This window comes from Chiloscyllium punctatum, chromosome 36 (genome assembly GCF_047496795.1).
Source record: "Chiloscyllium punctatum isolate Juve2018m chromosome 36, sChiPun1.3, whole genome shotgun sequence".
Taxonomy (NCBI): Eukaryota; Metazoa; Chordata; class Chondrichthyes; order Orectolobiformes; family Hemiscylliidae; genus Chiloscyllium; species Chiloscyllium punctatum.
Window position 1 is genome coordinate 34,776,816 of NC_092774.1, and position 259,652 is coordinate 35,036,467.

Consider the following 259,652-nt stretch of genomic DNA (forward strand, 5'->3'; position numbering starts at 1 on the left):
AGTGGCTAACAATAAGTTGTGTGTCATAGCAGACTATGTGATAACAAGGAGTTGTGTGTGTGTGTGTGTGTGTGTGTGTGTGTGGTAGAGGTCAAGGACATGGGGGACTTCAGGCCCTAAAGTTATGGAACTCGATATTGAATACCGGAGGGCGGTAGGGGTTCCAAGTGGAAGATTAGGTGTTGTTCTTCCATCTGGAACTGGAACATTGCTGCAAACCTGAGACAGAGATGTTGGTCAGGGAACAGGGTGATGTGTTAAAGTGGCAGGCATCCGGAAGGTCAGGGCCTTTTGTGCGGACAGAGCCAAAATGTTCTGCAAAGAGTCACTCAGTTTATGTTTCATGCTACATTGGGGAAATGACACTGTGTGAGCAGGGAATGCAGTAGACTAGGTTGTGATAAAAGTGCAGGTAAATTGCTGCTTCACCTGTCAGGTATGTTTGAGCCCTTGGTTATTCAAGAGGGAGCAGGTAAATGGGCAGGTGTTACGCATTTGGCGGTTACAGGGAAAAGTACCTTGGGACAATGGGAGTTGGATGCCTTGGGACTATTGGGACTATGGGAGATGATGAAAGTGAAGAAAGAGTGGACCCGAGGTGTAACACCTGCCCATTTACCTCCTCCCACATATAAATCCCTGAAGTTTGAAGAACGTTCCGTTGAATGATTCAGTACCACGTGACCCATGAACTGATTTGTATTCATGTTCCGGGGCCAGCATCATTATTGAGTCACAACAGCTTCAGGCCATCGCTGGGGGCTTTCCTTATGACTTCACGGCGCGGCTGGAAGCGCCGGGAACAGTTAAGGAAAGAGACCGCCCGGTTAGTCAGGCAGCCCTGCATCGGGAAGCATTGGCCAACCACTTTCAGTTAACGTGGGGAACATATCTCGACATTCAACAGCCTCGTTTAAATTTAAGATCAAGATCCTTCAAACCGAATCGATCCAGGTAAGTTTGGAAGAATTTCTTCCAGGTTTTCGCAAATTATTTTAGTGAGGACGTCGTTAAAGTCTGAACGTTGAAAGTTTTGAAATTTTCTGATTCTGAGTGAAATTACAGTTCCTGCACATCAGGCATTCAAACCTCTTCTCGGCTCCGGGCCAATCAGAAAGCTCAGGAACAGTCAAAACACTGAAAGGCTCGAAGGCGATGGCCCCAGTGTCGGAGAGCTAGTTCCTAGTGACATGGATGTGCTGTAGAGGGTGGGATCAGACGGTCCCTATGTCTCCACAATGTATGTCCCAGGCTTTATTATGGAAAAATAAAACTGATGGCGGGGCAAACTGAATTATGCATTAATTCAGTACGAGCATCCTCGAAGAGATTGTGGAGGCCACCCAAATGCCTGTCGTTGTGGCGCATTTTGTCAGCGCGCTTGGCTATTAACTGCAAGGTTGGTGTTTTGAAACCACCCAAGGTGATTTCACTCCTGCCGCTTTCTTAGCTGCAAAGTAGCGTGTATTTCATTGGGTCAGGAAAATGTTTCCCAAACGGAAATCGTCTCCACTGAGGAAACTCAAAGGGGTTTCTGAACTGATTCAATGTCCAACGTCAAGGACTGTGGATACTGAGAATCCGAGACAGAAAGAGAACCTGCTGGAGAAACTCAGCAGGTTTGGTAGGACCTGTGGGAGAAGGCAAAGTTCAGAAGAAGTTGTGAAATCTTGTCTCTTCTTCTCTTTCCACAGATGCTGCCTGACCTGCTGAGTTGTTCCTGCAATTTCAGTTTTTGTTTTTAACTGAAAGTTCATTTCATCTTTCGGGATGAAACACCCAGACTCGCAATGTGCAAATATTTAACCCTATCGAAACCTGTGAAGTGTTTGGATTCAAACAAACTCAGCAGTGATTTATTCTTTCTAAGCTCCACAAGCAGAGAGACCTGGGAAATGAAGCTGTCAGTGTGGTTCTGTATTGGTGGACCGAGTGGTGAAAGCGATGCACATGAAATCCATTGCGGTTTCCCCATGCAGGTGTGACCCTTGCCAACTACAGTTGAGAAATGTCGTCAAAAAGAAAGAGAGACTGTTCCCCGGTTTCTTATTTAAGATTCAAATCAGTGGAGTTGGGAAATATTTCATTCACATTGGTAACGGTGAGAATCTGCAACCCACTGTCTGTCAGGATGGAACAAGCAGATACCCGCAGAGCTTCTTTTGAGGCTATGAGCCAAGTGTTTGGAAAAAAGACTAGATCAGTGAGGGGCTTGAAATCGTGATCGAAATGAAACAGGCACCTGAGGACAAGGGTGTTTCCTTTGCCAGTGAAAGATACTGCTTCACAAAGTTGGGCCTGTGGAAGGGAATCAGTGACGGTGATTATCTTTGGTTGTTCACATTGTGAATGTTCCCATTGCTGTGCATCTTTGTTAACGTCAGAGCATGGTGGCGTTCGGTACGCTCAGGACCATGGGGGCAATGGATGACGTATTTGACTCCACCTACTTGTTTCAAATGCAGCTCACAGCTTCTTCACACATCCCAATTAATCTTTCTCATTGTCCTGAAACCGGCGTATGGGTACAATTCCTAATCTGCAGGAATGAGAATCTTTTCACTGTCTCGTGTCAGTAAATGTCCCTGAGAACATCAGAGTCAAGTCACAGCGCTGTCAGAGGAGGGGAAGCTGAAATACCCGACACAGTGCTCACGGGCACATTTCACTTTCCCAACACACCGCCCTAACCACTGTGGCTCTTGGGAGTGGAAAGGGAACAAGCACCAAAACCCAGTTTCAGCTTTGTAAGTCTTCAAGAAATAAGAAAACTGTACATCCCTTCGGGTCTTCCATCCTGGGCTGACAGCGTTGATTTTAAATGGCTGTCCAGTCAGTGCCGATTCGTTTTGGCTGAAAAAAATCTTCCTTATCTCATCGCAGCATTTCTTGCCACAGAGACCTGTGTGGCAGAGTTCATGTATATATTTCCTTGTATGGTATTTTGTAAATAACAAACTTTTCTGGTTGTTTGTATAGGGTATTTCAGGTTCATGAGCCGCTGTTTCAGTGTGTTGGTAAATTTGTGGGCTCCCATGATGCTGAGAGGGTTGAGTTGTCTGGACATCATTTCCCAGATGTCTTTAATGTAAAGTAATGTGACTAGGGTTTCTGCAGACGTTGTGTCGGCTTGTGTCAGTTTGTTGATGTGAAATCGTCACACTGGGTTTATTGGGTAGGCAAACGTGAGGACTGCAGAGGCTGGAAACCAGAGTTTAGAATTGAATGGTGCTGGAAAAGCACGGCAGATCAGACAGCTTCCGAGGAGCTGGAAAATCGACGTTTTGGGCAAAAGCCCTTCATCGAGAATAGAGGCAGGATCCCTCCAGGGTGGAGCGATAAATTGGGGGTGGGGTGTGCTGGGCCGAAGGTAGCAAAAAGTACGATAGGGGTGGGGATGGAGGTGACAGATCAGAGAGGAGGTTGGAACGGATAGGTGGGAAGGGAGATTGGCAGGTAGGCGGGGTCATGAGGACAGCGCTGAGCTGGAAGGTTGGAACTGAGGTAAGGTGGGGGGAGGGGAAATGAGGAAACTGGTGCAGTCCACATTGATGGCCTGGGGTTGAATTTATCCCAAGCGGAAGATGAGGCGTTCATCCTCCAGGCATCGGGTGTGGAGGGAGCGGCGATGGAGGAGGCCCAGGACCTGCATCTCCTCGGCAGAGTGGGAGGGGGTTTGAAATGTTTGGCCATAGGGCGATGGGGTTGATTGGTGCGGGTGTCCTGGAGATTTTCCCTCAAGCGCTGTGACTTGACTCTGCGAGGAGTCTCCAGTCTCCCCAATGTAGAGGAGACCGGATCAGGAGCAATGGATACAAGAAATGACGTTGTTGGATACACAGGTATCGACCGACCACGGCCCGGATTCGATTTCCGGGCAGGGAAGAAATTTTCAGTAGAGCTATTAAGCTCTCTCGCCATCTCCCTGGTGGGCTCGTGGTTAGGATTCGGCGCTCTCGCCGCCGCGGCCCGGGTTTGATTCCCGGTCAGGGAAGCTATTTTCAGGGGTTTGATCGGCTACCCGTTCTTCTTAAATGCTCTGTACAGGTTTTTATTGATCTTCGTAGTTCCTGGGTGCTGCAGTGTGTCGTGGCTCGTTGAAATAGTGTCCTGATTCAGATATGTTTGTATGTGTAGGGATAATTGCTTCTGCAGTTAAGTTCTTGGTTCGCGTGCGTTGTTTTCCAGTAGACGCTGTTTTGAATTTACCATTGACTGTTCGCTCTACTGTGACATCGAGAAATAGCACTTTGTTGTTGTTCTCCTCTTTTGTGAATTTATGCCAGGAAGGATATTGTTGATGGTTTTGTAGGTTTCCTCTAATTCGTTTCATTTTTTGATGACATTGCTGTACCGGACTCAAAGTTTGGGTTGGATCGTTGGAAGGGCTGTTTGTTCGAGTCTCTGCATTATTGCTTCTGCGAGGAATCCTGATGCTGCTGGTGTTATCATGGGTATTTCGTTGATTTGTTTGTAGGGCTTGTTACTGAAGATGATGTGTGTGGTTAAGCACAGCTCCACGAGGTTGACAGTGTTATCTTTGCTGATGAAGTTGGTGCTGTTTGGTGTTTGTGTCTTTGGTTCTTCGAGGAGTGTCTTCAGTTTTCTTCGGCCACGTTGATGTTAATGGATGTGAACAGGGCTGAACTGTCATCGGACAAGATTATTCCATCCTCTTCTGTCTTAGTGTCTTTGGTGTTCAGGAATTCTTGGATGCAGTAAATGGAGTGGAGTGAATCTTCGACTTGGTGTTTTAGTCCTCAGTGGAGGCCTTTTACAAATCTATATATTGGTGTTCCAAGTCGTGAGACTATGGTCTAAGGGGGGGGGGGGGGGGGGGGAGGGGGGGGGGGCTCCTGGTTTGAAGGGGAGGAGAACAACAACAAAGTGCCATCCCTAGATGTCACAGTAGAGCGAACAGTCAATGGGGAACTTCAAACTAGCATCTACAGGAAAACAACACACACAAACCAAATACTTAACCACAGAAGCAATCATCCCAACACCCACAAACGAAGCTGCATCAGGAAATAATTTCAACGAGCCACTACACACTGCTGCACAGAGAAACTACGAAGAGCACAAGAGGAATACGCATACAGTGTATTTAAGGAGAACGGCTACCCAATAAACGCAGTCCGCCGGTTTCTCATTGATGGTTCCAAGCTCACTCTCAAAAATTCGGTTCTCCCTCCATTCTTTCCTATTTGTTTTGTGTGGGTTTTGAAAGCTTTCGCAATGCTCTGACTGACTATTGGAGTTGGGAGATTATGTTGTGGCTGTACAGGACATTTTTTAGACCACTTTTGGAATATTGTGTGCAATTCTGGTCTCCCTCCTATCAGACGGATATTGTGAAATTTGAAAGGGTTCTGAAGCACCAATGGTCCACAGAGGGGAAGAGGCCCTTCTGCTGCCCTGAGTGTGGGAAGGCCTTCAGTGATTCCTCTGCCTTGCTGACGCACCAGTTGGTCCACACCGGGGACGGCTGTTCTCCAGCCCCAAGTGCGAGATGGCCTTCAGCAGTTCTTCCCACCTGCTGAGACACCAGTGGGTCCACATTGAGGAGAAACCGTTCTTCTGCCCCGAGTGCAGGAAGGGCTTTGCTCTTTCCTCCGACCTGCAGGCCCATTGGTGGGTCCACATGGGGGAGAGGCCGTTCAGTTGCCTAAGTGCAGGAAGGCCTTCATCAATTCCTCAGCCCTGCTGATGCACCAGTCCGTCCACACCGGGGAGATGCCATTCTCCTGCCCGAGTGTGGGAAGGGCTTTACCCGCTCCTCCACACTGCTGAAGCACCAGCTGGTCCACACGAGGGGATAGGGTGTAGAGGGGGGGCCTTTCTGCTGCCCTGAATGCGGGAAGTCCTTCAGCCATTCCTCCACCCTGCTGAAGTAACAGTGTGTCCACACTGGGAGAGGCCCTTCAGCTGGCCCGAGTGTGGGAAGAGGTTCAAGTTTTCCTGCAACTTGCGGAAGCACCAGCGGGGGCACCAGCGCTCCCAGCAATCAGTCCCCACCGGTGATGATGCCTTTAGTCGCTCCCCAGGTCTGAACCTCCTGCCAGTTCTGACAGTGGGTGCAGTGGGAGAGTAGGTGGGCTGTTTTTGTTTTCTGCTGGACTGCAATTGCCTGCCCCACCCCCCACAACTACAACCCCATGGTGGCTCAGGGTTAGCACTGCTGCCTCATGGCACCAGGAACCCAGGAATACTTCCACCCTTGGGGGGTCTGTGTGCAATTTATGGAGGGTAGGAAAATGGATCTGAGTGGGTTACTCTTCGGAGAATCTGTGCAGATGTGTTGGGCTGAAGGACCTGTTTCCACACTGTAGGAGTTCAAACATCATATGAGCTTTGCTTGCATTGGAAACTGCTGCTCATTGAGCCAGGGACTGCACATTGACAAATGAAATGATCCAGAGAAAGGTAAGACCGCAAGACCAACGGAGCAGAAGTTAGGCCATTCGGCCCATCGAGTCTACTCAGCAATACGTTAGTGACAAAAGTAGTGCAGATGAGATTAGCTAGAGTGTGGAAACAGGCCATTTGTCCCAACAAGTCCACATCGACCCTCCGAAGAGTAACCCATCCAGACCCATTTCTCTCTGACTAATGTACCTAACTCTATGGGCAGTTGAGCATGGCCAATCCACATGACCTGAACATCTTTGGACTATGGAAGAAAACAGGACCACCCAGACAAAACCCACGCAGACACTGGGAGAATATGAAAACTCCTCACAGACAGCCACCCAAGGCTGGAATCAAACCTGGGTCCCCGGCACAGTGAGCCTGCAGTGGTAAACACTGAGCCACTACATATTGCAACTCGAAGTAGGCAAGCAGGAGGTTGGGAGAATGCATCAAGCCAGGCAGCACCAGGATGTGGAGTAGTCAGCGGTTTGGGTATTAACCCTTCTTCATGATTGAAACGTTGACTTCTCTGTGAGAAACGATTTACAGGAATGTTGCTGGGGGTTGGAGGATTTGAGCTACAGGGAGAGGCTGAATAGGCCGGGACTGTTTTCACTGTACCATCAGAGGCAGAGGAGTGACCTAATAGAGGTTACAAAATCATGAGGGGCATGGACAGGTTAATAGACAAGGTATTTTCCCTGGGATGGGGGAGTCCAGAACTGGAGGGCATGGGTGTAGGGTGAGAGGCGAAATATATTAAAGGGACAACTTCTTCATGCAGAGGGTGGTACTTATATGAAATGAGCTGCCATAGGATATGGGTCAGGTGTTGTCAAATGGGACTAGATTAGTTTAGGATATCAGGTCAGCATGGACAAGTTGGACGAAAGGGTCTGTTTCCATGCTGTATGTGTCTCTGACGACTAGTCCTGATCTAAGTTTAAAATAGAGTCCAAGTAACTTTGAATAGTTCAATCTTGTTGAGCTCACCTCCTGAAAAGTTTCAGATGAATCCCTCTGAGAGATACTGTTTAAACATGCTGAGTTGGACAAAGTATCCCATCAAGTTCAACACAAACCCAGAGTTGAAGAAGTCAGAAGTCAGAACACCAACGGGACCAAAACTGATCATAATATTCCAGGTGCAGCCTCATCAACGTCCTGTATAACGAAAAGATAACTATATCTATACTCAATTCCCGAACTGATGAACGTTAGTGTGCCTAAACCGTTCTTCACTGCCTTGTGTACCGATGTAATCAGAGATATAGGACCTACTTTAAACTGAGCCACAATCCTGCTTCTGGGAGCACAGTGACTAATAGGGAAGGCAAAAGGGAGATTGACCTTTAAATGGAGTATAAAAGTAGGGAAGTTATAGTGGAGGTTTTGATTGAAAGGGCAGTGAAGATTCAACCAGCTGACAGTGGATCTGAATCACATGTAGATCAGACCAGATTCGGACAGCAGGAAACCAGATAAGTTTTTACAACAAACCACAACGAGGTCATCATTAGACTCTTAATTCCGGATTTATATTGAATTCAGATTCCACCATCTGCCGTGGCATGTTTTGAACACAAGTCCCTAGAACATCACCTGGGTGAATCGTCTGGTGACAATAAAGTCGGCCATCGCCTCCACTGAACACATTGGCTTATTGTGTTCAGAGGTAACAAAGGAACAAGAGGTTTTAGCAGCCGCTAAGTTGTTGATATTACACAAGGGAACATCAGCACTCTCAGTAATGGCACATACTGAAGTCAGTGTCCTGTATCAGAGGGAAGGGCTCGGGAACCATAAGAAATAGGAACAGGAATATGCCATTCAGCCCCTTGAGCCTGCTCCTCCATTCAGTAGGATTCTGGGTGATCTGGCATTCCCCACATTCACTTTCCTGCCCTTTTCCTGTAACTGTTCATCCCCCGACTCTTCACGAATCTATCGATCCTAGTTTTAAAGTGACATGAAGGCTGTCAACAGAGTTACTGGGGTGGGGGTGGGGGGGTGGGGGGTGGGGGGCTCAGGTCGAACTTGGGGACTAAAACAATGGCTTCACACTTCACAATATTTAACGAAGGGAATGTTTATGGTTATCCAATGCTGGAAATTGGGCAGGCATTCAGATAAAATTATTGGTAAATTATGAATGACAGAGGAGTCGGGAGAGAAGAGGTGTTCAGGTACAGTTGGATATCATTAGTATAGATGCTAACACCAGCAGCTCCGGTAAAACAAATAAGAACGGAAGACGCTAAAATCATACCCGCCCAGAGGATAGAGTGATGCTGGAGAGGGTCAGTTCTGTCATTAACCCTGATCAAGGCTGACCGCAGGTCGACGAGGGAATGTTTATCCCTATCACCGTTACAAACGATGTCAAATATGACCTTGATAAGAACTGTTTCAGGGGTAGAGACCAGACTCGAGGGCTTTAAACACAGAATTCTGGAATAGATGGGAATGGCTAATTCAACAATGTTACATCCAAACTAACACTTCTATTCGTGCGATAATAATAGAAGTGTTTTGGTTTTTATTTCGAAGATTCTCAGCAACACTGAGTAAGAAGCAACAAAATTAACACAAGAAGTACTGCAATTGCTACAATGTGCCTGCTCCCAATAGGGGGCCATCGGTGTGAAATTAACAGTCTACAAGGGGCAATATTGGAAAGGAATTACCCAGTTCATAGCTATAAGAGGGGAGACACAGACTGCTTGATACAAACATATAATGGGCGGGAGTAGGCCACTCGGCACTTCGAGCCTGCTGCAACATTCAATAAGATCATGGCTGATCTGAATTCAACCTCAACTCTACATTCCAACACATCCCCGACAATCTTTCATCCACTTGGTTATCAAGAACCTATCTACCTCTGCCTTAAAGATTTTGAATCCACTGCCTTTTGAAGAAGACACACAATCCTCAGAAAGAAAAGAAATCATCCTCATTTTTGTCTTCTACATTTAAAATATGACTCTGAAATTTCAGATATAAAGATAGGGACACATGCTGCATTCACATAATACCTGTGGTACAGTTAACTATCTCAAAGTGCTTCACATGAACATAATGAGAATTCCTTTAAAAATCACAAGAACGGGGCACAGATGAGACAGGTGACCAAATACTTGGTCAAAGGGACAAGTTTAGGGCAATCTTTTAAACAGGTTCAATTTTCCAAACATCAGAAGACAAAGACGTGAACAACAAACACAAAATAGCAAAGAATGGGAAACAACAGTGTAGTCATAACGTCACAGGATGAGTAATCCAGGGAACATGAGTTCAAATCCCACCACAGCAAGAGGTAAGATGTGAATAATTCAAATCATAAATGGGGAACACAAAGTAAGTCTCAGTATGGTATCGATGGCACTGACGTCAATTGTCCTAAAAACCCATGTTCACCAATGTCCTTTCAGGAGGGAAACTGCCATCCTTGCATGGTCTGACTTATATGTGACTCCAGACCCACAGCAATGTGGTTGACTCTTAAACTGCCCTCTGAATTGGCACAAGCAAGACACCTTGCACTTAGGGATGGATAACAAATATCAACCTTGTGAAAGTGTCATAACAGAAATTGCTGGAGAAATTCAGCCAGTCTGGCGACACTGGTTGAGAGAGAGAGAAAGAAACAAAGACAATATCCTGGCTTGAGTCCGGAACAGTTGTGAAGAAGGGTCACAGCACTTGAAATGCTAACTCTGCTTCTCTCTCCACATGTGCTGCCAGTCCTATTGAGTTTCTCCAGCATTTGATGCATTTTTGTGTTTCAGATCTCCATCATCTGCAGTTCTTCATTACACTGACCTAGGGAAGATCAAATCCCATAAAAGGGTAGAGCAGAAGCGCTGGAATTACTCAGCAAGTCTGGCACGAGTTATGGAGATAAAAAACAGTTCGTACTTCGGGTCATTGAATGATCTTACATCAGGGACAAACTTTTGGGGAGGCTGCAAGAGTAAAAGGCACTGGTGTAACTTCAACATCTGGGAGAACTCTCTCAGCCTTGGGGGTCAGGCTGACTCAGCATTCTGGTCCTGTTCATTACCTGTTAAATTCTCCATTTGTTGTTCTTGTTATATTTCTACATGGTTGACACATTCCTATGTTTTAAAATGAAATTACAAACGGACAGGAATTTTCCATGTAAGTCATCATACATTAGAGGGTTTGGAACGTGAATGTAAACTTTTAAACAGAAAGTATTTATTCATGCATGGGGTGTGGGCATCGCTGGCAATGCCAGCATTTATACCCATCCTTAACCACCCTGTGGTTGGTTGGAAAAGTGCATGAAGTTGTCTGAGATTGTCTTGATCAGCACAGCAATCTCAAAGGTGGGCGTGCTCAGGTACAAGTACCCTCCACTCCCACAGCCAAGTCTGCGTTCACTTCAATTATAGATGCCATCTAAACCTCCCAGGACAAGGACAGCATGGGATGACAATCAGAATAAAGCTTCCTCTACTCTTGAATTTCAAGTGAAGCTACCTCAACACTGTCCCCAACAAACACTGCCAGGACAGAGACTGCATTGGGTTAGATACAGAGTAAAACTTCCTCTACACTTCCCCATTCATACAGTCCCAGGACAATGACAGCAGAGGGTTAAATAAACAATAGAGCTTCTTCCATTCTGACTGACACTTAGTACGTTCTACACCAATCCTCAAGGAAAATTCAGAACTGAGACTATTATCTGGTACTGAATTTACACATCCTAATGGGAATGACAGCAACAGAAAATCATGTCATGACACACAGATAAAACACACACAATGTACAACAAAACTAGACTGTTATTGGGATCAAAGACATTTAAATGACAGGAGACATAGTCTCTGTAGTGATCCAAATGTGAGCTGAACAAATTTCACACTTGAACAATATTCTATGAGAATGCAATGTCCACCTCACTGCTGTCTATTCAGTTCCTCTGCTCTCGTTCAGGGTTGAGTTGCGGCTGACCACATTGTGGCGTGGGGGTCAAGAGGTTAGACAGTTAAGGTCAACTTGGATTGAGGGCATCCTTTGTCATGCCAGTGAGGTCGAGGGTCGCTCATTTACTCAACTTATAATCGGGGACAAGGGGATGTCAGGCTGGGCTTGTATCAGTTTGAGTTTAGAAGAAACAGATGATCCAATGGAGCTGTATAACATCTGGAGAGGACTTAATGTAAATGTAACGTCAACTCAATTCTAGCCAGAGACTAGTCTCTCATTTAAGATAGGAAAGTTTTGTTTTTCTCTCAAGTGTTCTCGAGTCTTTGAAATTCACTTCTTTAGAGAGCAGCATGTGGTGGTGGGTAACGAACTGGGTCTGGGTTGGACGGTCAGTCAATGTTGACTCGATGGGCTGAATGGCCTACTTGCACGCAATTGGCCTATATCAATCAATAGTATGCACTTGCTCTATGGTTACCGACATCAAATTACATGAGTGGTTTTGGTTATTTCATCTCTTATTATCGTATTCAACCAACTACAGCATCTAGAAACTTGCTTAATTACAATATCCAATATCTGCTGAGTACTTTTTCTTTTTGTCACGACTAATATGTTGAACTCTGACGTGTGACCTCTTCATTGCTGTCAAAGTTCCTGATTTATCCCGACATTGTCATGGTTTTACTTTGTCGAATGTCTTCCTGGCATTTGCAGTTAAGACCCTATATTCTGCCCTTGTCAACATTTTCCCTTACAATTCTCTCCTAAGGATTCCATGAAAAACCTCAGAGTGTGGTGAGACTGCGGAACTCACTACCATAGTGAATAGTTGGGGTGGAAGACACGACAACTAAGGGTAAGCAACCCAATACAAATGAATGTCACTGTCATTAGATTCACAACACAGTGAAATTAAAACATGCAATGTCCCTCAATTTCTCAACTGTCCCGAACCAGACTTGATGAAGAACAGATCTTCCACATCAACATTATAATTTAAACAACAACCAAATTATAAATATGGCAAATTTTCTTGGGCAAAGTTATCGAAGATAATCTAATTAATAGCAATGATTTAAACCCTTTGATCAAGCCCCCCACCATCTCAGAGACAGAGACTTAAGCGGCAAATTAAGAAAGAATTTTTTTTAAAACTTACCAATTCAAGCAAACAGTTTCCAACAATGGATTGCCAAGCCTTTGTGCAATCTTTGGACTATGACTGTTTCACAGACACGTAACTGTAAATCTAATTTAAAAGTCACTGCTGAATGTGAATAGACACCCCAGTATTCAGCCATTTCTTACAGGCTGGGACTCATTCCCAGAAAGAGCCAGCAATTCTTTAACTGGACAGCTCCTGGTCTCAACGAGCAGCAGTGCCCAATGGAAGCAAAGCTACAGGGGTGGGGGAGCACGACGGCATAAAACAAAAAAAACCGGCCGACTCTCCCACTATAAGCGTTGTCAGACTGTGCAGGGGTTCAGTCCTTTCAGTGACCCACAGCAGTTTCACCAGCAGAATCAGATTGTTGGGAGCACTGGTGTGTCCGCTGGTGCTTCTGCAAGGTGCAGAATGATGAGATCCTCCGCTTCCACTCGGGGCAGGTGAACGGCCTCTCCCCGGTATGGCCCCACCTGTGCCTCAGCAGGTGGGAGGAATTGCTGAAGGTCTTCCCGCACTCTGGGCAGGAGAAGGGCCTCTCCCCCGTATGGACCCGAAGGTGGGATGCCTGGGTAAAGCTCTTCCCACACTTGAGGCAGGAGAACAGGCTCTCCCCTGTGTGGACCCGCTGTTGCCTCAGCAGGGCAGAGGTATCATTGAAGGCCTTCCCGTACTTGGAGCAGCTGAAGGGCTTCTCTAATATGTGGACCCGGCGGTGGGTCACTAGGACGGAGGAATAGCTGAAGGCTTTCCCGCATTCGGGGCAGGAGAATGACCTCTCGCCTGTGTGGACCCCCTGGTGCCTGTGCAGTACAGAAGAATTGCTGAAGGTCTTCCCGCACTCAGGGCAGGAGAACAGTCTCACCCCGGTGTTACTGCTCCCATGAGTCTCCAGGTCAGATGGGAAACGGAAGCCTTTCCCACAGTCGCCACATTTTCATTGTTTCTCCACGGGACGGGATTCCTTGGGTTTCTCCATGACCGAAGCTTCAGCTGCACACAAACGTGTGTACAGCACCTCCCTGCCGTGAATTCCTTTTCCCAGTCTGTATAACATTTACTGGCTCCACAAACAGAGTGCTGCAACAGTAGGGTCTCTCTTCCAGTCTCACTGATGCTGAAAACGTACTGCAAGAGGAACCAAAAAGCTTGGTTCCTTCTCACAGAATCATAGTCGAAAATTGTTATAGTCCCGCTGGATTCAGTGACTGCCAGACATTGACGTGAAATTGAGGACTGCAACTGATCGAGAGTCAGAGTCAAAGCACAGCAGATCAGGCAGCATCTGAGGAGCAGCAGAGTCAATGTTTCAGGCAAAGCTCTTCATCTATTGATATTGAAACGTCCGTCTTCAGATCTTCAAATAATCTGTAAAAAGAGATTACAAAAGTCATTACTGTCAGTCCAGGTTAGAAATTCCAAACAAGCAATTCTACTTTCTGCAGAATATTCTTTTCTTTTTCTACAAAATTGAAAGCATCATCCCACTCCCTCTCACCCCTCTATTCTCACTCGCTCAAACTAATCTTCCCGACGGTACTGATACAGGATCTCACAGAGACCGAAAAGTGAAAACATCAAGATAGACACCTCTGAATTTTGGATACCTCCACTTGAAAGTTAGTATCTTTCACGATATGTAGAAGTGAGTAAGTCTGATTTTGGGAAGCAATAAAAAGTGTCAATTGAGGATGACCCTTCAATGCAGCTTCTTGAGAAACAACCAGACACGAAATGGTTAATATCTGGGGAGGTGGAAGTGGGGAGATGGAGGAAATGAGACATCAAGGCATTGACACCGACACCAGACAGAAACTGAACACACAGGCAGGGCAAACATTACAGGCAATCCAGGGTCATAGAGATACACAGCACAGAAACAGGTCCTTCTGTCCGACTCATCCGTGCCGACCAGATAGCCGAACTTAAGCTCGTCTCATTTACCAGCACTTGGCCCATATCCTTCTGAACTCTTCCTATTCATATACCCATCCAGATGCCTTTTAAATGTTACAATCAGACTTACATCCACCACTTCCTCCGGCAGATCATTCCTTACACTTGCCTCCCTCACCCCAAACATATTATCCTCCTGTTCTGGACTTCTACCATCCCAGGGAAATGACCTTGTCTATTTATCCTATCCATGCCTCTCATGATTCTATAAACCTTACTTACAGTGTGGAAACAGGCCCTTCGGCCCAACAAGTCCACACCGACCATCCAAAGCGTAACCCATGTGGACACTTTCCCCTATCCCATTCCACGACACGTACTACACACTATGGGCCCATTTAGTATGGCCGCTTCTCTCAGAACTGCACACCTTTAGATTTTGCGAGGAAACCAGAGCACCCGGAGGAAACCCAGCAGACACGGCAGGGAGAATGTGCAAACTCCATACAAACAGTCGCCCCAAGGCTGGAATCGAAAGTGGATCCCTGGCGCTGTAAGGCAGCAGTGCGAACCACTGATCCATCGTGCTGCCCATGTGTGCAGAAAGAGGTGGGGGCTGGGAACTTTGTTAATTGTACCACACAGTGGATTGTTGAGTAAGGTTAAATCTCGCGGGATCCAGGGAGAGCTAACCAACTGGGCACAAAATTTAGAAGCGCGTTGTTGTGGGTGCTGGAATCTTTCCTGAAAACATCAAATGCTGGATATCACAGTGGGTCAGGCAGCGCTGTGCTACTCTATGCCTGGACAGTGTGGACGTGGAGATGATGTTTCCACTAGGAGAAGGGTTGAGGATGCCATGTCATTGAGGGCATTTAAGACAGAGAAAGGTTCTTGATTAGGAAGGGGTCAAGGGTTATGAGGAGAGGGCAGCAGAATGGGATAGAGAAACATATCAGCCATGATCGACTGGTGGAGCAGACTCGATGGACCAAATGGCCTCATCCTGCTCCTGTATTTTATGGTCTTAAAGCTGGGCAGATGATTTAAGGGGTTCTCACAAACTATTTCAGAATCCTGAAGAGGAGTTGTTGAACTCGAAACTTTAATTCTGCTTTCTCTCCACAGATGCTTCCAGTCCTGCTGAGTTTTTCCAGTGTTCTCAGTTTTTGTTTCAGATTTCCAGCATCCACAGTTCTTTGTCTTATTTATCAAATTCATTTCTTGCCCTTCCCAAGTGTCTGGAACTTCATCTCCCTGATCTACAAACTGTTCACTTACCCTAGAAATGACCGCTACCTCCTTATCAAAGTAGACCCCTTTGTTGCAAAATGATTGTTCAATTCTGTGACCAAAATTATTGCATTCGTAATTACTTACACCAGGGACTCTCAATATCTCAGGCCAGAACTCAGCTAGATTGTTTCAGACTTTACATTTATGTGATTTGATGCAATTCCCTATTCCCATCTTTACCAGCCTGTTGCTGGGAATGAAGGGTTTGAATTAAGAAGAAGCTGGGACATTTTTCCAATGGAGCCGAGCAAGTTGACAGATAACTTTAGAGATTTTTAAATTCAGGAGGGGAATAGATGAGGTGTCATTTCCAGAAGGCTCAGAATATTTTATTGGTCCAGAAAATGTAAAAGGGGGTCAAAGCTTCAACAGAAATCGAGCAGAGCTGAGAACAGACAACATTTAACTCTGTGGGAACAGGGAGATCAGAGGACAGAGAAATCAGGACCTGAAATCTGAGCTGACACCAGACTACCATGTTATCAGTGCTTTGATTAGCAGTGCCCACCCTCTACCTTTACTGAGCCTCTCACTCGACTTGAATGCCACGTATCCCCTCGATATTCCGGTTCCAATCCTTGTCTTTCTGTAGCCATATCTCTGTAAGGAGTCTCAGATCATGATAATTCTCTTCAATGTGTGCAGTCAATTAATTCGCGTTTGTAACAATTCAGCACACATTCACATACTGAGCTTTTAGTTTTATTTTTTGTGATGGTTCGAATCCAGTTTTGATTGCTAGTACATTTATTCTCCTTGTTCCTTTCTATCATTCTCTGGTGTTTGTTTTCCACATCACTACGTTGCTCACTGGCCTTGATTTGGATTGGCTGTGCTAAATTGCCCAGTGTCCAGGGATGTGCAGGTTAGGTGGGTTAGCCATGGGAAACGCAGGGTTATCGTTTCAAAGTAATAGAAGGAGTAGGCCATTTGGCTCATCGATCCTGCTCTGCCATTCATTAAAATCATGGCCGATCGAACAATCGTCTCCGAATTGTATAATCCCAACTTCCATGAATTCCCTTACCACGCAAAAAGTCCATCCAACAGTGTCTTAATGAAGCTGCCTCTACTGCTTCCTTGAGCACAGAATTCCATTAATTGACCATTAACCACATAGGTCCTGCCCTGAGTTGCCTCATCAAAATGCAACAGCTCATATTTGTCTAAATTAAACTCCATCCACTACTCCTTGGCCCATCGGCTCTTCTGATCAATTATAATTTATATTAAACTTACTTTCCTAGCTTATTCCCTAAAAGCGGAAAATCTCCATCCCTCCATTCTCACTTTGTTGAATCTAATCACTGGTGTCCTCATCCTGGAGGGTTTGGTTCATGCTGATTAACAGGCCAACATTCAAGGGGGATCTAACTGAAACGTACAGAACATTGAACGGACTGGACAGAGTGGACATTGGGAAGGTGTTTTCATTGGGAGGAGAGACTAATACCCATGGGCATAGCCTCAGCACAAAGGGAGAATGGAGATTCGGAGAAATTTCTTTAGCCAGAGATCGGTGAATCTATGGAATTCATTGTCACAGAAAACTGTGGAGGCCAGGTCACTGAGTATGTTTAACATTGAGATAGAGATGTACAGCACAGAAACAGACTGTTTGGTCCAACTTGTCCATGCCGACCAACTATCCCAACCCAATCTTGTCCTACCTGACAGCACACGGCCCCATATCCCTCCAAACCCTTCCTATTCATATACCCATCCAAATGTCTTTTAAATGTTGTAATCGTACTAGCCTTCACCACTTCCTCTGGCAGATCATTCAATAAACGTACCATTCTTTGCGAGAAAAAGCTACCCCTTAGATCTCTTTTGTATCTTTCCCCTCTAACGCGAAACCCATGTCCTCTCGGTCTGGACTCCCCTACCCCAGCGAAAAGACTTTGTGTATTTATCCTATCCATGCCCCTCATGATTTTATACACGTACAGTTACGACGTTTAAAAGACATTTACGAAAGTACATGAATACGAAAGTTTCGAAGGTTTATGGGCCAAACACTGGTATGTGCGACGAGTTTAGTTTGAGAACATACTCAGCATGGACTAGTTGGATGAAGTGTCTGTTCAGTGCTGTCTGACTCTGTGACTGACCTGTACTGGTCTTAAAACCATTTTCTTACCTCCCCCGATAAGCATCCACTTCTTTGTTGTTCAAAACTCAGATGAACTTCGCCTTGAATATGTTCAATGACCCCACGTCTGAACTCAATTCCTCTTCGTAATATACCACTTGCCTTGCTCATTGCCTGCTGCATCTGCCCGACAACTGGCATTGACTGGTGTGGAGGGACTCTGAGACCCCTTTGTACATCCATACATCATTCCTGATGAAGGGCTGGTGCCCGAAACGTTCCGTGTCCTGCTCCTCAGATGCTGCCTGACCTATTGTGCTTTTCCAGTGCCACATTTTTCGACTTTCACCTCTCGTCCTCACTTTCTCCACATTCCAATATCTCATCATTTAAACAATGCACTGCTTTTTTTTTTAACAACAAAGGCTATAACTTCACATTGCGGTACTGCACTTGCCATGTGTTTGCCAATTGAGACACAGACCTGGACCAATTTCGGGAAGAGGCAAAAGACTGAGTTCTGAACAAAAACCGTAGCACACTCAAAACTTTGGTTCTGTTTACCTTTCCACAGATGCTGCTATACCCGTTAGCTCTTTGCAGTATTCGCTGTGTTTGTCCTACATAAATGCTGCTTTCCATTAAAGAACTTCAATCCCTGTCCTCTGGTAACTGACCCCAGTCAGTGGCAATAGATTCTTCTGATCATTAATCTGCACATTCACACCACGTCTTCTCCCATCATTGCCAACAGCCCCTGGAAATCTCCAGTTAACCTTCTTTGCTCCAAAGAGAACATTCCCAAACTTGGGAATGTCTCCACAAAATGAATATTGCTCATCCCTGGACATGATGCAAGTGTTACAATGGGGAAGAGGTTTTGGCAAAATATTGTCAGTTAGCAGGTCGAAAAATGTTCAGGAAGTAAAACAGAAATCCCAGTCTCCAGCTTTGTGAATCTTTAGAAACACTTTGGGAAGTGGAATTAGAGGAGAATGAAGGATGAACTGACGGACTGAGCAGAGACAGTCCAGACACCGTCCACTTGTTTAAGAGTCTGATTGACTCTGATATTCTCCGGACATGAACTGACCCGAGACATTGAAAGAATTCTCTGCACATCAGGAATGCAAACCCATTCTCGGCTCGGGGCCAATGAGAAAATTCGAGAAGAGGCAAAACACTGAAAGGCTCGGAGGGCGATGGTCCCGGTGTAGGAGAGCTCATTCCTCGTGACATGGATGTGCCTGCAGATGGTGGGATTAGGCTGTTCCATGTCACCATAATGAATGTCCAAGGCTTTATTATGGAAAAGTAAAACTGACAGAAGACAATGGTAATTTTGGGCGGGGTGGGTTGAATTATGAATTGAATAGTAGGTTCCTCAAAGACACTGCGCGGATTAAACGGCGACCTGTCTTTGTGGCGCAATTGGTCAGCGCATTCGGCTATAAACCGAAAGGTTGGTGGTTCAAGACTCCCCCGGGATGCAGTGTTGCTTGTTCTCGCTCCTACTGCTTTCTTGGCTGCGAAAGTGCACGTTTTTAATGGTGTCAGGAAAATGTTTCCCAAACGGAAATCTTTTCCACTGAGGAAGCACAAAGAGGTTTCTGAATTGATTGAATTTCTAACGTGAAGGACTGCGAATGCTGAGAATGCGAGACAGAAAGCGAAACTGCTGGAGAAACTCAGCAGGTTTGGCTGTACCTGGATGAGGGAAAAAACGAGTTCTGAAATGTTGTCTCTGATTGTCTTTCCACAGATGCTGCCTGACCTGCTGTGTTGCTCCTGCAATTTCTGTCTTTGTTTTTAACTGAACGTCCATTTCATCTTTCGGGATGAAACACCCAGACTCGCCATTTGCAGATATTTAACCCTTTCGAAACCTGTGAAGTGATTGGATTCAAACAAACTCTGCAATGATTCACTCTTTCGCAGCTCCATAGGCAGACAGACCTGGGAAATGAAGCTGTCAGTATGGTTCTGTATTGATGGGCCGAGTGGTGAATGCGATGGACATGAAATCCATTGCGGTTTCCCCACGCAGGTGTGAACCCTGCCGACTACAGTTGAGAAACGTCGTCAAAAAGAAAGGGAGATTGCTCCACGGTTTTTTTTAAAAATTCAAATCAGTGGAGGAGTTGAAGTATTTCAATCACGTTGGGACTGGTCGGGAATCTGTAGCCCACTGCCCGTCAGTGTGGAACAAGCAGATACCCACAGAGCTGCTATTGAGGCAATGAGCCAAGTGTTTTGAAATGAGACTAGAACAGTGAGGGGCGTGAAGTCGTGATCGAAATGAAGCAGGCACCTGAGGACAAAGGTATTTTATTTGCCAGTGAAAGATACTGTTTCACAAAGTTGGGACTATGGAAGGGAAGCAGTGACGGTGTTTATCTTTGGCCGTTCACCTTGTGAACGTTCCCATTGCTGCGCATGTCCGTGTTAACGTCAGAACTCTGCAGCATGGCGGGCATCAGGAACGCACAGGGCCGGGGGCGCAATGGATGACGCATCTGACTCCGCCTACCTGTTTGAAGTGCAGCTCACAGCTTCATCACACACCCCAATTAATCTTTCTCATTGTCCTGAAGCCGGCTTACGGTTTGAATTCCCGATCTGCAGGAACGAGACTCTTTTCACTGTCTCGCGTCAGTAAATGTCCCTGAGAACATCAGAGTCAAGTCACAGCGCTGTCAGAGGAGAGGAAGCTGAAATAGCCCCTCACGCTGCTCACCGGCATATTTCACTTTCCCCAACTCACCGCCCCAACACTGCGGCTCCCGGGAGTGGAAAGCGAACAAACACCAAAACCCAGTCTCAGCTTTGTAAATCTTCAGGAAATAAGAAAACGGTACATCCCTTCGGGTCTTCCATCCTGGGCAGACAGCGTTGATTTTAAATGGCTGTCCAGTCAGTGCCGATTCGTTTTGGCTGAAAAAATCTTCCTTCTCTCATGCCAGCATTTCTTGCCACAGAGACCTGTGTGGCAGAGTTCATGTATATATTTCCTTGTATGGTATTTTGTAAATAGCATTCGTTTTATGGTTGTTTGTATCGGGGATTTCAGGTTAATGAGCCGCTGTTTAAGTATGTTGGTAGGTTTGTGGGCTACCATGATGCTGAGAGGGTTGAGTTGTCTGGACATCATTTCCCAGATGTCTTTAATGTGAAGTAATGTGGCTAGGGTTTCTACAGACGTTGTGTCTGCTTGTGTCAGTTTGTTGATGTGAAATCGGCACACTGTGTTAATTGGGTTGGCAAAAGTGAGGACTGCAGATGCTGGAAACCAGAATTTAGATCAGAGTGGTGCTGGAAAAGCACAGCAGGTCAGATAGCTTCCGAGGATCAGGAAAATCGACGTTTCGGGCAAAAGCCTTTCATCAGGAATAAAGGCATGACGCCTCCAGGGTAGAAAGATAAATTGGAGGGTGCTGGGCCGAGGGTATAAAAGAGTACAATAGGTTAATGGCTGAGGGGACGGAAGTGACATGTCAGAGAGGAGGGTGGAGTGGATAGGTGGGAAGCGAGATTGGCAGGTAGGACAGGTCATGAGGACAGCGCTGAGTTGGAAGGTTGGAACTGAGGTAAGGTGGGAGGAGGGGAAATGGGGAATCTGATGAAATCCACATTGATGGCCTGGGGTTGAATTTATCCGAGGCAGAAGATGAGGCGTTCATCCTCCAGGCATCGGGTGGGGAGGGAGCGGCGATGGAGGAGGCCCAGGACCTGCATGTCCTCGGCAAAGTGGGAGGGGGTGTTGAAATGTTGGGCCATAGGGCGATGGGGTTGATTGGTGCGGGTGTCCTGTAGATGTTCCCTCAAGCGCTGTGACTTGACTCTGCGAGGAGTCTCTAGTCTCCCCAATGTCGATGAGACCGCATCGGGAGCAATTGATACACGAAATGACATTGATGGATTGGTGAATGCCTTCGAAAAACCGTGGCCCGGATTCGATTTCCGGGCAGGGAAGAAATTTTCAGTAGAGCTGTCAATACCCAGGCGCCTCTCCCTGGTGGTCTAGTGGTTCGGATTCGGCGCTCTTACCGCCGCGGCCCGGATTCGATTCCCGGTCAGGGGAGCAGTTTTCAGGGCGTTTGCAGGTTGCCCGTTCTTCTTAAATGAGCCGCACAGTGATTTATTGATCTTCGTAATTCCTGGGTGCTGCAGTGTGTAGTGGCTCGTTGAAATACTGATCTGATTCACTTTTGTTTTTATGTGTAGGGATGATTACTTCTGCAGTTATGTTCTTGGTTCGCGTGCGTTGTTTTCCTGTAGATGCTGTTTTGAATTTACCATTGACTGTTCGCTCGACTGTGACATCTAGAAATGGCACTTTGTTGTTGTTCTCCTCTTTTGTGAATCTTATGCCAGTAAGGAGATTGTTGATGGTGTTGTAGGTTTCCTTTAATTTGTTTTATTTTCTGATGAGAAAAGTGTCATCGCTGTAGCGGACTCAAAGTTTGGGTTGGATTGTCGAAAGGGCTGTTTGTTCGAGTCTCTGCATTATTGCTTCTGCTAGGAATCCTGATACTGGTGGTTTCATGGATGTTTCGATGATTTGTTTGTAGGGCTTGTTACTGAATATGAAGTGGGTGGTAAGGCACAGTTCCACGAGGTTGACAGTGCTATCTTTGCTGATGAAGTTAGTGCTGTGTTTGTGTCTTTGGTTCTTCGAGTAGTGTCTTCACTTTTCTTTGGCCACGTTGACGTTAATAGATTGAACAGGGCTGTTATGTCAAAGGACATCATTATTACATCCTATTCTATCTTAGTGTCTTTGGTGTTCAGGAATTCTTGGACGGAGGAAATGGAGTGGTGTGAATCTTCGACTTGATGTTTTAGTCTTCAGTGGAGGCCTTTGACTAGTCTGTATATTGGTGCTCCAAGTGGTGAGACGTTGGGCCTGAGGGGGACTCCTGGTTTGAATTGGAGGAGAACATCAACACAGTGCCATTTCTAGATGTCACAGTAGAGCGAAAAGTCAATGGGGAACTTCAAAATAGCGTCCACAGAAAAACAACACACACAAACCAAATACTTAACCACAGAAGCAATCATCCCAACACCCACAAACGAAGATGCAACAGGACATTATTTTAACGAGCTGCTACACACTGCAGCACAGAGAAACTACGAAGAGCACAAGAGAAATACGTGTATAGTATATTGAAGGAGAACAGGTACCCAATAAACCAGGTCTGCCGATTTCTCATTGATGCTTCCAAGCTGACTCTCAAAAATTCGGGTTTTCCCTCCATTCTTTCCTGTTTGTTTTTTGTGGGGTTTGAAAGCCTTCGTAATCCTCTGACTGAGTGTTGGAGTTGGAAAGTTATGTTGTGGCTGTGCAGGACATTGGTTAGACCACTTTTGGAATATTGTATGTAATTCTGTCTCCCTCCTATCAGAAGGATATTGTGAAATTTGAAAGGGTTCTGAAGCACCAATGGGTCCACAGAGAGGAAGAGGCCCTTCTGCTCCCTGAGTGTGGGATGGCCTTCAGTGATTCCTCTGCCCTGCTGACGCACCAGTTGGTCCACACCGTGGAAGGCCGTTCTCCTGCCCCACGTGCGAGTTTGCCTTCAGAAGTTCTTCCCACCTGCTGTGACACCAGTGCGCCCACACTGAGGAGAGGCCGTTCTTCTGCCCCGAGTGCAGGAGGGACTTTGATCTTTCTTCCGACCTGCTGGCCCACTAGTGGGTCCACATTGGGGAGATGTCGTTCAGTTGCCCTAAGTGCAGGAAGGCCTTCAGCAGTTCCTCAGCCCTGCTGAGACACTAGTCCATCCACACCGGGGAGAAGCCATTCTCCTGCCCCGAGTGTGGGAAGGGCTTTACCCGCTCCTCCACACTGCGGAAACACCAGCTGATCCACCCGGGGTGGTGGAGGTGGGAGGTGGTGGCGGAAGGGGGAGGCCGTTCTGCTGCCCTGAGTGCGCCCTGAATTCCTCCGCTCTGCTGAAGCACCAGTGTGTCCACACTGGGTTGAGGCCGTTCAGCTCGGCCGAGTGTGCGACGAGGTTCATATTTGTCACCCGCGACGCTGCCTTGGATCACCCCCCAGGACTGAACATCCTGCCAGTCCTGACAGTGGGTGCAGTGGGAGAGTAGGTCGGCTGTTTTTGTTTTCTGTTGGACTTCAATTGCCTCCCCTTTCCCCCATAACCACAACCCCATGGTGGCTCAGGGATTGCACGGCTGCCTCATGGCACCAAGAACCCAGGAATAATTCCACCCGTCGGGGTCTGTGTGCAATTTATGGAGGGTAGGAAAATGGACCTGACTGGATTACTATTCGAAAGATCAGTGCAAATGTGTTGTGCTGAAGGACGTGTTTCCACATTGTAGGAGCTCAACCATCCTATGAGCTTTGCTTTCAGTGGACACTGCTGCTCATTGACCCCGGGACTGCACATTGGCAATGAAATGATCCAGAGAAACCTAAGACCGTAAGACCATCGGAGCAGAAGTTAGGCCATTCGGCCTGGCGAGTCTACTCTGTAATTCGTTAGTGACAAATGTAGCGCAGATGAGATTAGCTTCAGTGTGAAACAGGCCATTTGTCCCAACAAGTCCACACCGACCCTCGGAAGAGTAACCCATCCAAACACATTTCCCTCTGACTAATGTACCTACATCTACGGGCAAGTAAGCATGACCAATCCACAAGACCTGCTCATCTTTGGTTTATTAAAGAAAGCAGAACCACCCAGAGAAAACCCACACAGACGCTGGGAGAAAGTGCAAACTCCTCACAGACAGTCACCCAAGGCTGGAATCAAACCTGGGTCCCTGGCACTATGAGGCTGCAGTGGTAACCACTGAGCCACTACATACTGCGTGCCGAAGCAGGCAAGCAGGAGGTTGGGAGAATACAGCAAACCAGGCAAACCCTGGAGTAGTCAGGGTTTTGGGTATTAACCCTTCTTCAGGATTGAAACGTTGACTTCTCTGTGAGAAACGATTTACAGGAATGTTGCTGGGGATTGGAGGATTTGAGCTACAGGGAGAGGATGAATAGGCTGGGACTGTTTTCACTGGACCATCAGAGGCAGAGGAGTGACCTAATAGAGGTTACAAAATCATGAGGGGCATGGACAGGGTAATAGACAAGGTCTTTTCCCTGGGATGAGGGAGTCCAGAACTAGAGGGCAGAGGTTTAGGGTAAGAGACAAATATATTAAATGGACAACTTCTTCATGCAGCGAGTGGTATATATATGAAATGAGCTGCCAGAGTATATGGGTCAGGTGCTGTCAAATGGGACTAGATTAATTTAGGATATCAGGTCAGCATGGACAAGTTGGACCGAAGGGTCTGTTTCCATGCTGTATGTGTCTCTGACGACTGGTCCTAATGTCAGTTTAAAATAGAGTCCAAGTAACTTTGAATAGTTCAATCTTGTTGAGCTCACCTCCTGAAAAGTTTCAGATGAATCCCTCTGAGAGATACTGTTTAAACATGCTGAGTTGGACAAAGTATCCCATCAAGTTCAACACAAACCCAGAGTTGAAGAAGTCAGAAGTCAGAACACCAAGGGGACCAAAACTGAGAGAGATCTAGGGTTGTAGGTTATTAGCACCTAGAAAATGGAGTCGTGGGTAGACAGGGTGGTGAAGAGGGCTTTTGGCATGCTTGCTTTCATTGGTCAGAGCATTGAGCACAGGATTTGGGACGTCTTGTTGCAGCTGTCACACATGCCACACAACAACGATAGGCGTGACCTTGCCCCCCCTCTGACTGGCTTCCCCCTTTTACTTTGTGGGGTAAGATTAGACCCATCTGCCTGTGTGTGGCTCATATGTACTTATCCAAATAATTTTAAACATTGTAACATGACCTGCATCCACAACTTTCTCTGACAGATCATTCCACACACGAACCACCTTCAATGTAAAAAATGATGCCCCCCTCCGTCCTTTTTAAATCTTCTCCCTCTCATCTTAAAAATATACTCCCAGTCTTTGAACTCCCCTATCCTTCAGGAAAATACACTGGTTTGTCCCTCATGACTTCATAAACCTCCATAACCTCCATCCTCAACCTCCTACACTCCAGTGAAAGAAAGTCCCAGCCTATGCCGTCTATAAATCATTCTGGCAACATCATAGTTAAAACAGGTGAGCTTTAAGAATTGACTGAAAGGGCAGTGAAGATTCAACCAGCTGACAGTGGATCTGAAATCACATGTAGATCAGATCAGATCAGGTTCGGACAGCAGGAAACCAGATAGGTTTTTACAACAAACCACAACAGTTTCATCATTAGATTCTTAATTCCAGATTTATGTTGAATTCAGATTCCACCATCTGCCGTGATAGGTTTTGAACCCAGGTCCCCAGAACATTACCTGGGTGAATAGTCTGGTGACAATAAATTCGGCCATCACCTCCCCTGGAGAAATTGGCATATTGTGTTTAGAGGTAACAAAGGAGCAAGAGATTTCAGCAACTGCTAAGTTGTTGATATTACACAAGGGAATATCAGCACTCTCAGTAATGGCACACACTGAAGCCAGGACCCTGATTCAGAGGTAACCATAAGAAATAGGAAGAGGAAAATGCCATTCAACCCCTTGAGCCTGCTTCTCCATTCAATAGGATTGTGGCTGATCTGACATTCTCCACTTGCACTTTCCTGCCCTTTTCCTGTAACTGTTCATCCCCCGACTGATCACGAATCTATTGATCCTAGTTTTAAATGTGACACGAAGGCTGTCAACAGAGTTACTTGTATGGGGGAGGGGGAGCTCAGGTCGAACTTGGGGACTAAAACAATGGCTTCACACTTCACAATATTTAACTCAGGGAATGTTTATAGTTTATAGCTAAAAATTCCTGAAGAAGGGCTCATGCCTGAAACGTGGATTCTCCTGCTACTTGGATGCTGCCTGACCTGCTGTGCTTTACCAGCAACACATTTTCAGCTCTGATCTCCAGCATCTGCAGTCCTGACTTTTTCCGAGAGAATCCCATGGAGTCTCACAGAGTGACACAGATGTACAGCACGGAAACAGACCCTTCGGTCCAACTCGTCCATGCAGCCCAGCTATCCCAACCTAATCAAGTCCCATATGCCAGCACTTGGCCCAAATCCCAATAAATATTTCCTATTTTTATACACATCCAGATGCATTTTTAATGCTGTAAATATACAGCCTCTGTTCTAGGGTACTCCTGATCAGGTCCTTGGGATTTATCCACTTCTATGCATTTCAAGATGTCCAGCAATTTCTCATCTGTAAGATGGACATTTTTTCAACATGTCACCATCGACTTTCTCACATTCTATATCTTCCATGCCTTTCTCCACAGTAAACACTGATGCCCCATATCCGTTGAGTATCCCCCCCACCACCCCACCCGATCTACTGCAGCTCCACACAAAGGCCGCCTTGCTAATCTTTGAGGGGCGCTATTCTCTCCCTTGTTATACTTTTGTCCTTTAGGTATTTATAAAAACCCTTTGGGTTATCCTTAACTCTATCTGCCAAAGCTATCTCATGTCCCCTTTTAGCCCTCATGACTTCTCTCTTAAGTATGCTGTACTGTCTTTATTCTCTAAGGATTCACTCGATCTCTCTGTCGATACCTGACATATGAATCCTTCGTTATCTTTACCAAAATCTCAATTTCTCTGGTCATCCAGCATGCCCTACACCTACCAGCCTTTTCTTTCACCCTAACAGGAATATACTGTGTGTGGACTCTTGTTATCTCATATTTGAAGGCTTCCCATTTTCCAGCAGTCCTTTAACCTGCAAACAGCTGCCCCCAATCAGCTTTTGAAAGATCTTGCCTACTACCTGAGTCTTCCTCCAATTTAGAACTTCAACCTTTAGATCTGATATATTATTTTCAATCACTATTGTAATGTTAATAGAATTATGGTTGCTGGCCCTTAGGTTTTGCACCCTCGCCAGTATGTACATCCTCATTGTGAATTAGAAAATTTCCTTGTGGACACTTAAAAAATTTCTCTATTTGGCGGATAAGTAAATGGGCAGAAGTTATAACTTGGGTCAACTCTTCCTTCATTCCCATCAACCCTTACCCCATTCCCACCCCAATAGTCCAACGGCACTTTACCTTGCAACTGCCGAATGTGTTACACTAGCCCATTTCCCTGCTCCCTCCTCACTATCCAAGGGCCAAACTTACCTTCCAGGTGAAGCGGTACTTTATCTGCTCTTCCCACAACCCAGTCTACTGCATTTGCTGCTCACAATGTGGCCTCTTCTACATTGGTGAAAACGAAATATAAACTGGGTGACTGCTGCACAGAACATCTACGTTCTGCCCGCAAAAAGACCCTGAGCTTCCAGTTGCCTGCCAATTCCACACCCCATCCTGTTCCCTGGCCAACATCTCTGTCTAAGGTTTGCTGTAGTGTTCCAGTGAAGCTCAGCACCAGCAGAACGAAGAACATCGAATATTTCACTTGGGGACATTGCATCCCTCCGGTCCCAATATCGAATTCAATAATTCTAGGGCCTGAAATCCATAGTATCCTCGTCCCAACCACACACACCAAGACTTGTTATCACACAGTCTGTCATTGCACATTATGTATTCTTAGCTACGAACAATCTCCATTCACCCTCTCACACGGATCGTTATCAACTCCCTTTCCTGTCCAACAATTCTTCCCTCGCTTTGGGGTCTGTCCTGATCTGTCATTTACTGCATCTGCCTTCCTCCCACAATATCTCCTGCATATAAACCAACGTTTTCCCAATCACCATCTGTTCTGTGGAAGTGTCACCGGCAACTCCTGTTTTTTTTTGTTTCTGATAGACAGCATCCACAGTTCTTTCACCTTTTTATTGAGGTAGAGTTGGAAATTGTTTCGCGAGAGAGAAGGAGAGGGGGGAGAGACGGAACAGACATGAACTATTGATCTCCGTTGTTACTCATAATGTAAAATCATTGCAGTGCGATCACTTCCCTGAAGTATGAATAGAGGGCAGGCGCCATCCGTGAGCTTGTAGCGGGAAGGTACCATGTCTGACTCCAGATTAGAACGTGGCGTGTTCGATTCACGTTAGGTTCGCTGACGTCGTTGTTGGGCTAAATGCTCATCTCCCCAAGTTCATCACGGGGTTTAAACACAGCCGTCTCTCTCTGGTCAGCCGCTTCATTCAGTTGGTGACTGTGCGGTGTGAATAACATAATACCGATATTTTTACAACATAATCCAGAGACTCCCAGCTTTATGTTTCAAGCTATCAGGAGATTGACAGCGAGTTCAGATAGAAATGTTTCCCACCAACAGCAAATCCTTTCCTCTCACTGGATACATTTAAAATTATCTTTATTCATTAGAAGGAGCGGAAACCCTAGTCTGACGGCCCCTTTCCACATTAACGGTGAGCCTCAATTTTATAAACGGTGTCAGTAAAATCCAGTGGCTGACACTGATTTGGTTCAATCGATTTTTTTTGCCAAGCGTAATTCACTGAGAGGATGCTGCTGTGTGAAACAGCGTGGGGAATTAACGCAGGGCCCCATGCGCATGGAATAGACCTCAACTGATGTGTTTCACCTTCACCAGTTTATTCCTATCTCAGAGAAGAGAGATTTGATGATTAGGACCATAGCAGCCCGACAGAGAACAGGAGAACAACACTCAGACCTTCACAAGCTTGACACCACAGCTGGGTCATCATGGCCGTGTATGAGTATGGGATAGTAATCTGCATCTACTGACTGGAAGCACAGCAAATCGGAGTGCTGGTGGGACTGTCACACAGGAGAAAACGGCTTCGACCTATCAACTGGAGTGGCTCCCAATGCGCAACTCCGCTCACCTCAACTGAATAACTGTCAACAAATTACTCCGTAATTCAAAGGAATACTCCGTTTTGAATCTGCATTATGTCATGTACCTTCGAGAATGATGTCAAACACCTTCATTGCTGTGATGGAGTATCCTGTTGGGCAGAATATATCCGTTGTCATACTTCCTACATTCTGTTAGTCCAACTCCGATTTCACTCAGAATCACGAAATGTGTGACAGCGCAGACTGAGGCCATGCAGCCCACCTTCGCTCTGCTGGCTCAACACAATATGTAAATAAGTGTCTCATTCTGTCGACCTCACCCTGTAAATCTGCACATTGTTACATTGAACATGCCCACCGAATTCCCTTTTGTGTCCATTGAATCTGCCTCTTTGTAACTGTCAGACAGCGACTAACTGACCCCACTCCCTGTGCGAAAATGGTCTTCCTAGTGTCACTTTTACTTATTTTCCTGATGACTTTAAATCTCTGCCCAATCGTTCTCGATCCTTTCAGGCCTGGGAGTATTTTCACTGCATTATTTCCTCTGTCTAAAACTCTCATGACGTGGAAAACTTCAATCAGACCAGCTTTCAGCCCTCTGTTCTCCAAAGAGAGCTGCCCCAAACTTTCCAATCTCCCTTCATTGCTGACATTCCTCAGGATGGTACCATTCACGTTAACCTGCTCAGCGCCGTCTGCAATCACTTCACTTCCCCGCTTCCTGAAGTATCACCCTCAGAATTGAGCGGAATACAGGTGGAGGATTCATTCAGACTCGGATTGCGCGGGCGAAAAATCTGCAATACTTGTTCTCATTTGGAGCAAGTGTTTCCTTCGCCGTGTTCACTGCAATGGCAGCTCTGCCCCGTCCCAAATTCAGGCAGTCCGATCTGATTTAACGAAGCGGCTTTAATTGACAAGATTGATCGTGCATTTTTGCTCAGGTCAATTTAAGGAATGATGGTTCACCTGAGATTGGAACCCGGGAACTCTCACACGGCTGTATATGCTCGAAGACCCAAAGCTAGAATCATATCCCAGACTAACGAGCCACCAGCCATGGGAGCAGACACCTCCTGAAGCAGCTGAGACTTGCTCAGTACGAAATACATTGTACATTGCTCCCAGAATTGCAAGCAGGGAAGAGTTTAAAGAACATCTCCTTCTCGATCTGTCTCCCTGCTCCCAGGACGCTGCTGTTTGTACTGTCCCCAGGAGCCGGGCTCTCTCCACTGGTGGATAATCGAACCATTTCGTTTCTACTTACAAGCTGTGCTGGTGGAAGGCAGAGCCCATTCACTCTTCTGCTCTCTCTCACTATTACGTGAGGCAGGTTAAGTCAGTTACGATCATGCGGAGGAAATGGGCAACTTTGAACTTGATCCAAAGGTCTTGTTAACGGAGAGACAGAAAGATGCTGTGCTGTCGGGACAGAGAGAAATGGACACAGGAGACTCTTCCCTCAGGTAAATTGATATGAGTGCATTTTTGTGCAGCCTGCTTGGTGTTCAGAATTTGTCCTGACAGAGCAATCCTGCAGAAAGTCTTTTATTACACCGACGTTGGTTTCTTTTCTGCAGGAAATGGACAAAAACAGCAAGTCATGTGTTTCAACTTCACCGGTTCATTGCCATCTGAGATAAGAGTTTTTACACAAGATCAGGACACATCGACGGAGAACAGGACAAGACATCTCAGATCTCCACAAGGCTGCCAGCGCAACTGTGTAAATTTGACTTGTGTATCGATATTGAGCTCAGATACCCCAAGTTTTGGGAAGCAAACGACATGGCAAGTAAAAGAACAAATCGCCGTTATAGATATTTTGACACTCAGGAAGTCGTTTGAAAGGCAAGATGCTGAACAGAGTGCCATCACAAATGAAAGTTGCTCAAGGAGGCACTGAACAATAACAGAGGATGGCTTCGATCCAGTGACCTTGGGGTTATGGGCCCAGCACGCTCCCGCTGAGCCACTCTGCTCCGACCCTCGGGGCGCCGCTCCACAGGTCCCTTCAGCCTTTCGTCTGGCGCGTGGCATGCACGTTCGAGACTGATGTCAAAGATCTTCACTGCTGTCGTCTTATATGGTGTTGCGCAGACGTATGGAGGCTGTGTAAATATAATTTTTTTCTAACTTCCCACATTCTCTTGTGATTTCACTCTGAATAGACGCCATGCGGCCCACCTTCGCTCTGCTGGGTCGACACCGTAAGTAAACGTGGGTCTCTATTCGTATTCGTCTCTCTTGCCTTCTCCATGTAATTCTGCACATTGTTACTTTAAACATGACCACCTAATTCCCGTTTGTGTCTAATGAATCTGCCTCTTTGTCAGTGTCAGTTCGGGATTTACTGACCCCAACAACTCCCTGTACGAAAGCATTCTTCCTAATGTCACTTTTGGTTCTTTTCCTCATGACTTTAAAACTCTGCCGAATCGTTGCCGATCCTTTCAGGCGTGGGAACATTTTGACGACATTACTTTCTCTGTCTAGACCTCGCATGACTTGAAAAGCTTCAATCGGGCCAGATTTCAAACTTCTGTTCTCCTCAGAGAGCTGACCCAAATTTCCAATCGACCGTCATCGCTGACCTCCCTCAAACACTGCACCACTCACGTCAACTTTTTCAACGCGATCACCAATCAATTCACTTCGCTGCTTTCTGTCCCATTCATGGGCTCCCGGGAGCCCAACCTCATTTTACGAAGGTGCTCTTTGAGTAATTTAAACAGGCACTTTCCCACAAGTTATGAAAGGCCGGGTTGTCGGGGATTTGAACCAGAGACCTCTCGCACGTCTGCGTTGACAAAAACCCAAAGCAAGAATCACACCCCTAGATCACCAAACGAAACAGCAGCTAATCCCCCACCACACACCTCTTGAGCCAGCTGAGACTTGCTTAGTGTGAAATACATTTGACATTGCTCTAAGAATTGCAAGTGACGAAGAGTTTCCAGAACAGCTGCTTCTCATTCTGTCTCCCTGCTGCTGTTTGTCCCGTCCTCAGGAACCGGGCTCCCTCCACTGTTTCGAAACTTTTCTCTGACACCCGAGTGGCCAGTGACAAGCATTGCCCTCCTCAACATAGGATACAGAGAACAGGAGACCCCTCAGAGGTTGTCAGCTCAACTGTGCACATTGGGCCAGTATATCATTGTGAAATATTTATGTCCAAGCTTTTTTGGGAAGCAGATGAGAAGGCAAGGTGCAGAACAGAGCGCCGTTATACGGGAAAGCTGCGAAAAGCGACGTTAAATGAATAGGAGAGAATGGTTTCTCTTTTGGGTTACGGTCCCAACACGCACCCGTTGTGCCATTCTCCTGCATTGTTCGGCAGTTTTTCCAGAGAAGTATTCAGTTTTTCATCTGGCGTGTGGCAGGCACGTTTGAGAATGAGGTCAGACGATCTTCACTGCTGTCGTGTCATATGCTGTTGTGCAGACATATCGTCGATGTGCAAAAATAAACTCTGTCCAAATTCCCACATTCTGTTTTTCGAACTGTGATTTCGCTCAGAATCACTAATTTTCAAAACTCGCAATATTCAAACTTTAACAAATTGCTCATAGAAATGATTAGTGAACACCTGGAAGAAATACTTCCAAACTTACCTGGGGAATTTCGCTTTGAGGGGTTTTGAACTTCAAGTGGAAGGAAGGGAAGTTTGCCTCGAGGCTGTTTCATGTGGAGATGTGTTCTCCATGTAGACTGGTCGTAGTTGACCATCCCAGTGCTTCCCGATGCAGGGCTGCCTGACCCCCAGGGAGGTTTACTCATAGCAACTGGAGTGAATCCCGAGAGAGAGCAGATTCTGCAAAGGTGCTCAAATACATTCTATCTCATTTTTAGGTATTTTCCTTGTGTATTCCCTCAGTTTGGCACGTATGCAGTTTGCACCCTGGAAAATATTTGCTTTTTTCCTCATGTTCACAATTAAAAGTGTAGTTTCGCATGGAACTGAGCCGCATTGAAAGGATTGGCATACTGATATATATATGTACACGTATTTAGTTTAAGATTAGATTAGATTTGAATGAAGTTTTCCTCGAAACACACCTGAGCCTATCTGGCTGAATGAGGGATTTCAGGTTTCTGTGTGCTGGGTATTATGTGATCAGCAGGCATGTGGGAAACAACAGGAACTGCCACCTATGTTGTTCGTTTTAGTGTACTGACAATGACCACTTATTTTGTGATTTTTTTTGCAGGAAGACATGCCAAAAGAAATCTGAATACAAATGATACATCAACTTCTGACAAAGCCACTTGATTCATTGGGACTTGAATATCAGCAGCCATTCCAATCAAGAAGACATTGTTGCTTTTGTTTGCTTGAGAGATCTTGGACACTGGTGTGGCAGGATGTATACTGAGACTCCGAGTGAGGGAGATTCAGTGCGCTGACTGTGAAAAGTGCTTTACACCGTTTACTCAGCTTGGGGGAATCAAAGACTCATCCCTGACGGTGGGGATAGACTATGTCTCCGTTCTGATTGTAATTTCAAACCCAGACCAACACAAGGAAAGCTCCCCCAATGGGGAAACTGTGGAAATATGGGGACTGAGGGAAAGGATTCCCTTCCCCATTCGTGTTGGAAACCCACAGACGTATTCACTGCGGGGAGAGGCCATTCGCCTGCTCGGTGTGCAGGAAGGGCTTCAGTCGGATCAGCCATCTGGAGACTCACCAGTGGGTCCACAAATGAGAGAAGCCATTCACGTGCCCCATGTGTGGGAGAGGGTTCACTCAGTCAGCTGCACTGCTGACCCACCAGTGGGTCTACACCCACTGATACATTGAAGAAACTTGTTAAGTCTTTCATCTTTTAAAATGGGTTCCAGATTTCGGTTCATTAATCTGTAAATCCCAGAACTTCTTTTTAGTAACATTCTCCAGATAACTTAATGTTTTATAAAGGGAGGTGACACCTGAGTTCAGATAACGCATGAAAGCTGTGAGTTTATAGTCGTTCTGTATCCCAGTCTTGAGTCAGACTTTTTCTATTTCCAAACATATAATCCTGCAAATGCAATTCACCCCAAAGACTTCTATGTGTGAGTGCATTCATGAGACAGAGCGTTTGAGTGTGTCTGTGTGTGTGTGTGCATGCTGGGTAAAGTGTGCGTGTGATGGTGTATAATTGTGTGAGAAGGTGTGTGCATGGATGAGAGTGTGAGGGGTGTATCAATGTGTGTCTGAGAGAGAGCCCTGTCTATCAGAGAGGGTCTGCACGACCGTGTGAGTACTATCGTGTGTGTGTGTGTGTGTGTGTGTGTGTGTGTGTGAGAAGAGAGAGAGAAAGAGAGAGACAGAGACAGAGAGAGAGAGAGGGTTTGTGTGTATTGTGTAGCTGGTTCTCCTGTAGTGAGACATGAATCCAAGGTTTCAGCTGAGGTCATTCTCGTGTGTTCCAAACTTGTTATTAGCCTCTGCTCGGCCACTAGAAATGATTAAGCAGTTAAGCAGTTTCACAACACACACTGGAGAGGGGAAGGTGAAGGGCTTATGTCTGAAACGTTGATTCCCCTGCTCCTTGGATGCTGCCTGACCTGCTGTGCTTTTTCAACACCACACTCTCGACTCTGACCTCCAGCATCTGCAGTTCTCACTTTCTCCTCAGGGGCGAGGTGGGATTTGTCTTTTATTCACCCATTCACTCTTCCAGCCTATCCTTGGTTGTGGCCCAACTGTGCATCCTGAAGAAGGGCTTATGCCCGAAACGTCGATTCTCCTGTTCCTTGGATGCTTCCTGACCTGCTGCGCCTTTCCAGCAACACAATTTCAGCTCTGATCTCCAGTATTTGCAGTCCTCACTTTCTACTCAGAGAATAGGGCCCCTCAAAGATCAGAAAGGCGGCCTTTGTGTGGAGCCACAGAAAATGGGGGACATACTAAATGAATACTTTGCATCAGTATTTACTGTGGAAAAGGATATCGAAGATATAGACTGAAGGGTAATAGATGGTGACACCTTGCAAAAAGTCCAGATTACAGAGGAAGAAGTGCTGGATGTCTTGAAATGGTTAAAGATGGATAAATCCCCAGGACCTGATCAGGCGTAACCAAGAACTCTGTGGGAAGCTAGAGAAGTGATTGCTGGGCCTCTTGCTGAGTTATTTGTATCATCGATAGTCACAGGTGAGGTGCCGGAAGGCAGGAGGTTGGCAAATGTGGTGCCACTGTTTAAGAAGGGCATAAAGACAGTACAGGGAACCATAGACCGGTGAGCCTGACCACGGTGGTGGCCAAGTTGTTGGAGGGAATCCTGAGGGGTAGGATGTACATGTATTTGGAAAGGCAAGGACTGATTCGGGATCTTCAACATGACTTTGTGCATTGGAATTCATGTCTCAGAAACTTGATTGAGTTTTTTGAAGAACAAAGAAGATTGATGAGGGCAGAGCAGTAGATGTGATCTATATGGACTTCAGTAAGGCGTTCGACAAGGTTCCCCATGGGAGATTGATTAGCAAGGTTAGATCTCAGGGAGAACTAGCCATTTCGATACAGAACTGGCTCAAAGGAAGAAGGCAGATGTTGGTGGTGGATGGCTGTTTTTCCGGCTGGAGGCCTGTGACCAGTGGCGTGCCACAAGAATCAGTGGTAGGCCCTCTACTTTTTGTCATTTACATAAATGATTTGGATGCGAGCATAAAAGGTACTGTTAGTAAGTTTTCAGATGACACCAAAATTGGAGGTGTAGTGGACAGCAAAGAGGGTTACCTCAGATTACAACAGGATCTGGACCAGATGGGCCAAGGAGCTGAGAAATGGCAGATGGAGTTTAATTCAGATAAATGTGAGGTGCTGCATTTTGGGAAAGCAAATCTTAGCAGGACTTCTACAATTAATCATAAGGTCCTAGGGAGTGTTGCTGAACAAAGAGACGTTGGAGTGCAGGTTCATAGCTCCTGAACATTGGAGTCGCAGGTAGATAGGATTGTGAAGAAGGCGTTTGGTATGCTTTCCTTTATTGGTCAGTGTATTGAGTACAGCATTTGGGCGGTCATGTTGCGGCTGCACAGGACATTGGTTAGGCCACTGTTGGAATATTGCATGCAATTCCGGTCTCCTTCCTATACGAAAGATGTTGTGAAACTTGAAGGGGTTCAGAAATGATTTACAAGGATGTTGAGGGTTGGAGGATCTGAGCGAGAGGGAGAGGCTGAACAGGCTGGGTCTGTTTTCCCTGGCGCATCAGACGCTGAGGGGTGACCGTATAGAGGTTTACAAAATTATGAGGGGCATGGATAAAATAAATAGGCAAAGGTTTTTCTCTGGGATCGGGGAGTCCAGAACTAGAGGGCATAGGTTTAGGGCGAGAGGGGAAATATAGAAATGAGAGCAAAGGAGCAACTGAATCACGCAGAGGGTGGTACGTGTATGGAATGAGCTGCCAGAGGAAATGGTGGAGGCTGGTACAATTGCCACATTTAAGAGGCTTTTGGATGGGTATATGAATAGGAAGGGTTTGGAAGGATATGGGCTGGGTGCTGGCAGGTGGGACTAGATTGGGTTGTGATATCTAGTCGGCATGGATGGGTTGGACTAAAGGGTCTGTTTCCATGCTGGACATCTCTGTGACTCTATGATTTTGTCTGGCAGCTCAACGTTTGTCTATCTATTCCCCAGGGTGGAGGAAGTCCAAAACTAGAGGGGTTTAGGCTGAGAGGGAAAAGGGTTAAAAGGGACCGAACAGGGGAACTTTTTCACACAGAGCGTGGCATGTGTTTGGAATAAGCTGCCAGAGGCAGTGGTCGAGGCTGGTAGAATTACAACATTTAAAAGGCATCTGGATGGAGGTATGAATAGGAAGGGCTGAGAGAAATATGGGCCAAATGCTGACAAATGGATCAATGGATCACTAGGTTAATTTAGGAAATGTTGTCGGCGTGGACCGAAAGGTTTGTTTCTGTTCTCTGCAACTCTATGACTGTATTTCTACATATTCTGAACCAATTTCACAAGACTAGGAATAGGCCATTCCAAGTTTACCGGCTGTCCTCAATTGTGGCCTAACTGCACAGATTTCAATGCAAGTTTCAGAAAGATGTCTGCAGCTTTTTTAAAATATTTGAATGTGCTTTCAGACATTACTGATGTTTCTGAATACATTATTTTAGATATTCTCAATGTTAAAGGTGAGCCATTTCTCACGCTTCCCTTCCCCACCCCCACCCCAGGTCGCCATCACCATCCATTCTCTCTCTATCATTAGAAGGGTTTGATACAGAGATCAAAGAGGGCTCGAGGCACGAGAAAGGACGGGGGAGGGTACTCAGAGTGAGATTAGACGGTGGGGCGCAGAGACTGGGGGAAGGGAAAGGGAGAAAATGGGTAGGAGAGCAGAGCATCGGGGGTAGAGAATGCATGGGGGTACACAGGGTGGGAGCAGACAGAGAGAATGTGGTGAAGAGGATTGGGGAGGAGAGAGAGAATGCGGAGTTGCAAAGTGTGAAGTGAAAGAAATTGGTTGCAGAGTGTGGGGAGAGAGAATGGACGGGGCAGTGGGTGGGGAGAGAATGGACGGGGGCAATGCGTGGGGAGAGAATTCATGGGGCAGTGGATGGGGAGAGATTGGACGGGGAGCAGTGGATCAGGACAGAATGGACACGGGGCAGTGGGTGGGGAGAGAATGGACAGGGGTCAATGGGTGGGGAGATAATGGACGGGGATAGTGGGTGGGGAGAGAATGGACGGGGATAGTGGGTAGGGAGAGAATGGACGGGGCAGTGGGTGGGGAGAGAATGGACGGGGCAGTAGGTGGGGAGAGAATGGATGGGGTCAATGGGTGGGGAGAGATTGGACGGGGAGCAGTGGGTGGGGAAAGAATGGACGGGGCAAAGGTTGGGGTGAGAATGGACGGGGTAGAGGGTGGAGAAAGAGAGCAACAATGAATGGCAGGAGAAGTTGGGGGAGAGAAGGAATGGATGGGGGCAGCGTGTGGGAGGTGAGAGAAAATGAGTGTAAGGGAAGGGACTGGATTGGGGAAGGCAGAGGGTGGAGCGATGAAGGGAATGGATGGGGACAGAGGGTGGATGAGGTGCAGGACAGAGGGCAGAGGGTGCAGAGATAGAATGGACGGGGTGGGGAGAGTGGCATGTGTGGGAGAGAGAGAGAAGGGACTGGTAGGTTAGGGTAGAGAGAGAGAATGGACAGGGGATGCTATGGGTGGCGGTGAGGGAATGGACATCGGACGCTATGGGGATGATTGGATGGGGAGGTGAGAATGCATCCCACCCACTCCCAGCATCCCCTTCTCTGCACATGTGCAGTGCAGACTTTTCTGAATGACACGAGAGACGAGTCTGGAACACTGTGTGAGTGCAGTCACCCTCACATCCTGGCATCAGCAAACCACTGCCTTTCTGTTTTAAAAACTAAATAAAGATATGGGCTATATACTGAGGATGGCGAGATGTGGCTGAGAAACTGAACAGAGGGTCAGCACTTTCAGGAGAGGGGAGCTGGGCAAAGGCAGGAGGATAGAAGGATGAATTTGGGTTGGAATACATTCAAAGATTTAGGAATTGAGAGACAGAGATTTCGGGTAGAAGAAAGAGAAGGCTGTTCTGTGCAAACCAAAATTCTCTCATCCTATTTTCTGCCTTGCACTGACAGCAGTGATCTGTTTTCTCAAGTTATTAGCAGAGGAGGATTTGCTTTTCAGCCATGGACAAGAAATTTAGTCAGGGCCAGAATATCAGCAGTGTTTGAATCCAGGAGGGGAAATGTTTGTCTGCAGGAAATGATTTCAAATATCAACATGCATTGAGAATCCGCGTGAATACACGCAGCCTGCGTGGGAGTACTCAAGGGTTCTAATTGCGGAGAGAACTTTAATTTTTCAGCGAAATGTGGACCAGTGTTCTCGCTATAGACAAGCCCTTCATTGGATCGTTGAATCTGCCGAGTAACAACGACCCCTGCCCCGTGGAAACTCTATGGAAGCAAATTTAATTCCTCAAACTGATTGGAGTGTCACCAGGATTGGGGAGAAGCCATTTGATTGCGAGAGCTGGAGAGGGGATTCCTATCAGCGCCAGGGACCTGGGTTCAATCCCACCCTCACAGTGACTGTGTGGATTTTGCACTTTCCTACCCCTCCCACACCCCCTGTCCACGTCGGTTTCCTCTGGGTGCTCGGGTTTCCTCCCATGTTCCAAAGATGTGCAGGCTAGAGTGGATTGGGCGTTCTAAATTCAGGGATTAGCTGTGGGGTTATCGGGTAGGTCGGGGGGTGGGGGTATGTTCTTCGGAGGGTCAGCGTGGACTTGGTGGACCAAACGGCCTGTTTCCACAGTGAATCCCCCAACGTGTCTGCAGCCTGGCTTCCAGCTCCATCTCTCTGTGCCGAAGGTCCTCCAGTATGTGTATTCCTTCGTTTCCAGCACCCAGAACGTCCCACCTTCTGCAAATCGAAAGACAAGTCCCACCCTGCCCTCTCCAATGTGTGTTGTGTAACTGCTTAATCATTTTTAGTGGCCCAGCAAAGGCTGATAGCCAAGTTCGGAAACCAGGAGGATGGCCTCAATCGCGACCATGGGTTCATGTCACATGACAGGTAACCCCACTTCACTGTTACGCTCTCTCTCTCCCTTTCTAACTCTCTCACCCTCACACACACACACACTTACATACTCACACGCTCGTGCAGAGCCTTTCCGATAGACATGCTCTCTCTCAGACACACACGAATACGCCCCCCACACTCACACCCACGCATACATCTTCGCACATGATTATACTCCATCACACACACACTTTACCCAGCCTGCACACGCACATACACACTGTCTCTCTCATTCATGCACTCACACATTTGGGGTGAATTTGCATTTGCAGGATTATATATTTGGAAATAGAACCAGTCTGACTCAAGATTGGGATACAGACAGACTCTCACCTCACAGCTTTCATGCGTTGTTTGATGTGAGGTGTTACCGCTTTTATAAAACATCAAGTTTCCTGGAGAACGTGACTTAAAAGAAGTTCTGGAATGTACATATTAGTGAACCGAAATCTGCAGCCCATTTTAAAAGATGAAAGATTTAACAGTAATCTCGGTTTCTTCAATATGTCACTTATGTTGAATGACACTCTAATGTTTTTGCGATATATTCTGTGTCTTGTGATTCTACACCACAGCTACCTGAAGAAGGAGCAGCACTTCGAAACCTAGTGCTTCCAAATAAACCTGTTAGAATATACCCTGGCGTGTGTGAGATTTTAAAACTTTGTTTCCAGTGAATACAGCCCACACCTCCCACTGTTGCCAGTAAACTTTGCAATTCCAATGAAACAATGAACCAGAAGTCCTGAAAAAATATGCAACTTGTAACAATATTAGCTACTCATTCACTGGTCCTTCTGAGACATGACATTAGTGCTGGAGGCTGAAAGAAATGAGCAGCTTTAAAACAAAAACCTGTTGGATCTCACAGAGTCTAAGCCGGGCGGTAAGTTCAGGTAACCTTCACTACGACCCTATTTTGTTACAGCTTCAGATTTCCCCAGGAAAAAGGCATACAAAAAGTTGTTTTTAAAGAAAACACCTCCAGGTCAAAGTGCACCCAGTCCCCCCACCCCACTTTCTTTGTTGGTCAGCTGAGTTGTCCGTTTGTAACTGGATCCCTGGTACAGCCGGGTAAAACATGCAGCTGGGATGACTGAGTGAACCCTTTCCCGCAAAGGCAGTTTCCTTCACGAAAAAGGACATGAGTGAATCAGATGGAGTTTTTTTCCCCCTAAAAGTGGCCTCATCCTTAGATTCTGAAGTCCAGATTACTGACCGAACTCCAATTCTGCAATCTACCGCAGTGGGATTCGAACCTGGGACGCCCCAGTGCTGGGTTGATCGGAGCACTTGGCCATCGCTTCTTCAATCCCCTTGAGCTGGCACGTGAACCCGATGACACCTCCGAACGTGGGAGAAGCAGGTGAAGCCCTTTTGGAACTTACACCAGGTGAATGGTCTCTCTCCAGTGTGGACCCACTGGTGGGTCAGCAGTGCAGCTGACTGAGTGAACGCTCCCCTGCACATGGGGCACGTGAATGGCTTCTCTGTGTCTGAACCCCTTCCTGCACACTGAGCAGGTGAACGGCCTCACCCCATTCTGAATCCGTCTGTGGGTTTCCAGCACTGATGGGGAAGGGAATCCTTTCCCACAGTCCCCACATTTCCACGGTTTCCCCATTGGGTGGAGCTTTCCTTGTGTTGCTCTGGGTTTGAAATTAAAAACAGAACGGGGACATAGTCTTTCCCACTGCGAGGGGTGTGATTTTAATTCCCCAATCTGAGTAAATGGTTTAAAGCACTTTTCACAGTCAGCGCACTGAATCTCCCTCACTCGGTATCTCAGTATTCTCCCTGCCACACCAGTGTCCAAAGTCTCTCAAGCAGACAAAAGCAAACATTTCTTCAGCACCATGGGGGCAATGGATGACGTATCTGACTCCACCTACTTGTTTCAACTGCAGCTCACAGCTTCTTCACACATCCCAATTAATCTTTCTCATTGTCATGAAACCGGCCTAAGGGTACAATGCCTAATCTGCAGGAATGAGAATCTTTTCACTGTCTCGCGTCAGTAAATGTCCCTGAGAACATCAGAGTCAAGTAACAGCGCTGTCAGAGGAGGGGAAGCTGAAAGAGACCCACATGCTGCTCATGGGCACATTTCACTTTCCCCAACTCACTGCCCCAACCACTGCAGCTCTTGGGAGTGGAAAGGGAACAAACACCAAAACCCGGTCTCAGCTTGGTAAATCTTCAGGAAATAAGAAAACGGTACATCCCTTCGGATCTTCCATCGTGGGCTGACAGCGTTGATTTTAAATGGCTGTCCAGTCAGTGTTGATTCGTTTTGGCTGAAAAAATCTTCCTTATCTCATCCCAGCATTTCTTGCCACAGAGAACTGTGCGGCAGAGTTCATGTATATATTTCCTTGTATGGTATTTTGTAAATTACATTCGTTTTCTGGTTGTTTGTATCGGGTATTTCAGGTTCATTAGCCGCTGTTTAAGTTGTGTTGGTAGGTTTGTGGGCTACCATGATGCTGAGAGGATTGAGTTTTCTGGACATCATTTCCCAGATGTCTTTATTGTAAAGTAATGTGGCTAGGGTTTCTGCAGACGTGTGTCTACTTGTGTCAGTTTGTTGATGTGAAATTGGCACACTGAGTTTATTGGGTAGGCAAAAATGGGGACTGCAGATGCTGGAAACCAGAGTTTAGATCAGAGTGGTGCGAGAAAAGCACAGCAGGTCTGAAAGCTTCCGAGTAGCAGGAAAATCGACGTTCCGGGCAAAAGCCCTTCATCAGGAATAGAGGCAGGATCCCTCCAGGGTGGAGAGATAAATTGGGGCTGAGGTGTGCTGGGCCGAAGGTAGCAAAAAGTACAATAGGTGAATGGGGATGGGGATGGAGGTGACAGATCAGAGAGGAGGGTGGAGCGGATAGGTGGGGAGGGAGATTGGCAGGTAGGACAGATCATGAGGACAGCGCTGAGCTGGGAGGCTAGAATTGAGGTAAGGTGGGGGAGGGGAAATGAGGAAACTGATGAAGTCCACATTGATGGCCTGGGGTTGAATTTACCCCAAGCGGGAGATGAGACGTTCATCCTCCAGGCATCGAGTGGGGAGGGAGCGGCGATGGAGGAGGCCCAGGACCTGCATGTCCTCGGCAGAGTGGGAGGGGTTTGAACTGTTGGGCCAGAGGGCGATGGGGTTGATTGGTGCGGGTGTCCTGTAGATGTTCCCTCAAGCGCTGTGACTTGACTCTGCGAAGAGTCTCCAGTCTCCCCAATGTAGAGGAGACTGCATCAGGTGCAATGGATACAAGAAATGACATTGTTGGATACACAGGTGACAACCTTCGACTGACCACGGCCCGGATTCGATTTCCGGGCAGGGAAGTAATTTTCGATAGAGCTATCAGACTGCGCTTGCATCTCCCTGGTGGTCGAGTGGTTAGGATTCGGCGCTCTCACCGCCGCGGCCCGGGTTCGATTCCCGGTCAGGGAAACTGTTTTCAGGGGCTTTATAGGCTCCCCGTTCTTCGTAAATGCTTTGTACAGTTATTTATTGATCTTCGAAGTTCCTGGGTGCTGCAGTGTGTCGTGGCTCGTTGAAATAGTGTCCTGATTCAGATATGTTTGTATGTGTAGGGGTGATTGCTTCTGTAGTTAAGTTCTTGGTTCGCGTGCATTGTTTTCCGGTAGACGCTGTTTTGAATTTACCATTGACTGTTCGCTCTCCTGTGACATCTCGAAATGGCACTTTGTTGTTGTTCTCCTCTTTTGTGAATTTTATGCCAGTAAGGTTATTGTTGAGGGTGTTGTAGGTTTCCTCTAATTTGTTTCAGTTTTTGATGACAAAAGTATCATTGCTGTAGCGGACCCAAAGTTTGGGTTGGATCGTTGGAAGGGCTGTCTGTTCGAGTCTCTGCATTATTGCTTCTGCTAGGAATCCTGATGCTGGAAGTTTCGTGCGTATTTCGTTGATTTGTTTGCAGGGCTTGTTATTGAATATGAAGTGGATGGTAAGGCACAGTTCCACGAGCTTGACAGTGTTATCTTTGCTGATGAAGTTGATGCTGTGTTTGTGTCTTTGGTTCTTCGAGTAGTGTCTTCAGTTTTCTTTGGCCACGTTGATGTTAATGGATGTGAACAGGGCTGTTATGTCAAAGGACAACATTAATCCATCCTCTTCTATCTCAGCGTCTTTGATGTTCAGGAATTCTTGGATGGAGTAAATGGAGTGGAGTGAATCTTCGAGTAGGTGTTTTAGCCTTCAGTAGAAGCCTTTGACTAGTCTGTATATTGGTGTTCCAAGTAGTGAGACTATGGTCTAAGGGGGGCTCCTGGTTTGACGGGGAGGAGAACAACAACAAAGTGCCATTCCTTGATGTCACAGTAGAGCGAACAGTCAATGCGGAACTTCAAACTGGCAGCTACAGAAAAACAACAGACCCAAACCAAGTACTTAACTGCAGAAGCAATCATCCCAACACCCACAAACGAAGCTGCATCAGGACATTATTTCAACGAACCACTACACACTGCAGCACAGAGAAACCACGAAGAGCACAAGAGAATTACGTATATAGTGTATTTAAGGAGAACGGGTGCCCAATAAACCCTCTCTGCCGATTTCTCATTGATGCTTTCAAGGTGACTCTCAAAAATTCGTTTGACCCTCCATTCTTTCCTGTTTGTTTTTTGTGGGTTTTGAAAGGTTTCGCAATCCTCTGACTGAGTATTGGAGTTGGAAGGTTATGTTGTGGTTGTACAGGACAATTTTTAGACCACTTTTGAAATATTGTGTACAATTCTAGTCTCCCTCCTATCAGACGGATATTGTGAAATTTGAAAGGGTTCTGAAGCACCAATGGGCCCACAGAGATGAAGAGGCCCTTCTGCTGCCCTGAGTGTGGGAAGGCCTTCAGTGATTCCTCTGCCCTGCTGACGCACCAGTTGGTCCACACCGGGGAAGGCTGTTCTCCGGCCCCAAGTGCGAGATGGCCTTCAGCAGTTCTTCCCACCTGCTGAGACACCAGTGGGTCCACACTGAGGAGAAGCCGTTCTTCTGCCCCGAGTGCAGGAAGGGCTTTGCACTTTCCTCCGACTTGCTGCCCCATTGGTGGGTCCACATGGGGGAGAGGCCGTTCAGTTGCCTAAGTGCAGGAAGTCCTTCATCAATTCCTCAGCCCTGCTGAGGCACCAGTCCGTCCACACCGGGGAGATGCCATTCTCCTGCCCGAGTGTGGGAAGGGCTTTACCCGCTCCTCCACACTGCTGAAGCACCAGCTGGTCCACATTGGGGGATGGGGGCGGAGGGGGGAGGCCTTTCTGCTGCCCTGAATGCGGGAAGTCCTTCAGCAATTCCTCTGTCCTCCTGAAGCATCAGTGTGTCCACACCGGGGAGAGGCCCTTCAGCTGGCCCGAGTGTGGGAAGAGGTCCATGTTTTCCTGCAACTTGCGGAAGCATCAGCGGGGGCACCAGCGCTCCCAGCAATCAGATCCCACCGGTAACGCTGCCTTCAGTCACCCCAAAGGACTGAACCTCCTGCGAGTTCTGACAGTGGGTGCAGTGGGAGAGTAGGTGGGCTGTTTTAGTCTTCTGCTGGACTGCAATTGCCTCCCCACCCCCCACAACTACAACCCCATGGTGGCTCAGGGTTAGCACTGCTGCCTCATGGCACCAGGAACCCAGGAATACTTCCACCCTTGGGGGTCTGTGTGTAATTGATGGAGGTTAGGAAAATGGATCTGAGTGGGTTACTCTTCAGAGAATCTGTGCAGATGTGTTGGGCTGAAGGACCTGTTTCCACACTGTAGGAGTTCAACCAACATATGAGCTTTGCTTTCATTGGAAACTGCTGCTCATTGAGCCAGGGACTGGACATTGCCAAATGAAATGATCCAGAGAAACGTAAGACCGCAAGACCATCGGAGCAGAAGTTAGGCCATTCGGCCCATCGAGTCTACTCAGCAATCCGTTAGTGACAAAAGTAGTGCAGATGAGATTAGCTACAGTGTGGAAACAGGCGATTTGTCCCAACAAGTCCACATCGACCCTCCGAAGAGTAACCCACCCAGACCCATTTCCCTCTGACTAATGTACCTAACTCTATGGGCAGTTAAGCATGGCCAATCCACATGACCTGAACATCTTTGGACGATGGAAGAAAACAGGACCACCCAGAGAAAACCCACGCAGACACTGGGAGAATATGAAAACTCCTCACAGACAGCCACCCAAGGCTGGAATCAAACCTCGTCCCTGGCACGGTAAGCCTGCAGTGGTAAACACTGAGCCACTACATATTGCAACCCGAAGTAGGCAAGCAGGAGGTTGGGAGAATGCAGCAAGCCAGGCAGCACCAGGATGTGGAGTAGTCAGTGGTTTGGGTATTAACCCTTCTTCATGATTGAAACGTTGACTTCTCTGTGAGAAACGATTTACGGGAATGTTGCTGGGGGTTGGAGGGTTTGAGCTACAGTGAGAGGCTGAATAGGCTGGGGCTGTTTTCACTGGACCATCAGAGGCAGAGGAGTGACCTAATAGAGGTTACAAAATCATGAGGGGCATGGACAGGTTAATAGACAAGGTATTTTCCCTGGGATGGGGGAGTCCAGAACTAGAGGGCATGGGTGTAGTGTGAGAGGCGAAATATATTAAAGGGACAACTTCTTCATGCAGAGGGTGGTACTTATAGGAAATGAGCTGCCACAGGATTTGGGTCAGGTGTTGTCAAATGGGACTAGATTAGTTTAGGATATCAGGTCAGCATGGACTAGTTGGACCAAAGAGTCTGTTTCCATGCTGTGTGTGTCTCTGACTACTGGTCCTGATGTAAGTTTAAAATAGAGTCCAAGTAACTTTGAATAGTTCAATCTTGTTGAGCTCACCTCCTGAAAAGTTTCAGATGAATCCCTCTGAGCGATACTGTTTAAACATGCTGAGTTGGACAAAGTATCCCATCAAGTTCAACACAAACCCAGAGTTGAAGAAGTCAGAAGTCAGAACACCAAGGGGACCAAAACTGGTCATAATATTCCAGGTGCAGCATCATCAACGTCCTGTATAACTACAACATAACTATATCTATACTCAATTCCCGAACTGATGAAGGTTAGTGTGCCTAAACCGTTCTTCATTGCCTTGTGTACCGATGTAATCAGAGATATAGGACCTACTTTAAACTGATCCACAATCCTGCTTCTGGGAACACAGTGACTAATAGGGAAGGCAAAAGGGAGATTGACCTTGAAATGGAGGAGAAACGTAGGGAGGTGAAAGTGGAGGTTTTGATTGAAAGTGGAGTGAGGATTCAACCAGCTGACAGTGGATCTGAATCACATGTAGATCAGACCAGGTTCGGACAGCAGGAAACCAGATACATTTTTACAACAAACCACAACGAGGTCATCATTAGACTCTTAATTCCGGATTTATATTGAATTCAGATTCCACCATCTGCCGTGGCAGGTTTTGAACACAAGTCCCTAGAACATTGCCTGGGTGAATACTCTGGTGACAATAAAGTCGGCCATCGCCTCCCCTGAACACATTGGCTTATTGTGTTCAGAGGTAACAAAGGAGCAAGAGGTTTTAGCAACTGTTAAGTTGTTGATATTACACAAGGGACCATCAGCACTCTCAGTAATGGCACATACTGAAGTCAGTTTCCTGTATCAGAGGTCAGGGCTCGGGAACCATAAGAAATCGGAACAGGAATATGCCATTCAGCCCGTTGAGCCTGCTTCTCCATTCAGTAGGATTCTGGGTGATCTGGCATTCCCCACAGTCACTTTCCTGCCCTTTTCCTGCAACTGTTCATCCCCCGACTTTTCACGAATCTATCGATCCTAGTTTTAAAGTGACATGAAGGCTGTCAACAGAGTTACTGGGGTGGGGGTGTGGGGTGGGGACGGGGGCTCAGGTCGAACTTGGGGACTAAAACAATGGCTTCACACTTCACAACATTTAACTAAGGGAATGTTTATGGTTATCCAATGCTGGAAATTGGGCAGGCATTCAGGTAAAATTATTGGTAAATTATGAATGACAGAGGAGTCGGGAGAGAAGTGGTGTTCAGGCACATTTGGATATCATCAGTATAGATGCCAACACCAGCAGCTACTGAAAAACAAATCAGAACGGAAGACGCTAAAAGCAGACCCTCCCAGAGGATAGAGTGATGCTGGAGAGGGTCAGGACTGTCATTAACCCTGATCAAGGCTGTCCGCAGGTCGACGAGGGAATGTTCATCCCTGTCACCGTGACAAAGGATGTCAAATATCACCTTGATAAGAACTGTTTCAGGGGTACAAACCAGACTCGAGGGCTTTAAACACAGAATACTGGAAAAGATGGGAATGGCTAATTCAACAATGTTACATCCAAACCAACACTTCTTTTCGTGCGATAATAATAGAAGTGTTTTGGTTTTTATTTCGAAGATTCTCAGCAACACTGAGTAAGAAGCAACAAAATTAACACAAGAAATACTGCAATTGCTACAATGTGCCTGCTCCCAATAGGGGGCCATCGGTGTTAAATTAACTGTCTACAAGGGACAATATTGGAAAGGAATTACCCAGTTCATAGCTTTAAGAGGGGAGACACAGACTGCTTGATACAAACATATAATGGGCGGGAGTTGGCCACTCGGCACTTCGAGCCTGTTGCAGCATTCAATAAGATCATGGCTGATCTGAATTCAACCTCAACTCTACATTCCAACACATCCCCGACAATCTTTCATCCACTTGGTTATCAAGAACCTATCTACCTCTGCCTTAAAGATTTTGAATCCACTGCCTTTTGAAGAAGACACACAACCCTCAGAAAGAAAAGAAATCATCCTCATTTTTGTCTTCTACATTTAAAATATGACCCTGTACTTTCAGATATTAAGATAGGGACACATGCTGCATTCAAATAATACCTGTGGTACAGTTAACTATCTCAAAGTGCTTCACATGAACATAATGAGAATTCCTTTAAATATCACAAGACCGGAGCACAGATTAGGACAGGTGACCAAAGACTTGGTCAAAGGGACAGGTTTAGGGCAATCTTTTAAACAGGTTCAATTTCCCAAACATCAGAAGACAAAGACGTGAACAACAAACACAAAATAGCAACGAATGGGAAACAACAGTGTAGTCATAACGTCACAGGATGAGTAATCCAGGGAACATGAGTTCAAATCCCACCACAGCAAGAGGTGAGATGAGAATAATTCAAATCATCAATGGGGAACACAAAGTAAGTCTCAGTATGGTATCGATGGCACTGACGTCAATTGTCCTAAAAACCCATGTTCACCAATGTCCTTTCAGGAGGGAAACTGCCATCCTTGCATGGTCAGTCTAACACGTGACTCCAGACCCACAGCAATGTGGTTGACTCTTAAACTACCCTCTGAATTAGCACAAGCAAGACACCTTTCACTTAGGGATGGATAACAAACATCAACCTTATGAGAGTGTCATAACAGAAATTGCTGGAGAAACTCAGCCAGTCTGGCAACACCGGTGGAGAGAGAGAGAAAGAAACAGAGTCAATATCCAGGCCTGAGTCCAGAACAGTTGTGAAGAAGGGTCACAGCACTTGAAATACTAACTCTGCTTCTCTCTCCACATGTGCTGCCAGTCCTATTGAGTTTCTCCAGCTTTTGACGCATTTTTGTGTTTCATATATCCAGCATCTGCAGTTCTTCATTACACTGACTTAGGGAAGCTCAAATCCCAGAAAAGGGTAGAGCAGAAGGGCTGGAATTACTCAGCAAGTCTGGCACGAGTTATGGAGATAAAAAACAGTTCGTACTTCGGGTCATTGAATGATCTTACATCAGGGACAAACTTTTGGGGAGGCTGCAAGAGTAAAAGGCACTGGTGTAACTTCAACGTCTGGGAGAACTCTCTCAGCCATGGGGGTCAGGCTGACTCAGCATTCTGGTCCTGCTCATTACCTGTTAAATTCTCCATTTGTTTTTCGTGTTATATTTCTACATGATTGACACATTCCTATGTTTTAAAATGAAATTCCAGCAGACAGGAATTTTCCATGTAAGTAATCATACATTCGAGGGTTTGGAACGTGAATATAACTTTTAAACAGAAAGTATTTATTCATGCATGGGGTGTGGGCATCGCTGGCAATGCCAGCATTTATACCCATCCTTAACCACCCTGTGGTTGGTTGGAAAAGTGCATGAAGGTGTCTGAGATTGTCTTGATCAGCACAGCAATCTCAAAGATGGGTGTGCTCAGGTACAAGTACCCTCCACTCCCACAGCCAAGTCTGCATTCACTTCAATTATAGATGCCATCTAAACCTCCCAGGACAAGGACAGCATGGGATGACAATCAGAATAAAGCTTCCTCTACTCTTAAATTGCAAGTGAAGCTACCTCAACTCTGTCCCCAACAAACACTGCCAAGACAGAGACTGCATTGGGTTAGATACAGAGTAAAACTTCCTCTACACTTCCCCATTCATACAGTCCCAGGAGAAGGACAGCGCGTGGTTAAATAACCAGTAGAGCTTCTTCCATTCAGACTGACACTTAGTTCATCCTACACCAATCCTCAAGGAACATTCAGAACTGAGACTATTATCTGGTACTGAATTCACACATCCTAATGGGAATGACAGCAACAGAAAATCATGCAGTGAAACACAGATAAAACACACACAATGTACAACAAAACTAGACTGTTATTGGGATCAAAGACATTTAAGTGACAGGAGACATAGTCCCTGCAGTGATCCGAATGTGAGCTGAACAACATTCTCACGTGAACAATATTCTCTGGGAATGCAATGTCCACCTCACTGCTGTCTATTCAGTTCCTCTGCTCACGTTCAGGGCTGAGTTGCGTCTGACCACATTGTGGCGTGGGGGTCAAGAGGTTAGACAGTTAAGGTCAACTGGATTGATGGCATCCTTTGTCATGCCAGTGAGGTCGAGGGTCGCTCATTTACTCAACTTATAATCGGGGACAAGGGGATGTCAGGCTGGGCTTGTATCAGATTGAGTTTAGAAGAAACAGATGATCCGATGGAACTGTATAACATCTGGAGAGGACTTAATGTAAATGTAATGTTAACTCAATTCTAGCCAGAGACTCGTCTCTCATTTAAGATAGGAGAGTTTTGTTTTTCTCTCAAGTGTTCTCGAGTCTTTGAAATTCACTTTTTAAGATCGCAGCATGTGGTGGTGACACGGTGGTTAGCACTGCTGCCTCACGGCATCAGTGACCTGGGTTTGATCCCACCCTCGGGCCGACTGTCTGTGTGGAGTTTGCACATTCTCCCCTTGTGTCTGCGTGGGTTTCCTCTGGTGCTGTGGCCTCCTCCCACAGTCCAAAGGATGTGCAGATGAGGGTGGATTGACCATGGGAGATGCAGGTTTATAGGGACAGGGTTACGAACTGGGTCTGGGTGGGACGGTCAGGCAATGTTGACTCGATGGGCTGAATGACCTACTTGCACGCAGTTGGCCTATATCAATCAATAGTATGCACTTGTTTAATGGTTACCGACATCAAATTACATTCGTGGTTTTGGTTATTTCATCTCTTACGTTATCGTATTCAACCAACTCCAGCATCTAGAAAGTTGCTTAATTACTATATCCAATATCTGCAGAGTACTTTTTCTTTTTGTCACGACCATTATCTTGAACTCCGACGTGTGACCTCTTAATTGCTGTCAAAGTTCCTTATTTATCCCGCCATTGTCATGGTTTTACTTTGTCGAATGTCTTCCTGGTTTTTGCAGTTAAGACCCTATATTCTGCCCTCGTCAACATTTTCCCTTACAATTCTCTACTAAGGATTTGATGAAAAACCTCAGAGTGTGGTGAGACTGCGGAACTCACTACCATAGTGAATAGTTGGGGTGGAAGACACGACAACTAAGGGTAAGCAACCCAATACAAATGAATGTCACTGTCACTAGATTCACAACACAGTGAAATTAAAACACGCAATGTCCCTCAATTTCTCAACTGTCCCGAACCAGACTTGATGAAGAACTGATCTTGCACATCAACATTATAATTTAAACAAAAACCAACAATTATAAATATAGTAAATTTTCTCGGGCAAAGTTAAATAAGATAATCTAATTAATAGCAATTATTTAAAACCTTTGATCAAGTCCCCCACCATCTCAGAGACAGAAACTTAAGCGGCAAATTAAAAAAGAATTGTTTTTAAACTTACCAATTCAAGCAAACAGTTTCCAACAATGGATTGCCAAGCCTTTGTGCAATCTTTGGACTATGACTGTTTCACAGACACGTAACTGTAAATCTAATTTAAAAGTCACTGCTGAATGTGAATAGACACCCCAGTATTCAGCCATTTCTTACAGGCTGGGACTCATTCCCAGAAAGAGCCAACAATTCTTTAACTGGACAGTAGAATCTAGAGAGAACAGCTCCTGGGCTCAACAAGCAACAATGCCCAATGGAAGCAAAGTTGGCGGCGGGGCTGGGCGGGGCAAGAACATAAAACAAAAAAGCCCACTGACTCTCCCACTGCACACACACTGTCAAAATACACAGGGGCTCAATCCTGAGAGTGACCCACAGCAGTTTCGCGAAGTGAACCACACTTGATGAACAGATCTTGCACACCGGAATTATAATTTAAACAAAAACAAACAATTATGAATACCGCAAATTTACTCGTGCAAAGTTAAACAAGATGATCCAGTTAATAGCAATGATTTAATCCCTTTGATCAAGTCCTCCACCATCTCCGAGGCAGAAACTTAAGGGGTAAATTAAGGAAGAGAATTTTTAAAATTATCAGAGCAAGCAAACCATTTCCAACAATCGATTGCCAAGCCATTGGGCAATCCTTCGATGATGAGTTGTTCACAGGCACATAACCGTAAATTTAATTTCTAAGTCACTGCTGAATGCGAATGGACACCCTGAAGTATTCAGGTATTTCTTACAGACTGGGGTTCGTTCCCAGACAGAGTCAATAATTATTTAACTGGACAAGAAAAAACTAAAGAGAACAGCTGCTGGTATCAACAAGCAGCAGCGCCCACTGGAAGCAAAGTTGCAGGGGTGGGGGAGCATGACGGAATAAAACAGAAAATCCGACCGGCTCTCCCATTATAAGCACTGTCAGAATGTCCAGGGGTTCAGTCCTCGCAGTGGCCCACAGCAGCTTCACCAGCAGAATCAGATTGTTGGGAGCACTGGTGTGCCCGCTGGTGCTTCTGCAAGGTGCAGAATGATGAGAACCTCCGCTTCCACTCGGGGCAGGTGAACAGCCTCTCCCCGGTATGGCCCCACCTGTGCCTCAGCAGGTGGGAGGAATTGCTGAAGGCCTTCCCGCACTCTGGGCAGGAGAAGGGCCTCTCCCCCGTATGGACCCGAAGGTGGGATGCCTGGGTCAATCCTTTCCTACACTTGAGGCAGGAGAACGGGATCTCCCCGGTGTGGACCCGCTGGTGCCTCGGCAGGGCAGAGGTATCATTGAAGGCCTTCCCGTACTTGGAGCAGCTGAAGGATTCTCTAATATGTGGACCCGGTGGTGGGTCAGTAGGACGGAGGAATAGCTGAAGGCCTTCCCGCATTCGGGGCAGGAGAATGGCCTCTCGGCTGTGTGGACCCCCTGGTGCCTCTGCAGTACAGATGAATTGCTGAAGGTCTTCCCGCACTCAGGGCAGGAGAACAGTCTCACCCCGGTGTGACTGCGCCCATGAATCTCCAGGTCAGATGGGAAACTGATGCCTTTCCCACAATCGCCACATTTTCATGGTTTCTCCACGGGACGGGATTCCTTGGGTTTCTCCATGACCGAAGCTTCAGCTGCACACAAACGCGTGTACAGTACCGCCCCGCCGTGAATTCCTTTTCCCAAATGTATAACGTTTACTGGCTCCACAATCAGAGTGCTGCAATAGTCGGGTCTCTCATCCAGTCTCACTGATGCTGAAAACGTACTGAAAGAGGAACCAAAAAGCTTGGTTCCTTCTCACAGAATTACAGTCGAAAATTGTTATAGTCCCGATGGATTCAGTGACTGCCAGACATTGACGTGAAATTGAGGACTGCAAATGCTGGAGAGTCAGAGTCAAAGCACAGCAGATCAGGCAGCATCTGAGGAGCAGCAGAATCAATGTTTCAGGCAAAGCTCTTCATCTATTGATATTGAAACGTCCGTCTTCAGATCTTCAAATAATCTGTAAAAAGATATTACAAAAGTCATCACTGTCAGTCCAGGTTAGAAATTCCAAACAAGCAATTCTACTTTCTGCAGAACATTCTTTTCTTTTTCCACAAAATGGAAAGCACCATCCCACCCCCTCTCACCCCTCTATTCTCATTCCGCTCAAACTAATCCTCCCGACGGTACTGATACAGGATCTTACAGAGACCGAAAAGTGAAAACATCAAGACAGACACCTCTGAATTGTGGATACCTCCACCTGAAAGTTAGTATCTTTCACGACATCTAGGAGTGAGTAAGTCTGATTTTGGGAAGCAAAAAAAGTGTTAATTCAGGATGAACCTTGAATGCAGCTTCTTGAGAAACAACCAGACACGAAATGGTTAACATCTGGGGAGGTGGAAGTGGGGAGATGGAGGAAATGAGATATCAAGGCATTGACACCGACACCAGACAGAAACTGAACACACAGGCAGGGCAAACATTACGGGCAAGCCAGAGTCATAGAGATACACAGCACAGAAACAGGTCCTTCAGGCCAAATCATTCGTGCCGACCACATAGCCTAAATTAATCTCGTCACATTTACCAGCACTTGGCCCATATCCCTCTGAACTCTTCCTATTCATATACCCGTCCAGATACCTTTTAAATGTTATTATTGGACCTACATCCACCACTTCCTCCGGCAGATCATTCCTTACACTTGCCTCCCTCACCTCAAACATATTATCCTCCTGTTCTGGACTTCTCCCATCCCAGGGAAATGACCTTGTCTATTTACCCTATCCATGCCTCTCATGATTCAATAAACGTCTGTAAGATCACCCCTCAGCCTCTGGTATACCGGGGAAAACAGCTCAAGCAATGCACTGCGTTTCCTTTTAGCTTCACACTCACAGAACCTTCCTCCCGTGTAAAACATTGTTTCCCTCCCCCACACTGTCCATGGGAAAAGCCAAGGCTGCTGAGACTCTGGAGTTGGGGGAATGCCACGTAGAATTCCTGCAATGTGGAAACACGCCATTCAGCCTAACAAGTCCACACCGACCATCCAAAGCGTAACTCGTGTGGACACATTCCCCTATCCCATTCCACTACACTTACTGCACACTATGGGCCCATCTAGTATGGCCACTTCTCCCGAAACTGAACACCTTTAGATGTTGGGCGGAAACCAGAGCACCCGGGTGAAACCCAGCAGACACAGCACGGAAAATGTGCAAACTCCACACAGAGAGTCGCCCCAAGGCTGGAATGGAAAGTAGATCCCTGGCGCTGTAAGGCAGCAGTGCGAACCACTGATCCATCGTGCTGCCCATGTGTGCAGAAAGAGGTGGGGGCTGGGACTTTGTTAATTGTACCGCACAGTGGATTGTTGAGTAAGGTTAAATCTCACGGCATCCAGGGAGAGCTAACCAACTGGGCACAAAATTTAGAAGCGCGTTGTTGGAGATGCTGGAATCCTTCCTGAAAACAACAAATGCTGGAGATCACAGTGGGTCAGGCAGCGCTGTGCTACTCTATGACAGGACAGTGTGGACGAGGAGATGATGTTTCCACTCGGAGAAGGGTTGAGGATGCCAAGTCATTGAGGGCATTTAAAACAGAGATAGGTTCTTGATTAATAAGGGGTCAAGGGTTATGAGGAGAGGGCAGCAGAATGGGATAGAGAAACATATCAGCCATGATCGACTGGTGGAGCAGACTCGATGGGCCAAATGGCCTCATCCTGCTCCTGAGTATTGTGGTCTTAAAGCTGGGCAGGTGACTTAAGGGGTTCTCACAAACTATTTCAGAATCCTGAAGAGGGGTTGTTGGAATCGAAACTTTAACTCTGCTTTCTCTCCACAGATACTTCCAGTCCTGCTGAGTTTTTCCCGTGTTCTCAGTTTTTGTTTCAGATTTCCAGCATCCACAGGTCTTTGTCTTATTTATCACAGTCATTTCTTGCCCTTCCCAAGTGTCGGAACTTCATCTCCCTGATCTACAAACTGTTCACTTACCCTAGAAATGACCACTACCTCCTTATCAAAGTAGATCCCTTTGTTGCAAAATTATTGTTCAATTCTGTGACCAAAATTATTGCATTCGTAATTACTTACACCAGGGACTCTCAATATCTCAGGCCAGAACACAGCTAGATTGTTTCAAACAGTACATTTATGTGATTTGATACAATTCCCTATTCCCGACATTACCAGCGTGTTGCAGGGAATAGAGGGTTTGAATTAAGAAGAATCTGGGACATTTTTCCAATGGAGCCGAGGAAGTTGACAGTTAACCTTATAGAGATTTTTAAAATCAGAAGGGGTATAGATAAGGTCTCATTCCCAGGAGGCTCAGAATATTTTATTGCTCCAGAAGGTGCAAAAGGGGGTCAAAGCTTCAACAGAAATCGAGCAGAGCTGAGAACAGACAACATTTAACTCTGTGGGAACAGGGAGATCAGAGGACAGAGAAATCAGGACCTGAAATCCGAGCTGACACGAGACTACCATGTTATCAGTGCTTTGATTAGCAGTGCCCACCCTCCACCTTTACTGAGCCTCTCAGTCGACTTGAATGCCACGTATCCCCTCGATATTCCGGATCCAATCCTTGTCATTCTGAAGCCATATCTCTGTAAGGAGTCTCTGATCATAATTATTCTCTACAATGTGTGCAGTCAATTAATTCGCTTTTGTTACAATGCAGCACACATTCACATACTGAGCTTTTAGTCTTATTTTTTGTGATGGTTAGAATCCAGTTTTGATTGCTAGTACATTTATTCTTCTTGTCCCTTTCTCTCATTCTCTGGTGTTTGGTTTCCACATCACTCCATTGCTCACTGGCCTTGATTTGGATTGGCTGTGGTAAATTGCCCAGTGTTTAGGGATGTGCAGGTTAGGTGGGTTGGCCATGGGAAACGCAGGGTTATCGTTTCAAAGTAATTGAAGGAGTAGGCTATTTGGCCCATCGACCCTGCTCCGCCATTCATTAAAATCATGGCGGATCGATCAATCGTCTCAGCTCCTCCTAATTGCATTATCCCAACTTCCCTTAATTCCCTTTCCACGCAAAAAACCCATCCAACAGTGTCTTAATGAAGCTGCCTCTACTGCTTCCTTGAGCACAGAATTCCATTAATTTACCATTAACCACATTGGTCCTGCCCTGAGTTGCCTCATCAAAATGCAACAGCTCATATTTGTCTAAATTAAACTCCATCCACTACTCCTTGGCCCATCGGCTCATCTGATCAATTATAATTTATATTAAACTTTCTTTCCTACCTTCTTCCCTAAAAGCTGAAAATCTCCACCCCACACTCTCACCCTCCATTCTCACTTTGTTGAATCTAATCACGGATGTCCTCATCCTGAACGGTTTGGTTCATGCTGATTAACAGGCCCACATTCAAGGGGGATCTAACTGAAACGTGCAGAACATTGAACGCCCTGGACAGATTGGATATTGGGAAGATGTTTTCATTGGGAGGAGAGACTAATACCCATGGGCATAGCCTTAGCATAAAGGGAGAATGGAGATTAGGAGAAATTTCTTTAGCCAGAGAGTGGTGAATCTATGGAATTCATTGTCACAGAAAACTGTGGAGGCCAGGTCACTGAGTATGTTGAACATTGAGATAGAGATGTACAGCACAGAAACAGACTGTTTGGTCCAACTTGTCCATGCCGACTAACTATCCCAACCCAATCTAGTCCCACCTGACAGCACACGGCCCCATATCCCTCCAAACCATTCCTATTCATATACCTACCCAAATGCATTTTAAATGTTGCAATCGTACTAGCCTTCACCACTTCCTCTGGCAGATCATTCAATAAACGTACCATCCTCTGCGTGAAAAAGTTGCCTCTTAGGTCTCTTTTGTATCTTTCCCCTCTAACACGAAGCCCATGCCCTCTCGGTCTGGACTCACCCACCCCAGGAAAAGACTTTGTCTATTAATCCTATCCATGCCCCTCATGTTTTTATACATGTACAGTTACAACGTTTAAAAGACATTTGGATAAGTACATGAATACGAAAGTTTCGAAGGTTTATGGGACAAACACTGGTCGGTGGGCCGAGTTTAGTTTGAGAACATACTCAGCACGGACTAGTTGGATGAAGGGTCTGTTTAGTGCTGTCAGTCTCTGTGAATGACCTGTACTGGTCTTAAAACCATTTTCTTACCTCCCCCGATAAGCATCCACTTCTTTGTTGTTCAAAACTCAGATGAACGTAGCCTTAAATATGTTCAATGACCCCACTTCTGAACTCAATTCCTCTTCGTAATATACCACTTGCCTCGCTCATTGCCTGCTGCATCTGCCCGACAACTGGCATTGACTGGTGTGGAAGGAATCTGAGACCCCTTAGTACATCCATACATCATTCCTGATGAAGGGCTTGTTCCCGAAACGTTCCCTGTCCTTCTCCTCAGATGCTACCTGACCTGTTGTGCTTTTCCAGTGCAACATGTTTCGACTTTCACCTCCAGTCCTCACTTCCTCCACATTCCAATATGTCACCATTTCAACAATGCACTGCTTTTCTTTTAAACAGCAAAGGCTATAACTTCACATTGCCGCACTGCACTTGCCATGTGTTTGTCAATTGAGACACAGACCTGGACCAACTTCGGGAAGAGGCAAAACACTGAGGTCTGAACAAAAACCGTAGCACACTCAAAACGTCGGCTCTGTTTACCTTTCCACTGATGCTACTCGACCCGTTGGCTTTCTGCAGTATTCGCTGTGTTTGTTCGACACAAATGCTGCTTTCCATTAAAGAACTTCAATCCCTGTCCTCTGGTAACTGACCCGAGTCAGTGGCAATAGGTTCTTCTGATCATTAAGGTAAAAACAATGACTGCAGATGCTGAAAACCAAATACTGGATTAGTGGTGCTGGAAGAGCACAGCAGTTCAGGCAGCATCCAACGAGCAGCGAAATCGACGTTTCGGGCAAAAGCCCTTCATCAGGAATAAAGGCAGCGAGCCTGAAGCATGGAGAGATAAGCTAGAGGAGGGTGGGGGTGAGGAGAGAGTAGCATAGAGTACAATGGGTGAGTGGGGGAGGAGATGAAGGTGATAGGTCAAGGAGGAGAGGGTGGAGTGGATAGGTGGAAAAGAAGATAGGCAGGTCGGACAAGTCAAGGAGACAGTAACTGAGCTGGAAGTTTGAAACTAGGCAAATGTGCCTGTGGTACCGAGTTTGTTTCACAACATGGTTGAAGAGCTTCAGAGCAGAGGAAATGACCTGGGAGTTGCAGTGGGAGAGGGACTCCCTGAGATTCTTGTAGAGAAAGGAAGAAAACTTCTTCAAGGCAGGCATCCTTGCAAAAGGATTCGCAGTAGAGTTAAAATCAACAAGGTAAAAACAATGACTGCAGATGCTGAAAACCAAATACTGGATTAGTGGTGCTGGAAGAGCACAGCAGTTCAGGCAGCATCCAACGAGCAGCGAAAACACCACGTCTTCTCCCATCATTGACAAAAACCCCTGGAAATCTCCAGTTAACCTTCTTTGCTCCAAAGAGAACATTCTCAAACTTGGGAATGTCTCCACAAAATGGAAATTGCTCATCCCTGGACATGATGCATGTGTTACAATGGGGAAGAGGTTTTGACAAAATATCGTCAGTTAGCAGGTGGAAAAATGTTCAGGAAGTAAAACACAAATCCCAGTCTCCAGCTTTGTGAATCTTTAGAAACACTTTGGGAAGTGGAATTAGAGGAGAATGAAGGATGAACTGACGGACTGAGCAGAGACAGTCCAGACACCGTCCCCTTGTTTAAGAGGCTGATTGACTCTGATATTCTCAGGACATCAACTGACCCGAGACATTGAAAAAATTCTCTGCTCATCAGGAATTCAAACCCATTCTCGGCTCGGGGCCAATGAGAAAATTCGGGAAGAGGCAAAACACTGAAAGGCTCGGAGGGCGATGGCCCCGGTGTCGGAGAGTTCGTTCCTCGTGACATGGATGTGCCTGCAGATGGTGGGATCAGACTGTCCCCATGTCTCCATAATGAATGTCCAAGGCTTTATTATGGAAAAGTAAAATTGATAGAAGACAATGGTAATTTTGGGCGGGGCAGGTTGAACTATGAATTGAATAGTAGGTTCCTCAAAGACACTTTGCCGGTAGCGCTAGGGCCTGTCTCTGTGGCGCAATTGGTCAGCGCGTTCGGCTGTTAACCGAAAGGGTGGTGGTTCGAGACCACCCAGGGACGCAGTGTTTCTTGTTCTCGCTCCTACCGCTTTCTTGGCTGCGGAGATGCACGTTTTTCATGGTTTCAGGAAAATGTTTCCCAAACGGAAATCTTCTCCACTGAGGCAGGACAAAGGGGTTTCTGAATTTATTGAATTTCTAACGTAAAGGACTGCGGATGCTGAGAATCCGAGACAGAAAGAGAAACTGCTGGAAAAACTCAGCAGGTTTGGCTGTACTTGGATGAGGAAATAAACGAGTTCTGAAATGTTGTCTCTGATTCTCTTTCCACAGATGCTGCCTGACCTGCTGAGGTGCTCCTGCAATTTCTGTTTTTGACTGAACGTCCATTTCATCTTTCGGGATGAAACACCCAGACTCGCCATTTGCAGATATTTCGAAATCTGTGAAGTGATTGGATTCAAACAAACTCAGCAATGATTCACTCTTTCTCAGCTCCACAGGCAGACAGACCTGGGAAAAGAAGCTGTCAGTGTGGTTCTGTATTGATGGGCCGAGTGGTGAATGCGATGGACATGAAATCCATTGCGGTTCCCCCACGCAGGTGTGATCCCTGCCGACTACAGTTGAGAAACGACATCAAAAGAAAAGGGAGATTGCTCGACGGTTTTTTTTTAATGCAATCAGTTGAGGGTGTTGAAATATTTCAATCACATTGGGACTGGTCGGGAATCTGTAGCCCACTGCCTGTCAGGGTGGAACAAGCAGATACCCACAGAGCTGCTATTGAGGCTTTGAGTCAAGAGTTTGGAAATGAGACTAGAACAGTGTGGGGCGTGAAGTCGCGACCGAAATAAAGCAGGCACCTGAGGACAAAAGTGTTTTATTTGCCAGTGAAAGATACTGCTTCACAAAGTTGGGCCTGTGGAAGGGAATCAGTGACGGTGATTATCTTTGGTTGTTCACCTTGTGAATGTTCCCATTGCTGCGCATGTCCGTGTTAACGTCAGAACTCTGCAGCATGGCGGTGTCAGATCCGCACAGGGCCGGGGGCGCAATGGATGACGCATCTGACTCCACCTACCTGTTTGAAATGCAGCTCACAGCTTCTTCACACACCCCAATTCATCTTTCTCATTGTCCTGAAGCCGGCATAAGGTTTGAATTCCCGATCTGCAGGAACGAGACTCTTTTCACTGTCTCGCGTCAGTAAATGTCCCTGAGAACATCAGAGTCAAATCACAGGCTGTCAGAGGAGGGGAAGCTGAAATAGCCCCACACGCTGCTCATGGGAACATTTCACTTTTCCCAACTCACCGCCCCAACCACTGCGGCTCCTGGGAGTGGAGAGGGAACAAACACCAAAACCCAGTCTCAGCTTTGTAAATCTTCAGGAAATAAGAAAACTGTCCATCCCTTCGGGTCTTCCATCCTGGGCTGACAGCGTTGATTTTAAATGGCTGTCCAGTCAGTGCCGATTCGTTTTGGCTGAAAAAAATCTTCCTTATCTCATCCCAGCATTTCTTGCCACAGAGAACTGTGCGGCAGAGTTCATGTATATATTTCCTTGTATGGTATTTTGTAAATAACATTCGTTTTCTGGTTGTTTGTATCGGGTATTTCAGGTTCATTAGCCGCTGTTTAAGTGTGTTGGTAGGTTTGTGGGCCACCATGATGCTGAGAGGTTTGAGTTGTCTGGACATCATTTCCCAGATGTCTTTAATGTAAAGTAATGTGGCTTTCTGTAGACGTTGTGTCTACTTGTGTCAGTTTGTTGATGTGAAATCGGCACACTGGGTTTATTGGGTAGGCAAAAGTGAGGACTGCAGATGCTGGAAACCAGAGTTTAGATCAGAGTGGTGCTGGAAAAGCACAACAGGTCAGACAGCTTCCGAGGAGCAGGAAAATCGACGTTTCGGGCAAAAGCCCTTCATCAGGAATAGAGGCAGGACGCTTCCAGGGGTGGCGAGATAAATTGGGGGGTGCTGGGCCAAAGGTAGCAAAGAGTACAATAGGTGAATGGGGTTGAGGACGTAGGTGACAGGTCAGAGAGGAGGGTGGAGTGGATAGGTGGGAAGGGAGATGGACAGGTCCTGAGGACAGCGCTCAGCTGGAATGTTGGAACTCAGGGAAGGTGGGGGGAGGGGAAATGAGGAAACTGGTGCAGTCCACATCGATGTCCTGGGGTTGAATGTATCCGAGGCTGAAGTTGGGGCGTTCTTCCCCCAGGCATCGGGTGGGGAGGGAGGGGCGATGGAGGAGGCCCAGGTCCTGCATGTCCCTGGCAGAGTGGGAGGGGAGGTTGAAATGTTGGGCAACAGGGCGATGGGGTTGATTGTTGCGGGTGTCCTGGAGATGTTCCCTCAAACGCTGTGACTTGACTCTGCGAGGAGGCTCCAGTCTCCCCAATGTAGAGGAGACCGCATCGGGAGCAATGGATACAAGAAACAACTTTGGTGGAAGCCTTCTCAAGACCGTGACCCGGGTTCGATTTCCGGACAGGGAAGCAATTTTCAGTAGAGCTGTCAAACTTCGCTGTCGTACCCCTGGTGGTCTAGTGGTTAGGATTCGGCGCTTTCACCGCTGCGGCCCGGGTTCGATTCTCGGTCAGGGAAGCAATTTGCAGTGTGCTTTTTTGGCTCCCCATTCTCCTTAAATGCGCTGTCGAGTTACTTATTGGTCTTCGTAGTCACTGGGTGCTGCACTGCGTTGTGGTTCGTTGAAATAGTGCCCTCGTTCAGATTTGTTTGCATGTGTAGGGATGATTACTTCTGTAGCTAAGTACTTGGTTCGCGTGTGTTGCTTTCCTGCAGAGGCTGTTTTGAATTTATCATTGACTGTTCGGTCTACTGTGACATCTCGAAATGGCACTTTGTTGTTGTTCTCCTCTTTTGTGAATTTTATGCCAGGAAGGAGATTGTTGATGGTGTTGTAGGTTTCCTCTAATTTGTTTCATTTTTTGATGACAGAAGTGTTTCATGGGTGTTCCTATGATTTGTTTGTAGGGCTTGTTACTGAATATGAAGTGGGTGGTAAGGCACAGTTCCACGAGGTTGACAGTGTTATCTTTGCTGATGAAGTTGGTGCTGTGTTTTTGTCTTTAGTTCTTCGAGTAGTGTCTTCAGTTTTCTTTGGCCACGTTGATATTAATGGATGTGAACAGGGCTGTTATGTCAAAGGACAACATTATTCCATCCTCTTCTATCTTCGTGTCTTTGGTGTTTGGGAATTCTTGGATGGAGTAAATGGAGTGGCATGAATCTTCGACTTGGTGTTTTAGTCCTCAGTGGAGGCCTTTGACTAGTCTGTATATTGGTGTTCCAATAGTGAGACTATGGCCTGAGGGGGGCTCCTAGTTTGAAAAAGAGGAGAACAACAATAAACTGCCATTCTTACATGTCACAGTGGAGCGAACAGTCAATGGGGAACTTCAAACTAGCATCTACAGAAAAACAACACACACAAACCAAATACTTAACCACAGAAGCAATCATCCCAACACCCACAAATGAAGCTGCATCAGGACATTATTTCAACGAGCCACTACACACTGCAGCACAGAGAAATTACGAAGACCACAAGAGAAATACGTATATAGTGTATTTAAGGAGAACGCGTCCCCAATAAACCCTTTCCGCCGATTTCTCAGTGATGCTTCCAAGCTCACTCTCAAAAATTCGGTTTGTCCCTCCATTCTTTCCTGTTTGTTTTTTGTGGGTTTTGAAAGCGTTCCCAATCCTCTGACTGAGTATTGGAGTTGGGAAGGTAAAAAGAATGACTGCAGATGCTGGAAACCAGATTCTGGATTAGTGGTGCTGGAAGAGCACAGCAGTTCAGGCAGCATCCAAGTAGCTTCGAAATCGACGTTTCGGGCAAAAGCCCTTCGTCAGGAATAAAGGCAGTGAGCCTGAAGCATGGAGAGATAAGCTTATCTCTCCATGCTTCAGGCTCACTGCCTTTATTCCTGACGAAGGGCTTTTGCCCGAAACGTCGATTTCGAAGCTGCTTGGATGCTGCCTGAATTGGAGTTGGGAAGTTATGTTGTGGCTGTACAGGACATTGGTGAGACAACTTTTAGAATATTGTGTGCAATTCTGGTGTCCCTCCAATCAGAAGGATTTTGTGAAATTTGAAAGGGTTCTGAAGCACCAATGGGCCCACAGAGATGAAGAGGCCCTTCTGCTGCCCTGAGTGTGGGAAGGCCTTCAGTGATTCCTCTGCCCTGCTGACGCACCAGTTGGTCCACACCGGGGAAGGCTGTTCTCCGGCCCCAAGTGCGAGATGGCCTTCAGCAGTTCTTCCCACCTGTTGAGACACCAGTGGGTCCACACTGAGAGGCCGTTCTTCTGCCCCAACTGCAGGAGGGGCATTGCTCTTTCCTCCGACGTACTGGCCCATTGGTGTGTCCACATGGGGGAGAGGTCATTCAGTTGCCCTATGTGCAGGAAGGCCTTCAGCAATTCCTCGGCCCTGCTGAGGCACCAGCCCATCCACACCGGGGAGAAGCCATTCTCCTGCCCTGAATGTGGGAAGGTCTTTACCTGCTCCTCCACACTGCTGAATCACCAGCTGGACCACACGGGGGTTTGGGGGGGGGGACAGTGGCGGAGGAGGGGAGGCCATTCTGCTGCCCTAAGTGTGGGAAAGCCTTCAGCAATTCCTTTGCCCTACTGAAGCACCAATGTGCCCACACCTGGGAGATGCCCTCCAGCTGGACCGAGTGTGAGAAGAGGTTCATGTTTTCCTACAACTTGCGGAAGCACCAGCGGGGGCACCAGCGCTCCCAGCGATCAGATCCTACCAGTGATGATGCCTTCAGTCACCTCCCAGGTCTGAACCTCCTGCCAGTTCTGACAGTGGGTGCAGTGGGAGAGTAGTTGGGCTGTTATTGTTTTCTGCTGGAATGCAATTGCCCCCCCTACACCCTACAAACCCAACCCCATGGTAGCTCAGGGTTAGCACTGCTGCCTCATGGCACCGGGAACTCAGGAATAATTCCACCATTGGGGGGTCTGTGTGCAATTTATGAAGGGTAGGAAAATGGATCTGAGTTGGTTAGTCTTCGGAAGATCAGTGCAGATGTGTTCGGCTGAAGGACCTGTTTCCACATTGTGGGGGTTCTATGATTCTATGAGCTTTGCTTTCAGTGGACACTGTTGCTCATTGAGCCCGGGACTGCACATTGCCAATGAAATGATCCAGAGAAACCTAAGATCGCAAGACCATCAGAGAAGAAGTTTGGCTTACTCTGCCATTCGTTAGTAACAAAAGTATTGGATGAGATTAGCTACACTGTGGAAACAGGCCATTTGTCCCAACAAGTCCACACCGGCCCTCCGAAGTGTAACCCATCCTGACCCATTTCCCTCTGACTAATGTACCTAACTCTATGGGCAATTAAGCATGGCCCGCCACATGACCTGCACATCTTTGGTTTATGGAAGAAAACAGGACCACCCAGAGAAAACTCACTCAGACATTGGGGGAAAGTGCAAATTCCTCGCAGACAGCCACCCAAGGCTGGAATCAAATCTGGGTCCCCGGCACTGTGAGGCTGCAGTGGTAATCACTGAGCCACTACATATTGCAACCCGAAGTTGGCAAGCAGGAGGTTGGGAGAATACAGCAAGCCAGGCAGCACCAGGATGTGGAGTAGTCAGCGTTTTGGGTATTAACCCTTCTTCATGACTGAAACGTTGACTTATCTATGAGAAAAGATTTACATGAATGTTGCTGGGGGTTGGAGGGCTTGAGCTGCAGGGAGCGGCTGAATAGCGTGGGGTTGTTTTCACTGGAGCATCGGAGGCAGAGAAGTAACCTAATAGCGGTTATACAATCATGAGGGGCATGGACAGTGTAATAGACAATGTCCTTTCCTTGGGTAGGGGAGTCCAGAACTAGAGGGCATAAGTTTAGGGTAAGAGGCGAAATATATTAAAGGGACAACTTCTTCATGCAGAGGGTGGCATATGTATGAAATGAGCTGCCAGAGTATATGGGTCAGGTGCTGTCAAATGGGACTAGATTAATTTAGGATATCAGGTCAGCATGGACAAGTTGGACCGAAGGGTCTGTTTCCATGCTGTACGTGTCTCTGACTACTGGTCCTGAGGTAAGTTTAAAATAGAGTCCAAGTAACTTTGAATAGTTCAATCTTGTTGAGCTCACCTCCTGAAAAGTTTCAGATGAATCCCTCTGAGCGATACTGTTTAAACATGCTGAGTTGGACAAAGTATCCCATCAAGTTCAACACAAACCCAGAGTTGAAGAAGTCAGAAGTCAGAACACCAAGGGGACCAAAACTGATCACAATATTCCAGGTACGGCCTCATCAACGTCCTGTATAACTACAACATAACTTGCCAACATCTATAGTCAGTTCCCTAACTGATGAAGGCCAGTGTGCTGAAACCTTTCTTCACTGCCTTGTGTACCAATGTAATCAGAGATATAGGACCTACTTTAAACTGATCCACGATCCAGCTGCTGGGAGCACAGAAGTAGAGAATTGCTGCGTGAGTGTGCTGGGTAGATAACCCAGAGATCGATGGGTAAAAACCATGTGATTCTATTGCTCAATATCTCTGTAAGCTACTTTCATATACAAAGGTTCTCTGTTCTGCATCTTGCCTTTGCATCTGCTTCCCAAAGCTTCTTCAGTGGAGGCGTGGCCGCTGGAGCCCAGGAGTTCAACAACCCCCCGGCACTGGAGGAAGGTCCAAGCTCCAAGAAGGAGGGGTAAGGCTGGAATCTGGATTTGCTCAATGCTTGTATTTTTAACTCATTTAAATGGTACCTAATGTGTGGGTCTATGGTTTACATTAAAACCGAAGGATCATATCAGAGTGTTTATATTTAGCAGTGGTAGTTGGCAAAATGCACACTCTGGGGGAGCACTTTCTATGATGCTGCATTTCTCGCCTTCTGCCCTTCCCCCATTTCTTATCTCCCATCTTGATTTTATATTTTTTTGGTCAAATTTAATTTCAGATTAATCAGACTTGCGATTCACTGTGTGCTACTAATTTGTTTGTTCGAATATTTCAAGTCAAAATTAATGCTGTAATTTAATTTCTGATGTCAGAGTTTGACATTGAATGTGCAGGTGTGAATACCAGTAACTTGTGAAAATAAATCAAGAACTTGTGGTTTTTAACAAAAAGAGCAGTTCACTGATATTCATGGCATCATCTCATTTGGGAGTGATGATTCAAATTCTCGCAGGCTAAGACTTATGCAATCTATTTATAAGATTATGTCCAATGCTCGCAATATGGTCTCAACCACATTGGGGAAACTGGATGCCAACTAACCGAATATTTCAGGGAACAACTCTTGGACTCTAATTCTAACCGACACACCGCCCTGTGGCTGAACACTTTATCCCACCCTCCTCTAGCTTATCTCTCCACTCTTCAGGCTCACTGCCTTATTCCTGATGAAGGGCTTTTGCCCGAAACGTCGATTTCGCTGCTCGTTGGATGCTGCCTGAACTGCTGTGCTCTTCCAGCACCACTATTCCAGTATTTGGTTTTCAGCATCTGTTTTTACCACTTTAACTCCCCCTCCCATTCCACCAAGGACATGCAAGTCCTGGGCCTCCTCCACTGCCAGCCTCTTGCTACCCGACACTTGTAGGAAAAACACCTCAACTTCTGCTTTAGGACCCTCCAACTACATGGTATCAATGCAGTTTTCATCAGTTTCCTTATTTCCTCTCCCCCACCTTGTCCCAGATCCAACCTTCCAATTCGACACCAACCTCTTGACCTGTCATACCTGTCCACCTTGCTTCTCACCTATTTGCTCCACCCTCATCTCTGACCTATCACCGTCAATTCCTACCTCCATCTACCTATTGCACTCCCAGCTGCCTTCCCTCCAGCCCCACTTCCTTCCCATTTATCTCTCAGCCCCCTTGGGCCACCCTTTATTCCTGATGAAGAGCTTATGCTCTAAACCAAGACTGTGATGAAGCAACATCCTCAACAAATAGGAAATAGATCCCAAGTCAGATTTCATTCCCTCTTCTGTTTCCCAGTTCTTTCAGAAATAAGGAATGTCTTTTTCTTCCACTAGAAAGTGGTCTTCCCCTTTGCGCTGTCTGAAGTGTTATGCCTCACCACTCCTTCAGACACCTTTTAAGAATCCTTTCAACCTGTTTTTCTAACAATTGTGGAGGTGACCAAAAGCAAACATTTCACTCATCCTCAATGTCCCATTTCTGCTCCTATGAGCCATTTTGTCATGTTGTCTATGTTACAAGCAGCCGAGTGCACTTGGTTCCTGAATTGAAATTTGGCCATTGAAGTGAACAGGATTAATATTTATCGATGGCTAGCTGTGTTTGCACTAACTGTAATTTTCCATCAATATGATGTCTTTTGTTCCACCAAAACTGGAAACAATGATCTGTGTTTATATTGCAGTCGGATGTAGAAAATCATCCCAGCGATCTTCACGTTATTATAGTTTACTGAGGCCATAACATCATTACGTGGCAGTTTGATGTGACTAAAACCTGGATGGAAATCTCTAGATTATGTTGTAAAAAAATCGGTATAATGTTATTCACACCCCGCGGTCACCAACTGAACGAAGCGGCTGTGTGTTTAAATACCGTAATGAACAGTTTGTGTTCGACTTCGCACATTGCGGGGAGCTGAGCATTTACACACCACCTCACCTCCCTGACACAGTGTTCACAAATCAAACTGGCAGCAAAGATTCACATGTGATCGAAAGTTTCCGCAAATAACTTTCGATACAACGTACTCCTTTCTTCATCTGAAATGTTAGACGTTGATTGTAGTGAGCCTGACGTGATTTGAACACGCAACCTTCTGATCTGGAGTCAGACGCGCTACCGTTGCGCCACAAGCTCACAGATGGACCATGCGCTCTATTCATGTTTAAGGGAAGTGATCGCACTACAATGATTTTACGTTCATGTCTGTTCTGTTTCTCCCCCTTCTCCTTCTGTCTCTCGAAACAATGTCCAACTCTCTCTCAATAAAAATCTGAAAGAACTGCGGATGCTGTATATCAGGAACAAAAAACAGGAGTTGCCGGTGACCCTTCCACAGAACAGATGGTGATTGGGAAAATGTCGGTTTATATGCAGGAGATATTGTGGGAGGAAGGCGGAGAACAGGACAGAGCCCAAAGCGAGGGAAGAACTGTTGGACAGAAAAAGGAGTTGATAACGATCTGCGTGGAGTTGGGGGGGGGGGGGGGTGGGGTGAATAACTGTTAATGGACACTGTTCGTGGTTAAGTAGTGTGGAATGACAGACTATGTGATAACAGGGCTTGGCGTGTGCGGCAGGGACGAGGATACCATGGAGTTCAGGCCCTAGAATTATTGAATTCGCTATTGGGACCGGAGGGATGCAATGTCCCCAAGTGTAATATTCGGTGCTCTTCGTTCTTCTGGTGCTGAGCTTCGCTGGAACACAACAGCAAACCTGAGACAGAGATGTTGGACAGGGAACAGGGTGGGGTGTGGAATTGGCAGGCAACTGGAAGCTCAGGGTCTTTTTTGCAGGCAGAACGTAGATGTTCTGTGCAGCAGTCACCCAGTTTACGGTTCGTTTTCCCCAATGTAGATGAGCCCATATTGTGAGCAGCAAATGCAGTAGACTGGGTTGTGGGTAGTGCAGATAAAGTGCCACTTCACCTGGAAGGTAGGTTTGGCCCCTTGGATAGCGAGGAGGGAATAGGTAAATGGGCTGGTGTCACACATTCGGCACTTGCAGGGGAAAGTGCAATTCAACCTGCAAGTTTACTTTGAGAAAATCCTGGACTTGAACTCCCAAGTCTCTTTGCATTTCGGATTTCTGCATTTTCTCCCCATAATCTTCTGTTCAAACATTGACTATCTATGTCAGGGCAGCACCAGTGATTTCCTGACATATGGATTGTATTTGGGGATATCAAGGAACGTCAGGAACTGTGAGTATCTCAGGAGCAATCGTTATTCCTGGGGGAGGCAGAGAGGAATGTGGTGTGGTCCTGTAAACTCCAGAACTTTGATAACTTCATGAGTCAGCAATAACTCCTTCTGGACCAAGAAACGAAAGGGCCAATGAGAAACTGCTACAAGGGAGTTCACAAATAACATACATTAATTATCACTGGGCAGGAGGAGGCAAAACAATGAGCTGTTCCTTTGGACAGATGAGATAATGGTGTTTAATAACTGTGTGACAGAAGGACAATTAATTCTGCCTGTAGAAGGAATGCCTTGGCGTAAAGGGGTTAATTGCAGGACAGGCTGTTTCAAACAGGTGGAAAACCCTCAAGGATAAGAAGGCAAGCTACAGACCTGAGGTCTCCAGAAGTGTGGGGAGGTGGTGTCAAAATCTAAAGCCTAGCACACTCACGCAGCATTACTCTGCTTCTGGGCTCTCAGCAGCTGGATTCTGCATCAGTTTAATGTAGGTCCTATATCTCTGACAACATCGGTACACAAGGCAGTGAAGAGAGGTTTCAGCACACTGACCTTCATTGGTTAGGGAATTGAGTATAGATGTTGGCAAGTTATGTTGTAGTTATACAGGACGTTGATGAGGCCGTACCTGGAATATTGTGATCAGTTTTGCTCCCCTTGGTGTTCTGACTTCTGACTTCTTCAACTCTGGGTTTGTGTTGAACTTGATGGGATACTTTGTCCAACTCAGCATGTTTAAACAGTATCTCTCAGAGGGATTCATCTGAAACTTTTCAGGAGGTGAGCTCAACAAGATTGAACTATTCAAAGTTACTTGGACTCTATTTTAAACTTACATCAGTACTAGTAGTCAGAGACACACACAGCATGGAAACAGACCCTTCGGTCCAACTTATCCATGCTGACCTGATATCCTAAATTAATCTACTCCCATTTGACAACACCTGACCCATATCCTGTGGCAGCTCATTTCATTTATATACCACCCTCTGCATGAAGAAGTTGTCCCTTTTTATATATTTCGCCTCTTACCCTAAACCTATGCCCTCGAGTTCTGGACTCCCCCATCCCAGGGAAAAGACCTTGTCTATTACCCTGTCCATGCCCCTCATGATTTTGTAACCTCAATTAGATCACTCCGCTGCCTCGATGCTCCAGTGAAAACAGCCCCAGCCTATTCAGCCTCTCCCTGTAGCTCAAATCCTCCCACCCCCAGCAACATTTCCGTAAATCGTTTCTCACAGAGAAGTCAACGTTTCAGTCCTGAAGAAGGGTTAATACCCAAAACGCTGACTACTCCACACCCTGGTGCTGCCTGGCTTGCTGGCTCCCAACCTCCTGCTTGCCTACCTCGGGTTGCAATATGTAGTGGCTTAGTGGTTACACCTGCAGCCTCACAGCGCCAGGGAACCAGGTTTGATTCCAGCCTTGGGTGGTTGTCTGTGAGGAGTTTGCACATTATCCCAGTGTCTGCGAGGGTTTTCTCTGGATGATCCTGTTTTCTTCCATAAACCAAAGATGTGCAGGTCATGTGGATGGGCCATGCTTAATTGCCCATAGAGTTAGGTACATTAGTCAGAGGGAAATGGGTCTGGATGGGTTACTCTTCGGAGGGTTTGATGTGGACTTGTTGGGATGAATGGCCTGTTTCCACACTGTAGCTAATCTCATCTGCACTACTTTTGTCTCTAACTAATGGCAGAGTAGACTCGTCTGGCCCATTGGTCTAACATCTGCTCTGATGGTCTGGCGGTCTTAGGTTTCTCTGGATCATTTCATTGGCAATGTGCAGTCCCTGGCTCAATGAGCAGCAGTGTCCACTGAAAGCAAAGCTCATAGGATCGTAGAACTCCTACAATGTGGAAAAACAGGTCCTTCAGCCGAACACATTTGCACTGATCTTCCGAAGACTAACCAACTCAGATCCATTTTCCTACCCTTCATAAATTGCACACAGACCCCCAAGGGTGGAATTATTCCTGAGTTCCTGGTGCCATGAGGCAGCAGTGCTAACCCTGAGCTACCATGGGGTTGGGTTTGTGGGGTGTGGGGGGGGGCAATTGCATTCCAGCAGAAACAATAACAGCCCAACTACTCTCCCACTGCACCCACTGTCAGAACTGGCAGCAGATTCAGTCCTGGGGGGTGACCGAAGGCAGCGTCACCGGTGGGATCTGATTGCTTGGAGCGCTGGTGCCCCCGCTGGTGCTTCCGCAAGTTGCAGGAAAACATTAACCTCTTCCCACACTCGGGCCAGCTGAAGGGTCCCTCCCCAGTGTGGACACACTGGTGCTTCAGCAGGGCGGAGGAATTGCTGAAGGCCTTCCCGCACTCAGGGCAGCAGAATGGCCTTCCATCCCCCACCCGTGTGGACCAGCTGTTGCTTCAGCAGTGTGGAGGAGCGGGTAAAGCACTTCCCACACTCGGACAGGAGAACTTCTCCCTGGTGTGAACGGACTGGTACCTCAGCAGGGCTGAGGAATTGCTGAAGGCCTTCCAGCACTTCGGGCAACTGAACGACATCTCCCCCATGTGGACCCACCAATGGTAGATTCACTTAGATATAACTGCGTCACTTTACATATTAAGATATCCCTTTGAATGTGCCCACATCCCTTTGAAGTGTAATCTCGTCCATTTAAACCTCTTTATTTGCAGAAATACCCATTAAAATGTCCATGTCCATTTAAAATGCAGATTGCCCCCTTTAGATATGACGCTGTTCCGTTAGATGTCGGAATATCTGTTTAAATTGAGCCGTGAGCTTTCCCAATGTAGACAGGGCTCCTCGAAACGTGGCAGTGTCCCCCCCTGCAGCTGCAGAGTGAGACAGGAGAGTTTGTTTTTGTGAATGAGCAGTTGTAGCGCGAGGTGGCTGTTACTTGGTGACGGTGAGGCTCCCCCGGCCCCGCCCATCCCCCCTGAGCTGACGTCACGCGGGGGTGAAGGCGGTTGGGAGGAGAAGTCGCTCGAGCGGGGAAGGGGCGGCCGTTAGGAAAATGGCGCCGTGCGGCCCGGGGCAGACACCCGTCACTGGGCACCGCCGCCTTCCTGGTGCAGCTGCTGTGTCACGGCCACACCGCCCGGCTGTACAGCAGGCAGGAGCCGGTGACCGTTCTGGAGGCGGATGGGGTTAAGGGCCTGTTTGGGAACCCGTCGGCCGCCTGGGTGGTGGAGTTCTACTGGTCGTGGGGCGGCCCCTGTGTCAACTCTGGGGCCACCTGGAAGGTACTGGGCCCGGGAGGTGAAAGGTGAGGCAGGTTGGGGGGGGACGGAGGGGAAGGAATGTGGGGCCTGTCCTGTCATAGTGACATTTTACACTCACTTTCCATCTGATTTTACTGGGACTTGTGCTTCTTGTGATTTTTATCTTCACTTTTTTATTAATCCTTGTGCTTTTTACCCTCTCTGTTACTTGTGCAATTCCTTAGACTAGTGTGTAAATACTAGTGGAGGAGATTATGCACCAGCATATGTTCCTCAGTCATTGAAGGGATAGGACCTGTGGAGAATGGTTAGTAAAGCACGTGGTGAGCTAAGCCTTGTTAACATGGATATAGTTTGTTATTTGTCAAATTATACTTTTTATTATTTAGAGTCGTCAGAGATATACAGCACAGAAACAGACACCTTTGGTCCAACCCGTCCATGCTGACCAGATATCCTAAATTAATCTCATCCCATTTGCCAGCACTTGGCTCATATTCCTCAACCCTTCCCATTCATCTACCCATCCAGATGCCTTTTAAGTGCTGTAATTGTACCAGCCTCCACCACTTCCTCTGGCAGCCTGTTCCATACACACACCACCCCACCCTCTGCATGGAAATGTTGCCCCTTAAGTACCTTTTATATCTTTCCGCTCTCACCCGAAACCTATGCCCTCTAGTTCTGAACTTCACCCCTACACTGGGGAAAAGTCAAAAACGTTGAGCAGCCAGACAAGATGGAAAAGCAATAAAATATTATGCCGTATGGGGAAAACAATTGTGGCTCTACCCTTTTTTTTCTCCTATTGGCATTTGGACACTTAATCTGTTAATAATACCAGCAGCGCCACTGAGCATATTGTGTGCGTTCCTATGTCAAGAAGCACGGCACATGTTCACCAGTGTCACCAAAACATTGCACGTGTTCCTCACTGTCGGCAGAAAAAGTGTGAGACCTTCTTTTGATTGACCAAGAGTACGACACTCTCATTTCTCATCCCCTTTTCCATTTATTTTTCATTGTGAGGTTCAATTGTTGATTTGCTGCAACTGAAAGGAAAGGGAGTGAATCCAGGGAGGGGACAGACTTGGGAAAAGTTGGGCCAGGTCTGTGACTCAATTGGCAAAATAGACATGCAGGAGGCTGAAAGAATGCAGCAAGCCAGGCAGCATCAGAAGGTCAAGTCAATGTTTTGGGTGTCACCCTTGTTGAGGACTGGGGATGGGTGTAGGGAGAGCTGCAGAACAAGGATGTACTGGGGGCAGGGTGGTGAATTGGGGATAGGTGGGGACAGGTAGAGGGTACAAACTGGTTGGTCACTGGTAGGAAGGAATCTGGTTGGTGGTGGCGGGGAGGGGCTAGGAAGGAATTGAAGGGGTGGCAAGGGAGGTTATTTGAAATTGGTGAACTCCAAATTGAGTCCACCAGGCTGTAGGCTGCCCAGGTGGAAGATGTGGTGTTCCTCCAATTTGCGGTTTGGATCATTGTGGTAATAGAGGAGGCCAAAGATGGTCATGTCAGAAATGGAGTGGGAAGGGGAATTAAAATGGGTGGCGACTGGGAGGTATGGTCAGCCTCTGCGGCCCCGGCTGCGGACTGTTCCCCAAGTTTATGCTCAGTTTCCCCAGTGTAGCAAAGACCACAATTGGCAAACACGTGGCCAAACTGAAGTTGGAGCTTTTGCTGTGTAAAAAAAAAAGCAGAAAGGAGGTGCATTGTTTAAATGTTGATGCACTGTTTTGGGATATGGAGAATGTGAGGACAGCAGTTGCTGGAGATCAGAGTTGAAAAGTGTGGTGCTGGAAAAGCACAGCAGGTCAGACTGCATTCCAGGAGCAGGAGAGTTGACATTTCAGGCATGAACCCTTCATCAGGAATGACGTGTGGATGTACAAAGTGGCCTCAGCATCCTTCCTCACCAGTCAATGCCAGTTGTCAGGTGCAGTGAGCAATGAGTAGTGCAAGTGGTATATTAGCAAGAGGAATGGAGTTCAGAAGTGGGGATTTCTTCCTGTAGTTAAGGGGTCATTGAATATATTCAAGGCTAAGTTCATGTGATTTTTCAACAACAAAGAATGTTGTTTATGGAGGGAAGGTGAGAAAATGTCTGGACATTCATTCCACACACAAACCACTCTGTTTTAAAAAAAAAATGCTGCTCCTCAAGTCTTTTTAAAATCTTTCTCCTCTCACCTTCAAAATTTGCTGCCTAATCTTAAAAACGCCACCCAAGGGCAATGACACCTGTGATTCACCTCCTCTATCCCCCTCATGATTTTATACAACCTCTGTAGGGTTATGTCTCAACCTTCTGTGCTCCAGTGAGATAAGTCACAGTCTAACTACCAAGATGTAGGTAGATTAATACCCAGTTATGTGTTCAATGCTGGTGCAGGCTCGAGAGACCAAATGGTCTACTTCTGCTCCCAATTCTGACACTCTGTGCCCAGGACAGCAAAAGACCATCAGAAATAGGTGCAGAAATTAGGCTGTTCAGCCCAGCAGGTCTGTTCATACCACACAATCGTGGCTGATAAGTTTCTCAATCCCATTCTTTCACTTTCTCACTGTAACCCTCAATCCCCTTGATACTCAAGAACCTCAGTCTTAAATACCCTCAGTGACCTGGCCTCCATAGCTGTCGATGGTAATGAATTCCATAGATTCACCACTGTCTGGCTGAAGACGTTTCTCCGTCTCTGCATTCTAAAAGGTCTTTCCTTTACTCTAAGGCTGTGCCCTCAGCTCCTTGTCTCTCCTACCAATGGAAACATCTTCCCAATGTACACTTGTCCTGGCTGGTCAGTATTTTAACCCTTCAGAATGAGGTACAGCAGGGGTTCGGTTCAGCAAAGTGAAAACAGAGGGGGAGTGTGTGGTATGGAGATTTTCAGCTTCTAGGGAATGAGAGAGCAAAGAGAGTTTGCTATAAATTAGAATTTTTGGGATGGGCAACAAGCTGAGGAGTGTCAGATAGAATTTAATTTAGAGAAATGAGGTATTGCATTTTGGTTGAGCAATCCAGGCAGGACTGACAGTTAAGGGGAGTGTTGCTGAACAAAGAGACCTTGGAGTCGCAGGTAGATAGACTAGTGAAGAAGGTGTTTGGTATGATTTCCTTTATTGGTCAGAGCATTGAATAAAGGAGTTGTGAGGTCATATTGTGGCTGAATGTTGGTTAGGGCATTTTTGGAATACTACGTTAAGTTTTGCTCCCCCTGATATAGGATAGAACTTATGAAACTTTGAAAGGGGTCGTGAGAATGTTTGTAAGGAAAACTTGTCCTTAAGCATTTAGACTAAAATGTAATGTTGAATTATAGAACACGTTTTCTCCACACTAGAAAATAGACAGGCAGGGAGGGTAAGGCAATTAAGAACATTTGCCTTAACATCAGTGAATTTGTATAAACACGATATTGAGTGATCACATTCACGGCTGTTCCTTTGTGAAATGAATGTGTTTGATTCTGACCTCAAAATGAAACTCGGTATCAATTACTTCTCTCCCGAATTATTGCCTTTCATTGTTATCTGTCTAGTTCAGAACATGCAGTGCTTTTGTAAAAAAAAAATTCATCTTAAGAAAGCTTGTTTGCGACAGCACTGCCTTTGTAAAAAAAACTTGTGTATAAAGATAGTATACAGAGTAGCCCGCCATGCTCTTGGAAGAAGAGCGATTGCTACTCTTCTGGGTTAATAGAATCCAGTTAGCTTGTCTTATAGGTATCAGTGTTATGTTGTAACGGTGATGGTATTAATGAAGGGGATAATTTAAAATTAAACTAAAGTGTCTGTAAGAGTTTTATTTTTATTCCAGACTTCCAAAGAGTACGATCTCCGGGAATGAACCAAGATAGGCTGACAGGTCTGAGTCCACAAGGGACTCCTTGGACTGTCTCAATTTGGCGCTGCAAGCAGGGTTCCAACAAGGGCTACATTTGAGTGAAATTGGAAAAGAGGAGTTCCATCGAAGGGTTGGACTCAAGACCAATGGGCCCATAAGGTAAAGTTGTATCTTGATTACTCTCTGTCTACATCTGTGTGGTGTTTTCCCCGTTTCACTCTCTCGGTGCCCTGACGGAACCCTAAATGAAATCGTTTAAATAGGACTTAAAAATAGAAACTGTCAGGATTTTACAATGTTGAGAATGTTTTGCAGAAATCTTTAGTCTTGTTGTTCATTGTCGGGTTGTTGATTCGTGAAAGTTTTAAGGTGAGATTATCTTCTCTGTTGTATCTGTTCAACTTGGCTTGTCTTGGTTTGCTGTTTTGGCTTGTTTGTTAGTTATGGTTTTGTTCTGTTGGGTGTTCTTCGTTTATGTAATATAGAGGGTGGATGCTGCTTTTGTCATGTATATATAAAAAAAAAGCTGACCAGTGATACAATTCTTGCATACTTGGTTAAGCAACTATGTGCCACATCCAGGATTTATGAGACATCTGGAATGTGAGTGCCTCATTTCTCTTAAAATGTTCATGTGTATGTACAAGAAAGCACCCATGTGAGACAGACAGAGACTCAGCACTGATTCCCTGCAGCTTGCAGAAAGATTAATCCTGTGAGATTTGGTTTGGATGCACATTTGCTTGTTGACGAATGAATGCTTGTGTTTGTATTTTGTGGGGTTGGAGCCCTTGTTGATCAGTAGTTTTGTGAAGATTTAAAGTAGGTAGGATAACGGAGTGTGCTCCTAGATAAGATTGAAGACAAATGTCCCCTAACAGAAATAATAAGTCTGTATTATTAATTATGAGAAACAATTAAGGAGAATATCAGCTGCAGATGCTCAACAGAATAAGTATTGGTCTCTAGGACGCGCACATGATTTAACTCTATTCACTAAAAGTGAACAAGGGATTTGGGAAAAAAGAGAGGGAAGTAAGCAGAAAGAAGTCTTATCAGAATAGAAAAGGGTAACTCGGGAAAAAATGGGAAAAATCATCATGGAGACAAAACTGTATTAAAAGGGGAGTTAGTCCATTAACTGAGGAAGGATGTGAACTAAATTGGACAGAACTAAAACATAAATGTGAAGCACATGATTTAGAAGCAGAATTGGAATAGGCAAGGGAGAAAATTTTTTAAAACGCCAAGATTCAGAATCTACGTTGAAACGTCAAGGGCACCAAAGGAAAAGGAAACTGGTGAATAAACAACAGACTGCAATTGCAGCTGCACGGGACGAAGCTGACAAGGACTGTTCCTTATACCCCATCCTCCCCTCTTCCAAAGACCCATTACTAAAGAATCCTGATCTGTTTATAGATGGTGGGTGGGATACTGATTCGGAGGAGGAAATATTTTATGCGTCTAATCCTGTCAGCTGACCACCTCCGGTTCCCTGCCTGAACCCACCCCCCCTCCCACCCCCCTTACTCTGATGACGAACGTGCCAAGGCTCTTGCCCTTCCCCCAGTTGTTCTGCCGAATAAGAATTCTGCTTACCACAAACCCGGTGCCTACTGTACAAGGAGTCAATTAAAATTAAAATCTGGAAGAAGCACTGATGAGACTCCTTTTGATTTCCACTGCCCCAAAACTAATAAGTCCCAAAGACACCGATGATTTGCAATCAAAGTCTCGGGACCTTAATATCAGACCTTGCACTCACCATGATGTGGGAGGGCAAAAAAGAAATTTCCCGAATAGAAGAGGTTCCTAACCCACAGGCTCTGAATCTGGAACAAGCCCAATTTATGGATCTTTATCAACCATGGAAACCTCATGACTCTCAAGCATTATCAATAAGGCTGCAGATTATGGAAGGAATCCTGAGGGATCTGTTAATTACATTAATAGGACCAAGACCATTTATAACGCTGCCTCCCAAGACCTAATTCACCTCAGAATGCAGCTTTTCGCCTGGAAAAATGGGGCGAGTTCTGAGAAATTTTACACGGTAATAATCATACCCAGCCTGTAGTCCGGCACCCGGCTGAAACTATCAGATTGGATTGTTACCTGTCTCCACCAAGCAGTGCATCGTGTAGTTGATGTGGGTAAAGTCTTAACATGTAAACCCAGCTCGGGCGAAGAGGCTGAGGAGTTCCTTACCCGTTTTAAGGAATGCTATGGTGCTTCCTCTGATGACACTAACTACCTACAAGGGTGATCATCCCAATTTAATGCCATATGTATGACTCTTACCTGATCAGGTACAGAAAGCTATTAAAACCCACAATATCCACTGGCAACATGCTGAGGTTGCACAATTTAGCCGAGAGGTTTGTTACTTCTGAGAACTAAAGGATCCCAAGAGTAAGGCTACCATCGGCATGATCAAGACAGAACTTGTCCAAACTATGGTGGCTAATGTTCAACCCAGGATTCAAAGTTGACCTTTCCGTCTGCAAGGTCAGTCAAGCTAGCAAGTGAAACCCTCATACTATCGTCCAGTATGGCAGGACTGTAGAAATGGTACTGTGTATTCACAACATCCCAATGGACCTTGTGGTCCTCCTATGTATCCTTCCCCAACAATCCATAATGCCCCTATACATCCTCTCATTACTCTTCACTGCCTCCCCCACCCCCGAGAGTCCCCCAACAACTACACCTTTGTTTCAATTGCAGTGAACTAGGACATTGGTCCAATAACTGCCCTTTCCATAGCAGTCCCTGGTTCATCACCGCAGTAAAAACAACAGACAATCTCCTGGTCTCCCTCCCCAGTAACCTCAGCAGGTTGCCCCTTTTACGATACAAAACCCTTTTCAAAACTGACTCCCGGATATAGGGCAGCTTCCTGTTTTGAATTTTCCCATACTTACTGCTAGCCCAGAGGATGGACCTATGCTAATTCTTAACCGTAATGGCCACGATATTGAATTTATGTTTGACGCAGGAGCCACTGTTTCATCACTTCCCGTCCATCTTGCTAATGCTTTTGATTTTCAAATCTTGGACGATGATGAAATCCTGCAATGTTTTGATGGTTCCTCTAATACACATGCATACGCTGTCCCTCTGACAGTGGTGTGGAAAAATTGTGTCACGCTCCCTTTTTGCTTTGTTGTTACTAATGGATTACGTATCCCTCTACTTGCTAGAGATCTCCTCTGTCCTCTAAATATTACTATTAAATGTCATGATAATGGTATCCTGATTCAGGATCCACCTCATTTTGTTCAATGCATCAACACCAAAGCAAAGCCGCCTCGATGGTGGTCATTTGATTTGGATCCTTATGCTTTCGATTGTATTTTACATAATGTCCCTCATCCCCACATTACTTTAGCTTGTGACTCATCCAGGAATGATCTCAGGCTTGAACACATACTATAATCCCTGACTGGGCACTACTCCGCACGCTTGGGTGATTGGTGAGATCAGATCACCAGCTGGTGGCGTTCTTTTCGTGTCAGTTCCTCTTCATAGCTGGAAAACTGGCCCTCTCGTTTTCCCCTGTGCCACCACTCACTTGAACCCAGAACATAAAGACTAAGAAGTAGGTTTTGACGCTAAGACTCTTTTTTTGACCATGCTGATCAAACTTGCCATGAAATTCAGCTGCTCACTGAGATATCAATCCTATTTTGTGCACAGCCTTAGTCGATTCATGGCAGCCTTCATCATTATCATGCCCACCCTCACCTGCAGGACATAGGATATCCTGGAGTCTGGGTGGACTCTAAAACACAAGTGGGCCTTGCTAAGGTCCCACCCATCTCCATTCTGATCAAACCTAATTCTGTCCTCCTGTCTATACTTCAATACCCCCTGAAACCAGAAGGTGAAGTTGGCATTCAACCTGTCATTGATTCATTTCTACAGCAAGGCCTTCTAGTCCCATGCCATTCTTCTGTCAATACACCTACCTTTCCAATCCCTAAACCGGGATATCCTGAATGTTGTTCATGACCTTCGTGAAGTAAATTAAAATCATTTGAGGCTCAATCCTCCAGTTGTCAGTCCTGCTACTGTCCTTAGCCAAGTTCCAGTTGATGCCAAACTCTTCACTATCGTTGACCTCCAACATGCATTCTTTTGTCTTCCTTTGCATCCAGATAGCCCATTACACTTTTGCCTTCTTTTAAGGGCCACCAATATATGTGGACTTGCCTACCTCAAGGGTTTATCCAGTCGCCGACACCCTTTTCAGAGACTCTTCACACCCAGCTTGAATTATTTGAATTTCCTGGAGACACTACCCTAGTTCAATACATCGATGACCTCCTCGCTAGCCCTGACAAAAGTGTCCAATCACACTGACTCCACTACCTTTCTCAACCATCCACATCAATGTGGCTATATTGTACCCCCCCAGCAAAGTTAACTTCTTTCTGATTAGTCTTAAGTTCCTAGGTACTCTCATTTCTGAATTCGATCGGTGCTTGACACCTGACCGTATTGATCCTATTCTTTGTATTGCCCCTCCAACCACTCCTAAACAGATACGGTAGTTTCTTGACCTCATCAATTATTGCCGACAATGGATTCCTAATTGTGCCCTTCTGACCCAAACATGATCTCCCCTGTCCTCGTCTAATGAGCCTTAGCGGTATGAACTCACCCCAGAACAACTACATGTCTTTACGAAGCTTAAAACTACCCTCTCTTCAGCACCCACGCTAGGCCGACGTTTGTATGACTGCCACTTTCATCTTTATGTTGCCATCCTTGATACCTGTGCTTCAGCTGTTCTCAACCAGCAACATGGCTCCTCTTGGCTCCCTATTGCCTATTTTTCTACTAAGCTTGACCCCGTTGCTCAAGGTATGCCTTCCTGCACCCAGATTCTCTCTGCCATCCATACTATGGTAGTGGCTGCCTCTAATATAACTTTACATCAAAATGTAGAAGTCTGTACCTCGCATTCTGCAGTATTCTTGCTGATTTCTAAATATACTGAACACCTTGTTATGGTTAGTCTCAGTCGCTGTGAGATTTCATTACTTCTGAATCCATTTCTCTCCTGAAAGTACTGCTCGAACATTAATCCCCTACATTCCTGCAGGAAGAACCACTTGAACTGCCTGATCCTCACCATGATTGTGTTCTCAGAAATGAACTTGTTTCTAAACCATGTCCTGATCTTACGGACGACACAGATGTGATCAACAAAACGGGTCAAGATGCAGGGAAGATACCTGCCCAACTGTCGTCTGATTCATATGGATGGAAGTTTACTTGTTGGCTATGATCGCTGTGTGGATGGATCGTGTGGATTGTACTGATAGTCCTTGGTCTCATCCTAGGAATATACACTGTCATCCGCTTATGCGTGAAATGGACTGTACATTGTTTTTCACCTAAGCCAAAGAAGAGTCTGCTTAAATGACCCTTGTCTACCCCTCTACCTCCATGCCTGAACTTTCCATGCTGAAATCCAGTATCTTTCAGACTCTGCCCCTCTGGATGATGACCTGGCAGAGGAGGCACTTGACTTATTTGAAAATACAAATTGACTGAATGGACTAATGATAGTTATAAGCCAAGTAGTTGTCATGAAATAACAAAAGGAGGGAATAAGAAAGTCTATAGCCATAAAACTTGTATTTAAACATTTAAACTAAAATATAATGTTGAATTATAGAGCACATTTGCTGCACACTAGAAAATAGACAGGCAGGGAGGCTTGGTAAAAGGGGAGAACTCAAGGTATGCAGAAGATAACCAAGTGATAACAGGATACCCTCAGGCAATTAAGTACATTTGCCTTAACAGTGAATCTGTGAAAACAGGACACAGTGATAACATTCATGGCTGTTCCCTTGTGAAATTAATGACAGCGTTTGATTTTGACCCCAAAATGAAACTTGGTACTGTCAAAAGCCTTGTATTTGACAGTCAGGTCCTGTTAATTATAATAGATTCTTATCACCCTTTGCAAGCTAGACAAACAGAGGGAAAAACATCTTTGCTGTTACAAGTCCCTGACTTGAGAGTTCAAATGGACGAGAGAGAGAGAAACCATTATAGTGCTGGGGCTCCCAAGCTATTAAAAAATTACCTGCTTTGGATTGAACATAATTGCATTTTTGACACTTTATGATGGTATTGAGTAGCCATTACCGGTTATTAAATATGAACTCTGTAAAAGGTAATGTTGACGAAGCTTTAATTTACTTGCTGTTCTTGCAGACCACTCTACAGACCTTTCAGACTACCCCACTGTCAATTCCAACTAATCAGATCTTATGTCTTATTTGAATCACAACCCTGAAAAGAGAGCATGTTTAATTCAAAGACTAATGAATCAGTTTAAATGCAACTTTTTGGTAACATCTCAGCCTCAGGTACAGTATGATTCAGTGCCGAAAAAGCAGGAGTCTGCTCCTAGCTTAGAAATTATTCTCGGCCTAACATTGAAGAGATTCAGGCACAATGTGTCAGGAAGCCATTTTGTGGTCAAAAGTTTGCCCTCCTGCTAAGAAGCCGTTTTGGAAAACAGTTGTATCTGACTTGTGACCTGTGCAAGGTTAGGAACTCTCCAATTAGCTCAGACTGGTACCTCTTTATGTTAGGAGTTTATCTCGCTAGCAGGCACCTAACCCGGCTGGATATGTTTTTCCCACCTGATGAATGGCTTAGGGCCTGTAGGAGTGATTAGTCAAGCGTTCGGAGACCTGTCAATTAACTTTTCTTCCTTACGAATTAAGAACATGCAATGTTTTTGTAAACCTTTGTGAAAAGGAAACCGCTTTGTAGCAATACATCAGAGTAACCTGCCAGGGTACTTGAAGAGTTAGGTCCCCTACTCTCCTAGGTTACTAGAACCTAGCTAGTTTAGCTTATCGGTATCAGTGGAGCTATTGGTAAATAAAGGGGTTCACGAAAATTAAACTAAACTGCCTGTAAGAGGATTTTCTTTTATTCCAGACTCTGAGTACGAACTCCGGGGCGAATCGTGAGAGACTGTAGGTCTGACTCCACAAAGGATTCCCTGGCCGTCTCAAATCCCTACTTTAACACTCCAACTCATCCATGTTGACCAGTTAGCCTAAACAGTCTAGTCCCATTTGCTAGCACTCGGCCCATATCCCTCTAAACCCTTCCATCCAGATTCCATTCAAATGTTGTAATTATACCAGCTTTCCTCAAGCAGCTAATTCCATACCCACACCACCCTTTGCGTGAAAAAGTTGTCCCTTAAGTCCCTTTTATTTCTTTGCCCTCTCACCCTAAATATATGCCATCAAGTTCTAGACTCCCCCCAACTCAGGGAAAAGACCTTGTCTGTTTATCCTATCAATGTCCCTCATGATTTTATAAACCTCTATAAGGTCACCTCTCAGCCTCCAACCCTCCAGGGAAGACAGCACCAACCTATTCAGCTTCTCCCAATAGCTCAAATCCTCCAACCCTGGCAACGTCCTTCTAAATCTTTTCTGAACCCGTTCAGGTTTAGCAACAAACTTCTGACAGGAAGGAGACCAGACCTGCACATAATATTCCAAAAGTGGTCTTACCAAAGCCCTGTACAGCTGCAACATCACCTCCCAACTTCAATACTTGATACTCTGACCAATAAAGGAAAGCATTCCAAACGCCGCCTTCGTTATCCTATCTATCTGTGACTCCACTTTCAAGGAGCTCTGAACCTGCACTCCAAGGTCTCTTTGTTCAGCAACACTCCCTTGGATCTTACCATTAAGTGTATAAGTCCTCCTCTGATATGCTTTTCCAAAATGCAGTGCCTCATATGTATCTAAATTAAACTCCACCCTGTTATCCTCTGAGCTAAGCATCTTCACTGTCCACTACACTTCTAATTTTGGTGTCATCTGCAAACTTAGTAACTATACCTCATTTATTGACATCCACAGCATTTATATCAATGATGAAAAGTAGCGGACCCAGCACCCATACTTGTGGTATACTACTGATCACAGGCCTCCAGTCTGAAAAGCAACTCTCCACCACCACCAACCTGTGAGCTGGTTCCGCATCCAAATGGCTAGTTCTCCCTGTATTCCGTGGTACTAACCTTGCGAACCTGTCTCCCTTGGGGAATCTTTTCAAATGCCATACTAAAGTCTATATAGTACCCTGGCACGTAGGCCGTCAGGCCCAGGGGACTTGTCTGCCCTCAATCCTAATAGTTTGCTGTGTACCTTTTCCCTCTCAACGTTGATTGTTTAAGTTCTATCCTTTCTATCACCTCTGACTTACCCGTTCCAATAGGAATGGCACTATTGTCCTCCAGCTTGAAAACTGAGGAAAAGGATTGACTTAACATCTCTGCTATTTCAGTGTTCCTCCTATTAACTCACCGATTTCATCTTCCAAGGGGCCTGAGCGACTCTGTTCCCTTTTGCATACCAACAGAAGCTTTTGCTATTCTTTTTGATATTTTGCGCTCGGTTTCTTTCGTAATTTATCTTTATTCATTTTTTTTAGTATCCCTTCGTTTATGTTTGCAAGTTTTCCAATGTTTTAGCCTTCGAGGTCTGGAATAACATTTCGGAAAAGACTGAAATTTTTTTTAAAAACTACGTTAAAACTTAAAGAAAAAACCTCCCTTTCAGGTGGCTGGCGAGGGGAGCAGAGAACACATTGGCCCCGCCCCCATTGTCTCCGATTGGTTGGCTGCCTCGTCGAACCGCGCCCACTACCCGCGCGGTGACGTCACGGTTTGGTCACCCAGCCCCTTGTGAGCTGGCGCATGTGCAGTGTAGGCCATGTAGTGGGACAAAGGCAGTGTTACTGAGTGTGGGAGAGGAATGGCGCCGGCGGCTTAAGGAACAAGAACAGGACCCGCTGGAAAAGCTGAGCAGCCCTGGCTGCATGTGTCAAGAGAATCCGAGGAATCGTTACGGGTCCAGTGATCCTCCTTCAGAACGGAAACATCCCGGAGAGGTCGCCAGGCCTGAGCGCCCGGGGAGAGGAGACAGTGAGTACCTACTTCGACACTGTCCTATTCCCCCTCGTCCAGGAACTCCCCACATACGTTCGAGACACCACCCACACCCTCCACCTCCTTCAAGACTTCTGCTTCCCCAGCCCCCAACGCCTCATCTTCACCATGGATACCCAATCTCTCTACACCTCCATCCGCCATGACCAGGACCTCCAAACCCTCCGTTTCTTCCTCTCCCGACGTCCCCAACAGTACCCTTCCACCGACACACACATTCATCTGGCCAAACTGGTCCTCACCCTTAACAATTTCTCCTTCGAATCCTCCCACTTCCTCCAGACCAAAGGGACAACCATGGGCACCCATGTAGGCCACAGCTATGCCTTTCTCTTTATTGGCTACGTAGAATAGTCCATCTTCAGTAATTAAACCGGCACCACTCCCCACCTCTTCCTCTGCTACATTCATGACTGCATTGGTGCTATCTCGTGTTCCTGCGAGGAGGTTGAGCAAACTTCACCGACACATTCCACCCTCACCTTAAATTTACCTGGACCATCTGACACCTCCCTCCCCTTCCTGGACCTCTCCATCTCCATTAATAACGACCGCCTTGACACCGGCATTTTATAAACCCACTGACTCCCACAGCTACCAGGATTACACCTCTTCCCACCCTACCTCCTGAAAAAATGCCATCCCGTATTCCCAATTCCTTCGCCTCTGCCATATCTGCTCCCAGGAGGACCAGTTCCACCACAGAACACACCAGGTGGCCTCCTCCTTCAGATACCACAATTTCCCTTCCCACGTGGTTAAAGATGCCCTCCAACCTATCTTGTCCACGTTCCGCACCTCCGCCCTAAGACCCAACCCCTCCAACCGTAACAAGATCAGAACGCCCCTGGTGCTCACCTTCCACCCTACTAACCTTCGCATAAACCAAATCATCCGCTGACATTTCCGCCACCTCCAAACAGACCCCACCACCAGGGATATATTTCCCTCCCCATCCCTTTCCACTTTCCGCAAAGACCGTTCCCTCTGTGACTACCTGGTCAGGTCCATGCCCCCCTACAACTCACCGTCCCACCCTGGCACCTTCCCCTGCCACGGCAGGAATTGCAAAACCTGCGCCCACACCACCTCCCTCACCTCCATCCAAGGCCCTAAAGGAGCCTTCCACACCCATCAAAGTTTTAGCTGCGCATCCGCCAATATCATTGTATTGTATCCATTGCTCCAAATGCGGTCTCCTGTACATTGTGGAGACTGGACGCCTCCTAGCATAACGCTTTAGGGAACACCTCTGGGACACCTGCACCAATCAACCACACCGCCCTGTGGCTCAACTTTTCAACTCCCCCTCCCACTCTGCCGAGGACATGGAGGTCCTGGGCCTCCTTCACCGCTGCTTCCTCACCACCAGACGCCTGGAGGAAGAACACCTCATCTTCCGTCTCGGAACACTTCAACCCCAGGGCATTAATGTGGACTTCAACAATTTCTTCATTTCCCCTTCTCCCACCTCACCCCAGTTTCAAACTTCCAGCTCAGCACTGTCCCCATGACTTGTCCTACCTGCCTATCTTCTTTTCCACCTATCCACTCCACCACCCCCTCCCCCCATACCTATCACCTTCTTCCCACCCCCACTCACCTATTGTACTCTCTGCTACTTTCTCCCCATCCCCACCCTCCTCTCATCTATCTCTCCACACTGTAGGTACCCTGTTTCTATTCCTGATGAAGGGCTTTTGCCCAAAATGTTGATTTTACTGCTCCTCGGGTGCTGCCTGAACTGCTGTGCTTTTCCAGCACCAGTCTAATCTAGACTGGTTACCAGCATCTGCAGTCATTGTTATTACAGAGAGGAGACAGTGAAACAGGGGAGGATTGGAAACCGTGGGAGGAGGGAGACTGGGGAGTTTATAAACTCCAAGGGGAGGCCTGAGGCCGCGCATAAAAGCTCCACAGGCCCAGTGTTTACTTTGTTTGGGAAGGACCTCTGGGGGCAACCGGTCGCCATATTCGTGAGGGCAAGACGCATGTTGTCTTGGGGCGGGGAGCGCGAGCATCCATCTTGGTGAGGGCACCATCAACTGTCATTTCTGGGTGAGAATTCCAACTTTGTGGCAGCCTTTGTATCAACTAGAATTTTCTCATTCTGGATGTAAGTTTGCTCGCTGAGCTGGAAGGTCATTTTCAGATGTTTCATCACCATACTAGGTAACATTATCAGTGAGTCGAGTGAAGCGCTGGTATTATGTCCTGCTTTCTATTTATGTCTTTTGGTTTCTTAGGGTGGGTGATATCATTTCCGTTCTTTTTCTCAGAGCATGGTAGATGGGGTCCAAATCAATAGATTTCCAGTTGGAATGACATGTTCCAAGGAATTCTTGTGTGTGTTTCTGGTTGGCTTATAGGACAGTGGCTTGTCATAGGATGGATGTATGGTCCCAGTCAACATGGTATCCTCCTTTGTCTGTGTGTAAAGATACTAGTGGTAGTGGATCATGTATTTTTGTGGTTCATATATCCTGGTGGCTAGTTTTATACCTGTTTGTCAGATGTTCATATATCCTGGTGGCTAGTTTTATACCTGTTTGTCAGATGTAGTGTTTGTTACAGTCATAGAATCCCTATGTGTGGAAATATGCCCTTCGGGCCAACAGCTCCATACTGACCCTGTAGAGAGTATGCCAGCCAAGCCCATTCCTCTACAATTACGCCTGACTTATGTACCACTATGGGCAATTTTAGCATGGCCAATTCACTTAGCCTGTGTATCTTTGGATTGTGGGAGGAAACCGGAGCATCCGGAGGAAACCAACACAGACACTGGGAGATTGTGCACACTCCATACAGACAGTCGCCCCAGGATGGGATTGAACCCGGGTCCCTGGTGTTGTGAGGCAGCAGTGCTAACCACTGAGCCACCGTGCCGCCCCCTTATATTTCAACAGTCTTTCAACTTTAAACACATTCATCACAGTCTTCCCAGAAGATTAGACTGTTCTCTCATTAGAGATGGCTGGTGGTGGTTTATCTTGAGGGTCACCACACCTCAGCTGAGGGGAAAGGCCGAGAAGGAGATCCTCACATTTCTCCAACTTGGTTGATACATAATGTGAAGCACCTTGGTATACTCTTGTTGAAATGTTATCATCAGTATTAGCTGTTGTTGCTGTCATTTATTAGCAAGACTCATGTCAAGTGAAACAATTTCAGCAAGAAATTGGCATCTGGCAGAGCTCCCCCACCCAATGCCAAAAAAGTGAATGTTTTTATTGGTGAAAAAAAATTGGCAAAGAAAAAAAAATTAAAGTGTCATGTACCTTTAGAAAGAGTGGAAGGGTTGATTTTTCAAAATAAATGAAGACAACATTTCTGAAGTGGAGCAACAAACTAAATTAACAACGCAGTTTCTTTTCACATAACTGCACGACTGCAAATGTCTGTATAATGGGAAAATGTTATGTACTAAAATATGTTCTTATTTTGTAAAGAGTCAGGTCAATAGGTTTAATTTTGTCAACAGTGATCAATAAGATCTTGGTTTTATACAGCATCTATGTGAGATACACTGGTAATTAATATTTGATCGAGTAAGTCTCCACTGACCACCACAAGAACAAAGTTTTTCCCTGTCTGAACTGTCAGAAAAGATGTGCTTTCTTCACAAATTTTGACTTCTTGATGTGTTTGTATGTCTTGCAATATTTGATTTTAAAATATGTAATTTACAGTGAAAATGAATTGTTTGTGCTTTTTAATGTTGATTTTAAGGTACGCTGATAAGAAACTATGTATGCATTTAGGCCGTCTAAAAATAGAATGCTTTTCATACTGTGCAAACAAAACACAATTTGGGAAGTGATGGTTGTTCCCTATCTCAAAGCCAATATCAATAATACCTGTGGGGTCAACACATGCAACCACTTCCTTTCACTTTTTTTGGAAATCATTGGGAATTTAACACATTACACTACTGCAGCAGAATCTGAGCACGTTACATCGGGCTTCCCATCAGGATGCTGTAACAAACCTCAACCTAATTTGGGGTGTTGGGGAAAGTGCAAAATAAATGAATCACTAGTATATACCCTGTGGTTAAAGAGCGCTACAACAGTATTGTGCAGACATGTCAGCTGTCATGGTGAGACCTAACTTTACTCTGCGACACCTTGATTGGCTTGAGTTGTTGCTGACTGCATGTAAAATGAAACATTATGGAGTAAAGACATTTTTGCGACTGAAAATGTTTTATTTGGCCTTCAGCAGTCACACCTACACTTTTACCATATATTTTGCTGCTTATTTTGATTTAACTTGATGATATGTAACCTCAGTTGCTAAACAACTCTCAGTGGAGCCTCAAGCGTTATTTGAGATCCAACACAAAAGCCAACTTCTTCCAAATACAAAATGTTGCTGAGTACAAAGAAAAATCATATAAAAGCTTTTATCAACTCCCAGATCGATTTACCGCAAGAAATAGCAGTATTGGCCATTCTGCTCCACCATTCAGTGAGATCATGTCTGATCTGATAACCCTCAATTCTATTTTCCTGTCTTTTCCCCAAAACCCTTGATTTTCCTTTGACACCTTCAATTTTTCAGAAGTTTAACTTATCTAGAACTTTGAAGACTGAGACACTTGGACACACAATACCAACATCAATCCTTTTTAATTATTAGTCCTTGCTTCTGTACCATAGAAAATTGTTTTCTGGATCCTTGTTTGAGTCTACAAACTGCTCAATAAGCTCAAACAACCCTCTTCTGCTCTTCTAATGAGCCAATATCTCTGACAACTCCATTTCAATAAAACTGAAAAAGCTTCTATCACTTTTGGTTGTAGACAATAGGGCCAGGATTAAAGATGATTCTCATTTTCCTAAATACTTGGAATAGGTTCAATTGATTTTAAACAAACAAGTTTTGACACATGTTCGGGTTCGTTTGAGAAGTTTAGCAGAATTGTTTTTCTCAGATGGGACAATGAAACTTCTTTAGATTCTTTCCACTATTGGACGTCGACCTCCAGTTCTTTTTCTTAGCACATTATAATGATCTTCTGAACTAGTTTTATTTCATTATATCCATCCCTTCAAACAAACCAATTCTTCCCATAAATAAATTCATCCATCTCCAGCACATTCTAGGTGATATTTTTCCTTAAATTCCATTAAAATGTCCTATCTCTTTCCTTAAATCTATGTCCCCTAGTTGCTGAAGCCGTCCACCAAGGGGAAAAGTTTCTTCCTATCTAGATCCTAAGTGTCTTATTTGTACACTCCAAACAGGTCCTCACCCAGCTTTCTCTGCAAGGAAAATACCTTCAGCCGATCTAATCACCCTCATAGCTGAAACCCACCAACATGCACCACCCTGAGTTAGTATTCCCTTCTGCACCCTTTCTAGTGCCATCACATCCTTCTAATAATGTGACGACCAGATCCACTACTCCAGCTGTGGCCCAACTAATGTCTTGTACAGTTCCATCACGATCTCCTGGCTCTCGTGTTCAATGCATTAACTATTAAGGGCAAGTATTTCATATGCCGCCTTAATCATTTCATCCACGTGTCCCGTTGCCTTCAAGAATCTATGAACATATGTACCTTACTCTGATCTTCAGTACATTCTAAGTTCTTGTGATTTAACATGTTGACCTCCTGAAATGTATCATCTCAATCTTTTCAGGATTGAACTCCATCTGTCATTGTTCTGCTCATCTGACCAACCCATCTTTATTATCCTGTAGTCTAAAACTTTCCTCCTTGCCATATATTAGTGTGGGTTCTGAATTTCTTTTGGGCCTGATTTATTTAGGTTGCATTGTGTTTATTTTGTGGGCATATTTTTAGAATATTGGGAGGATACTTTGATCCAGCATCTGTTTATACCCAAAGAAGAAACTCAAACCAGATTTTTTTTTATCCAATGTTTTCCCTGGTAACATTTTCACAATGACTTCAATTTCTGCAACACCCTTAGCTTAACTTAAACTATCTTCAAATCAAGACATTACTGAATGGAGATCATAACTTCTTGTACTATTAAATCTGTCTCAAGCAATGCTGCAAATTAGGTAACCTTGCATTATTATTTTGTAACCTTGCTCAAAACCTTTTCTAAAAAGTGACTGGATGAAGATTGAAGTTGACTGAACTGCTTTCTTCATTTTATAATATTGCCAAAAAAAGTAAATGTTCCAGCATATGCAATCTTTTTCTTTCTCTAAAATAGGTCATGAGGTGAAAGGGAATAATGGACAAAGCAATGAAAACAATGCTGACTCTAATTCAGCAAGTATGTTCTTTTCAATAAGTTTAATTCAATATTTACATTAAAGTTATGTGAGTGACACAAATAACAATACTTTAAGGCTGTTACTTAAGTTTAGAAATTCAATCACACTCTGTGTAGATGGCTTAAAATCATTATATCAAAAGCTTAAAGCGCTTGAATAAAACACGAAACCTCAGTTATGTTTATTTCCCCAAACTGGGTTATCAAGTAAAAGGGAAGTATTATTGGAGATTTGATAACAGCGGGCAAAATGGCAACGCTAATTTCGCAAGTATGCAAGGTTTAAGCTTAAAATGCATGGCAGGTTTATTTATCCAAGAAATAAACACCTTTACTCTCTCTAATATTAGCTCCAATTATCAATATTTGATATGAAATTAGAAGATCTAGCTTGAGAAATCTACAACATATTGCCACACGCTTGCCATAAATACGACAGGAACACAGTAAAAGTAGTGAAAATTAAGTCAGATCTTTTGTGGTTACAGATCCATAAGATACAGAAGCAGAATCAGTCCATTCGACTTGTTGAGTCTGCTCCACGATTCGATCATGGCCAATGTTTCTCAATCCCATTCTCCTGCCTCCTCCCTGTAACCCTTGATTCCCTTACTAATCAAGAGCCTATCTTTATCTGTTTTAAAAGCACTCAGTTACTTGCCTCATTTCAGTGGCAATGAGTTCCACAGAGTCACCTCTTTCTGACTGAAAAAAATCTTTATCTCATCCCAGCATTTCTTGCTACAGAGAACTATGAGGGCAGAGTCCATGTCTATACTTCCTTGCATGGTAATTTGTAAATAACATTTGTTTTTTCAGGTTCATTAGCTGCTGCTTAAGTGTGTTGGTAGGTTTGTGGGCTACCATGATGCTGAGAGGTTTGAGTTGTCTGGACATCATTTCACAGATGTCTTTGATGTAAGGTAATGTGGCTCGGGTTTCTGCACGTGTGTCTGCTTGTTTGAGTTTGTTGTTGAGAAATCAGCAGACAGGGTTTATTGGGTACCCGTTCTTCTTGAATATGTTGTATAAGTATTTATCTTCTGCTCTTTGTAGTTCCTGGGTGGTGCACTGTGTAGTGGCTCATTGAAATAGTGTCCTGATGCAGATTTGTTTGGGATGATTTGCTTCTGCATTAGGTACTTGGGTCTGTGTGTGTTGTTTTCCTGTAGATGTTAGTCTGAAGTTCCCTATTGACTGTTTGCTCTACTGACATCTTGGAATTGCACTTTGTCGTTGTTCTCCTCTTTAGTGAATTTTATGCCAGTAAGGATATTGTTGATGGTGTTGTAGGTTTCCCCAAATGTGTTTCATTTTGTGATGACAAAGGTGTCATCACTGTTGCGGACCCAAAGTTTGGGTTGGAGCGTTGGGAGGGCTGTTTGTTCGAGTCTCTGCATTATTGTTTCTGCTAGGATCCTTGATATTGGTGGTTTCATGGGTGTTCTGTTGATTTGTTTGTAGGGCTTGTTATTGAATGTGAAGTGGGTGATAAGATACGGGTCCACAAGCTTGACAATGTTATCTTTGCTGATGAAGTTGGTGCTGTTTGGTGTTTGTGTCTTTGGTGGTTCTTGTAGTGTAGTCGGTGTGTCTTTGGCCACGTTGATGATAATGGATGTGAACGGGGCTGTTATATCAAAAGACAGCATTACTTCATCCTCTTCTATCTTGGTGTCTTTGGTGTTCAGGAATTCTTGGGTGGAGTGAATGGAGTGGCATGAATCTTCTACTCAGTGTTTTAGTCTTCGGTGGAGTTCTTTGACTAGTCTGTATACTGGTGTTCCAGGTAGTGAGACTATGGGCCTGAGGGGTGCTCCTGGTTTGAAGAGGAAGGGCACAACAACAAAGTGCCATTCCTAGATGTCACAGTAGAGTGAACAGTCAATGGGGAACTTCAAACTAGTGTCTACAAGAAACAATACACACAAACCAAATACCTAACTACAGAAGCAATCATCACAACACCCACAAACAAAGCTGCATCAGGAGATTATTTAGTGAGCCATCACCCTTTGCAGCCCAGAGGAACTGCGAAGAGCAGAAGAGAAATACGTATATGTACTCAAGAAGTACGGATCCCCAATAAACCCAGTCCGCCAATTTCTCATTGATGCTTCCAAGCTGCCCCTCAAATTTGGTTTGTCCCTGCATTCTTTCCTGGTTGTCTTTTGTGGGTTTTGAAAACTTTTTCCCAATCCTCTGACTGAGGATAAGAGTTGGGAAGTTGTGTTGTGGCTGATAGGACATTGGGTAGACCACTTTTGGAATATTGTGTGCAGTTCTGGTCTCCCTCCTATCAGAATCTTGTTGTGAAACTTGAAAGGGTTCAGAACACATTTAAAAGGATGTTGCCAGGGTTTGAGCTGAATGGGCTGGGCTGTTTTTCCTCGTGCACCAGAGGCTGAGGGGTGACTGAGAGTCATTAAGAAAATCATGAGAGGCATGGATAGGGTAAATAGACAAGGACATTTCCCTGGGGTGAGGGAGTCAGAACTAGAGGGTAATAGGTTTAGGGTGGAGGAGGGCAAGATTTAAAAGAGTCTTAAGGAGTAACCTTTTCATGCAGAGGGTGGTGTGTGTAAGGAATGAGCTGCCAGAGGAAGTGGTGGTTGTTGATACAGCTATGACATTTAAAAGGCACCTGGATAGGTATATGAATAGGAAAGGTTTAGAGGGATATGGGCCAAGTGCTGGCAAATGGGACTAGATTAGGCTAGGATATCTGGTTGGCCCGAAGGGGCTGTTTCTGTGCTGTAGATCTAACTCTGGCTTGCCACTATCGTTTGCCATGTCTGTGTGTTCAGTTTCTCTCTGGTTGTCTGTGTCAATGCCTTGATGTCTCATTCCACCCACCACATATCACCATCACCACCACCCCCACCCACCATAGGGACGATAACCAATTCATGTCTGTTTATTTATCAAGAAGCTGTATTGCAGGTTCAACCTGAATTTACACTTCTTTTGCTCCCAAAATCAGACTTGCTCACTCTCAGCAATATCCCAATATCCTGAAAGATATTAACTTTCACATGGTGTTATCCAAAATTCGAAGATGTCAGTCCTGACGTTTTTGCTTTTTCTGTCCCTGTAAGATCCTGAATCAGCACCTTCAGGACAATTCGTTTGAGTGGAGTGAGAATAGAGAGAGAGAGAGAGAGAGAGAGAGAGAGTGGGATGCTTTCAATTTTGTGGAACAGCATAAGAAAAAAATGTTCTGCAGAAACTGGAGTAGCTTGTTCTGAATTTCTACCCTGGACTGACCATGATGACTTTTGTAATCTCTTTTTCCAGAGTATTTGAAGATCTGAAGACTGAAGTTTAAAAATCAACAGATGAAGGGCCTATGCCTGAATCGTCGATTCTCCTGTACTTTGGAAGCTGTCTGACCTGCCATGCTGTTCCAACACCTCACTTTTCAACTCCTCTCCAGTGTCTGCAGTCCCCACTTTCACATCAATGTCTGACAGTCACTCAATCCATCGGGGCCTCAACGATTTTCAACTATGATTCTGTGAGAAGGAGCAAAACATTTTGGTTCCTGTTTCAGACCATTTTCAGCATTAGTGGGACTGAATGAGAGTCTCTTCTGTTACAGCGCACTGTGTGTAAAGCCTGAAACAGTTATACGGCCAGGAAAGAGGAATTTACTGCGGGCAGGGGCCGTACACGCGGCTGTAGCTGCGGCCATGGTGAAACCAGAGGAATCCCACACCGTGGAGAAACCGTGGAAGTGTTGCGACTGCGGGAGAGGCTTCCATGCCCCATCTGTCCTGGAGATTCATCGGCGAAGTCACACTGGGGAAAGGCCATTCTCCTGCCCCGAGTGCGGGAAAGGCTTTACCTGCTCCTCCCACCTGTTGGACCACCGCCGAGTCCACACCAGGGAGAAGCCATTCTCCTGCCCTGAGTGTGGGAAGGGCTTCACCTACTCCTCCCACCTGCTGGCCCACCAGCGCGTCCACGCCGGGGAGAGGCCCTTCCCCTGCTCAGAGTGTGGGAAGGCCTTCAGCAAATCCTCGGACCTGCTGAAGCACCAACGGGTCCACAGAGGGGAGAGGCCATTCAGCTGCCCTGAGTGCAGGAAGGCCTTCAGTGATTCCTCTACCCTGCAGAGACACCAGTGGGTCCACACCGGGGAAAGGCCGTTCTCCTGCCCCGAGTGCAAGAAGGGCTTTACCCGCTCTTCTGCTCTGCTGACCCATCTGCGGGTCCACACGGGTGAGAAGCCCTTCAGCTGCCCCGAGTGTGGGATGGCCTTCAGCAGGTCTTCCCACCTGCTGAGGCACCAGCGGGTCCACACTGGGGAGAGGCCATTCTCCTGCCTCCAGTGTGGAAAGTGCTTTACCCAGCCCTCCAACCTGCTGACCCACCAGCGGATCCACACCTGTGAGAAACCGTTCTCCTGCCCCAAGTGTGGGAAGGGCTTTGCTGTTTCCTCTAACCTCATGGCCCACCTGCGGGTCCACACAGGGGAGAGGCCTTTCAGTTGTCCCGAGTGCAGGAAGACCTTCAGCAATTCCTCTGCCCTGCTTAGGCACCAGCGCGTCCACACCGGAGAGAAGCCGTTCTCGTGCCCCGAGTGCGGGAAGGGCTTTACCCGCTCCTCCACACTGCTGACCCACCGGCGGGTCCACACGGGGGAGAGGCCATTCAGCTGCCCCGAGTGCAGGAAGGCCTTCAGTGATTCCTCTGCCCTGCTGAAGCACCAGCGAGTCCACACTGGGGAGAGGCCCTTCAGCTGCCCTGAGTGCGGGAAGAGGTTTACATTTTCCCGCAACTTGCGGAAGCACCAGCGGGGGCACCAGCGCTCACAACAATCAGATTCTGCCACTGATGGTGCCATGAGTCCCCCCCAGGACTGATTCTCCTAACAGTGGGTGCAGTGGGAGAGTTGGTGCACTCTATTTGTTTTCCGTTGGACTGCAACCCCATGGTGACTCAGTGATTAGCACTGCTGCCTCATGGCACCAGGAACCAAGGATCAATTCCACCCTTGGGGTGACTGTCTGTGGAGTTTGTGGATGGTAGGAGAATGGATGAGATAAGAAACCGCTGCCTTTCTTGAGACAAGTCTCCCGGAGAGAACTTGCTGACTGATTTGATTGTCTGATCTATTGATCCTCACAGTGCCCCATTGCCCTCTGTTATCTGGAGGAGGTCCACACAGATGTACCAAAGCCCCTCTTTGGACTGTGGAAGGAAACCTGTGCAGACAGGGAAAACATGCAAACTCCACACAGACAGTTACCTGCGGCTGGAATTGAACTTGGGTCCCTTGCGCTGTGAGGTAGCAATGCTAAGCAGTGTGCCACCCCAATATGTCATAAAATTTTAATAAACACACTAAATTGGAAATGTGTCCATACCAAGAACTTACTGTAAATGTTTGGAAACAAAAGTCCATCGGAATTGTCTTTGGGGCGGATCCAAAACTTACTCCATTAATGTTTGAAAATACTTTGACCTCTGGAACTGTCTGCCAGAGAGTGTGCTGGAGTCAGATTCGATTATGGCGTTCAAAATAGAGGTGGATCATTAAATTGAAAAGGAAAGCATTTGCAGTGTTCAGTGAAGAATAGTACAAGGTACTGTAGTGGACGTCAGAATGAGTTTTTCTCCTTTCTAGTATCTACTTGAGTGACTCAGTGACAAATCTAGTTTATGATATTCACAGTGCTGTATAAATTGTTGTGGGCCACAATGTTTTTCCTCCACTTGGACACAAACTGTTCATCTTAAATATTTGTTTTTTAAATGATGGAAATAAAATTAATGTTTGGAAAACACAACTTGCTGTGTAGTAAGATCATCAGAAATAGGAATGGGAGTAAGTAATTGACCGTTGAGATGCTCTGTCTTTCATTTATCTAAATTCTCTTTCCTGCACTTGTTTTCTCATGACTTCATCTGCTGAAGTGACTACACTCCAAAAGCTTTTGATTTCAACATAAGAGCATAAGAACTAGGAGCAAGAGTCGGCCTTCCGGCCCTTCGAGTCTGCTTCACCACTCAATAAGATCATGACTAATCTTTTCGTGGACTATGCTCCACTTACCTGCGTTTTCACCATATCCCTTACGTTTTTGAAAAATAAAAGATTTATCTTCTAGTGGTTACTGAAGTAGTGTCAAATACTTCCCTGGGCAAGGAATTCCATCGATTGACAACCCTCCAGTGAAGAAGTTTCTTCTCAGTTCAATTTTAAACCTGCTACCTCTAAACTTTGAGGCCATGCGCCCTTATTGGGGCGCATTTCCACTGCTCACCTACCAGTGGAAAATCCTATTTCTATTTCTTTCATAATTTAATATATTTCTCTAAGATCCCATCCAAACACACCTGCTGGACTATAAACCTGGTGTAATGTGACTTATGACTACAAAATTTGTTACTACGCATCCTCATAGCTGTGGGATTTCAGGGCTCGAAGATAGGGACACTGCCACTGCGCCATAAAAAAAACCTCTGCAGCAAATCAGCCCTCTTCTATTGAATGAAGGGGAAGAGGTTTCTTCTCAACATAGGATACAAATAATATACCTTCAGAGCCATTACACTAAATTGAGCCCTCTTCGGTTGAATGAGTGGATGTGAAGGTGCCAGAGTTGAATTGGTTGATAACGTTAAAAATCATATCTTCCCCCTGAATATGTGACACTACCACTATAGCCCCAGAGCCCGTTGCAGTAAACTGGGTCATCTGCTGTTGAATGAATGAATGGGAATGAAAAGGGCGGATACACTGACATGATTGTGAAATTCCCCACCAATCCCAAAGCTTATGGTCGGGACCGACTAATCAGAGAGAGATATTGCAGAGGGTGGGGCCAACACGACCAGCAAAGCCGGCCGCCATTGGTCAGGTGGAGTGAGGTGCGCTCTGATTGGAGGGAGCGCGGATGACGCGCGTCACTGAACGAGGAAACGAAATGAAGAAGAAAAACAAAGATGGCGGCGCGAGGCTGCGGTTTTCTCATCGACTCAGCGGGCGGTTTCTGACGGAGGGAGGGGGGGCAGACAGGCATCGTTTACCTCAGAAAATACCTTTAAAATACATTTCAAATTAAAGCCGGAACTTTTCAAACAAAAGTTGTGAAGAAAAGGAGACAGTCCCCGGTGGGGTTTATTGTTTATTTTTGTATAATTTCCGGGGCCCGGGAAGGGGGAGGTGACGGTTACCGGGTGAACGAGAAAACAAATTAAAAATGTCGGCGGTGGAGGAGAGAGAGCCGGCGCCCGCGGCTTCTTCGGCGGCGGCCGGAGCCCAGGAGCTCAACAACCCCCCGGAGCTGGAGGAAGGTCCGAGCTCCAAGAAGCGGGGGGTCCGGCTGGAGGCTGGATTTGCTCAAGGCTTGTATCTATTAACTTATTTAAATGGTACCTACTGTATGGGGCTATGGTTTACATTAAAACCGGAGGATCATGTCAGAGTGTTTGTTTATATTGAGCAGTTGTAGTTGGTAAAATACACTCCCTGGAGGAGCACCTTCTCTGATGCTGCATTTCTTGCCTTCTGCCCTTCCCCCATTTGTTATCTCACATCTCGATTTTACATTTTCGGTCAAATTTAATTTCATATGAATCGGACATGGTATTCACTCTGTGCTATCAATTTGTTTGTTGGAATATTGTAAGACAAAATTAATGGTGTAATTTCATTTCTGATGTCAGAGTTTGACATTGAATGTGCAGGTGTGAATACCAGTAAGTTGTTAAAATAAATCAAGGATTAATGCTTTTAACAAATGCAGTTCACTGATATTAATGGCTTTGTCTCATTTCAGGGTGCTGATTCAAGTCTGACCAACAGACTCTTTCATCCCGTCATCCAATTTAATTAAAGTCTGATAGAAAATAATTCTTGCAGGCTAAAATTTATATAATTTATTTATAAGATTTATTTACGTGTCCGTTGCGCTTGACATGGTCTCCTTTGCATTAGGGAGATTGGACTTGCAGAACGTTTCGGAGAACACCTCTGGGACACACGAACTAAATGATCCACCGCCCTGTGGCTGAACACTTTAACTACCCCTCCCACTCAGGTAAGGTATGTGTGTCCTGGGCTGCCTCCATCGCCAAACTCTAGCCACCTGACACCTGGAGGAAGAACACTTCATCTTCCATTATGGGACCATCCAACAAATGGGATCAATATAGATTTCACCAGTTTCCTCAATTCCACCCTCCCCCTCCCCCTTAACAAGCATTATGGGATAGTTAAGTATGGGATCAGAAAAAAAATGCATTTTCATCTTATACTTTGGTAGACATGGTAACTAGACTTAGTCTACAATAATCTATAAAGAGAAAAGGATCATAAGTCACGGTAATGGAAAAATTGATAAGGAATGAAAGGGGGAATGCTAGCTAAGATACAGTGGAAATGGGGGGAATTGCATGCAAAACTAATTTAGAGGTATGTGGGAAAATATAGACACTGCAGTACTGAACATGACAGCAAACTGTCCTTTTCAGAAAGGTGCATTTGCAAGACGTCAGAACAGAGATGCATAAAATTCCTACAGTGCAGAAAGAGGCCATTTGTCACATTGAGTCTGCACTGACCCACCAAAGAGCATCCCATTCAGAATCACCCCATGCCCCTGCATTTACCATGGCTAATCCACCTAGACTACACATCATGGAGCAATTTATCCCGGTCAGACCACCCACCCTCCATATCTTTGGACTGTGGGAAGAAATGCATGTAGACAGGGAGAACATGCAAACTCCACACAGTCGGTCACCTGAAGTTAGAATTGAACCTGGGTCCCTGGCATTGTGAGGTAGCAGTGCTAAGCACCGTACTACCCCAATATGTTATAAAATTTGAATAAACCCACTATGTTGTAAATTTGTCCATATGAAGAAACTTCTGCAGATGATTTGGAAGCAATAGTCCATACGAAATCTTTTTGAGTGTGATCCAAAACGTAATTCATTATTGATTGAAAATGCTTCGACCTCTGGAATGGTCTGCGAGAGTATGTGTTGGAATTAGATTCAATTATGGCATTCAAAAGAGAGTTGGATCATTAAACTGAAAATTAAAGTAATTGCAGTGTTCGGTGAAGAGAAGTACTCGGTTCTGTGGTCATTATAATGTCAGTTAGGTGGATCGCACAGAATATGAGTTCCTTGATTGGGGCTGTTAACCTGGTCCAGTCAGGGAGCCCTGACAGAAACAGGCATGTCAGAGGTACTTTTCACTCTGAGCAAACTGGACCAGTGTCAAGGTTTCTGCACATGCAAATAAAGGGTAACATGGTGACACGCCTCTGTGGGGTTGTTTCAGGTACAATCCCCATATTTCCAGGCTGGCTGTCTCCCATTGGATAGTTGACATGTGAATCTCCTGGTCTAGGAGGCACATGTCTGGGGATTGACCAATAGGAAGCCCAGAAGGACCGGAAGGTTCATGCTCCTCCTACCAATCAGAGTTCCCCACCCCCTCCCCCATGTCTAAATGCAGAAGTTAGACCATGAGCTTCTGAAGCTGCTGCTGCTCCTCTCTCAATGAAGATTGATCTTCACCTCAAAGTGCAACTTTCTCCTTTTGTCCAACATTTGTTGGTACAACACTTTTTTTTTCGAAGGATGCCATCTTTCCTGATCATCACAATTAAAGGGGTGTTTTCCACATGACATTCAAAGGGACGGTCAGTTAGGAAGGCAGGGTCATGTCTTGTGTTATTGTGTGGTATGTGTGAAAGCTGCAACAAGACATCTCAACTGCGAAGCTCAGTGCTCTGACTGATGAAAGCAAGCGGGCCAAAAGCCTTTCCTGTCTACCTGTGACTCCACTTTCGAGGAGCTATGAACCTGCACCTCTCGGTTTGAATACTGCATGTGAAACAGATTCAATGCTTATTGGTAGACATTATTAGTTGGTACTTATCTTGACTATTTCAGTACCTTATCTCGATACATAATTTATGGCTCTCTAATAGTATATTTTTGTTATTCTTTTCTGCCTTTAATATAGCACTGAATCTATTTCACATGCATTGTCTCGAATCAAGAAGTTCGAGACACTGCATGTGACACTGCAGTGTCTCGAAGAAGTCCGAGAAAGTGGAGTCATGGGTACATGAAGAAGGCTTTCAGCATGCTTGGTTTCATCGGTCAGAGCATCAAGTATAGGAGTTGGGACATCTTGTTGCAGCTGTACAAGATGTTAGTAAGGAGTACAGCATGCAATTCTAGTCACCCTACTGTTGGAAGGATATTACTAACTAGAAAGGATGCAGAAAAGATTTACTGCGATGCTACTTGGCTGGAAGGTTGTTATAAGGAGAGGCTGGATAGACTAAGACTTCTTTTTTCCCTGGAGCACAGGGGACTGAGACGTGATATAAAATCATGAGAGGCATAGATAAGGTAGACAGCCAAAGCTTTTTCCCCATGTGGGGGTCTAAACTTAGAGAGCATAAGTTTAAGGTGAGTGGAGGAGAGATATAAATGGGTCCAGAGGGGCAAACGTTTACACAGAGAGAGTGGAGAATGTCTGGAACAGATTGGCAGAGGTGGTGGTGCAAGCGAATACAATTTTGTCATAGAGTCATGGAAACAGACCCTTTGGTCCAACCCGTCCATGCCGACCAGATATCCCAACCCAATCTAGTCACACCTGCCAGCACCCGGCCCATATCCCTCCAAACCCTTCATATTCATATACCCGTCCAAATGCCTTGTAAATGTTGCAATTGTACCAGCCTCCACCACATCCTCTGGCAGCTCATTCCATACATGTACTACCCTCTGCGTGAAAAAGTTGCCCCTTAGGTCTCTTTTATATCTTTCCGCTCTCACCCTAAACCTATGCCCTCTAGTTCTGGACTCTCCAACCCTAGGGAAAAGACTTTGCCTATTTATCCTACCCATGCCCCTCATAATTTTGTAAACCTCTATAAGGTCACCCCTCAGCCTCCGACGCTCCGGGGAAAACAGCCCCAGCCTGTTCAGCCTCCCCCTGTAGCTCAGATACTCGAACCCTGGCAACATCCTTGTAAATCTTTTCTGAACCCTTTCAAGTTTCACAACATCTTTCCAATAGGAAGGAGATCAGAATTGCATGCATTTTTCCAACAGTGTCCTAACCAATGTCCTGTACAGCCGCAACATGACCTCCCAACTCCTGTAGTCAATACTCTGACCAATAAAGGAAAGCATACCAAACGCCGCCTTCACTATCCTATCTACCTGCGACTCCACTTTCAAGGAGCTATGAACCTGCACTCCAAGGTCTCTTTGTTCAGCAACACTCCCGAGGAACTTACCATGAAGTGTAAAATCCCTGCTAGGATTTGCTTTCCCAAATTGCAGCACCTCGCGTTCATCTGAATTAAACTCCATCTGCCACTTCTCAGCCCATTGGCCCATCTGGTCCAGATCCTGTTGTAATCTGAGGTAACCCTCTTTGCTGTCCACTACACCTCCAATTTTGGTGTCATCTGCAAACTTACTAACTGTACCTCTTATGCTCGCATCCAAATCATTTATGTAAATGACAAAAAGTAGAGGGCCCAGCACCGATCCTTGTGGCACTCCACTGGTCACAGGCCTCCAATCTGAAAAACAACCCTCCACCACCACCCTCTGTCTTCTACCTTTGAGCCAGTTCTTATCCAAATGGCTTGTTCTCCCTGTATTCCATGAGATCTAACCTTGCTAATCAGTCTCCCATGGGGAACCTTGTTGAACGCCTTACTGAAGTCCATATAGATCACATCTACTGCTCTGCCCTCATCAATCTTCTTTGTTACTTCTTCAAAAAACTCAATCAAATTTGTGAGACATGATTTCCCACGCACAAAGCCATGTTGACTATCCCAAATCAGTACTTGCCTTTCCAAATACATGTACTTCCTGTCCCTCAGGATTCCTTCCAACAACTTGCCCACCACGAGGTCAGGCTCACCGCTCTATCGTTCCCTGGCTTGTCTTTACCCCCCTTCTTAAACAGTGGCACCACGTTTGCCAACCTCTAGTCTTCTGGCACCTCATCTGTGACTATCGATGATACAAATATCTCAGCAAAAGGTCCAGCAATCACTTCTCTAGCTTACCACAGAGTTCTTGGGTACACCTGATTAGGTCCTGGGGATTTATCCACTTTTAACCGTTTCAAGACATCCAGCATTTCCTCCTCTGTAATCGGGACATTTTGCAAGATGTCACCATCTATTTCCCTACAGTCTATATCTCCCCCATTTTCTGTGGCTCCACACAAAGCTCGCCTTGCTGTTCTTTGATGGGCCCTATTCTCTCCCTTGTTACCTTTTTGTCCTTAATATATCAGTAAAAACCCTTTGGATTCTCCTTAATTCTATTTCCCAAAGCTATCTCATGTCCCCTTTTTGCCCTCCTGATTTCCCTTTTAAGTATACTCCTACTGCCTTTGTACTCTTCTAACGATTCACACTCTCTATCCTGTCTATACCAGACATATGCTTCCTTCTTTTTCTTAACCAAACCCTCAATTTCTTTAGTCATCCAGCATTCTCTGTACCTACCAGCCTTCCCTTTCACCTTGACAGGAGTATACTTTCACTGGATTCTTGTTATCTCATTTCTGAAGGCTTCCCATTTTCCAGCCGTCCCTTTACCTGCGAACATCTGCCTCCAATGAGCTTTCGAAAGTTCTTGTGTAATACCGTCAAAATTGGCCTTTCTCCAATTTAGAACTTCAACTTTTAGATCTGGTCTATCCTCTTCCATCACTATTTTAAAACAAATAGAATTATGGTTGCTGGCCCCAAAATGCTCCCCCACTGACACCTCAGTCACCCGCCCTGCCTTATTTCCCAAGAGTAGGTCAAGTTTTCCACCTCTTCTAGTAGGTACATCCACATACTGAATTAGAAAATTGTCTTGTACACAATTAAGAAATTCCTCTCCATCTAAACCTTTAACACTATGGCAGTCCCAGTCAATGTTTGGAAAGTTAAAATCCCCTACCATAACTACCCTATTATTCTTACAGATAGCTGAGATCTCCTTACAAGTTTGTTTCTCAATTTCCCTCTGACTATTGAGGGCTATATAATATAATCCCAATAAGGTGATCATCCCTTTCTTATTTCTCAGTTCCACCCAAATAACTTCCCTGGATGTATTTCCAGGAATATCCTCCCTCAGCACAGCTGTAATGCTATCTCTTATCAAAAATGCCACGTCCCCTCCTCTCTTGCCTCCCTTTCTATCCTTCCTGTAGCATTTGTATCCTGGAACATTAAGCTGCCAGTCCTGCCCATCCCTGAGCCATGTTTCCATAATTACTAGGATATCCCAGTCCCATGTTCCTAACCATGCCCTGAGTTCATCTGCCTTCCCTGATAGGCCCCTTGTATTGAAATAAATGCAGTTTAATTTATTAATCCTACCTTGTCCCTGCCTGCCGTGACTGTTGACTCACTTCTGTTCTCAGCTGTACACGTCTCAGATCGATCTCTTTCCTCACTATCTCCTTGCGTCCCACCCCCACCACCCCCCCCCCTTACTAGTTTAGATCCTCCCAAGCAGTTCTAACAAATTACCCTGCCAGTATATTAGTCCCCTCCCAATTTAGGTGCAATCCATCCTTCTTGTACAGCTCACTTCTACTCCAAAAAAGATTCCAATGATCCAAAAATGTGAATCCTTCTCCCATACACCAGCTCCTCAGCCATGCATTCATCTGCTCTATCCTCCTATTGCTGCCCTCACTAGCTCATAGCACTGGGAGTAATCCAGATATTATTACCCTTGAGGACCTCCTTAAATTTCTGCCTAACTCTCTCTAATCTCCCTTCAGAGTCTCAACCTTTTTCCTTCCAATGTCATTGGTTCCAATGTGGACAATGATCTCCTGCTGGCCCCTCTCCCCAGTGAGAACATTCTGCACCGTCCCTGAGACATCCTTAATCCTGGCACCAGGGAAACGATGCACCATTCTGCTTTTTCTCTGCTGGCCACAGAACGTCTGTCTGTACCTCTGACTACAGAATCCCCTAATACGATTGATCTCTTATTGCATTAGAGCCAGTCTCAATACCAGAAACTTGGCTGTTCGTGCTACATTCCCCTAAGAATCCATCACCCCCTACATTTTCCAAAACAGCATACCTGTTTGAAATGGGTATATCCACAAAAGACTCCTGCCTTTGTGCCGACCTCTCTCACCCTCCCTGGAGTTAACCCATCTATGTGACTGTATCTGAGACTTTCCCCCCTTCCTATAACTGCCATCCATCACATACTGATGCTGTTGCAAATTCCTCATCGCTTCTATCTGTCTGTCCAACCGATCCACTCAATCTGATAAGATTCGCATCCGACAGCATTTATGGCCGATATAATCCACAGTAACCCTTAAACTCTCTTTAAACTCCCACATCTGACAAGAAGTACATATCACTGCAAAGGCCATTTTTGCTCCTTCACAATCTACAGACCCAGAAAATAACACCGTTTTATTCCTCTACAAACACTGCCCCAGGTTAAATTAATAGCTATGGCTTAGATTTTATGTTTAATCAAAAGACTTATCTCCAAAAACACATAATCAGGAAAGAATCCACTTTACTCACTACTGCAGCTTTTCTCTTTTACAGACTTAAAACAACAATTAACTTATCTGATTCTGTGCTGTGAACTTCGCTCAACAGTTCCTCCAAGATTAGTTGTGAATTTCACTGTTTGTTAATTTTCCCAGATGCACTCCGATGTCCAGCGATACACGAATTCAAACTGTCATTGAAGAAACATTTAGACAGGTACATGGATGGGAAGGGGTATGGAGGGATATGGACTAAATGCAGGGAATGGGACTAAATTAATTGTGAAAACTAGGCATCATGGGAACTGTTTCCATGCTGTAGACCTCTATGACTCAATTTCAAGACAGAAGGTTAGAATCGTAGAATCCCTACAATGGGGAAGCAGGCTATTCGGTCCACCAAGTTGCTACCGACCCTCCAAAGAACATCCCACTCAGATCTACCCCAACCCTGCATTTTCCATGGCTAATCCCCCGAGCTTGCATATCCCTGGACACTGATAATTTAGCATAGCCAATCCACCTAACCTACACATCCCTGAACACTATGGGTACTTCTGCACGGCCAATTCACCCTAACTTGCACCTCTTTGACTGTGGGAGGAAACCGATGCCGACACTGGGGTAATGTTCACACCCCACATGAACATTGCCCAAGGCTGGAATTGAACCTGGTCCCTGGTGCTGTGAGACAGCAGTGTTAACCACTGAGCCATTGTGCTGCCCATGGTTATGATACTCAAGGTTTTAATTTGATATTTTAAGTTAAGAACAACACCTGTGCCCCCGTAACCCTGCAAGCTTTTTTTTTGTTTCAAACACCCATTCAGTTTTGAAATCATTGATCCTTTGACTGGTGGGAGAGTTTCAAAGAGATTTACCAGATGTTGTTGGGGATGGAGGGTTTGAGCTATGTGGATAGGATGGATCGGTTGGGACTCCTCTCACTGGAGCTTCAGACATTGAAGGCGACCTGGTAGAGGTTTATAAAATCTTGAGGGGTATAGATAAAGTGAATGAGGTGTATTTTCCATAGGCTGGGGGATTTCAAGACTATGGGGCACATTTTTAAGGTGGGAGGAGACAGAGTGGCAAAGGTTTTTTACACAGTGGTTCATGTGTGGAATGAACTGCCGGAGGAAGTGGTGGTGCTGCTACAATTACAACATTTAAAAGGAGAGGTGTGGGGGGGGGGGATATTGGGTCAGCAGCAGGCAAGTGGGACAAGTTTAGTTTGGGATTATGTTCAGCATGGACTAGTTGAACTGAAGGGTCTGTTTCCATGCCATACGACCCGAGGAGTCATTCAGGTTACGATGGTCTGACTATCCAGATAACGCATGTGCTCACATCTCTGATCAAATCTTACGGTATATAAGACAACAGAATGTAAAGGAAGATCTTTTGGTTTTGGGGATGTGGAAACCAGAATTGTCTGTTCTGAATCTCTGCGCTGACTTTCATAATCTCTTTTTATACAGGTTACAAGAAGGGAAGGATCTCCAGAGAGAAATCTGAAAGCAAAAGCCATTTCAGGTCTGAAACAGCCTCTCAACACGCCATGATCTGAAGATCACAAGTCTCTGGACTTCAAATGTGAAACATTTATCTATTCTGTTACCTTCAAAGGTTTTTAAACGTCAGTGCAATTGGAAATGCCTGGAGTGTGAGAACACGCACAGATGTGTGTGAAAGTGTTCGACTGGCCATCAGAGGAAGTATCCCCAGGAACAGTACCTGAGTGAGAGTCTTCCTGTGTACTTGGTTGTGGAAGGAGCTTGAACCAGTTAGACAGATCGAATCCTCACTGCACAATTGTTACGGACCAGACCGGATCCCCGGACAAATACTTTAAAAAGGTAGCCGTGACCCTCATTTTTTCTCATTTTAAAGCCATATGTGAAATGTGACTGCTGGCCTTTAAGCAAAACATGATTTGCTTAAAGGCTGTCATTAAAATACAGCTAAAGAGAGGAATTTAGGATAACTCTGCAGACTGGAAACTTAATAGACACAGAGTAACTGTTACTAACTAACTATTCCGATACAGTAACATCCCTTTAACACACCCTTTTTGGCAAAAAGGCGAATTCCAACACACATTTTCACATCGTGTTCTCCAGAAGGAACAAACCAACAAGAGCAAATTCAGAGAGAGTAGCAGCCAAGAGACACTCACTGAAGCTTCCAACTCCTCTTGCTGAATGCAAAAATCGAAAATAAAAGTAGAAAATATGGTCGAAGGTGCTGGACATACCCAAACTGCTCCCATTGGTCTGTTCTGAATGTGTGGTTGTGTTCGCCTCTGCCACTTCCTCTAATGGCACGTTCTGTGTGCGCACCACCCTCTGGGTTGGGAGTGGAGGTTGCCCATTGGGTCCTGTTTGTGTCTTCTCTCTCATCTTGGACCTATACCCCATGGTTCTGGACTCCCCCATTCTTGGGGGTGGGGGTGGGGGATCCTTAACTATTCACACTACCCACACCCTCATGATTTTGTAAACCTCTATAAGGTCACCCCTCTTCTTGTAACTCTCATTAATGAAAATCCAACGATTCATCAATGTCCAACTCCCAAAATAGTCTCTCATATTAATTTCCATCAGAAAGTGGTGATGCCAAGACAATGTCTTGCTCCCTCTGGGGTAAGGACTTGGCCACTTCATCCGGCGGATAGTTGTATGAATCATAGAATCTCTACAGTGCAGAAACAGGCCCTCAGCCCAACAACCCATACTGAGCCTCTGAAGAGTAACCCACCCACACCCATTCTTCGACCCTATTGCTCTACATTTACCCCTGACTAATGCATCGCACCGACACATCCCTGAACACTATGGGACAATTAAGCATGATCAATTCACCCTAACCAGCACATCTTTGGATTGTGGGAGGGAATGAAGCAACCGGAAGAAACCCACACAGACACTGGGAGACAACTTGGAAACTCCACAAAGACAGTTTCCCCGAGGGAGGAATCGAACTCCGACTGAGCCAGCAATTAAGACCCTGGCAATTTCCACTTACTTCCAGCCTCTTGTCTCAAAAGCCGCTGGAATTGAAAGATTCCATCTGAAGTTTTATTTTGCTTCAGTTCGATCAACGAATCTCTGTTTCCTTTGTCACAATTCTGACAACCTTACAGAGGGGAGGGAGCAACTGGAGATTTATTTTCAGTGTCTAGATTTATTTTCAGAGTGAAACGTGATAGATGTATGCCTCCCAACTCCAATTCACGCTGTGTCAGTCGGTTTCCCTTCATACGATCAACCTTACCCATGTCGTCTTTTTCCCAGGGATGGGGAATTGAAGATTACAGGGGATGGATTTGAGATGTGAGGGGAAAGACTTAGGAAGGACCTGAGGGGAAATGCCTTCATGTAGAGGGTGGTGCAACAGTTCTGGTCGCCACATTACCAAAAGGATGTGGGCGCTTTGGACAGAGTGCAGAGAAGGTTTATGAGGATGTTGCCTGGTATGGAAGGTGCTAGGTATGAAGAGAGGTTAGGTTTGTTTTCATTAGAAAAAAAAGGAGATTGAGGGGGGACCTGATTGAGGTTTACAAAATCATGAAATGTATAGACAGGGTGGATAGGGATAAGCTTTTTCCCAGGGTGAAGGACTCCATAACGAGAGGTCATGCTTTCAAGGTGAGACGTGGAAAGTTTAAAGGGGATACATGCGGCAAGTACTTTACACAAAGGGTGGTGGGCACCTGGAACACGTTGCCAGCAGAGGTAGTAAAGGTAGGCACGGTAGATTCATTTAAGATGCATCTGGGCAGATGCATGAGTAGGTGGGGAGCAGAGGGATACAGATGCTTAGGAAGTGGGCGACAGGTTTACACAGTAGGTTTGATCGGCTCAGGCTTGGAGGGCTGAAGGGCCTGTTCCTGGGCTGTAAATTTTCTTTGTTCTTTATATGTGGAGTTGGCTGCCAGGGAAAGTGATTGAGGCAGATACAATAACAACATTTAAAAGGAATCTGGATGGGTTTTTGGATCATAGAATTATAGCATATCTACAGTGTGGCAACAGTCCCTTTGGCCCAAAACATTCACACTGGCCTTTTGAAGAGTATCTCACCCAGACCCATTCCCCTATTACTCTACATCTACCTCTATAAGAGTACACTTCAGTTTCCAGAGAAAAAAAAATCCCAGTCTATCCAACCTCTCCCTATAACTCAATTTTTCCAGACTCGGAAGCATCCTAGTAAATCTGTTTTTGCACCCTTTCTAGTTTAATAATTTCATTTCAATAGTAGGGTGTCCAGAACTGAAGGCAGTACTCTGAAAGTGGTCTCACGAACGTCTTGTAAAGCTGCAACAAAATGTCCCAACTCAATAAATACTGAGAAACTGGAGATTGGTAATCAGAAACAAAAACAGAAGTTGCTGGAAAAGCTCAGCAGATCTGGCAGCATCTGTGGAGAGAAATCAGAGTTAACATTTTGGGATCAGTTTTGAGGGGCACCAGACCCAAAATGTAAACTCTGATTTCTCTCCATGGGGTGCTCCTATGCTCAGTGCTCTGACCAATGAAAGCAAGCGTGCTGAAAGTCATCTTCACCGCCCTGTCTACCTCTGAGTCCACGTTCAAGGAACTATGCACCTGCACCCTCTAGCTCACTTACAATTGACCTGTATATCCTGCCCTGGCTTGACCCACCAAAATGCATTGATCTAAATTAAACTCCATCTGCCAATCTTCAGTCCATGGCCCACTTAGAGTCATAGAGTAAGACAGCATGGAAACAGGTCCTTTGGCCTAAACTGGTCCATGGTGCCCACCCAGCTAGTTCCAATTAGAGTCATAGAGATATACAGTTCAGAAGTGATCCTTCAGTCCAACTCATCCATACTTACCAGATACCCTAACCTAATCTAGTCCCATTTGCCAGCACTTAGCCCATATCTTCATAAGCACTTCCTTTATTCATATACCCATCCAGATGTCTTTTAAATGCTGCAGTTGTACCAGCCTCCACCACTTCCTCTAGCAGCTCATTCCAAACACGCACCACCCTCTGCTTGAAAAAGTTGCTCCTCGGGTCCCTTCCCCTTTCACCCTATGCCCTATAGTTCTGACTTTCCCACCGCAGGGATAAAACCTTGTATATTTACCCTATCCATGCTCCTCATGATTTTATCAACCTCTAAAGTCACCCCTCAGCCTCCGATGCTCCAGGGAAAACAGCCCTCTGATTTTGGTGCAGCATCTTGTATAGTTTCAGCTGACCTCAATGTATTTCCAATGAAGTTAATCATTTCACTGAATGATAAAGAGATGGACAGGGTTGTGGTCTGGCCCTGGACCTTTGTGACGTTTCCCAGACTCTGATCTCCCTCCTTGAGGCTTTTTCACACTGGATCCTGTATTCATGTAACATTTACCGGCTGCATCGTGGCAGCCGCCAATTCATTGGATACTTGCCCATCACTTCAGGAACCTTTTAAATTCCTCATTAAAGGCGATCCAAATGCATATTGATCTTTGATCAGTTCCATCAAATTTATGGTTACACCTACTCTTAGAATTCTTTCGCTAATAAGTTGTTGCGTCCCATGTTTACCAGTCACCTCTATCTTTATCCTTGGGTGTCTTATAATGTATTCATTCACCTCACATTCCAATGTCTGCGAATTTCTGTATCAATAATTCGTTCCTCTCTGTATGATATGGGGCTGCTTTCACTATCTGAAACTGGTTGGAATCTTTTCTTCTAATGCTTTAATAACTTTTTTTTTGTGTAGGTAGATCTGAAACTACTAAAGGACCTATATCTATAAATATTTGAAGGATCTTGGAGTCACAGGGATGTACAGCACAGAAACAGATCCTTCGGTCCAACCTGTCCATGCCGACCAGATATCCCAACCCAATCTACTCCCACCTGCCAGCACCTGGCCCATATCCCTCCAAACCCTTCCTATTCATATACCCATCCAAATACCTTGTAAATGTTGCAATTGTACCAGCCTCCACCACATCCTCTGGCAGCTCATTCCATACATGTACCACCCTCTGCGTGGAAAAAGTTGTCCCTTAGGTCTCTTTAATATCTTCCCCTCTCACCGTAAACCTATGCCCTCTACTTCTGAACTCCCCGACCCCAGGGGCAAGACTTTGTCTGTTTATCCTATCCATGCCCTTCATAATTTTGTAAACCTCTATAAGGTCACCCCTCAGCCTCTGACACTACAGGGAAAACAGCCCCAGCCTGTTCAGCCTCTTCCTATAGTTCAAATCCTCCAACCATGGCAACATCCTTGTAAATCTTTTCTGAACCCTTTCAAGTTTCACAACATCTTTCTGATAGGAAGGAGACCAGACTTGCACGCGATATTCCAACAGTGGCCTAACCAATGTCCTGTACAGCCGCAACATGACCTCCCAACTCCTGTACTCATTACTCTGACCAATATAGGAAAGCATACCAAATGCCGCCTTCACTATCCTACCTACCTGTGACTCCACTTTCAAGGAGCTATGAACCTGCACTCCAAGGTCTCTTTGTTCAGCAAACTACTCTAAATTTTAGAACAGATTGATTAAATAATTAAAGAGTCGACAGAGTTATTATCGTTTTACTTGTCAGAACTATATTAAGCAAACATTTTTTGCAAGATGTCTAACTCCTGTCAACTAATTACAGCTGCATTAACCATGGCTAGTTGTCTGTGTCCTGCTAAGTTATGGACAGTCAGAACAGGAAAAGACCTTGGCTATTTACCCTATCGGTGCCCCTCATCATTTTATAAACTTCTGGAATTGTCTGAAGACAATCTGTGATTCTGGAGATCACTGGAGGAGGCCAAGATGGTACTTCTGGCTGAAGATTGCTGTGAGTACTTCAGCCTGATTTTTTGTGCTGATGTGCAGGGCTCTTCCGTCATTGAGGATGGGGATATTGGTGGAGCCACCTCCTCCAATGAGTTCGTTAATTGTCCACCACCATTCACTATTGGATAGGGTAGGACTGCAGAGCTTAGATCTGATCCATTGGTTGCATTATTATTATTCACAATTTATAATAATGATTTGGAGTTTGGGACAGTGGGTCACAGGTCAAAGTTTGCAGAGGACTGTGAAACTTTGCAGAGGAACATAGATATTTTGAGTGAGTGGGCAAAGGTCTGGCAGATGGAAAACAGTGTTAATAAATGTGAAGTCATCTATTTTCATAGGAATAGCAGTAAAAAGGACTATGACATGATGGTGAGAAGTTGCAGCATGCTGCTGTGCTGTGACCTGGGTGTCCTTGGACATGAATCAGAGGGTTGGTCTGCAGGTGCAACGAGTAATTAAGACGACAGATGGAATTTTGTCCATCATTACTAAAGGGATTGAGTTTAAAAGGCGGGAGTTTATGTTGGCCGTTCCGACAATCAATTCTATGCCAGACCCTCCGAAGAACGTTTCACACAGATCCCCCTCCCACCCTATCCAGTCATTTCTGCTGGTGGGTGAGACCTGGACTAGGGGTATTGGCCTCAATATGAGGGGGGAGGAGAATTCGGACAGAGATGAGGAGGAACTGCTTTGGAATTCTCTGCCCAAGGAAGCAGTAGAGGCAGCTTCATTAAGTATATTCAAGAGACAGCTGGATGGGTTTTTACATAATAGGAGAATTGAGGGTAGTCGGGATCATGCAGATAGGAGGAGCTGAGACAATGGATCGATCAGCTATGATTTTAATGAATGGCAGAGCAGGTTCAATGGGCCAAATGGCCTACTCCTGCTTCTATTACTATGAAACTATAACCCTGCATTTTCTATGGCTAACCCACCTAATCTGCACATCCCTGGACACATAGGGCAATTTAGCATGGCCAATCTAAATTGAGGCTGGTGAGCATTGTAGTGATGTGAAAAATGAATGTCAGAGAATGATAGAAAGGGACAAGGAGGATAAATGTACCAGCACTCAAATTTGGATTCTAAAAATCACAAAACTTGAAACTAAAGAGTGTGTCTGAATGTATGCTGCATTGTCACAAAACTGAATGAATTGACTGCACACGTTGAAGAGAATAATTATGATCGGAGACTCTTGAGAGATGTGGCTTCAGGATGACAAGGATTAGATCCTGAATATTGAGGGGGTGCCATTCAAGTCAAATGGGAAGCTAGGTAAAGGTAGAGAGTTGGCACTGCTAACCAAAGCACTGATAACATGGTAGTCTAGTGTCAGCTTGGATTTCAGGTCCTGATTTCTCGTCCTCTGTTGATCTCCCTGTTCCCACAGAGGAAGATGTCAGCTGTTCTCAGCTCTGCTGAAGCTCTGACTTCTGCGCCCACCCCCACCCCCAGCTCTTTACACCTTCTGGAACAATGAAACATTCAGTCGATCAAGGCCCATTCCACAATCTCCCAGCCTTAGGTCGCTTTTAAATCTTTGCCCTCTCACCCTAAACCAATACCCTCTGGTTTCAGACTCTCCCACCCTGGGGCAAAGATGTTATTTCCCCTATCCGTGTCACTCATGATTTGATAAATCTCGACAGTTCACCCTCTGCTTTTGACGGCCCAAGGGCAACATCCCCATCCTATTCAGTCTCATTTTATACCACGAACCCTCCAACCCTGGCGACATCCTTATCAATCTATTGGAGTTTCACGATATCTTTCTATCCTATAGGAGGGAGACCAGAATCAAATGCAACATTCCAAAAGTGGCGTAACCAATGTCCTGTACAGCTGCAACTTGACCTTCCAACTCCTATACCCAATGCACTCAGTGGGTCAAATGGCCTCTTTCTGCACTGAAGGTGTTTATGATTTTAATTGATAGAATATGTAGATTTATATTAAATATAAATTGCTTCATATGGTGTAAGTCTGATATTCACTGTTGTACAAGCTGCATGGCTATGATCTTTTACCTAATATAGTAATGGAATTACATGCTGTATTTCTTGTCATCAATTTTATTTAATAGGTGAGCAGGAAGTCATTCAGCATCTTAACTGGTTTTATTTTATCAGCAGTGGAGTTTAATTTAGATAAATGTGAGATGCTGCATTTTGGGAAAGCAAATCTTAGCAGGACTTATACACTTAATGGTAAGTCCTAGAGAGTGTTGCTGAACAAAGAGACCTTAGAGTGCAGGTTCATAGCTCCTTGACAGTGGAGTCACAGGTAGATAGGATAGTGAAGAAGGCGTTTGGTATACTTTCCTTTATTGGTCAGAGTACAGTAGTTGGGAGGTCATGTTGCTGCTATACAGGACATTGGTTAGGCCACTGTTGGAACATTGCGTGCAGTTCTGGTCTCCTTCCTATCGTAAAGGTGTCGTGAAACTTGAAAGGATTCAGAAAAGATTTACAAGGATGTTGCCAGGGTTGGAGGATCGGAGTTATAGGAAGAGGTTGAATAAGCTGGGGCTGTTTTCCCTGGAGCGTCGGAGGCTGAGGGGTGACCTTATAGAGGTTTATAAAATCATGAAGGGCATGGATAGGATGAACAGACTTTTCACTGGGGTCAGGGAGTCCAGAGCCAGAGGGCATAGTTTTAGGGTGAGAGGGGAAGTATGTAAAAGGAATCTAAGAGGCAACTTTTTCACTCCGGTACGTGTATGGAATGAGCTGCCAGAGGAAGTGGTACAATTGCAATATTTAAAAGACATCTGGATGGGTATATGAATAGGAAGGGTTTGGAGGGATATGGGCCGGGTGCTGGCAAGTGGGACTAGATTGGGTTGGGATATCTGGTCGGCGTGGACAGGTTGGACCGAAGGGTCTGTTTCTGTGCTGTACATCTCTATGACTCTATGATGTTTCATTTTCATATCCTTATTCAACTTCATTTGGTTACAATGACTTGGAAATGAAGTTTTCCTCAATACACACTTAAGGTTATCTGGCTGCCTGATGCATCCTGGATAATATGTGATCAGCAGGCATCTGGCAATCTACAGGAGTTGTCATTTTTTTTAAGATTACTTAGTATAGGAAATAGGCCCTTCAGCCCAACAAGTCCACACCGGCCCACCAAAGCGCAACCCACTCAGGCCTATTCTCCTACCTTTACCCCTACACCTAACACTACGGGCAATTTAGCATGGCCAATTCACCTAACCTGCACATTTTTGGACTGTGGGAGGAAACCGGTGCACCTGGGGGAAACCCACGCAGACACAGGAAGAATGTGCAAACTCCACACCATCAGTCGCCTAAGCGGGAATTGAACCCGGGTCTCTGGAGCTGTGAGGTAGCAGTTCTAACCACCATGCCGCCCACATTATATTTATTTGACTGTACTGACCGTGATCACTTATTTTGTGAATTTCGTTGCAGAAAGACATGGGAAAAGAAATCTGAAACCAAATGTTACATCAACCTCTGATGGAGCCACTTGATTCATTGGGAAAGGAAATCAAGGAAATCGTACCAAACATCATCTTTACTATCCTATCTACCTGCAAGTCTGAAGGAATTATGAATCTGTACTCCAAAGTCTCTTTGTTCAGCAACACTCCCTAGGACCTTACCATTAAGTGTATAAGTCCTGCTCTGATTGATTTTTCAAAAAATGCAGCACTTCACATTTATCTGAACTAAACTCCATCTGCCACTCCACAGCCCATTGGCCCATCTGATCAAGATCCTGTTTTAATCAGAAATAAACTTATTCGCTGTCCACTATACCTCCAATTTTGGAGTCCTCTGCAAACTTACTCTACCTATGTTCACAGCCAAACCACTTATATAAATGATGCAAAGTAATGGACCAAGCACCGATCCTCGTGGCACACACTGGTCACAGGCCTACTGTCTGAAAAGCACCCCTCCACCATCATTCTGTCTTCTACCTTTGAGCTAGAACTTTGAAAAAAATAATTCTGAGGTCAAAATTCCTCCCATCGTTGTGGTTCTGTTCGCCAAGCTGGGAATTTGTGTTGCAGACGTTTCGTCCCTGTCTATGTGACATTCTCAGTGCTTGGGAGCCTCCTGTGAAGTGCTTCTGTGATCTTTCCTCTGGCATTTATAGTGATTTGTATCTGCCACTTCCGGTTGTCAGTTCCAGCTGTCCGCTGCAGTGGACAGATACAAATCACTAAAAATGCCAGAGGAAACATCACAGAAGCGCTTCACAGGAGGCTCCCAAGCACTGAGGATGTCACCTAGATAGGGGACGAAACATCTGCAACACAAATTCCCAGCTTGGCGAACAGAACCACAACAACGAGCACCCGAGCTACAAATCTTCTCCCAAACTTTGAATCCCTCTCCTCTTCTTCTCCTGCTCACATAATGCTGGGTGTAGCCAGCCAGCTAGCTGAGAGTCAGTCCTCAACGGAGGTTTTTTTTTACTGAGGTGACTAAATCTCTTGGTTAAACTTTTTTTTAAAATCCCCTCACTACTGCTACTGTGGTCGTGCTTATTTTTTCCCCAGCACCCATGTGTGTGTGGAGTTGTGAGATAGTAGATACATTCAATTTTGCTCAAAGCACACAATCTGCAGGCAGTCAATCCATTAATATTTTACAAATTCCTACTTTGGAAGTAGAACCAGTCTGACTCAACATTAGGAGACAGGCAGGCTCTAACCTCACACCTTTAATACATTCTCTGAGCTGAAAGGTCACCTTCAAATTACATCGAGAATATTCCTTATACGTAGTTCTGGGATTTACATATTAATGAACCAGGATCATATTAATGAACCTGCAACCCATTCTAAAAGATGGAAGACTTGACAGCAATCTAGATTTGTTCAATTCAGTTGTATGACACTAATCTTTTGGTACAAATTCTATGTCGTGTGATCCTGATCCACAGCTACCTGATGAAGGAGCAGCACTCCGAAAGCTATTCCTTCCAAATAATACCAGGTTATATTCCAATACGTTGGTCTGATTTTTACCTTTCTTTGTCGTGAACACAGCCCGCACTTTCTGCTGCAGGCAGTAACCTTTACAATGTTGATGAAATGATGCAGTACTGCAGAGATGAAAAACTTAACAGTTTTAATTTTAATTCTGTGTCTTATGATGCTGGTCCACAGCTACCCGATGAAGGAGCAATGCTCCAAAAGCTAGTACTTCCAAATAAACCTGTTGAACTATAACCTGGTGTTGTGAGACTTTTAGTCTTTGTTTCTAGTGAATACAGCCCACACCTCCCACTGTTGCCAGTGAACCTAACATTGCTGATGAAACAATCAACCCGAACTCCTGAAAAATTTACAATTTCTCACAATTCTGCCACTCATTCACTTCTGATCCAAGACATTGGAAACTTAGTGCTGGAGGTTGAAAGAAATGAGTAGCTTTAAAGCAAACACTTGTTGAATCTCACAGCTTTCAATGAGAGTCTGAGTCTGATGGTGAATTCTGGTAACCTTTATTGCAACCCTGCTTCATTACAGTTTCAATTTTTCCCAGAAAAAAGGTGCACAAAAAGTAGTGTTTTTTAAAAAAAACAGCTCAAGGTCAAAGTGCACACACTCCCCATCCCCCACTTTCTTTACTATTGGTCAGCACCAAATTATCCCTTTGTAACTGGATCCTTGGTACAGCCCTCACCTGGAGGAAGTATTGCCTCACTCAGCAGTTTCAGCCTACACCCTGTACACAAGTTAGTTTCTCCAGCTCATTTGCAGGAGGGAGGTGTAATCATGAGTCAACCACACTGCTGTTGGTCTGGAGTCACGGGGTAGGCCAGACAGGGCAAAGGATGCAGCTGGGATGACAGTGAATCCTTTGCAGGAAAGGTAGCTTCATTCTCTGAAAAGGATATGAGTGAATAAGATGGGGGTTTTCTTCCCCTGAAAATGGTTTCACCATTTGATTCTGAACTCCAGATTTCAATTGCGCCATCTACCATGGTGGGATTCAAACCTGGGAGACTACAGAACTGGGTTGATTGTCTCGTCAAAAATGGTACTTACCCGTCACTCCTTCAATTTCTCTGTGATGGCACATGAACTCGTTGATGTCTCTGGAGGTAGGAGGAGCAGGTGAAGCCCTTCCTGCACTTGGAGCAGGTGAATGGCCTCTCCCCAGTGTGGATCCGCTGGTGGGTCAGCAGATTGGAAGAATTGGTAAATCCCTTCCCACACTCGGGGCAAGTGAATGGCCTCTCCCCTGTGTGGATCCGCTTATGATGCCGCAAATTGCTCATATGATTGAATCCTTTCCCACACACAGAGCAGGTGAATGGTCTTTCCCCTGTGTGGATCCGCTGGTGGTTCAGCAGGCTGGAAGAATCACTGAATCCCTTCCCACACTCGGGGCAGATGAACGGCCTCTCCCCCGTGTGGACCCGCTCGTGCTTCCTCAAGTTGCTCACACGACGGAAAGCCTTCCCGCACTCTGAGCAACCGAATGGCCTCTCCCCAGTGTGGACCCGCTGGTGGGTCAGCAGTGCAGATGAATGCGTGAACCCCTTCCCGCACACCAAGCACGTGAACGGCTTCTCTCCCGTGTGGACCCACTGGTGCGCCTGCAGGTTGGAAGAATTTGCGAATCCCTTTCCACACACTGAGCAGATGAACGGCTTCTCCCCGGTGTGAACACGTCTGTGAATTTCCAGCACTGAGGGGGAAGGGAATCCTTTCCCACAGTCCCCACATTTCCATGGTTTCCCCATGGGGGAGAGTGTTCCTTGTGTCACTCTGGGTTTGAAATTACAAACAGAACGGGTACACAGTCTGTCCCCACCGTGAGGGGTGTGATTTTGATTCCCCCAAGCTGAGGAAATGGTTTGAAGCACTTTTTCCACAGTCAGCACACTGAATCTCCCTCACTCGGGTGTCTTAGTATTCTTCCTGCCACACTAGTGTCCAAAACCACTCAAGCAGAGCAAAGCAAACATTTCCTCTCAATTTGACTGGCTGCTGATATTCAAGTCCCAATGAATCAATGAGCTCTGCCAGGAGTTGATGTATCAATTGCTTTCAAATTTCTTTCCGCATGTCTTTCTGCAAAAATAAACTCACAAAATAAGTGATCACGGTCAGTACAGTTAAATAAAGATACATTGATGGCAATTCCTGTAGATTCTGGATTAGTGGTGCTGGAAGAGCATAGCAGTTCAGGCAGCATCCAAGTAGCTTCGAAATCGACGTTTCAGGCAAAAGCCATTCATGATGATTTCGAAGCTCCTTGGGTGCTGCCTGAACTGCTGTGCTCTTCCAGCACCATGAATCCAGAAACTGGTTTCCAGCATCTGCAGTCATTGTTTTTACCAATTCCTGTAGATTGCCAGGTGCCTGCTGATCACACATTATCCAGGTCACAGAAACCTGAAAACCCTCATGCAGCCAGATAGCCTTAAGTGTGTATGGAGGAAATCTTCATTTAGGGGACAATGATCTAGAACAAGTTGCCTACAAAGGTGCTGGATCAAGATATGAAAATAAAATGTCAAGACTGCTTGCAAAAAGAAAGCCAGGGAAGTTGCTGAATGTGTAAGGTGGGGGATAGGTCCCAGGGAAATAATGAGGAAAGAGATTAACCCGAGATTCGTACAGTTGGGAAAGGGAGTGAATCAAACAGTCAGGGCAGGAAGGAATAATGCAGAGAACAATGTAGGACTGAAGTTATACTGCATTTACATCAAAGCAAGAGACCTAACAGGGAAGGCAGATGAAATCAGGGTTCATGGTCAGAAACATGGGACTGGGACATCATAGCAATTACAGAAGTGTGGCTCAGGGATGAACAGCTCAATGTTCCAGAATACAAATGCCATAGGAAAGATACAGAGGGGGGCAAGAGAGGTGGGGAGTGGTGTTTTGATAAGGGATAGCATTACAGCTGTACTTAGGGAGGATATTTCTGGGAATACATCCAGGGGAGTTATTTGGGTGGAACTGAGAAATAAGAAAGGGATGATCACCTTATTGGGATTGTAATATAAACCTCTAATAATCAGCAGGAAATTGAGATACAAATTTGTAAGGAGATTTCAGTTATCTGTAAGAATAATAGGATGGTTATGGTAGGGGATTTTAACTTTCCAAACATTGACTAGAACTGCCAGCATTCAGGGTTTAGATCAAGAGGAATTTGTTAAGCGTGGACAAGACAATTTTCTGAGGCAGTATGTGGATGTCCCTACTAGAGAAGGTGCAAAAACTGACCTACTTTTAGGAAATAAGGCAGGACAGGTGACTGAGGTGTCAGTGCTGGACCACTTTGGGAAAGGGACAGACCGGATCTAAAAGTTGAAGTTCTAAATTGGAGGAAGACTAATTTTAATAGTATTAGGCAAAAACTTTCAAAAGTTGATTGGGAGGCAGATGTTCACAGGTAAAGGGATGGCTGAAAAATGAGAAGCCTTCAGATATGAGATAACAAGAGTCCAGAGACAGTATGTTCCTGTTAGGGTGAAAGAAAAGGCTGGTAGGTGGAGGGAATGCTGGATGACTAGAGAAATTGAGGAGCTGGCTAACAACAAGAAGGAAGCATATGACAAGTATGGACAGAACAAATCGAATGAATCCTTAGAAGAGTATAAAGGTGGTAGGAGTAAGCTTAAGAGGGAAATCAGGAGGCAAAAAGGGGACATGAAATAGCTTTGGTAAATAGGGTTAAGGAGAATTAGAAGGATTTTTATAAATTAAGGACAAAAGGGTAATTGGGAGAGAATAGGGCCCCTCAAAGATCAACAAGGCAGCCGAAATGTGGAGCCGGGGTGGATGAGGGAAATACTAAATGAGTATTTTGCATCAGTGTTTACTGTGAAGGAGGACATGGAGGATATAGAATGTGGGGACATAGTTTGTAACGTCTTGAAAAATGTCCACATTACAGAGGAGGTAGAGCTGGATGTCTTGAAACACATAAAAGTGGATAAATCCCCAGAAGCTAGGCAAGTGACTCTTGGGCCCCTTGCTGAGATATTTGTATCATCGACAGTCACAGGTGAGGTGTTGGAAGACTGGAGTGGCTGACGTGGTGCCACTATTTAAGAACGGTGGTAAGGAATAGCCAGGGAACTATAGACCAGCGAGCCGGACATCAGTGATAGGCAAGTTGTTGGAGGGAATCCTGAGAAACAGGATTTACATGTATTTGGAAAGGCAAGGACTAATTAGGGATAGTCAGCATGGCTTTGTGCTTGGGAAATCAATCAAACAAAGTTCCTCATGGAAGATTCATTAGCAAGGTAAGATCTTATGAAATACAGGGAGAACTAGTCAACCTGATACTGAACTGGCTTGAAGGTAAAAGAAAGAGGGTGGTGGTGGAGAGTTCCTTTTCAGACTGGAGCCTGTGACCAGTGGTGCCACAAGGATCGGTGCTGAATCCACTACTTTTTGTCATTTATATAAATGATTTGGATGTGAACATAGTAGGTATAGTTAATAAGTTTGCAGATGACACCAAAATTGGAGATTCAGTGGACAGTGAAGAAGGTTGCCTCTGATTAAAATAGGATCTTGGGCTGAGGAGTGGCAGATGGAGTTTAATTCAGATAAATACGAGGTGCTGCATTTTGGAAATGCAAATCAGATCAGGACTTATTCAACCTCAATGTCATGGAGATGTCCAGCATGGACACAGACCCTTCGGTCCAACTTGCCCATGCTGACCAGATATCCAAAATTAATCTAGCTGCATTTACCAGCCCATCTCCCTCTCGACCTTTCCTATTCAAACACCCATCCAGAGGCCTTGTAAATGTTGTCATTGTACTAGCCTCCACCACTTCCTCTGACAGCTCATTCAATACATGCACCACCCTCTGCATGGAACTTTACATCGCTCCCCTCTCATTCTCAACCTCTGCCCTCCACTTCTGGACTCCCCTACCCCAGGAAAGAGACCTTGTCTATTTACCCTATCCACGCCCCTCATGAATTTACAGTAAGATCACCCCTCAGCCTCCAACACTCCAGGGAAAACAGACCAATCTATTCAGCCTCTCCCTGCAGCTCAAACCCTCCAACCCTGGAAACATCCTTGTAAAGCTTTTCTGAACCTTTCCAACCTTGCTATTCAAATACTAATTTTACACAGAGGGTGGTTCATGTGTGGAATGAACTTCCTGAGAAAATGGTGGATGCTGGTAGAATTAAAAGACATTTGTTTCAGTACATGAATAGGAAAGGTTTAGAGGGATACAGTCCAAGAGCAGGCAGGAGAGACTGGTTTAATGTGGGATTATGGTTGGCATGGACTGGTTGGACTGAAGATCTGTTTCCATGCTGTATGACTCTATGGCAGGCTTTTCGTTCTTGAAAGTGGAGTCACAGGGTAGACAGGACAGTGAAGGTGGTGTTTGGTACACTTCACAGGACATTGGTTAGGCCACTTTTGTAGTATTGCATGCAACTCTGATACCAGTGATCCCACCCTGACACGCCATGCACCACAGATAATGACTAAAATTGACTGGGTCACAGATTAAAATCATAAAACCCCTGCAGTGCACAAAAAGGCTATTTGGTCCATTGAATGCATTGGGTATAGGAATTGGGAGGTCATGATGCAGCTGTACAGGACATTGGTTAGGCTACTTTTGGAATATTGCATTCGATTCTGGTCTCCCTGCTACAGGAAAGGAAGGATGTTGTGAAACTTGAAAGGATGAAGGACAGATTGATAAGGATGTCGCCAAGGTTGGAGGGTTTGTGGTATAAAGAGAGGCTGAATAGTATGGGGCTGTTTCCTTGATGCATCAGAGGCAGAGGGATAACCTTGTCAAGGTTTATAAAATCATGAGGGGCATGAATAGGGAAGCATACTCCCCCAGGGTGGGGGTGTCCAAAACCAGAGGTCATAGGTTTAGGGTGGGAGGGGAAAGATTTAAAAGTGACCGAAGGGTCAATGTTTTCACACAGAGGGTGGTGCATACTGCACTGAGCTGCCAGAGGAAGTGCTCAGTACAATTACTTTTAAAAGGCATCTAGATGGGTACGTGAATAGGAAGGGTTTGGAGGGATAAAGGCCAAATGCTGGCAAATAGACCTAAATTTACATAGGATATCTTGTCTGCAAGGATGTGTTGGATCGCAGTCTATTTCCGTGCTGTATGTTTCTATGTCTATTTGATAACAGATGCTTTATTTCTGTTGATGCATTTATCAATCATGCCTGGGTGGTAATATTTAGAGTCAGAGATATAAAGCATGGAAACAGACCCTTCGATCCAACCTGTCCATGCCGACCAGACATCCCAACACAATCTAGTCCCACCTGCCAGCACCCGGCATAGATGTAAGGGAGCGAGAATTCCTCAATTAGGGCACTCTAAGAACCCTGGGAGACACCAATTTCTGGTTTACGTCCTAACGAACAAACATTAAGTACAAGCACCTATTTATTCTCAATTTTGTTTAATTTTTCTTGTTTTATTCCCTGCTACGATGATTCTCTCTGTCTGGATGGTTGACAGGCTGGGAGATTGTGGGTTGGGCCTTGATTGACAATGTTTTATTGTTCCAGCAGTTGTAAAAAGGGGGGGGGGGCGGGTAGTGGGTGGTCGAGACTTCAGCAGAAATCCTGCAGAGCTGAGAACAGACTGACATTTTACTCTGTGGAAACAGGGAGATCAACAGACGGCAGAGAAATCAGGACCTGAAATCCGAGCTGACACCAGACTACCATGTAATCAGTGCTTTGATTGGCAGTGCCTCTACCTTTACCTAGTTTCTCATTTGACTAGAATGCCACGTACCCTTTCAATATTCAGGATCCAATCCTTGGTACCCTGAAGCCATGTCTCTGTAAGGAGTCTCAGATCATAATTATTCTGTTCGATGTGTGCAGTCTATTCATTCACTTTTGTTATGATGCAGCACACCTTCAGACACACAGTCTTCAGTTTCAATTTTTGTGATCTTTAGAATCCAGCTTTGATTGCTGGTACATTTACTCTCCTTGTCCCTTTCTATCATACTCTGATGTTCATTTTCACATCACAACACTGTTCACCTGCCTTGATTTGGACTGGCCATGCTAAATTGCCCAGGGGTGTGCAGGTTAGCTGGGGTAGCCATGGAAAATGCAGGGTTATAGTTTCATAGTAATTGAAGCAGGAGTAGGCCATTTGGCCTGTCAAGCCTGCTGTGCTATTCATTAAGATCATAGCTGATCTATCCATCGTCTCAGCTCCTCCTACCTGCATTATCCCAACTACCCTTAATTCCCCACCATGCAAATACCTACTCAACTGTGTCTTGAATATTCTTAGTGAAGCTGTCTCTACAGGTTCCATAGGCAGAGAATTTCATGGAGTCACTACTTTCCGGGAAAAGCAGTTCCTCCTCATCTGTGTCTTAAACTGACTCCCTCTAATCTCGAGGCCATGACCTCTAGTCCTAATCTCACCCACCAGCAGAAGTTACTGGATTGGTTGGTTGGTGGTGGTAGTGGTGGTGGAGGGATGGGGGCGGGGTGAGGTGGAAGCTTTTCGGAGGGGCCAACGTGGACTTGAGGGCCTGAACAGCCTACTTCCACACTGTAGGACTTCTATGATTTACTGCACTTAGCTCCCAGAACCTCCCAGCTTCTGCAAATTAAAAGACAAGTCCCACTCTGCCATCTCGTATGTGTGTTATCTAACTGCTTTATCATTTCTAGTGCATATAGCCCACACCTCTCACTGCTGCCAGTAATGATTAGATTAGATTACTTACAATGTGGACACAGGCCCTTCGGCCCAACACGTCCACACCGACCCTCCAAAGAGCAATACAATGCTGATGAAACAATGCAATACCTGCAGTACTGAAACCCGTAAGGCTTCCAACGATACCAGTTACTGACTCACTGCTCCTTCTGATGCACAGCATTGGAAATACAATGTTGAAGGCTGAATGAAATGAGCAGTTTAACTCAAAACCCTTCACTAGGCTCCCCACTCAGCGCACACTCCTTACTGCTGGTAAACCTTAAACCACTTCATCCCCACAGTGCAATGAATTCCCACTTTCCACCAAAATCCTAGATGTACTCACGTACTCAGTTGCTGTCTCACAATTGAAAGATTTCATTGTAACTTCTGCTTCCAGTAAAGGCAAAACATCTTTGAAAGCTGCTCTGAAAGTTCAGTATTCACAATCACACTTCTGCTTTCACGGAAGATGATTAAAGTCATTCAGCACAGAAACTGAGCCCTCAGTCCAACTCATCCATGCTGACCAGATATCCTAAATTAATCTAGTCCCATTTGCCAGCATTTGGCCCGTATCCCTCTAAACCCTTCTTATTCATGTACCCATCCAGCTGCCTTTTAAATGTTGTTATTGTAGTAGCCTCCATCACTTTCTCTGGCAGCTCATTCCAAACATGCACTACCCTCTGTTGAAAAAGTTGCACCTCAGGTCCGTTTTAAATCTTTCCCCTCTCACATGAAACCTAAGCCTTCCAGTTTTGGATTGGCCTGCCATGGGGAAAAGATTTTGGCTATTCACCCTATCCATACCCCTTATAAAATTCTGTAAGGTCACCCCTCAGCCTCCGATGCTGCAGGGAAATTATCCCTGGCCTATTCAGCATCTCCCTATAGCTCTAACCCTCCAGCTCTGCCAACATCCTTGTAAATTTTTTCTGAACTCTTTCAAGTTTCACAACATTGTTCCATAGGAGGGGGCCCAGAATTACACACACTATTCCAAAAGTGGCCTAACCAATGTCCTGTGTGGCCATGACAATGACCTCCCAACCCCGGTACTCAATGCTCCGACTAGGAAAGGAAAGTGTACCAAATGCCTTCTTCACTATCCTGTCTCCCAGAAATTCCACTTTCAAGGAACTAGAACCTGCAAAATCTCTTTGTTCAGCAACATTCCCCATTAACTGTGTAAGTCATGCTCTGATTTGCCTTACAAAATGCAACACCTCACATTTATCTAAATTAAAGTCATTCTACCACTTCTTGGCCCATCAGCCCATCCTATCAATTCTAATTTATATTGAACTTTCTTTCCTCTCTCAGCCCCGAAAAGCTGAAAAATCTCCATTCAACACACTCCCTCCATTCTGACATTGCTGAACGTAATTCCTGCTGTACCTCAACCTGAAGGATCTGGTTCATGCTGATCAACAGGCCCACGCTCGGGAGGGGGGGGGAGGGGGGGGAGAGGGGGGGGAGGGGGGGGGGGGGAGGGGAGAGGGGGGGGGGAAGAGAGGGGGGGGGAGAGAGGGGGGGGGAGGAATCTAGTTGAAACAGAGAACACTGAATGGCCTGGACAGAGTGCACATGGAGAAGATGTTTCCATTGGTAGGAGAGACTAGCACCTGAGGGCACAGCATTAGAATAAAAGGAAGACCTTTTAGAACAAAGATAAAGAAATCATTTCAGCCAGAGAGTGGTGAACATGTGGAAGTGACTGCTACAGAAGGCTGTCGACGCTAGTCACTGAGTATATTTAAGACGGAGGTAGATAGGTTCTTGAGTATCAAGGGGGAAATCGAGGGTTACGGGGAGAAAGTGGGAGAATGGGAATTGAGAAACTTACCAACTATGATTTAATGGCAGAGCAGCCCCGATGGGATGAGACACCTAATTTATTCTCCTGTGTTTTATGGTCTCTTGCTTTCCTGGACACAGAGAAAGAATTGGGAGCAGGAACAGGCTGTTTAGCCTGTCGAGCCTGCACCAACATAAGTGGATATGAAGATACCTACATCTAGGTGGATAGGCTGGAAATATTTCCACTGGAGCAGAGGAGGTTGAGAGGTGACCTTATCGAGGATTATAAAATCATGAGGGGTATAGATAAGGTGACTGGCTGATATCTTTTCCCTTAGTGGGGGTTCAAGATTAGGCAGCAAATTTGAAGGTGAGAGGAGAAAGATTTTTAAAAGGCATAACAGGCACTTATTTTTAAAAACACAAAGTGCTTTGTGTGTGAAATGCATGTCCAGACGAAGAGGTGGACGCAGGTACAGTTAGAACATTTTAAAGACATTAGGACAAGTACATGAATGATGAAGTTTAATTCAGATAAATGCGAGGTGCTGCATTTTGGAAAAACAAATCAGTGCAGGACTTATACACTTTATGGTAAGGTCCTGGGGAATGTTGCTGAACAAAGAAACCTTGGAGTGCAGTTCATAGTTCCTTGAAGGTAAAGTCGCAGATAGATAGCATAGTGAAGGCAGTATTTGGTACGCTGTCCTTTATTGGTTAGAGCATTGAGTAAAGGAGTTGGGAGGTGATGTTGCATCTGTACAGGACATTGGTGAGGCCACATTTGAAATATTGCGTGCAACTCTGGTCTTCTTGCCATCAGAAGGATGTTGTGAAACTTGAAAGGGTTCAGAAAAGATTCACCAGGATGTTACCAGGTTTGAAAGATTTGAGCTGTTGGGTGAGGCTAAATAGGCTGGGGCTGTTTTCCTTGGAGTGCCAAAGGCTGAGGGGTGACCTTACAGAGGGGCATGGATAGGGCAAACAGACAAAGTCTTCTGTGAGGTGGGGAGTCCAGAACTAAAAGTTTAGGGTGAGAGGGGAAAGACATAATAGGGACCTAAGGAGAGCTTTTTCACAAGAGAGTGGTGCGTGTATGGAATGACTAGCCAGAGGAAGTGGTGGAGGCTGGTATAATTACAGCATTTAAAAGGCATCTGGATTGGTCTATAAATAGGAAGGGTTTAAAGGGATATGGACCAAGTGCTGGCAAATAGGACTAGATTAGGATAATTGATCAGCATGGACTAGTTGGACTGAAGGGTCTGTTTCTGTAACCAATCTATACTGGTCTTAAAACCATTTTTTTGCTTTCCCCCATAACCATCCACTTCTTTGTTGTTCAAAAATCAGGTGAACTCAGCCTTGGACGTATTCAATGACACCCTAACTGCAGGAAGGCATCCCCACCTCTCAGCTCAATTCCTCTTGCTAACACGCCACTTGCCTTGCTGATTGCTTGCTGCATCTGTCTTACAACTGGCACCGATTTGTGTAGAATGACATCCACATCTGTAGATCTACACATCATTTCTGATAAAAAGGTTCCTGCATTTGCCCTGTGTTTTTCAATAGAGACACAAAACTGAACTAACTTTCCCAGAATCTGTCCCCTCCCTGGATTCACTCCATTTCGCTTCAATGTCTGCAAGTCAACAGTTGAACCCCGGAATGGAAAATGGGGTGAGAAAAGAGACCATTGTACTCACAGATGTTGGACAGAGGAAGAAAGTTGCAGTCTGGGCTAAAGCTCAATCTTAATTCAGAGAGAGAGAGAAGCAGCACCAACCTCAGAAGCACATGATCCTACGTCCGCATCCACTCTATAGGTTTGCTGTGATTGGCAGGAGGACCAGTCCCCATCCGGTCCTCCAGAGCATCCCATTGGTTCACCAAACAAGATCGTGGGGCGTTTCCCCATGTCGCATGACCAACACGCGAAATGGTTGCTGACACTGAGTAGCATGCGCAGTATGGAGATGCTGGTTATTACTGACAGATTTTCAAAGTTAAAAATCACACAATGCCAGGTTATAGTCCAACCGTTTATTTATTTCCAATTTATTTGGAATCATTAGCTTTCGAAGCGCTGCTTCTTCATCGGGTGGTTGTGGAGCAGAATCATAATACACAGATGCTTTAGCAACAGGATTGCAGAGTCATGGAATGTAATATTAAACAAATTTAGCTTACCTCTATCATCTTTTAGAATGACCATGTTAGTTTCGATTCCTTCACATGTAAATCCCAAAACTTTTTAAAAGTTATGTTCTCAAGATAGGTTTTAACAATAGGTGTCATCTCAATCAGATAATGCATTGAAGGTGTTAAATTAAAGTCTGTCTGTGTCCCAATGTTACGTCAGACTGATTCTATTTCTATCCAGTTGCATGTGTCCAAAAATGAGACAGATACTAAAGAGTAGTCCATGGTGAGTGTGATGGTGGGCTGAAACTTGTTAATGTCAGTGTCATTAATTCAGTGACTCCTCGCCATGGGTCCAGAGGAAAAAAGATCATCAATATATCTGGTGTGTAGTGTTGGTTGGAGGTCCTGTGCAGGAAAGAAAGACATAAGATTATGGGGTGCATTTGCATATGCAGAATTATATTTGTAGATACATTCTATTTTGCTCAAAATGTGCATAATCTGCAGGCAATCACTTCATGTAATATTTTATACATTCCTACTTTGGAAATAGAACCAGTCTGACTCAAGACAGACTCAAACCTCACACCTTTCATACATTGTCTGAGCTGAGATGTCACCTCTTTTTATAAAACCTTCGGTTATCTCGAGACTGTGACTTTAAAAAAAGTGCTGGGATTTATATATTAATGAACTGAAATCTGAAACCCATTCTAAAGATGAAACACTTCAAAGCAATCTAGGTTTGTTCAATATATCATTCAATGTCCTTTTGCTACAAATACTGTGTCTTATGATCCTGCTCCACAGCTACCCAATGAAGGAGCAGCGCTCCAAAAGCTAGTGCTTCCAAATAAACCTGTTGGACTATAACTTGGTATTGTGTGATTTTTAACTTTGTTTCTAATGAAAACAGCCCACACCTCCCACTGGTGCCAGTAAACTTTACAATGCTGAGGAAATGATGAACCTGCAGTCCTGAAAAACGAACAATTTCGAATAATACGAGCTACACATTGACTGCTCCTTCTAATATATGGCATTAGAAACCTCACACTGGAGATTGAAAGAAATGAGCAGCTTTCAAAGAAAAACCTGTTGGATCTAATCGCCTTCAATGTCTGAATCCTTCGGTAAGTTCAGGTAAACTTTATTGTGGCAAAAGTGAGGATTGCAGATATTAGAGATCAGAGTTTGGATGAGAGTGGTGCTAGAAAAGCACAGCAGGTCAGGCAGCATCTGAGGAGCATGAAAATTGACATTTCGGGCAAAAGCCCTTCATCAGGAATCAGATTCCTGATGAATGGCTTTTGCCTGGAACGTCGATTTTCCTGCTCCTCAGATGCTGCCTAACTTTTATTGTGACCCACTTTGTTACAGCTTCAGATCTCCCCAGCAAAAAGGCATAGAAAGAGTAGCTTATTTACATTTTTAACAGCTCAAGGTCAAAGCGTACACACTCCCCTGCATCCCACTTTCTTCACTGTTGGTCAGCTGAGTTGTCCCTTTGTAATTGGATCCTTGGAACACCTAACCTGGAGGTAGTATTGCTTCACTCAGCAATTGCAACCCATATCCTGTATCCAAGTAAGATTCTCCCCGCGCATTTGCCGAGGGGCTGTCAAGCGTCAACCACACTGCTGTGGATCTGGAGTCAGGTGTAGACCAGACCAGGTAAAGGATGCAGCTGGGACGACTGAGTGAATCCTTTCCCACAACAGCAGTTTCCTTCCCTAAAACATGAGTGAATCAGATTGGGATGTTTTTCTCATCATGAGGTTCTGAACTCCAGATTTTTGACTGAATTCCAATTCCACCATCTGCTATTCAAACCCGGGAGTCCCCAGAACTAGGTTATTAGTACAGTCGACATTTGCTGAAGCTCCTTCAATCCCCCTGCAATGGCACGTGAACTCACTGGTGTCTCTGCAGGTGGGAGGAGCGGGTGAAGCCCTTCCCGCACAGAGAGCAAATGAACGGCTTCTCTTCGGTTTGAACCCGCTGGTGGGCCAGCAGTGTAGATGACCGAGTGAACTCCCTCCGGCACATGGAGCACTTGAACGGCTTCTCTTCCACATGAACCCGCTGGTGCTTCTGCAGATGGCCCATCTCACTAAATCCCTGTCCACACACGGAGTGGGTGAACAGCCTCTCCCCTTTCCTCCATGTAAACACGTCTGTAGGTTTCCAGCATCGATAGGAAAGGGAATTTTCTCCCACAGTACTAACATTTCCACATGGGGGGAAGCTGTCCTTGTGTCACTGTGTTTCAAATTACAAGCAGAAAGGATACACAGTCTCTCCCCACCGTGAGTGGTAAGACTTTGATCCTCCAAGCTGAGTAAATGGTTTGAAGCACTTTTCACAGTCAGCGCATTGAATCTCCCTCACTCGGGTGTCTCAGTATTCTTCCTGCCGCACCAGTGTCCAAAATCTCTCAAGCAGACAAAACGAAACATTTCTTCTCAATGTGAATGGCTGCTGATATTCAAGTCCCAATGAATCAAGTGGCTCTGTCAGAAATTGATTATCTTTTGGTTTCAGATTTCTTTCCCCATGTCTTCCTGCAAATAAAATCACAAAATAAGTGATCACGGTCAGTACAGTCAAATGAACATAACATCGGTGACAATTCCTGTAGATTGCCAGATGCCTGCTGATCATATGTTTTCCATGACACAAAAACTTGAAAACCCTCACGCAGCCAGGTAGCGTGAAGTATATATCAAGAGGAAAACTTCATTTAGGTGACAATGACCTGGAACAATCTTCCTACAAAAGGTGCTGGAAATGGAGCTGAGTCAAGGTTTTGAAAATGAAATGTCAAGACTGCTTCAGAAAAGGAAGCCAGTAAAGTTGCTGAATGACTTCCTGCTGACCTATTAACTAAAAATGATTACAAGAAATACAGGATGTAATTCCATTACTATATTAGAAGGTGAAAAATCATAACCATGCAGCTTGTACAACAGTGAATATCAGATATACACTATATGAAGCAATCATAAAATCCCTGCAGTGCAGAAAAAGGCCATTTGGCCCATTGAATGCATTGGGTGAAGGAGTTGCGAGGTCACGCTGCAGCTGTGTAGGACACTGGTTAGGCCACTTTTGAAATATTGCATTCGGTTCTGGTTTCCCTGCTATAGGATAGGAAGGATGTTGTAAAACTTGAAAGGGTGCAGGACAGATTGATAAGGATGTCGCCAGTGTTGGTGGATTTGTGGTGTAAGGAGAGGCTGAATAGGATGGGCTGTTGCCCATGGAGTGTCGGAGGCTGAGGGTGACCGGGTAGAGGTTCATACAATCCTGAAGGGTGGATAGAGTAAATAGGCCAGAGTGGTGGTGGAGGCTGGTACAATTACAACATTTAAAAGGCATCTGAATGGGTGTGTGAATTGCAAGGTTTGGAGGGATATGGGCCAAATGCTGGCAAATGGGTCACTAGATTTATATAGGATAGCATGGATGTGTTGGATCAAAAAGTCTATTTCCGTGTTGTATATTTCTATGTCTATTTGATAACAGATGTTTCATTTCTGTTGATGAAAATATTGTTATAAATCAGAGCTGGGTACTAATACTTAGATGTAAGGGAGTGGGAATTCCACATGTAGGGCGTGATAAGAATGCTGGGAGACCCCAATTCTGGTTTGCTATCTAATGAACAACCTTTAAGCACGAGCACCAAATGTGCGTTTATGTCTAATTTTGTTTCATTTTTCTTGTTTTATTCCCTGCTATTGTTAAAGTACAGATTTGACATGGGCGAGGGAAGCCCTTATGGACTCAGACCCATAAGCCTCTCTTTCTTGGTTCGTCCCAAAGATCGTACTCTTTGGAAGTCTGGAATAAAAACCTCTTCCAGACAGTTTAGTTTAATTTTAGTCATCCCCTTTATTCACTAGTAGCATCACTGTTACAACATAACACTGATACCTATACGCTAAACTAACTAGGTTCCAATAACCTAGGAGAGTAGGGTACCAGCTCTTCAAGTGCCCCAGTCGGCTACTCAAAAGTACTGATACAAAATGGCTTCCTTTATACAAAAGTTTACAAAAACATTGCATGTTCTTTATTAGACAGATAACAGTGAAAGACAATAATTTGCAATGAAGAGAAGTTGATTGACAGATCTGTGTGTGCATGACTGATCACTCCTAAAGGCCTTGAGCTATCCATCAGGTAGGAAAAACAAATCCAACCGAGTTAGGCGTCTGGTGGCGAGATAAGTTCCTATGAAGAAGTACCAGTCTAAATTAAGTGGGAGATGTCATAAGGTAACCTTGCACAGCTCGCATGTCTGATACAATTGTTTTACAAAATGGCTTTTTAGCGAGGAGGGCAAACTTTTGACCATAAAAATGGCTTCCTGACAAATTGTGTCAGAATCTCTTCAATGTTAGGTTTAGAATAATTTTAATCTGGGAGCAGATTCCTGCTTTTTATCTTAAGCAAAAAATTGTTCTGTACCTGAGGCTGAAATGTTACTGCAAGGTTGTATTTAAAATGATTAGTCTTGAATTAAACATGCCTTCTTTTCAAGTTTGTGATTCAAATTCAAATAAGACATCAGATCTGAATGTTAGAATTGACAGTGGGGCAGTGTGTAAGGTCTGTAAAAACAGAAAGTTAAAGCTTTATCAATATTTCCTTTTACAGAGTTTACATTTCATAACCAGAATTGGCTACTCAAAATCATCAAAAATTCTCAAAATGCAATTAAATTCAATCCAAAGCAGCAAAGCACTAAGAGTTAATTTTCTACTGGATTCAACAGCCTCAGCACTAAAATGGTGTCTCTCTCTCGTGTCCTTTTGAACTCTCAAGTCAGGGTTTTGTAACAGCAAAGATTTATTTTCTCTGTGACTGCCCTTCTTGCAAGGGGTATAAGAATCCATTATAATTGACAGCAACTGACTGTTAATTACAAAGTTTTTGATAATACCGAGTTTCATTTCATGGTCAGAATCGAACACTGTAATTAATTTCACAAGGGAATGGCTGTGAATGTTATCACTTGGTGTCCTGTTCATACAGATGCACCGATGCTAAGGCAAACGTTCTTAATTGTCTTACAGCATCCTGTTATCACTTGGTAAGCCCAGGTGTCCCTATCTTTTACATTCTTTAAGATGCCCCCCTTTTCTGAGCCTTGCTGTCTGTCTATTTTCTAGTGTAATAAATGTGTTCTGTAATTCAGCATTACATTTAGTCTAAATGTTTAAAGACAAGTGTTAAGGCTGTAGACCTTCTCACGATGATGACTCTCGCAGTCTGGATGGTTGACAGGCTGGGAAATTGTGGGTTGGGCCTTGATCGACTGAATATTTTATTGTTCTGGAAGGTATTCTTCTGGAAGAAGAACCCGAGGCACTACGGAGGTAGTGCCTCCCTCCCGCCCTCCTCCTCTAACCTAATAATAAGATCCGTTGTGGTAAGGAGGTAAGTGCCGAATTTTGCTTGTTGTATTCTTTAGACCCAGTTTTTTTAAATAAAGGTTAGCTTTAGAGGGATGGCAGTGAAGGCAGTGCAATGTTCCTCCTGCAACATGTATGAGGTGAGGGATGCCATGGACATCCCTGCTGATTACACTTGCAGGAAGTGCACCCATCTCCAGCTCCTCCAAGACCGTGTTAGGGAACTGGAGCTGGAGTTGGATGAACTTCGGATCATTCGGGAGGCAGAGGGGGTCATAGATCGGAGCTATAGGGAAGTAGTAACTCCAAAGATGGCAGATAGATGGGTGACAGTGAGGGGGACTGGGAGGAAGCAGCCAGTGCAGGGACCCCCTGTGGTCGTTCCCCTCAAGAACAAGTATACCGTTTTGGATACTTGTGGGGGGGACGACTTACCAGGGGTAAGTAACGGGGCTCAGGCCTCTGGCACGGAGCCTGTCCCCGCTACTCAGAAGGGAAGGGTGGAGAAGAGCAGAGCAATAATAATTGGGGACTCGATAGTTCGGGGCACAGATAGGCGGTTTTGTGGGAACGAGAGAGACTCACGTTTGGTATGTTGCCTCCCAGGTGCAAGGGTACGTGATGTCTCTGATCGTGTTTTCCGGGTCCTTAAGGGGGAGGGGGAGCAGCCTGAAGTCGTGGTCCATATTGGCACCAATGACATAGGTAGGAGTGCTGAGGATGTTAGACAGGCTTTTAGGGAGCTAGGTTGGAAGCTCAGAGTTAGAACGAACAGAGTTGTTGTCTCTGGTTTGTTACCCGTGCCACGTGATAGAGAGTCGAGGAATAGGGAGAGAGAAGAGTTAAATGCGTGGCTACAGGGATGGTGCAGGAGGGAGGGATTTCGGTATTTGGATAACTGGGGTTCTTTCTGGGGAAGGTGGGACCTCTATAGACAGGATGGTCTGCACCTGAACCTGAGGGGCACCAGTATCCTTGGGGGGAGGTTTGCTAGTGCTCTTGGGGGGGGTTTAAACTAACTCTGCAGGGGCATGGGAACCCAGACTGTAACTTTAGGGTGCAGGACCTGGAGTGTAGGGAGGGTAGGAATATGGTATCAATCTTAAAGGATCGTGCCTGTAAACAGAAGAGTGGCTTGAAGTGTGTATACTTTAATGCCAGAAGTATACGAAATAAGGTAGGTGAACTCGCAGCGTGGGTTGGTACCTGGGACTTCGATGTTGTGGCTATTACGGAGACATGGCTAGATCAGGGACAGGATTGGCTGTTGCAGGTTCCAGGGTTTAAATGTTTTAGTAGGGTCAGAGGTGGGGGTAAAAGAGGGGGGGGTGTGGCTTTGCTTGTCAAAGATAGTATTACAGCGGTGGAAAGGAAGATGGATGAAGATTTGCCATCTGAGGTAGTTTGGGTTGAGGTTAGGAATAGGAGAGGTGAGGTCACCCTGTTAGGAGTCTTTTACAGGCCTCCTAATAGTCCTAGAATCGTTGAAGAAAGGATTGCGAAGATGATTCAGGAGAAGAGTGACAGTAATAGGGTGATTGTTATGGGAGACTTTAACTTTCCTGATATTGATTGGGAAAGCTATAGCTCAAGTTCGTTAGATGGGTCAGTGTTTGTGCAATGTGTGCAGGAGAGTTTCCTGACACAATATGTAGATAAGCCAACAAGAGGTGAGGCCATACTGGATTTGGTTCTGGGTAACGAACCAGGCCAGGTATTAGAACTAGAGGTAGGTGAGCACTTTGGGGACAGTGACCACAATTCGGTGATTTTTAGTCTCGTGATGGGGAGGGATAAGTGTGTACTACAGGGCAAGAGTTATAGCTGGGGGCAGGGAAATTATGATGCGTTGAGGCATGACTTAGGATGTGTGGATTGGAAAAGTAGATTCCAAGGCAAGAGCGTAATTGATATGTGGAACTTGTTCAAGGAGCAACTATTGAGTGTCCTTGATAAGTACGTACCTATCAGGCAGGGAGGAAAGGGTCGTGTGAAGGAGCCGTGGTTTAATAAGGAGTTGGAATCCCTTGTTAAATGGAAGAGGGCGGCCTTTGTAAAGATGAGGCGTGAAGGTTCAATAGGGGCGATTGAGAGTTATAAGGTAGCCCGGAAGGACCTGAAGAGAGAGCTAAGAGCAGCAAGGAGGGGACATGAAAGGTCCTTAGTTGGTAGGATTAGGGAAAACCCTAAGGCTTTCTATAGGTATGTTAGGAATAAAAGAATGACTAGGGAAGGAATAGGTCCAATCAAGGATAGTAATGGGAAGTTGCGTGTGGAGGCTGAAGAGATTGGGGAGGCGCTGAATGAATACTTTTCGTCAGTATTCACTCAGGAACAGGACATTGTTGTCGATATGAATACTGAGGCACGAATAAGTAGAATGGATGGCTTTGAGATATGTAGAGAAGAGGTGTTGGAAATTCTGGCAAGGGTGAAAATAGATAAGTCCCCTGGGCCTGATTGCATTTATCCTAGGATTCTCTGGGAAGCAAGGGAGGAGATAACAGAGCCATTGGCCTTGATTTTTGTGTCCTCTTTGTCTACAGGAGTAGTGCCAGAGGACTGGAGGCTAGCAAACGTGGTTCCCTTGTTCAAGAAGGGGAGTAGGGATAATCCTAGTAACTATAGGCCAGTGAGTCTCACTTCTGTTGTGGGCAAAGTCTTAGAGAGAATTATAAGGGATAGGATTTATGCACATCTGGATAAGAATGATGTGATCAAGGATAGTCAGCATGGTTTTGTGAAGGGCAGGTCGTGCCTCACAAACCTTACTGAATTCTTTGAGAAGGTGACGAAGGAGGTAGATGAGGGGAAAGCGGTAGATGTAGTATATATGGATTTTAGTAAGGCGTTTGATAAGGTCCCCCATGGTAGGCTACTGCAGAAAATACAGAGATATGGCATTGAGGGTGAGTTGGAGGTTTGGATTAGGAATTGGCTCTCTGGAAGAAGACAGAGGGTAGTAGTTGATGGCAAAGATTCATCTTGGAGTGCCGTCACTAGTGGTGTTCCGCAAGGATCTGTTTTGGGACCATTGCTGTTTGTCATTTTTATAAATGACCTGGAGGAAGGGTTAGAAGGTTGGGTGAGCAAGTTTGCGGATGATACGAAAGTCGGAGGAGTTGTAGACAGTGAGGAAGGATATGGCAGGTTACAGCGGGATATAGAGAAGCTGCAGAGCTGGGCAGAAAGGTGGCAAATGGAGTTCAATGTAGCTAATTGTGAAGTGATTCACTTTGGTAAGAGTAATAAAAAGATGGATTACTGGGCTAATGGTAGACTACTTGGTAGTGTGGAAGAGCAGAGGGATCTTGGTGTCCATGTACACAGACCTCTGAAAGTTGCCACCCAGGTAAATAGTGCAGTGAAGAAGGCATATGGCGTACTGGCTTTTATTGGTAGAGGAATTGAGTTCCGGAGTCCTGAGGTCATGCTGCAGTTGTATAAGACTCTGGTGCGGCCGCTTCTGGAATATTGTGTGCAGTTTTGGTCGCCATACTATAGGAAGGATGTGGAGGCACTGGAACGGGTGCAGAGGAAGTTTACCAGGATGTTGCCTGGTATGGTAGGAAGATCCTATGAGGAAAGGCTGAGGCACTTGGGGTTGTTTTCTTTGGAGAAAAGAAGGTTTAGGGGTGATTTGATAGAGGTGTACAAGATGATTAGGGGGTTAGATAGGGTTGACAGTGAGAACCTTTTTCCGCGTATGGAGTCAGCTATTACAAGGGGGCATAGCTTTAAATTAAGGGGGGGTAGATATAGGACTGATGTTAGGGGTAGGTTCTTCACTCAGCGAGTCGTAAGATCATGGAATGCCCTGCCAGTAGCAGTAGTGGACTCTCCCTCTTTATGGGTATTTAAGCGGGCATTGGATAGGTATATGGAGGATAGTGGGTTAGTGTAGGTTAGGTGGGCTTTGATCGCCGCAACATCGAGGGCCGAAGGGCCTGTACTGCGCTGTATTGTTCTATGTTCTATGTTCTATGTGTAGAAGGGGCTCAAAATTTCAGCAGAAAGCCAGCTGAGCTGAGGACAGACGACACCTTACTCTGTGGGAACAGGGAGACCAACAGAAGGACAGAGAAATCAGGACCTGAAATCCTAGCTGACACCAGACTACCATGTTATCAGAGCTTTGATTAGCAGTGCCAACCCTCTACCATTACCTAGCTTCCCATTTGACTTGAATGCCATGTCCCCCCTCGATATTCAGAATCCAATCCTTGTCATTCCTGAAGCCATATCTCTGGAAGGAGTCTCAGATCATATTGTCTTTAATGTGTGCAGTCAATTCATCCACTTTTGTTACAATCCTGCACACATTCAGACGTTCAGTCTTCAGGTTCAATTTTTGTGATTTGTAGAATCCAGTCTTGATTGCTGGGACATTTACTCTCCTTGTCCCTTTCTATCATTCTCTGATGTTCATTTTCCACATCACTACATTGCTCACCTGCCTTGATTCGGATTGCCCATGAGAAATGCAGGTTTATACGTTCACAGCAATAGAAGCAGGAGTAAGCCACTTGGCCCATCTAAGATCATGTCTGATCTATCCATCATCTCAGCTCCTCTTACCTGCATTATCATGACTACCCTAAATTCACCTACCATACAAAATCCCATCGAACTGTGTCTCGAATATGCCTGCTTCTATTGCTTCCTTGGGCAAAGGATTTCATAGTTTCACCACTCTCGAGTTCCTCCTCCTCTGTCTTAAACGTACCCTTAATCTTGTTACCTAGTCTCACCCACCAGCAAAAACGACTAGATAGGGTGGGTCTGGGTGGCATGCTGTTTGGATAGGTCAGTGTGGACTTGATGGGATGAATGGCCTGCTTCCATGTTATAGGGATTCCATGATTTACCGCAGTTGCCCCAGACCACAGCACCCAGAACCTCCCACCTTCTGCAAATGGAAAGACAAGTCCTGCCTGTTCTCTCGTATGTGTGTTATCTAACTGCTTAATCATTTCTAGTGAATACAGCCCACACCTCCCGCTGCTGCCAGTAAACTTTACAAAGCTGATGAGACAATGCTATACCTGCAGTACTGAAAATCATAAGGTTTCTAACGATACCAGTTACTGATTCACCGCTCCCACTGATGGATAGCATTCGAAATACAATGCCAACACTTCTGTTTTCCCTCAGTCCAAATTGTCCATGCTGACCAGATATCCCAAATTAACATAGTCCCATTTTCCAGCAATTAGCCCATATCCCTTTCAATTCTCCCTTTTACCAGATGCCTTTTAAAATGCTGTAATTATACCAGCCTCGACCACTTCCTCGGCAGCTCATTCCATACACACAACACCCTCTGTGTGAGAAAGGTGCCTGTAAAGTTCCTTTTAAATATTTCGCCTCTCACCTCAGACCTATACTCTCTAGTTTTGGACTCCCCTACTCTGGGGAAAAGATCTTGGTTATTCACCCTATCCATGCTCCTTATGAACTTCTATAAAGTCACACCTCGGCCTGCAATGCTCCAGAGAAAACAGCCCCAGCCCATTCAGCCTCTCCATATAGACCAAACCCTCCAACTCTGGCAATAGCCTTATAAATCTTTTCCAAATCCTTGCAAAGGTTCGCAACACTTTTCATGTAGCAGGGAAACCAGACTGAATGCAGTATTCCAAAAGAGGCCTAATCAATGTCCTGCACAGCCGCAACATGACCTCCCAACTTCTGTACTGAAATGCACTGACCTATAAAAGCAAGTATACTAAACCTGTCTACCTGCGACTCCACTTTCAACAAAATATGAACCAACACTCCAAGATATCTTTATTCAACAACATTCCCCATTAAATGTGTAGATCCTGCCCTGATCTGCCGTTCCAAAATCCAAATTTCAAAATGTATCAGCCATGGTTGAATGGTGGAGCAGATCTGATCAGCTGAATGGCCTAATTTCTGCTCCTGTGTCATTTGGTCTCTTGCTATCCTGGACACAGAGTGAGAGAATTGGGAGCAGGAATAGGTCATTTGGTCTTTCCAGCTGGCACCAGCATTGAACAGTATATTCATAACTGGATATGACTATACCTGCATCGAGGTGGATAGGCGAGGACTTTTTTCACTGGAGCATTGGAGGTTGAGAGGTGACCTTAGAGAGGATTATAAAATCATGAGGGGTATAGATGAGGTGAATGGCAGGTATTCTTTCCCTAGGGTGGGGTTTCAAGATTAGGGAGAAAATTTTGAAGATGAGAAAAGAAATATTTTAGAAAGACATGAGGGGCATCTTTTTTTTAAGACAAAGAGTAGTTCGTGTGTGGAATCAATTTCCAGAGGAGTTACTGGATGCAGGTACAGTTACAATGTTTAAAAGACATTTGGATAAGTACATGAATAGGAAAGGTTCGGGGGGATATGGGCCAATCATTGGCAGGTGGGACCAGTATAGTTTCAGAACACCGTCAGCATGGACCAGTTCGACTGAATGGTCTGTTTCTGTGCTGTATGACTCTGTAACTGTTCTTGAAACCATTTTCTTGTCTTTCCCCATAACTCATTTGTTCTTCAAAGTCAAGTGAACTCAGCCTGGAATACACTCCATGACCGATCTAACTGCAGGAAGACCTCCCACTTCTGAACTCAATTCCTCTTGCTGATATACCACTTGCTTTGCTCATTGCTTGCTGCACCTGTCTGACAACTGGCACTGACTGGTTTCGAAGGGTACTGAGGCCCCTTTGTCCATCCACACATCTTTCCTGATGTAGGCTCATGCCTGAAATGTCGACTCGCCTCCTCCTCAGTTGCTGCTTGGCCTGCTGTGCTTTTCCAGTGCTACACTTTTCAACTCTGACCTCCAGCATCTCACTTTCGCCACATCTCAACATATCACCATCCAAACAATGCGCCTCCTCTCTGCGTTTTTTTCACTGCAAAGACTAGAACTTCACATTGTGATACTGCATTTGCCATGTGTTTGCAAATTGAGATACAGACCTGGATCAACTTTTCCTTGATTCAATCTTTCAGTTGCTGCAAGTCAACAATCAACCCCAGAATGAAAAAAAAAGTGGTGAGAAAAAGACTGCTGTATTCACAAATGTTAGACAGAGGAAGGAAGTTACAGTCTGGGGTGACATTTAATCCTCATTCAGAGAGAAAAGAGCAGCAGCATCTTCAGAGCTCACGGTCCAACCTCCGCATTTCGACAATGGCCGGCTCTGATTGGCAGGAGGACCAGACTTCTTCCGGTCCTCCAATGGTCCATGGAAAGGAGCTCACGCGCCGTTTCTACGGCGAACCAAGTGTGCGCAGTGCTTTGCTGACACCAGCAGTCATGTGCATTGCTTGCTGACACCGCGGAGCATGCTCAGTATGCAGGAATTTGTTGCAAACTGTTAAAAATCACAAAACCTCTGGTTATAGTCCAACAGACTTATTGAGAAGCACGGGTTTTTGGAGCGCTGCTCCTTCATCACGTGGTTGTGGAGTATAACATCGTAACACAGAATTTATGATCTTATACTCCACAACCACCTGATGAAGGAGCAGCGCTCCGAAAGTTAGTGCTTCCAAAGAAGCCTATTCGACTGTAACCTGGTGTTGTGTGATTTTTAACTTCGTACACCCCAGTCCAACACGGGCACCTCCAGATCATGACAAATTTTAAGTGTCCAAATGCGAATACGAGAGAAAAATACCAAAGCAATTTTTTGTCGAAATGTTTTTTTTCCCTGTGTCTTGACATGTTATTCCTTTTGCATTTTGTCTGGCTGCTCAACGTTTCCGTCTTTTCCCCAGGGTAGAGGTATTCCAAAACTGGGGCATAAAGGTTTAGGGCGAGGGGGAAAGATTTTAAAAGATTTAAAAGACTAGGAGTAGAACATTCATCCCTTACAGGGCGAAAGTGAGGACTGCAGATGCTGGAGATTAAGGTCAAGAGTGTGGTGCTGGAAAAGCACAGCATCCGAGGAGCAGGAGAATCGACGTTTCGGGCAAAACCCTTCATCAGGAAATAGCCATGGGGAACTATAGGGTTGCAGCGTAATCGAGTGGGTCTGGGTGGGACGCTGTTGGGAAGGTCGGTGTGAATGGCCTTTTGGGATGATATGGTTCCGCTGCTTTAGCCACGTGTATATTGAGAAATGATTGCCCCAAGTCTGCTGTGGGAGGAGTGCGTTCCACTTCGTGGGACACTGACACCCTGTCAGCGCTGTACCTCTCTTCACATTCTGCACCCCTGTCCATGTTCTCCCCACCCACTGCCCCCTGCCCATTCTCACTCCTCACACTGCACCCCCTATTCTATCCCCCAACCCTCTGAGCCCCAGTCTGACCCCCTGTCCATTTCTCTCCCTTCTCCACCACCACCAGCGACCGCCCCCCCCCAATCCTTTCTCCTGCCTCAGCCCTCTTTGATCGCTGTATGAAGCCCTTCTAAGGAGAGAGCGAGAATAGTTGGTGATGACTCTACCTGGGAAACAGGGAATGTGAGAAATAGCTGATTTTTAAAATTGAGAATAACTCAAATCATATATTCAGAAGCTTTGTTAAAGTGCGGAAGAATGTTAATTTATTTTTAAAAAGCTGCAGGAATCTTTCTGAAACTTGCATTGATGTATTTGCACAACAAAGGACAGTCTATAAGGAGTGAATGAGTGAATAAAAGACAAGTCCCACCTTGCCCTCGAGGAGAAAGTGAGAACTGCAGATGTTGGATATCACACTTGAGTGTGGTGCTGGAAAAGCACAGAAGGTCCGGCAGCATCCAAGGGGCAGGAGAATCGCCGTTTCGTGGCATAAGCGATTGGCACTCGGCCATCACTCCCTCAAACCCACTGCGATGGCACCTGAACTCGCTGGTGCCACCGCAAGTGAGAGGAACAGGTGAAGCCATTCCGGCACTGACAGCAGGTGAATGGCCTCTCTAAGGTGTGAGCACATAAATGGCTTCTCTCCCTTGTGGACCCACTGGTGCGTCTGCAGATGGCTGATCCGACTGAAGCCCTTCCTGCACACCGAGCAGGTGAATGGCCTCTCCCCGCTGTGAATACGTCTGTGGGTTTCCAGCAGAGATTGGGAAGGGAATCCTTTCCCTCAGTCCCCACATTTCCACAGTTTCCCCATTGGGGGAGCTTTCCTCGTGTTGCTCTGGGTTTGAAATTACAAACAGAGCGGGGACATAGTCTTTCCCACCGCGAGGGGTGTGATTTTAATTCCCCAATCTGAGTAAATGGTGTGAAGCACTTTTCACAGTCAGCACACTGAATCTCCCTCACTCGGTGTCTCAGTATTCTTCCTGCCGCACCAGTGTCCAAAATCTCTCAAGCAAACAAAAGGAAACATTTCTTCTTGATTGGAATGGCTGCTGATATTCAAGTCCCAATGAATCAAATGGCTCTGTCAGAAGTTGATGCATCATTTGCTTTCAGATTTCTTTCTGCACATCTTCCTGCAAAAAAAAACACAAAATAAGTGATCACTGTCAGTACAGCTGAATGAACATAACAAAGGTGGCAATTCCTGTAGATTGCCAGATGCCTGCTGATCACATATTACCCAACACAGAGAAATCTGAATACTCTCATGCAGTCAGATAGCCTTAGCTGTGTATTGAGGAAAACTTCATTTCGGCGACAATAACATGTAAAAAAAACTGCCTAAAAAGGTGCTGGAAATGGAGCTGAATCAAGGATATGAAAATGAAATGTCAAGGCTGCTTGAGAAAAGAAAGCCAGTAAAGTTACTGAATGACTTCCTGCTGTCGGATTAAATAAAAAATGATGACAAAAAAAGGACGTGACCCCATTACTACATAAGAAGGTGAATAATAATTGCAAAGAAACTTTTACAACAGCCAACAATATCAGACATACACCAAATGAAGCAACATACGTCTACATTTTATATCAACGTGCCAATCCATTAAATGTTGCTCAGTTCCATGAGAAACTCGCCTTTTAATTGTGAACATGAGGAAAGAAGCAACCTTTTCCAGGGTGAAAACTGTAAACGTGCCAAACTGAGGAAATACACGAGGAAAATACACCCCACCTCCCCCTGCCCCACTTGCGGAGGATGGGGAATGGAAAGCAGGTGACATTGCTTTGCTCCCAGATGTTGCCCACAGGGAGGAAGTTTCACTCTGAAACTGACAGGTCTGCATCGCCGTTGTGATGTTAACAATGGAGGGCGGGCCGAGCAGCTGTGCCTCAGTTGAGGCACGTGTGGAGCGGAGGACACTTTGCAAACTCCCATTCTCCTCCAAGTCAAGCAGTTTGAGTTCAAGCAAAGCAAGGGGTTTAATTTTAGATGAGAAAACCTCCTCTGTGCCATGGGAACCCTCCTACCATGGGGAATGCAGGGTTACAGATTCATAGTAACAGGAGGAGTAGGCCATTTAGGCCAAATCCTCCAACCCTGGCAACATCCTTGTAAATCTTTTCTGAAAACTTTCCAGTTTCACAACATCTTTCCGATAGGAAGCAGACCAAAATTACATGCAATATTCCAAAAGTGGCATGACCAATGTACTGAACAGTGGCAACATGAGCTCTCAATGACTTTACTCGATGCTCTGAACAATAAAGCAAAGCAGAACAAACGCCTACTTCACTATCCTATCTGCATGCGATTCTACTTTTAAGGAGCTATCAACCTGCACTCCACGGTCTCTTTGTTCAGCAACACTCCCGAGGACCTTACCATCAAGTACAAAAGCCCTGTTCTGATTTGCTTTTCCAAAATACAGCACCCCACTTTAACCTAAATTAACCTCCATCTGCCACTCCTCTGCCCATTGGCCCATCTGATCAAAGTCCCATTGTAATCTGAGTTAATCTTCTTTGCGTCCACTACACCTCCAATTTTGGTGTCATCTACAAACTTGCTAACTATACCTCCATGTTTATATCCAAATCATTTGTATAAGTGACAAAAAGTAGTGGACCCAGCACTGATCCTTGTTACTCACTATTGGTCACAGGCCTCCAGTCTGAAAAGCAACACTCCATCACCACCCTCTGTCTTCTGCCTTCGAGCCAGTTCTGTATCCAAATGGATAGTTCTCCCTGTATTCCACGAGATCAAAACTTTCCCACCCGTCTCCCATAAGGAACCTTGTTGACGGCCTTGCTGAAGTCCATACAGATCACGTCCACCACTCTGCCTTCATCAATCCACTTTCTTACGGAGAGTCATAGAGATGTAGAGCACGGAAACAGACCCTTTGGTCCAGCCCATCCATGCCGACCAGATATCCCAACCCAATCTAGGCCCACCTGCCAGCACCTGGCCAATATCCCTCCAAACCATTCCTACTCATATACCCATCCAAATGCCTTTTAAATGTTGCAATTGTACCAGCCTCCACCACTTCCTCTGGCAGCTCATTCCATACACGAACCAAGCTCTACATGCAAAAGTTGCCCCTTAGGTCCCTTTTATATCTTTCCCCTCTCACCCTAAACCTATGCCTTCTAGTTCTGGACTCCACCCTCCCAGGGAAATATTTTGTCCATTTACCCTATCCATGGCCCTCATAATTATGTTAACCTCTATAAGGTCACCCCTCAGCCTCCGACGCTCCAGAGAAAACAGCCCCAGCCTGTTCAGCCTCTCCCTATAGCTCAAATCCTCCAACATTCTTGTAAATCTTTTCTGAACACTTTCAAGTTTCACAACATCTTTCCGATAGGAAGGAGACTAGAATTGCACGCAATATTCCAACAGTGGCCTAACCAATGTCCTGTACAGCCGCAACATGACCACCCAGCTCCTATACTCAATACTCTGGCCAATAAACGAAAGCATACCAAACGCCTTCTTCACTATCCTATCTACCTGTGACTCCACTTTCAAGGAGCTATGAACCTGCACTCCAAGGTCTCTGTTCAGCAACTCTCCCTCGGACCTTACCATTAAGTGTATAAGTCCTGCTAAGATTTGCTTTCCCAAAATGCAGCACCGCGCATTTATCTGAATCAAACTCCTTCTTCAGAAAACTCAATCAAGTTCGTGAGACATGATTTCCCACGCACAAAGCCGTGCTGACTATCGCTAATCAATTCTTTCTTTTCCAAATGCATGTAAATCTTATCTCCCAGGATTCTCTCCAACAACTTGACTCCCACGAATGTTAGGCTAACTGGTCTTTCATTCCCTGGCTTTTCCTTACCACTTTCTTAAATAGTGGCACCAAGTTACCCACCCTCCAGTCCTCCGACACCTCACCTGTGACTATTTATGATACAAATATCTCAGCAAGAGGCCTAACAATGCTTTCCGTAGCTTTCCACAGAGTTCTAGGGTACACCTGATAAGGTACTGGGGATGTATCCACTTTTATGCATTTCAAGACATCCTTCACCTCCTCCTCTGTAATGTGGACATTTTCCAACATGTCACCATCTATTTCCACACAGTCTATATCTTCCATGCCCTTCTCCCCAGGAAAAGCTGACGCAAAATATCCGTTCAGCATCTCGTCCATCTACTCCAGCTCCACACGTAATCCGCCTTGCTGATCTTTGAGGGGCCATATTCTCTCCCTTGCTACCCTTTTGTCCTTAATGTATTTATAAAAACCCTTTGGATTCTCCTGAATTCTATTTTCCAAAGCTATCTCATGTCCCCTTTTTGCCCTCATGATTTCCCTCTCAAGTATGCTCGTACTGCCTTTATACTCTAAGGATTCACTCGATCACTCTGTCTGTACCTGACATATGCTTCCTTGTTTTTCTTAACCAAAATCTCATTTTCTCCAGTCATCCAGCATTCCCTACACCTACTAGCCTTTCCTTTCACTCTAACTGGAATATACTGTGTCTAGACTCTTGTTATCTCATATCTGAAGGCTTCCCATTTTCCAGCAACCTGCGAACATCTGCCCCCAATCAGCTTTTAAAAGATCTTGCCTAATACCTGAATCTTCCTCCAATTTAGGACTTCAACTTATAGCTCTGATATATTATTTTCAATCACTATTCTAATGTTAATAGAATTGTGGTTGTTGGCTCTTCAGTTTTGCAACCTCTCCAGTATGTACATCCACACTGTGAATTAGAAAATTTCCTTGTACACACTTAACAAATTCCTCTATTTGGCAGATAGGTAAATGGGCAGGAGTTATACCTTGGGTCCACTCTTCCTTCATTCCCAACAACCCTACCCCCATTCCCACCCCAATAGTCTAACGGCACTTTCCCCTGCAACTGCCGAATGTGTGACACCAGCCCATTTACCTGCTTCCTCCTCACTATCCAAGGGCCCAAACTTACCTTCCAGGTGAAGCAGCACTTTACCTGCACTACCCACAACCCAGTCTACTGCATTTGCTGCTCACAATGTGGCCTCATCTACATTGGGGACAACGAAGCATAAACTGGGTGACTGCTGCACAGAACATCTACGTTCTGCCCGCAAAAAAGACCCTGAGCTTCCAGTTGCCTGCCAATTCCACACCCCACCCTGTTCCCTGGCCAACATCTCTGTCTCAGGTTTGCTGTAGTGTTCCAGCGAAGCTCAGCACTAGCAGAACGAAGAGCACCGAGTATTGCACTTGGGGACCAGACATCCCCCCGGTCCCAAGATCGAATTCAATAATTCTAGGGCCTGAACTCCATAGTATCCTCGTTCCCTCCACACACACCAAGCCTTGTTATCACATACTGGATTAGTGGTGCTGGAAAAGCACAGCAGTTCAGGCAGCATCCGAGGAGCAGTAAAATCAACGTTTCAGGCAAAAGCCCTTCATCAGGAATACAGGTTTCCAGCATCTGCAGTCATTGTTTTAACCTTGTTATCACATAGTCTGTCATTACACACGACCTTTCTTAGCCACGAACAGTCCCCAATAACAGTTATTCACCCTCCCACGCAGATTGTTATCATCTCCCTTTCCTGTCCAACAGTTCTTCCCTCGCTTTGGGCTCTGTCCTGATCTATCATTTACTGCATCCGCCTTCCTCCCACAACATTTTTCGCAAATAAACCGACATTTTCCCAATCACCATCAGTTCTATATAAGGGTCACCGGCAACTCCTGTTTTTTTGTTTCTGATATACAGCGTCCGCCGTTCTTTCAGCTTTTTGTTGAGGTAGAGTTGGAAATTGTTTCGAGAGACAGAAGGAGACGGGGGAGAGACAGAACAGACATGAACTGTTGATCTCCGTTGTTACTCAGAACGTAAAATCATTGCAGTGCGATCACTTCCCTTAACCGTGAATAGAAGTACGTGGGCCCTTGTCAGGTTGTGGCGTAGCGTAAGCGCGTTTGTACTCCAGATCGGAAGGTTGCGTGATCAAGTCACATCAGGCTTACTGAAGTCAACTTCGTCTATTCCAAATCAACCAAGGCGTGCGCTCACTCTGGGTATCTGCTGAGTCAAGGCTTCTTTGTGGAAACTTTCGATCACACGCGTGAAGCTTTGCTGTCAGTTTGATTTGTGAACACTGTGTCAGGGAGGTGGTTTGCCCATTGTTTGGGTAAATGCTCAGCTCCCCGCAATGTGAGAAGTAAATCGCAAACTGCCGCTTCGTTCAGTTGGTGACAGCACGGTGTGGGTACTTTTACAACATCATCTTTTCCTGATGAGTTGAAATCTCTGCCAAATCGTTCTCGATCCTTTCAGGCCTGGGAGCATTTTCACTGCATTATTTTCTCTGTCTGGACCCCCTCATGACGTGGAAAACTTCAATCAGACCAGCTTTCAGCCCTCTGTTCTCCAAAGAGAACTGTCCCAACTTTCCAATCTCCCTTCATTGCTGACATTCCTCAGGACGGTACCATTCACTTCAACCTGTTCAGCGCTGACTGCAATCACTTCACTTCCCCGCTTCCTGAAGTATCACCCTCAGAATTGAGCAAAAATGCAGCTGGAGGATTCATTCAGAGTCAGACTGCGCGGTCGAACAATCTGCAATACTTGTTGTCATTTTGAGCGAGTGTTTCCGTTCACCTGTTCGCTGCAATGGTAGTTCTACTCCATCACTAATCCAGGCAGTCCGATCTCATTTAATGAACCGGCTTTTCGAGAAAATTGACCAAGTCAATTTAAAAAATGAAGGCTCGTCTGGGATTGATACCCGGTAACTCTCCCACGTCTGCTTATGCTCGAAGACCCAAAGGTGGAATCATATCCCGAGAACAATGAACAACCTGCCATGGGCGCAGTGAACTCCTGAAACAGCTGAAATTGCTCAGTACGGAATACATTGCACATTGCTCCCAGAATTGCAAGCAGCAAAGAGTTTCAAGACCATCTGCTTCTCAATTTGTCTCCCTGCTCCCAGGACACTGCTGTTTGTCCCGTCCCCAGGGACCGGGCTCTCTCCACTGGTGGATAATTGAAACATTTTCTCGTTGCACAGAACACTTCAGGTTTTTGTCTGGCACGCGGCAGGCACCTTCGAGCCTGATGTCAAAGACCTCCGCTGCTGTCGTGTGATATGCTGTTTCGCAGACGTATGGAGGCTGTGTCAATATAAACTTTTTTCTAAATTCCCACATTCTGTCGGTCGAACTGTGATTTCACACTGAATCACAACATGTGTCACAGCGCAGACGGAGGCTCTGCGGCCCACCTTCGCTCTGCTGGTTCTACACTTAAGTACGGTGGCACAGTGGTTAGCACTGCTGCCTCGCAGCGCCGGAGACCCGGGTTCAATTCCCGCCTCAGGCGACTGACTGTGTGGAGTTTGCACGTTCTCCCCGTGTCTGCGTGGGTTTCCTCCGGGTGCTCCGGTTTCCTCCCACAGTCCAACGATGTGCAGGTCAGGTGAATTGGCCATGCTAAATTGCCCGTAGTGTTAGGTAAGGGGTAGATGTAGATGTAGGGGTATGGGTGGGTTACGCTTCGGCGGGGCGGTGTGGACTTGTTGGGCCGAAGGGCCTGTTTCCACATTGTAAGTAATCTAATCTAATCTAATCTAAACGTGTGACTCTAGTCGTTTCATTCTCTCGCCTTCTCAGCGTAAATCTGCACATCTGAACGTGACCACCGAATTCCCTTTTGGGTCCATTGAATCTTCCTCTTTGTCAATGTCTTACTGACCCTCACCACTCCCTGTACGAAAACGTTCTTCCTAATGTCACTTTTACTTCTTTTCCTCGTGACTTAAAATTCTGCCGAATCGTTATGGATCCTTTCAGGCGTGGGAGCATTTTCACAACATTATTTCCTGTTTCTAGGTCCCTCATGACTTGGAAAAGTTCGGTTCTCCGAGGAGAGCTGTCCCAATTTTCCAATCTACCTTGATTGCTGACATTCCTCAAACACCGCACCACTCACGTCAACCTGTTGAGCACTATGGTAAAAACAATGACTGCAGATGCTGGAAACCAGATTCTGGATTAGTGGTGCTGGAAGAGCACAGCAGTTCAGGCAGCATCCAAGTAGCTTGTTGAACACGATCTCCAACCATTTCATTTCTCTGTTTTCTGCCTCATTCGTACTCCAGGCAGCCCACGCTGGTTTCACGAAGGTGCTTTTTGAGAAAGTTAATCAGGCAATTTTGCACAAGTCAAGTTAAAAAACGCGGGCTCGTCCGGGATTTGAACCCGGGACCTCTCGCAAATCAGCGCGGTAACAGACCCAAAGCGAGAATCATACGCCTAGACCAACCAGCCAGAAAGCACGCACGCAGGTAATGCCCCACACCTCTTGAGCGACCTGAGACATGCTCAGTATGAAATACATTTGAGATTGCTCTCAGAATTGCAAGCGGCAAAGACTTTCCCGAACAGCTGCTTCTCACCCAGTCTCCCTGCTGCTATTTCATTCCACCGCATTCGCTGCTCACAGTGTCGTTTCCCCAACGTAGCATGAAGCATAAACTGGGTGACTGCTTCGCAGAACATCCCGCTTCTGCCCGCAGAAACTAAAGGCCCTGACCTTGCGGTTGCCTGCCACTTTAACACATCACCCTGTTCCCTGGCCAACATCCCTGTCTCAGGCTTGCAGCAGTGTTCTAGCTCCAGATGAAAGAACAACATCTCATTTTCCACTTGGAGACCTTACAGCCCTCCGGTCTTCAATATCGAGTTCTATAACTATAGGGCCTGAACTCCCCCATGTCCTTCACCCCTACCACACAAAAGACTCCTGTTTATCACCTCGTCTGCTATGACACACGACTTATTGTTAGCCACTAACAGTCTCCATTAACAGTTATTCGCCCTCTCACGAGGATCGTTAATCACTCCTCCGTCCTTCATATTGTTCTTTCTCTGAGCTGGCGGCAAACACAGCAATGAACATTGGAGACTCTGAGCCAGCTGAAACTTGCTCAGTGTGAAGTACATTCCACATTGCTGCAAGAATTGCAAGCAGCAAAGCCTTTCCAGAATATCTGCTTGTCATTCTGTCCCCGGGGGGGGGCTGATGTTTGTCTCATCCCCAGGAACTGGACTATCTCCACTGGCGGATAATTAAACCATTTTATTTCTACTTGCACGTTGTTCTGGGGGGAGGGTGGTGGGGGAATGTAGGGTTGGGGGAGGGTAAGAGTCCATTCGCTCTTCTGCTCTCTCTCCCTCTCTCTCTCTGAAACTCTTGGGGTGAGAGGTGTCAGTTACATTAATGCGGGGAACATGAACAACTCTCTCCACTGGCATATAATTCAACCATTTTGTTTTGAAACATTTCTCTGACACACGTGCGGCCCGTGACAAGCATTGCCCTCCTCAACATCGGATACAGGGAACAGGAGAAGACCACGCATGTGAAACAGGGAATTCTCATCCATTGTTTCAGGTTGCACAAATAGGAAAATAATGTTTCTGACGGAAGCTTACAATCCTGGTGGCTTTTGTGAGAAATGCCAAGACGTTTTTGACATTGTCAGGTTTTCGTTACCAACTGAGGTTTCCAGGGTCTGAGCCACACAACAGGTGGCAGGATGGAGAAGGGAATGTGGACTTGGGTAACATCCCTATGATAGAGTCACAGAGCTCGACAGCACAGAAACAGGCCTTTCAATTCCAACATGTCCATGCCGATCAGATATCCCAAATTGGTCAGGCCACTTGTGGAATACTGTGTTCAGTTCGGCTCTCCCTGATTTAGGAAGGGTTTTAAACTTAAAACAACTCAGAAAAGATTCACAAGGATCTTGCCAGGGTTGGAGTGTTTGAGTTATGGAGAGAGGCGGAATGGGCTGTGGCTGCTTTTCTGGAGTATCAGAGGCTGAAGGGTGACCTAATAGAGGTTTATAAAATCATGAGTGACATGGGTAGGGGAATTAGACAAGGTATTTTCCCAGAGTGGGGTGTCCAAAACTGTCCAAGGGCAGAAGTTTCAGGTGAGAGGGAAAAGATTTAAAAGGGGCATAAAGAGGTAACCTTTTCACACAGAGGGTGGTGTGTGCTGCCAGCGGATTTGCTAAACGCTAGTAAAATTACTGCACTTAAAAGACGTCTGGATGGGGACATACATAGGAAGGGTTTAAAGGGATATGGGTCAAACGCTGACAAATGGGACTAGATTTGTCCAGGATAGCTGCTGGGCATGAATGTGTTGGACTGAATGTGTTGGACTATTTCCGTGCTGTACATCGTTGTGACTCTCCGTCCAATACTCACTTCCTGTCCCCTTCAATAACAGTATAATTGGAAGTATATTGACATATCTAAAACACAATATTACAACAAATAATTATTATCTAATCTTAGAGAACCACGAATAGTGCATTAAATGCTTCAGTAACACCAGAGAGATCTGTGTCCCTTTTTAAGTTCCAATACTGATAAGTGCCATGAGGATCTGAAAGCCTGGAGAGAGAGAATCTGAAATTCCTACCCTTGGATTCACAGCCTCGGCCTCCAGTTGCTACAAGTGAACAGTGGTTTTTCGCCACCCCCACCCCACCCCCCGCCACCTTTCTTTCTCTCCCAGGACGAGGAATGGGAAAGGAGAAACGTTGTTTTTCTCCCCGATGTCGCGCAGAGGTACAGAGTTTCACTCTGAAACTGACAGGGCTGCTTCTGCGTTGTGACGTACAGAATCATGGCAGAGAATTCTTGGAGGAGCCAATCAGAGCCGCAGTGCTGAGAGTGCGGTGCTGATAAAGCACAGCAGGTCAGGCTGCATCTGAGGAGCAGGAGAATTGGTGTTTCAGGAATGAGGCTTGTGAGCCAAGGGGGTAGAGAAATAAATGAGAGGGGGGTGGAGATGGGGGTGGGTGGGGGAAGGTGGCTGAGAGTGTGACAGGTAGTGAAGGTGGGATAATGGCGATAGGTCAGAGAGGAGTTTGGAGCGGATAAGTGGGAAGGAAGATGGACAGGTCATGAGGGCGGTGCTGAGTTAGAAGATTGGATCTGGGATAAAGTGGGGAAAGGGCAAATGAAGAAACTGGTGAAATCCACGCCAGTCCCGTCTGGTTGAAGGGTCCCAAGGTGGAAGATGAGGCGTTCTTCCTCCAGGCGTCGGGTGGTTAGGTTTTGACGATTGAGGAGTCCCAGGACCTGCATGTCCTTGGCGAAATGGGAGGAGGAGTTAAAGCATTCAGGCACTGGGCAGTGGGGTTGCTTTGTGCATCTGTCCTGAATATGTTCTCTGAAGTGTTCTGCAAGTAGTTGTCCTGTCTCCCCAAGGTAGTGGAGACCGCATCAGCAGCAATAGAGACAGTAAATGATGTGTGGGGAAGTGCAGGTGAATCTATGATGGACGTAGAAGGCTCCTTTAGGGCATTGGACAGAGGTAAGAGGGGAGCTGTGTGCGCAGGTTTTCCAATTCTTGCAGTGGTGAGGGAAATTGCCAAGATTGGAGAGTGGGTTGGGTTGGGGAGCAGATTAGATGCGCTTGGAGGCCATCATCGACCATATTGGAGTGGAAATTGTGGTCTTTGAAGAAAGAGGCCATCTGATGTGTTCTGTGGTGGAACTGGTCCTCCTGGGAGCAGATGTGGTGGAGGCGGAAGAATTGGGAATCAGGGATAGCGTTTTTACACGAGGCAGGATGGGAGAAGCTGTAGTTCAGGTCGCTGTGGAAGTCGGTGGGTTTGTCGAAGATGTCCGTGTTGCATCGGTCACTGTTAGAGGGAGAGGTCCAGGAAAGGGAGGGAAGTGTCTGAAATGGTCCAGGTGACCTAAAGGTCAAGGTGTAATGTGTTGGTGAAATTGATGAAGAGTTCAACCTCCTCGTGGGAGCACAAGGTGGCACCGATACAGCCATCAATGTAACGGAGGAAAAGGTGGGGAATGGTCCCGGTGTAGCTGCGGAAGACTGACTTTTCTATCTACCTGATGAAGAGACAGGCATAGCTGGTGCCCACGCCTGTGCTCATGGCTACCCCTGTGGTCTAGCAGAAGTGGGAGGATTGAAAGGAGAAATTATTGAGGATGAGAATGAGTTCAGCCAAATGAATAAGTGTGTCATTGGAGGGGTACCAGTGGGTAAGCAGTCACTGGCTTTGAGAGAAATGAGGGGTGACGTCATTTTAAATCAATAAAACTCTGAGGGTTCTCATCAACACAGCTTCTGATAAAATCCTTCCTAGTGAGAAAGTCTAGAGCTCACTTACACAGATTACAAATCAGGGCTCTCCCAATATCAGGCAGAAATTATGAATTTATTCTCTCGTTAATTTGTGTAATGCTTCCCCACAGAGAATAATGGATTCTGGCCAATGGAATGTCTTCAAGGCTGAATTGAACGTAATTTTGAGTGACAGGTATTTGAAAGGTTATAGACAGCAGGCAGGAAATGGAGTTAAGGACAGCAGCACAGACATGATCTTGTGGAATTACGGAGCAAGCCCCATGAGCTGAATGGCCCACTCCTGGCCCAGTCTCTTGTAGCCTGTGTCCAGGACGGGAGAAGGCAAGAATAGAACTGTCAGTCAACATTTTTCAGCATTTTTAGGAGAACGGGAATGAGGGTGATAATAGCTACAGCAGAGTAAGAATGGAGGGTGACTGTAGCATTAAGATTCACATTTTTGAGGGAAGGAGAAAAGAAAGAATGTTCCACAGAAACCAGAATTGTCTGCTTTGAATTTCTATACTGTCTAGACAGCAATGTCTTCTGTAATCTCCTTTTACAGGATACGAGAAAGGGAGGATTTACAGCCAGAAATCTCAAAACAAGATCTGATAGAGACAATCAATTCATTGGCACAGGAATATCATCGGCCTTTGAATCTAGTAGAATGTTTTTATTTCTCTCCTGTCCTGTCTGCTTCACAAGGTTTCAAACATCAGTGAGACTGAGGTATGCATACCTGAGTGAGAGTGTTCCAAAGAACTTACTGTGGGAAGAGCTTTAAGCGGGTACACAGCCTGAAATACCAACACACCATTCGCAGCAGTAATGGGGTTCCATACATGAGTGGTCTTTCAACCGATTGTCAAAGCTGGAGAGAGACAAGGATTCTCACATCATGGAGAAATCGTGGGAGCAAAGTAATATCTTCACCCTTTCCATTCCTCATCCTGGGACGGAGAGAGAGAGGGAGGAAACACTATTCACTTGTAGGAACTGAAGTGAATCGAGGGAGGGAGCAGAGTCTGCAAAGGTGTCAGATGCTCTCTGTTCTTCTTAACGGTATATTAATTCTTTTCCCCTCAGTTTGACACATTTATTTAAATACAACTTGCATTGTGGAAAAAGATTGCTTCTTTCCACGTGTTCAGAATTGAAAGGGTAGTTACTCATGGGATGGAGCAGCATCTAAGGGATTGGCACGTTGATATAAAATGTAGACACATGTTGCTTCATATGGTGTATATCTGATATTATTCGCTGTTATAAAAGCTTTGTGGCTATTATTTTTCACATTCTAATCTAGCACTGAAGTTATATTCTGTATTTCTTGTCATCTTTTTTTATTGAATAGGACAGCAGAAAGTCATTCAGCAACTTTACTGGTTTGTTTTTCTCAAGGAGCCTTGACATTTCATTTTCATTGTCCTTGATTCAGCTCCATTTCCAGCGCCTTTGTAGGCAGCTTGTTCCAGGGTTTTGTCACCGAAATGAAGATTTCCTCAATACACACTTAAGGCTATCTGGCTGCATGAGGGTTTTCGGGTTTCTGTGTCCTGGATAATATGTGATCAGGCATCTGACAAACTACAGGAATTGTCACCTATGTTATGTTCATTTAACAGTACTGTCTGTGATCACGTATTTTGTGAATTTATTTTTGCAGGAAGACATATAGAAAGAAATCTGAAAGCAAATGATACATCAACTTCTGACAGAGCCACTTGATTCATTGGGACTTGAATATCAGCAACCATTCCAATTGAGAAGAAATGTTTGCTTTTCTCTGCTTGAGAGATTTTGGACACTTTGTCAGGAAGAATACGGAGACACCCGAGTGAGGGAGATTCAGTGCACTGACTGTGAAAAGTGCTTGAAACCAGTTACTCAGTTTGGGGAATCAAAGTCTCACCCCTCACGGTGGAGAGAGACTGTGTACCCATTCTGTTGGTAATTTCAAACCCAGAGCGACACAAGGAAAGCTCTCCCCATGGGGAAACTGTGGAAATGTGGGAACTGTGGGAAAGGGTACCCTTCCCCGTCAGTGCTGGAGACTCATTGAAGCATTCACACAGGGGAGAGGCCATTCTGCTCTGTGTGTGGGAAGGGATTCAGTTGGCTGTGCAACCAGCTGATGCACTGGCATGTTCACAGCGGGGAGAAGCCATTCACTTGCTCCAAGTACAGGAATACATTCGTCAATTCTCCTGGCCTGCTGAAATATTCTTGGGTCCGCACTGAGGAGAGGCCATTCACCTACTGTCACTGCAGGAAGGGGTTCATGAGTTCATCCACCCTGCAGACATACCAGTGGGTCCACACTGGGAGAGGCTGTTCTCCTGCCCTGACTGCAGGAAGGGATTTGGTTGGGGGGACAACTTCCAAAGGCAGTAGTGAGTTCATGTGCCATCACTGGTATTGAAAGAGCAATGACCAAGTGGTATTGTCAACTGAATTACCCACTCAACTCTGGGAGCTCCCGGGTTTGCAATCCCACCACGGCAGGTTGGAATTTAGTCAGAAATCTGGAGTTCAGAATCTGATGATGAAACCATTTTCAGGGCGAACGCATCTTCATCTGATTCACTCGTGGTTTGTTTAGGGAAGTAAATTGCTGTTGTGGGAAAGGATTCACTTAGTCGTCCCAGATGCATCCTTTACCCAGTCTGGCCTACACATGACTCCAGACTCTCTGCAATATGGTCGACATTAAACCCCTTTCCCCACCCCTGCCCCTGGAAAATGAATGGGGAGAAATTTACTTGGATACAGTATATGGGTTGAAATTGCTGAGTGAGGCATTACTTCCTCCGGGTTAAGACTGTATCAAGGATTCAGTTACAAAGGGACACCTCAGTGCTTACCAATAGTAAAGCAACTGGGGTGGCAGGGGAGGTCAGGGGTGTGTGTGTGTGCTTTGAGCTTCAGCTGTTGAAGAAAAGGAAAGCTACTTTTTGTAATGTTTTTTGCTGGGGAGATCATGAAGCTGTAACAAAGTTGGGTCGCAATAAAGATTACCTAAATTCGGACTCAGACATTGAAAGATTTAAAATCCAACAGGCTTCTGTTTTAAAGCTGCTCACTCAGCTCCCAGCACTAAGTTGCCAAAGTCTTGAATCAGAAGGAGTAGTGAATCAGTAGCAAGTATCGTTAGAAACTGTTAAGATCTCTACAAGTACTGCATCGTTTCATCAACATCGTAATGTTTACTGGCACCAGCAGGAAGTGTTGTGGCTGTGTTCATGAGAAACAAGGTGAAAAATCACATAACACCAGGATATAGTCCAACAGGTTCATTTGGAAGCACTAGCTTTCGAACCACTGCTCCTTCATCAGGTAGCTGTGGAGCAGGATCATAAGACACAGAATTTATAGCAAAAGATCAGTGTCATGCAACTGAAATGATATATTGAACAAACCAAGATTGCTGTTAAGTCTTTCATCTTTTAGAATGGGTTGCAGGTTTCAGTTCATTAATATGCAAATCCTAGAACTTCTTTTAAGTCATATCCTCGAGATAACTTAAGGTAATTAGGATAGTGAAGAAGGTGTTTGGTATGCTTTCCTTTATTGGTCAGAGTATTGAGTACAGGAGTTGGGAGGTCATGTTGCAGCTGTTCAGGACATTGGTTTGGACACTGTTGGAATATTGCGTGCAATTCTGGTCTCCTTCCTGGTTTCCTATCGGAAAGATGTTGTGAAACTTGAAAGGGTTCAGAAAAGATTTACAAAAATGTTGCCAGGGTTGGAGGATTTGAGCTATAGGGAGAGGCTGAACAGGCTGGGGCTGTTTTGACTGGAGCGTTGGAGGCTGAGGTGTGACCTTATAGTCATTTACAAAATTATGAGGGGCATAGATAGAATAAATAGACAAAGTATTTTCCCTGCGATCGGGGAGTCCAGAACTAGAGGGAATTCCTTTTGGTTGAGAGGGAAAGATACAAAAGAGACCTGAGGGGCAACTTTTTTCACGCAGAGGGTGGTACATGTATGGAATGAGCTGCCAGAGGATGTGGTGGAGGCTGGTACAATTGTAACATTTAAGAGGTATTTGGATAGGTATATGAATAGGAAGGGTTTGGAGGGATATGGGCTGGGTGCTGGCAGGTGGGATTAGATTGGGTTGGGATGTCTGGTCGGCGTAGACAGATTGGACCGTAGGGTCTGTTTCAGTGCTTTACACCTCTAAGACTCTATGACTCTATTTTATAAAAAGAAGTGATAGCTCAGACAATGCATGGAAGGTGTGAGGTTCAAGTCTGTCAGTATCCCCATCTTGAGTCAGACTGGTTCTATTTCCAAAGTAGGAATTTATACAATCTTACATGCATTGAGCAAAATATAATGTATTTGCAAATATAATTCCGCAAATTCACCCTATTGACTTACGTGCAAGTGTGTGTGTATGAGTGTGTGTGAGAGAGAAACTGTATAGTGTAGTGGAGTCACTTGTAGTGTGACATGAACCACAGGTCCATTTGAAGCCATCCTTGTGGCTATTGATACCCAAGTTTGGAATCCAGGTTGAACTTAGCCTCTGCTCGGCCACCAGAAATGATTAAGCAGTTACACAACACACGTTGGAGCGTGTAAGATGGGACTTGTCTGTTGATTTGCTGAAGGTGGGAGGCTCTGGATGCTGTGATCCAGGGCAAACACATGCTGGTGGACATTCGGCTCAGAGAGATGGAGCTGAAAGCCAGGCTGCAGACCTTTGATGAAAAAGATAACCAGACATTTTATTCCAGGAGTTGGTCATTCCTCTCCGGGCAGACCCTTCTGATTGAGTCAGTGGACACGGTCAAGAGGTGTGAGCGTGGATCAGGAAGGTAAAGGGGATCTGAGAGAAGGCTGCAAGGAAGTGGAGGAGCGAACTGGCTGGTTGCTGGGAGTATGAACAACATTGGGGAGGTGGTGGTAAGAGACAGAATAGAGACAGGGATTGTCTCCGGTCTCCGCAGTTGGTAGCAGGAGGCCAGATGACATCGGTGTCAATCTGGTGCCATGATTCGGGAACCAATGTGCTCAGGGCTGAAGATGTGGGAAAGGGAGTTTACAGCAGGTGTGGTCCACAAGTGTCAGGAGAGAGCCTCTGCTGAGGGTGTGTGAAAATTTCGAAGCTAACTCTGGACAGCACAGTGCCTCAGTGGTTAGTACCGCTGCCTCACAGTGCCAGGGGTCCATGTTTGATTCCATCCTTGGGCAACTGTCTGTGTGGACTTTGGCACGTCCTCCTCCTTGTGTCTGTGTAGGTTACCTGCGAGTGCTCTGGTTTCCTCCCACAGTCCAAAGTTCTGCAGTTTAGGGTAGATTGGCCATGCTTAAATGTACAGATTAGAGTGGGTTAGCCATGAGGAACTGCAGGGGTATAAGGTCAGCAGATGGGTCTGGATGGGATGGTATTTGGAGGTCAGTGTGAATTCGATGGGCCGAATGGCCTGTCAGAATTATGATTCTACTGCTTTCGCCATGTATATATTGAGAATTGATTGACACAAGTCTGATGTGGGAGGAGTGGGTTCCAATTCATGAGATATCAACACCGGTCCTGGGGAAAGTTCTTTTTGAGCAGTCTCTCCCCCCCCAACCCTCTGCCCCCCTGTCCAATCTCTCCCCACCCACTGTCCCCGTCCATTATCTTTCAACCGCCACCCTTCTACCCTGCATTCTCTTCCTCCCCACCTCTGCCCACGAGTCTTTCTCTTTTCCCTCACCATCGGTCGCCACAATCTTCTCCATTCCCATCACCCTCTGTTCCCCCCAGTCTTTCTCATCCCCCCATCCTCTGTCCCCCTGTCAATTATCTCTCTCACCCCCTGACACTCTGCCCCTCCGTCCATTCTCTCTCCTTCTCTTCCAGCCACTCCCTGTCCTTGCGGATGCCTCAAACCCTCTTTGATCGCTGTATCAAACCCTTCTAGGAAGAGAGAAAGAGAATGGATGTTGATGACTCTACCTGGTAGACACGGCTGCACGAGAAATGACTGATCTTTAAAATTGAGAATAGCTAAAATTATATATTCAGAAATATCATGAAAGCATGTTCAACTGTATAGAAAAGCTGCAGACATCTTTCTGAAACTTGCATTCAAATATGTTCAATTAGTCCACAGTTGAGGACAGGGTATAAGTTGTGGATGGCCTATTCCTAGTCTTGTGAAATTGATTCTGACTATGCAGAAATAGAACCATAGAGTTGTACAGTATGGAAACAAACCCGTCGGTCTATGCTGACCAGGTATCCTAAATTAATCTTGGCCCATATACCCATCCAAATGACTTTTAAATTTTGTAATTGTACTGGCCTCCACCACTTCTTATGGCAGCTAATTCAATACATGTACCACCTTTTGCGTGAAAAGTTTGCCCCTAAGGTCCTTTTTATATCTTTCCCCTCTCACCCAAAATGAATGCCCTCTCGTTCTGGACTCTCCCACCACAGCGAAAAGACCTTGTGTATTTAACATATCAATGCCCCTCATGATTTTATAAATCTCTATAAGGTTTTATAAACCCTCAGCATCCAATGCTGTATGAAAAACAGCCCCAGCCTATTCAGCCTCTCCCTGCAGCTGAACCCCTCCAACCTTTGCAACATATTTATAAATCGTTTTTGAACCCTTCTAAGTTTCACAACATCATTGCTACTCATGCTTAATAGGCTGTGAACAATCTATCTTGTTCAGGGCATAAGAGGGGGCATTTGTTGAGGGGAATTAGGTTTCAAACTGTTTTTTCTGACCCTGAAGTCCCTTTTAAATCTTTTCCCTCTCAACCGAAATCTATGCCCTCGAGCTTGGGATTCCCCCACCCTGGGGAAAAGACATTCAAAAGTTATGGAGTCACATAAAATGTCCAGCTACAGGTTTAAAAAAATGGTGGTTTCAGCTTTTTTTTAAACTCCTGTTGACATTTGACATTCGGGTACAAAATCTTGTCAGCAACACCAGCATCGCCACAAACCACACTGCACATACTCCTCGGTGTCATTAAGTCTGAATAAAGATTGAGCTTCATCCTAGACTGCAACTTCCTTCCTCTGTCCAATATCTGTGAGTACGGCACTTTCTTTTCTCACCCCCTTTTCCATTTTTTTTCATTCTGGGGTTCAATTTTTGTTTTGCAGCAATTGAAAGGGAGTGAATCCCGGCGAGGGGAGAGACTCTGGAAAAGTTCGTCCAAGATTGTGACTCAATGAGCAAACACATGGCAAATGTAGTAGCACAATGTGAAGTTATCGCATTTGCTGTTTTTAAAAAAAGCAGAAAGGAGACGCATTCCTTAAATAGTGATATATTGGGATGTGAAGAAAGTGAGGACTGCATATGCTGGAGATCAGAGTCGAAAAGTGTAGGGCTGGAAAAGCATAGCAGGTTCAGGCAGCATCTGAGAAGCAGGAGATTCGACATTTCAGGCACGAACCCTTCATCCGGAATGATATGTTGATGTACAAACAGGCCTCAGCGTCCTTCTATATCAGCAAGCAATGAGCAAGGCAAGTGCTACATTAGCAAGAGGAATTGAGTTCAGAGGTGGAGATGTCTTCCTGCAGTTGGGGGTGGGGGAGTCATTGAATATATTCAAGGCTGAGTTCATTTGAATTTTTGACAACAAGGAAGTGGATGGTTATGGGGGAGGCAAGAAAATGGGTTTAAGACCAGTATAGAACAATTACACAGTCAGACAGTGCAGAAACAGACAATCAGCATGGACGAGTTGGACAGAACAATGTTCTCAAACTAAATTAGTTGCACGTGCCAGTGTTTGGCCCATATCCTTCTGAACCATTGCAATTCATGTGCTGATCCAAATGCTTTTTAACCCTTTTAACTGGACTACATCCACCACTTGAACTGAATTGAATTTATTTATTGTCACATGTACTGAGGCACAGTGAAAAGCGTTGTCTTGTGATCAAAAAGTAGGATCACAGAGTTAAGTGGCATAGTAAACAATAGGTAAACAGTGGCAAAAACAAAGACACAGGGTCAGGCAAATCCTGAGAGTTTCAGAGTCCATTCAGTGTTCTAACTGTTACAAAACTGGCTGGTGCGTGTGTTCAGGCTTCTATAAATATTATGTATGAATTGAACTTGGTGTGTGTATGTCCTCTACCTTATAGGCACTGGACATCTCACCCACTTGCAAGTGTAAAATAAAGGACACTGCTGATTCAGATTTTGACTCGGACTGCAATTACTGGGGTGTGTGAGCTTTGTTTCTCACAATCAGCGAACTGCTTTTTTGTTAGAACCACAAGTTCTTGATTTATTTTCACAACTTACTGATATTCACATCTGCAAATTCAATGTCAAACTCTGACATCAGAAATGACATGACACCATTAATTTTTTTCTTACAATAATCCAACAAACAAATTAATAGCACACAGTTAATACCAAGTCTCATTAATATGAAATTAAATTTGACCAAATAAAATGTAAAATCGAGATGTGAGATAACAAATGGGGGAAGGGCAGAAGGCAAGAAATGCAGCATCATAGAAGGTGCTCCTCCAGGGAGTGTATTTTACCAACTACAACTGCTAAATATAAACAAACACTCTGACATGATCCTCCGGTTTTAATGTAAACCATAGCCCCATACAGTAGGTACCATTTAAATAAGTTAATAGATACAAGCCTTGAGCAAATCCAGCCTCCAGCCGGACCCCCCGCTTCTTGGAGCTCGGACCTTCCTCCAGCTCCGGGGGGTTGTTGAGCTCCTGGGCTCCGGCCGCCGCCGAAGAAGCCGCGGGCGCCGGCTCTCTCTCCTCCACCGCCGACATTTTTAATTTGTTTTCTCGTTCACCCGGTAACCGTCACCTCCCCCTTCCCGGGCCCCGGAAATTATACAAAAATAAACAATAAACCCCACCGGGGACTGTCTCCTTTTCTTCACAACTTTTGTTTGAAAAGTTCCGGCTTTAATTTGAAATGTATTTTAAAGGTATTTTCTGAGGTAAACGATGCCTGTCTGACCCCCTCCCTCCGTCAGAAACCGCCCGCTGAGTCGATGAGAAAACCGCAGCCTCGCGCCGCCATTTTTATTTTTCTTCTTCTTTCTGTCTCCTCCTTCAGTGACGCGCGTCTTCACGCCCCGCCCAATCAGAACACACCTAACTCCAGTTGACCAATGGCGACCGGCGCTGGTTGTTACTGACAGAGTTTGTGTCCAATTGCCAATTTGGGATAAAAAAGGCGGGAGCCACAATTTATTTCCCCTGTGACTGCACATCTCATTCCTTTTGTCTGTCTCTGCCCCAGGGGAGGGGGAATCCCAAACTAGAGGGCACAGGTTTAGGGTGAGAGGGGAAAAAATTAAAAGGAACCCAAGGATTAAAAAAAGTGTGAAAGTTAATTCGCCTCAAGAAAAGCCCCCTCTTACTACTTGAACAAAATAGATTGTTCACAGCCTATTACTCACAAAACAAGAAGGATGTTGTGAGACTTAAAAGAGTTCAGAAAGTATTTATAAGAATGTTGCTAGGGTTGGAGGGTTGGAGCTACACGTAGAGGCTGAATTGGCTGGGGCTATTTTCCCTGGAGCATTGGAGGCTGAGGGGTGACCTGATGGAGGTTTATAAGATCTTGACAGGTCTGGATATGAGAAAAAGATAAGGTGTTCCCTGGGACGGAGGAGTCCAGTACAAGAGGGCATTAGTTTCTGGGTGAAAGGGGAAAGATTTAAAACGGCCCCAAAGGGCAACCTTTTCACATGTAGGTTGGTGTGTGAACTGAATGAGCTGCCAGGAAAAATGGTGGAGGCTGGTACAAATACAACCTTTAAAAGACATCTGGATAGGTACACGAGTAGGAAGTTTTAGAGGGATATGGACAAAGTGCTGGCAAATGGGATGAGATTAATTTAGGCTATCTGGTCGGCGTATACCAAAGGATTGTTTTTGTGCTCTACAACTCAATGGCCAGAACCAATTTCACAAGGCTAGGAATAGGCCGTTCGCCCCTTACACACTGTCCTAAACTGTGGACTGACTGAGCATATTTCAATTCTCAGTGCTATCAGATTAGATTACTTACAGTGTGGAAACAGGCCCTTTGGGCCAACAAGTCCACACCGCCCCGCCGAAGCGCAACCCACCCATACGCCTACATCTACCCTTTACCTAACAGTACAGGCAATTTAGCATAGCTAATTCACCTGGCCTGCACATCTTTGAACTGTGGGAGGAAACACACGCAGACACGAGGAGAACATGCAAACTCCACACAGTCAGTCGCCTGAGCGGGAATTGAACCCGGGTCTCTGGCGCTGTGAGGCAGCAGTGCTAACCACTGTGCCGCCAGACAGTAATGAGCCAGACTTTATTAAAAATCTTAAAGCAAATGAACACTTAGGAGGCAGCGATTATAATATGGTAGAGATCAGTGTGCAGTTTGACAGAGAGAAGGCAAAATTAGATGTAATGGTGTTACAGTTAAATAAAGGGCAATAAGAGAGGAACTGTCAAAAATTGACTGGAAACAGAGCCTCGTGGCGAAGACAGTAGAGCAACAATGGCAGGAATTTCTGGGTGTAATTGAGGACACAGTACAAAGGTTCATCCCCCCAAAAAAGAAAGATTATTGGGCTGGGTGGGGGGTGGGGGAAGAAGACTGCCATGGCTGACAAAGGAAGTCAGGATATATATCAATGAAAAAGAGAGCCTATAAAGTGGCCAAGACCACTGGGAAATCAGAAGCTTGGGAAGACTTCAAAATCAAAACAGAAGATAACAAAGAGAGAAATAAGGAAGGTGAGGATCAAATATGAAGGTAAGCAGACCAGTAATGTTAGAAATGATAGTAAAAGTTTTTTCAATACATAAGAAACAAATGAGAGGCAAAAGTAGAAATTGGGCTGCTCCAAATTGATGCAGGAAGGTTAGTGATCGGAGATAAGAAAATAGCTGAAGAACTTAATAAATACTTTGTGTCAGTTTCACAGTGGAAGACATGAGCAATATCCTAACAATTGAGGAGAGTTAAGGGGCAGAATTGAGTATGGTAGCCATTACAAAAAAGAAAGTTCCAGAAAAGCTAATAGGTCTAAAAATTGAGAAATCTCCTGGCCCTGATAGCTACAGCCTAGCGTTCTGAGGGAGGTGGTTGAAGAATTAGCAGAGCTGTTGGTTGTAATCTTTCAAAACTCACTGGAGTCAGGGAAAGTCCCAGATGATTGGAAAATCACTTTGTTCTTTGTTCATGAAAGGATCAAAGACAAAAGCTGGAAAATTATACACCGATTAGCCTAACCTCAATTGTAGATCTATCGTTAAGGATGAGATTTCTAAATTCTTGGAAGTGCATGGTTGAATTAAAATAAATCAGCATGGATTTAGTAAGGGGAGGTCGTGCCTGACAAGCTTGAAGAGTTAACAAGTAGGTTAGACTTGGAAAACCCAGAGGATGTTATCTACCTAGATTTCCAAAAGGCCTTTGATGAGGTGCCTTATAGGAGGCTGCTGAGTAAAGTGAGGGTCCATGGTGTTCGAGTTGAGCTACTGGCATGGATTGAGGATAGGCTGGCTGAGAGAAGGCAGAGAGTTGGGATAAAAGGTTCTTTTTCGGAATGGCAGCTGGTGACAAGTGGAGTCCCACAGGGCTCAGTGTTGGGGCTGCAGTTGTTCACTTTATATATTAATGATCTGGATAAAGGGACTGGGGTCATTCCCATGAAGTTTGCTGATGGTACAAAAGTTAGGCAGACAGGCAGGTAGTTGAGGAGGTGGGGAGGCTGCAGAAAGATTTGGACAGTTTCGGAGTTTGGTCCAGGAAATGGCTGATGAAATTCAATGTAAGCAAATGTGAGGTCTTGCACTTCGGAAAAAAGAATACAGGCATGGACTATTTTCTAAACAGTGAGAAAATTCATAAAGCCAAAATACAAAGGGATCTGGGATTGCTAGTCCAGGATTCTCTAAAGGTTGACTTGCAGGATGAGTCCGTGCTTAAGAAAGCAAATATAATGTTGTCATTTATCTCAAGAGTGTTGGAATGTAAAAGCAGCGATGTGCTACTGAGACTTTATAAAGCTCTGGTTAGGCTCCATTTAGAATACTATGTCCAATTTTGGGCCCCACACCTCAGTAAGGACATAGTGGCACTGGAGCATGTCCAGCGGAGATTCACACAATGATCGCTGGTATCATAGGCCTAACAGACGATGAGCAAGCTGAGGATCCTGGAATTATATTCATTAGAATTTAGAAGGTTGAGGGCAGTTCTAATAGAAACTTACAAGATAGTGCATGGCTTAAAAAGCGTGGATGCTGGTAAGTTTTTTTCCATTAGGCAGGGAGACTTCGATCCATAGGCACAGCCTGATAATTAGAGGGGGTCAATTTAGAATGGAAATGAGGAGACATTTCTTCAGCCAGAGAGTGATGAATCTGTGGAATTCATTGCCATGGAGCGCAGTGGAGACCGGGACATTAAATGTCTTCAAGGCAGAGATTGATAAATTCTTGGTATCGCAAGGAATCTTGGTATCTCTATGGGGAGAGTATGGTAAGTGGAGTTGAAATGCCCGTCAGCCATGATTAAATGGCGGAGTGGACTTATGACCTTACTTCCACTCCTGTGTCTTATGGTCTTAAGGAAGAGCTCTTTGCTATTCACTTTACCTCCACTCCTAATGATTTTATAGATCTTAGTAAAGTCTCCTCTCAACCCCCAACACTCCAATGAAGACCGTCTCAACCTTTCCTGAAAACTCAAACCCTCCAGTCCTGGCAACATCCTGGTAAATCTTTATGGAACCCTCTCTAATAGTATTCTTCCTATCACAGAGCCACCAAAACTGTACTCAGTACCCAGAAAGTGGCCTCACCAACATCCTGTACAACCTTAACATGATGTCCCAACTTCTATACTCAATGGGGTGGACAGTGAAGGCAATGGTGCGAAATGCCTCCTTTACCACCTGTCTACCAGTGATGCAACTTTCAAAGAACTATATACCAGAACCCCCGAACTCTCCACACCACCTGCCGCCACCACCAAAGTGTCTCTGTTCTATAACACGACCCAGGGACCTACCATTAACTGTACATAGCAATGCTGAAAATTCCTGCATTCTTCACCTGAAGCCCACTGAAGGTGTTACCGAGTAGGTAATGAAATGTCTGGAAATGAACCTTGCAGCTCAGCAAGCAAACCTACATCCAAAACCTCAACCTGAGCTACAAATCTTCTCAAAACTCACTATGTCCAGCCCTTCCTTGTTTAGCAAAATGCAACCTCTCATTTTTATTCATACCTCTCTCAGACACACACACACACACACACACACACACCCCACAACACACTCACAGGCTTAAACTCCATCACACTCACACTTCACTCTTACGCACGCATTCACACACAAACTCATATACACACACACACAAAACTCTATGGAGTGAATTTGTATTGGCAGAATTATATTTGCAGATACTTTCAATTTTGCTCGAAAAGCACATACAATCTGCAGGCAGTCAATCCATGCAATATTTTATAAATTCCTACTTTGGAAATAGACCCAGTCTGATTCAAGATTGGAATACTGACAGACTCGAACCTCCCATCTTTAATGCATTGTCTGAGCTGAGATGTCACTTTTTCTTTATAAAACATTAAGTCATTTCAAGAACGTGACTTTAAAGATGTTCAGGGATTTACATATTAACCAAAACCTGCAACCCATTCGAAAAGATGAAAGACATAACAACAATCTAGGTTTGTTCAATATATCCTGTCAGTCGCATGACACTGTGATCTTTTGCTATACAATCAGTGTATTATTCCCCGGCCAACAGCTACCCGATGAAGGAGCAGCACTCTGAAAGCTAGTGCTTCCAAATAAACCTGTTGGATTATAACCTGTTGTGTGATTTTTAACTTTATCTACCCCAGTCCAACACCGGCACCTCCACACCGTTTCCAGTGAACCCAGCCCACATCACCCGCTGCTGCCAATAAACTATACAATGCTGATGAAACAGTGCAGTACCTGCACTTCTGAAAAATTTACAACTTCTAACGATACTAGCTACTCATTCACTGCTCCATCTGATACATGACATTGGAAACTTAGTGCAGGAGGCTGAAATGAAATGAGCAGCTTTAAAGCAAAAACCTCTTGGAGCTCAAAGCCTTCAATGGGAGTCTGAGCCCGGCGATAAGTTCAGGTAACCTTTATTGTGACCCAACGTTGTTACAGCTTCAGATCCCCCCCCCCAGCAAAAAGGTGTAGAATAAGTAGCTGCTTTTTAAGCAGCTTAAGGTCAAGGAGTGCACCCCCACCCCACACCACCTCACCTTCTTTACTATGGTCACCACCGAGTTGTCAGTTTGTAATTGGATCCTTGGTACAGCCTTAACTGTAGGAAGTATTGCCTCACTCAGCAATTTCAACCCATACCCTGTAAACAAGTAAGTCTTTCCCCACTCAATGACTGGTGGCAGTGGTGGGCAATGAAGAGCCAACCATGCTGTTGTGGGTCTGGAGTTATGAGTAGGCCAGACCGTGTAAAGGATGCAGCTGGGACGACTGAGTGAATCCTTCCCCACATTAGCAGTTTCCTTCCCTGAAAAGGGATGTGAGTGAATCAGATGGGTGATGTCCCCCAAACAATCATTTCTTCATTAGGTTCTGAACTCCAGATTTCTGACCGAAATCCAATTCCACCATCTGCCATGGCGGGATTCAAACCCGGCAGTCCCCGGAACTGGGTTGATAGTCCAGTCAATAAGGCAATTGGTTATCCCTTCTTTAATCCCCCTGCAATGGCACATGAACTCGCTGGTGCCTCCGCAGATGGGAAGCGCGGGTAAAGCCCTTCTCACACTGAGAGCAGGTGAACGGCCTCTCTCCAGTGTGCCCCTGCCTGTGGGCCAGCAGGGTGGAGGCCTGGGTAAAGCCCTTCCCACACTCGGGGCAGCTGAAGGGCCTCTCCCCTGTGTGGACCCACTGGTGCCTCACCAGGTCGGAGGCATAGCTGAAGCCCTTTCCGCACTCGGGGCAGGTGAATGGCCTCTCCCCAGTATGACTGCGCTGATGAGTCTCCAGGATAGAAGGGACACGGAAGCCTTTTCCGCAGTCGCCACACTTCCACGGTTTCTGCACGGGGCAGGATCCATTGGGTTTCTCCATGGCCGAAGCTTCAGCTGCACACAAACGCATGTACAGCCCCTCCCTGCCGTGAATTCCTCTTTCCAGGCTGTATAACTGCTTCAGGATCCACAATCAATGCCCTGCAACAGTAGGGTCTCTCATCCAGTCCCATTGATGCTGAAGACGTGCTCCAACAGGAACCAAAAGGCTTTGCTCCTTCTCACAGAATCACAGTCAAAATTGTTGCAGTCCTGAGGGATTGAGTGACTGTCGGACATTGACAAAGTGAGGACTGCAGAAGCTGGAGAGTCAGAGTTGAACAGTGCGCCGCTGGAAAAGTACAACAGGTCCGGCAGCATCCGAGGAGCAGGAAAGTTGATGTTTCAGGCATCAGCCCTTCATCTGTTGATTTTGAAACTTCCGTCTTCAGATCATCAAATGCTTTGTAAAAAGAGATTACAAATGTCATGACTGTCAGTGCAAGGTAGAAATTCAGAACAAGCAATTCTACTTTCTTCAGAACATTCTTTTCTTTTGTTATTCCACACTGAAAATTGAAAGCACCATCCCACACTCTCTCCCCCTCTGTTCTCAGACCGCTCTAACTCATTCTCCTGAAGGTGTTGATTCAGGATCTTACAGGGGCAGAACAGCAAAAACTTCAAGACTGACATCTCTCTGAATTTTGGATAACTCCACTGCTGAGAGTGAGCAGGTCTGATTTTGGGAAGCTCACAAAAGTGTCAGTTCAGGGTGAACCTGCAATGCAAGTTCTTGAGGAACAACCAGACATGAAGTGGTTAACATCCCTGGAAAGGAGAGAGCAAGATGAGACATCAAAGGCATTAACACCGACACCAGGGAGAAACTGAACATACAGATGTGGCAAGCCAGAGTCAGAGATAGACAGCATGGAAACGGTCCAACTCGTCGATACCAACCAAATATTCCAAATTAATCTAGACCCATTTGCCAGCATTTGGCCGATAGCCCTCTAAACCCTTCCATTTTATATTTTCATCCAGATGCCTTTCAAATGTCATAATTGTACAAGCATCCACCATTTCCTCTGGCAGCTCATTCCTTACACGCACCACTCTCTAAATGAAAGAGTGAATTTAGCACAGTGAATCCATCTTACCCATAGTGCCCAGAGGTGTGTCGGTTAAGTTAGCACGGCCAATCCATGCTAACCTGCACATCCCTGGGCATTGTAGGTAAGTTAGCACAGCCAATCCACCCTAACCTGCACATCCCTCGACGATATGGGTAACTGAACACTGCCAATCCACCTGAACACATCCAAAACAGAACACTATGGGTCATTTAACATGGGGAATCCACCCCAACCTGGACAAAGTTACATATAACACAATAAAAAGGTTACAGTCCAACAACTGTATTTTGAAGCACCGGCTTTCGGAGTGCTGCGTCTTATTAAGTTGGTTGTGGAGTACAAGATCATAAGACACAGAATTTATGGAAAAACGTTACAGTGTCCTGCCACTGAAATTATAGACTGAACAAACCTGGATTGTTAAGTCTTTCATCTTTTAGAATGGGTTGCAGGTATCAATAATATGCAAGTCCCAGAACTTCCTGTCAGGCTCCTTCGAGATAACTTAAGGTTTTATAAGAAAAGGTGACATCTCAGCTCAGATAATGCATGAAAGGAGTGAGGTCAGAGTCTGTCTGTATCCCAATCTTGAGTCAGCCCGCTTCGATTTGCAAAGTGAAATTTACAAAATATTACATGTATTGGCTGCCTGCATTGACTGCCAGCACATTGTGCATTTAGAGTTATACAGTCATAGATGGACAGCATGGAAACAGACCTTTCAGTCCAACTTATCCATGACGACCAGATATCCCAACCCAATCAAGTCCCACTTGCCAGCAACTTGCCCATATCCCTCCAAACTCTTCCTATTCATATGCCCATCCAGACTAGACTCCACCATTTCCTCTGGCGGCTCATCCCATGCACATACCACCCCCTGAGTGAAGAAGTTGCCGCTTAGGTCCTTTTCACACTAAACCCATGCCCTCTAGTTCTGGACTCCCCCACCCCAGGGGAAAGACTTTGTCCATTTATCCTATCCAAGCCCCTCATGATTTTATAAATATCTGTAAGATCACCCCTTAGCCTCTGACGCTCCAGGGAAAACAGCCCTAGCCTATTTAACCTCTCCCTATAGCTCAAATCTTCCAATCCTAGCAACATCCTTGTAAATCTTTTCTCAACCCTTTCAAGTTTCACAAAATCTTTCCGATAGGAAGGAGACCAGAATTGCATGTAATATTCCAACAGTGGCCTAACCAATCTCCTGTGCAGCCGCAACATGACCTCCCAATTCCCGTACTCAATACTCTGACTATTAAAGGAAAGCAGACCAAATGCCTTCTTCACTATCCAATCACTATCCTATTCTTCACTACCTGCGACTCCACTTTCAAGGAGCTATGAAATTGCACTCCAAGACCTCTTTGTTCAGCAATATTTTCTAGGACCTTACCATTAAGTGTATAACTGCTGCTAAGATTTGCTTTCCCAAAATGCAGCGCCTCACATTTATCTGAATTAAACTCCATCTGCCACTTCTCAGCCCATTGGCCCATCTGATCAAGATCTTGTTGTAATCTGAGGTAACCTCCTTCGCTGTCCACTACACCTCCAATTTTAGTGTCATCAACAAACTTATAGCTATACCTCTTATGCTCACATCCAAATCATTTATATAAATGTTGAAATGTACAGATCCTTGTGGCATCCACTGGTCACAGGCCTCCTGTCTGAAAAAAACAACCCTCCATCACCACCTTCTACCTTTGAGCCAGTTCTGTATCCAAATGGCAAGTTCTCCCTGTATTCCACGTGATCTAACCTTGCTCACCAGTCTCCCATGGGGAACCTTGTTGAACGCCTTACTGAAGTCCATATAGATAACATCTATTCTCTGCCCTCATCAGTTCCCTTCATTAGTTCTTCAAAAAAATTCATTCAAGTTTGTGAGACATGATTTCCCACACGTAAAGCCATGTTGACTATCCCTAATCAGTCCTATCCTTTCCAATACATGTACATATTGTCCCTCAGTTGGATTTCCTCCAACAACACCGACGTCTGGCTCACTGGTCTATAGTTCTGTAGCTTGTCTTTACCACCTTTCTTTAACAGTGGCACAACATTATTCAACCTCCAGTCTTCCGGCACCTCACTATCAATGATACAAATATCTCACCAAGAGGCCCAGCAATCACTTCTCTAGATTCCCACAGAGTTCTAGGGTACACTTGATCAGGTCCTGGGGATTTATCCACTTTTATTCATTTCAAGGCATCCAGAACTTGCTCCTCTGTAATATGGACATTTTTCAAGATGTTACCATCTATTTCCCTACATTCTATATCTCCCATGTCGTTTTCCACAGTAATCTCTGATGCAAAATACCCGTTTAGTATCTCCCCCATCTCCAGCGGTTCCACATAAAGGCTACCTTATTGATCTTTGAAGGGCCCTATTCTCTCCCGACTTATTCTTTTGTCCTTAATGTATTTGTAAAAACCTTTGGATTCTCCTTAACTCTAGTTGCCAAAGCTATCTCATGTCCCCTGTTTTCCCCTCCTGATTTCTCTCTTAAGTATACTCCTACTGCATTTATACTGTAAGGCTTCACTCGATCTATCCTGTCTATACCAGACATATGCTTCTTCCATTTTCTGAACCAAACCCTCAATTTCTCCAGTAATCCAGTATTCCCTATATCTACCAGCCTTTCCTTCCTTTCACCCAAACAAGAATATACTTTCTCTGGACTCTAGTTATCACAGTTCTGAAGGCTTCCCATTTCCCTTCACCTGAAAACATTGGTGCACAATCAGCTTTTGAAAGTTCTTGCCTAATACCGTCAAATTTGTCCTTCTTCCAATTTAGAATTTTTGAGCAAAATAGAATGTATCTGCAAATGTAATGCTGCAAATTCAAATTCATCCCCATGGAGAGTGTGGTTCTATGTGTGTAATAGAGAAACCCTGTTTCCATGCTGTATATCTATCTGTCTATTTGATAACAGATGCTTTATTTCTGTTGGTGCAAGTATGTTTGTAAATCATAGCTGGATATTAATAGTTAGATGTAAGGGAGAGAGAATTCCTCAGGTAGAGCACTATCAGAATCCTGGGAGACCCCTACTTCAGATTTACTTGGACTGGTTGACAGTCTGGGAAAAATATGGATTGGGTCTCAATTGAATAAATGTTTTATTTTTCCCGAACGTGGAAAAAGGGGTGTTAAAGCTTCAGCAGAAATCCAGCAGAGCTGAGAACAGACCAACATCTTACTCTGTGGGAACAGGGAGATCAACAGAGGACAGAGAAATCCGGACATGAAATCCAAGCTGACACCAGACTACCCTGTGATCAGTGCTTTGATGTGCAGCACCAACCATCTACGTTTAGTGAGCGTCCCATTTGACTACCCCCTCGATATTCAGGATCCAGTCCTTGCCATCCTGAAGCCATGTCCCTGTAAGGAGTCTCAGATCATAATTATTCTCTTCAATGTGTTCAGTCAATTCATTCACTTCTGTTACAATGCAGCTCACATTCAGTTTTCAGTTTCAGTTTCTGTGATCTTCTGAATCCAGTTTTGATTGCTGGTATATTTACTCTCCTTCTCCCTTTCTATCATTCTCTGATGTTCATTTCCACATCACGACATTGCTCACCAGCCTTGATTTGGATTGGCCAGGCTAAATTGCCCAGTGTCCAGGGATGTGCAGGTTAGTTGGGTTAGCCATGGGAAATGCAGGGTTATAGGTTCATAGTAAGAGAAGCAGGAGTCAGCCATTTGGCCCGTCCTGCCTGCTCTGCCATTCATTAAGATTATGGCTGATCTATCCATCATCTCAGCTCCTCCTGCCTGCAGTGTCCCAACTATCCTTAATTCCGCAATTATGCAGAAACGCATCTAATTGTGTCTTGAATATAATTAACGAAGCTGCCTTCTCTGCTTCCTTGGGCAGAGACTTCCACAGTTTCACTACTCTCCAGAAAAAGCAGTTCCTCCTCGTCTTTGTCCTCAATCTACTTCCCCTAATCTTGGGGCCTCGTCTCATCTACCAGCAGAAATGACTGGATAGGGTAGGGTTTCATCCCCACAGTGCAATGAATTCCCACTTTCCACCAAATCCCAGATGTACTCACTCACTCAGTTGCTGTCTCACAAATGAAAGATTTCATTGTAACTTCTTCTGCTCTGAGTAAGGGCAAAACATTTTTGAAAGCTGCTCTGAAAGTCCAGTCTTCACAACAACACTTTTGCTTTCACTGAAGATGACTAAAGGCATACAGCATAGAAACAGAACCTTTGGCCCAACTCATCCATGCCAACTATATATCACAAACTAATCTAGTCCCGTTTGCCAGCCTTTGACTCATCCCTCTAAACCCTTCCTATTCAAGTACCCATCCAGTGGCTTTTAAATGTTGTCATTGTACCAGCCTCCCCACTTCCTCTGGCAGTTCGTTCCATACACGTTCCACCCTCTGTCTGAAAATATGTTGCCCCTCAGGTCCCTTTCCCTACTCACCTTAAACTTCTGCTCCTTTAGTTCTGGACTCCCCTACCATGGAGAAAATACCTTGGGTATTCACCCTATCCATGCCCCTTATAAACCTCTTTAAAAGGTTACCACTCAGCCTCTGATGCTCCAAAGAAAATATCTCCCTGGCCTATTCAGCCTCTTCCCGCAGCTCAAACCCTCCAAATCTGGCATCAGCCTTCTAAATATTTTCTGACCCCTCTCAAAGTTTCATAACATCTTTCCTACATCACAGAGACCAGAGTTGAATGCAGTATTCCAAAAGTGGCCTAACCAATGTCCTTTTGCAGTTGCAAAATGACCTCCCAGTTCCTATACTAAATACTCTGACCAATAAAGGAAAGCATACCAAACACCTTGTTCACTAAACTGTCTATGTAAGACTCCACCTTCAAGGAACTATGAACCGGCACTCCAAGGTCTCTTTGTTCTGCGACACTCCCCCTAACTGTGTCAGTCCTGCCTGGATTGCTGGACCAAAATGCAACACCTCACATTTCTCTGAATTAAACCCCATCTGCCACTCCTTGACACATCCGATCAATTCTAATTTATGCTAAACTCTCTTTCCTCTCTTATTCCCTAGAAGCTGAAAATCTCTGTCCCACATACTCTCCCTCCATTCTCACTTTGCTGAACCTAATCCCTGATGTACCTCATCCTGAAGGGTCTGTTTCATACTGATTAACAGGCCCACACTCAGGGGGATCTAATGGAAGCATACAGAATACTGACTGGCCTGGACAGAGTAGACTTTCAGAGGATGTTTCCATTGGTAGGAGAGACTAGGACCTGAGGGCACAGCCTTCGAGTAAAGGGAGGGCGTTTTAGAATGCAGATAAGGAGATACTTCTTCAGTGAAAGAGTGGTGAATCTATGGAATTCATTTCTACAGAAGGTTATAGAAGCCAGGTCACTGAGGATATTTAAGACTGAGCTAGACAGGTTCCTGAGTATCATGAGGATGAAGAGTTCCAGGGAGAGCCCGGGAGAATGGGGTTGAGAAACGTATCAGCCACGATTGAATGGTATGAACAGACCTGATGGGCTGAATGGCCTAATTTCTGCTCCTATCTCTTATGGTCTCTTGCTGTCCTGGCCACAGTGAGAGAATTGGGAGCAGAAATTGGCCATTTGGTCTTTTGCACCTGTACAAGCATTGAACAGATCATAACTGAATATGGATCCAGTTACATCGAAGTGAATAGGCTGGAACTTTTTCACTGGAACATAGGAGGTCGAGAGGTGACCTTATTGAGGTTTATAAAATCACGAGGGGCATAGATGAGGTCAATATCAGCTGTTGTTTCAAGAATAGGGAGCAATCTTTTTAAGGTGAGAGGAGAAAAATTTTAAAAAGACACTAGGAGCACATATTTCGTTTAAGAGAGTGGAGTGTGTGTCAAATGAATGTCCAGAGGAAGTAGTGAATGCAGCTACAGTAACAACATTTAAAATAAATTTGAATAAGTGCACGAATAGGAAAGTTTCCGAAGGATATGGGCCAAACATTGGCAGGTGGGACTAGTTTAGTTTGTGAATATAGTCAGCATGGACTAGTTGGACTGAAGGGTCTGTTTCTGTGCTGTATGACTCTGTATCTGTTCTATACTGGTCTTAAAACCATTTTCTTGCCTTCCCCCAAAACCATCCACTTCTTTGTTCATCAAAGTCAAATGAACTCAGCCTTGAATACATTCAATGACCAGCCTAATTGCTGAAAGACATCTACACTTCTGAACTCAATTCCTCTTGCTAATATATCACTTGCTTTACTCATTGCTTGCTGCACCTGTCTGACAACTGGCAGTAACTGGTTTCGAAGGACGCTGAGACCCCTTTGTCCATCCACACATCTTTCCTGATGAAGAGTTCGTGCCCTAAACGTCGACTCTTCTCCTCAGTTGCTGCCTTACCTGCTGTGGTTTGCCAGCGCCACACTTTTCAACTCTGATCTCCAGCATCTCACTTTCGCCACATCTCAACATATCACTACAGAAACAATGCACCTCCTTTCTGCTTTTTTTTACATACATCTTAGTCTATACCTGCCCATTGTGGCACCGCGTTTGCAAAGTGAGACACAGACCAGGATCAACTTTTCCAGAGTCTGTCCCCTCCATCGATTCACTCTTTCCTTTCAGTTGCTACAAATCAATAATTGAACCCCAGAATAAAAAGAAAATGGAAAACGTGGTGACAAAAACACTATTATACTCACAAATTTTAGACAGAGGAAGGAATTTATAGTCTGGGGTGAGGTTTAATCTTCATTCAGTGACAAAAGATCAGCATCAGCGGCTTCATAGCTCGCGGTCCAACTTCCGCATTTCGACAACGGCCGACTCTGATTGGCAGGAGGACCAGACTCCTTCGGATCCTCCAAGGTTCTCCATTGGTCCATGGAAAGAAGCTAGTGCGCCTTTTCTGCGGACACCCAGGAGTATGCGCAGTACTTTGCTGACACCGGCGGACATGCGCATGCTTACTGACACCGCGGAGCATGCTCAGTATGCTCTGTCACGATGCTGGCGTTACTGACAAATTTTAAAGTTAAAAATCACAAAACACCTGGTTATAGTCGAACAGGCTTATTTGGAAGCACGGGTTTTTGGAGCGCTGCCCCTTCATCAGGTGGTTGTGGAGAATAACATGATAACACAGAATTTATGATCTTCTGATCTTATATTCCACAACCGCCTGATGAAGGAGCAGCGCTCCGAAAGCTAAGTGTTTCTAAACAAGCCGATTGGACTGTAACCTGGTATTGTGTGATTTTTAACTTTGTACACCCCAGTCCAACACGGGCACCTCCAGATCATGACAGATTTTAAGTGTCCAAATGCGAATACGAGAGAAAAATGCCAACGCCAATTTTTTTTGCCGAAATGTTTTTTCCCCTGTGCCTTCACGTTTCATTACTTTTGAATTTTGTCTGGCTTCTCAATGTTCCTGCCTTTACCTCAGGGTAGAGGTATTAGGTTGAGGTGGAAAGATTTGAAGAGATTCAAAAGACCCGGCATAGAACATTCACCCCCTACAAGGCGAAAGTGACGACTGCAGATGCTGGCGATTAGGGTCGAGAGTGTGTGCTGGAAAAGCACAGCAGGTCAGGCAGCGTGCGAGGAGCAGGAGAATCGACGTTTCCGGCAAAACCCTCCATCAGGAATAGCTATGGGAAATTGCAGAGCTGTAGCATAATCGAGTGGATCTGGATGGGATGCTGTTGGGAAGGTCGGTGTGAATGGCCTGTAGGGATGATATGATTCCACTGCCTTAGCCACGCGTATATTGAGAAATGATTGCCCCAAGTCTGCTGTGGGAGGAGTGGATTCGTTCGTGGGACATTGATACCGGTTCTGGGGAAGGAAGGATTGTGCTGTCTCTCTCTTCACACTCTGCCCCCCCGTCCATTTTCTCCCCGCCCACTGCCCCCTGCCCATTCCCTCTCCTCACATTGCACTCCCATTCTCTCCCCATAACCCTCTGAACCCCAGTACTTCTCTATCCCCCAACCTCTGCCCCCCTCTCCATTTCTCTCCCTTCTCCACCTCCACCAGCGCCCCTCCCCGTCCTTTCTGGTGCCTCAGCCCTCTTTGATCGTGTATCAAGCCCTTTTAAGGAGAGAGAGAGAGAGAATGGGTGGTGACGATTCTACCTGGCAAACAGGGTGTGCGAGGAATGACTAATTTCAAAATTGAGAAAAGCTAAAATCATATATTCAGAAACGTTGTTAAAGTCTGGAAGAATGTTCTTTTTAAAAACAAAAGCTGTAGAAATCTTTCTAAAACTTGCACAGTTAGGTCACAACCAAGAACAGGCTGTAAGAGTGAATGAGTGAATAAAAGACAAGTCCCACCTCGCCAATGAGGAGAAAGTGAGAACTGCAGTTGCTGGAGATCAGAGTCGAGAGTGTGGTGTTGAAAAAGCACAGCAGGTCAGGCAGCATCCAAGGAGCAGGAGAATCAACGTTTCAGACATAAGCCCTTCACCTTGCCCTCTCCGGTGTGTGTTGTGTAACTGCTTAACTGCTTAATCATTTCTAGTGGCCGAGCAGAGGCTGATAACAAGTTTGGAACACACGAGAATGACCTTAGCTGAGCCCTTGGATTCATGTCTCACGACAGGAGACCCAGCTGCAGAATACACATACAAACTCTCTCTCTCTCTCTCGCTCTCTCTCTCTCTCTCTCTCTCACACACACACACACACACACTCAAGTACTCACACAGTCGTGCGGACCCTCTCTGATAGACAGGCTCTCTCTCAGACAAACATGGATACACCCCTCACACTCACATCCATGCCACACGCCAGATGAAAAGCTGAATACTTCTCTGGAAAAACTGCCGAACAATGCAGGAGAGTGGCACAACGGGTGTGTTTTGGGACCGTAACCCAAAAGAGAAACCATTCTCTCTTATTCATTCAAAGATGTCTTTAGCAGCTTTCCCGTATAACGGCGCTCTGTTCTGAACCTTGCCTTCACATCCGCTCCCCACAAAAAGCTTCGACATAAATATTTCACAATGATATACTGGCCCAATGTGCACAGTTGAGGTAACAAGCTCTGAGGGGTCTCCTGTTCTCTTAATCCTATGTTGAGGGGGGCAATGCTTGTCACTGGTCACTCCGGTGTCAGAGAAAACTTTAGAAAGAAAACGGTTTAATTTGGTTGACGTGAGTGGTGCGGTGTTTGAGGGATGTCAGCGATGAGGGTCGATTGGAAATTTGGGACAGCTCTCTTTGGAGTACAGAAGTTTGAAATCTGGCCCGATTGAAGTTTTTCAAGTCATGCGAAGTCTAGACAGAGAAAGTAATGTCGTCAAAATGTTCCCACGCCTGAAAGGATCGGCAACGATTCGGCAGAGTTTTAAAGTCATGAGGAAAAGAACCAAAAGGGACATTAGGAAGAATGCTTTCGTACAGGGTGTGGTTGGGGTCAGTAAATCCCTAACTGACACCGACAAAGAGGCAGATTCATTAGACGCTCACGGGAAGATTTGGCTCAATCGACATACGGAGTAAACGTACTCCTTTCGTGATTTGAAATGTAAGGAGTTGTCATTATGGAACCGATTGAGGCTCGAACATACAACTTCCTGAACTATGAGTCAGACGCGCTACCGTTGCGGCACAAGCTCACAAATGCCATGGCTGCGAAGCTGTGCGCTTTTAATGGGGTCAGGAAAATGTTCCCCAAACGGAAATCTTCTCTACAAAGGGGTTTCTGAATTGCATTAATGTCTAATGTAAGGGACTGCGGATGCTGAGAAGCCGAGACCAAAAGAGAAACTCGGCAGGTTTGTCAGTACCTGTCGGAGAAAACAAAATTCTGAAATGTTGTCTCGGATTCTCTTTCCAAACACGTTGCCTGACCTTCTCAGTTACTCCTGCAATTTCTCGTTTAGTTTTTTTACTGAAAGTTCATTTCATCTTTTGGGATGAAACAACTAGAGTCGCCGTATGCAGATATATAACCCTTTCGAATCATTGTGACGTGATTGGATTCAAACAAACTCTGCGATGATTCACTCTTTCTCGGCTCCACAGGCAGACAGACCTGGGAAATAAAGCTGTCAATGTGGTTCTGAAACGTGGGCCGAGTGGTTAATGCGATGGAATTGAAATCCATTGCGGTTTCCCCACGCAGGTGTGAACCCTGCCGAGTAGAAAATGAGAAATGTCGTCGAAAAAAAGGGAGCTTGCTCCCCGGCTACTTCTTTAAGTTTCAAATCAGTGGAGGGGGAAAAATATTTCACTCACATTGGGACTGGTGGGAATCTGCAACCCACTGCCTGTTCGGGTGGAACAAGCAGATACCCGCAGAGCTTCTTTTGAGGCTATGAGCAAAGTGTTTGGAAATGAGACTAAAAGAGTGAGGGGCTTGAAATCGTGATCGAAATGAAGCAGGCACCTGAGGACAAGGGTGTTTCCTTTGCCAGTGAAAGATACTGCTTCACAAAGTTGGGCCTGTGGAAGGGAATCAGTGACGGTGATTATCTTTGGTTGTTCACATTGTGAATGAACCCATTGCTGCGCATGTCCGTGTTAACGTCAGAACTCTGCAGCATGGTGGCGTTAGATACGCACATGGCCGGGGCGCAATGGATGATGCATCTGACTCCACCTACCTGTTTGAAATGCAGCTCACAGCTTCTTCACACACCCCAATTAATCTTTCTCATTGTCCTGAAGCCGGCATACGGTTTGAATTCCCGATCTGCGGGAATGAGAATCCTTTCACTGTCTCGCGTCAGTAAATGTCCCTGAGAACATCGGAGTCAACTCACAGCGCAGTCAAATGAGGGGAAGCTGAAATAGCCCCACATGCTGCTCACGGGCACATTTTATTCTCCCCAACTCAACGCCTCAACCACTGCGGCTCCTGGGAGTGGAAAAGAAACAATCACCAAAACCCAGTCTAAGCTCTGTGAATCTTCAGAAAATCAGCAAACCTTCATCCCTTCGGATTTTCTATCCTGGGCTGAGAGGGATGGGTTTTGTCACTCTTTTGTAGGACATTGCAAGTAGATGTTTTGCAAAAAAGCACCACAATGCAATCTGATTAATCAGGACCTGGATGTTTTCGGTCTTTGAATGTAAGTGTTGTGCTCCAGAACTTTGCTGTTCACAGTTTATAATACTTATCTTCCCAGTCCCCTGTATCACTTGTCGAAAATGTTTAATTTGTGTCTTGTAATCCTTTCACTGTCTGCTAATGAGGATAGCGTTTCCGTGTTTTACCGAAATTATCTTGACCTTGCATACCTCAAGCCTCAAGCGAATTTCACGAGAAACCTTCTCCAGTTCAAAAGCCAACTGTTCATGATGGCTCTGTTTCTTGTCACGTGTCCAATTTCAGATCGATGTTGTTAATGTCCCTTCTACTCCTTCAGATCCAGGTTTCGCTCACAGGGCTAGAACAGAACTGTCACCAAATACATTGACCAATCTACGTTCATCCTATCGATTGTATTAGCATCATCAACACCTCTCATCAAAATAACTCGAGAGACTTTCATCACAATTTTCTGTGAACAGTCATACATTAGCTTTGCTGAGTGAACCCCAAATTTCTTGAAGTGGCTCCTTATTTTCGGTCCTGATTATTAATCTCTCTACACATGGGAATGGATCCTTCCCAGCCGCTCTATCTCTCATCAATGTGTGTAGTTCAATTCGATCTCCCATCAGCCTCCTCTGTCCTGATCAAATCCAGGGGAACAGGAAACGTTGGGGCGATGGCGCGGACAGGACAATCCCAATACTCACCTTTCCTGTTAGAACTATTCCATGAGAAAGTTTAGACCACAACTTTGGGCGTGTAGTTGTGGCCGAACACTTAAGGTGTTGGCGTAGAGATCCTTTGGGGCTCCCCCGCCCAGGGTGGTAACCTGCTGGCTATGCTTTCTTCGCTGGCGATTTTAAATGACTTCCTTTGGTTGCATTATCGCTCAAACTTCACAAAACCCGTCTCAATAAAGACCCGTTTCCTCATGTCTGGGAATTGATTGCCATGCAGGAAACTCGGGTTCTGAACAAACAACGTACCAGACTCACAACGTCAGCTCTGTTTCCCTTTCCACAGATGCTGCTCGACCCGTTGGCTTTCTGCAGTATTCTCTGTGTTTATTAGGCACAAGTGCTGCTTTTCATTCAAGAACTTCAATCCCTGTCCTCTGGTAACTGGCTCTGGTCAGTGGCAATTGGTTCTTCTGATCATTAAACTGCCCATTCCCACCGCTTCTTCTCCCATCATGACCAACAGCCCCAGGAAATCTCCAGTTATCCTTCTTTGCTCCAAAGCGAACATTCTCCACCTTGGGAATGTCTCCCCAAAATGGAAATTCCTCATCCCTGGACATGAGGCAAGGCGTACAATTGGAAGAGATTTTGGCAAAATATTGTCAGTTAGGAAATGGAAAAATGTTCAAATGTTCATGAAGCAAAACAGAAATCCCAGTCTCCAGCTTTGTGAACCTTTAGAAACACTTTGCGAAGCGGATTTAGAGGAGAATGAAAGATGACCGGTCCGATTAAGCAGAGACAGTCCAGACACCGTCCCCTTGTTGAAGAAGCCGGGAGGTTGACTCTGATGTTCTCGGCACATGAACTGATCTGAGACATTGAAAGAATTGTCGTTCCTGCACATCAGGAATTCAAACCCCTTCTCCCCTGCGAGCCAATGAGAAAACTCGGGAACAGGCAAAACACTGAAAGGCTGGAAGGGCGCCGGCCCCGGAGTAAGAAAGCTAGTTCCTCGTGACATGGATGTGTCTGCAGACTGTCCCCGGTATCTCCACAACACATCTCCCAGGCTTGATTATGGAAAAGTAAAACTGATAGACGACAATTGTAATTCTAGGCGGGGAGGCTGAATTATAAAATCACTAAGCGATGGTGCAGCCCACGACAGCGCCTGTCTCTGCGGCGCAATTGGTCCGCGCGTTCGGCTGTTAACCGAGAGGTTGGTGGTTCGAGCCCGGCCGGGGGCCGTGTGTTCGCTGCCCTTCTTTGGCTTCGAAGCTGTTCGCTTTTAATGGGGTCATGAAAATGTTCCCCAAGCGGAATTCTTCTCCAGAAAGGGGTTTCGGAATTGAATTAATGTCTCACGTAAGGGACTGCGTATGCTGAGAAGACCAGATCAAAAGAGAAACTCGGCAGGTTTGACAGTACCTGTCGGTGAAAACAGAATTTTGAAATGTTGCCTCTGATTCTCTTTCCACAGATGTTGCCTGACCTGCTGAGTTCCTCCTGCAATTTCTAACTGAAAGTTCATTTCATCTTTTGGGGTGAAACACCTAAATATCTGCAAACACCATGTGCAGATATTTAACCATTTCGAATCACTGTGAAGTGATTGGATTCAAACAAACTCTGCGATGATTCACTCTTTCTCAGCTCCATAGGCAGACAGACTTGGGAAGTCAAGCTGTCAGTGTGGTTCTGTATTCGTGGGCCGAGTGGTTAATGCGATGTACAAGAACTCCATTGCGGTTTCCCCACGCAGGTGTGAACCCTGCCGAGTACAAAATGAGAAATGTCGTCGAAAAGAAAGGGAGCTTGCTCCCCGGCTTCTTCTTTAAGATTCAAATCCGTGGAGGGGGAAAAATATTTCACTCACATTGGGGCTGGTGGGAATCTGCAACCCACGGCCTGTTCGGGTGGAGCAAGCAGATACCCTCAGAGCTTCTTTTGAGTCTATGAGCAAAGTGTTTGGAAATGAGACTAGAAGAGTGAGCGGCTTGAAATCGTGATCGAAATGAAGCAGGCACCTGAGGACAAGGGTGTTTCCTTTACCAGTGAAAGATACTGCTTCACAAAGTTGGGCCTGTGGAAGGGAATCAGTGACGGTGATTATCTTTGGTTGTTCATCTTGTGAATGAACCCATTGCTGCGCATGTCCGTGTTAACGTCAGAACTCTGCTGCATGGTGGCGTTAGAAACGCACAGGACCGGGGCGCAATGGATGATGCATCTGACTCCACCTACCTGTTTGAAATGCAGCTCACAGCCTCTTCACACACCCCAATTAATCTTCTCATTGTCCTGAAGCCGGCATACGGTTTGAATTCCCGATCTGCGGGAATGAGAATCCTTTCACTGTCTCGCGTCAGTAAATGTCCCTGAGAACATCGGAGTCAACTCACAGCGCAGTCAGATGAGGGGAAGCTGAAATAGCCCCACATGCTGCTCACGGGCACATTTTATTCTCCCCATCTCAACGCCTCAACCACTGCGGCTCCTGGGAGTGGAAAAGAAACAATCACCAAAACCCAGTCTAAGCTCTGTGAATCTTCAGAAAATCAGCAAACCTTCATCCCTTCGGATTTTCTATCCTGGGCTGAGAGGGATGGGTTTTGTCACTCTTTTGTAGGACATTGCAAGTGGATGTTTTGCAAAAAAGCACCACAATGCAATCTGATTAATCAGGACCTGGATGTTTTCGGTCTTTGAATGTAAGTGTTGTGCTCCAGAACTTTGCTGTTCACAGTTTATAATACTTATCTTCCCAGTCCCCTGTATCACTTGTCGAAAATGTTTAATTTGTGTCTTGTAATCCTTTCACTGTCTGCTAATGAGGATAGCGTTTCCGTGTTTTACCTCAATTATCTTGACCTTGCATACCTCAAGCCTCAAGCGAATTTCACGAGAAACCTTCTCCAGTTCAAAAGCCAACTGCTAATGATGGCTCTGTTCCTTGTCACGTGTCCAATTTCAGATCGATGTTGTTAATGTCCCTTATACTCCTTCAGATCCAGGTTTCGCTCACAGGGCTAGAACAGAACTGTCACCAAATACATTGACCAATCTACGTTCATCCTATCGATTGTATTAGCATCATCAACACCTCTCATCAAAATAACTCGAGAGACTTTCATCACAATTTTCTATGAACAGTCATACATTAGCTTTGCTGAATGAACCCCAAATTTCTTGAAGTGGCTCCTTATTTTCGGTCCTGATTATTAATCTCTCTACGCATGGGAATGGATCATTCCCACCCGCTCTATCTCTCATCAATGTGTGTAGTTCAATTCGATCTCCCATCAGCCTCCTCTGTCCTGATCAAATCCAGGGGAACAGGAACCGTTGGGGCGATGGCGCGGACAGGACAATCCCAATACTCACCTTTCCTGTTAGAACTATTCCATGAGAAAGTTTAGACCACAACTTTGGGCGTGTAGTTGTGGCCGAACACTTAAGGTGTTGGCGTAGAGATCCTTTGGGGCTCCCCCGCCCAGGGTGGTAACCTGCTGGCTATGCTTTCTTCGCTGGCGATTTTAAATGACTTCCTGTTGGTTGCATTATCGCTCAAACTTCACAAAACCCGTCTCAATAAAGACCCGTTTTCTCATGTCTGGGAATTGATTGCCATGCAGGAAACTCGGGTTCTGAACAAACAACGTACCAGACTCACAACGTCAGCTCTGTTTCCCTTTCCACAGATGCTGCTCGACCCGTTGGCTTTCTGCAGTATTCTCTGTGTTTATTAGGCACAAGTGGTGCTTTTCATTCAAGAACTTCAATCCCTGTCCTCTGGTAACTGACTCTGGTCAGTGGCAATTGGTTCTTCTGATCATTAAACTGCCCATTCCCACCGCTTCTTCTCCCATCATGACCAACAGCCCCAGGAAATCTCCAGTTATCCTTCTTTGCTCCAAAGCGAACATTCTCCACCTTGGGAATGTCTCCCCAAAATGGAAATTCCTCATCCCTGGACATGAGGCAAGGCGTACAATTGGAAGAGATTTTGGCAAAATATTGTCAGTTAGGAAATGGAAAAATGTTCAAATGTTCATGAAGCAAAACAGAAATCCCAGTCTCCAGCTTTGTGAACCTTTAGAAACATTTTGGGAAGCGGATTTAGAGGAGAATGAAAGATGACCGGTCCGATTGAGCAGAGACAGTCCAGACACCGTCCCCTTGTTGAAGAGGCCGGGAGGTTGACTCTGATGTTCTCGGCACATGAACTGATCTGAGACATTGAAAGAATTGTCGTTACTGCACATCAGGAATTCAAACCCCTTCTCCCCTGCGAGCCAAGGAGAGAACTCGGGAACAGGCAAAACACTGAAACGCTGGAAGGGCGCCGGCCCCGGAGTAAGAAAGCTAGTTCCTCGTGACATGGATGTGTCTGCAGACTGTCCCCGGTATCTCCACAACACATCTCCCAGGCTTGATTATGGAAAAGTAAAACTGATAGACGACAATTGTAATTCTAGGCGGGGAGGCTGAATTATAAAATCATTAAGCGATGGTGCAGCCCACGACAGCGCCTGTCTCTGCGGCGCAATTGGTCAGCGCGTTCGGCTGTTAACCGAGAGGTTGGTGGTTAGAGCCCGGCCGGGGGCCGTGTGTTCGCTGCCCTTCTTTGGCTTCGAAGCGGCGCGCTTTTAATGGGGTCAGGAAAATGTTCCCCAAACGGCAATCTTCTTCACAAAGGTGTTTCTGCATTGAATTAATGTCTAACGGAAGGGACTGCATCTGCTGAGAAGACGAGACCAAAAGAGAAACTCGGCAGGTTTGACAGTACCTGTCGGAGAAAACACAATTTTGAAATGTTGCCTCTGATTCTCTTTCCACAGATGTTGCCTGACCTGCTGAGTTCCTCCTGCAATTTCTAACTGAAAGTTCATTTCATCTTTTGGGGTGAAACACCTAAATATCTGCAAACATCATGTGCAGATATTTAACCCTTTCGAATCACTGTGAAGTGATTGGATTCAAACAAACTCTGCGATGATTCACTCTTTCTCAGCTCCACAAGCAGACAGACCTGGGAAGTCAAGCTGTCAGTGTGGTTCTGTATTCGTGGGCCCAGTGGTTAATGCGATGAACATGAAATCCATTGCGGTTTCCCCACGCAGGTGTGAACCCTGCCGAGTACAAAATGAGAAATGTCGTCGAAAAGAAAGGGAGCTTGCTCCCCGGCTTCTTCTTTAAGATTCAAATAAGTGGAGGGGGAAAACTATTTCACTCAAATTGGGACTGGTGGGAATCTGCAACCCACTGCCTGTTCGGGTGGAACAAGCCGATACCCTCAGAGCTTCTTTGGAGGCTATGAGCAAAGTGTTTGGAAATGAGACGTGAAGAGTGAGGGGCTTGAAATCGTGATCGAAATGAAGCAGGCACCTGAGGACAAGGGTGTTTCCTTTGCCAGTGAAAGATACTGCTTCACAAAGTTGGGCCTGTGGAAGGGAATCACTGACGGTGATTATCTTTGGTTGTTCACCTTGTGAATGAACCCATTGCTGCGCATGTCCGTGTTAACGTCAGAACTCTGCACCATGGTGGCGTTAGAAGCGCACAGGGCCGGGGCGCAATGGATGATGCATCTGACTCCACCTACCTGTTTGAAATGCAGCTCAAAGCTTCTTCACACACCCCAATTAATCTTTCTCATTGTCCTGAAGCCGGCACACGGTTTGAATTCCCGATCTGCGGGAATGAGAATCCTTTCACTGTCTCGCGTCAGTAAATGTCCCTGAGAACATCGGAGTCAACTCACTGCGCAGGCAAAACAGTCATGACTGACATCTCTCTGAATTTTGGATACCTCCACCTGAAAATTAATATCTTCCACGACATTGGGATACTATTGAGAGTGAGCAGGTCTGATTTTAGGAAGCAAAAATATAGTGTGTACATTCAGGATGAACCTGCAATTCAGCTTCTTGACAAACAACCAAACGCAAAATGGTTAACGTGCCCCAACGGGGGTGGGGGAGTTTTGGAATGAGACATCAAGGCAATGATACTAGAGAGAAACTGAACAGACTGAAGTGGCAAACCAGAGTCATCTAGATATACAGCACAGACAAAGGCCCTTTGGTCCAACTAGTCTATGCTGACCAGATATCCTCACCGAATCTAGTCTCATTTGCCAGCATTTGGCACATATCCTTCTAAACCCTTCCTATTCATATACCCATCCAGATGCCTTTTAAATATGTTAGGATTATGCCAGCATCCACTACTTCCTCTGGCAGCTCTTTCCTTACATGCACCATCTTCTGCATGAATTGCCCCTTAGGTCCCTTTTAAATCTCTCCCACCCCCCTCCCCTTCAAACCTATTATTCTCTAGTTCTGGATTTCCAGAGAAGTGACCTTGTCTATTTACCCTATCCATGCCTCTCTTGATTTTATAAACAATGGAAGCATCAACGGCTCAGGGCGGGGATGCGGGGTGGGGGGGGGAGGGGGGGCAGGGGGGGGGATGGGGGGGGAGGGGAAGGAAGCCGAATGTGCTGGAGCCAATATGGAAGAAGAGGACACAAAACCTTGAAGTTGCAATGAGGAATACTGCATGTGCTGTACTTGTACCTGTTGCATTTATTTGTGGGAATCAAGTGCATTTTAAAAATAAAAACATACAAGATATCTACCTCTCCCCTTTCCCAATCTCCCAATGCTGTCCTGCACACAGAGTGAGTGACCTCTCCCCTTTCCCAATCTCCCAATGCTGTCCTGCACACAGAGTGAGTGAATTGGGAGCAGGAGTTGGCCATTTTGTCTTTTGAGCCTGCACAAGCATTGAACAGATCATAACAGAATATACCTACAGCCAGGTGGATAGACTGGGATTTCTTTCACTGGAGCAGAGGAGATTGAGAGGTGATGTTATAGAGGATTATAAAATCATGAGGGGTACAGATGAGGTGAACGGCAGGTCTCCTTTCCCTAGGGTGGGGCTTTCAAGATTAGGGAGCAAATTTTGAAGGTGAGAGGAGAAATATTTTAAAAAAGACATGAAGAGCTCTATTTCTTTCACACAGAGTGGTTTGTGCGTGGAATGGGTGTCCAGAGGAAATGGTGGATGCAGGTACAGTTACAACGTTTAATAGACATTTGGAAAAGCACATGAATAGGAACAGTTCAGAGGGATATGGGCCAATCACTGGCAAATGGGACTAGTTGGGTTTGAAAACATAGTCAGCATAGACTAGTTGGACTGATGGGTCTATTTCTGTGCTGTAGGACCCTGTAGCTGTTCTGTACTGGTCTTAAAACCATTTTCTTCGAAATCCAAGATGGCGGTGGTTTGAGTGGTCTGCTGTGCGGGGCTCTGTGCCATACCCCCCGACAAGGTGGACCTTTACCCCCTCCCCCCCACCTCATTAACCATCTGTAAGAGAAAAAAAGTTGCTAATAGAAATTTACTGAACATCTGGAGTTGCTATAATTGTGGTTTGACAGCTTTAAGACCAGGATGAAAGCAAATGAAGGAAAGGAGCCGACAGGGGTGCAGCAGGCAGGGCATTCCCCTACTGCATCAGGGGTGCCTGGAGCCAATGCTCAAACTCCCAGGGCCGTCCCTTTGGATTTAATGGGGCAGCAGCAGTTACTCTCGGAGATGGCAAACTCTGAGATAAGATTGAAGCAGCAGTGGAACCACTATCTGCCACGCTGGAAAAGCATAAACAGAAAATTCAAATGTTGGACCGAAGAGAATAGGCAGTGGAGGAGAGGACCGTGGCATCGGAGACCGTGGCGGAGGTCTCAGGAGGAAGGATCTGAACGCTGGAAGACCAGGTTCGGGTCCTTCAGGAGCAAGTGGACGACGACCTGGAAAACAAAAGTAGAAGAAAAATCTTACAGCTCGTGGGTCTTCCGGAATGCAAGGAAGGTGAAGACCTCATTGGATTCCTGGGGCTGGAGTCGGAGTCGGGTCTGTTGAGTGTGGGGCGGGCCCACTTGATCGAAATGCGGTCAGGGCCGGACCCGCGCCTCCGCACGGTCCTAGTGCAACTCCTGCATTATAAAGAAAAACAGTTAGTGATTGAAACAGCAAGAAGACTGGTAAGAGATCCAGAGGCCTTAATGCACAAAGGCTCAAGAATAATGTGTTTTCAGGACTTCTCGGGAGCCTGGATTAAGAACAGAAGAGCATTTGATAAAGTTAAGAGAAAATTAAGGGATCTGAATATTAAATATTCCTTGAGGTACCTGGCCGTGTTGCATTTCTTTCATGAAGGGACGGTATATAATTTTGATTCAACAGAAAAGGCGAATGGCTTTGTGAATTCACTGAATTAAAGGGCTCAGGTCGGGGTGAAGGCGGGACATCATGACAGACAATGCTACTTTTTGCCCCTTTTTGTTGTGGTTATCGGCTTTATATGTACTGCCTTCATGTAAAACTGGAATTATTTAGTAAAACAGTCGGTTAGGTATTGTCTGAGGCCTTTTTTTCACTGCTGTCTTTTGTTTTTGGATTGGGGTGGCGATATCTGTGGTTAAGATGTATGGAGAAGGGGTGTGGGGAGATGGGCAACCATTGTTAACTGTCAGAATGTAAATAACATGCTTTTTTCAATCTGTGAATTGCCTGGCGCTTGGGGCACAGCCTCAGCGGGAAGGAGCCGGGATGGTGGCAAGGGTGGGGTGGGGGGGGGAGTTCTCCACATAATTGGGGTTATTTGAGTGTTTGCTTAAGTTATATGTGGTTGTTAGATTTTTATTTATAGTAGTTTTTAATAGGAGCAGTTTTTAGACTTTATGGAGTTAATGTCTTTGTCGCTCACCACACCTCAGATAAGCTTCCTCCTCTTGGATAACCACAGGCTGCCCTGGATGACCATGGCGACTGATTCGTTCAGGTGGTGCACCTGGAATGTAAAAGGGAGCCATTCCCCCATTAAAAAGATGCTGTTAAGCCCTAGAAAGGAAAGGGTGGACATCGCCCTGCTGCAAGAGACACATTTAAATGATAAGGAACATCTAAAACTGCAACGGGGGCGGGGGAGATGGGGGTTATGATAGGGTATTCTTCTCCTCCTTTAGCTCCAAGTGTAGAGGAGTGGCTGTACTGGTAAGAATGAACCTCCCTGTCCAGGTAATTGAGCAAATTAAGGATGAACATGGATGGTCCATCATTCTTACAGCTCTAACACATGGAGAAGAGTCCGGCGTCCTGAATGTATATCGTCCCCCGGTGCACCATCTTAAATTTCGAATTGATGCAGTTGCTAAATTAATAAGTCTAGGGTGCGCCGCATGGTCATTGGAGAAGATTTTAATCGCCTAATAGATCCCGAGGTAGACAGGGTGCCAAGGGGCCAGGCAGATACACCGACACAACCGAAGCAGTTGGTGGACATGTGCGAGGAGTTGGGGTTAGTGGATGTGTGGAGACATTTCCACCCTAATGGAAGAGATATTACTTTCTCTTCCAACCCACACAAGTGCCACATGGGAACTGACACTTTTTAATGCCATTGGATTGCTTGAACAGAACATTGGCTTGTGAAATTGGCAATATAGGTGTCTCGGACCATGTGCCAGTGTATTTAGATGGTAAAGTCAAGGGTGGTGGAATGGATGCACAGCACTGGTGCATGGACCAATTCCTGTTTAGGCGTAGCAAATCCGTTGAGTACAGCAGAAGAGAGTTCAAGGCCTTCTGGGATATCAACCCAGGTACGGCCAGTAATCCAGCAATACTGTGGGAGGCCACTAAGGCATATATATGAGGCCTGATTATTTCGTATTCAACAAATGGAAGGAGACAGAGGGAGGAGCAAAATCAGATGCTGGAGACCCGGCTGCAGATAGCTGAGAAAGCATATTATAATAGGCCTTCTCTGGTCAAGCTGCAGCTCTCCGGACTGCTCTCGACTCATTGCACACACAGGTGGCGAAAAAAGGGTCTCCTTTGCTGAACAAAGATTGTTTGAATCTGGAGATAAGCCAAGTCGATATCTGGCTAGAAAGAAAAATGCTTCCCAATCTTTTATGTCTGTTAGAGAGAAGGCTGGCACAGTTACCAGTGAGTTGAAGAAGATCAATGTTAGATTTATGGAATACTTTGCACAGTAATATCGGTCAGAGGGAGACGAACACGGTGCAGCGAGGATGCAGTCCTTTTTTGAGGACCTGCACCTCCCCAGTATAAAGGCAGAACAGGTTTCCCTGTTGAATGGGCCTATTACGATACAGGAGGTGCAGGAAGCAATAAAGCATCCCACTGGGGTCAGATAGATTCCCAAGTGAATTCTATAAGGAATTCATAAATGTGTTCGTGGAGCCGCCTCTGGGGATGTATTGCTGTTCATATACACAGGATTGTCTTCTGCACTCTCTTAAGGAGGCTAATATCTCCCTCATTTTAAACGAGGGGAAAGAGCCTGAAGAATGTGCTTCACACAGACCCTGTTGAATTTAAATTTTAAAATTGTTACCAAGATGCTGGCCCTGAGGTTGGAAAATGTGTTGCGCTAAATTATGAAAGATGAATAGACGGGTTTTGTCAAGGGCTGTAGCTCCTCCAACAATATCAGGAGGGTACTGACCATAGTGCAGGTATGCCAGCAAAGATTGATCCCGGGTTCAGTGTCTCCCTAGACGCAGAAAAGGCGTTTGACCAGATAGAATGGCCGTACCTATTTGGGATCCTACAGCGTTTTGGTTTGGGGGGATCCTTTGGTCGATGGGTGGTGGAGTTGCATAATGATCCTAAGGCAAACATCATCACAAACTGCACTAAGTCAGATAACTTTAATACTGGGAGAGGTAGTCGACAGGGGTGTCCTCTTTCACCACTGCTACTTACCTTGGCAATTGAGCCATTAGCTGGGGCTGTCAGGAGAGATCCTGAAATAGTGGTGCCAGGGGTGGGAATGGGCGGGAATAAGATCACCCTATAAGGTGATGACATCCACTTCTCCTTGGCCAGTCCGGAGGAGTCCGTTCCTCGATTGATTCAAACAATTAATGTATCTGGAGTTTTTCGGGCTGCGGGATCAACTTTACAAAATCGGAAGCCGTGCCAGTGGGGGGTATTAATGGAGGTGCCTGATCTGAAGGATGGAATTAAGTTCCTGTTTAGACGGTCGTCAAAAGGGTTTTTTGTATTTGGGAATTTTTATTACCCCTGCCTTCCACCAACTGTATAAAGCTAAGTATGTACAATTACTGGAGAGGATAAAACAGGGGGGGTGGGGGGGTGGGGGGAGGTCGGTGGGGGTAGTGGACCTTCTAGACTTGGAGATATCAAATAAGTGCTTTATCAGCAAATGTGGGTGACTGGGCACGGGGGGATTCAGGGTCGATTTGGCTTGACATTGAAGCTTTGCAGTCCCCTAGTTAATCTATTATTCATGGATAAGATGAAATCCGTGACCGAGCAGTGTAAGAGTCCAATCATTTTAAATACAGTGAAAGCCTGGAAGATAATGAGGCAAGACAAGGGCAATTGGCTGAAGACCTCGCCATTTACCCCATTGGCGGGAGCCCAAGGATTTCAATCTGGGGCAATGAACTCTGGCTCTAAGTCATGGGAGAATAAGGGAATCTTCTGTCTGGGAAACTTATTTGAGGCGGAGATCTTGATGTTATTTAGCCAGCTAAGTCAGAATTATGGATTGTCTAATACGAATGTTTTCCGGTACTTTCAGGTAAGGGATTATATACAGAGGAAGACCACGCTCCTGGCTCAGCTTTACAGGCCACATGTGGAGAAAAGAGTGCTCCGGTGTACGGGTGCTCTTTCAGTTAGTATTTTGCATCACTTACAGAAGGGATGTGCCTTAGGGATGTGGACGGACTCTGTAGGACATGGAATCGGGAGCTAGGAGAGGATATTTAATTGGAAGTATGGGAATATATATGGGAAAATGTGAGGAAAATTTCAATATGTAACAAAGCAGAGGTCATGCAATTGAAGATTTTACACAGGGCTCATTTGGCGCAAGAGAGGCGAGCGAAGTTCAAGAGAGGAACGTCACCAGGGGGTCCCAAATGTAAAATTAGTATAGGCATTCTCCCACACTGTTGTAAGATCCAGAGATACTGGAGTGCTTGGTAAGAACATCCTGAGGATTGAAGTTCTTTTGCTCTCTCTGGGGGAACACGGGAAGAGACTGTGTAACCTTCTTACCCACTGTGCGAGGAAGCACATTTTAATGAATTGGCCATTAGAAATGCCCCCAGGTCTTATGGGGTGGCATATGCTGGTGATGGAGCATCTCCCCCAAGACTACCTCACAAATATGGTGCACCACAAAACGGAATAATTTTACAAGACATGGCGGCCCTTTCTAAATTATATTGATGCAGACTTTTCAGCAATATTAATTAGGGGTGTGGTACAGCCATGGGAATCAGTCTGGGCACCCGTGGGGCCCTGGGAGGGGGAGATTGGGGGAAAAGAATATTGGGAAAATGACTGGTGCTTACAGGATTGGGAGCCTCAGTGGAGGTGTGGTGAGTGAAATAGAATAAAGTAATGTGATATAATCGAATTTAAGTTAATGTGCATTCAGTTTACTTTAATTTTTATTTAATTTGATTATAGTTTAGCTTAAGCTCAGCAGATATGATTGTTCTGGTAGGGGAGTAGTTAGTTCATTATTAATAGCATTGTGATATGACATTGTTGTATTGCCTCTATCTTTCTGTACTTTGGTTTAGTTCTTTTCTGTGTCTAGATGTTTTGTAAAGGATTTGAAAAAGTTTCCAATAAAATATTTTTTAAAAACCTTGCCTTCCCCCATAACTATTTTTGACATTTAAAAGTCAGATGAACTCAGCAGGAAGACATTTCTGAACTCAATTTCTCTTGCTAATATACCATTTGCCTTGGTCATTGCTTGCTGCACCTCTGTGACAACTGGCATTGACTGGAGTAGAAAGCCTGAGTAGAAGGCAGCTGAGGCACCTTTGTACATCCACACATCATTCCTGATGAAGTGCTTGTGTCCAAAATGTTGACTCTCCTGCACCTCGGATGGTGCCTGACCTGCTGTGCTTTGTCAGGACCACACTTTTCAACTCTGATCCCCAGCATCTGCAGTCCTCACTTGCTCTACATCCCAATATATCACCATTTAAACAATGCATCTCCTCTCTGCTTTTATTTCACAGGAAAGGCTACAACTGCACACTGTGCTACTGCATTTGCTACGTGTTTGCCAATTAAGACACAGACCTGAACCAACTTTGCTGAAAGTCGAGTTGAACACGAGAATGAAAAAATACAATGTAAAAGGGGGTGAGAAAAGTGTGTTGTACTCACAGATGTTGGATAGAGGAAAGAAGTTGCAGTTGGGGTAAGGCTCAATCTTCATTCAGAGAGAGAGGCGCAGCAACGGCACCAACACAAACTCATGATCCAACTTCCGCATTCAGACAACGGGGGCAGGCTCCTTCCGGTCCTCCAGTACTTTCCATTGGCCCATCAAAGCAATGTCGCGCGTCATTTCCGCTGACAGCAGACAGCATGCGCAGTATTCTGCTGACACCAAGAAGCATGCGCAGTGCTTGCTGACACTGAGAAGCATGCGCAGTATGCCAAGTGGAGTTGCCTGTGTAACTGACAAATTTTCGGTGTCCAAATGCCAGTCAGAAAAAAGAAACGCTAGAGCCACAATTTGTTTTGTTTCCCTGGGGCTCAACACTTTATTCCTTTTTCATTTTGTCTGGCTGCTCAACATTTGTATGTCTTTTTCCCAGAGTAGAGGAAGTCCAAAGCTAGAGGGGCAGAGGTTTAAGGTGAGAGGGGAAAGGTTCAAAAGGGACCGAAGAGCGTGGTATAGGTATGGAATGAGCTACCAGAGGCAGTGGTCAAGGCTGGTACAATTCCAACATTTAAAAGGCATCTGGATGGGTATATGAATAGGAAGAGTTGAGAGGTATATGGGCCAAATGGTGGCAAATGGATCACTAGATTAATTTAGGATATATGGTCGGCGTGGACTGAAAGGTTTGTTCCCGTGCTGTGCAACTCTATGGCTCTATTTCTACACAATTTGAACCAATTTCACAAGACTAGGATTCCGCCCTTGCACCCTTCCAGCCTGGCCTCAACTGTGGCCTAACTACACAGATTTTTATGGAAATTTCAGAAAGATGCTGCAGCTTTTTTTTCAACAATTGAATATGCTTTCAGACTTTACCGATGTTTCTGAGTCCATCGTTATAGCTATTCTCAATGTTAAAGATCAGCTATTTCTCGAATCAACCCCTCCAGTCTCCCAGGTAGAGTCATTACCATCCATTCTCTCTCTATGCTCAGAGGTCTCGAGGCAGGAGAAAGAATGGGGTTGGGGGTGCGGGGTCAGAGATTGGACCGGAGGAAGAGGCTTGGAGGGAAAGACAAAAAGAAAATGGACACGGGGACAGACCATCGGGGATAGAGAAAGTCTGGATGTGCACAGGTTGGTGGGTAGAGGGATTGGCAGAGAGAGAGAATAGGGGGGTGCAGAATGTGAAGCGAGAGGAATTGGGGGTTGCAGAGTGTGGGGGGAGAAAGAGCAAAAATGAATGCCAGGAGAGGGTGGGGGAAGAGAGTGGGGGGAGAGAGAGAATGAGTGTGGGGAGAGGGACTGGATACAGGAAGGCAGAGGGTGGGGAGAAAGAGAAGGGGAATGGATGGGGGAGAGAGGGTAGATGAGAGACTGGATGGGGCAGAGGGTATGGAGATAGAATGGAGGGGGTTGCAGAGAGTGGGGTTAGAAACAAGAGGGTGCAGAGGGTGGGATGTGTGTGTGAGAGAGAGAAGAGACGGGAAGCTAGGGATAGTGAGAGAGAATGGACGGGGGCACTATAGGTGGCGATGGGTAAATGGACAGGGGACGCTGAGGGGACGATTGGGTCTTGATTCAATGGGAAGGTGGTGAATGCATACCACCCACTCCCACCATACCCCCCCCCCCCCCCCGACTCCCAGGATCCACTTCTCTGTACATGTGCAGTGCAGATTTTTGTAAATGACACTACATGGAGTCTGGAACACTGTGTGAGCGCAGTCACCCTCACGTCCTGGCATCAGCAAACCACTGCCTTTCTCTTTTAAAAACTAAATAAAGACATGGGCGACATACTGGGGATGGAAGAAGTGGCTGAGAAACTGAACTGAGAGTCAGCGCTTTCAAGAGAGGGGAGCTAGGCAAAAACAGGAGGACGGAAGGATGAATTCGGTTTGGAATCCATCGAAAGGTGGAGGAATTGGGAGACAGAGTTTGGGTAGAACATAGAGAAGGATGTTCCGTACAAACCAGAATTCTCTCATCTTATTTTCTGCCCTGCACTGACAGCAGTGATCTGATCTCTCAAGGTATTAGCAGAGAAAGAGATTTGCTGTTCAGGCATGCACAAGGAATTTACTCAGGGCCTGAATATCAGCAGCATTTGAATCCAGGAGGGGAAATGTTTGTCTGCTGGAAATTATTCCAAACTTGACATGCATCGAGAAGCCCCGCGATTACAGACAGCCTGCGTGGGAGTGCCCCAGTGTTCTGACTGTGGAGAGAACTTGAACTCTTTGGCAAAATGTGGACTGGGTATTCTCACTGTAGATGAGCCCTTCATTGGATCGTTGAGGCTGCCAAGACACACTGACCCCTACACCGTGGCAACTCTGTGGAAGCAAATTCAATTTCTCAAATGGACTGAAGTGTTTCCACAGGCTCTATGTAGGGGCTCTATGATTCCCCCAACATGTCTGCAGCCTGGCTTCCAGCTCCATCTCTCTGAGCCGAAGGTCCTCCAGCATGTGTTTTCCCTAGTTTCCAGCACCCAGAACCTCCCACCTCCTGCAAATCAAAAGATAAGTCCCACTCTGCCCTCTCCAGTGTGTGTTGTGCAACTGCTTAATCAATTTTAGTGGACCAGCAGAGGCTGAGAGCCAAGTTTGGAACCCATAAGGATGGCCTCAACCAGGACCTTGGGTTCATGTCACATGACAGGTAACCCCACTTCACTGTCACTCTCTCTCACACACACACAAAGCACATACACTCACATTCACACAGACCCCTCTCTCAGACACACACATATACCCCAGACACTCACACCCTCTCAGGCTGATACTCTGTCTCACACACACACACTTTATCAAGCATGCACACACACACACACAAACAGACTCTCTCACGCACATGCCCACACTCTCACCCTCTTATGCACGCACACTTACATATCAGGCTTTGGGGTGACTTTGAATGTGCAGAATTATATTTGCAGATCTATTATATTTTGCTCAGAAAGTACACAATCTACAGGCAGTCAATCCATGTGAGATTTTATAAATTTCTACTTTGGAAATAGAACCAGTCTGATTCAAGTTTGATATACAGACCTTAAGTTGTCTCGAGAATGTGTTTTCAAAGTTCTGGGATTTACATATTAATGAACCAAAACCTGCAACCCATTCTAAAAGAGAAAAGACTTAACAACAATCTAGGTTTGTTCAATATATCATTTCTGTTGCATGAAGCTGCAACCTTTTGCTATAAGTTCTCTTATGGTCCTGCTCCACAAACACCTGATGAAGGAGCAGTGTTCCAAAAGTTAGTGCTGCCAAATAAACATGTTGGACTATAACCTGGTGTTGTATGATTTTTAACTTTGTACCTTGTGAATACATCCCACACCTCTCAGTGCTGCCAGTAAACCTTACAATGCCGATGAAACGATGCGGTACCTGCATTCCGGAAAAAATTACAATATCTAACAGTACTAGCTACTCATCCACTGCTCATTCTGATACATGACATTGGAAACTTAGGGCAGGAGTTTGAAAGAAATGAGCAGCTTTAAAACAAAAACCTGTTGGATCTCACAGCTTTCAATGAGAGTCTGAGACCGGGGTTAAGTTCTGTTTAACCCAACTTTGCCACCCAACTTTGTTACAGCTTCGGATCTCCCCAGCAAAAAAGTGTATGAAAAGTAGCCTTTTTTTGAAAAAAAGCAGCTCAAAGTGCACACACTCCTCCCAACTCCACTTCCTTTACTGTTGGTCAGCTGAGTTGTCCCTTTATAATTGGATCCTTGATCCAGCCTTAAGCCGAAGGACATATCGCCTCACTCAGCAATTTCAATCCAACGAAATTACTGCCACTCAATTGCCGTGTGTGTGTGTGTGGGTTGGGGGGGGCGGGGGCGGGGAAGGGCTGTTAAGAGTCAGCCACACAGCTGTGGGTCTGGAGTCACGTGTAGAACAGACCGGGTAAAGGATGCAGCTGGGATGACTGAGTGAATCCTTTCCCACAAGGGCAGTTTGCTCCCCTAAAAAGGGCAGGAGTGAATCAGATGAGAGCTTTTCCCCCTGAAAATGGTTTCATCATGAGATTCTAAACTCCAGATTTCTGACCGAATTCCAATTCTGCAACCTGGTACAGCAGGATTTGGTTCTGGGAGTCCCCAGAATTGGGTTGATAGTCCAGTCGATAATGACACTCAGCCGTCATTCCTTCAATCCCCCTGCGATGGCACGTGAACTCGCAGGTGGGAGGAGCGGGTGAAGCCCTTTCCACACTGAGAGCAGATGGATGGCCTCTCCCCAGTGTGGACCCTTTGATGGATCAGCAGTGTAGATGACTGAGTGAACCCCTTCCCACACACGGAGTATGTGAATGGCCTCTCCCCGGTGTGGATCCGCTGGTGCCTCCGCACGTTGCTCACATGACTGAAGTTCTTCCCACACTTGGGGCAGGTGAACCCAGTGTGGACCCGCTGGTGGGTCAGCAGAGAGTAAGAATCGACAAATCCCTTCCCACACTCAGAGCAGGTGAACAGCCTTTCCCCCACGTGAACTCGCTGGTGTTTCAGGAGATGGATGCATTGATGAATCACTGCCCACACTGAGAGCAGGAGAACGGCCTCTCCCCCGTGTAGACCCGCTGGTGTGTCTGCAGCCGGGACGACTGAGTGAATCCTTTACCACAATGGTGACAGATGAATGGCCTCTCCCTGGTGTGAACTGCACAGCCAACTGAAACTCTTCCCGCACACTGAGCAGGAGAACGGCGTCTCCCCAGTGTGAACATGTCTGTGGGTGTCAAGCGCTGATGGGAAAGGGAATTATTTCCCACAGTCCCCACATTTCCACTGTTTCCCCTTTGGAGAGAGCTTTCCTTGTTTCACTCTGGGTTTGAAATTTAAAACAGAGTGGGTACACAGTCTCTCCCCAACGTGAGGGGTGAGATTTTGATTCCCCAAACTGAGTAAATGGTTTGAAGCACTTTTCACAGTCAGCGCACTGAATCTCCCTCACTCGGGTGTCTCAGTATTCTTCGAGGAGAAAGTGAGGACTGCAGATGCAGGAGATCAGAGCTGACAATGTGTTGCTGAAGAAGGGCTCGTGCCCGAAACGTCGATTCTCCTGCTCCTTGGATGCTGCCTGACCTGCTGCGCTTTTCCAGCAACACATTTTCAGCTCTGTCTCAGTATTCTTCCTGCCACAGCACTGTCCAAAATCTCTCAAGCAGACAAAAACAAACATTTCTTCTCGAATTAAATGGCTGCTGACATTCAAGTCCCAATGAATCAAGTGGCTCTGTTAGAAGTTGATGTATCATTTGTTTCCAGATTTCTTTCTGCATGTCTTCCTGCAAAAAAAAAACACTAATTAATTGATAACTGTCAGTACTATTAAATGAACATAACATCGGTGGCGATACCTGTAGATTGCTTGATGCCTGCTGATCATATATTACGCAGGACACAGAAAGCCCTCATGCAGCCAGATCGACTTAGGTGTGAATGAAGATAAACGTCATTTAGATGACAATGACCTGGACAAAGCTGCCGACAATGGTGCTGGAAATGGAGCTGAATCAAGGATGTGATAATGAAATGTCAAAGCTGTTTGAGAAAAGAAAGCCGCTAAAGTTGCTGAATGACTTCCTGCTGGCCTAATATACAAAAAAGATGACAATAAATACATGGCATAAATCCATTACTGCATTAGAATGTTAAAAATCATAGCCAAGAAGCTTTTACAACAGCCAACAATATCAGATACACACTATATGAAGCAACATGCGTCAACTTTTTTTATCAATGTGCCAATCCCTTAAAACCTGCTCAGTTCCATGAGAAACTACCCTTTTAATTGTGAACATGAGGAAAGAAGCAATCCTTTTCCAGGGTGCAAACTCTATATGTGCCAAACTGAGGGAATACACAGTGAAAATACCTTTGAGACAGAGAGCATCTGAGCACCTTTGGAGAGTCTGCTCCTTTCCTGGATTATCTCCAGTTACCACAAGTGAATAGTGTCCCCCTGTCACTCTCTCTAGCCCCCCTCCACCCACCCCCCCCCCCCCGATAAACATTGGAAAGGGGGAGACATTGCTTTGCTCCCAGATGTTGCCCAGAGGGCGGGGGCTTCACCATGAAACTGACAGGGCTACTTACATGTTGTGACATCCACAATGGCAAGGGGGGAGAGGATGCGGTTGGGGGCGACAGTGGACCCACACTGCCCCTGCGCAGCCCTGCAACTGAGGTATGTGGGGAGGGGAGGGCACTTACAAACTCCCTTCGCTCTCCTCCAAGTCAATGCAGTTTGAGTTCAACCAAAGCACGTGATTTAATTTTAGCTTCACACTCACAGAAAACCACCTTCTCTGTGAATCCAGCACTTTATTTTCCCTCCACTCCATGGAAATACTGATTTGTGAGACTCCAGGATTGAAGTTGCTACCATATTTGCTACAGGGTGTTGGGTAAAAACTGTTTATTTTATGAACCATTTCAACTCAAACCCATCCTTGCCATTCAACTACTAATGTGTGGAATGAACTTCCTGAGGAAGTGGAGGATCCAGGTACAATTCAAAGACATTTGTTTAAGTACATGAATAGGAAAAGTTTGGAGGGATATAGGCCAGGAGCAGGCAGGAGAGACTGATTTAGATTGGGATGATAGTTGGCATGGACTGGTTGGACCAAAGGTCCGTTTCCAAGCTGTATGACTCGATGGTAAGTTCATAGTCCCTTGAAAGTGGAATCGCAGGTAGACAGGACAGTACAGAAGGTGTTTGGTATGCTTGCGTTTTTTTGGTCAGTGCACTGGGTGTAGGATTGGGAGGTCATGTTGTGACTGTAGAAGACATTGGTTAGGCCAGGTTTGGAGTGTTGCATACAATTCTGGTACCAGTGATCCCACCCTGACACACCATAAACCAGAGATAGTGACTGAAATTGACTCTGATACAGAATCAAATAATTAAATCCCTGCAGTGCAGGAAGAGGCCATTTGGCCCATTGAATGCATTGGGTATAGGAGTTGGGAGGTCACGTTGCAGCTGTACAGGACATTGGTTCAGCCACTTTAGGAATGTTGCATTCGATTCTGGTCTCCCTGCTCTAGGATAGGAAAACTGTTGTGAAATCTGAAAGGGCACAGAAACGATTGATAAGGATGTCACCAGGGTTGGAGGGTTTATGGTATAAAGAGAGGCTGAATAGGATGGGGCTGTTTCTCTGGAGTGTCGGAGGCTCAGGGTGACCTTAAAGAGGTTCGTAAAGTCATAAGGGGCATGGATAGAGAAAATGGTCCAAAGGAAGTGGTGGAGTCTGGTACAGTTAAAACATTTAAAAGGCATCTGGATGAGTGTGTGAATAAGAAAGGTTTGGAGGGATATGGGTCAAATGCTGGCAAAGAGGTCACTAGATTTATATAGGAAAGCATAGATGTGTTGGATTAAAAAGTCTGTTTGTATATCTCTATGTATATTTGTTAACAGATGCTTTATTTCTGTTGATGTAAATATCGTTATAAATCATAGCTGGGTACTAATACTTAGATGCAAGGGAGAGGGAATTTCTCAAGTTGGGGCACAAGAAGAATCCTGGGAGACCTCTAATTCTGGTTTACTATCGACTGAACAAACTTTAAGCATGAGCACCAAATGTTCGTTTATGTCTAATTTTGTTTCATTGTCCTTGTTTTATTCCCTGCTACGATGACTCACTCAGCCTGGATAGTTGACAGGCTAAGAGATGTGGGTTGGGCCTTGATTGACTGAATGTTTTATTATTCTGGAAGCTGTAAAAGGGGGTCAAAGGCTCCAGCAGAGCTGAGAACAGATGACATTTCACTCTGTGGGAACAGGGAGATCAACAGGAGAACAGTGAAATCAGGATCTGAAATCTGAGCTGACACCATACTACTCTGTGATCTGTGCTTCGATCAGCAGGGCCAACCCTCTACCTTAACAGACCTTCCCATTCAATTTGAATACCATGTGCCCCCTCAATATTCAGGATCCAATCCTTGGCATCCTGAAGCCATGCCTCTGTCAGGAGTCTTAGATCATATTCTCTTCAATGTGTACAATCAATTCATCCACTTTTGTTACAATGCAGCACACATTCAGACATACAGTCTTCGGTTTAGATTGTTGTGATCTTTTCAATCCAGTTTTGATAGTTGGGACATTTACTCTCCTTGTCCCTTTCTATCATTCTCTAATGTTCACTTTCCACATCATTACATTGCTCACCTGCCTTGATTTGAATTGACCATGAGAAATGCAGGTTTATACATTCACAGGAATAGAAACAGGAGTAGGCCATTTGGCCCATTGAGCCTACTCCACTATTCATAAAGATCATGGATGACCAATCCATCGTCTCAGCTCCACTTATCTGCACTATCCCGACTACCCTAAATTCCTCCCTTGCAAAATCCCGTCGAACTGTGTCTTGAATATGGTTACTACTCTTGCTTCCTTGGACAAGGAATTCCATGGCTTCACCACTCTCTGGGAAAGGAATTTCTCCACCTCTATCTACTCCACTCCCTCTAATCTTGTGACCTAGTCTCACCTACCAGCAGAAATGACTAGATAAACTGGGGCTGGGTGGCATGCTCTTTGGATGGGTCAGTGTGGATTTGATGGGATGAATGGCCGGTTTCCACACAGGAGGGCTTCTATGATTAACCGCAGTTGTGTGTGCCCCAGATCACAAACCCAGAATCTCCCACCTTCTACAAATGGAAAGACAAGTCCCACCCTGCCCTCTTGTGTGTGTGTTATCGAACTGCTTAATAATTTCTCGTGAATACAGCTCACACCTCCTGCTGCTGCCAGTAACCTTTACAATGCTAATGAAACAATGCAATACCTGCAGTACTGAAAATCGTAAGGCTTCTAATGATACCAGTTACTGATTCACTGTTCCTTCTGATGTACAGCATTGGAAATATAATGGTAGAGGCTGAATGCAATGAGCAGTTTAAAACAAAAACCCACCTAACCCTTCACTCGGCTCAGGACGCTTTACTTAAAACACTTCTTCCTCACATTTCAACAACTTCCCATTTTCCACCAAAATCCTAGATGCACTCATTCACTCAACTGCTGTCTCACAAATGAAAGATTTCATTGTCGCTTCTGCTCCCAGGATGGGCAAAACATCTTTGAAAGTTGCTCTGAAAGTCCAGTCTTCACAACGACATTTCTGCTTTCCTTCAGTTGAAATTGTCTGTGCTGACCAGATATTCCGAATTAACACAGTTCCATTTGTTAGCACTTAGCCTGTATCCCTCTCAATTCACCCTACTACCAGATGCCTTTTAAAATATTGTAATTATACCAGCCTCCACCACTTCTTCTGGCAGCTCATTCCATGCTCGATTCACCCTCGGTGTGAGATAGTTGTCCATAAGGTTCCTTTTAAATATTTCCCCTCTCACCTCAAACCTATGCCCTCTAGTTTTGGACTCCCCTACTATGTGGAAAAGCTCTTGGCTATTCACCCTATCCATGCTCCTTATGAACTTCTAAAAGTCACCCCTCGGCCTCCAATGCTCCAGGGAAAACAGCCCCGACCTATTTAGCCTCTCCATATAGCTCAAACCCTCCAACTCTGGCAGTAGCCTTGTAAATCTTTGTCAAACCCTTTCAAAGGTTCACAACACTTTTCCTGTAGCAGGGTAACCAGAACTGAACACAGTATTCCAAAAGTGGCCTAATCAATGTCCAGTACAGGGGCAACATGACCTCCCAACATCTGCACGGAAATGCACTGACTTATAAAAGCAAGCATAACATACTACATTCTTCGCTAGCCTGTCTACCTGCGACTCCACTTTCAAGAAAATATGAAGCAGCACTCCAACTTATCTTTATTCAACAACACACCCCATTAACTTTGCAGATCCTGCCCTGATCTGTCTTTCCAAAATCCAAATTTCAAAATGGGGCTGAAAATCTTAATTGACGTGATTGAATGGTGGAGTAGATCTGATGGGCTGAATGTCCTAATTTCAGCAACTATGTTGTATGTTCTCTAGTTGTCCTGGACACAGAGGGAGAGAATTGGGAGCAGGAATAGGTCATTTGGCCGTTCCAGTCGGCACCAGCATTCAACAGTTCACAACTGGACATGAGTATACCTGCATCCAGGTGGATAGGCTGGGAGTTTTTTCAGGATAAAGTGAGGACTGCAGATGCTGGAGATCAGAGCTGAAAATGTGTTGCTGGAAAAGCTCAGCAGGTCAGGCAGCATCCAAGGAATAGGAGAATCGACGTTTCAGGCATCAGCCCTTCTTCAGGAATGAGGAAAGTGTGTCCAGCAGGCTAAAATAAAAGGAAGGGAGGAGGGACTTGGGGGTGGGGCGTTGGGAATGTGATAGGTGGAGGGAGGTCAAGGTGAGGGTGATAGGCCGGAGTGGGGTGGGGGCGGAGAGGTCAGGAAGAAGATTGCAGGTTAGGAAGGCGGTGCTGAGTTTGAGGGATTTGACTGAGGCAAGGTGGGGCGAGGGGAAATGAGGAAACTGGAGAAATCTGAGTTCATCCCTTGTGGTTGGAGGGTTCCCAGGCGGAAGATGAGGCACTCTTCCTCCAACCGTCGTGTTGCCATGGTCTGGCGATGAAGGAGTCCAAGGACCTGCATGTCCTTGGTGGAGTGGGAGTGGGAGTTGAAGTGTTGGGCTACGGGGTGGTTGGGTTGGTTGGTCCGGGTGTCCCAGAGGTGTTCTCTGAAACGTTCTGCAAGTAGGCGGCCTGTCTGCGTTTTGGCTGAAAAAAATCTTCCTTATCTCATCCCAGCATTTCTTGCCACAGAGAACTGTGCAGCAGAGTTCATGTATATATTTCCTTGTATGGTATTTTGTAAATAACATTCGTTTGCTGGTTGTTTGTATCGTGTATTTCAGGTTCATTAGCCGCTGATCAAGTGTGTTGGTAGGTTTGTGGGCCACCGTGATGCTGAGAGGGTTGAGTTGTCCGGACATCATTTCCCAGATGTCTTTAACGTAAAGTAATGTGGCTAGATTTTCTGCAGACGTTGTGTCTGCTTGTGTCAGTTTGTTGATGTGAAATCATCACACTGGGTTTATTGGGTAGGCAAAAGTGAGGACTGCAGATGCTGGAAACCAGAGTTTAGATCAGAGTGGTGCTGGAAAAGCACAGCAGGTCAGACAGTTTCCGAGGAGCAGGAAAATCGACGTTTCGGGCAAAAGCCCTTCATCAGGAATAAAGGCAGGACCCCTCCAGGGTAGAGAGATAAATTGGGGGTTGCTGGGCCGAAGGGAGCAAAAAGTACAATAGGTGAAATGGGGGTGGGGATGGAGGTAACACGTCAGAGGAGGGTGGAGCGGATAGGTGGGAAGGGAGATTGGCAGGTAGGACAGGCCATGAGGATAACGCTGAGCTGGAAGGTTGGAACTTAGGTAAGGTGGGGGAGGGTAAATGAGGAAACTGCTGAAGTCCGCATTGATGGCCTGGGATTGAATGTCTCTGAGGTGGTCTCGTGGTTTGGCTTCGGCGCTCTTACCGCCGCTGTCTGGGAAGCAATTTTCGGGGGGTTTATAGGTTGCCCGTTCTTCTCAAATGCGCTGCACAGTTATTTATTGATCTTCGTAGTTCCTGGGTGCTGCAGTGTGTCGTGGCTCGTTGAGATACTGTCCTAATTCAGATTTGTTTGTATGTGTCGGGATGATTGCTTCTGTCGTTAAGTTCTTGGTTCGCGTGCGTTGTTTTCCGGTAGACGCTGTTTTGAATTTACCATTGACTGTTCGCTCTACTGTGACATCTAGAAATGGCACTTTGTTGTTGTTCTCCTCTTTTGTGAATTTTATGCCAGTAAGGAGATTGTTGATGGTGTTGTAGGTTTCCTCTAATTTGTTTCATTTTTTGATGACAAAAGTGTCATTGCTGTACCAGTCCCAAAGTTTGGGTTGGATCGTCGAAAGGGCTGTTTGTTCGAGTCTCTGCATTATTGCTTCTGCTAGGAATCCTGATACTGTTGGTTTCATGGGTGTTTCGTTGATTTGTTTGTCGGGCTTGTTACTGGATATGAAGTGGATGGTAAGGCACAGTTGAACGAGATTGACAGTGCTATCTTTGCTGATGAAGTTGGTGCTGTGTTTGTATCTTTGGTTCTTCGAGTAGTGTCTTCAGTTTTCTTTGGCCACGTTGATGTTAATGGATTGAATAGGGCTGTTATGTCAAAGGACATCATTATTCCATCCCCTTCTATCTTTGTGTCTTTGGCGTTCAGGAATTCTTGGATGGAGTAAATGGTGTGGTGTGAATCTTCGACTTGGTTGTTTTAGTCTTCAGTAGAGGCCTTTGACTAGTCTGTATATTGGTGTTCCAAGTAGTGAGACTATGGGCCTGAGGGGGTTTGGGGGGCGGGGGGGGGGGGGGGGCTCCTGGTTTGTAAAGGAGGAGAACAACAACAAAGTGCCATTCCTAGATGTCACAGTAGATCGAACAGTCAATGGGGAACTTCAAACTAGCATCTACAGAAAAACAACACACACAAACCAAATACTTAACCACAGATGCAATCATCCCAACACCCACAAACGAGGCTGCATCAGGACATTATTTCAACGAGCCACTACACTCTGCAGCACAGAGAAACTACGAAGAACAAAAGAGAAATACGTATATAGTGTATTTAAGGAGAACGCGTCCCCAATAAAACCAGTCCGCCCATTTCTCATTGATGCTTCCAAGCTGACTCTCAAAAATTCGGTTTTTCCCACCATTCTTTCCTGTTTATTTTTTGTGGGTTTTTTTAAAGCTTCCTCTGACTGAGTTGTGAAGTTATGTTGTGGCTGTACAGGACATTGGTTAGACCACTTTTGGAATATTGTGGGTAATTCTGGTCTCCCTCCTATCAGAAGGATATTGTGAAATTTGAAAGGGTTCTGAAGCACCAATGGGTCCACAGAGGGGAAGAGGCCCTTCTGCTGCCCTGAGTGTGGGAAGGCCTTCAACAATTCCTCCGCCCTGCTGAAGCACCAGTGTGTCCACCCTGGGGAGAGGCCCTTCAGCTCGCCCAAGTGTGGGAAGAGGTTCATATTTTCCTGCAACTTGTGGAAGCACCAGCAGGGGCACCAACGCTCCCAGCAATCAGATCCCACCGGTTACGCTGCCTTGGGTCACCCCCCAGGATTGATCATCCTGCCAGAGGGTGCAGTGGGAGAGTAGGTGGGCTGTTTTTGTTTTCTGTTGGACTGCAATTGCCTCCCCTACACCCCACAACCACAACCCCATGGTGGCTCACGAATTGCACTGCTGCCTCATGGCACCAAGAACCCAGGAATAATTCCACCGTTCGGGATCTGTGTGCAATTTAGGGAGGGTAGGAAAATGGATCTGACTGGGTTACTCTTCGGAAGATCGGTGCAGATGTGTTGGGCTGAAGGACCTGTTTCCACATTGTAGGAGTTCTACGATCCTATGAGCTTTGCTGTCAGTGGACAATGCTGCTCATTGAGCCAGGGACTGCACATTGCCAAATGAAATGATCCAGAGGAACCTAAGACCGCAAGACCATCAGAGCAGAAGTTAGGCCATTCGGCCTGTCGAGTCAACTCTGTCATTCGTTAGTGACAAAAGTAGCGCAGATGAGATTAGCGTCAGTGTGAAAACAGGCCATTTGTCTCAACAAGTCCACACCGACCCTCCGAAGGGTAACCCATTGAGACCCATTTCCCTCTGACTAATGTACCTAACTCTATGGGCAATTAAGCATGGCCAATCCACAAGACCTGCACATCTTTGGTTTATGGAAGAAAACAGGATCACCCAGAGAAAGCCCACACAGACGCTGGGAGAAAGTGCAAACTCCTCACATACAGCCACCCAAGGCTGCAATCAAACCTGGGCCCCTGGCACTATGAGGCTGCAGTGGTAACCACTGAGCCACTACATACTGCGTGCAAAAGAAGGAAAGCAAGAGGTTGGGAGAATACAGCAAGCCAGGCAGCACCAGGATGTGGAGTAGTCAGCGTTTTGGGTATTAACCCTTCTTCAGGACTGAAACGTTGACTTCTCTATGAGAAACGATTTACGAGAATGTTGCTGGGGGTTGGAGGATTTGAACTACAGGGAGAGGCTGAATAGGCTGGGACTGTTTTCACTGGACCATCAGAGGCAGAGGAGTGACCTAGTAGAGGTTACAAAATCATGAGGGGCATGGACAGGGTAATAGACAAGGTCTTTTCCCTGGGATGGGGGAGTCCAGAACTAGAGGGCAGAGGTTTAGGGTAAGAGGCAAAATATATTACATGGACAACTTCTTCATGCAGAGGGTGGGATATATATGAAATGAGCTGTCAGAGTATATGGATCAGGTGCTGTCAAATGGGAGTAGATTAATATAGGATATCAGGTCAGCATGGACAAGTTGGACCGAAGGGTCTGTTTCCATGCTGTACGTGTCTCTGACTACTGGTCCTGATGTAACTTTAAAATAGAGTCCAAGTAACTTTGAATAGTTCAATCTTGTTGAGCTCATCTCCTGAAAAGTTTCAGATGAATCCCTCTGAGAGATACTGTTTAAACATGCTGAGTTGGACAAAGTATCCCATCAAGTTCAACATAAACAAAGAAGTCAGAAGTCAGAACTACAAGGGAACCAGAACTGAGAGAGATCGAGGGTTGCGGGTTATTAGCTCCTAGAAAATGGGGTCGTGGGCAGACAGGGTGGTAAAGAAGGCTTTTGGCATGCTTGCTTTCATTGGTCAGAGCATTGAGCACATGAGTTGGGACGTCTTGTTGCAGCTGTCACACATGCCACACAACAACGATAGGCGTGGCCCTGCCCCCCTCTGACTGGCTGTCCCTTTGAATATCTGGGGGAAGATTAGACCCACCTGCCTGTGTGTGGCTCATATGTACTTATCCAAATAATTTTAAACAATGTAACATTACCTGCATACACCACTTCCTCTGACAGTTCATTCTTCACACGAACCACCTTCAATGTAAAAAACGTTGCCCCCACCCCCGTCCTTTTTAAATCTCTCATCTTAAAAATATACTCCCAAACTTTGAACTCCCCTATCCTTCAGGAAAAGACAGTGGTTATTCACCTTAGCGTTGTCCCTGATGACTTCATAAACCTCCATAACCTCCATCCTCAACCTTCTACACTCCAGTGAAAAAAGTCCCAGCCTATGCCGTCCATAAATCATTCTGGCAACATCGTAGTTAAAAAAAAAGGTGAGCTTTAAGAATTGACTGAAAGGGCAGTGAAGATTCAACCAGCTGACAGTGGATCTTGAAATCACATGTAGATCAGGTTCGGACAGCAGGAAACCAGATAAGTTTTTACAACAAACCACAACAGTTTCATCATTAGACTCTTAATTCCAGATTTATATTGAATCCAGATTCCACCATCTGCCGTGGTAGATTTTGAACCCAGGTCCCCAGAACATTACCTGGGTGAATAGTCTGGTGACAAGAAAGTCAGCCATCACCTCCACTGGACACATTGGCATATTGTGTTTAGAGGTAACAAAGGAGCAAGAGGTTTCAGCAGCTGCTAAGTTGTTGATATTACACAAGGGAACATCAGCATTCTCATTAATGGCACATACTGAAGCCAGGACCCTGTTTCAGAGGTAAGGGCTCGGGAACCATACGAAATAGGAACAGCAAAATTCCATTCAACCCCTTGAGCCTGCTTCTCCATTCAATAGGATTGTGGCTGATCTGACATTCTCCACATGCAGTTTCCTGCCCTTTTCCTGTAACTGTTTATCCCCCGACTGATCACGAATCTGGTAAAAACAATGACTGCAGATGCTGAAAACCAAATACTGGATTAGTGGTGCTGGAAGAGCACAGCGATCCTAGTTTTAAGTGTGACATGAAGGCTGTCAACAGAGTTATTGGGACGGGGGAGGGGGGAGCTCAGGTCGAACTTGGGGACTAAAACAATGGCTTCACACTTCACAATATTTAACTAAGGGAATGTTTATAGTTTATAGCTAAAAATTCCTGAAGAAGGGCTCATGCCCGAAACGTGGGTTCTCCTGCTCATGGGATGCTGCCTGACCTGCTGCGCTTTTCCAGAACACGTTTTCTGCTCTGATCTCCAGCATCTTCAGTCCTGACTTTCTCCGAGAGAATCCCATGGAGTCTCACAGAGTGACACAGATGTACACCACGGAAACAGACCCTTCAGTCCAACTCGTCCATGCAGCCCAGATATCCTAACCTAATCTAGTCCCATATGCCAGCACTTGGCACAAATCCCCATAAAACCTTCCTATTCATATACACATCCAGATGCATTTTAAATGCTGTAATGATACAGCCTCCATCACTTACTCCAGCAGCTCATGCCATCCATGCATCACCCTCTGCGTGAAAAGGATGCCACTTAAGTCCCTTCTATATCTTTCCCCTCCCATCCCTAAAACTATGCCCTGTCGTTCTGGACTCCCCCATCCCAGGGAAAAGAACTTCTCTATTTGCCCTCTCCATATTCCTCATGATTATATAAACCTCTATAAGGTCACCCCTTAGCATCCGACGCTCCAGAGAAAACAGACTATTCAGCCTCGCCCTATAGCCCAACCCTCCAATCCTGGCAACATCCTTGTAAATCTTTTCTGCACCTTTTCTAGTCTCACAGCATCTTTCCAATAGGAACCAGACCAAAATTATATGCAATATTCCAAACGTGGCCTGACCAAAATTCTGTACAGTGGCAACATGAGCTCCCAACATCTATCCTCAATGCTCTGACCAACAAAGGAACGCACACCAAACGCTTTCTTTACTACCCAATCTGCCTGCGTCTCTACTTTTAAGGAACTATCAACCTGAACTCCAAGGTCTCTTTGCTCAGCAACACTTCCAAGGAACTTACCATTAAGTGTAAAAGTCCTGCTCTGATTTGGTTTTCCAAAATGCAGCACCTCATATTTATCTACATTAACTTCCATCTGCCACTTCTCAGCCCATTGGCCCATCTGATCAACGTTCCGTTGTAATCTGAGGTAACCTTCTTTGCTGTCCACTACACCTCCAATTTTGGTGTGATCTACAAACTTACTAATGATACCTCCTCCGTTCACATTCAAATCATTTATATAACTGACAAAAACTAGCGAACCCAGCATCGATCCTTGTGATACACCATTGGTCACAGGCCTTCAGTCTGAAAAGCAACCTTCCATCACCACCCTCTGTCTTCTTTCTTCTAGCCAGTTCTGTATCCAAATGGCTCGTTGTCCCTGCATGCCATGCGATTAAACCTTGCGCACCAGTCTCCCATGAGGAACCTTGATGAACGCCTTCCTGAAGTCCATATAGATCACATCCATTGCTCTGCCCTCATCAATCCACTTTGTACTTCTTCAAGAAACTCAATCATGTTCGTAAGACATGATTTCCCAAGCATAAAGCCATGCTGACTATCCCTAATCAATTCTTCCCTTTCCAAGTGCATGTAAACTCTATCTCTCAGGATTCTCTCCAAAAACTTGCCCGTCACGGATGTCTGGCTCACCGGTCTATAGTTCCCTGGCTTTTCCTTACCGCCTTTCTTAAATAGTAGCACCATGTTAGTCACCCTCTAGCCTTCCGGCACCTCACTTGTGACTATTGATGATACAAATATCTCATTGAGAGGCCCAGCAATCACTTCCCCAGTTTCCCATCGAGTTCTGGGGTACTCCTGATCAGGTCCTTGGGATTTATCCACTTTTATGCATTTCAAGATATCTAGCAATTTCTCATCTGCCATATGGACATTTTTTCAACATGTCACCATCTACTTTCTCACATTCTATATATTCCATGCCCTTCTCCACAGTAAACACTGATGCATAATATCCGTTCAGTATTCCCGCCCCCCACCCCGCCACGATCTACTGCAGCTCCACACAAAGGTCGCCTTGCTGATCTTTGAGGGGACCTATTCTCTCCCTTGTTATCCTTTGGTCCTTAACGTATTTATAAAAAAAACCCTTTGGGTTATCCTTAACTGTATTTGCCAAAGCGATCTCATGTCCCCTTTTTGCCCTCATGATTTCCCTCTTAAGTATGCTCGTACTGCCTTTATTCTCTTAGGATTCACTCGATCTCTCTGTCGATACCTGACGTGTGCATCCTTCTTTATCTTAACCAAAATCTCACTTTCTCTGGTCATCCAGCATGCCCTACACCGACCAGCCTTTCCTTTCACCCGAACAGGAATATACTGTGTGTGGATTCTTGATATCTCATATTTGAAGGCTTCCCATTTTCCAGCAGTCCTTTAACCTGCGAACAACTGCCCCCAATCAGCTTTTGAAAGATCTTGCCTCATACTTGAGTCTTCCTCCAATTTAGAACTTCAACCTTTAGATCTGATATATTATTTTCAATCACTATTGTAATGTTAATAGAATTATGGTCGCTGACCCTTAGGTTTTGCACCCTCGCCAGTATGTAGATCCTCATTGTGAATTAGAAAATTTCCTAGTACACACTTAACAAATTTCTCTATTTGGCGGATAAGTCAATGGGCAGGAGTTATACCTTGGGTCAACTCTCCCTTCATTCCTATCAACCCTAACCCAATAGTCCAACGGCACTTTACCTTGCAACTGCCGAATGTGTGACACCAGCCCATTTACCTGCTCCCTCCTCACTATCCAAGGGCCCAAACCTACCTTCCAGGTGAAGCAGCACTTTGCCTGCTCTTCCTACAACCCAATCTACTGCATTTGCTGCTCACAGTGTGGTCTCATCTACAATGGGGAAAACGAAGCCTAAAACTGGGTGACTGCTGCACAGAACATCTACGTTCTGCCCGCAAAAAGAACCTGAGCTTCCAGTTGCCTGCCAATTCCACACCCTCCCCTGTTCCCTGGCCAATATCTATGTCTCAGGTTTGCTATGGTGTTCCAGCGAAGTTCAGCACCAGCAGAACGAAGAGCACCGAATATTTCACTTGGGGACCATACATCCTCCGGTCCCAATATCGAATTCAATAATTCTAGGGCCTGAAATCCATAGTATCCTCGTCCCTTCCACACACACCAAGCCTTGTTATCACACAGTCTGTCATTACACACTACCTATTCTTGGCCACGAACAGTCTCCATTCACCCTCCCACGCAGATCGTTATCAACTCCCTTTCCTGTCCAACAGTTCTTCCCTCGCTTTGGGCTCTGTCCTGATCTATCATTTACTGCATCCGCCTTCCTCCCACAATATCTCCTGCATATAAACCAACGTTTTCCCGATCACCATCTGTTCTGTGGAAGGGTCACTGGCAACTCCTGTTTTTTGTTTCTGATATACAGCATCAGCAGTTCTTTCAGCTTTTTAGTGAGGTAGAGTTGGAAATTGTTTCGAGAGACAGAAGGAGAAGGGGGAGAGACAGAACAGACATGAACTGTTGATCTCCGTTGTTCCTCATAACGTAAAATCATTGCAGTGCGATCACCTCCCTTAAGGAAGAATAGAGCTAGTAAGTCATCCGTGAGCTTGTGGCGCAACGGTAGCGCGTCTGACTCCAGATCAGACGGTTGCGTGTTCGAATCACGTCAGGCTCACTGACGTCAACTTCTTCCGTTTCAAATCAAGAAAGGAGTACGTTCACTCCGGATATCTGTTGAGTCAAATCTTCTTGACGGAAACTTTCGATCACACGTGAAGCTTTGCTGTCAGTTTGATTTGTGAACACTGTGTCAGGGAGGTGGTGTGCCCATTGTTTGGGGAAATGCTCAGCTCCCCCAGTTCATCACGGGATTCAAACACAGCCGCCTCCCTCTGGGCAGCCGCTTCGTTCAGTTGGTGACAGCGCGGTGTGAATAACACAATACCGATATTTTTACAACATAATCCAGAGACTCCCAGCTTTATGTTTCAATCTATCAGGAGAGTGACAGCGAGTTCAGATAGAAATGCTTCCCACCAACAGCAAATCCTTTCCTCTCACTGGACACAGTTAAAATTATCTTTATTCAACAGAAGGAGCAGAAACTACAGTCTGACGGCCCCTCTCCACATTAACGGTGAGCCTGAATTTTATAAACGGTGTCAGTAAAATCCAATGGCGGACACTGATTTGGTTCAATCTTTTTTTTGCCAAGCGTAATTCACCGGGAGGATGCAGCTGTGTGAAATAGCGTGGGGAATTACTGCAGGGCCTCCTGCGTATGGGACACACCGCAACTGATGTGTTTCACCTTCACCAGTTTATTCCTATCTCGGAGAAGAGAGGTTGGATGATTCGGATCATAGGAGGCCGACAGAGAACAGGAGAAGAGCACTCAGCCCTTCACAAGCTTGTCACCACAGCTGGGTCATCGTGGCCCGTGTATCAGTATGGGATAGTAATCTGCATCTACTGACTGGAAGCACAGCAAATTGGAGTGCTGGTGGGACTATCACACAGGAGAAAACGGCTTCGGCCTATCAACTGGAGTGGTTCCCAATGCGCAACTCCGCTCACCTCAACTGAATAACTGTAAACAAATTACTCCGTGATTCAAAGGAATACTCGGTTTTGAATCTGCATTGTGGCATGTACCTTCGAGAATGATGTCAAACACCTTCATTGCTGTGATGGAGTATCCTGTTGGGCAGAATATATCCGTTGTCATATTTCCTACGTTCTATTGATCCAACTCCAATTTCACTCAGAATCAGAAATTGTGCAGACTGAGGTTACGCAGCCCACCTTAGATCTGCTGGTTCAACAATTACTTCACTTCCCCGCTTCCTGAAGTATCACCCTCAGAATTGAGCGTAATACAGGTGGAGGATTCATTCAGACTCGGATTGCGCGGGCGAAAAATCTGCAATACTTGTTCTCACTTTCACCACGTATTTCCCTTCGCCGTGTTCACTGCAATAGCAGCTCTGCGCCGTCCCTAATTCAGGCAATCCGATCTTATTTAACGAAGCGGCTTTTGAGAAAATTCATCGGGCATTTTTGCTCAGGTCAATTTAAGGATGACAGTTCGCCTGGGATTGGAACGCGGGAACTCTCACACGGCTGCATATGCTCGAAGACCCAAAGCTAGAATCATATCCCAGACGAACGAGCCACCAGCCATGGGGACAGCAGCCTCCCGAAGCAGCTGAGAACAGGAGAAGACCACTCAGACCTCCAAAAGCACGTTACTGGAAGGGCGTGAGTTTCGCGACAGTATCAGTATGATACGGGGCATTCAGACGCTCAGGAAGTTGTTTGAAAGGCAAGATGCGGAGCAGAGTACCATCACACAGAAAAGCCGCTCAAGGAAGCACTGAACAAGAGCAAAGGATGGTCTCGCCCCATCGACCTCTGGGTTACGGGCCCAGCACGCTCCCGCTGCGCCACTCTACTCCGACGCACAACGGGCTGCTCCACAGGTCCCTTCAGCCTTTCGTCTGGCGCGTGGCATGCACGTTCGAGACTGATGTCAAAGTTCTCCACTGCTGTCGTCTTATATGGTGTTGCGCAGACGTATGGAGGCTGTGTAAATATAAACTTTTTCTAACTTCCCACATTCTCTTGTGATTTCACTCTGAATAGACGCCATGCGGCCTACCTTCGCTCTGCTGGGTCGACACAATAAGTAAACGTGGGTCTCTCTTCGTATCATTCTCTTGCCTTCTCCATGTAATTCTGCACATTGTTACTTTAAACATGATCACCGAATTCCCGTTTGCGTCTAATGAATCTGCCTCATTGTCAGTGTCAGTTAGGGATTTACTGACCCCAACCACTCCCTGTACGAAAGCATTCTTCCTAATGTCACTTTCGGTTCTTTTCCTCATGCCTTTAAAACTCTGCCGAATCGTTGCCGATCCTTTCAGGCGTGGGAACATTTTGACTACATTACTTTCTCTGTCTAGACTTCGCATGACTTGAAAAGTTTCAATCGGGCCAGATTTCAAACTTCCGTACTCCGAAGAGAGCTGTCCCAAATTTCCAATCGACCTTCATCGCTGACATCCCTCAAACACTGCACCACTCACGTCAACTTATTCAACGATACCTCCAATCATTTCACTTCGCTGCTTTCTGTCCCATTGGGCCTCCAGGGAGCCCAACCTCGTTTTACGAAGGTGCTTTTTGAGAAAATTAAGCGAGAACTTTCGCGCGATTCACGAAACTCGGGCTCGTCCTGGATTTGAACGCGTGATCTCTCGCACGTCTGCGTCGACGAAGACCCAAAGCGAGAAACATACCCCTAGACCAACGAGCCACACGGTTGGCGCGCCAGCGTCCCTGCCCCCGCCCTACCTCTTGAACCAGCTGAGTCTTGCTCAGAGTAAAGTTCCAGTTGACATTGAACAGGCTGGGGCTGTTTTCTCTGGAACGTCGGAGGTTGGAGGGTGGCTTTATGGAGGTTTACAAAATTATGAGGGGCATGGATAGGATAAATAGGCAAAGTCTTTTCCCTGGGGTCGGGGAGTCAAGAACTAGAGGGCTTTAGGGTTTAGGGTGAGAGGGGAAAGATATAAAAGAAACCTAAGGGGCAACCTTTTCACGCAGGTGGTGGTGCGTATATGGAATGGGCTGCCAGAGAAAGTGGCGGAGATTGGTACAATTGCAACATTTAAGAGGCGTTTGGATGGATATATGAATAGGAAGGGTTTGGAGGTATATGGGCCGGGTGCTGGCAGCTGGGATTAGATTGGGGTGGGATATCTGGTCGGCATGGACGGGTTGGACCGAAGGGTCTGTTTCCATGCTGTACATCTCTATGACTGTATGAACAGCTGCTTCTCATTCTGTCTCTCTGCTGCCGTTTGCCCGTCCCCAGGAACCGGGCCCTCTCTACTGGCAGAAAATTAAACCGTTTTCTTTCTCAACTTTTCTCTGACACCGGAGTGACCAGTGACAAGTATTGCCCTCCTCAACATAGGGCACAGAGAACAGGAGAAGACCCCGCAGACTTCCACGGGTGTGTCATCTCAACTCTGCATACTGGGCCTGTGTATGAATGTGAAATATTTACGTCGAAGATTTTTGGGAAGCAGATCAGAAGGCGAGGTGCACAACAGTGCGCCGTTATACGGGAAAGCTGCTAAACTCGACATTGAGTGAATAGGGAAGATGGTTTCCCTTCTGGGTTCTGCTCCCATCGCGCACCGGCAGACATATCGCCGACGAACAAATATTAACTCTGTCTAAATTGCCACATTGTGTTTTTCCGAACCGTGATTTCACTCAGAAGCACAATTTACCTGCTCCCTCCTGAATATCCTTCCAGGCTCGAACATACCTTCCAGGTGAAGCAGCACGTTACCTGCACATTTGCCGCAACCTAGTCTACTGCATTCGCTGCTCACACTGTCGTTTCCCCAACGGAGCACCAAGTATAAACTGGATGACTGCTTCGCAGAACATCTCGGTTCTGCCCGCGAAAAAAGGCTCTGAGCTTCTGCTTTCCTACCACTTTAACACGCCACCCTGTTCCCTGGCCAACATCTCTGTCTCAGGCTTACAGCAGTGTTCCAGCAAAGCTCAGCTCCAGATGGAAGAACAACGCCTCATATTCCACTTCAACACCCTACAGCCCTCCGGTCTTCAAGATCGAGTTCCATGACTTTAGGACCTGAAATCCCCCACGTCCTTGACCCCTACCACACACATACGAGCCCTTGTTATCACATAGTCTGCTACGACACACTACTTATTGTTAGCCACTAACGGTCTCCATTAACAGTTATTCACCCTCCCACACGGATAGTTATTCACTCCTTTGTCCCTCCTATTGTTCTCTCTCTGAGCTGGCGGGAAAGAGAGCAGCGTACACTGGAGACTCTGAGCCAGCTGAAACTTGCTCAGTGTGAAATACATTCCACTTTGCTCCAAGAATTGCAAGCAGCAAAGAGTTTCCAGAACATCTGCTTGTCATTCTGTCCCCGGGATGCGGTTTCTGACATGCGGATCGTCTTGTCATTCACGTCGGAACGGACTTGGCGAACTACTGCAGGGAAGGCACGAAACCACAAGGTATGCGTTTCAATGTTATCAGTTCATTGGCATCTCAGAGAAGTGGTTTTGCGATTCAGTTCATAGGAAACCGACGAAGAACAGGAGAAGACCACTCAGACCTCCAAAAGCACGTAATTTGAACGGTGTGAGTTTCGCGACAGTATCGGTATGATACTGGGCATGTAGACACTCAGGAAGTAGTTTGAAAGGCAAGATGCTGAACAGAGTACTCTCAGGGAAGATGGTTTCCCTTCTGGCTTATGCTCCCATCACGCACCGGCAGACATATCGCCGACAAGCAAATATTAACTCTGTCTAAATTGCCACATTCTGTTTTTACTCAGAAGCACAATTTACCTGCTCCTTCCTGAATATCCTTCCAGGCTCGAACATACCTTTCAGGTGAAGCAGCACTTTACCTGCACATTTTCCGCAACCTCATCTACTGCATTCGCTCGTCTTCGTGACTTTAAATCTCTGCCGAATCACTATAGATCCTTTCAGGCATGGGAGCATTTTCACAGCATTATTTCCTGTTTCTAGGCTCCTACTGACTTGGAAACCTTCGGTTCTCCGAGGAGAGCTGGCCCAATTTTTCAATCGACCTTTATTGCTGACATTCCTCACACACCGCACCACTCACGTCAACCTGTTCAACGCGATCTCCAACCATTTCACTGCCCCATTCGTACTCCAGGCAGCCCAACCTCGTTTCACGAAGGTGCTTTTTGAGAAAATTAATCGGGCATTTTTGCACAAATCAAGTTAAGAGACGCAGCCTCGTCTGGGATTTGAATCCCCGACCGCGCACAAGTCTGTACAGTTAAAGACTCTCTGGGAAAATTATGCCCCTAGACCAACAAGCCAAAGAACGGTTCATTCCTCATCCACCACACACCTCTTGAGCCAGCTGACACTTGCTTAGTGTGAAATACATTTGACATTGCTCTCAGAATTGCAAGTGACGAAGAGTTTCCAGAACAGTTGCTTCTCATTCTGTCTCCCTGCTGCTGTTTGTCCCGTCCCCAGGAATCGGGATCCCTCCACTGTTTCGAAGCTTTTCTCTGACACCTGAGTGGCCAGTGACAAGCATTGCCCTCCTCAACATAGGATACAGAGAACAGGAGACCACTCAGAGGTTGTCACCTCAACTGTGCACATTGGGCCAGTATATCATTGTGAAATATTTATGTCGAAGCTTTTTTGGGAAGCCGATGAGAAGGCAAGGTGCAGAACAGAGCGCCGTTATACGGGAAAGCTGCTAAAGGCGACGTTGAATGAATAGGAGAGAATGGTCTCTCTTTTGGGTTACGGTCCCAACACGCACCCGTTGTGCCATTCTCCTGCATTGCTCGGCAGTTTTTCCAGAGAAGTATTCAGCTTTTCATCTGGCGTGTGGCAGGCACGTTTGAGAATGACGTCAGAAGATCTTCTCTGCTGTCGTGTCATATGCTGTTGTGCAGACATATCGTCGATGTAAAAAATAAACTCTGTCTAAATTCCCACATTCTGTTTTTCGAACTGTGACTTCGCTCAGAATCACTAATTTTCAAAACTCGCAATATTCAAACTTTAACAAAGTGCTCATAGAAATGATTAGTGAACACCTGGAAGAAATTCTTCCAAACTTACCTGGGGAATTTCGCTTTGAGGGGACTTGAACTTTAAGTGGAAGGAAGGGAAGTTTGTCTCGAGGCTGTTTATTGTGGAGATGTGTTCTCCATGTAAACTGGTCGTAGTTGACCATCCCAGTGCTTCCCGATGCAGGGCTGTGTGACCCCCAGGGAGGTTTACTTGAAGCAACTGGAGTGAATCCAGAGAGGGAGCAGATTCTGCAAAGGTGCTCAAATACTTTCTATCTCCCTTTTAGGTATTTTCCTTGTGTATTCCCTCAGTTTGACACGTATGCAGTTTGCACCCTGGAAAATGATTGCTTTTTTCCTCATGTTCACAATTAAAAGTGTAGTTTCTCATGGAACTGAGCAGCATTGAAAGGATTGGCATATTGATATATATATATGTACACGTATTTAGTTTAAGATTAGATTAGATTAGATTTGAATGAAGTTTTCCTCTAAACACACCTGAGCCTATCTGACTGCATGAGGGATTTCAGGTTTCTGTGTGCTGGGTATTATGTGATCACCAGGCATCTGGCAAACTACACAAACTGCCACCTATGTTATGTTCGTTAAAGTGTACTGACAATGACCACTTATTTTGTGATTTTTTTTGCAGGAAGACATGCCGAAAGAAATCTGAAAACAAATGATACATCAACTTCTGACAGAGCCACTTGATTCATTGGGACTTGAATATCAGCAGCCATTCCAATCAAGAAGACATGGTTGCTTTTGTTTGCTTGAGAGATTTTGGACACTGGTGTGGCAGGAAGAATACTGAGACACCAAGTGAGGGAGATTCATTGCGCTGACTGTGAAAAGTGCTTCACACCATTTACTCAGCTTGGGGGAATCAAAGTCTCATCCCTGACGGTGGGAAAGACTATGTCCCCGTTCTGATTGTAATTTCAAACCCAGACCAACACAAGGAAAGCTCCCCCAATGGGGAAACTGTGGAAATGTGGGGACTGAGGGAAAGGATTCCCTTCCCCATCCGTGTTGGAAACCCAAAGACGTATTCACCGCGGGGAGAGGCAATTCACCTGCTCGGTGTGCAGGAAGGGTTTCAGTCGGATCAGCCATCTGGAGACGCACCAGTGGGTCCACAAGTGAGAGAAGCCATTCACGTGCCCCATGTACGGAAGGGGGTTCACTCAATCAGCTGCACTGCTGACCCACCAGTGGGTCCACACCGGAGAGAGGCCGTTCACCTGCTGTCAGTGCCGGAAGGGCTTCACCTGCTCCTCCCACCTGTGGAGGCACCAGCGCGTTCACGTGCCATCGCAGGGGGGATGGAAGGAGCGATGGCCGAGCACCGCGAACAACCCAGCTTTGGGGAGTCTCAGGTTCGAATCCCGTGGCGGCAGATGGCAGAATTTGGATTCGGTCATTAATCTGGACTTCAGAAGCTAAGGATGAAACCATTTTCAGAGGGCTAAAACACGGCTGATTTACTCATGTCCTTTTCAGTGATGGAAACTGCCGTTGCTGGAAAGGATTCACTCAGTCGTCCCAGCTGCATGCTTTACCCGGCTGTACGAAGGATCCAGGAACAAAGGGACAACTCAACTAACCAATAATAAAGAAAGTGTGGTGGGAGGAGTGGGGGTGAGCGTGTGTACTTTTATTTTAGAAAAGCTACTTTTTGTACGCCTTGTGATTAGGAGATCTGAAGCTGCAACAAAGTTGGGTCGCAGTGAAGGTTACCTGAACTTTCTGTCAGCCTTAAACTCTCATTGAAAGCTGGGAAATCCAACAGCTTCTCATTTCTTTCAGCCACCAGCACCGAGTTTCCAATGTCGTGTCTCAGAAGGAACAGTGAATGAGTAGATGGTATTGTTCGAAATTGTAAATTTTTTAGGACTGCAGGCCTATTGTTTCATTGGCATTGCAAAGTTTACTGGCAACAGAGGGAGGTGCGGGCTGTATTCACTGGAAACAAAGTTTTAAAATGACACAAACACCAGGGTATAGTCCAACAGGTTTAGTTGGAAGCACTCGGTTTTGGAGCGCTGTTCCTTCATCAGGTTGCTGTTGAGTAGGATGGTAAGACACAGAATAAATATCAAGAGATTATAGTGTAAGTAATCTAAAAAAAAATTGAGGTAAGGTAGGGGGAGGGGAAATGAGGAAACTGATGAAGTCCACATTGATGGCCTGGGGTTGAATTTACCCCAAGCGGGAGATTAGACGTTCATCCTCCAGGCATCGGGTGGGGAGGGAGCGGCGATGGAGGAGGCCCAGGACCTGCATGTCCTCGGCAGAGTGGGAGGGGATTTGAAATGTTGGGCCAGAGGGCGATGGGATTGATTGGTGCGGGTGTCCTGGAGATGTTCCCTCAAGCGCTGTGACTTGACTCTGCGAGGAGTCTCCAGTCTCCCCAATGTCGAGGAGACTGCATCAGGTGCAATGGATACAAGAAATGACATTGTTGGATACACAGGTGAAAGCCTTCGACCGACCATGGCGTGGATTCCATTTCCGGGCAGGGAAGTAATTTTCAGTAGAGCTATCAAGTGGTGCTTGTATATCCCTGGTGGTCTAGTGGTTAGGATTCGGCGCTCTCACCGCCGCGGCCCGGGTTCGATTCCCGGTCAGGGAATCTGTCTTCAGGGGGCTAATAGGCTCCCCGTTCTTCTTAAATGCTCTGTACAGTTATTTTTTGATTTTCGTAGTTCCTGGGTGCTGCAGTGTGCCGTGGCTCGTTGAAATAGTGTCCTGATTCAGATATGTTTGTATGTGTAGGGGTGATTGCTTCTGTAGTTAAGTTCTTGGTTCGCGTGCATTGTTTTCCTGTAGACGCTGTTTTGAATTTACCATTGACTGTTCGCTCTACTGTGACATCTAGAAATGGCACTTTGTTGTTGTTCTCCTTTTTTGTGAATTTTATGCCAGTAAGGAGATTGTTGATGGTGTTGTAGGTTTCCTCTAATTAGTTTCATTTTTTGATGACAAAAGTGTCATCGCTGTAGCGGACCCAAAGTTTGGGTTCGATCGTTGGAAGGGCTGTTTGTTCGAGTCTCTGCATTCTTGCTTCTGCTCGGAATCCTGATGCTGGAGGTTTCGTGCGTATTTCGTTGATTTGTTTGTAGGGCTTGTTATTGAATATGAAGTGGATGGTAAGGCACAATTCCACGAGCTTGACAGTGCTATCTTTGCTGATGAAGTTGATGCTGCGTTTGTGTCTTTGGTTCTTCGAGTCGTGTCTTCAGTTTTCTTTGGCCACGTTGATGTTAATGGATGTGAACAGGACTGTTATGTCAAAGGACAACATTAATCCATCCTCTTCAATCTCAGTGTCTTTGGTGTTCAGGAATTCTTGGATGGAGTAAATGGAGTGGAGTGAATCTTCGACGAGGTGTTTTAGCCTTCAGTGGAGGCCTTTGACTAATCTGTATATTGGTGTTCCTAGTAGGGAGACTATGGTCTAAGGGGGGCTCCTGGTTTGACGGGGAGGAGAACAACAACAAAGTGCCATTCCTTGATGTCACAGTAGAGCGAACAGTCAATGGGGAACTTCAAACTGGCATCTACAGAAAACCAACAGACCCAAACGAAATACTTAACTGCAGAAGCAATCATCCCAACACCTACAAACGAAGCTGCATCAGGAGATTATTTCAACGAGCCACTTCACACTGCAGCACAGAGAAACTACGAAGAGCACAAGAGAATTACATATATAGTGTATTTTTAAGGAGAGCGGGTACCCAATAAACCCTCTCTGCCGATTTCTCATTGATATTTCAAGGTGACTCTCAAAAATTCGGTTTGACCCTCCATTCTTTCCTGTTTGTTTTTTGTGGGTTTTGAAAGCTTTCGCAATCCTCTGACTGAGTATTGGAGTTGGAAGGTTGTGTTGTGGTTGTACAGGACACATTTTAGACCACATTTGAAATATTGTGTACAATTCTAGTCTCCCTCCTATCAGACGGAATTTGTGAAATTTGAAATGGTTCCGAAGCACCAATGGGTCCACAGAGGGGAAGAGGCCCTTCTGCTGCCCTGAGTGTGGGAAGGCCTTCAGTGATTCCTCTGCCTTGCTGACGCACCAGTTGGTCCACACCAGGGAAGGCTGTTCTCTGGCCCCAAGTGCGAGATGGCCTTCAGCAGTTCTTCCCACCTGCTGAAACACCAGTGGGTCCATATTGAGGAGAGGCCGTTCTTCTGCCCCGAGTGCAGGAAGGGCTTTGCTCTTTCTTCCGACCTGCTGGCCGATTGGTGGGTCCACATGGGGGAGAGGTCGTTCAGTTGCCGAAGTGCAGGAAGGCTTTCATCAATTTTTCAGCCCTGCTGATGTCCCAGTCCGTCCAAACCGGGGAGATGCCATTCTCCTGCCCGAGTGTGGGAAGGGCTTTACCCGCTCCTCCACACTGCTGAAGTACCAGCTGGTCCACACGGGGGAATGGGGGGTGGAGAGGGGAGGCCTTTCTGCTGCCCTGAGTGCGGGAAGTCCTTCAGCAATTCCTCCGCCCTGCTGAAGCACCAGTGTGTCCACACGGGGGAGAGGCCCTTCAGCTGGCCCCAGTGTGGGAAGAGGTTCATGTTTTCCTGCAACTTGCGGAAGCACCAGCGGGGGCACCAACGCTCCCAGCAATCAGATCCCACCAGTGACGCTGCCTTCGGTCACCCCCCAGGACTGAATCTGTTGCCAGTTCTGACAGTGGGTGCAGTGGGAGAGTAGGTGGGCTGTTTTTGTTTTCTGATGGACTGCAATTGCCTGTCCCACCCCCTACAACTACAACCCCATGGTGGCTCAGGGTTAGCACTGCTGCCTCATGGCACCAGGAACCCAGGAATACTTCCACCCTTAGGGGTCTGTGTGCAATTTATGGAGGGTAGGAAAATGGATCTGAGTGGGTTACCCTTCGGAGAATCTGTGCAGATGTGTTGGGCTGAAGGACCTGTTTCCACACTGGAGGAGTTCAACCAACATATGAGCTTTGCTTTCATTGGAAACTGCTGCTCATTGAGCCAGGGACTGCACATTGCCAAATGAAATGATCCAGAGAAACGTAAGACCGCAAGACCATCGGAGCAGAAGTGAGCCCAGTCGGCCCATCGAGTCTACTCAGCAATACGTTAGTGACAAAAGTAGTGCAGATGAGATTAGCTGCAGTGTGGAAACAGGCCATTTGTCCCAACAAGTCCACATCGACCCTCCGAAGAGTAACCCATCCAGACCCATTTCCCTCTGACTAATGTACCTAACTCTATGGGCAATTAAGCATGGCCAATCCACATGACTTGAACATCTTTGGACGATGGAAGAAAACAGGACCACGCAGACACTGGGAGAATATGAAAACTCCTCACACACAGCCACCCAAGGCTGGAATCAAACCTGGGTCCCCGGCACGGTGAGCCTGCAGTGGTAAACACTGAGCCACTACATATTGCAACCCGAAGTAGGCAAGCAGGAGGTTGGGAGAATGCAGCAAGCCAGGCAGCACCAGGATGTGGAGAAGACAGCGGTTTGGGAATTAACCCTTCTTCATGATTGAAACGTTGACTTCTCTGTGAGAAAAGATTTACAGGAATGTTGCTGGGGGTTGGAGGATTTGAGCAACAGGGAGAGGCTGAATAGGCTGGGACTGTTTTCACTGGACCATCAGAGGCAGAGGAGTGACTTAATAGAGGTTACAAAATCATGAGGGGCATGGACAGGTTAATGGACAAGGAATTTTCCCTGGGATGGGGGAGTCCAGAACTAGAGGGCATGGGTGTAGGGTGAGAGGCGAAATATATTAAAGGGACAACCTCTTCATGCAGAGGTTGGTACTTATATGAAAGGAGCTGCCACAGGATTTGCCGTCAGGTGCTGTCAAATGGGACTAGATTAATTTAGGATATCAGGTCAGCATGGACAAGTTGGACGAAAGGGTCTCTTTCCATGCTGTATGTGACTCTGACTACTAGTCCTGATCTAAGTTTAAAATAGAGTCCAAGTAACTTTGAATACTTCAATCTTGTTGAGCTCACCTCCTGAAAAGTTTCACATGAATCCCTCTGAGCGATACTGTTTAAACGTGCTGAGTTGCACAAAGTATCCCATCAAGTTCAACACAAACCCAGAGTTGAAGAAGTCAGAAGTCAGAACATCAAGGGGACCAAAACTGATCATAATATTCCAGGTGCAGCCTCATCAACGTCCTGTATAACGACAACATAACTATATCTATACTCAATTCCCGAACTGATGAAGGTTAGTGTGCCTAAACCTTTCTTCACTGCCTTGTGTATCGATGTAATCAGAGATATAGGACCTACTTTAAACTGAACCACAATCCTGCTTCTGGGAACACAGCGACTAATAGGGAAGGCAAAAGGGAGATTGACCTTTAAATGGAGTATAAAAGTAGAGAGGTTATAGTGGAGGTTTTGAGAGAAAGGGCTGTGAAGATTCAACCAGCTGACAGTGGATCTGAATCACATGTAGATCAGACCAGGTTCGGACAGCAGGAAACCAGATAAGTTTTTACAACAAACCACAACGAGGTCATCATTCGACTCTCAATTCCGGATTTATATTGAATTCAGATTCCACCATCTGCCGTGGCAGGTTTTGAACACAAGTCCCTAGAACATTACCTGGGTGAATAGTCTGGTGACAATAAAGTCGGCCATCGCCTCCCCTGAACACATTGGCTTATTGTGTTCAGAGGTAACAAAGGAGCAAGAGGTTTTAGCAGCTGCTAAGTTGTTGATATTACACAATGGAACATCAGCACTCTCAGTAATGGCACATACTGAAGTCAGTGTCCTGTATCAGAGGGAAGGGCTCGGGAACCATAAGAAATAGGAACAGGAATATGCCATTCAGCCCCTTGAGCCTGCTTCTCCATTCAGTAGGATTCTGGGTGATCTGGCATTCCCCACATTCACTTTCCTGCCCTTTTCCTGCAACTGTTCATTCCCCGACTCTTCACGAATCTATCGTTCCTAGTTTTAATGTGACATGAAGGCTGTCAACAGAGTTACTGGGGTGGGGGTGTGGCGGGGGGGGGACGGGGGGACGGGGGCTCAGGTCGAACTTGGGGACTAATATAATGGCTTCACACTTCACAATATTTAACTAAGGGAATGTTTATGGTTATCCAATGCTGGAAATTGGGCAGGCATTCAGATGAGATTATTGGAAAATTATGAATGACAGATGAGTCGGGAGAGAAGTGGTGTTCAGGCACAGTTGGATATCATCAGTATAGATGCCAACACCAGCAGCTACGGTAAAACAAATAAGAACGGAAGACGCTAAAATCATACCCTCCCAGAGGATAGAGTGATGCTGGAGAGGGTCAGTACAGTCATTAACCCTGATCAAGGCTGTCCGCAGGTCGACGAGGGAATGTTCATCCCTGTCACCTTTACAAGGGATGTCAAATATGACCTTGATATGAACTGTTTCAGGGGTAGAAACCAGACTCGAGGGCCTTAAACACAGAATTCTGGAAAAGATGGGAATGGCTAATTCAACAATGTTACATCCAAACCTACACTTCTATTCATGCGATAATAATAGAAGTGTTTTGGTTTTTATTTCGAAGATTCTCAGCAACACTGAGTAAGAAGCAACAAAATTAACACAAGAAATACTGCAATTGCTACAATGTGCCTGCTCCCAATAGGGGGCCATCGGTGTGAAATTAACTGTCTACAAGGGGCAATATTGGAAAGGAATTACCCAGTTCATAGCTATAAGAGGGGAGACACAGACTGCTTGATACAAACATATAATGGGCGGGAGTAGGCCACTCGGCACTTCGAGCCTGCTGCAACATTCAGTAAGATCATGGCTGATCTGAATTTAACCTCAACTCTACATTCCAATACATCCCCGACAATCTTTCATCCACTTGGTTATCAAGAACCTATCTACCTCTGCCTTAAAGATTTTGAACCACTGCCTTTTGAAGAAGACACACAACCCTCAGAAAGAAAATCAATCATCCTCAGTTTTGTCTTCTACATTTAAACTATGACCCTGTACTTTCAGATATTAAGATAGGGACACATGCTGCATTCAAATAATACCTGTGGTACAGTTAACTATCTCAAAGTGCTTCACATGAACATTATGAGAATTCCTTTAAAAATCACAAGACCGGAGCACAGATGAGACAGGTGACCAAATACTTGGTCAAAGGGACAAGTTTAGGGCAATCTTTTAAACAGGTTCAATTTCCCAAACATCAGAGGACAAAGACGTGAACAACAAACACAAAATAGCAAAGAATGGGAAACAACAGTGTAGTCATAACGTCACAGGATGAGTAATCCAGGGAACATGAGTTCAAATCCCACTACAGCAAGACGTAAGATGTGAATAATTCAAATCATAAATGGGGAACACAAAGTAAGTCTCAGTATGGTATCGATGGCACTGACGTCAATTGTCCTAAAAACCCATTTTCACCTATGTCCTTTCAGGAGGGAAACTGCCATCCTTGCATGGTCAGTCTAACATGTGACTCCAGACCTACAGCAATGTGGTTGACTCTTAAACTGCCCTCTGAAATGGCACAAGCAAGACACCTTGCACTTAGGGATGGATAACAAATATCAAGCTTGTGAAAGTGTCAAAACAGAAATTGCTGGAGAAACTCAGCCAGTCTGGCAACACTGGTGGAGAGAGAGAGAAAGTAACAAAGACAATATCCTGGCTTGAGTCCAGAACAGTTTTGAAGAAGGGTCACAGCACTTGAAATGCTAACTCTGCTTCTCTATCGACATGTGCTGCCAGTCCTATTCAGTTTCTCCAGCATTTGATGCATTTTTGAGTTTCAGATCTCTATCATCTGCAGTTCTTCATTACACTGACTTAGGGAAGCTCAAATCCCATGAAAGGGTCGAGCAGAAGGGCTGGAATTACTCAGCAAGTCTGGCACCAGTTATGGAGATAAAAACAGTTCGTACTTCGGGTCATTGAATGATCTTACATCAGGGGCAAACTTTTGGGGAAGCTGCAAGAGTAAAAGGCACAGGTGTAACTTCAACATCTGGGAGAACTCTCTCAGCCTTGGAGGTCAGGCTGACTCAGCATTCTGGTCCTGTTCATTACCAGTTAAATTCTCCATTTGTTGTTCTTGTTATATTTCTACATGGTTGACACATTCCTATGTTTTAAAATGAAATTATAAACAGACAGGAATTTTCCATGTAAGTAATCATACATTAGAGGGTTTGGAACGTGAATGTAAACTTTTAAACAGAAAGTATTTATTCATGCATGGGATGTGGGCATCGCTGGCAATGCCAGCATTTATACCCATCCTTAACCACCCTGTGGTTGGTTGGAAAAGTGAATGAAGGTGTCTGAGATTGTCTTGATCAGCACAGCAATCTCAAAGATGGGCGTGCTCAGGTTCAAGTACCCTCCACTCCCACAGCCAAGTCTGCATTCACTTCAATTATAGATGCCATCTAAACCTCCCAGCACAAGGACAGCATGGGATGACAATCAGAATAAAGCTTCTTCTACTCTTCAATTGCAAGTGAAGCTACCTCAACACTGTCCCCAACAAACACTGCCAAGACAGAGACTGCATTGGGTTAGATACAGAGTAAAACTTCCTCTACACTTCCCCATTCATACAGTCCCAGGGGAAGGACAGCAAAGGGTTAAATAAACAGTCGAGCTTCTTCCAATCTGACTGACACTTAGTCCGTTCTATACCAATCCTCAAGGAAAATTCAGAACTGAGACTATTATCTGGTGCTGAATTCACACATCCTCATGGGAATGACAACAATAGAAAATCATGTCGTGACACACAGATAAAACACACACAATGTACAACAAAACTAGACTGTTATTGGGATCAAAGACATTTAAATGAGAGGAGACATAGTCCCTGCAGTGATCCAAATGCGAGCTGAACAAATTTCACACTTGAACAATATTCTCTGGGAATGCAATGTCCACCTCACTGCTGTGTATTCAGTTCCTCTGCTCTCGTTCAGGGCTGAGTTGCGGCTGACCACATTGTGGCGTGGGGGTCAAGAGGTTGGACAGTTAAGGTCAACTTGGATTGAGGGCATCCTTTGTCATGCCAGTGAGGTCGAGGGTCGCTCATTTACTCAACTTATAATCGGGGAAAAAGGGATGTCAGGCTAGGCTTGATTCAGTTTGAGTTTAGAAGAAACAGATGATCCGATGGAGCTGTATAACATCTGGAGAGGACTTAATGTAAATGTAATGTCAACTCAATTCTAGCCAGAGACTAGTCTCTCATTTAAGATAGGAAAGTTTTGTTTTTCTCACAAGTGTTCTCGAGTCTTTGAAATTCACTTCTTTCGAGAGCAGCATGTGGTGGTGGGTAACGAACTGGGTCTGGGTTGGACGGTCAGTCAATGGTGACTCGATGGGCTGAATGGCCTACTTGCACGCAATTGGCCTATATCAATCAATTGTATGCACTTGCTTTATGGTTACCAACATCAAATTACATGAGTGGTTTTGGTTATTTCATCTCTTATTATCGTATTCAACCAACTACAGCATCTAGAAACTTGCTTAATTACAATATCCAATATCTGCTGAGTACTTTTTCTGTTTGTCACGACCAATTTCTTGAACTCTGACGTGTGACCTCTTCATTACTGTCAAAGCTCCTGATTTATCCCGATATTGTCATGGTTTTACTTTGTCGAATGTCTTCCTGGCATTTGCAGTTAAGACCCTATATTCTGCCCTTGTCAACATTTTCCCTTACAATTCTCTACTAAGGATTTCATGAAAAACCTCAGAGTGTGGTGAGACTGTGGAACTCACTACCATAGTGAATAGTTGGGGTGGAAGACACTACAACTAAGGGTAAGCAACCCAATACAAATGAATGTCACTGTCACCAGATTCACAACACAGTGAAATTTAAACATGCAATTTCTCAACTGTCCCGAACCAGACTTGATGAAGAACAGATTTGCACATCAACATTATAATTTAAACAACAACCAAATTATAAATATGGCAAATTTTCTAGGGCAAAGTTAAAGAAGATAATCTAATTAATAGCAATGATTTAAACCCTTTGATCAAGCCCCCCACCATCTCAGAGACAGAGACTTAAGCGGCAAATTAAGAAAGAATTTTTTTTTAAACTTACCAATTCAAGCAAACAGTTTCCAATAATGGATTGCCAAGCCTTTGTGCAATCTTTGGACTATGACTGTTTCACAGACACGTAACTGTAAATCTAATTTAAAAGTCACTGCTGAATGTGAATAGACACCCCAGTATTCAGCCATTTCTTATAGGCTGGGACTCATTCCCAGAAAGAGCCAACAATTCTTTAACTGGACAGCTCCTGGTCTCAACGAGCAGCAGTGCCCAATGGAAGCAAAGTTGCAGGGGTGGGGGAGCACGACGGCATAAAACAAAAAAAACCGACCGACTCTCCCACTATAAGCACTGTCAGAATGTGCAGGGGTTCAGTCCTTTCAGTGACCCACAGCAGCTTCACCAGCAGAATCAGATTGTTGGGAGCACTGGTGCGCCTGCTGGTGCTTCTGCAAGGTGCGGAATGATGAGAACCTCCGCTTCCACTCGGGGCAGGTGAACGGCTTCTCCCCGGTATGGTCCCGCCTGTTCCTCAGCAGGTGGGAGGAATTGCTGAAGGCCTTCCCGCACTCTGGGCAGGGGAAGGGCCTCTCCCCCGTATGGACCAGAAATTGGGATGCCTGGGTAAAGCCCTTCCCACACTTGAGGCAGGAGAACGGGCTCTCCCCGGTGTGGACCCGCTGGTGCCTCAGCAGGGCAGAGGTATCATTGAAGGCCTTCCCGTACTTGGAGCAGCTGAAGGGCTTCTCTAATATGTGGACCCCGAGGTGGATCAGTCGGACGGAGGAATAGCTGAAGGCCTTCCAGCATTCGGGGCAGGAGAATGGCCTCTCGCCTGTGTGGACCCCCTGGTGCCTCTGCAGTACAGAGGAATTGCTGAAGGTCTTCCCGCACTCAGAGCAGGAGAACAGTCTCACCCCGGTGTGACGGCGCCCATGAGTCTCCAGGTCAGATGGGAAACGGAAGCCTTTCCCACAGTCGCCACATTTTCATGGTTTCTCCACAGGACGGGATTCCTTGGGTTTCTCCATGACCGAAGCTTCAGCTGCACACAAACGCGTGTACAGCACCTCCCTGCCGTGAATTCCTTTTCCCAGTCTGTATAACTTTTACTGGCTCCACAATCAGAGTGCTGCAACAGTCGGGTCTCTCTTCCACTCTCACTGATGCTGAAAACGTACTGAAAGAGGAACCAAAAAGCTTGGTTCCTTCTCACAGAATCATAGTCGAAAATTGTTATAGTCCCGATGGATTCAGTGACTGCCAGACATTGACGTGAAATTGAGGACTGCAAATGCTGGAGAGTCAGAGTCAAAGCACAGCAGATCCGGCAGCATCTGAGGAGCAGCAGAGTCAATGTTTCAGGCAAAGCTCTTCATCTATTGATATTGAAGTGTCCATCTTCAAATCTTCAAATAATCTGTAAAAAGAGATTACAAAAGTCATTACTGTCAGTCCAGGTTAGAAATTCCAAACAAGCAATTCTACTTTCTGCAGAACATTCTTTTCTTTTTCCACAAAATTGAAAGCACTATCCCACCCCCTCACACCCCTCTATTCTCACTCCGCTCAAACTAATTCTCCCGACAGTACTTATTCAGGATCTTACAGAGACCGAAAAGTGAAAACATCAAGACAGACACCTTAGAATTTTGGATACCTCCACCTGAAAGTTAGTATCTTTCACGACATCTAGGAGTGAGTAAGTCTGATTTTGAGATTCTTGAGAAAAACCCAGACACGAAATGGTTAACATCTGGGGAGGTGGAAGTGGGGAGATGGAGGAAATGAGATATCAGGTCATTGACACCGATACCAGACAGAAACTGAACATACAGACATGGCAAACATTACAGACAAGCCAGAGTCACACAGATACACAGCGCAGAAACAGGTCCTTCAGTCCAACTCATCCGTGCCGACCAGATAGCCAAAATTAATCTCGTCTCATTTACCAACACTTGGCCCATATCCCTCTGAACTCTTCCTATTCATATACCCATCCAGATGCCTTTTAAATGTTATAATTGGACCTACATCCACCACTTCCTCCGGCAGATCATTCCTTACACTTGCCTCCCTCACCCCAAACATATTATCCTCCTGTTCTGGACTTCTCCCATCCCAGGGAAATTACCTTGTCTATTTATCCTATCCATGCCTCTCATGATTCTATAAACGTCTGTAAGATCACCCCTCACCCTCTGGTATACCTGGGAAACAGCTCAAGCAATGCGTTTACTTTTAGCTTCACACTCACTGAACTTTACTCCCGTGTAAAACATTGTTTCCCTCCCCCACGCTGTCCATGGGAAAAGCCAAGAGTGCTGAGACTCTGGAGTTGGGGAAATGCCACGTAGAATTCCTGCAATGTGGAAACATGCCATTCAGCCCAACAAGTCCACACCGACCATCCAAAGCGTAACCTATGTGGACACTTTCCCCTATCCCATTCCACCAAACGTACTGCACACTATGGGCCCATTTAGTATGGCCACTTCTCCCGAAACTGCACATCATTAGATTTTGCGAGGAAACCAGAGCACTAGGAGGAAACCCAGCAGACACGGCAGGGAGAATGTGCAAACTCCACACAGACAGTCGCCCAAAGGCTGGAATTGAAAGCGGACCCCTGGCGCTGTAAGGCAGCAGTGAGAACCACTGATCCATCGGGCTGCCTCTGTGTGCAGAAAGAGGTGGGGGCTGGGAACTTTGTTAAATGTACCACACAGTGGATTGTTGAGTAAGGTTAAATCTCACGTGATCCAGGGAGAGCTAACCAACTGTGCACAAAATTTAGAAGCACGTTGTTGAAGATGCTGGAAGCTTTCCTGAAAACAAAAAATGCTGGAGATCACAGTGGGTCAGGCAGCGCTGTGCTACTCTATGCCTGGACAGTGTGGACGTGGAGATGATGTTTCCACGAGGAGAAGGGTTTGGGGATGCCAAGTTATTTAGGGCATTTAAGACAGAGATAGGTTCTTGATTAGTAAGGGGTCAAGAGTTATGAGGAGAGGGCAGCAGAATGGGATAGAGAAACATATCAGCCATGATCGACTGGTGGAGCAGACTCTATGGGCCAAATGGCCTCATCCTGCTCCTGTGTATTGTGGTCTTAAAGCTGGGCAGATGACTTAAGGGGTTCTCACAAACTATTTCAGAATCCCGAAGAGGAGTTGGTGGACTCGAAATTTTAACTCTGCTTTCTCTCCACAGATGCTTCCAGTCCTGCTGAGTTTTTCCCGTGTTCTCAGGTTTTGTTTCAGATTTCCAGCATCCGCAGTTCTTTGCCTTATTTATCAAATTCATTTCTTGCCCTTCCAAAGTGTCTGGAACTTCATCTCCCTGATCTCCAAAGTGTTCACTTACCCTAGAAATGACCACTACCTCCTAATCAAAGTAGACCCCTTTGTTGCAAAATGATTGTCCAATTCTGTGACCAAAATAATTGCATTCGTAATTACTTTCACCAGGGACTCTCAATATCTTATGCCAGAACACAGCTAGATTGTTTCAGACAGTACATTTATGTGATTTGATACAATTCCCTATTTGCGACTTTACCAGCGTGTTGTTGGGAATGGAGGTTTTGAATGAAGAAGAAGCTGGGACATTTTTCCAATGGAGCCGAGGAAGTTGACAAATAACTTTATAGAGATTTTTAAAATCAGGAGGGGTATAGATAAGGTGTCATTTCCAGGAGGCTCAGAATATTTTATTGCTCCAGAAGGTGTAAAAGGGGTCAAAGTTTCAACAGAAATCAAACAGAGCTGAGAACAGACAACATTTAACTCTGTGGGAACAGGGAGATTAGAGGACAGAGAAATCAGGACCTGAAATCCGAGCTGATACCAGACTACCATGTTGTCAGTGCTTTGATAAGCAGTGCCCACCCTCTACCGTTACTGAGCTCCTCACTCGACTTGAATGCCACGTATCCCCTCGATATTCCGGATCCAATCCTTGTCATTCTGAAGCCATATCTCTGTAAGGAGTCTCAGATCATAATTATTCTCTTCAACGTGTGCAGTCAATTAATTCGCTTTTGTTACAATGCAGCACACATTCACATACTGAGCTTTTAGTTTTATTTTTTGCGATGGTTAGAATCGAGTTTTGATCGCTCGTACATTTATTCTCCTTGTCCCTTTCTATCATTCTCTGGTATTTGGTTTCCAAATCACTACATTGCTCACTGGCCTTGATTTGGATTGGCTGTGCTAAATTGCCCAGTGTTCAGGGATGCGCAGGTTAGGTGGGTTGACCATGGGAAACGCAGGGTTATCGTTTCAAAGTAATAGAAGGAGTAGGCCATTTGGCCCATCGACCCTGCTCCGCCATTCATTAAAATCATGGCGGATCGATCAATCGTCTCAGCTCCTCCTAATTGTATTATCCCAACTTCCCGTAATACCCTTACCACGCAGAAAACCCATCCAACAGTGTCTTAATGAAGCTGCCTCTACTGCTTCCTTGAGCACAGAATTCCATTAATTTACCATTAACCACGTTGGTCCTGCCCTGAGTTGCCTCATCAAAATGCAACAGCTCATATTTGTCTAAATTAAACTCCATCCACTACTCCTTGGCCCATCGGCTCATCTGATCAGTTATAATGTATATTAAACTTTCTTTCCTGCCTAATTCCCTGAAAGCTGAAAATCTCCACCCCACACTCTCACCCTCCATTCTCACTTTGTTGAATCTAATCACGGATGTCCTCATCCTGAAGGGTTTGGTTCATGCTGATTAACAGGCCCACATTCAAGGGGGATCTAATTGAAACGTACAGAACATTGAACGGCCTGGACAGAGTGGACATTTGGAACGTTCCCTGTCCTGCTACTCAGATGCTGCCTGACCTGTTGTGTTTTTCCAGTGCCACATTTTTCGACTTTCACCTCTCGTCCTCACTTTCCCCACATTCCAAGATGTCACCATTTCAACAATGCACTGCTTTTTTTTTCAACAGCAAAGTCTATAACTTCATATTGCGGAACTACACTCGCCATGTGTTTGGAAATATTTTGCCAAAACCTCTTCCCGATTGTAATATTTGCATCATGTCCAGTGATGAGGAATTTCCATTTTGTGGAGATATTCCCAAACTTGGGAATGTCTCCACACAATGGAAATTCCTCATCCCTGGACATGATGCAAATATTACAATCGGGAAGAGGTTTTGGCAAAATATTGTCAGTTTGCAGGTGGAAAAATGTTCAGGAAGTAAAACACAAATCCCAGTCTCCAGCTTTGTGAATCTTTAGAAACTCTTTGGGAAGTGGAATTAGAGGAGAATGAAGGATGAACTGACGGACTGAGCAGAGACAGTCCAGACACCGTCCCCTTGTTTAAGAGGCTGATTGACTCTGATATTCTCGGGACCTGAACTGACCCGAGACATTGAAAGAATTCTCTGCACATCAGGAATTCAAACCCATTCTCGGCTCGGGGCCAATGAGAAAATTCGGGAAGAGGCAAAACACTGAAAGGCTCTGAGGGCGATGGCCCCGGTGTAGGAGAGCTCGTTCCTCGTGACATGGATGTGCCTGCAGATGGTGGGATCAGGCTGTCCCCATGTCTCCATAATGAATGTCCAAGGTTTTATTATGGAAAAGTAAAACTGAAAGAAGACAATGGTAATTTTGGGCGGGGCGGTTTGAATTATGAATTGAATACTAGATTCCTCAAAGACGCTGTGCACGTAGAGCTGGGCCCAGTCTCTGTGGCGCAATTGGTCAGCGCGTTCTGCTGTTAACCGAAAGGTTGGTGGTTCGAGACCACCCAGGGACGGAGTGTCTCTTGTTCTCGCTCCTAACGCTTTCTTGGCTGTGAAAGTGCACGTTTTTAATGGTTTCAGGAAAACGTTTTCCAAACGGAAATCTTTTCCACTGAGGCAGCACAAAGGGGTTTCTGAATTGATTGAATTTCTAACGTAAAGGACTGCGGATGCTTAGAGTCCGAGACAGAAAGAGAAACTGCTGGAGAAACTCAGCAGGTTTGGCTGTACCTGGATGAGGAAAAAAAGATTTCTGAAATGTTGTCTCTGATTCTCTTTCCACAGATGCTGCCTGACCTGCTGAGTCGCTCCTGCAATTTCTGTTTTTGTTTTTAACTGAACGTCCATTTCATCTTTCAGGATGAAACACTCAGACTCGCCATTTGCAGATATTTAACCCTTTCGAAACCTGTGAAGTGATTGGATTCAAACAAACTCAGCAATGATTTACTCTTTCGCAGCTCCACAGGCAGAGAGACCTGGGAAATGAAGCTGTCAGTGTGGTTCTGTATTGATGGGCCGAGTGGTGAATGCGATGGACATGAAATCCATTGCGGTTTCCCCACGCAGGTGTGAACCCTGCCGACTACAGTTGAGAACTGTCGTCAGAAAGAAAGGGAGATTGCTCCACGGCATTTTTAAAGATGCAAATCAGTGGAGGGGTTGAAGTATTTCACTCACATTGGGACTGACGGGAATTTTCCACTGTCTGTAAGGGTGGAACAAGCAGATACCCACAGAGCTGCTATTGAGGTGATGAGCCAAGAGTTTGGAAATGAGACCAGAACAGTGAGGGGATTGAAGTCGTGATCGAAGTTAAGCAGGCACCTGAGGACAAAGGTGTTTTATTTGCCAGTGAAAGATACTGCTTCACAAAGTTGGGACTATGGAAGGGAAGCAGTGACGGTGATTATCTTTGGCTGTTCCTCTTGTGAATGTTCCCATTGCTGCGCATGTCTGTGTTAACGTCAGAACTCTGCAGCATGGCGGCGTCAGGTCCGCACAGTGACGGGGGCGCAATGGATGACGCATCTGACTCCACCTACCTGTTTGAAATGCAGCTCACAGCTTCTTCACACACCCCAATTAATCTTTCTCATTGTCCTGAAGTCGGCATACGGTTTGAATTCCTGATCTGCAGGAACGAGAATCTTTTCACTGTCTCGCGTCAGTAAATGTCACTGAGAATATCAGAGTCAAGTCACAGCGCAGTCAGATGAGGGGAAGCTGAAATAGTCCCACACGCTGCTCACGGGTACATTTCACTTTCCCCAACTCACCGCCCCAACCACTGCGGCTCCTGGGAGTGGAAAGGAAACAAACACCAAAACCCAGTCTCAGCTTTGTAAATCTTCAGGAAATAAGAAAACTGTTCATTCCTTCGGGTCTTCCATCCTGGGCAGACATCTTTAATTTTAAATGACTGTCCATTCAGTGCCGATTCGTTTTGGCTGAAAGAAATCTTCCTTATCTCCTCCCAGCATTTCTTGCCACAGAGAACTGTGCGGCAGAGTTCATGTATATATTTCCTTGTATGGTATTTTGTAAATAACATTCGTTTGCTGGTTGTTTGTATGGGGTATTTCAGGTTCATGAGCCGCTGTTTAAGTGTATTGGTAAAGTTGTGGGCGACAATGATGCTGAGAGGGTTGAGTTGTCTGGACATCATTTCCCAGATGTCTTTAATGTAAAATAATGTGGCTCGGGTTTCTGCAGACGTTGAGTCAGCTTGTGTCAGTTTGTTGATATGAAATCGTCACACTGGGTTTATTGGGTAGGCAAAGGTGAGGACTGCAGATGCTGGAAACCAGAGTTTAGATCAGAGTGATGCTGGAAAATTACAGCAGGTCAGACAGCTTCCGAGGATCAGCAAAATCGACATTTCGGGCAAAAGTCCTTAATCAGGAAAAGAGGCAGGACGCTTCCAAGGTAGACAGATAAATGGGGCTGCTGGGCCGAAGGTAGCAATGAGTACAATAGGTGAATGGGGACGGGGATGGAGGTGGCAGATCAGAGAGGGGGGTGGAGCGGATTGGTGGGAAGGGAGATTGGCAGGGAGGACAGGTCCTGAGGACAGCGCTCAGCTGGAAGGTTGGAACTCAGGTAAGGTGGGGGGGAGGGGAAATGAGGAAACTGGTGCAGTCCACATTGATGTCCTGGGGTTGAATGTATCCGAGGCAGAAGTTGGGGTGTTCTTCCTCCAGGCATCGGGTGGGGAGTGAGCGGCAATGGAGGCGGCCCAGGTCCTGCATGTCCCTGGCAGAGTGGGAGGGGAGGTTGAAATGTTGGGCCACAGGGCGATGGGGTTGATTGTTGCGGGTGTCCTGGAGATGTTTCCTCAAGCACTGTGACTTGACTCTGCAAGGAGGCTCCAGTCTCCCCAATGTAGAGGAGACCGCATCGGGAGCAATTGATTCAAGAAATGACATTGGTGGAAGCCTTCGAACGACCGTGACCCGGGTTCGATTTCCGGGCAGGGAAGCAATTTTCAGTAGAGCTGTCAAACTTTACGCATATCTCCCTGGTGGTCTAGTGGTTAGTATTCGGTGCTTTCACCGCTGCGGTCCGGGTTCGATTCCCGGGCAGGGAAGCCATCTTCTGTGCGTGTTTTGGCTACCCCTTCTCCTTAACTGCGCTGTACAGTTACTTATTGGTCTTCGTCGTCACTGGGTGCTGCAGTGTGTCGTGTTTCGTTGGAATCGTGTCCTCATTCAGATTTGTTTGCATGTGTAGGGATGATTAATTCTGCAGCTAAGTACTTGGTTCGCGTGTGGCGTTTTCCTGTAGAGGCTGTTTTGAATTTACCATTGACTGTTCGCTCTACTGTGACATCTAGAAATGGCACTTTGTTGTTGTTCTCCTCTTTTGTGAATTTTATGCCAGTTAGGAGATTGTTGATGGTGTTGTAGGTTTCCTCTAATTAGTTTCATTTTTTGATGACAGAAGTGTTTCATGGGTATTTCGTTGATTTGTTTGTAGTGCTTGTTACTGAATATGAAGTGGGTAGTAAGGCACAGTTCCACGAGCTTGACAGTGTAATCTTTGCTGATGAAGTTGGTGCTGTGTTTGTGTCTTTGGTTCTTCGAGTAGTGTCTTCAGTTTTCTTTGGCCACGTTGATGTTAATGGATGTGAACAGGGCTGTTATGTCAAAGGACAACATTATTCCATCCTCTTCTATCTTCGTGTCTTTGGTGTTTGGGAATTCTTGGATGGAGTAAATGGAGTGGCATGAATCTTCGACTTGGTGTTTTAGTCCTCAGTGGAGGCCTTTGACTGGTCTGTATATTGATGTTGCAAGTAGTGAGACTATGGCCTGGGGGTGGCGGTCCTGGTTTGAAAAAGAGGAGAACAACAATAAACTGCCATTCTTAGATGTCACAGTAGAGCGAACAGTTAATGGGGAACTTCAAACGAGCATCTACAGATAAACAACACACACAAACCAAATACTTAACCACAGAAGCAATCATCCCAACACCCACAAAAGAAGCTGCATCAGGACATTATTTCAACGAGCCACTACACACTGCAGCACAGAGAAACTATGAAGAGCACAAGAGAAATACGTATATAGTGCATTTAAGGAGAAGGCGTCCCCAATAAACCCATTCCGCCGATTTCTCATTGATGTTTCCAAGCTGACTCTCAAAAATTCGGTTTGACCCTCCATTTTTTCCTGTTTGTTTTTTGTGGGTTTTGAAAGCTTTCCCAATCCTCTGACTGAGTATTGGAGTTGGGAAGTTATGTTGTGGCTGTACAGGACATTGTGGAATATTGTGTACAATTCTGGTCTCCCTCCTATCAAAAGGATATTGTGAAATTTGAAAGGGTTCTGAAGCACCAATGGGCCAACAGAGGGGAAGAAGCTCTTCTGTTCCCCTGAGTGTGGGAAGGCCTTCAGTGATTCCTCTGCCCTGCTGACGCACCAGTTGGTCCACACCGGGGAAAGCTGTTCTCCAGCCCCAAGTGTGAGATGGCTTTCAGCAGTTCTTCCCACCTGCTGAGACACCAGTGGGTCCACACTGAGAGGCTGTTCATCTGCCCCGAGTGCAGGAGGGGCATTGCTCGTTCCTCTGACCTACTGGCCTATTGGTGTGTCCACATGTTGGGGAGGTCGTTCAGTTGCCCTATGTGCAGGAAGGCCTTCAGCAATTCCTCTGCCCTGCTGAGGCACCAGTCCATCCACACTGTTGTGTGGATCCAAGCTGGTCTCCTGCCCCGAATGTGGGAAGGTCTTTACCTGCTCCTCCGCACTGTTGAATCACCAGTTGGACCACACGGGAGTGTTGGGGGTGTCAGTGGTGGAGGGGGGAGGCCATTCTGCTGCCCTAAAGAGCGGGAAGGCCGTCAGCAATTCCTCTGCCCTACTGAAGCATCAATGTGCCCACACCGGGAAGATGCCCTCCAGCTGGCCCGAGCGTGGGAAGAGGTTCATGTTTTCCTGCAACTTGCAGAAGCACCAGCGGGGCACCAGCGCTCCCGGCAATCAGATCCTACCAGTGATGATGCCTTCAGTCACCTCTCAGGACTCAACCTCCTGCCAGTTCTGACAGTGGGTGCAGTGGGAAAGTAGGTGGGCTGTTTTTGTTTTCTGCTGGACTACAATTGCCTCCCCTACACCCCACAATCACAATTCCATGGTGGCTCAGTGTTAGCACTGCTGCCTCATGGCACCAGGAACCCAGGAATAATTCCACCTTGGGGCTCTGTGTGCAAGTTATGGAGGGTAGGAAAATGGATCTGAGTGGGTTAGTCTTCGGAAGATCAGTACAGATGTGTTCGGCTGAAGGACCTGTTTTTCCACATTGTAGGAGTTCTACGATCCTATGAGCTTTGCTGTCAGTGGACACTGCTGCTCATTGAGCCCGGGACTGCACATTGCCAATGAAATGATCCTGTGAACCCTAAGACCGCAAGACCATCGGAGCAGAACTTAGGCCATTCGGCCTACTCTGCCATCCTTTAGTAACAAAAGTATTGGATGAGATTAGCTACAGTGTGGAAAACGGCCATTTGTCCCAACAAGTCCACACCGACCCCTCGAAGAATAACCTATCCAGACACATTTCCCTCTGACTAATGTACCTAACTCTATGGGCAATTAAGCATGGCCAATCCACATAACCGACACATCTTTGGTTTATGGAAGAAAACAGGACCACCCAGAGAAAACCCACGCAGACATTAGGAGAAAGTGCAAACTCCTCACAGACAGCCACCCAAGGCTGGAATCAAACCTGGGTCCCTGGGACTGTGAGGCTGAGCCACTACATGTTGCAACCCGAAGTTGGTAAGCAGGAGGTTGGGAGAATACAGCAAACCAGGCAGCACCAGGATGTGGAGTAGTCAGCGTTTTGGGTATTAACCCTTCTTCAGGACTGAAACGTTGACTTCTCCATGAGAAACGATTTACGGGAATGTTGCTGGGGGTTGGAGGGTTTGAGCTACAGGGAGAGGCTGAATAGCGTGGGGCTGTTTTCACTGGAGCATCGGAGGCAGTGAAGTGACCTAATAGCAGTTATACAATCATGAGGGGCATGGACAGTGTAATAGACAATGTCCTTTCCTTGGGGTGGGGGAGTCCAGAACTAGATGGCATAAGTTTCGGGTAAGAGGCGAAACATATTAAAGGGACAACGTCTTCATTCAGAGGGTGGTACATATATGAAATGAGCTGCCAGAGTATATGGGTCAGGTGCTGTCAAATGGGAGTAGGTTAATATAGGATATCAGGTCAGCATGGACAAGTTGGACCGAAGGGTCTGTTTCCATGCTGTACGTGTCTCTGACTACTGGTCCTGATGTAAGTTTAAAATAGAGTCCAGGTATCTTTGAATAGTTCAATCTTGTTGAGCTCACCTCCTGAAAAGTTTCAGATGAATCCCTCTGAGCGATACTGTTTAAACATGCTGAGTTGAACAAAGTATCCCATCAAGTTCAACACAAACCCAGAGTTGAAGAAGTCAGAAGTCAGAACACCAAGGGGACCAAAACTGATCACAATGTTCCAGGTGCAGCCTCATCAACGTCCTGTATAACTACAGCATAACTTGCCAACATCTATACTCAATTCCCTAACTGATGAAGGCCAGTGTGCCTCAACTTTTCTTCACTGCCTTGTGTACCGATGTAATCAGAGATTTAGGACCTACTTTAAACTGATCCACGATCCAGCTGCTGGGAGCTCAGAAGTAGAGAATTGCTGCGTGATTGTGCTGGGTAGATAACCCAGAGGTCGATGGGTAAAACCCATGTGATTCTATTGCTCAATGTCTCTGTCAGCTGCTTTCATATACAAAGGTTCTCTGTTCTGCATCTTGCCTTTGCATGTGCTTCCCAAGGCTTCTTCAGTGGAGGCGTGCCCGCTGGAGCCCAGGAGTTCAACAACCCCCTGGAGCTGGAGGAAGGTCCAAACTCCAAGAAGCAGGGGGTAAGGCTGGAAGCTGGATTTGCTCAAGGCTTGTATTTTTAACTCATTTAATTGGTACCTATTGTATGGGGCTATGGTTTACATTAAAACCGTAGGATCATATCAGAGTGTTTATATTTAGCAGTGGGAGTTGGTAAAATGCACTCTCTGGAGGAGCACTTTCTATGATGCTGCATTTCCTGCCTTCTGCCCTTCCCCCATTTCTTATCTCCCATCTTGATTTTATATTTTTTTGGTCAAATTTCATTTCAGATTAATCAGACTTGCGATTCACTGTGTGCTATTAATTTGTTTGTTCGAATAGTTCAAGTCAAAATTAATGCTGTAATTTAATTTCTGATGTCAGAGTTTGACATTGAATGTGCAGGTGTGAATACCAATAAGTTGTGAAAATAAATCAAGAACTCGTGGTTTTTAACAAAAAGAGCAGTTCACTGTTATTCATGGCATCGTCTCATTTGGGAGTGATGATTCAAATCTGACCAACAAACCGTTTCATGCAGTCATCCAATTGAATAAAAATTTTCTTTAATTTAATAAAAGAAAATAATTCTGGCAGGCTAAGACTTATGCAATCTATTTGTAAGATTATGTCCATTGCTCGCAATATGTTCTCATCCACATTGGGGAAACTGGACGCCAACTAACCGAATATTTCAGGGAACAACTCTTGGACTCTAATTCTAACCCACACACCGCCCTGTGGCTGAACACTTTAACTCCCTCTCCCATTCCACCAAGGACCTGCAAGTCCTGGGCCTCCTCCACTGCCAAACTCTTGCCACCCGACACTTGTAGGAAAAACACCTCAACGTCTGCTTTAGGACCCTCCAACTACTTGTTATCAATGCAGATTTCATCAGTTTCCTTATTTCCTCTCCCCCACCTTGTCCCAGATCCAACCTTCCAATTCGACACCAACCTCCTGACCTGTCATACCTGTCCACCTTGCTTCTCACCTATTTACTTCACCCTCATCTCTGACCTATCACCATCAATCCCGACCTCCATCTACCTATTGCACTCCCATCTACCTTCACTCCAGCCCCACTTCCTTCCCATTTATCTCTCAGCCCCCTTGGGCCACCCTTTATTCCTGATGAAGAGATTATGCTCTAAACCAAGACTGTGATGAAGCAACATCCTCAACAAATAGGAAATAGCTCCCAAGTCAGATTTCATCCCCTCTTCTGTCACCCAGTTCTTTCAGAAATAAGGAATGTCTTTTTCTTCCACTACAAAGTGGTCTTCCACTTTGTGCTGTCTGAAGTGTTATGCCACACCACTACTTCAGCCACCTTTTAAGAATCCTTTCAACCTGTTTTTCTAACAATTGTGGAGGTGACCAAAAGCAAACATTTCACTCATCCTCAATGTCCCATTTCTCCTCCTATGAGCCATTTTGTCATGTTGTCTATGTTACAAGCAGCCGAGTGCACTTGGTTTCTGAATTGAAATTTGGCCATTGAAGTGAACAGGATTAATATTTATCGATGGCTAGCTGTGTTTGCACTAACTGTAATTTTCCACCAATATGATGTCTTTTGTTCCACAAAACTGGAAACAATGATCTTTGTTTATATTGCAGTCGGATGTAGAAAATCATCCCAGCGATCTTCACGTTATTATAGTTTACTGAGACCATAACATCATTACGTGGCAGTTTGATGTCACTGAAACCTGGATGGGAATCTCTAGATTATGTTGTAAAAACATCGGTATGATGTTATTCACACTGCGCTGTCACCAACTGAACGAAGCGGCTGTGAGTTTAAATCCCGTGATGAACAGTTTGTGTTCGACTTCTCACATTGCGGGGACCTGAGCATTGACCCAAACAATGGGCACACCACCTCCCTGACACAGTGTTTACAAATCAAACTGTCAGCAAAGATTCACGTGTGATCGAAAGTTTCCACAAAGAACTTTTGACACAACCGACATACGGAGTGAACGTACTCCTTTCTTAATTCGAAATGTTAGATGTCGATGGTAGCGAGCCTGACGCGATTTGAACACGCAACCTTCTGATCTGGAGTCAGACGCGCTTCCGTTGCGCCACAAGCTCACAGATGCACCATGCGCTCTATTCATGTTTAAGGGAAGTGATCGCACTACAATGATTTTACGTTCATGTCTGTTCTGTTTATCCCCCTTCTCTTTCTGTTTCTCGAAACACTTTCCAACTCTCTCTCAATAAAAATCTGAAAGAACTGCGGATGCTGTATATCAGAAACAAAAAACAGGAGTTGTCGGTGACCCTTCCACAGAACAGATGGTGGTTGGGAAAATGTCGGTTTATATTTAGGAGATATTGTGGGAGGAAGGTGGAGATCAGGACAGAGCCCAAAGAGAAGGCAGAAATGTTGGACAGAAAAAGGAGTTCATAACGGTCTGCGTGGGAGGGTTAATGGAGACTGTTCGTGGCTACATAGTGTGGAATGACAGACTATGTGATAACAAGGCTTGGTGTGTGTGGGAGGGACGAGGATACTATAGAGTTCAGCCCTAGAATTATTGAATTCGATATTGGGACCGGAGGGATGTATGGTCCCCAAGTGTAATATTCGGTGCTCTTCGTTCTGCTGGTGCTGAGCTTTGCTGGAACACTACAGCAAACCTGAGACAGAGATGTTGGCCAGGGAACAGGATGGGGTGTGGAATTGGCAGGCAACTGGAAGCTCAGGGTCTTTTTTGCGTTCAGAACGTAGATGTTCTGTGCAGCAGTCACCCGGTTTATGCTTCGGTTTCTCCAATGTAGATGAGCCCATATTATGAGCAGCAAATGCAGTAGACTGGGTTGTGGGTAGTGCAGGTAAAGTGCCACTTCACCTGGAAGGTAATTTTGACCCCTTGGATAGCGAGGAGGGAATAGGTAAATGGGCTGGTGTCAAACATTCGGCAGTTGCAGGGGAAAGTGCAACTCAACCTGCAAGTTTACTTTGAGAAAATCCTGGACTTGAACTCTCAAGTCTCTTTGCACTTTGGATTTCTGCATTTTCTCCCAATAATCCTTCTGTTCCAACAGTGACTATGTATGTCAGGGCAGCACCAGTAATTTCCTGACATATGAATTGTATTTGGGGATACCAAGGCATGTCAGGAACTGCGAGTATCTCAGGACCAATCGTTATTCCTGGAGGAGGCAGAGAGGAATGTGGTGTGGTCCTGTAAACTCCAGAACTTTGATAACTTCATGAGTCAGCAATAACTCTTTCTGGACCAAGAAACGAAAGGGCCAATGAGAAACTGTTCCAAGGGAGTTAACAAATAACATACATTAACTATCGCTGGGCAGGAGGAGGCAAAACAATGAGCTGTTCCTTTGGACAGATGAGATAATGGTGTTTAATAACTGTGCGACAGAAGGACAATTAATTCTGCCTGTAGAAGGAAGGCCTTGGCGTAAAAGGGGTTAATTGCAGGACAGGCTGTTTCAAACAGGTGGAAAACCCTCAAGGATAAGAAGGTAAGCTACAGACCTGAGGTCTCCAGAAGTGTGGGGAGGTGGTGTCAATATCTCAAGCCCAGCACACTCACGCAGCACTACTCAGCCTTTGGGCTCTCAGCAGCTGGATTGTGCATCAGTTTAATGTTGGTCCTATACCTCTGATTACATCGGTACACAAGGCAATGAAGAAAGGTTTCAGCACACTGGCTTTCATCAGTGAGGGAATTCAGTATAGATGTTGCAAGTTATGTTGTAGTTATACAGGACGTTGATGAGGCTGCACATGGAATATTGTGATCAGTTTTGGTCCCCTTGGTGTTGTGACTTCTGACTTCTTCTACTGTGTTGAACTTGATGGGATACTTTGTCCAACTCAGCATGTTTAAACAGTTTCTCTCAGAGGGATTCATTTGAAACCTTTGAGGAGGTGAGCTCAACAAGATTGAAGTATTCAAAGTTACTTGGACTGTATTTTAAACTTACATCAGGACCAGTAGTCAGAGACACTAACAGCATGGAAAAAGACCCTTCTGTTCAACTTGTCCATATCCTAAATGGACCTGATATCCTAAATTAATCTACTCCCATTTGACAACACCTGACCCATATACTCTGGCACCTCATTTCATATATGTACCACCATCTGCATGATGAAGTTGTCCCTTTAATATATTTCGCCTCTCACCCTAAACCTATGCCCTCTAGTTCTGGAGTCCCCCAGCCCAGGGAAAATACCTTGTCTATTACCCTGTCTATGCCCCTCATGATTTTGTAACCTCTATTAGGTCACTCCTCTGCCTCCGATGCTCCAGTGAAAACAGCCCCAGCCTATTCAGCCTCTCCCTGTAGCTCAAATCCTCCAACCCGCTACAACATTCCCGTAAATCGTTTCTCATGGAAAAGTCAACGTTTCAGTCCGGAAGAAGGGTTAATACCCAAAACGTTGACTACTCCACATCCTGGTGCTGCCTAGCTTGCTGAATTCTCCCAACCTCCTGCTTACCTACTTGAGGTTGCAATATGTAGTGCCTCAGTTGTTACCACTGCAGCCTCACAGCGCCAGGGACCCAGGTTTGATTCCAGCCTTGGGTGACTGTCTGTGAGGAGTTTGCACATTCTCCCAATGTCTGAGTGAGTTTTGTCTGGTGGTCCTGTTTTCTTCCATAAACCAAAGATGTGCAGGTCATGTGGATGGGCCATGCTTGATTGTCCATAGAGTTCGGTACATTAGTCAGAGGGAAATTGTTCTGGATGGGTTACTCTTCGGAGGGTCGGTGTGGACTTGTTGGGACGAATGGCCTGTTTCCACACGGTAGCTAATCTCATCTGCACTCCTTTTGTATCTAACGAATGTCAGAGTAGACTCGAGGGCCCATTGGCCTGACTTCTGCTCTGATGGTCTGGCGGTCTTAGGTTTCTCTGGTTCATTTCATTGGCAATGTGCTATCTCTGGCTCAATGAGCAGCAGTGTCCACCGAAAGCAAAGCTCATAGGATCGTAGAACTCCTACAATGAGGAAACAGGTCCGTCAGCCCAACATATCTGCACTGATCTTCCGAAGACTAACCCACTCAGATCCATTTTCCTACTCTCCATAAATTGCATACAGACACCAAGAGTGGAATTATTCCTGCGTTCCTGGTGCCATGAGGCAGCAGTGCTAACCTTGAGCTACCATGGGGTTGTGGTTGTGGGGTGCACGGGAGGCAATTGCAGTCCAGCAGAAAACAAAAACAGCCCACCTACTCTCCCACTGCACCCACTGTCAGAACTGGCAGGATGTTCAGTCCTGGGAGGTGACCGAAGGCAGCGTCACTGGTGGGATGTGATTGCTGGGAGCGCTGGTGCCCCCGCTGGTGCTTCCGCAAGTGGCAGGAAAACATGAACCTCTTCCCACACTCGGGCAAGCTGAAAGGCCTCTCCCGGTGTGGACACACTGTTACTTCAGCAGGGCGGAGGAATTGCTGAAGGCCTTCCTGCAATTAGGGCAACTGAACCACTACACCTAGGGCAGCAGAATGGCCTCCCCCTCCCCCACCCGTGTGGACCAGCTGGTGCTTCAGCAGTGTGGAGGACAGGGTAAAGCACTTCCCACACTCGGGCAGGACAACGGCTTCCCCCTGGTGTGAACGGACTGGTACCTCAGCAGGGCTGAGGAATTGCTGAAGGCCTTACAGCACTTAGGGCAACTGAACGACATCTTCCCCCATGTGGACCCAACAATGGGCCAGCAGGTCGGAGGAAAGAGCAAAGCCCTTCCTGCACTCGGGGCAGAAGAACAGCCTCACCTCTGTGTGGACCCACTGGTGTCTCAGCAGGTGGGAAGAACTGCTGAAGGCCATCTCGCACTTGGGGCCGGAGAACAGCCTTCCCCGGTGTGGACTAACTGGTGTGTCAGCAGGGCAGAGGAATCACTGAAGGCCTTCCCACACTCAGGGCAGCAGAAGGGCCTCTGCCCCTCTGTGGGCCCATTGGTGCCTCAGAACACTTTCACATTTCACAATATCCTTCTGATAGGAGGGAGACCAGAATTGCACACAATATTCCAAAAGTGGTCTCACCAATGTCCTGTGCAGACACAACATCGCTTTCCAACTCCAATACTCAGTCAGAGGATTGGGAAAGCTTTCAAAACCCACAAAAAGCAAACAGGAAAGAATGGAGGGACAAACCTAGGTTTTGAGAGTCAGCTTGGCAGTATCAATGAGAAATCGGCAGAATGGGTTAATTGGGTACCCGTTCTCCTTAAATACACTATATATGTATTTCTCTTGTGCTCTTCGTAGTTTCTCTGTGCTGCAGTGTGTAGTGGCTCGTTGAAATAATGTCCTGATGCAGCTTCGTTTGTGGGTGTTGGGATGATTGCTTCTATGGTTAAGTATTTGGTTTGGGTCTGTTGTTTTCCTATAGATGCTAGTTTGAAGTTCCCCATTGACTGTTCGCTCTACTGTGACATCTAGGAATGGCACTTTGTTGTTGTTCTCCTCACCTTCAAACCAGGAGCCCCCCTCAGGCCATAGTCTCACTACTTGGAACACCAATATACAGACTAGTCAAAGGCCTCCACTGAAGACTAAAACACCAAGTCGAAGATTCACGCCACTCCATTTACTCCATCCAAGATTTCCTGAACACCAAAGACACTAAGATAGAAGAGGATAGAATAATGCTGTCCTTTGACATAACAGCCTTGTTCACATCCATTAACATCAACGTGGCCGAAGAAAACTGAAGACACTACTCGAAGAACCAAAGACACAAACACAGCATCAACTTCATCAGCAAAGATATCACTGTCTACCTCGTGGAACTGTGCCTTACCACCCACTTCATATCCAGTAACAAGCCCTACAAACAAATTAACGAAACACCCATGAAACCACCAGTATCAGGATTCCTAGCAGAAGCAATAATGCAGAGACTTGAACAAACAGCCCTTCCAACGATCCAACCCAAATTTTGGGTCTGCTACAGTGATGACACTTTTGTCATCACAAAATGAAACAAATTAGAGGAAACCTACAACACCATCAACAATCTCCTTACTGGCATAAAATTCACAAAAGAGGAGAACAACAACAAAGTGCCATTTCTCGATGTCACAGTAGAGCGAACAGTCAATGGTAAATTCAAAACAGTGTATACAGGAAAGCAACACACATGAACCAAGGACTTCACTACAGATGCAATCATCGCTGCACATCCAAACAAAGCTTCATCAGGACACTATTTCAACGAGCCACTGCACACTGCAGCAGCCAGAAACTAAGAAGACCAATAAGCAACAGTAGAACGCATTGAGAAAGGATGGGCAGCGAATAGTCCCCTTGAACATTGCTTCCCTTACCAGGGATCGAACCCCGGCTGCGGCGGTGAGTGCGCCGAATCCTAAAAACTAGACTATCAGGAAGACATGGACGCGCGCGGTCAGCTCTACAGAAAATTACATTTCTGTCCAGAAATCGAACCCGGGCCGTCGTAAGTGGAAGGCTTTCACCTGTGCGTCCACCAATGTCATTTCTTGTATCCATTGCTCGCGATTCGGCCTCCTCCAAATTGGGGAGACTGGAGACTCCTCGCAGAATAAAGTTACAGCGCTTGAGGGAACATCTCCAGGACACCCGCACCAATCAACCCCATCACCCTATGACCCAACATTTCAAACCCCCCTCCCACTCTGCCGAGGACATGCAGGTCCTGGGCCTCCTCCATCGCCATTCCCTCACCACACGATGCCTGGAGGAAGAACGCCCCAACTTCGGCCTCGGATACATTCAACCCCAGGACATCAATCTGGACTGCACCAGTTTCCTCATTTCCCCTCCCCCCCCACCTTACCTCAGTTCCAACCTTCCAGCTGAGCGCTGTCCCCATGACCTGTCCTACCTGCCAAATCTCCCATCCCACCTGTCCGCTCCACCCTCCTCTCTGACCTGTCACCTCCATCCCCACCCCCATTCACCTATTGTACTCTTTGCTACCTTCGGCCAAGCACCCTCCAATTTATCTCTCCACCCCTGGAAGCGTCCTGCCTCTATTCCTGATGAAGGGCTTTTGCCCGAAACGTCGATTTTCCTGATCCTCGGAAGCTGTTTGACCTGCTGTACTTTTCCAGAACCACTCTGATCTAAACTCTGGTTTCCAGCATCTGCAGTCCACACTTTTGCCTACCCAATAAACCCAGTGTGCCGATTTCACATCAACAAACTGACACAAGCAGACACAACGTCTGCAGAAACCCTAGCCACATTACTTTACATTAAAGACATCTGGGAAATGATGTCCAGACAACTCAACCCTCTCAGCATCATGGTAGCCCACAGATTTACCAACACACTTAAACAGCAGCTCATGAACCTGAAGTACCCGATACAAACAACCAGCAAACGAATGTTATTTACAAAATATCATACAATGAAATATATACATGAACTCTGCCTCACAGTTCTCTGTGGCAAGAAATGCTGGGATGAGTTAAGGAAGATTTTTTCAGCCAAAACGAATTGGCACTGACTGGACAGCCATTTAAAATCAACGCTGTCTGCCCAGGATGGAAGACCCGAAGGGATGAACAGTTTTCTTATTTCCTGAAGATTTACAAAGGTGAGACTGGGTTTTGGTGTTAGTTTCCTTTCCATTCCCAGGAGCCGCAGTGGTTGGGACGGTGAGTTGGGGAAAGTGAAATGTGCGCATGAGCAGCCTGTTTCAGCTCTTTCAGCTTCCCCTCCTCTGACAGCGCTGTGACTTGACTCTGATGTTCTCAGGGACACTTACTGACGCGAGACAGTGAAAAGATTCTCGTTCCTGCAGATCAGGAATTCAAACCGTATGCCGGCTTCAGGACAATGAGAAAGATTATTTGGGGGGTGTGAAGAAGCTGTGAGCTGCATTTCAAACAGGTAGGTGGAGTCAGATGCGTCATCCATTGCGCCCCTGGCACTGTGCGTACCTGACGCCGCCATGCTGCAGATTTTTGACGTTAACGCGGACATGCGCAGCAATGGGAACATTCACAAGAGAAACAGCCAAAGATAATCACCACCACTGCTTCCCTTTCATCGTCCCAACTTTGTGAATCATTATCTTTCACTGGCAAATAAAACATATTTATCCTCAGGTGCCTGCTTCATTTCGATCCCAATGCAAGCCCCTCACTCTTCTAGTCTCATTTCCAACCTCTTGGCTCATCGCTTCAAAAGCAGCTCTGTGGGTGTTTGTTTGTTCGACCCTGACAGGCAGTGAGTTGCAGATTCCTACCAGTCCCAATGTGATTGAAATATTTCAACCCCCCTCCACTGATTTGAATCTTAAATAAGAAACTGTGGAGCAATCTGCCTTTCTTTTTGACGACATTTCTCAACTTTAGTCGGCAGGGTTCACAACTGCGTTGGGAAACCGCAATGGATCTCAAGTCCATCGCATTAACCACTCGGCCCAGCAATACAGAACCACACTGACAGCTCCATTTCCCAGGTCTCTCTGCCTGTGGAGCTGAGAAAGAGTGAATTTTTGCTGGGTTTGTTTGAATCCAATCACTTCACAGGTTTCGAAAGGGTTAAATATACGCAAATGGCGATTCTGGTTGTTCCATCCGAAAGATGAAATGAACTTTCAGTTAAAAGCAAAAACAGAAATTGCAGGAGCAACTCAGCAGGTCAGGCACCATCGGTGGAAAGAGAATCAGAGACAATATTTCAGAAATCTCTTTTCTCCCACAGGTACTGCCACACCTGCTGAGTTTCCCCAGAAGTTCCTCTTTCTATCTCGGATTCTCATAAGGAAGAACATTTTCGCGCAGGGAGCTGTTCGGATCCGCGAACCCCTGTCTTACCGTGACAAAGAGACAGATTCAAGAACACAAAGGGGAATTCGGTGGACATGTTCAAAGTAACAATGTGGAGATTTACAGGGAGAAGGCAAAAGAATGATACGAATAGTGACTCTCATTTACTTGCTGTGTAGAACCAGCAGAGCTAAGGTGCCTCCAACTGCGCTGTGACACGTGTTGTGATTCAGAGTGAACTCACAGTTCGACCAACGGAAGGTGGGAATTCAGAAAAAGTTTATACTTGCACAATCTCCTCACGTCAGCGCAACAGCAAAATAGTTTAATTATCCACCAGTGGAGGGAGCCCTGTTCCTGGAGATGGGACAAACAGCTGGCTCAGGGATATCAGTCCACATTGCTCTCTTTGCCGCCAGTTCAGAGAGAGAATATTGGAGGGACAAAATAGTGAATAACGATCTGTATCGGAGGGTGACTAACTGTTAATGGAGACTGTAATGGAGACTGTTCCTAGCTAACAATAAGTCATGTGTAACAGCAGACGATGTGATAACAAGGCCTCGTGTGGGTTTGGTAGGGGTCAAGGGCATGGGGTTCGGGTCGAAACAATATTGAACTCGATGTTGAAGACTGGAGGGCTATAGGATCTCCAAGTGGAAAATGAGGCGTTGGTCTTCCATCTGGAGCTTAGCTTTCATGGAACACTGTTGCATGCCTGAGACAGAGATGTTGGCCAGGGAGGAGGGTGGCATGTTAAAGTGACAGGCAACCAGAGGCTCAAGGCCTGTTTTTGCGGGCAGAATCGAGATGTTCTGCGAAGCAGTCACCCAGTTTATGCTTCATGCTACTTTGGGAAAACCACACTGTGTAGTAGACTCGGTTGTGGCAAATGTGCAGGTAAAGTGCTGCTTTACCTGGAAGATGTGTTCGAGCCCTTGGATATTCAGGAGGGAGCAGGTAAATGGGCAGGTGTTACACATTCGGTGAGTGCAGCGGAAGGTGCCTTGGGACAATGGGAGATGATGGGTGTGGGGTGTTGCGAGTGATGGAAGAGTTGACCCGAGGTGTAAGCCCTGCCCATTTACCTCCTCTCATATATACATCCGTGACGTTAAAAGAACATTCCATAGAATGAATCAGTACCACGTGACTCATGAACTAATTCGTATTCATGTTCCAGGGCCACATTGTTATTGTGTCACAGCAGCTACAGGCCATCACTGGGTGCCCGCCCTATGACGTCACGGTACGGCAGGAAGCCCCGGGACAGTTTATCATTGAAACCTCCCTGTGGGTCAGAGCAATCCTGCATCGGGAAGCACTGAGATGGCCAAGCACTACCAGTTTACATGGGGAACACATCTCCACATTACACAGCCTCGAGGCAAACTTCCCGTCCTTTTACTTAAAGTTCAAGAGCCCTCAATCCGACATTCCCCAGGTAAGTTTGAAAGAATTTTTTCCAGGTGTTCGCTAAATATATCTATGAGAATTTAGAAAAGTTTGAACGTTGCGAGTGTTGAAATTTTGTGCTTTTGAGCGAAATCACAGTTTGAAAAAACAGAATGTGGGAATCCAGACAGAGTTTATATTTGCACGAAGGCGATATGTCTGCGGGTGCATGATGGGAGCATCAACCAGAAGGGAAACCATCTCTCCTATTCTGTCAATGTCGTCTTTAGCAGCTTTCCCGTATAACGGCGCTCTGTTCTGCACCTCGCCTTCTCATCTCTTTCTCAAAAAACTTCGACATAAATATTTCACATTGATATACTGGCCCAATGTGCACAATTAAGATGACATCCTTGTGGAGGTCTGAGTGACCTTCTGTTGTTCTCTGTACCCTATGTTGAGGAGGTCAATGCTTGTCACGGGTCACTCCGGTGTCAGAGAAAAGTTTAGAAACAAATTGGCCATGCTAAATTGCCCGTAGTGTTAGGTAAGGGGTAGATGTAGATGTAGATGTAGGGGTATGGGTGGGTTACGCTTCGGCGGGGCGGTGTGGACTTGTTGGGCCGAAGGGCCTGTTTCCATACTGTAAGTAATCTAATCTAATCTAATCAAAACGGTTTAATTTTCTGCCAGTGGAGAGAGCCCGGTTCCTGGGTCCGGGACAAACGGGAGCAGGGAGACAAAATGAGAAGCAATTGTTCTGGAAGCTCTTTGCCGCTTGCAATTGTCAGAGCAATGTCAAATGTATTTCACACTGAGCAAGACTCAGCTGGTTAAAGAGATGATGCGGGGCTGCTTGAGTGCTCTCAGTGTGGCTCGTTGGTCTTGGGGTGTGATTCTCGCGTTGGGTCTTCTACTACGTAGACATGCGCGAAATCCCGGACGAGCCCGCGTTTTCTGACTTGTGCAAGAGTGCCCGGTTAACTTTCTCAAAAAACACCTTCTCTAAAGTCGGGGCTTTTGCCCGAAACGTCGATTTTACTACACCTCGGAAGCTGCCTGAACTGCTGTGTTTTCCAGCACCACCAATCCAGAATCTGGTTTCCAGCATCTGCAGTCATTGATTTTACCTGCTTGGAGTACAAATTGGGCAGAAAGCAAGGAAGTGAAATGATGGAATATTGCGTTGACGTGAGTGGTGCCGTGTTGAAGGAATGTCAGCAATGAAACAAGATTGGAAAATTAGGACAGCTCTCCTCGGAGAACAGAAGTTTGAAATCTGGCCTGATTGAAGTTTTCCAAGTCATGCGAACTCTAGACAGGGAAAGTAGTCAAAATGCTCCCACGCCTGAAAGGATAGGCAGACTTTTAAAGTCATGAGGAAAAGAACGAAAAGTGACATTAGGAAGAACGCTTTCGTACAGGGAGTGGTTGGGGTCAGTAAATCCCTAACTGACACTGACAAAGAGGCAGATTCAATACACGCAAAAGGGAAATCGGTGGTCATGTTTAAAGTAACAATGTGCAGAATTACACGGAGAAGGCAAGAGACACATGTTTACTTACTGTGTCGAATCAGCAGAGCGAAGGTGGGCCGCATGGCCTCAGTCTGCGCTGTGACACATGCTGTGATTTAGAATGAAATCACAGTTCAACCAACAGAATGTGGGAGTTTAGAAAACATGTTTATATTTACACAGCCTCCATACGTCTGCGCAACACCAGATGATACGATAGCGGTGGAGATCTTCGACATCAATCTCGAAGGGACCTG

General features: G+C 45.7%; 2 protein-coding genes and 8 non-coding genes across 33 annotated transcripts; 7 read left to right on the plus strand and 3 right to left on the minus strand.

The window, feature by feature from the left end:
• Window positions 1–43,573: 43,573 nt before the first annotated feature.
• Window positions 43,574–43,645, plus strand: trnae-cuc (transfer RNA glutamic acid (anticodon CUC)). Its single transcript has one exon. It is a non-coding gene; the product is annotated as a tRNA-Glu (tRNA).
• Window positions 43,646–60,491: 16,846 nt separating this feature from the next.
• On the plus strand, window positions 60,492–60,565 carry trnan-guu (transfer RNA asparagine (anticodon GUU)). The gene has a single exon. It is a non-coding gene; the product is annotated as a tRNA-Asn (tRNA).
• Window positions 60,566–69,316: 8,751 nt separating this feature from the next.
• trnaw-cca (transfer RNA tryptophan (anticodon CCA)) lies at window positions 69,317–69,388 on the minus strand. Its single transcript has one exon. It is a non-coding gene; the product is annotated as a tRNA-Trp (tRNA).
• Window positions 69,389–72,892: 3,504 nt separating this feature from the next.
• Window positions 72,893–118,365, plus strand: LOC140460367 (uncharacterized). 15 transcript variants are annotated; one of them, XR_011954033.1, is made up of 8 exons: window positions 73,564–73,706; window positions 77,486–77,671; window positions 86,140–86,504; window positions 100,738–100,840; window positions 107,494–107,554; window positions 108,819–108,873; window positions 108,967–109,196; window positions 117,638–118,362. XR_011954033.1 is itself a non-coding variant. In XM_072554864.1 (5 exons), the coding sequence occupies exon 5, from the start codon at window positions 96,482–96,484 to the stop codon at window positions 97,655–97,657; it is 1,176 nt and encodes a 391-aa protein (XP_072410965.1). In that variant the 5' UTR covers window positions 73,564–73,706; window positions 77,486–77,671; window positions 86,140–86,504; window positions 92,727–92,789; window positions 96,087–96,481; the 3' UTR covers window positions 97,658–98,584. The 15 variants fall into 15 exon arrangements, 7 of the variants coding, with proteins under 7 accessions (XP_072410968.1, XP_072410969.1, XP_072410965.1 ...); XR_011954031.1 differs by having other exon boundaries at window positions 108,819–109,196; XR_011954034.1 differs by lacking the exon at window positions 107,494–107,554 and having other exon boundaries at window positions 117,638–118,361.
• Window positions 118,366–119,671: 1,306 nt separating this feature from the next.
• Window positions 119,672–198,054, minus strand: LOC140460371 (uncharacterized). 10 transcript variants are annotated; one of them, XM_072554881.1, is made up of 6 exons: window positions 197,950–198,054; window positions 192,532–192,686; window positions 165,370–172,263; window positions 144,926–145,697; window positions 132,778–133,423; window positions 119,672–121,266 (listed from the first exon to the last, which is right to left on the minus strand). In XM_072554881.1, the coding sequence occupies exon 6, from the start codon at window positions 120,933–120,935 to the stop codon at window positions 120,246–120,248; it is 690 nt and encodes a 229-aa protein (XP_072410982.1). In that variant the 5' UTR covers window positions 120,936–121,266; window positions 132,778–133,423; window positions 144,926–145,697; window positions 165,370–172,263; window positions 192,532–192,686; window positions 197,950–198,054; the 3' UTR covers window positions 119,672–120,245. The 10 variants fall into 10 exon arrangements, 9 of the variants coding, with proteins under 9 accessions (XP_072410982.1, XP_072410984.1, XP_072410983.1 ...); XM_072554883.1 differs by lacking the exon at window positions 165,370–172,263 and adding an exon at window positions 190,283–190,371; XM_072554882.1 differs by lacking the exon at window positions 165,370–172,263.
• Window positions 198,055–217,398: 19,344 nt separating this feature from the next.
• Window positions 217,399–217,470, plus strand: trnaw-cca (transfer RNA tryptophan (anticodon CCA)). Its single transcript has one exon. It is a non-coding gene; the product is annotated as a tRNA-Trp (tRNA).
• An 8,537-nt stretch (window positions 217,471–226,007) lies between these two features.
• trnae-cuc (transfer RNA glutamic acid (anticodon CUC)) lies at window positions 226,008–226,079 on the plus strand. Its single transcript has one exon. It is a non-coding gene; the product is annotated as a tRNA-Glu (tRNA).
• A 14,179-nt stretch (window positions 226,080–240,258) lies between these two features.
• trnan-guu (transfer RNA asparagine (anticodon GUU)) lies at window positions 240,259–240,332 on the plus strand. Its single transcript has one exon. It is a non-coding gene; the product is annotated as a tRNA-Asn (tRNA).
• Window positions 240,333–242,836: 2,504 nt separating this feature from the next.
• Window positions 242,837–242,908, plus strand: trnae-uuc (transfer RNA glutamic acid (anticodon UUC)). The gene has a single exon. It is a non-coding gene; the product is annotated as a tRNA-Glu (tRNA).
• Window positions 242,909–248,745: 5,837 nt separating this feature from the next.
• Window positions 248,746–248,817, minus strand: trnaw-cca (transfer RNA tryptophan (anticodon CCA)). The gene has a single exon. It is a non-coding gene; the product is annotated as a tRNA-Trp (tRNA).
• Window positions 248,818–259,652: the final 10,835 nt, after the last annotated feature.

Excerpts from the sequence above, each read along its gene's own strand:
- LOC140460367 (XM_072554867.1), top strand. The coding sequence starts at position 96,482 with ATGGTGAAACCAGAGGAATCCCACACCGTGGAGAAACCGTGGAAGTGT.
- LOC140460371 (XM_072554882.1), bottom strand. The coding sequence starts at position 120,935 with ATGGGGAAACCATGGAAATGTGGGGACTGTGGGAAAGGATTCCCTTCC.